General features: G+C 39.7%; 4 protein-coding genes and 1 pseudogene across 6 annotated transcripts; 3 read left to right on the top strand and 2 right to left on the bottom strand.

The window, feature by feature from the left end:
• The first annotated feature begins 2,817 nt into the window (after positions 1–2,817).
• KDM3A (lysine demethylase 3A) lies at positions 2,818–68,381 on the top strand. Of its 2 annotated transcripts, XM_082671850.1 has the most exons (26): positions 2,818–2,941; positions 3,480–3,694; positions 11,233–11,388; positions 12,619–12,729; positions 15,644–15,746; positions 16,440–16,564; positions 17,196–17,268; positions 17,373–17,461; positions 23,727–23,890; positions 25,475–25,989; positions 36,873–37,077; positions 45,829–46,043; positions 48,912–49,064; positions 49,203–49,298; positions 49,679–49,806; positions 51,532–51,727; positions 53,003–53,175; positions 53,751–53,987; positions 55,249–55,420; positions 57,913–58,000; positions 59,208–59,338; positions 62,542–62,661; positions 62,742–62,881; positions 64,140–64,316; positions 64,398–64,532; positions 65,109–68,381. In XM_082671850.1, the coding sequence occupies exons 2-26, from the start codon at positions 3,509–3,511 to the stop codon at positions 65,187–65,189; spliced, it is 3,969 nt and encodes a 1,322-aa protein (XP_082527976.1). In that variant the 5' UTR covers positions 2,818–2,941; positions 3,480–3,508; the 3' UTR covers positions 65,190–68,381. The 2 variants fall into 2 exon arrangements, 1 of the variants encoding a protein (XP_082527976.1); XR_014297776.1 differs by lacking the exons at positions 62,742–62,881; positions 64,140–64,316; positions 64,398–64,532; positions 65,109–68,381 and adding an exon at positions 61,339–61,422 and having other exon boundaries at positions 62,542–62,572.
• Positions 68,382–78,992: 10,611 nt separating this feature from the next.
• On the bottom strand, positions 78,993–160,721 carry CHMP3 (charged multivesicular body protein 3). Its single transcript, XM_082672250.1, has 6 exons — positions 160,556–160,721; positions 136,788–136,848; positions 113,620–113,799; positions 83,146–83,267; positions 79,869–79,983; positions 78,993–79,518 (listed from the first exon to the last, which is right to left on the bottom strand). Exons 1-6 carry the CDS (start codon positions 160,598–160,600, stop codon positions 79,376–79,378), a joined length of 666 nt encoding a protein of 221 aa, XP_082528376.1. The 5' UTR covers positions 160,601–160,721; the 3' UTR covers positions 78,993–79,375.
• LOC309833709 (UPF0729 protein C18orf32 homolog) lies at positions 110,742–112,549 on the top strand (the record flags this gene model as incomplete). Its single annotated transcript, XM_082672154.1, has 2 exons — positions 110,742–110,982; positions 112,536–112,549. Exons 1-2 carry the CDS (start codon positions 110,751–110,753, stop codon positions 112,547–112,549), a joined length of 246 nt encoding a protein of 81 aa, XP_082528280.1. The 5' UTR covers positions 110,742–110,750.
• A 25,545-nt stretch (positions 160,722–186,266) lies between the features above and the next one.
• RNF103 (ring finger protein 103) lies at positions 186,267–205,897 on the bottom strand. The gene is made up of 4 exons (XM_082672249.1): positions 205,245–205,897; positions 202,400–202,539; positions 193,651–193,766; positions 186,267–188,278 (listed from the first exon to the last, which is right to left on the bottom strand). The coding sequence occupies exons 1-4, from the start codon at positions 205,468–205,470 to the stop codon at positions 186,703–186,705; spliced, it is 2,058 nt and encodes a 685-aa protein (XP_082528375.1). The 5' UTR covers positions 205,471–205,897; the 3' UTR covers positions 186,267–186,702.
• A 36,101-nt stretch (positions 205,898–241,998) lies between these two features.
• Positions 241,999–244,973, top strand: LOC309834144 (high mobility group protein B1-like; annotated as a pseudogene). Its single transcript has 2 exons — positions 241,999–242,015; positions 244,379–244,973. The product of its transcript is annotated as a high mobility group protein B1-like (transcript).
• Positions 244,974–281,223: the final 36,250 nt, after the last annotated feature.

Consider the following 281,223-nt stretch of genomic DNA (forward strand, 5'->3'; position numbering starts at 1 on the left):
AATACTTTTGCCTTATAAAAATGAATTACAATGTTAAATCACCTTTGACCAACACCCCCAATACTAGTGTGCACCCTCCAATACTAGTAACCATCATTATGAGTCTCAATATATATATTTCATAGAACATATATAGTGTAATTTGTGTGTGTGTATTTTCAAATATTGCCAAATGCAACTTTCTTTTTCATTCAAAATGTGTTTTGCTAATCTATCGTTATTTGTACATCTAAATATATTTCATTCCCTTTCAAATGCTCTACAGCTTTTCACTATATGTATCACATTTCATTTATTTATTTAATTGAAGCACATTTCGATTATTTCTAATTTTTCACAGCCACAGACAATGCTGAAATGAACAACCTTGTCGATGTCTCCTAGTTCATATTTGAAGGTGTTTTTCTAAGGTGGGTGTCTTATATTCCTAGGTTTGTAGGAAGTTTAAAATTATTTTTTAATCATGAATAAGCATTAAATATGTGTGTGCTCTTAATATTCCTAGTTTTCTTGGTAGTTCAGTGTTCATTGTGAGTGTGTGTTCTTTTCAGCCTCTATTAAAAGGAACACAATTTTTCTCTTTTAACCTGTTGTGGTGAGTTATAGTAATTTTCTAATCTTGAAATATCCTCATATTCATATAATCTAATTAATCACAGTGATTATTTTAAAAATATGTTGCTGGGTTTAACTTGCTGATGTTTTATGTAAGAATTTTCTATCTCTGTTCATAAGTGTGATTGAACTATCGTTTTCCTTTCTTGTACTCTACTGGTTCAGATTGGATAATAGGGGTTTGCAAGTTTTATAAGATGCATTGGATACCTTTCCATCTTTCTTAAGTTCTGGAACCATGAATGTAACCTAGGAATTATATGTTATTTGAAGTTTGATAGAACTTGTTCCCAGCTATTGTTTTTCACATTAATATTTAATTATGTAATCTAGATCCTCCATACCCTCACTTATTTTAAAAATCTGAGATGCCTATTTCTGGGGTAGATGTATTTATAAATATCTTCACTGTACTCTTATTACAAATTGTCAAAAATTTCTCATAAGTTTAGTCTTAGCATAGGCTAGAATATGTTCCCAGAGTCACAATAGTTCAAGGGTGTGTGTTACCTTTGTGGACTTTATCCTTTATTAGTATAAAATCCTTTTCTCTTTGATGCCTTTGCTTTCAATTATATTAACATTGCTATATCGCTTTCCTTCAATTACCATTAGATTACAAACTCTTTTAACCCACTATTTTCAAGCTTTCTGTGTTGTTGTTGGAGTTTGCTGGTGGTCAGTTTATAGATGGATTTTATTTTTAATCCAGTGTGTCTTTTTAAGGTCTGAGTAAATTAACCCACTTATACTTATTGTAAATACTGATATTTAGACTTACTCCTCTAATTTTATTTTATTTTATTTTTGTATTTACCGTATTTCTGCTTAGGTTTTTTTTTTTTTTTTCTTTTTTTATTCCTCCCTTCTTCCCATTCTGACTTATGTTGTACTGGACAAGTTTTCTCTGTTCCATTTTCCCCCTTTTCAATGGTCTGTAAATTACAAATCAAATTAATCCTTCAGTGTTTATTCTTAATTAAAATTTTTATTTAATGTCATGTATTCAGAACATATATGTTGAAAATCAACACCTGGATTTAACTTCTATCTATAATTCCTTGAATACATTTCTGAACTTTTTAGGATTCTCGGTTTTCACACTTGTAAAATTGGGAGCTTGAGTTCTTCACTTAATCTTCATTTAAAGATTAAATGTGATGCCAGGTCAAGCACCAGCCTTTATAAAATAAGAGATCTTCAATTACTTCATTCCGTTTTTTCTTCATTCAACCAAAAAACTTCAGGTCCAAAAGACACAATCACCCCTCAACTCCTTTGTCCTTCAAAGTCACCTCCTCTTCATATCTCTTACATCATTATGACCTTGATCTAGTCTTTCCATTTCATTGTAAGACTCAGAATATCTTTTCATCCTCCCTTTACATTGAAAAACAAAAAGAAAAATACGCATTCTGCATTGTACTGAACTGCATCTTTTGCTTTGGATTTAATTAATGTCATTTCCCAGGGACTCCATGCCTTTCTTCATTTTTCCTTCAAAATGGCGGACTTTAGACTTCCATGATCAGCACCACGTGCGCCTGCGCCTCCCGCGGCCATTTCGCCCAGCAGCCCAAGCTCCAGCCTCTCCTCCGCGAAGCGCCTGCGCACGAGTCTCTAGAGCACCGTCGCTCCTCCCTCTAACTGAGTACGCTTCAAACCGCACGTTCATGTCCCTTCCCTCCCCCGCTGACTCTGCACCGCCCTCACCCCTTTCCTGTGAGATTCTTCCGCCAAGTGAAAAGCCTATCTTCGGTCGACAGCCTACGCACTTGAAAAGCAATCCAATAAGCACTTACAGCCCTGGGGTTCGCCATTCAGTCTTATCTGTGCACCACTGCAATTTTCCTCTGGGTCCTAAAGTTGATGACCGATTTCTCTGGACTTTTTTGCATCCCGTGAGGCAACAAATGGAAAGAATGGCTGTGGCGGAGGGATCCCTCGCTTACGCTCGGTGTACTTTAACCTAATGGGGGTCGTCCGAGAGTCGGAAGGGGGAGGGGAAAGGGAGGAGGCAGCCGAGGAATTGTTTTTTTCTCTCGCCCCGCCCTCGCCGGGGCGGCCAATGGCGATGGGCTCCTTCCCCACGAGTCTCGCCCAGCTCCTTGGACCCAGCCAATGAGCGATGGAAGCGGCTCCGAGGGGGCGGGCCCGGGAGGCTGTGCGTGTCTTGTGAGAGCTCTTGAACCAAGTCAGAGAGCTAGAGTCGGCTGGGCGGCTGGAAGCGGTGGCCGCCGCCGGTGACTCAGGGAGGCGGGAGGCGGGAGGCGGGAGGCGGGGTAAGAGCGCCACGGCCTCGGCTGAAGGGATCGGAGGAAGAAAGGTGAAGGCGCCAAGCCCGCGGCCCCGCCGCCCCCGCGCCGCGGCGCAGGCTGGGGGTCTGCGGCCGAGTAGAAGGGTGTCGGGGCGGGGCGGCGGGGCAAGTGCGGAACGGCGGGCTCGCCCCTTCCGCGGGGCTGCCCGGGGCGGGGACCCGGCCGCCTGGGACGGGGCCTCTGCTTCGGGGCCTTTTCTTTTCCGGGGTGAGGGGCGAACACTTTCAAATCCACTTAAGCCACAAATAATTCTCCCCTCACTCTGTCTGCATTTAGGTTTCAGGTTTTGGAAAAGCGAAACTTGGGAGAGCCAGGGTCACGCGACGCTTGGGCCAGTGTTTGCGGTGGGGGAGGGATCGGGGGGCGGGAAGGGCGCGGGTGGAGAGATCGGGTGCGGGTCCTCCGTCTCACCCGCCGCCGCCTGGGGTCCCCTCCTCCGATCGGAATTAGGACCCTTTCCTCCGCCCTGGCCTCCCCCACCGACCTCTCTTCCCGGCCCCCTCCCGCCGGCCGCCCCCGTTGCATTTTGTTTTTGTGTTTTTGCAGGGAGGAGCCCTTCCTGCAGCGTTGGAACCATGGTGCTCACGCTCGGAGAAAGTTGGCCAGTATTGGTAGGGAAGCGATTCCTCAGTCTGTCCGCAGCCGACGGCAGCGACGGCGGCCACGACAGCTGGGACTTGGAGCGCGTCGCCGAGTGGCCCTGGCTCTCCGGGACCATTCGAGCCGTCTCCCACACCGACGTTACTAAGAAGGATCTGAAGGTAAACCGGCTCCCGGGCCTCGGCAGTCGGACGTTTCCTAGTTACCTTGGTAACGAGACAGCCAGCAACCCTCCCTCCCTTTTTCTGAAAAGGCGACCAGAAAGTTGGCATCTGATCTGAAGGTGCAGAAAAGTAGACCTTGAAAGTCTTTGAAATGGTGTGTAGAGCGAGGTGTGTTTGGCTTAGAGTTGCCCGTGTTTAATAATGGGCTTAGGGTTGCTCAGACATGATTAGTTATTGCACGCGCTGTGCCTTATCAGGGCTGTACGATGATTTCTCCGAAGGGGGAGTGTTGTTAATATTAAGTTGGGCAAGTGGGTGACGTTAGGAATCATTGAGAATTGAGCACTAGTGCTTAGAAGTGCTTTCAGTCGGGTTTTTTGTTTGTTCCTTCTAATTTCTTCACCCAACTTCTTAAACTTTCAGACTTAGAAGTGTGAGTATAGAGGAAGGAGCTTAATTCTCTTCAGTATATTAAGGTGGGTATTTGTCCGTATATGGTGGGTCAGGGCAGGAGTGGGTTCCTGGTTGTCTCTGATGAGTCTGTGAGTGGGTGTGGGATATGACCATATATGGAGGGCTGGGGTGGAGCTGCCCCTTATATGGTGTGTTGGAGGGATGGCTTTGAAATATTCCATTTGGGTGTTTGAGGGAAGGGAGAGAAATGGGAACGAGTGCGGCCAGTGATTTTTAATCAGAATGGCACGCAGAACCTTTTTCAGTTAGATCTTTTCAAAAAGAGATGAATTCTGATCGTACTCCCTAATAGAAGTATTGGTGTGAAAGGATTGTGTGGAAACTACCAGTGAGGAAGCCATTGTACCAACAAAGACTCCTTTGTGCAAAAATAACTGAAAAAAGGTCCCCAACAAAGACTCCGAAGGGGTGATAACTTGAAGGAAGCTTGTCAGAACAGAAGAGCTTTCCATCCTGGGTAGCGGATATGTTTTAGTATCTTCACTTGGTCATTATCTTTGCTTTTTCTTGAAAACTGCTCAAATAAGGGAAGCAAGTTTTCGCATTGGCAGTTGAATATGTGTTGATTGCTGAAACACTGTTCAAGGAATTGGCATAACCTGTGTTCTGACCCAGAAAGTTTTGACCCTTGAGCCCACCTTCTTAATCATCGTGCTCCCTGATCAAAGGCTCTGCCACCAGAGGACTCCTGTCGTACACTGTGAAATTTGGTTTCACTCCTAGCAAGGTGCGTTTTGATGTTTACAGAAAGAAGGTAATGTGGTACAGCCTATTTGCTTAGGCTAATCATCTTTCTCAATAAAATGGGCTTTGTGTAGTAGATTTCAGTCATAGTTGCGGCGGTTCATTTCACCTGCCAAGTAAAATTTTCTGTAGTGCATTTGTTTTTACCCGATTTGAGTGGAAACAAGATTAATCCTTACAGTCTTTAGTTCTTTGGCAGATGATGAGAGACTAGGTGTTTCCTTACTCAGCAGTGATTGCAGACCCGTTGGGTTAGGAAGGGAACCTAGGAGGTCCTTTATGTGTGTTCTTTTAAATCTCCACATCTCCCCCACCCCCAGCCTTTGAAGTGGTGGTGGTATCTTCATTTTCAGAATAAAGAAATAGATTTAGGAAAGGAAATCTTGTCCAGACTTGCATAGTTAGCTACTAAGTGACAGAGGGAGCATTGGAATCCACGTTTGGCTATGTGTGTCTTCACTGCACTAAGGTGCCTAACCTGGAGACGACAGGGATTTTAATTCAAAAGCAATTTTGACTATAGTGGATTTTTTGCTTTACCTACAGACTTCACAACTCAGCCCTCATGTAAGAAATCTACTCAGTTTCTCTTTTTGAATCATGATTTATTGCTGCATTCCTTAATTGAGTAGCAGATAAAGTAATTGGTGTAAGTTTAAGGATATGTTGTGTTAGCAAAAACACAGTTTTTGAAACATTGAAACCTATTGTGTTTGGCCAGATGCAGGCAGGAACTGAGTAACTAAGACAATGCCTAAGACCTGGGCTTAGGGATATTGAGTTTTTGGGAGTGGGTTGGGGGGGCTGCAATGAATATGAATGAATGAAATTCAAGTAGTGTGCAACTGTTTTAGTACTAATAGAAGTACAAGTCTGTCTAGACTGACTTGCTTCCTTAGTTGAGGTTGAAATGAATGCGACCAAGGCTTGTTAACTTTGTTTCATCTAGAGAAAGACTTTGTAACAAAGTCACTTACTCAGATACAATGTTTAGTAGTTGATTACAGAGAAGTTAGGTGAAGACATAATAGATTTGTTTCATCTAGAGAAAGACTTTGTAACAAAGTCACTTATTCAGATACAATGTTTAGTAGTTGATTACAAAGAAGTTAGGTGAAGACATAATAGATACTTATCATGCAGTAAATACTTTGATTTAATCCTCACAAAAATCCTAGATAGTAAACCACATTTTTTAGTGTTAGAAATTGAGGCTTAAACAAGTTAAATAACTTGCCGAAGTTTGTCCCCAGACCTTAAACACTAGGCTTTAATATTCAGATAGAGTGAGGTTAGAGCAACTCTGTTTTGCTGGGTTCAGTATCCCCAGCACTGAGAACATTGCTTGGCATGTAGTTTTTGCTAAAATATTTGAACAGATGAAGGAATCATAAAATTATTACTCGTATATAGAAAAGCAGTTCAGAAATTATCTTCCAATGGAGGATTGGCATTCTCTTTAACTTGGATAACAACAGATCTTAATTAGGTGTGATTATAAGGACTTCTTCAACCTTATTTTTGTGCTACTCTGTCTACTTGAGTGTGAGGCAGACTGCTTCTTAACTGACTTTGTTCTACGCATGCTGGGAATGCCCTCCTTCCCCAACTTGTTTGTCTAAGTCTTTTCCTTGCTTTGAACCTACTTTTTCCTTGAGTCTTCTGCCCCTTCTTAGTTCTTTGGGATGTCCTTAGCAGATGAGTAGTACTTGCCAACTATATGTACCATTTGCTGCTGTTAAAGCCCTTTTTGGCAGTTGGATACCTTGACCAATCAATGCCTAGTTTTTTCATCCTTGCATACAGTTGAAACTTGAATGTTGGTGGATTCTGTTGACAGTCAACCCATGTAAAATGAGAAACTTAGCACAGTGTAATAATAAAAAGTGTTTACCCCTATAATTGAATGCTAGACTCTGGGATTTTAGATAAGAGTCTAGGTGTAAGAAGACATAAATAGAAGCATAATGAATTAATTCCTAATTTGTGAAGCAGTGAAATAAGTGATATTCTGTACCGTAGTACTGGGCATAGAGTAGAATGTCATTAAAAACTTCGTGATTAAAAACCATGCCATTGTGTAAGTGCCTACTTTTAAACTTGGAAACATTTTACTTGGCTATTCTGATAGTTTTCAAAATCATATACTTAGGTAAGATTAGTGTATACTAAAAGTGGAGGTTTTGAGATTAGCTTGATTAGATAATATTAATTCATATATCTTAAAGGAAAGAGATTTATCTTTCTGGGAAGAACAGCTTGAAATAATTAACTTGAAATATCCAACATCTGGTCAAGAAATTTTATAAGCTAATAGGCACGTATTTACAAAATGCCCTATTTTTTAAATAGGAAATTTGGGAATTATAGGTAGTAAGTTGTAATTAATAGGCCTTTTTCTGGCCTTTGGAGTCAGACAGCACAGATAACATCTCCTTTGTGGACCAAGGGATTGTGGAGGAAAGAACACCATTTAGAATGAGAACTAGTCGTATCTGTCACTTTGCAGGAGCTTGGTCAAATCACATTAGTTCCCCCTGAATTTGAATTCTTACCGTTGTTTTTCTTAAATAGAAATTTCTGTAAAAGAGGCTTTTGGTGCGGGGGGTGTGTGTCCTTATATATAGAACTTCAGACCTCAAGGCACAAATGAAAGATATGTAGTTATGATAAACAGGAAACTTTTTAAAGAACGTTGAAGAAAGCTCACAACTTGTTGGTTTTATTATATTTTTTCAAAAGTCATCTTTTTTTTTTTTTTTTGCGGTACGCGGGCCTCCCACAGCTGCAGCCTCTCCCGCTGCGGAGCACAGGCTCCGGACGCGCAGGCTCAGCGGCCATGGCTCACGGGCCCAGCCGCTCCGCGGCATGTGGGATCCTCCTGGACCGGGGCACGAACCCGTGTCCCCTGCATCGGCAGGCGGACTCTCAACCACTGCGCCACCAGGGAAGCCCCTTAAAAGTCATCTTTTTAAATATGAAGTTTTGACCAACACAGCCTAATACTTCAAAGTATTATTTATTTTTAAAAAACTAAATTTATTTATTTTTAAAGAACTAAACTTAATTTTCAGATTACTCAAAAATTGAGACATAGGGACTTCCCTGGTGGCGCAGTTAAGAATCCGCCTACCAATGCAGGGGACACGGGTTCGAGCCCTGGTCCGGGAAGATCCCACATGCCGCAGAGCAACGTAGCCTGTGCGCCACAACTACTGAGCCTGCACTCTAGAGCCTGTGAGCCACAAGTACTGAGCCCGTGTGCCACAACTCCTGAAGCCCGCATGCCTAGAGCCCGTGCTCCGCAACAAGAGAAGCCACCACAGTGAGAAGACCATGCACCGCGACAAAGAGTAGCACCTGCTCGCTGCAACTAGAGAAAGCCTATGTGCAGCAATGAAGACCCAATGCAGCCAAAAATAAATAATTAATAAATAAATAAATTTATGTTAAAATAATTGAGATATAAAGAGGCAGCTTGTCTAAAATTTGGTTTAGGGTTGATCATAAGCTTTATAGATAGCTTATAGATATGATAAGAACTGTGATATTGCATACGTTTTGGGAAGCCACTTAAGATCTTAGATTACTTTTTTTCTGAGTAGATGTTAGATAATCATATTGAAGTCTTCCTCCTCCCATTCCTAACTGAAGAAATGATACTCTGATAAATTAAGATTTGAATTACCACGGAGGTCTTAAAACTACCTAGTCTTGGGCTTCCCTGGTGGCGCAGTGGTTGAGAGTCCGCCTGCCGATGCAGGGGACACGGGTTCGTGCCCCGGTCCGGGAAGATCCCACATGCCGCGGAGCAGCTGGGCCCGTGAGCCATGGCCGCTGAAGCCTGCCCGTCCAGAGCCTGTGCTCCACAATGGGAGAGGCCACAACAGTGAGAGGCCTGCGTACCGCAAAAAAAAAACCTACCTAGTCTCCTTGCCAGATACTTAACATAAATTGCCTTTAAAATCTACCTAACAATTCAGTGAAGGGTGGGTCTTAGTACTTTCATTTTGAAGCTACCAGAACACAAGATTCAGAGAGCTTAGCTTTTTGACCTGGGTACAGTTAATTGGTTTCCTTTGTAATTCTACATATTTTATTTTATGCATGTAAAATCATTCTAAGAAAGCTTCAACATAGCTGGTATTCAAACCCAGATCTCTCTGATTCTGATGTGTGTAGATGTGCATTCCTCTTACACTATGTTGATGGGAAAACTGTCATCCAAAGCTAAGTTGGGTTTGAGGTTGATGTGCTGTGGGGCAAAAAGACTAGGGGAGATGTCAGAGGACCTGGATTCTGTGACTAGGCAAACAGAAAGGAAGATGGGCAGTCTCTGAAGCCCGATGTGAAGGACCACTGGTTGGTTATGGTGATGGAATACATAGAACCAAGGTGGAGTACGCAGGGCCTTGTCACATAGTAGGTGCTTAACACATTTACACTTATTCTGTAATAACTGCAAGGTTAAAAGCCTGCCATACCAAGAAGATATGCAGCTTCTCAGGGGAAGTTGCCTGGGAAATTAGGGGTGCATATTTTGTGGTTGGGGGAGAAGGATAGGATGGGTCTCAAATTTCATTGATTTTAAAGATTGTTAGTCTATAGCCATAAAACTGGAAAAGTTTGGGATTGAGGCTAGTGGTATATCAGTTGGGAACTTCCTGCCTTCCAAATGGATGAGAGAAACAAGGTAAGAGCCCAATTCAGAGAGAAATTTATTCATTCAACAAGTATTCGAGTACTGACTGATGAAATACATGGTAAGTTAAAGAAGACAGACTTTGACCGATTAGAGTTTTTAATATGTCAATCAGTTGACCACAAATAAATAATTCAAAATGTGGAATAGTGCTACAAAAGAAGAGTACAGAGTTTTGAGTACAATTAACAAGGGACTTCTCTTGGGAGAGAGAGGGGCTCTTTGGTAAGGGAAGGCTTGAGGAAAGGATTTTTGAATTGGGTTCTGATGAATAAATGGAAATTAAATAAACTTTTTTAAGTTAAAGGTTGAAAAGGGAGATATGATTGCCTATGAAATTATGAAGTGTTGATAGATTTATTAACTAATTCTTTGAAACCAAAAATGAGACATCACTCTATTAAGAGGAGAGCTTTTAAATCAAATTAAAATAGTGATTTTTTTTTTTTTTTGCGGTACGCGGGCCTCTCACTGCTGTGGCCTCTCCGGTTGCGGAGCACAGGCTCCGGACGCGCAGACTCAGTGGCCATGGCTCACGGGCCTAGCTGCTCCGCGGCATGTGGGATCTTCCCGGACCGGGGCACGAACCCATGTCCCCTACATCAGCAGGCGGACTCTCAACCACTGCGCCACCGGGGAAGCCCAAAATAGTGATTTTTACACTGAATATTGAGGGAGTTTATTGTATCTCAGTTAAAACATAAGAAACATTTTAAAAGACTTAGAGTAAATGAAACGGTAGCGTATTCATAATGGGTTAAGGAAGCTAAGGTGTTTGGTACGTTTATATGACTTTTAAGGTTTTGTGACTGATTCCTACTTATGGGTTACTGTCAGAGACCCACTTTTGGACTGAATTCTTTTTTTATGTTTTAAAATATCTACAGATTATAAGGGTTTTAACTTTAGGGCTAAAAGGTATTTTGCAGATCAGAAGCAGAAAACTTCATAGTTACTTGGAAAATAGTATTTCAAAGGTAGTTTAATTTTCATGTAAGAAGTTAGAGGTAGTTTTGGAAAATTCTGGGGTCCTTTATCAATTACTCGTTTCTATATGTAGCAAAGTTGTCTCGGATTTCAAACTCTGAGGTAATTTCCCAGTTTATTCAACTCAAGGTGTTGAAAGCGCCTGGTGCCGAGTCCTACTGCTACCAGAGGGCTTCAGAAGCCAGTGGTGGATTGTGTGATGGGCGGTCATCTTAAACTCACTGACAGTGTCAACATAGAATTACAATGCCCTGCGAGAAGTACTTTGGGTTTCAGATTTCTGTCTTTGAATTCTCAAAGCTCTGATGTCTAATTAACATATGTAAAAACCTTCTACACGGGGGTTCTTTTTTGTGAAGGCTTCCCAGAGGTTACTTTGAGGGCAGAGACTGGTCTCCACATCCCTTGACTCTGCTTCCCAGAGTGGTTTGGGAGCCAAAGCTCATTGGTTCTAACAGATCTGGTTAGTTTATTGTGGGTTTAGAAGGGAAGTAAGAGAGCAGGAGTTGGGGCAGCGTATTCAGATACAAGACTCGAGTAGAATGGTGAGGGTATAATTCAACTTAGGCATTTTTCATGTTTATTTTTGTTAATCAAGTCTGCTTTCCTTCAATTTTGTTTGTCTTAGGTGTGTGTGGAGTTTGATGGGGAATCTTGGAGGAAGAGAAGATGGATAGACGTCTACAGCCTTCTAAGGAGAGCCTTTTTAGTGGAACATAACTTGGTTTTGGCTGAACGAAAGTCTCCTGAAGTTTCTGAGCGAATTGTTCAGTGGCCTGCGATAGTGAGTAAAACTCGGGCTTATTTGAACTCCTGAGAAGAGGGTATTTCACCCATTATGAATGAAACAGGGAAAATCTATACGTAATGCCTATATTTGGTCCTCTGGAAAATAATAGTACAGAGATATGACAGTGTAGAAGATTCAGAAGAACCCCCAGAACCTCCTGTCAGCCCTGCTAGGAGCCCTGCAACTCTGACCCTTGACTTTTCTTGGGCCTCAGTTTCTTCACTTGAAAAGTCGGGGGTGGAGGTCATGTGGGGAACGTCTAGTCTAGGTCAGTGGTTAGAAACCAGCAGATATATACAGACATACAGATCTTTTTGGTTTGACCCTCACAGTGTTTTAAGAAAATCTAAATTAGTTGTCTACATTTAAAAAATGTAGAGAATGTCCTTAAAAATCTAGAGTTCCAGTTTTTCTTGGAGAAATGGCAAGATATGGCAACACTGGAGCCTCATAGCAGTTCCTTGTCGCAACAGTGGGCTGAAGCTAAAAAGTAGCTGTTGCCTGGCCCCTGTGAGGGTTTCCACTTGGGGTCTCATGATCTTTAAGGTTCCCCCTGGCTCATATTTCTTTGGCTTTAAAGATGCTAGCAGTCAGTATATGACTCTGCCATTTCCACACCATAAGTCTGGTGCAGTTAAAGGAAAATAGTGATCAGGAGAGGACAGTTCAGGCTATTTGAGACATGAGCTGGGGCTTGAAGGAGGAAGGGGAAGATTGGATAGTTGAAAGGCTAACAGGATGATTGAAAGGCTGACCAGCTTGTGAAGGGCCTGCATGCCCGTATGAGCAAAGTTAAGATTTTGCCCATGGGTGAGAAGAGCTGCTGGAGGTTTTTGAGTGGTGTTGGGTTTTGTTTAAAGTTGTATTTTGCTCTTTGTATTTTTTCCCCCATCTATTAAGAATTTGCTAAAAACATGGCCCTGTCTCCCCACAAAAATGTACATAAAGCAATATTTTGCATAAATTTGGGGGAAGCCATACATCTGTGGCCCCAGACCTATATGTTAATGACTCTCAAATGTGTATCGCATTTTAAGTTATTGATTCTGGTAGAAATTACGTGCTCCTGTTGTGGTTGCATGAATAGTTATTATTGAGATACTGATAGTAAATAAACGACTGAATGGCTTTATCTCTCTCCACGTGTATGGAATATTGCCAGTCCCCGTTTTCAGAATTACGCCAGCAGCAGTTATGATGCCAAAGCATTTTCTTCTGTTTCAGATGTACAGACCTCTGCTGGACAAAGCTGGTTTGGGATCCATAACGTCTATTCGCTTTTTAGGAGATCAACAAAGAGTATTTCTTTCTAAAGACCTTTTAAAGCCTATACAGGTAAAACACGGAAACGATATTAAACCCTAAAAATAGAAAGACAGACTCCTTGAATATGAGAACTAACATATTGATGTTGATTGCTCTCATTCAGATATCTAACAGAGAAAAGGACCCATCTTATGAGCAGTTAAGTTGTCAGACATTATTGCTTAGTGTTAGCCGTTGGGTTGGTACTGTTTATTTGGGGTTGGAAGGACAAACGTACTACAGTTGATGATGTGTGTGTATAGAAACACCTAGGTGATATGAAGCTTATTTCTAAGACTATCATTCATATATATACATATATCTGTGTATGTATATATATATGTCAGTCCTGATTATTTAAGGATTCTGTATTTGGGAACTTGCTTACTTGCTAAAATATATTTGTAACCCCCCAGTCAGTACTTTGGTGCTTTCATGGTCATTCACAGACATGTGCACAGTGGTGAAGATTTTCAGTTGTCTGACACATGTTCCCAGCTGAGCTTGAATAAGGTGACATTCTGCCTTCTTACTTCCTCTCTTCTACTGTAAACAAGTGTCCTTTTCAAGGTCTATTTAGTACTGCATTTTTGTGCTTTTTCGTTGGTGATTTCACTCTTTAAAATGGCCCCAAGGGTAGTGCTGAAGTGCTCTCTAGTGTTCTAAGTGCAACGAGGCTGTGATGTGTCTTAGGGAGAAAATACATGTGTTAGATAAGCTTCATTCAGCCGTGAGGTATAGTGGCCATGGGTTCGAGGTTAGCATTGCAGCAATATATACTAAATAATGTGTTTTTCAACAGAAACACATAAAACAAGGTTATGTATTGATTGGTTGACGACAGTATTGTGACCAGAGGCTTGAAGGAACCTAACCCCATCTTTCCCCTAGGAATGGTTCAGTATTCACTAATTCAGTGTTTGTGGTGACTTAACATAACTACCACAAACAGTGTAAATCGTGTGTGTGTGTGTGTGTGTGTGTGTGTGTGTGTGTGTGTGTTCATTCATATTCTTTCCAATTAGCTTGCAGAACTCCCTCCTTTTTCTTCACAACATTTAGGCTCTTGGTTCTTGCTCGTGTGTGATTTTTTCCTTTATTGTAAAAATGTTGGGAGGGAGGGGAAGAACACACAGATTACTGCCACAGATCACTACCTTGGGAATAATGTTGGTCTTATGATAACATTGGTCTTTTTATGTTTTTTGTTTTTTGCGGTACGCGGGCCTCTCACTGTTGTGGCCTCTCCCGCTGCGGAGCACAAGCTCCGGACGCGCAGGCTCAGAGGCCATGGCTCACGGGCCCAGCCGCTCCACAGCATGTGGGATCTTTCTGGACCGGGGCACGAACCCGTGTCCCCTGCATCGGCAGGCGGACTCCCAACGACCGCGCCACCAGGGAAGCCCTAACACTGGTTTTTTTATATGTCATTTGTGAAACTTAGTCATCCCCTTTAACCACTTCTGTTTTGTGACCTGACTTGTTTCTATGGCCTGTAGGACAATTAAACCAGTTTATTTGCTGAAAGACAGTTTAGGACCAAGGGTCATTGACTTGGCATTGACTTTTCTCTGCGCAAGTCTTACTTTTACTTCCATGTCCTCGAAGTGAGTGAAAACAAGATTCACACTCTGAACCCTATTCTATAATGTTTAGTAAATGGAACAGAGGAAGATGCTTTTACTTAATTGCAGACACAAGTTATCTTCATATGTCAAATAGGCATCTTGATATTTTTCCTACATTAAAAGGCAGAATGACTGCTCTTAAGGACCAAGGAACATACAGCAGGGGCTGTGGATGTCTGCTTCACTGAGCAGTATTTACTTCTTAGCATTGTTTTCAGGACAGTTCTGTTTTATATCTTTCATGTGTTTAACCTTTTCAGTTTTGTTTCTTGAGGTTGAAAAAGGTCAGTAAGTTTTATTTATTTAAGAGCCCTTTGTGGCCCGTCCCACTGACGTGATATTTTACCTTGTAGTAGGAATTGGAGAACACATTTAAATTTTTTGAAATTGCAGTAGCATGAAAAAAAACAAAACAAAACACATGGCCCGTTCTGGTTATTAATGTTGAGCTCTTATGAAACCCCTAGTTCAAGTCTAATGTTATTTGGCTTAAGAAATTTTTCCAGCATGGCCTCTCTAAAAGACTGTTCTTTCCAATGGGAGAAATGGATGAACTGTTTTTGCCCACTGTGTACCCATTTCACATGCAGAAAAGCATGAAGGCCTGATATTGGAAGGGCTTCTGTGCTATGCAGTTTGGGTTTGGCAGGTTCCTCCTATTGACAGTCTGTATACATTTATCATAACTGAGTGTACACACAAAGCGAGAGCACTGTGGAATAGTGCCAAAACTAGAGCTGCCAAGAATTGAATGTTTCAAAGCTGGCTAGCTGAAGGCTTAACGCTATTCATTCAGATTTTGTCCTTCCTCCCCCCCCACGCCCCTCTTCGTAAACAAGAATGCATTTGGAATTCTAGTTAGGGGAAGTGAATCTGTGTGAAATGATGTTTGTTAAAAACAGCAATTTCAATGAACTGACACTATGGATCTAAGTGATTTCTGTGTATGTGTCTTTTGCCCCTTGCATTTGGAGCTGTGATTTCCCTAATTTCCCTAGAGTTTGGGATACAGAGTATTTTTGACATGAACTGACTAGCTAGTTTGTTTGCTTATTATAGTTAAAATTTGAGCCACTCTTAGTATTGTCTTGCTCTTAGCTTGGGGTGACTTCACTTCTGTCTGCCTTATATTTGTGATGGTTTGATGGTTTCCTACTACTTGACCAGTCTAATTCATTGGAGTTGCAATGGTTTGCTGCCATCAAATGGCTAATTGACACTACTTTAATCCCTGTGATTAAACTGATTGAAATATCCACTGGAATTTAAACAACTCTTCTTGTTACCTTAAAATGTAATGATTTTCCATTTTTCAGGATGTAAACAATCTTCGACTTTCGCTTATCGATAATCAGAATGTCAGTAAAGAATTTCAAGCTTTGATTGTGAAACATTTGGATGAAAGCCATCTTTTACAAGGTAAGAAGCTATGTTTTAGCCCTTCTCACTCATTTGCTCATTAAAAATTCTAATGTGTTAGAAATTCTTTTGCTGCTTTTCCCATGCAACTAGGTGAGTGGAGGACTTTATTCTGCAATGTATTCTAAAGCCTCTGAAATTTGGAGAGCTCAGGGATCATGTGAAGACTATAAAAGTGAAGTAGGTATTAAACAAGCTCAGCTATATTTTGACATGGAATTTGATATGTTTGGAATTTCAGTCTTATAAAATTAATAAAGCATTAATTTGGTAAGCTTGATCTTGCCATTTACTGTTATTGATTTTCTTGGTCAATTTCACAATTGTAAGTATTTTATCAGACTTAGCAGTTTTGCTGAGGTTCCTGAATTTGGATCCTCTAAAACTGCAGAGGAGAATGAGTTACGTCTCAATGTGTTATCTGATACTACATGGTCTCATACAAATACTAGAAGAAATATATTGCAAGTCTGAGATAAATCAGTAGAAAAGTGAAGCTTAAAAATACAGTTTAAATTTTCTCCTAGCTTTGCTGAAATGTCTGTCGTCTTGCACTTATAGCAGTACCTTTTAATGTTTACTTTTTGTCTACTGCATTTTTAAAGACTTGGGAAAAGATTATCCTGGATAATGGTGCTGTTGGGAGATAATGCATATTGCTCTAAGGACTTTTTTTACTTTTTATTTTTTAAGGTGACAAAAACTTAGTTGGTTCAGAAGTAAAAATTTATAGCTTGGACCCATCTACTCAGTGGTTTTCTGCAACCATTGTAAATGGAAACCCAACATCAAAAACTCTTCAAGTCAACTGTGAGGAGGTAAGGATGATGATAATTGTGTGTAAGATAACTTGACAGGGAAAGATAATTACACAAAGGAATTATAGTATCTTATAGGAGCTAAACACCTTTATTATTTTATATTAAAATATCAGAGTAGAAAAAAACAATTATTTTAAAAAGCAGTTATATGTAAGAAGCCCCTATTATTTGTTTTTTTAAATAAATTTTAATTAATTAATTAATTTATGGCTGCATTGGGTCTTCACTGCTGCGCACGGGCTTTCTCTAGTTGTGGCCAGCAGGGTCTACTCTTCGTTGTGGTGCGTGGGCTTCTCACTGCGGTGGCTTCTCTTGTTGCGGAGCATGGGCTCTAGGCGTGTGGGCTTCAGTAGCTGTGGCATGCGGGCTCAGTAGTTGTGGCTCGTGGGCTCTAGAGCGCAGGCTCAGTAGTTGTGGCGCACGGGCTTAGTTGCTCCGTGTCATGTGGGACCTTCCCGGACCAGGGCTCGAACCCATGTCCCCTGCATTGGCAGGCGGATTCTTAACCACTGCGCCACCAGGGAAGTCCCAGAAGCCCCTACTGTTAGGTTGATAGAGCTAATTTCTGGTGTGTTCCTGAGCATTTTAAAATTTCCTAGTATCTTTGTTTTATTTATTTGTTTTTAAGATTCCAGCACTGAAAATTGTCGATCCATCACTGATTCATGTTGAAGTTGTACATGATAACTTTGTGACATGTGGTAAGACACACTGTTTGATTAAAATCTTTGTTCTCCTTTCCCCTTTATCCTTCTCACAGTAAGAGAGACAGGGACGCCAACTTACCTGTTTTTAAATATTTTAGGTAATTCTACAAGAATTGGGGCTATAAAACGCAAATCTTCTGAGAATAATGGAAGCCTGGTTTCCAAACAAGCAAAATCTTGCTCTGAGGTAACTTGATTTATTTTTGTCACTTGCGTAAACCTTTCTCTAATTCTCACAGTGCATGGCCAGTTTGTCTAGTGGTAATAAAGCTGTCTGCTCTGCTCTTCTGTGCTGTTGTGTCTGCTCTTTGCTAGTCCCAGATCTTGGCCGTAATTTCTATACTCAAGCAGATGGAGATAATATAAGTTTCTGGTTCACTATTTTTGTCAAGAAAAAGTTTTTAGTTTTGATGTTTCCTGAAAATTGTCAATAGATTTGACAGTTTCACCATATGGAGGTATTTTTGAAGATCAATTGAGTTGTGTGTGTCAAATCAGAAGAATGCCTTGCATGAGAGGAGGGGAGGAAGCTTAGAATTCTGAGTAGATTTGGTGTTGAAATAGGACTCCCACCTCAATAATTGAGAGGTTTGATCGGTCATTTATGATTGGGTGAACAAACACACTCACTTTTTGAAGGAAGTGGTTGGTTTGCCATTGCTAATTTCTGCCTAGAAAACTACAGGCTTCTGTGAATGGCACTGTTGAGTTCAAGTACTGGATTTAATTCTATCCTGAAATAGGATTTGGATCAAGAAACTTAAGGCTCTCAGCTTTTCCCTCTCCTCCCTGTTGTAGAGAAGCTGGCCTTCTTTAGCTCTTCAAGTCCTCATGCTTTCTCCAGCCTTAGGACTCACTGTTCTCCTTTCTCTTCTAATCCTAGCTTCACTCTAATTAACTTCCATTTATCTTTCTGATGTGATGTTGCTTCCTCCAGGAAGCCATACCTAACATCTCTACAATCATTGTAACCTATATCCCAGACTAGGTCAAATTCCCTAATTTATTATGCTTTGTAATTACTGATACATGTCTTCAGGACATCACAGTGTACACAATGGGGCAATTTTATTCAGAATTCCCCAAAGATTAGGCTACAGACTAGCCTAATGAGGGGATGGGGGACTGGGGTAGACTTCTCAAGGGAGGGTATAAATGACAGGGTCAACTTTTGAAATCTGGGGGGAAAAAAAGAAACTTAAGGCTTTTTCTTTTTTAATTGAGTTGAATCCTTAGGTCCTATTACAGTACAGATTACTTTTCTCACAACTTAGGTATCCAAATGCACTTGTGTTACATGGAAAGTTTACTGTGTTATAATTGTCAAAAACGCCTTTATGATGCTCTGCTCCAGGCTGGAGTTTAGAATTTTATTTTATTTTATTTATTTATTTTTAAAAATATTTATTTCTTTGGCTGCACTAGGTCTTAGTTACAGAATGCGGGATCTTTAGTTGTGGCTTGCGGGATCTAGTTCCCTGACCAGGGATCAAACCCGGGACCCCTGCATTGGGAGCATGGAGTCTTAACCACTGGGCCACCAGGGAAGTCCCTGGAGTTTAGAATTTTAAAATTGATCAAGTGGATATTGTTAAGATTGTTGGCAGCATTGTAGAGGCAACTTTGGAGCCTGGGTGGGGGCAGGGCAAGGAGAGATGGCATGAGAATGGGTCAGGGTCAGTGAATGCATCTAAGGCTCTGGATCAGGGCAGGCTGGACTACAACATCAACTAGAACCAAAGCAAGCACGTGCTACACAAATACTAAAGAATCTGGGTGGCTAAGATGATTGGCTTTCCTGAGTCTTAAGCCTGTGTACAGGCCACAGGAACTTTGATACTTGATGAGAAACTTTGTAAACCAGGATGTCTGATACCTCTGTCTTCCTTCCAAATGTGCAGGCTTGACCTCAGGTGGTTCAGGAAGGAATGAAGAGGTAATTACGGAAATTAACATTACTACCTTTTCATTTTGCCTTAAAGTTTATAAAGGGGAAGTAATGTAGTAAGGACTGTAAATTGAGGATGTCAGGCAAGTGATTATTGCCTCTTAGAGGCAGACTCACAGGGGATACTGTCAAGTAATCCATGGTATTAGAAGCTGAAAGAGAAACAGAGCAGAATGGTAACCTGTCAGGTTTTGTTCTGGATAAATTGTTAACAGTCTTGCGTAGAGGTAATAAAGGGCAGTTTGGAGAAGTTGATTGCATGTTGCCTGCCATGGAGAAGGCATCACTGTAGACATTCGGTAAGATGAAAAGGAGAGCCACATGATGTTATGTTGAGGTGGGGACCAGACCCGAGGAAATGGCATCCTGATGGGTCATGGAGAAATCAACCTGGGGTACAAGCAGGACTGGGGTCAGTGGGGACCTCCTGTTGGGGAAGGTGCCAGTTCTTCAAAGTGTCAAGTTTATCCGTGATGTGATAGGCAATTGAGCAAGTAAATTTATAACCTTGAAGGAGGTGCTTGTAAAATATGGTAACATATACGTATGTAAGTGATCCTGTCTTCCTGACTCACGCTCTTGAAGGGCAGGGAGCTTGTGTCTTTGCTCTCTGTCAGCATACTGTCCAGCTCAGTAGGTTTGTGTGCTACTGATTACTGGACACAGTAGAAGCTGTTTTTCCAAAAAGCCTGAACTTTGGTTGGGAGATAAGTTCCTCAACCTATTTGAGCCTTAACTTCAGCATCTAAAATGTGGAAATAAATTTGATGTTTAAAAAAATGTCTGTTTCAGCTCTTAAGAACTATCCTAGTCATCTTCACATTCTAAAGGAATTTGGAGATGGTAAATTTTTACCTGAGTATTGACGTTTTAGAAATTATTATTTTTTTTTAATTATAAAAGTTATTCTCCTTTTATATTGCACTTGTTTTCAAAATAAAGATTCTTACATTTTAAAAAAAGTTATTCTCATTTAAAGATATTTAGGAAACCCAGAAAAGCATAGTAAAGAAAAGAAACATCACTCGTAATCATACTTTTCAGAGACTCTCACTCTTCACATTTTGGAATACCTGTCTTCCTCCTGTTTTTTTTCTTTTTCCTGTATATTTGTGGAGGCTTTTTTTTTTTTTTTTTTTTTTTTTTGTGTAAACTAAAAGCCATACTCTTGTGTAGCTTCCTTTACAGTATATTGTGAATATTTTTCCATATCCTGGGTGATCCTTGCAATCAGGCAAGTTTCTGGAAACACTGGCCTAGCCTAGATTTCAGGGGAGATGGAGAGGTAAAGGAAGAAGTGGGGAAAGAAAGAGAGTTCATTTACATGTGTGAGTGAAAGGTGAGTACAGTAACACCCTTGGTGCACGTCTCACTGTGTCTGCACTTTCCAGATGTGTTGGACTGGCAAAGAGTTTGGTGCTCTTTGGACGACAGGAGTTGAGGTTGAGGTTGAGAACACTCTTGATTGCTGGGGTGAATACTTTTGGATAAGGTAAACCTGTTTGCCAGTGACATCTGGCTCCTTGAAGGTCTTCTCTGCCTAGCAGACTATTCCTCAGAGTTAGGACGTTGCCTGGTTAATTGAGAGAGTCTGCTAAGGAGTGTGAGCCAGCAGTGTCCTTTTTGGAATATCATTATACGCTCAATTATATTATCTCCGTCTGCTGGCAGGGAGGAACTATTGCCATGACTGGTATAGAAGACCTTCAGGGAAAACTCTTCAGGTAAGAAGAAACTTTGACCCTTGTCAAGTCAGAGGCCAATGCAGTGGTGTGCACGTGGAGATGGGTTTTGGAATCGGAGCCCTATCCCTGTTGAGCTAAACCTCAGTAAAGTTGTAGAGTGATATACTTCATCTTCTTAGAGGAAAAGCATCCAGGTTATGGTAATTCTAACACATGGTGACTGCACCGAGAAACTTTTCAGGATAGTTTTCTGCTCTGAGACAGCTAATCTGTGTGCCAGGCACTGTGGTACAGCACAGCCCTGTACGGTATGCTTCATTACTCTCCTTTTTTCTCATTACTGTCATTCATTACTCCTCGTTATGATGGAGGAAACTGAAGCTTAGAGAGGTTAAATAATGTGCTAGGAAGTGTCAGAGACTGGATTCCAACCAGGGTCTAACACCAAAACCCAGTGCTCTTAGCCACCATGCTGTCGTTGCCACTCCTCTACAAAACCTTTCCTCGGTATGGTGAGGCACCATTGTAAAAACAGCAGAGTCCTCCTCCCTTCCCTCTATTCCTCCATCCTGCTTTCCAACAAATATTTATTGAACACTTAATATGTGCTAGACATTGGTGAGCATTACTGCCTGGTTCTTGAGGTATCTCACAAGACTTAGTTGTAGCTCTTTGAAATATTAAGTGCTAAGAGCATTTATTCATTCATGCATTCCACCAGTCTTTTTTATTGAGCATCTGCTATGTGCCTGGCTTTAAAAGGTATAACAGTGGATACAAGAGCAGGGTCTGTGTCCATAGGGGTTTACTTTTCATTGTGAGGAGACTGACAGTAAAAAGAAGTAACTTAAGGTATTTTCACAGTGTGGTAGTACAGTGAAAGATAGAAACATGGCAGTCTAATAAAGCGTAAGGCAGTGGCTTGTGGGACACTGCTTTGGAAAGAGTGGTCAGAGATACTGAGGTGACAGTTGAGCAGATTTGAGGGTGAAGGATGGAACCAGCCAACCACATGAAAACTGCCCAGACAGGGGGGATAGAAGTACAAAGGGGCAGGCAAGAAAGAGCTTAGAACATTGAAGACCAGAAAGGAAGCTGGTATGGTTGGAGCACCGTAAACAAATGGAGTGAGATGAGGGGCAGGGTTGGCAGAGACCAGACCGTGTAGAATTCTTGGAGGCAGTGGAGTGCCATCATCTGATTGATTTATGTTTTATAAAGATTGCTCTGTGGTAGAATAAATTTCAGATAGGAGGCAAAAGTTTTAGGCAGAAATGGAAGGGAATCAGGCCGGTTAGTATACACATAGTAGTCTAGGGGAAAGATGGTGGTAATGGTGGCCCGGAAAGAAATTTATAGATTCCAGAAACATTTTGGAAATAGAGGCAAGATTTCCTGGTTCATTGATCGGATATGGGAAATGACTTGGAGGGTTTTTTGGCTCGAGCAGTTCAATGGATAAAATGAATAAAAACATCTGATTTCCTCATTTTAAGGATTAGGAAGCTGAGGCCCAGAGAGGTAAAGTTGGCTAGCCCAAGGATGTCCTTGTAATAGCCAAAGCCTCCCGCAAAAAATCCTTCTGGGGAACACTAGGCTGCTAATATTTAACCAAAACTGGGCTAACCTAGTGTGATATATGATCAGATGATTTAGCATTGATACCTTGAAATAGTTGGAAGCTATGCCGAAACTGTAGTAGTGATCAAGAAAATTCTTATTTTTCAGATATTCGTATTTAGCATATACTGGACAGTATTTTCAAGGCTGTCAGAGTAAATGTCTGCGAAAAAGATTCATGAGTAGACTACATAGTCTGTATACAGAATTGTGAGGTTTTAAAAATTTACTCAGGGAGGTTCTGCATCAAATTTTAGAAGTTAGTTACTAGAAGATGAAACTTTGAAGATTTTGCAAGTTTAGATTTGGTAAGGTGAATGTAAAGGTCATTGTGGTGTGAAAGAGACGCAATTGAAAAGGACAACGTGACTTTAAATCTAAGCACATAATGAAGAGGCTGGGGAAGATGGTCAGTGGGTTTCACCTGGTTGAGCCATAGACTGTTCAGTTGTCTGGAGCTGAGTTTAATCTCTTCCTTCTCTTTCCATGGTGGGAAAGTATAAACTGGATAGTATAAACTGGGAAGAATTTGGTCCGTTATTAATATTTTTGTAAAGTTAAAAGTACACGAAAGTGGAAGGGGACAAGTGTCCTAACTTTGTCCCACAGGCCTGTCATGACTTGATATTTTTTGCAGCTTGGGATGACCTTTGTGACTTGATGAGCCACAAACCAGCAAGAACCATGTCCTCAACCTTTATTGCACTGTAAAGGCTTAAGTTGGTACCCAGTAGGCACCACTGCCTGCAAGAGTCCTATGTGGTCTGGTCTCCTGCCAGTCTACGCAGTAAGTGCGTGGTGGGCACTTAGTAATGTCGAACTGAATGCATGTGAAGCTGCCACCACTTGAAGACTGTTGATTAAAAGCTCACTTCTGCGCATCGCGTTAGTAAAGTAATTGCCACATGGCTGCATTTTCCTGGCATAATGATTCAGAGGTCTGAAAGATCAGCCTGTGATCTTTTATAGGAAGACGCAAGTTTCGTGAAAAGCTGGAGTGACTTATTTAATAGCTCTCAGGTATAAGTCCTTAATTTGTGATTTATTACTTGTTCTACCGTCCTGTTCTTTTTATTTGGTGATTTTGGTGTGCTTGTTTACTACTAAACCGAGCGAATAAACTTGAATCTTGCTAGCATTTCGTGATGCCTCAACTAGGGGCTTTCCTTTTAATATCTGTTTGGTTTGGTATCTTTTAGGCCTCTCCCAGTGTGTGTCCTGTACAGTCTGTTCCCACAACAGTTTTTAAGGAGATCCTGCTCGGCTGCACTGCAGCCACCCCGCCAAGTAAGGACCCAAGACATCAGAATACTCCCCAGGCTGCCAACTCGCCACCTAACCTTGGAGCAAAAATTCCTCAAGGGTGAGTAGTTATGATTGAAAAATGTTTAATCATAATACAGAGCACGGTTATTTTAGCCATGGTTCTTCCTGTCTGAGCTGACATTGCTCAGGCGGCAAGACTGACCCTACATTCAGTGTTTATAGAGAGACTCTTAGTGCAGCTAGAGTTTGATGTAATTACCTGCCATTCAGTGTATCTCAGGTTGTCCAGGGAGGTTAGAGTTTCCAGGTTGGTCAGGTGCCTTCAGAGGTGGTAAGTGTAGTAGGCATACAGGACAACATTTAAAGGGTTACAGAAAAGAAAGGGGTGTGAGGAAAGAGGCGCTTTCTTGACGAGATATAGGGAGAATGGTCAATTGAAATACTACAGGCAGCTGTAGAATAATGTCCACTTTCAAGGAAAAGGGCGCAGGTTGGTTGTATATGGAAGACTGAGGTCAGTGGGAGTGTGGAGAAGAGGGAGACAGGGTCCCAGTGAGTGGTTCTCATCAGCCCAGACCTCAAGTATAGGTGAGAAATGTGGCAGTAGAGAAAATACTAAGTCATGAGGCATAGTTACTAAGTTATAGGTGAATGTAAGTTATAAGTTATAAGAATTCTAAGTTATAAGAAATGTAAAATTTAATCAGAGATTTAAAGTGGCTACAAGGTTAATGGAGAGAAGAGTTTGAAGGGAAGGATGTCTTAGGAGGAGTGGTGGCCTGTGCAGGCAGTGGATAAAAACCTAAGATAGGGGTCAGAGACTGGTATAGAAAGGTAGGCTTGGAAGACCACTGCAGTAAGGTGGGAGGGTCGGTGAGCACGTTGGTTCACTGGGAGGACAGCGGGCTGCTTGGGAGAGAGCTTGGAGGAGGGACACACAGCAGTCAGAGGGAGGGCGGAGTGGTCTTCAGAGCAGAAAGGGGGAGTGGTAAGAAGTTCGGTGGTACCCAAGCAAAGATGTCTAGTATGGGTACTTAAGTGAGAACAGCTTCTCCAGGATGAGATCCTTTGTTAGAGGCAGGAAAACAAGTGTAACAGGAAAAAAGGACTTTGCATCTTGCTGGGGAAAGAACTTTAGGATGAATTTCAGAGAAACAAAGTTTCTTTAAGGATAACCCCTACTAGGGGTGGAGGGAGTACCAGATGGTTCTGTGAACAAGTACGTAATCGGTCAGCTGGCTCTTCTCTTTGCTTTGGGTCTTGATCACTGACCGAACAGGAGTGAAATAGTCAGTGCTAAGGCTGGTAACACGTTCATAGTCAGATAGGGTTTTGCGCTGCTGGTGATTTGGGTTCCATGTGATACTCAGTTTGTTTTGAGGGAAAGCTAAGGTTCATTTTGCTTGAGAAGTAGAACTAACTTGAAGTAGTTACGGATTTATGAGAACATGCAAATAGGATTTAGGGTTATCTTTTTCTTCGTGTTTAATATATTTTTGCAGAGCCATTGACTGATTACTTTTAACTCCAGCCCACAGAAACCTATCATAAATTTTCTAATATAAGCGGTTTTCTTTTCTCTTTCATACTGGTTACTTTAGGGAACCAAGCAATTATTTTTGGAAGGTAGGGAAGAGATAAAAGGATCCTAGATGCTAGTTTTCATATTACTCTTTTTCAGAAGTCATAAACAGATTTTACCAGAACTTTCTTCCTGTCTAAATACGAAGCCTGAAATGCTGAGAGCACCAGATGTTGTCTGCAAAGTAGGGTTGCTCTCTTCAAAGTCCTCTCAGATTGGAACTGGAGACTTGAAAACCCTGAGTGAACCAAAGGGAAGCTATACCCAGCTGAAGACAAACACTGACCAGGAAAGCAGCTTGGAATCTTTTCCTCCATCATCGACTGACCTTCCTAGGGAGTGCTTACCTACAAAGCCTTCTTCTACGGCAGAACTGGAAATTGCCAGTACTCCTGAACTGCAGAAGCATCTCGAACATGGACCTTCCACATCTGATGTCCTTTCAAATAAGCCAGAAGAGAAAGCAGATGTCAATAGTAATAGTCCTAATTGTTGTGTAGAAAAAAAGGTAGAACCTTCAACTTTAGGTTGCCAGTCACAGAATTTAAAGGAGTCTTCAGCAAAAGTAGATACTGAAAGCTGTTGTACAAGAAGCAACAATAAAATCCAGAATGGTGAGTGTTTCTGCATATCTTTATTGGTAGAAGGTAAGAAATGGTTGTCAGTACGTACATATCTTCTTCTTACCTTATGAGAAAATGACTGTAGAAAAAGTTCATACAATCAAAAAAGTTCAAAGAAGAAAGTAAAATCCCTAAATCTTCTCAGAAGTGATTACTTTTAACATTTTGGTGGACTTAGTTCCATGTATATAGAAACACAGATAAACTATTACACAAATGGGTTCATACCAACAGTTTTACCCAGTGCATTAGTGTAGGTGCCTCTCAACATTTTAAAGTCTGCAAGGATTCCATTATATGCATTTACCGTATGACTTAGGTGGTTCCCAGTTTTTGGTTTAAGAAAATAATTTTGAAATAAAATCTAAAGTGATCTGATGATTGCTTCATCTTCAGCCTATTACTTATCTTTCTGTGACATCCAGGTTGGAGTGAAGGAAGTGATTGAAATTTTATGCTCACACGGGTAGTCCAGATTTGAAATTTTTTTAAAAAGGGAATTGCGGGCTTCCCTGGTGGCACAGTGGTTGAGAGTCCGCCTGCTGATGCAGGGGACACGGGTTCGTGCCCCGGTCCGGGAAGATCCCACATGCCGCGGAGCGGCTGGGCCCGTGAGCCATGGCCGCTGAGCCTGCGTTTCCGGAGCCTGTGCTCCGCAATGGGAGAGGCCACGACAGTGAGAGGCCCACGTACCACAAAAAAAAAAAAAAAAAAAGGGGAATTGCATCACCACCTCTAGAAAAGGGATTTTTAGTTAAAGAATTTAAGGACAGTGCTGAAACACCAGGCAGAGTCTCTTTGCTTAAGCGGAGGTCCGGCTGCACCCACAATTTAGAACTAAGTACTCTTCTTATAGAGAAAATGGCACATGTATTTCACACGACTTATGTTAAGTTTGAGGATGAATATCAGTGATGGTAGTTATCAGATGCTCTCTTACTAGAATTAATAGAACTAAATGGCTTCAGTGTGTCAGAAGGTTCAGGCCTATTACAGTTTTAAAATAGACTTGATAATTGTCAGCTGTGTGGGAAAATTAACTTGAAAAAAACTTAATAAAAACGCTATTCATTTGGGTAAGTAACAAATGAATAATCCACACTCTAGCTTTTCCTACAGGCCTCTGAAACTAGAGGTGGATTTGACTGGGGGTCTTTTTGAAGTAGAGTTGGAGGAATTGGAAAACAACTTTCCTTGCTGAGTAATACTTCTAACCCAGCTTGTTCATTCTTGAGGCTTAAGTTGATATAGCTGGTAATTTGCACAAAATTAATTGCATAAGGTTCTACTGTTCCTCAGGAGTTATGTAACTCCCCAAAGAAAGCGAATATTCATAACCATGTCCCTGTTCTATTTCTTTATTCTTTTTGAGTCATCAGCCCTCACATTCAGCTAGTTTTTAAGGCAAATTATTTTAATACGTGAAGAAACAAAGTTCTGGGCCGGTAAGCACATTATAGGTACAGAAGTGAGTTTCAGAGCCCAGCTTTGTCTTTTTTAATATGTTGTGCAGCTGTGCTCCAACTAAAACGATTTTAAGAGAAATGAAAAGCCACTCCACAGCCTGGTGCATGCTGTCTACTGGGACTTCTGGCTGAGGAGTAAGACAGTGTGATCAGAAGCCTGCCAGGATCTCTGTGCCGTTTCCACCAGTATTGCTTGTGGGTATGGAGAGACTCGACTGGAAACTGTTCCTCTGCCGTGTGTGTCCTTGCTTGCTTAGGAGTTAGAAAACAAAAACAAGCTGGAGTTGAACAGCTGCCCTCTTTCTGTTTAGTAGACGTGTGGCTCCTCAGAAGTTGGTGTTGCTTTTTTCCCTTGGCTCTGCTCTGAATTGAGTCCTTGATTGGGGATCAGCTGTTCCTCTCCTCACTGAAGAGCTAGATTTAGATAGTTCAACTTGCTTATTTCTAGGTATTGCCTCTTTTAAGCCCAGGCAGAACAGATAAGATAATCTCTGGACTCGGTCTGGGAAAACCTGGTCCACTCAAAGGATGATGTGTTTCCAATATCTGAGTAATTAAAATTCCATCCTGAACTACTGATTTCTTTATTTTCCCTCCTTTCTTGCTTTACCTTCTCTTTCACTAACTGAATGAGAATGTTTAAGGGCTCAAGGCCTGATGGCATCCATTTAGCATTTTACACTGTGCTCTAGTCATGCTTTAAAAGAGAGGTAAGATTAGAACACCTCTAAGGTAATTATTAAAGGTGCTTATATTATTTAAAGCCTTCTTTGGTTTGAGATCTTTCTTCTAGTTCTTTCAAGACTCCTTACCACCGTCTCCTACCCATCTCTTGACTGGGTCCCCAGAAGTTGTGTTTTTGTTTTTTGTTTGCCTAAGAATCAACTTTCCTCTTCTCAGCTCCCTTGGACCCCGAGAAAAGGTCTTTTCTGTCGGGTTTTTTTTTTTTTTAAACATCTTTATTGGGGTATAATTGCTTTACAATGGTGTGTTAGTTTCTGCTTTATAACAAAGTGAATCAGTTATACATATACATATGTTCCCATATCTCTTCCCTCTTGCGTCTCCCTCCCTCCCACCCTCCCTATCCCACCCATCCAGGCAGTCACAAAGCACCGAGCCGATATCCCTGTGCCATGCGGCTGCTTCCAACTAGCTATCTACCTTACGTTTGTTAGCGTATATATGTCCATGCCTGTCTCTCGCCCTGTCACAGCTCACCCTTCCCCTTCCCCATATCCTCAAGTCCGTTCTCCGGTAGGTCTGTGTCTTTATTCCTGTCTTACCCCTAGGTTCTTCATGACATTTTTTTTCTTAAATTCCATATATATGTGTTAGCATATGGTATTTGTCTTTCTCTTTCTGACTTCACTCTGTATGACAGACTCTAGGTCTATCCACCTCATTACAAATAGCTCAATTTCGTGTCTTTTTATGGCTGAGTAATATTCCATTGTATATATGTGCCACATCTTCTTTATCCATTCATCCGATGATGGGCAATTAGGTTGTTTCCATCTCCGGGCTTTTGTAAATAGAGCCGCAATGAACATTTTGGTACATGACTCTTTTTGAATTTTGGTTTTCTCAGGGTATATGCCCAGTAGTGGGATTGCTGGGTCATATGGTAGTTCTATTTGTAGTTTTCTAAGGAACCTCCATACTGTTCTCCATAGTGGCTGAACCAATTCACATTCCCACCAGCAGTGCAAGAGTGTTCCCTTTTCTTCACACACTCTCCAGCATTTATTGTTTCTAGATTTTTTGATGATGGCCATTCTGACTGGTGTGAGATGATATCTCATTGTAGTTTTGATTTGCATTTCTCTAATGATTAATGATGTTGAGCATTCTTTCATGTGTTTATTGGCAGTCTGTATATCTTCTTTGGAGAAATGTCTGTTTAGGTCTTCTGCCCATTTTTGGATTGGGTTGTTTGTTTTTTTGTTATTGAGCTGCATGAGCTGCTTGAAATTTTGGAGATTAATCCTTTGTCAGTTGCTTCATTTGCAAATATTTTCTCCCATTCTGAGGGTTGTCTTTTGGTCTTGTTTATGGTTTCCTTTGCTGTGCAAAAGCTTTTAAGTTTCATTAGGTCCCATTTGTTTATTTTTATTTCCATTTCTCTAGGAGGTAGGTCAAAAAGGATCTTGCTGTGATTTATGTCATAGAGTGTTCTGCCTATGTTTTCCTCTAAGAATTTGATAGTTTCTGGCCTTACATTTAGGTCTTTAATCCATTTTGAGCTTATTATTGTGTATGGTGTTAGGGAGTGTTCTAATTTCATTCTTTTACATGTAGCTGTCCAGTTTTCCCAGCACCACTTATTGAAGAGGCTGTCCCTTCTCTACTGTACATTCCTGCCTCCTTTATCAAAGATAAGGTGACCATATGTGTGTGGGTTTATCTCTGGGCTTTCTACCCTGTTCCATTGATCTATCTTTCTGTTTTTGTGCCAGTACCATACTGTCTTGATTACTGTATCTTTGTAGTATAGTCTGAAGTCAGGGAGCCTGATTCCTCCAGCTCCGTTTTTCGTTCTCAAGATTGCTTTGGCTATTCGGGGTCTTTTGTGTTTCCATACAAATTGTGAAATGTTTTGTTCTAGTTCTGTGAAAAATGCCAGTGGTAGTTTGATAGGGATTGCATTGAATCTATAGATTGCTTTGGATAGTAGAGTCATTTTCACAATGTTGATTCTTCCAATCCAAGAACATGGTATATCTCTCCATCTATTTGTATCATCTTTAATTTTTTTCATCAGTGTCTTATAATTTTCTGCATACAGGTCTTTTGTCTCCTTAGGTAGGTTTATTAGTAGATATTTTATTCTTTTTGTTGCAATGGTAAATGGGAGTGTTTTCTTGATTTCACTTTCAGATTTTTCATCCTTAGTGTATAGGAATGCAAGAGATTTCTGTGCATTAATTTTGTATCCTGCTACTTTACCAAATTCATTGATTAGCTCTAGTAGTTTTCTGGTGGCATCTTTAGGATTCTCTATGTATAGGATCATGTCATCTGCAAACAGTGACAGCTTTACTTCTTCTTTTCCGATTTGGATTCCTTTTATTTCCTCTTCTTCTCTGATTGCTGTGGCTAAAACTTCCAAAACTATGTTGAATAAGAGTGGTGAGAGTGGGCAACCTTATCTTGTTCCTGATCTTAGTGGAAATGCTTTCAGTTTTTCACCATTGAGGATGATGTTGGCTGTGGGCTTGTCATATATGGCCTTTACTATGTTGAGGAAAGTTCCCTCTATGCCTCCTTTCTGCAGGGTTTTTATCATAAATGGGTGTTGAATTTTGTCAAAAGCTTTCTCTGCATCTATTGAGATGATCATATGGTTTTTATCCTTCAATTTGTTAATATGGTTTATCACATTGATAGATTTGTGTATATTGAAGAATCCTTGCATTCCTGGAATAAACCCCACCTCATCATGGTGTATGATCCTTTTAATGTGCCGTTGGATTCTGTTTGCTAGTATTTTATTGAGGATTTTTGCATCTATGTTCATCAGTGATATTGGCCTGTAGTTTTCTTTCTTTGTGACATCCTTGTCTGGTTTTGGTATCAAGGTGATGGTGGCCTCGTAGAATGAATTTGGGAGTGTTCCTCCCTCTGCTATATTTTGGAAGAGTTTGAGAAGGATAGGTGTTAGCTCTTCTCTAAATGTTTGATAGAATTTGCCTGTGAAGCCATCTGGTCCTGGGCTTTTGCTTGTTGGAAGATTCTTAATCACAGTTTCAATTTCAGTGCTTGTGATTGGTCTGTTCATATTTTCTATTTCTTCCTGATTCAGTCTTGGCATGTTGTGCATTTCTAAGAATTTGTCCATTTCTTCCAGGTTGTCCATTTTATTGGCATAGAGTTGATTGTAGTAATCTCTCATGATCTTTTTTATTTCTGCAGTGTCAGTTGTTACTTCTCCTTTTTCATTTCTAATTCTATTGATGTGAGTCTTCTCCCTTTTTTTCTTGATGAGTCTGGCTAATGGTTTATCTATTTTGTTTATCTTCTCAAAGAACCAGATTTTAGTTTTATTGATCTTTGCTATTGTTTCCTTCATTTCTTTTTCATTTATTTCTGATCTGATTTTTATGATTTCTTTCCTTCTGCTAACTTTGGGGGTTTTTTGTTCTTCTTTCTCTAATTGCTTTAGGTGCGAGGTTAGGTTGTTTATTCGAGATGTTTCCTGCTTCTTCAGGTGGGCTTGTATTGCTATAAACTTCCCTCTTAGAACTGCTTTTGCTGCATCCCATAGGTTTTGGGTCGTTGTGTCTCCATTGTCATTTGTTTCTAGGTATTTTTTTATTTCCTCTTTGATTTCTTCAGTGATCACTTCGTTATTAAGTAGTGTATTGTTTAGCCTCCATGTGTTTGTATTTTTTACAGATCTTTTCCTGTAATTGATATCTAGTCTCATGGTGTTGTGGTCGGAAAAGATACTTGATACGATTTCAATTTTCTTAAATTTACCAAGGCTTGATTTGTGACCCAAGATATGATCTGTCCTGGAGAATGTTCCATGAGCACTTGAGAAAAATGTGTATTCTGTTGTTTTTGGATGGAGTGTCCTGTAAATATCAATTAAGTCCATCTTGTTTAATGTATCATTTAAAGCTTGTGTTTCCTTATTTATTTTCATTTTGGATGATCTGTCCATTGGTGAAAGTGGGGTGTTAAAGTCCCCTACTATGAATGTGTTACTGTTGATTTCCCCTTTTATGGCTGTTAGTATTTGCCTTATGTATTGAGGTGCTCCTATGTTGGGTGCATACATACTTACAATTGTTATATCTTCTTCTTGGATCGATCCCTTGATCATTATGTAGTGTCCTTCTTTGTCTCATCTAATAGTCTATTTGAAAGTCTATTCTGTCTGATATGAGAATTGCTACTCCAGCTTTCTTTTGGTTTCCATTTGCATGGAATATCTTTTTCCATCCCCTTACTTTCAGTCTGTATGTGTCTCTAGGTCTGAAGTGGGTCTCTTGTAGACAGCATATATAAGGGTCTTGTTTTTGTATCCATTCAGCCAATCTGTGTCTTTTGGTGGGAGCATTTAGTCCATTTACATTTAAGGTAATTATTGATATGTTCCTATTCCCATTTTCTAAATTGTTTTGGGTTCATTATTATAGGTCTTTTCCTTCTCTTGTGTTTCTTGCCTAGAGAAGTTCCTTTAGCATTTGTTGTAAAGCTGGTTTGGTGGTGCTGAACTCTCTCAGCTTTTTCTTGTCTGTAAAGGTTTTAATTTCTCCATCAAATCTGAATGAGATCCTTGCTGGGTAGAGTAATCTTGGTTGCAGGTTTTTCTCCATCATCACTTTCAGTATGTCCTGCCACTCCCTTCTGGCTTTCAGAGTTTCTGCTGAGAGATCAACTGTTAACCTTATGGGGATTCCCTTGTGTGTTGTTTTTCGCTTGCTGCTTTTAATATGCTTTCTTTGTACATAATTATTGACAGTTTGATTAATATGTGTCTTGGCGTATTTCTCCTTGGATTTATCCTGTGTGGGACTCTCTGTGCTTCCTGGTCTTGATTAACTATTTCCTTTCCCATATTAGGGAAGTTTTCAACTATAATCTCTGCAAATATTTTCTCAGTCCCTTTCTTTTTCTCTTCTTCTTCTGGAACCCCTATAATTCAAATGTTGGTGCGTTTAATGTTGTCCCAGAGGTCTCTGAGACTGTCCTCAGTTCTTTTCATTCTTTTTTCTCTATTCTGCTCTGCAGTAGTTATTTCCACTATTTTATCTTCCAGGTCACTTATCCGTTCTTCTGCCTCAGTTATTCTGCTATTGATCTCATCTAGAGTCTTTTTCATTTCATTTATTGTGTTGTTCTTCATTGTTTGTTTCATCTTTAGTTCTTCTAGGTCCTTGTTAAATGTTTCTTGCATTTTGTCCATTCTATTTCCAAGATTTTGGATCATCTTTACTATCATTATTCTGAATTCTTTTTCAGGTAGACTGCCTATTTCCTCTTCATTTGTTAGGTCTGGTGCATTTTTATCTTGCTCCTTCATCTGCTGTGTGTTTTTCTGTCTTCTCATTTTGCTTATCTTACTGTGTTTGGGGTCTCCTTTTTGCAGGCTGCAGGTTCGTAGTTCCTGTTGTTTTTGATGTCTGTCCCCAGTGGCTAAGGTTGGTTCATTGGGTTGTGTAGGCTTCCTGGTGGAGGGGACTAGTGCCTGTGTTGTGGTGGATGAGGCTGGATCTTGTCTCTCTAGTGGGCAGGTCCACGTCTGGTGGTGTGTTTTGGGGTGTCTGTGGACTTATTATGGTTTTAGGCAGCCTCTCTGCTAATGGGTGGGGTTGTGTTCCTGTTTTGCTAGCTGTTTGGCATAGGTTGTCCAGCACTGTAGCTTGCTGGTCGTTGAGTGAAGCTGGGTGCTGGTGTTGAGATGGAGATCTCTGGGAGAGTTTTGCCGTTTGATATTATTGGAGCTGGGAGGTCTCTTGTTGACCAGTGTCCTGAAGTTGGCTCTCCCACCTCAGAGGCACAGCACTGACTCCTGGCTGCAGCACTAAGAGCCTTTCATCCACACGGCTCAGAATAAAAGGGAGAAAAAGTAGAGAGAAAGAATTAGTAGAAGTAGGAAGAAAGAAAGAAAGAAAGAAGGGAAGGAAGGAAGGAAGAAAGAAGGAAAGAAGGAAAGAAAGGAGGGAGGGATGGAGGGAGGAAGGAAGGAAGGAGGGAAGGAAGGAAGGAAAAAAAGATACAGTAAAATAAAGTATAATAAAGTTATTAAATTAAAAAATAATTATTTAGAAAAAAAGGGGGGATGGATAGAACCTTAGGACAAATGGTAGAAGCAAAGGTATACAGACAAAATCTTACACAGAAGCATACACATACACCCTCACAAAAAGAGGTAAAGGGGAAAAAATCATAAATCTTTCTCTCAAGGTCCACCTCCTCAATTTGGGATGATTCGTTGTCTAAAGGAGGGAAGGAAGGAAGAAGGAAGGAAGGAAGGAAGGAAGAGTATAATAAAGTTATTAAAATTAATTATTAAGAAAAAATTAAAAAAACAAAAAACGGATGGATAGAACCCTAGGACAAATGGTGGAAGCAAAGCTATACAGACAAAATCTCACACAGAAGCATACACATACACACTCAGAAAAAGAAGAAAAGGAGAAAAAATAGATCTTACTCTCGAAGTCCACCTCCTCAATTTGGGATGACTCGTTGTCTATTCATGCATTCCACAGATGCAGGGTACATCAAGTTGATTGTGGAGCTTTAATCCGCTGCTTCTGAGGCTGCTGGGAGGGATTTCCCTTTCTCTCTTGGTTCTCACAGCTCACAGGGACTCAGCTTTGGATTTGGCCCCGCCTCTGCGTGTAGGTCGCTGGAGGGCGTCTGTTTTTTGCTCAGACAGGACGGGGTTAAAGGAGCCGCTGATTGGGGGGCTAGGCTCACTCAGGCCGGGGGAGAGGGAAGGGCACGGCGTGCGGGGCGGGCCTGCGGCGGCAGAGACCAGCGTGACGTTGCACCAGCCTGAGGCCCGCCGTGCGTTCTCCCGGGAAAGTTGTCCCTGGATCCCGGGAACCTGGCAGTGGCGGGCTGCACAGGCTCCCCGGAAGAGGGGTGTGGATAGGGACCTGTGCTCGCACACAGACCCCTTGGTGGCGGCAGCAGCAGCCTTAGCGTCTCATGGCCGTCTCTGGGGTCCGCGCTTTTAGCCGCGTCTCCCGCCCGTCTCTGGGGTCAGTGCTTTTAGCCGCGTCTCCCGCCCGTCTCTGGGGTCCACGCTTTTAGCCACGGCTCGCGCCCGTCTCTGGAGCTCCTTTAAGCAGCGCTCTTAAACCCCTCTCCTCGGGCACCAGGAAGCAAAGAGGGAAGAAAAAGTCTCTTGCCTCTTCGGCAGGTGCAGACTTTTCCCCGGACGCCCTCCCGGCTAGCCGTGGTGCACTAACCCCTTCAGGCTGTGTTCACGCCGCCAACCCCAGTCCTCTCCCTGCGCTCGGACCAAAGCCCAAGCCTCATCTCGCAGCCCCGCCCGCCCCGGCGGGTGAGCAGACAAGCGTCTCGGGCTGGTGAGTGCCGGTCGGCACCGATCCTCTGTGCGGGAATCTCCCCGCTTTGCCCTCCGCACCCCTGTTGCTGTGCACTCCTCCGCGGCTTCGAAGCTCCCCTCTCCGCCTCCCGCAGTCTCTGCCCGCGAAGGGGCTTCCTAGTGTGTAGAAACCTTTCCTCCATCACAGCTCCCTCCCACTGGTGCAGGTGCCGTCCCTATTCTTTTGTCTCTGTTTTTTCTTTTTTTCTTTTGCCCTACCCAGGTACGTGGGGAGTTTGTTGCCTTTTGGGAGGTCTGAGGTCTTCTGCCAGCGTTCAGTAGGTGTTCTGTAGGTTCTGTAGGAGTTGCTCCACGGGTAGATGTATTTCTGGTGTATTTGTGGGGAGGAAGGTGATCTCCGTCTCTTACTCTTCCGCCATCTTCCCCTCCGCCGCCTTCTGTCGGTTTTATATGAAATACAGTCCCTCAGTATCTGAGAGGGATCAGTTCCAGTACCCCCTGTGGATACCCAAAATGCACTAGTCCCCTACAGTTAGCCTTCCCATTCCCATCTGCAGGTTTTGCATCTGCAGATTCAGCCGACCACAGGTCGTGTAGTATTTTCAATCCATGGTTGGTTGAACCCACGGATGTAGAGGGCCCACTGTATACCTTAAGGCTCTTGACATAGAAATGGATTCCTTTCTATGTTATTTGGTCTGACACAGTGGTTGCTCTTTAATGTTACATCTCTATTTTCGTCTCCCTTTTTCTTAAAAACCATCTTAACTTTTCCTTTCAAGTTCACCTGCCCATTACAAGTTAAAACTTAAAACATGCATTTACTTAGAATCAAAATCCTCTCTTTAGCCAATGCTCTTAATCTTGAATGGAACATATGTGTGAAGGAAATAGAAGATACGTCAAGGGTCAAGTGGCATCTCCTAGAAGCATTTAGAGGATCACTCTTATAGGCCAGGGGGCCTGTGACGTTTGGAATGGTTAGCTTTTGCAGAATGCTTTGGAAAACACATCTCAAACCATTCTGAGTGTGAAAACTGACACAGTTGACTCCCGCACGGTCCTCTGTTGAAGCGTTCTTCTTATCTAGGGTTGTGAATAGAGGTGTGCACTAACTTGGAATTGTGGGTCTGGGGTTTTAAGTTGTCAAATGGACTCACCAAATGAGATGTATTTTATAAAGAGAATAAAACTTCCAATTGTTCTGATAGTTGTCTTCTATTAAGCCATTTTTAGAAATTACTACAGTTGAACCAGTAATTGAGAAGAGGAGTTCTCCCTTTGGGAAAACTGACCTTTTGAATAGAATTCAGTCAAATATTGATGTGACTTTTTAAATCTGAGGTCCCATTTTCCTTCATCTTTTTTTCTAGCCCCATCCCGGAAGTCGGTTTTGACAGACCCAGCCAAACTCAAGAAGCTGCAGCAGAGCGGTGAGGCCTTTGTGCAGGACGACTCTTGCGTGAACATCGTCGCGCAGCTGCCCAAGTGCCGGGAGTGTCGCTTGGACAGCCTCCGAAAGGATAAGGAGCAGCAGAAAGACTCGCCTGTGTTTTGCCGCTTCTTTCACTTCAGGAGGTGAGCCATTTGGGGAAAAGCTGAGATACCCTGGGCCCTAGAGTGTACTTTTCTCCCTCTTCTCCTAGCAACAGTAAGTCTAAAACTGAAAAGAGTACAGATTACACTTTTTAATCTGTGGATTTAGGAATCTAGATCTTATTACACATTCTTTCCTTCTCATTCTCCTTTTCAGGTTTTTTTTTTTTAAATCAAAGAAGCTTAAAAATATAAACTTCCATTTTTTTTTTAACATCTTTTTTGGAGTATAATTGCTTTACAGTGTTGTGTTAGTTTCTGCTGTATAACAGAGTGAATCAGCTATATGCATACGTATATCCCCATATCGCCTCCCGCTTGTCTCTCCCTCCTACCCTTCTTATCCCACCCATCTAGATGGTCGCAAAGTACCGAGCTGATCTCCCTGTGCTATGCGGCTGCTTCCCACTAGCTATCTATTTTACTTCTGGTAGTGTATATTTGTCAATGCTACTCTCTCACTTCGTCCCAGCTTACCCTTCCCCCTCCCCGTGTCCTCAAGTCCATTCTCTACATCTGTATCTTTATTCCTGTCCTGACCTTAGGTTCATCAGAACCATATTTTTTTTTGAGATTCCATATATATGTGTTAGCATACGGTATTTGTTTTTCTCTTTCTGACTGCACTCTGTATGACAGACTGTACGTCCATCCACCTCATTACAAATAACTCAGTTTCGTTTCTTTTTATGGCTGAGTAATATTCCATTGTGTATACGTGCCACATCTTCTTTATCCATTCATCTGTCAGTGGACACTTAGGTTGCGTCCATGTCCTGGCTGTTGTAAATAGTGCTGCAATGAATATTGTGGTACATGACTCTTTTTGAATTATGGTTTTCTCAGGGTATGTGCCCAGTAGTGGGATTGCTGGGTCGTATGGTAGTTCTATTTTTAGTTTTTTAAGGAACCTCCATACTGTTCTCCATAGTGGCTGTATCAATTTACATTCCCACCAACAGTGCAAGAGGGTTCCCTTTTCTCCACACCCTCTCCAGCATTTATCCTTTGTAGATTTTTTGATAATGGCCATTCTGACCGGTGTGAGGTGATATCTCATTGTAGTTTTGATTTGCATTTGTCTAATGATTAATGATGTTGAGCATTCTTTCATGTGTTTGTTGGCAATCTGTATATCTTCTTTGGAGAAATGTCTGTTTAGGTCTTCTGCCCATTTTTGGATTGGGTTGTTTGTTTTTTTGATATTGAGCTGCATGAGCTGCTTATATACTTTGGAGATTAATCCTGTGCCAGTTGCTTCGTTGGCAAATATTTTCTCCCATTCTGAGGGTTGTCTTTTCGTCTTGTTTATGGTTTCCTATGCTGTGCAAAAGCTTTGAAGTTTCATTAGGTCCCATTTGTTTATTTTTGTTTTTATTTCCATTTCTCTAGGAGGTAGGTCAAAAAGGATCTTGCTGTGATTTATGTCATAGAGTGTTCTGCCTGTGTTTTCTTCTAAGAGTTTTATAGTGGCCTTACATTTAGGTCTTTAATCCATTTTGAGTTTATCTTTGTGTATGGTGTTAGGGAGTGTTCTAATTTCATTCTTTTACATGTAGCTGTCCAGTTTTCCCAGCACCACTTACTGAAGAGGCTGTTTTTTCTCCATTGTATATTCTTGCCTCTTTTATCAAAGATAAGGTGACCATATGTGCATGGGTTTACTCTGGGCTTCCTAGCCTTTTCCATTGATCTATCTTTCTGTTTTTGTGCCAGTACCATACTGTCTTGATTACTGTAGCTCTGTAGTATAGTCTGAAGTCTGGCAGCCTGATTCCTCCAGCTCCGTTTTTCTTTCTCAAGATTGCTTTGGCTCTTCGGGGTCTTTTGTGTTTCCATACAAGTTGTGCAATTTTTAAAATTATTATTATTGTTTTTTGCGGTACGCAGGCCTCTCACTGCTGTGGCCTCTCCCATTGCGGAGCACAGGCTCCGGACACACAGGCTCAGTGGCCATGGCGCATGGGCCCAGCCGCTCCGCGGCATGTGGGATCTTCCCGACCGGGGCACCAAACCTGTAACCTCTGCATCGGCAGGCGGACTCTCAACCACTGCGCCACCAGGGAATCCCCAAGTTGTGCAATTTTTGGTTCTAGTACTGTGAAAAATACCATTGGTAATTTGATAGGGATTGCATTGAATCTGTAGATTGCTTTGGGTAGTAGAGTCATTTTCACAGTGTTGATCCTTCCAATCCAAGAACATAGTATATGTCTCCATCTGTTTGTATCATCTTGAATTTCTTTCATCAGTGTCTTATAGTTTTCTGCATACAGGTCTTTTGTCTTCTTAGGTAGGTTTATTCCTAAGTATTTTATTCTTTTCGTTGTAATGGTAAATGGGAGTGTTTCCCTAATTTCTCTTTCAGATTTTTCATCATTAGTGTATAGGAATGCAAGAGATTGCTGTGTGTTAATTTTGTATCCTGCTACTTTACCACATTCATTGATTAGCTCTAGTAGTTTTCTGGTAGCATCTTTAGGATTCTCTATGCATAGTATCATGTCATCTGCAAAAAGTGACAGTTTTACTTCCTTTCTGATTTGGATTCCTTTTATTTCTTTTTCTTCTCTGATTACTGTGGCCAAAACGTCCAAAACTATGTTGAATAAGAGTGGTGAGAATGGGCAACCTTGTCTTGTTGCCCTGAGAAATGGTTTCAGTTTTTCATCATTTAGAACGATGTTGGCTGTGGGTTTGTTATATATGGGCTTTATTATGTTGAGGTAGGTTCCCTCTATGCCCACTTTCTGGAGAGTTTTTATCATAAATGGGTATTGAATTTTGTCAAAAGCTTTTTCTGCATCTCTTGAGATGATCATATGGTTTTTATCCTTCAATTTGTTAATATGGTGTATCACATGGATTGATTTGCGTGTATTGAAGAATCCTTGTATTCCTGGGATAAATTCCACTTGATCACGGTGTATAATCCTTTTAATGTGCTGTTGGATTCTGTTTGCTAGTATTTTGTTGAGGATTTTTGCATCTGTGTTCATCAGAGATACTGGCCTGAAGTTTTCTTTTTTTGTGACGTCTTTGTCTGGTTTTGGTATCAGGGTGACGGTGGCCTCGTAGAATGAGTTTGTGAGTGTTCCTCCCTCTGCTATATTTTGGAAGAGTTTGAGAAGGATAGGTGTTAGCTCTTCTCTAAATGTTTGATAGAATTCACCTGTTAAGCCATCTGATCCTGGGCTTTTGTTTGTTGGAAGATTTTTAATCACAGTTTCAATTTCAGTGCTTGTGATTGGTCTGTTGATATTTTCTGTTTCTTTCTGGTTCAGTCTTGAAAGGTTGTGCTTTTCTAAGAAATTGTCTATTTCTTCCAGGTGGTCCATTTTATTGGCTTGTAGTAATCTCTCATGATCCTTTGTATTTCTGCAGTGTCAGTTGTTACTCCTCCTTTTTCATTTCTAATTCTGTTGATTTGAGTCTTCTCCCTTTTTTTCTTGATGCGTCTGGCTAATGGTTTATCAATTTTGTGTATCTTCTCAAGGAGCCAGCTTTTAGTTTTATTGAGCTTTGCTGTCCTTTCCTTCATTTCTTTTCATTTATTTCTGATCTGATCTTTATGATATTTTTCCTTCTGCTAACTTTGGGGGTTTTTTGTTCTTCCTTTAATTGCTTTAGGTGTAAGGTTAGGTTGTTTGAGATTTTTGTTGAGGTAGGATTGTATTGCTATAAACTTCCCTCTTAGAACTGCTTTTGCTGCATCCCATAGGTTTTGGGTTGTCCTGTTTTCATTGTCATTTGTTTCTAGCTATTTTTTGATTTCCTCAGTGATCTCTCAGTTATTTAGTAGCGTATTGTTTAGCCTCCATGTGTTTGTATTTTTTATGGGTTTTTTCCTGTAATTGATATCTATATCTAGACTCCTAGTGTTGTGGTCGGAAAAGATACTTGATACGATTTTAATTTTCTTAAATTTACCAAGGCTTGATTTGTGGCCCAAGATATGATCTATCCTGGAGAATGTTCCATGAGCACTTGAGAAGAAAGTGTATTCTGTTGTTTTTGGATAGAATGTCCTATAAATATCAATTAAGTCCATCTTGTTTAATGTGTCATTTAAATTTTGTGTTTCCTTATTTATTTTCATTTTGGATCATCTGTCCATTGGTGAAAGTAGGATGTTCAAGTCCCCTACTATTACTGTGTTACTGTCGATTTCCCCTTTTATGGCTGTTAGCATTTGCCTTATGTATTGAGGTACTCCTGTGTTGGGTGCATAAATATTTATAATTGTTATGTCTTCTTCTTGGATTGATTCCTTGATCATTATGTAGTGTCCTTCTTTATCTTTTGTAATAGTCTTTATTTTAAAGTCTATTTTGTCTGATATGAGAATTGGTACTCCAGCTTTCTTTTGATTTCCCTTTGCATGGAATATCTCTTTCCATCCCCTCACTTTCAGTCTGTATGTGTCCCTAGATCTGAAGTGAGACTTTGTAGACAGCATATGTACGGGTCTTGTTTTTGTATCCATTCATCTGGTCTGTCTTTTGGTTGGAGTATTTAATTCATTTACATTTAAGGCAATTATTGATATGTATGTTTCTGTTACCATTTTCTTAATTGTTTTGGATTTGTTTTTGTAAGTCTTTTCCTTCCTTGTGTTTCCTGCCTAGAGAAGTTCTTTAGCATTTGTTGTAAAGCTGGTTTGGTAACGCTGAATTCTCTTAACTTTTGCTTATCTGTAAGGGTTTTAATTTCTCCATCGAATCTGAATGAGATCCTTGCTGGGTAGAGTAATCTTGGTTGTAAGTTTTTCCCTTTCATCACTTTAAATATGTCCTGCCACTCTCTTCTGGCTTGCAGAGTTTCTGCTGAAAAATCAGCTGTTAACCTTATGGGGATTCCTATGTATGTTATTTGTTGCTTTTCCCTTGCTGCTTTTAATATTTTTCTTTGTATTTAATTTTTGATAGTTTGATTAATATGTGTCTCAGCGTGTTTCTCTTTGGATTTATCCTGTGTCATACTCTCGGTGCTTCCCGGACTTGATTGACTATTTCCTTTCCCATGTTAGGGAAGTTTTTGACTGTCATGTCTTCAGATATTTTCTCAGACCCTTTCTTTTTCTCTTCCTCTGGGACCCCTGTAATTCGAATGTTGGTGCATTTAATGGTGTCCCCGAGGTCTCCGAGACTGTCCTCAATTCTCTTCATTCTTTTTTCTTTTTTCTGCTCCCTGGCAGTTATTCCTACCATTTTACCTTCCAGCTCACTTATCCGTTCTTCTGCCTCAGTTATTCTGCTATTGATTCCTTCTAGAGTATTTCTAATTTCAGTAATTGTGTTGTTCATCACTGTTTGTTTGCTTTTTAGTTCTTCTAGATCCTTGTTAAATGTTTCTTGTATTTTCTCCATTCTGTTTCCGAGATTTTGGATCATCTTTACTATCATTACTCTGAATCCTTTTTCAGGTAGGTTGCCTATTTCGTCTTCATTTATTTGGTCTCGTAGATTTTTACCCTGCTCCTTTGTCCGTAACGTATTTTTTTGTCGTTTCATATTTTTTTTTTGATGGGTGGTGCTGTATTCTTGTCTTACTGGTTGTTTGGCCTGGGACGTCCAGCACTGGCGTTTGCAGGCAGTTGGATAGAGCTGGGTCTTGGTGCTGAGATGAGGACCTCTGGGAGGCCTCACTCCAGTCGATATTCCCTGGGGTCTGAGGTTCTCTGTTAGTTCGGTGGTTTGGACTCGGAGCTCCCACCACAGGGCCCGACCTCCGGCCTGGGATCAAGATCCTGCAAGCATGTGGCAGGTGAAGTAGTGGTCCCTCAAAGACACGGACATCCAAATCCCTGGAACCGCCTGGCTGGTGTGCGGCGATGGGGACCGGAGCCGCTGGAGGGGCAGGGCGGTGGCCTGAGGAGCACAGGGCGGCCTGGTGTCTAAAGTTCTATTTTTAAAAGTAACAAACATAGAAAAATTCTGAAGGTTCTAAAACACCACCACAAATAACTACTGTTAACTTTTCAGTGCATTTTAGTGTTTACGTGGTCATAAAATATATTCAAGCATACCTACTTGGCGTGTTGTGTATACTGTTTTTTTCTTTTTAATAAATTTATTTATCTATTTATTTTTGGCTTCGTTGGGTCTTTGTTGCTGCGCGTGGGCTTTCTCTAGTTGCAGCGAGTGGGGGCTACTCTTTGTTGCGGCACGTGGGCTTCTCATTGCAGTGGCTTCTCTTGTTGCAGTGCATGGGCTCTAGGTGCATGGGCTTCAGTAGTTGTGGCCTGTGGTCTCTAGAGCGTGGGCTCAGTAGTTGCGGTGCATGGGCTTAGTTGCTCTGCGGCATGTGAGATCTTCCTGGACCAGGGCTCAAACCTGTGTCCTCTGCATTGGCAGGCGGATTCAAAAGCACTGCGCCACCAGGGAAGTCCCTATATACTGTTTTGAATTTTACTTTCTCCAGTGCATACTTTCCCAGTTCGTAATAGGAACCACTTGATCATGTTAACTTTTTTTGCACATACTTTTGAATAACTATGCAAGAACCAATAATAACAGTGTTGGAAAATTCATTTAACCAATTCCCTTGTTGGTGTTAAGATTATTATGTATTTTTTGCCACTAAAAATAATACAGAAATGATCATCAGCTTGTCCTCATCTCTGATTATTTATTTTGGAAATGTTATTGGAAGTGGCATTACTGGGTCAGAAGGTGTGTGTGTTTTAAGGCTTTGATACATAAGTTCTGCCAAATGGCCCTGGAGGAAGGTTGCACCTGCATCCATGCCCACTGGCAGGGTTTGAGCATTCCTGTCTCCCTGTACCTTTGCCAGCCAGTGTACCTTTAAAAAATCTTTTCTGCTTTTATAGGCAAAAACTTTCACTTTTATGTTGCGTTTTTTTTTTTTCTTTAAATTCTTCCATCCTGCGTGAAGAGAAAGGTAGCCTTTTTGATGTATAATGAGCAGTGTTGTTCTGGGTATAGATGAGCTTTTACATATCATACATTTTTCCAGAAATCTAGGTAGTTTCAGTCTCAACTAGTTCTAATCATAAACAGCAGTGTTGACTTTAATTTCTTCCTATTCTCCTCTCCTTTAGTTTTATCAAGATTAAAGGTTGCTGATGAACTGAATTAAATGCACGGGCATTTTAATGATCAATAATTATATCTGTGCTGATAACTTTCAGATTCAGGGTTATTTAATGAAGAGTTTATTTAAGAGTTTTTTAGATGGTAGTTTGTCCCATTCATTCCTGAGTAAATTGCAGAAGCACCATGATAATACGTGTGTGTAGCATTTAGAGCTGTGATAACTGTTAACAGAAGTCAGTGTATTAGAAACTCAAACAAACTCACTTCTCTGGTAAAAAGAATATCATGGTTGTAAAAGCAAAGCCTTTTTTTCCTGATGTTTAGAGTGAAGATCGACACTGTCATTAGTCTTATCAAATTTGTTTCTCATTAAATTCTGCAGATTAAATGGGAGGGGGTAGGGTCTCAGTGGTAAAGTTCAGTTGTCAAATCCTGTTTTCCATCTCCTCCCCATTTGAAATGGCTTCCAAATTTATTTTTTAGAACTATGACTAGCTCTAATTTGGGCTATCAATTAAAATCTTGCATCTGTCCTTTGGACTCCTAGAAATTTGCAAAAACATTTTGCAAACAAATGTTTGCAGAAACATTTGCATCTGTTATGCAACTCCCAGTGTCCTTCCAGTTCATTCTACACAGTTCTGGACAAATGCTTTTCCTAAAGCACAACTTTATGTGTATCTCGTGGACTCAAAAAAGTTTCGGCAGCTGCCCAATGACTAGCAAAGAAATCAAGGTCCCTGCATTTTTCTTGCAAGGCCAAGCTTAGTTCTTGTCTCTAACATGAAGTCTTCTTCCTATAAGGCCCACAGAACTCATAGTCAGCACTTCTTCCTCTGACTCCTGTATGACTCAATGACTGTTACGATACCGGTCATACCCTACTTCCCCGGGTGTTTTATGTCTACTTCTGTGTCTCCAGCTAGGTTGACATACAACGTTGTGTTTAAATAAGTCCAAAACTATTGCATAGCTTAGGAAAAACATGGCAGATGTCAAAGATGCTGAAAGAGAATGCTGAGAAAATATTCTGCTTTTTGCTCCACCTTCTTAGGTACCGAGGCTCATCCTAACACTGCCTCTTATTCCAGAAGCTTGCATGGTGATTTGTAGCTAGGATTCCTAAGGGTGTTGAATACCTCACGGATCTGTGTGGTCATGGCTTCAGTGTTGTAGGGTTGGCCTTCCCCTCCCGAGCATTATTCTTGAAGCCGTAGTTGTGTTCAGATTTGGTCAGATTATTTGTCACCTTCTGTTATCAGTTTACTTCTGTGGTGACTTGTGATTGTTCTTGCTATTAAGTTCCAAGTCAGGCAGGTTCAGTAGCTGTCCTTGGAAATGACCTGAGTAGATCTTGGTTCGAGTGGAAAGCACAACTCCCTCTCCCTGCCAACCCCCCGTGTCTTTTGGGGGAAAGCTTGGAAGTTTTAAAAATCTTTCTATTGATGTTGCCAACTAGCAAGGGGCTGCAGTTAGCCATGGAGATTATAGAAAACTGGGAAGGAAACGTTTGACTTAAATAACATTTCAAAAGTAACAGCAAGACGTAAGTCACTATTTCATGTATGTAACTGGGAAGGAAACGCTTGACTTAAATAACATTTCAAAAGTAACAAGACGTAAGTCACTATTTCATGTATGTAACATCCTTTCTTTATTTTTTCACTCCCTCTAGGTTACAGTTCAACAAACATGGTGTATTGCGGGTAGAAGGCTTCTTAACACCAAACAAGTATGACAGTGAAGCAATTGGCTTGTGGTTGCCTTTAACCAAAAATGTTGTTGGGACTGATTTGGACACAGCAAAGTATATCCTGGCCAACATTGGAGACCACTTCTGTCAAATGGTGATTTCTGAAAAGGAAGCTATGTCAACTATTGAGCCACACAGTAAGAGCATCTCTTAGGGGGTAGGATTTTTGAGTCCAGCTTGATTTTTGTTCCTAAATGACACCTAAGTCCTAATTGTATGGATTTCATTTTCACCCAGAAGTGTAGATGACTTTGGTATAATGAAGTTGCATTTTTCCTTTTGTAACAGATTCTGCCTGTTGATTTTATCAAAGTCAGTGATCTATCTGTGGGGTTTGTTTCAGGGCAATTACTAAACTTTTTGTTAAGAAAGGTAAAGGTGAGGTGGCGGTGGAATTTGCATAGCCTTACCAACAAGTGTGGACTCACCAAAAGGGGGTTATTTTAAGACAGAGGTTCTTAAGAAAACATTTCAAAGAAGATAATGGACAGGCTGTACCCTAGACCTACTGAATCAGGGTCTGAGGAGGCTGGGACCCAGGCATGAAAATGGGAACAAGCGCAGATGAAAATGATTCTGTTAGAGTCAAGGTTTTCAGGGAAAACTTGGAGGTTCCAGCCAGGTGTGCAGTAAACCACAGAGATCAGTGTGGATGACACATTAGAGCCAGACCTCCCTCATGACATCTCAAGGTACGGTGTCGAAGAGGACAGCACACCTCTTGTCTGTATGCCCTTAGAAGTGAGAGATCCAGCCAGAAACACCAAGGGGCATCTGTCTTTTTAAGTCTCACACTTTGTTCCATCATTTTATCTTTTCCAAACGGTGGCAAGTTAAAAGTGAAGCCTTTCCATCCCTCTGGTAGATGTCTTTTCAGACTTTGCATAGCCAAATATGTTTCAGTATAAGCACCCACACATCCTGAGCTTAGGAACTTTGGTCGTAGGCCCAGGAACGAACTGAAGCTAGCTTAAGCACAACAATAACTTACTGGATAAGTTTGAACACTGTTACATCTCAGAGTCCAAGGAATGGGAACTGACATTCCCAGGAGCGGGAATTCAGACCTAGGTGGGGTATGGGACTGTGAGCTCCACGGGCAGCCAGAGTCCTGCTAAAGTGGAGAGCAGCTTTGTAATCACTGTCCTGTTGGAGTAGTAGAGACTCTGATAAGTCAAGAATCGTATTAAAGTTGTTTTTCCTATAATCTATTTAGGACAAGTGATACTGGTTTTCCATTTTCAGTAGCGATACAAAAGTTTTCTTCTTGTATACTTTTAAGTAAGAGAAGATTTAAAGAAAAGTTCTTAAGTAACTGGTCTAGAGGTAGTATATGAATGACTGGGTTGCAAAAACAATCTTTTGGAATGTATTAGTAGCTTCCTGAATCGGAGGGGCTGTTTTAAGCTACTGATGTTTTTTCTTTGCTCAAGGTGAGTGGTCTGAAAAATGTGTCCTTAAAGATGTAATTGTGATTAATGTTTCCTCCTTGCCTATTTGATTGTCCTGTTCCTCTTTATTTCCTCTGTGACAAGCTGGTCAGCTGGAGAGAGGAACTCACTGTGAGTGATACTGAAAGATGCCACCACAAGGTGTCGCTAGAGAGGGGGTGGAGGGTACCCTCTGATCCTGAGATTAGGAAGCAGGTCTCAGCTTTTATACATTTATTCTGTCTTTTCAGTGACAAATTATCATTAAATAGGTGGCTAAGAGATCTAAGACTACTCTCTAATAAAAGTCTAATCCAAGTGACCAAGGTAAAGTTCATAAAATCTCATGTGTAAAATGCCTCAAGTTCTATGTATTGTGCACTGAGCTTTCACATTGTAATGAAACGGCAGAGGTTCACTCAGCAGTTGGATTAACTTAAAGCAAACTGAAGTTAGTCATTTCTTTTGTGGGCAGTCTGAAGAAAGAAGTAACCACTGACTGGATTAGGAAAAGATGTTCTCCGTAGAACACGAATGTGACAGTATTGATCCTGTCTTGTTCGAGAGAGAGACAGACAGAAAACAGTCTTCTGATCAGCAGACGTTGGGCTTTTCTGTGACGCAGGAAAATGTCCTCCCTTTGCTCTTACTCCTTGAAGCTTTCTAATGCCGTATGTGGCACTCCTCCACGGTCGGGGGGTGGGGTACGATTTCCTGCCCAGTCCTGGAAGGCCCCTCTCTCCAGTTTCCGGGGTTTGGCCACTGGAACAGAAGATGCTGCTTCATAGAATTCGTGATTGTGCCTGAGTCTGTTGGCGCTACTTGGTTAGTATGAGTCGGTCCTGGGTGCCTGCATCACTTCTGGCTCTAAAAATTGAGTTTCCGACACTGGCCTATGACGGAACCGACTTTGGACCATTGTGCCCCCCACTAGTTAATGCGCTGCTCCCACCAGGTTTCCCTCAGCGCCCTGGGGTTTTTCATGGGCAGTCTGAGTGGTTTCGGGGCATCTGTGAATAACCTGACACTCGACACTGAAGGTTGGGTTTGTGTATTTGAGTCAATTATTTTTCCTTTGGAGAAAGCATGGTCCGTGTTGCCTTTAGGGTCTCAGATGGTCTCATGACCCAAAATGTGAAGAACCACTGCTCCTTTATATTTGTGTCCGAACTCCAGCTTGTGTAACTAATGCTGCTTTTTTCACTGACTTACTCAGCAGGACTTACTATGCAGAGCTCCTTGGAGGGTGGGGTGGGGTGTGGGGATAGGGTACAGCCTGAGCAGGGATTCTGCTTGCACGGAGTTTAGTCTCCTACAGGGAAGTAAAACTGCACCTGACTGCGTACAGTGTGAAGAGGCCTGAGTCTGAAGTACAAATACAAGTTGATGGGAGTGCTGAAGGAATCCAGGAGGGCTTCATGGCGGTGGTGGGGGATTTGAGATGGGCTCTGGAGGCTGAACAGTTAATGGGAACTCCAGTGAGAGGGAGGAATGGCATCAGCTCCCCTCCCACTTCATGTTTTATTTCAGGAGCCCTCTCGTCCCCAAGACTAAGTGATTTATTGATTTTTGTAGGACAGGTTGCTTGGAAGCGAGCTGTCAAAGGTGTTCGAGAAATGTGTGATGTGTGTGACACCACCATCTTCAACCTGCACTGGGTGTGTCCTCGGTGTGGGTTTGGAGTGTGTGTGGATTGCTATCGGATGAAGAGGAAAAATTGCCAACAGGGTGAGAACTGACTTGACTCTTCTCCAAGCCCCTTATACTCTTAAATTAAGCCTTTCATTGATTTGTGGTTGATGGATTTCTGAAACTTTTGGGACCAGCGTCCATAAAGAGCAATTACTACAAAGCAGTTATTTGCAGGCGCTGCCTACAAGACTTTCTCATGGCTGAGATGTGTGAAGAGCCAGATACATGAACCAGAGAACCTCATGCCTACGCAGATCATTCCTGGAAAAGGTATTTTGTGTGGTGCAATGCTTTTCCTTTCCCTGTGTTTTGGGTATCATAGGGGCTGGTAGTTCGGTTTTACTTTGTGTAGTACGATCACTTGCTGACTTTATTTTAGTATGTACCATAAATTGTCGAGAAATGTATTAAATAATGTCCCCAAACTTTCTGGTAAAGGCCTCGTAAATAGTTTTGTAAAAGGAAAGAAAATGGCACATTTGGGGCAAGGCATACTTAGGACGTAAAGGGGGGAGTTGTAAGCACCCTAAAAAAAAAATGCTGCTAAAAAAAAGTTATCCTGTTAGAAATATAAGCTTTTGTTTTGTAACGTTGAGGTTGAAAGTACCTAATATCCTTGTTCAGATGTTTGCCTGTGCCCTTTTTTTTAGCCCTCTATGATGTTGGAGACATTGTTCATTCTGTAAGAGCAAAATGGGGAATAAAGGCAAATTGTCCCTGTTCAAACAGGCAGTTCAAACTCTTTTCAAAGCCAGCCCCAAAGGAAGACATAAAACAGGTATTACTGTTTATGCTAGATTCACCATCCTGTGCTTGTTGTCTGTCTGTTTTCAAATAACCCAAGGATTCCTGTAGTGTATTTGAAAGGAACATGGGGAGAGCTGTCAGTGGAAAGAGATAGTTCGTGGTTCACGTGATACTTTATAGACCCATTCTCAAGTTTCACATTATTTTTGTGGGCCTCGTTTGTAGCCTCTTTGAGTAGGCTTTTAATTTTGTTCCTTGAAAAAGCAAAAACCTTTTCTATTATAGTCTACCTAATAAGTTGCTGTCAAATTTGTATAGATTTTTTAACTTCTCATGTTTTACATAGTAAAAATTACTCAGATAAGCTTTACAAATTTTTTAATTACTATGTTTTACCCATAATATATATGAAGAATTGAAGGAAATAATCCTGAAACAAACCTTTACGTAGCTCTCACTCCACATAAAAAATGTACATGTCCTTGGTGCTCACATGCCTCTTCCTGGTGACATTCCCTTAACCTTCACCATCCCATCTACCCCCCAACTGTCTCCCTTTTTCTTCCTCACCCCAGTAATCATTATCCCACATTGCTTTTAGTAATCAGAAATTATTTTACATCTTCATAAAGCTGTGGTGTTGCAGGCGGCATAGGTAGAAGAGTTTTGATCTTTGTAGTCAGGACTGAATTTGAATTCCTTCTCTGCCACTTTCCAGTTGTATAACTTTGGCTCAAATGAACTGATGTGTATATGCTTCAGCTTCCTCATCAGTAACAGAGGAATAGTAAACAGTGCTGGTAATTGGGCATCACAGAATTATATCACATGTAGAGTGAGGGCCTGGACCACAACAGGAATTTGACTCTCCCTTTTCCTTCTTATGTATGTATAGACGCACTAGCTGAGTTGTCAAGGCAGTTTTTTAAGTAATAGAAAAATAAGTGGTGTGATCTGTCTGTCCAGTTTTTGTTGTTCAGTTTATGTTTTGAATTCTTTTTAGGGCTGTTCATCAATTTTTTTTTTTTGCGGTACGCGGGCCTCTCACTGTTGTGGCCTCTCCTGCTGCGGAGCACAGGCTCCGGATGCGCAGGCTCAGCGGCCATGGCTCACGGGCCCAGCCGCTCCGCGGCATGTGGGATCCTCCCGGACCGGGGCATGAACCCGTGTCCCCTGCATCGGCAGGCGGACTCTCAACCACTGCGCCAGCAGGGAAGCCCACGTTCATCAATTTTGAAAGCCTACTACACTATGCTAAATCAAAAGAGCATTTTCTTTTTTCTGCATCCCATTTCCTTCTGAATTCACAGCTGTATTTCCTACCTTGCCTCATTTATTCGTTCACTCACTCAGCCACTGGGTTTTGGGTGCCTATTCATGATACAGGGGGGAGTTCACAGGGGAGATGGGCACAAACTGGGCGTTCCAAAGCAAGATGGTGAACGGAGTGATAGGGACATGAACAAGCATGAGATGGGGATACGAGGGTGGGGGTGGATATCTTGCTGTATTTACATTCTTCACTTGCATCTTATATTTTTACTAGTAATACTTAAAAGCTAAAAGATTAAAATCTCTCCTACATAGTTCTGCTCTGTTGTTGAGAGATTGCTGCAGTGGTGGTGATGTCCAGGGCTATTAGGTGGTTTTGTTTTGGATATTTCTCTCTTACTGGTGAGCAGTTAGGGGAGAAGGTAAGAAAAGGGAAACGTAATTTTTCAGCTTGTGCAAGATTCTCCTTCTGCACTCACCACAGACTTCCTTGGTTGGAGAAAAATCGACTCTTGGTGCCGGGCTCCAGCAGAGCCCCTCGGTGTTGGAGCCCGTGGCTGTAGGTGGGGAGGCTGCGTCCAAGCCGGCCAGCAGCGTGAAGCCTGCCTGTCCAGCCAGCACATCTCCTTTGAACTGGCTGGCAGACCTGACCAGCGGCAATGTCAACAAGGAAAACAAGGGTGAGTGTTTCCTGCCTCCCTGAGAACTTTCGTCTGTTCCCAGAGGGTCCTGGCAGCCTTAGTTACGGTGAGAACAGAGCGGTTAGAAGTAGTGTGGAGTGGAAAGTGGTTCCCTGTAGTCGCCCTGACACCTGACACACATGCAGCGCCAGAGAGAGAACTTCTGCTTACGATAGAACTCTAGGTAAGGTTGAGATTGTGTCTGGCAAGAATGGAGTGGGCTGAGACGTGTGTGTTTTAATAGTGGTTTTTGCCTTTCTGCCTTTAACCCTGTGTGTATTTCCTATTTTGTCTAAGTTGCAACATCCTGGCTTCAGCTTTGTATTTTTCATCTGTGCTGTTGTCTCAGGATGCTTGATGACAGTATAAAGAACATGGGTTTGGAATCAGGTAGTTAGATTAGGATTTTGGTGATTCTGCTTTCTGGCTGTGTTAAAGAAAGGAAAATTGCAGATCAGTTTCTTTCATGCAAAGATCCTAAACAACATCTCAGTGAATAGAATTTAGCACTATAAATAAAAGAATCATACAGCGTGACCAAGCAGAGCTTCAGAAATGCAGCTGTAGTTTTAACATTAAAAAAGCGGGGAAAAGTCATGTGAAGAGATGCAGAAAAAGTAAAATTCAAAGCCTATTTATAATTTTTTTTAAAAAAACCTTAGGAATAGAAGGGAACGTCCTTAATCTAATGAGTTTCTACAATAAAACTAACAACAAACATCCTAAATTATGATTGAAGTTTTTCATTCGTTGAGTAATTTTTAAGTTTCCCTCTGTGTTCAGGCATGACACAAGGATTCCTGCTTTCACTCCTTTATTAAACATTGTATTGGAAGTTTTAGCCATTTAAGTCAGTAAGGTAAACAAACAAAGAGATGTTAGGATTGGAGAGAAAGGGATAGAACTGTTGGTACTTTTAAGCAATCTAATTATACATGGGAAAAGTCTTAAGAGAATCTGTATTTGTAAACATATCTATCAGGGTTGACAGTTACAATGTTAATTTACAAAAATCAATTGTATTTTGTATACCAGGAACAAACAAACAAAAAATGCAGTTTACCATAGGATCACCTTGGATATTATTGGATATTTATTTTTTTAACAGCAGTTGGAAGTCCATGTCTATATCAGTAATGTCATTTATCCTCTTAAGTTTTCTGGGTTCTAGTAAATGAAAACCAAGTTCCAGAGTAATTCTGTCTGTAGAAGGCTCGTAAGGGATTTGCCTTTTCAGAATGCTTTTCCATCTGGATGTTTTTGATTTGTTCTTAGAAAAACAACCAACGATGCCAATTTTAAAGAATGAAATCAAATGCCTTCCACCCCTACCCCCCTTGAGCAAATCCAACACAGTCCTCCACACCTTTAACAGCACAATTCTGACACCTGTAAGCAACAACAATTCTGGTTTCCTCCGAAATCTCTTGAATTCCTCTGCAGGAAAGGTACGCATTTATTTTATTGTTTATTACTCCACCTCGTAAAGATGAATTGGAGTTAGAGCAAGGAGAAAGTGAAATAGAAAGCAGGACGAGTCCCATGCTCTCCTTCGTGGGTACAGAGGCTGTGTCACTGGCACATGGGCTTCACATGGTTAGAATTCTGGGCGGGTCATTTTCACCTGTCAACACTTTTTCCTGTACCCACTTCCGAGAGCTGTGATGTCAGGCAGAGGAAGAGGACTTACCTTTTTGAGGGTAAGATTCTCTCGTGGCTTAGCTTCTTTCCTGGATATGTAATGTATGCTCATCCTACCGTAATAGGAATGGGTTTTTTTTTTTTGCGGTACCGGGCCTCTCACTGTTGTGGCCTCTCCCGTTGCGGAGCACAGGCTCCGGACGCTCACGGGCCCAGCCGCTTCGCGGCATGTGGGATCTTCCCAGACTGGGGCACGAACCCACGTCCCCTGCATTGGCAGGCAGACTCTCAACCACTGCGCCACCAGGGAAGCCCAGGAATGGGTTTTTCGATGGTAGGAAATGACATATTTAAGACTCGTGTTTTTTTTTTTCAAATTCAGACAGAAAATGGACTCAAGAATACACCAAAAATCCTTGATGACATCTTCGCCTCTTTGGTGCAAAATAAGACCTGCTCCGATTTATCTAAGCGGCCGCAAGGACTGACCATCAAGCCCAGCATCCTGGGCTTCGACACTCCTCACTACTGGCTGTGCGACAGTCGCCTGCTGTGCCTGCAGGATCCCAACAACAAGAGCAACTGGAACGTGTTCAGGGAGTGCTGGAAGCAGGGGCAGGTAAGCGGGGCCTCTGCTTTCCAACCCACTTCACATCCCCGTCTCGGTGCCTTTGGTAGACTCCTGACAACCCCCCCCCCCCGCCCCCTTCCTGGATTATGAATGGCATATACTTTATCTCTTCTTATTGTTTACTGTGGATACAGTTAGAGCAGAGGGTGGCTGTGAGTCACAGACATGTCTTCTGTGTTCTCTGATGAGGTTCTGATTGCTTCCAGTCAGTCATCCCTGGATTTTTGATGAGAGCATTCTGGGCTCTTGGTGATTCTTGTGTGATCAACTTCAGTAGGAGAAGTGGGAATATGACTACGGCTGGTGGGGTTTGGGGGATTACACAAAATAGGATAAAAATCAGGCATCCCTCTTCCATGAATTAGAACCTTGTGCTGAAGACAACCTTAGGTGGCCCTGAGCCATGTGGTGTCAACCTGGAACTGGTGTGTAGTCTCCCAGGGGAAGGAGCCTGCTTTTTAAAGGGCAGTGATGTTCAGTCTTAAGGTCTGGTTGATAGTTCAGGAGACGTGTGGCTTCGCAGACCTGCTCCTCTGCCTTCTTGTTTTCGTTTATGTTTTCTGGATCTTTGTCTTCTCTTCTGGGCCAAATGGAGTCCTCACTAAAGGAACACTTTGCTCTTGGACAAGGTCAGGACTTGGGGAATTGCCAAATAGAAAAATGTATGTATTTAACCAAAAAAAAATTATTGTTTTCAGTCCTGTGTTCTAACGAGATTTGCTCACGATGACAATGACAGACCGAATACAGTCCACCAGCATGTTCTGTTTAGATTAGATAATGTTTTTTAAAAGTTGAACTTGTTGCCAGTATTTCAGTCAGGCTCTTTCACATAAAGATCAGGATTTGTGGCTTGTCTTGGATAACCAAAGACGTGGCAATCCAGGGCCATATCCCTGCCTGCTAGCAATAAGCTGCAGGCCAGAGGCAGCATCCTCTTTGGACCGGGCGCTCTCGCTGCCTTTGTCTCTGCTTCACACCCCCTGCCCAGCCCTGGGCCTTGGCATTGGTATTCTGTGAGTAGTGGGATCTGAGTTGGAAGGTGTGATCCTTGCTCTTAGAAGCTCACTAGTGTAGTTTGAGGGGTGTGTGTAGCAGGTGACTCAGGGGACTAAGCTTTCACTTTGGGATCTGAGACTGGGGACCAGCCACAGAGAAACACGTCAGCAGCTGTTTGAGAAAGGGCTGCCTCGGGTGAAGGGACGGAGCTGGGGGAGTTCAAACTAAAGTCTTCGTTCTCTCCTCTTAGCCAGTGATGGTGTCAGGAGTGCATCATAAACTGAACACTGAACTTTGGAAACCAGAATCCTTCAGGAAAGAGTTTGGAAATCAGGAAGTTGACCTCGTTAATTGCAGAACCAATGAAATCATCACAGGAGCCACAGTAGGAGACTTCTGGGATGGATTTGAAGATGTTCCGAGTATGTATTAAAGACCTTTTAAGGGGGTTGAGGATGTGAAAGGAGGGGGCACGGGAGTAGCAGCAGTCTGTGGCCCTCCAGCGGCAGCGACAGCATTTTCTGTGACTCTGGAGTTTAAAATCAGTGTCTTATCTCCTCTTCCCCTTTCTTTTTACAAAGTTTATGCTTTTGAACTGAGGCAGATTGCTTTGTAGTTCCTTAGAGAGTGAGGTTTTAGTCACCTCTTCTTCAGGTGGCTCCAGGTCTGTCCTGTGACAGAAATGTGCCCAAGGGGAGGGGAGCACAGGGCCAGGGCTTGTGACTCAAAGCTCGTGGTTTTATATAGCCTCTTCATTATGTTTAACAAGATAAGTAGAGCTGAAAGTACCAGAGAACGTGAATCCGTTGAACGCACGTTATCCTGGTCACTGCCTGCTTCACCTGGGCGTGGGGTCACTGCCTGCTTCACCTGGGCGAGGGGTCACTGCCTGCTTCACCTGGGCGAGGGGTCACTGCCTGCTTCACCTGGGCGAGGGGCATGGTGGTGGCAAGGAGGCTTGAGTGTCTGGTGCCGAGCTTGGGCCCTTTCCGTGCATTGGCCAGTCAGTAAACTGTTTGCAAGAACCCCTTCGTCAGCACAGGCACCTGGCCTCATGCTCCCACCCGCACTGGAGGGCTTGGCCAGTTCATTCTTATTAGACTCAGTAATTCAACTTTGCTCATTTATCATTCTCATTCTTTCACGACATATTTTTACCTTGTAATCTCCTGCTTCCTTATTTCCCATTACCCACGTTTGCAGGTTATGGCCCGCACTTTCAACGAACTTTAGAACAAAGGTTTAGCTAACTCTAAGTAGGGCATGATGGGGGTTTCCACACGTAGAGGTTAAGGTTGGGTTTCAGACGTAAGGTGTTTCCCTGGGGATCAACGTCTGAGATGGGGGAGGAAGCAGGACCGGGCTGGCAGAGGGGCGGGCTGCGGCGGAGGCCAGCGGAGCCTCAGCCAGCCTGGCAGGGAGCTCTGTAGCAGGCATCGCCTCTCATTGTCTCAGACTGGGCTGAAGTGGGGAAAGTCAGGGCCTTCATCCCCTCACCTCCCTCGGCCTCCAGGTGGTGGTGCCCCACGGAGGGCATGACCTGGCAGGACAGCTCTCTGCAGCTGACGCAGACCCCAAAGCCGTGTCTGGGCAGCCGGTCCTTTGAAAGGGGATCGAGGGCCACACGTACTACAGTGTGCTCTCCAGTTAGGCCTGGGTTCAAATCCTGACTCTTGATATGTACTTGCTGTGTACGTGAGCTTGGTAATTGCATCTTTCTGGGGCTCACACTTCCTCATGCCTGCAAATGGTTACAGCAGCCCAGAGTCCACCGCAGCCTGCCTTTTCCATACTGATGATTCTGCTGCCCAGATCCCCTGGTACACCACCCATGCTGAGACGCCACTGGTGTCCTGAACATACACTGTACCCGTATTTTCCTCTGTTTCTTGTCTCCTGGAGTGTGCACCTGTTCAAACTAGGTTATGGGACTCGGATGACTACAGGACGCTATACAAATGTTAGTCCTCATGAATATAAGGTTTGAAACTGGGTTCCAGTTTCAGTTCTGCTGTTTAATTTCAATAGCTGGATGGCCTCAGGCATATGTCAATTTCCTCATCCAAAAGCAGAAATATTAAATAGTGCCAGATCTCACTGGGATGTTGGATTTAGTTATAAGGACTAAATGGTTAAAACACTTGAGCAGAGACTGGAACACAGCAAGAAGTGAAATGATAGTTATCATTGCTGTTACTCATAATTGTCAACGTATTTTTTTCAATTAGAGCTCCTTGGTTCTTGGTTCCTTCACATCACCTGCAGTGGGTAACTGTGCTATTACAAAAAACAGTTCTGACTAAACCCTGTACGTGTCACCTAGAAGATGGGGAGGCGGGGGAGAGTGGGCCCTATTAGCCCTAGTTGTCCCTGGACAGAACATCAGGTAGCTTCAGTCTCTCTGAGCAAAGTAAGTCATTTCTATTTCATGCTGGCCTCAGAAAACTGGGTTTTCTAAAATCTGTGGCCCTTTGATTGTTAAATTGCTGTTCGTTAGTTGGGGGGCTGCTCACTTCTTCTAGAACACTGTATAGGAGGAGATTGGATCTGTCAAAACACCGCCTATGTGGAATAGACAAAAGGGAGTGGCCGAAATCCCAAGGAGGAGCAGCTGGATAAGCATTTAGAAAAGACAGGGCTGCCACACAGACTCGGTGCTCTCCAGCTTGCTACCCCTTGCTGCTTCCTGGGTATGAATGGACTTCTCGGCACTGTAGAAATAAAATAATGGGCCATTTGCAGGAGGGGAATATTGAAGAATAATATTTGTATATCAGATGTATCAGGTTATGAAGATCTTGCAGAGATAAGTTTTATTTGCATTGTTAAGGCTTAAAGTGCTCATTTGCCGTCCATTTTGGTCTGTTTCCGAGTTATGAACAGTAGCAGTTCAGTAATTCCGGTTACCTTGCAGACCGCTTGAAAAATGAAAAAGAGCCAATGGTGCTGAAACTTAAGGACTGGCCACCAGGAGAAGATTTTAGAGATATGATGCCCTCCAGGTACGATTATGGGGAGGGGAGAGATGATCCTGTCCTTGACTTGGTAGGATAAACTTTTTTTGAGGTGGTAAGATGAAGTTACTGACTTTTAAATCTGGTTCACTAGTGAAAACTCCACGCATTTCCACTGTAGTGCTCCGCCAGAGAAGAGGCCGACTCAGACGTGCACACACTGATGTGGAGGCAGGAGTGAGATCAGACGTGCTAGGGTTGGGTATAATACAGTGATATCGTTGCTTTAGACAAGACAGCAGAATTGCTAGATCCATTTTCCTGAATTGAGCTTGAACCTTGCAGAGAATCCTCAGAACTAATGAATAATATATCCCTTAGTGTCACTACTTATCGTCAGGAATTTGTTGCTCAGATTTTTGTCTGCAGTATTCGAGATCTTTTTTTTTTTTTTTTTTTTTTGCGGTACGCGGGCCTCTCACTGTTGTGGCCTCTCCCGTTGCGGAGCACAGGCTCTGGACGCACAGGCTCAGCGGCCATGGCTCACGGGCCCAGCCGCTCCGCGGCATGTGGGATCTTCCCGGACCGGGGCACGAACCCGCGTCCCCTGCATCGGCAGGCGGACTCTCAACCACTGCGCCACCAGGGAAGCCCTCGAGATCATTTTGATATATATGTGTGATGTAGGAGAGAAAGATGTCTTTGTTCATAAGCACTATAATTCTAATCTTAAATATTGGTTTTTTTTAATTTATTTTTTATTGAAGTATAGTTGAATTACAGTGTTGTGTTAATTACTGCCGTACAGCAAAGTGAATCAGTTATACATATCTATACACTCCATTTTTATATTCTTTTCCATTATGGTTTATCACAGGATATCGAATATAGTTCCCTGTGCTCTACAGTAGGACCTTGTTGTTTATCCATCCTATATATACCAGTTTGCATTTGCTAATCCCAAACTCCCACTCCTACACTTTCCCAACCCCCTCCCCCTTGGCAACCACCAGTCTATTCTCTGTGTCCCTGATTCTGTTTCTGTTTCATAGATAGGTTCATTTGTATCATAGTTTAGAATCCACATATAAGTGATGTCATATGCTAATCTTAAATGTTGTTAATGATAGCTATCTCCATCTTCACGAGCACAGATATTTTCGTTGTTCCTTTTGGTGTAGAAGGAACAAATCAAATCCCACGATATATTAGAAACACAAGCTTATTTTGCAAATTCATGGTTCTCTCGTCCTAGGTTTGATGATCTGATGGCCAACATTCCACTGCCTGAGTACACAAGGAGAGATGGCAAACTGAACTTGGCCTCGAGGCTGCCAAACTACTTTGTTAGGCCAGATCTGGGTCCCAAGATGTATAATGCTTATGGTAAGGAGGAAATGGCTCACTTGAAAAAATTATTACAGAAGTAAGGCAAGTCAGAATGTTTGGAACATTGATTTTTGGGGAGGGAGAGATGGAAAACGTCTATAACCCTAACTCTTAACACAGCAGTAGTCTTCATGTTTGCATATTTCCTTTCATTCCTTGGCCACGTGCATGTATATTTCCGTTTCATAGTTGCAGCTGTAGGGCACATGCCATTTAAAAAGCTTCTCCTACACCTAATATTATACAGTAAAACCTTTACATGTTGCTTAATGGTTTTTAGTGTGATCGTTTTTAACGGTTGCATGGTACACAGTTGAATGAATGTAATTTTATTAATTGTTTTAATGTTGCCGGACGTTTAGGTCAGTCTGCTAGCATTCCAGCTGTTTCAGCATCTGCTACTCTTAAATTCAATGTTCTGTGTTGGTGGGTAGTAGTTAGCTACTTAAGCTAGTACTGAAAACACGCTTGGAATTTTATTTCTCCGATTTATTTCCTTCCTCCCATAATGATCCCAACTCCAGTCTCTCAGACTTGAGGGTGGCAGGCCAGAGTCTTCTGGCAGCTTTGCCACGTTCTCCAGATGCTGTTGGGAGAGGGAGGGCTTGGACCTCAGCCCCCCACTTCTTCTGTTCCGGTGGGGTCGCCCGGGGAAGCGCCTGGAGTGAGCTCAGGGGACGTTCCAAGAGGGGAGTTTACCTTGGGAAGTTGCCACAGCCTAGATGCCCAGATGTTCCCTTCCCCCGAGCCCTTCAGAGAAGCTGGATGGCTGGGACTTCAGGGCATATTCTGTTCACAGGGAAGATTTGCAATGAATTTACGTAAATGGAAGCATTTTTCCGCTAAAGCAAATGGTGTAGTGTTGCAGAGTGATTATCCATGCCTCACAGAAATGATGCAGCTTTACAGGGTAGAAGTGGTTATTTGAGAAGTTCTCAAAATAAATAGTCGGCTTGGTTTAAATGGCTTGACAGCAACTCTTTTCCTCCTAGATACCAACAGATAGAGGGCAGTGTTACTCTATAATAGCTTTTCCTATCAAAATTGTTCCCGTTCAGAGTAAGCAGTTAGGGATTGAAAATAAAGAAAACGTGTTCATTTTCAAACACCTCACACCTTATCATAAACATCATTAGAGAGCGGTCATTTTTCAGAAGTTGGGTGACGGAGCTGTGACTCCTCTACAGACGACGTAGAGTGAAAGGCTCTTTGGAAAGACCACACAGTCACCCTCTCTCCAGCTCCAGCACCAGCACTACACATGGGGACCAGGACTTCAGGACAATAGAGGGGACGGTGACCTGATCAGGATATCCAAGGGGCATCTAGTGGCAGGTCTGGGAGGAGGACTTATGTCTCCTATCTAGGCTTGACCCAGCCTCCAACCCCAGTGCTCTGTCACCCAGCAGCCCCTACGGTGTCAGCTTGTGTTCTTTTCATAAAAGTCCATGGTGTGTTTTGTTTCAGGATTTTCTATTTTCTGGGAATCCTTTCCCTGGGACCGTTGTTTTTGGTTCCATCTGAGTTCAGGCTCTCTCAGTTTAGAGCCTGGTTTTATCAGTGTGCCGTCACCCGTAGCTGGGATTGGCTGGACTTGGGGCTGACGGCTGGGTAGGTGTCATTTCCTTCCTCTTCTGCGGAACACTTTTTACTCAGTTTGGCAACAGCCAAACCAGCAAGCGGCTTCTGACGAGGCTCTGAGACTTGCTCACCGTTCGTCCCTCCTCCCAGCTCCGTCTCCTTCCTCCTGCCCCGTGTTAGCCAACACCCTGACGTTTGTGTTTATCATTTCCTTACATTTATAGCTTTACCGTATGTTCGTGTTCCTGCAGAATATTCTTTAGTGTTTAACCTGCCTTTGCGCTTTATATAAATGCAATCAGACTGGGTGTTCCTCCGTGCCGTCGTGAATAACTGTTCATTTCATTCGTTTGCCTTCTCTCGTGTTAATTGTTTTTTTCTCTTCTCAGATTTTACTTGTTTATTTTGTACTATAGAAAATTTTCCAAATGCACTGAAAACGTGAGAGTCCAGGACAGTGACTTCCCATATACTCATCCCCCAGTTACAACAGCTCTCAGGTTCTTTTTCCATAATTGTTTCCTTATTTCCTCCCTTTATATTTTTCCTTTACTATTTTAAAGGAAATCTCATATATCCTATGATTTTTGTCCAATATCTGTTGCTTTACCTCCTCCTAGGGCTGATATTTCAGCAAACTGGAAAGAAAGGAAAGTGCAGCAGAGCCCTAGGGCCATGGTCCGCGGTTGAAATGATAAGGTCCCCTCTCCTGTGTATAGCTGCTCCTAAACCACAGACCCCTGCAAGCCAGAGAGAAGTTCCTTGGCCTCCGAATGAGACAGGGCTGCTTCAGGGCCTGGCAGGTTAGAAAACAGCCTCGGCTTGCCCACCCGAGCTATGCTTGGCTCTGCTGCCCATTCAAGAAGCAGTGACTGCATGTCAGGACGTGCGTCCAAGGTAACCGCAGGGCTTGGCGAGCCTCAGGGTGAATGCTGAACAAATGAGCCTTCTCCTGGGGTGAGAGGTTAGCGTCTCGGATTATGAGTACCAGCGCGGACCTCGTGCTCAGGCTCACCTCTTCCGCAGTTGAGGGATCCAAGGAACACGTGGGCAGCGTTCCTTCTTGCACTGAGTACATAGTCATTTGAGGTCCCAGCTTTACCCGTTTCTGAGGGGGGTTTCTGTTAGACTCCCCATCTTACGTCTTACCCCAGAGTCCTTCTAGTCTGTGTCAACCAAAGCTTGAGCTCCCCTGCTTGAGCAAACATCCTTCTGGCAAATCCAGCCTCAGCAGAGTCCACTGTACGTTCCCGAGCCCTGCTTTCTAGGTTTGGCTTTCTTTTCTTGCCAGCATATTGACTCATTAAAAAAATATGTTTCGAAATAATTTCATCAAGCATTTTTAGTTGTTCTCAGCAGGAGGAAACCTATTTTGCCTATCACCAGAAACAAGTGCTAGTGTTAGGAGTTGGTTTTTTATTCTTACAAATAAACATTTAATAAGAACTTCTTTCCCCAAAGTTGAAAGGATAAAATAACTTAATGTTAAATATTGTTCCATTACTTTTATATGATCAGAAAGGTAGCTTTTAAGTTTTGTGACCACGTATTCCAGGGAGTGGGAAAGACTCAGGCAGTCTTTGCTGTCTCGGTAAATTTAAGGCATTTTCTGTTTGCAGGATTAATTACTCCAGAAGATCGGAAATATGGGACGACAAATCTTCACTTAGATGTATCTGATGCGGCTAATGTCATGGTCTATGTGGGAATTCCCAAAGGACAGTGTGACCAAGAAGAAGGTAGGGTGCTGAGCATAAAAGTGGGGCTTATTCTCTGAGCTGGGACGTTGTGGTCTGATGTTTGCTCTCTCTTGCTCCAGAAGTCCTTAAGACCATCCAAGACGGAGATTCTGATGAACTCACAATAAAGCGATTTATTGAAGGAAAAGAGAAGCCAGGAGCCCTCTGGCACATATATGCTGCTAAGGACACAGAGAAGATACGAGAATTTCTTAAAAAGGTGTGCTCCTTACCCTATGGCATGTGAAGAGAGAGAGGCAGAATAGCAGTGTTATACTACATGTCGAGACCTGACTGGGTTACTGGAGAATAATCGCAGCTTCGAAAGTTAGATCTGTGCATCTCAGATTGGATAGGCTGAAGCTGGTTGCTAAGGAACAACGATTTCTAGATGATTAGGCTCACACCTCTGAAAAGAGGGAAACTTATCTTTTTTCTTATGTCTGTGTGTTATGTCATAGTGCATTTGGAAGTTTTTGTGCTCTCCCTTCAGGGTAGTTCCTCTGATGATCACGTAGTGTCTATTTGTTTTTATTGCCTTAAAAATCTAAGCACTTCAGAAGTCCATGTATCATTTCTCTGCTCTTGATAGCTGTGCTTCAAGTGAGTTACTGAGGTCCCTGCTGGTTTTATCCACCCTCATTTAGTAGTAGGTCAGGAAGACCTCACACCCTACTGTGGCCATTAGCTTATGCGGGAAAGGGATATAGGGACTTTGAAGATTCCAGGTTTCCAGTAGTTAGCAGGTTGTTCAGCAAGGGTTCTGTGTGGAAGTTCTAGGCAGCTGGAAAGATGGGCATATTCAGTTTTTAACCTGTTCGCCACTGAGGCTGCCAGTTGCGGCCCAGATATCTGTGGCTGGTATTCTTCAGTTGTTCACGAGGAGTGGATAGGAACGCTCCTAGCCTGCTGCCTGGTGCCAGGTTAGACCCTTAACCAGCATTTGCTTCAATCAAGATGTTTCTCGCTAAGGATAATTTGACTCTTCCAGAAAACCTGCCGGTCGCCATACTGTCCCTTTGATAGTGTCACCCTGAGTCTGTGCTGCCAGATACTGGGTCTAGAGTAAACGAGTTTAACCTACAGCCAACTGTGGGACTGTTTCATAACTCACATTGTTAAGTGAATACAGATGTTTAAGAACTGCAGTCTAGCAAGTCTATTTCTAAGGAGCTTAAGTCTACTGACATTCAAAAGCCTAGGCCAAGATACTGTCCTAACAGTGTTTACAAAAATATGCAGACTGCCACTCACGGTTCACAGGAAGTGACAGAAGGGAACCCGCATTTTCCTTCAGTTTCCCCTTGGGTCATTCAGTTAATGTCTTTGAGTGCTATTTTCTCTTTCTGCCAACAGGGACACGTGTTAAAGAAGGCCTGACATTTACTGACTGACTGCCCACACTGTCCAGGGGGCAAAATGCCCTCATGGAGACCCAGCGTGTCACTCAGTTTCATAATACTCGGAATGTGTTCTAGGTATCAGAAGAGCAAGGTCAAGAAAACCCCGCAGACCACGATCCCATTCATGATCAGAGCTGGTATTTAGACCGATCACTAAGGAAGCGTCTTCATCAGGAGTATGGAGTCCAGGGCTGGGCCATCGTGCAGTTTCTTGGAGATGTGGTATTTATCCCAGCAGGAGCTCCGCATCAGGCAAGAGCCATTACTTTAGTCTTCATTCTCCTTACGCTGTAAACTTCGGCACGTGTGACCGTGTGGCCTGTTGTCTTCCAGGTTCATAACTTATATAGCTGTATCAAAGTGGCTGAAGATTTCGTTTCTCCAGAGCATGTTAAACACTGCTTCTGGCTTACTCAGGAATTCCGCTATCTGTCACAGACTCATACGAATCATGAAGATAAATTACAGGTAAAAATGGCCGTGATTCCTGGCATTCTCTGACTCTGGCTCCGTAGCTCATTACCGACCCTATAAAAATAATCAGCAAACTTGGCCATACCACCACACTTGGTACAGTGAGTTGATGAACTGGCTTTATGTCTAGTCCTGCTACCTACTTAGGCAAAGGAGGAATAAACATGGAGGAAATCTCATTTTGGTTTAGAGGCTTTCAGTAGTGAGTCATCTAACATGATTCCATGTTTGGAAAACTAGGGAAATAGATAAACTCTGAAAAATAGAGCTGTACCTTGGGGCTTGCTTGTTTCTGCGCTCACTGGGGGCAGGGCCACGTAGGATCAAAGCCTCTGGAAGGGGGAAAATGAAGAACTTAAAGTTCTTCAAAGGGGGCATGGGTTTAAAATGTGTATAAAATAACAGCCTAAAGGAGCCCAGGGGCCTTTCAAGTATTATTAACATTTCATATTGAATTTTGAGTTTTAAATTTCAAGAGCATGCTATAAAATTGGTAGGGGGAAGGTTTATTCTTACGGACAGATTTTAGATCTCATGGTAAACTGACCATATTTTCTCTCGTTTTTTCAGGTGAAGAATGTTATCTACCATGCAGTGAAAGATGCGGTTGCTATGCTGAAAGCCAGTGAATCCGGTTTTGGCAAACCCTGAGGGTCCCAGAGGCGCCTTACCCCTGCACATTGGAAGTGAATTACTGGCAGCTGTTCAAACTCTTCAGGCAGGAATCCTGTGGACTTTGAGACTCATGTTACCTCATCTTCTTTTTTAAACTGTACCCACCTGGTAAGGGTACTCTGTCTAATGTATATTTCTAGTGTTTACAGACACTAAATGTGTATATGTAGTAACTATTTACAGAACATGCATCCTTAAACTGTGACTTCTCACCTAGTGCAGAGCTTCTACCCAGCTGTAAAAACAGAAGCCCGTATCAGCTCTGGAACAAGACCTGCAGTTACTCCCCAGCTGTGTGGTTGGACAGCTTAGTCGAATGGGTTATAACTCTTAGGAATCACCGCGCAGTTTATTTGGGTTGTGTTTTGTTGTGTCTGAGTACCCTCTCCCCGACCCCTTAGGGTTCAGAAGGGCAGTGGAGGAAGCGACCACCGACGTTTGGATGTTGTATTGCCTTAGGACTGGCATTATATAGCAGAGGTCAACTACTGCACCATTCTTGGGGTTAACCATCTTTAGTTAAACGGAGTTTTAATTTAAATGAAGCTTTGCTAATTTTAAGTGTTAAGCATTTTGCATTAAAGTATTCATATAATGTTTTGACTCCGTTTATTGGCATTATTCTCTGGTTGCAGAGTCAACACACACTTCATCAGTGTTACAGGTGTAAGAGTTTGCGCCAGGAACTCATCTTAAAAGCACAGAAATTTGATGCTCTAGTGATTTCTGAGTGGTTATTACAATGCTAACATGGGAACAAGCTTCTCCCCAGCCAAGCTGAAACTCCTGTCACACTTCCGTAAAGGAACACCACTGATTAACTACCTTTAGAAGTGACAGTTAACCAAAAAACCAGATAGTGACGGGTTAATGGTTCTAAAAAGGTAAGAGATCAAAATTCTTTGTCGCTCTTCTGACCCATTATAGTTTAAGAGTTTACAAAGGAAAATGAAATTATTACAAGTTTTAGAATGGTAGTATCTAAAATAATCATCTCTATAAAGGAAGAAAATAAAGAAGCCACTTTCCTATAGCTCGTTGATTCTCCTAGACAGCTGTAGCTGTACTAAAAGGAATTAAATTGAAATCAAGTCGCGCAGACAAAGGCCTAGAGCCTGGATTTTTACCTGTGAGCTCAGAGTAGGAGATCGAAGATCCCCGCCTAACGTCAGCCCCCTTCAAACCAAAATCTTTCATGGATGAACTTTCAAAAACAAAGTTTTCTGAAAAGAATAAGTAGAAATATCTACCTACCTTAGTGGGAAACGTCTTCCCTGGGAATTTCTTACCAGAAGCTTCTTTATACAGTTTTGGATCTAGAATTGGCACTGTTGATTAGATATCTCCAATAGGCAAAAGAAGAGGAAAACTTGCATTCTCTATAGAGAAAATCACCTTCAAGCCAGGCCTCAAAGGAGTCCCACAGATAGTTCCAAGGACTGTTATTCACAATCAAATGCACTGTATCCACAAATATGAAAACTGAAAGCTACCACGAGCAAGAGTCAATGCAAACCTGAAGCTGCCATATTAAACATGCAGAGTTTGTAGGTTCCGGAATGATCCAGCACCTATTTTATATTCTGAAGTGTTTAGTATGTTTGAAGAAATGAGAGTATAGGAATATGATGAAAGAATGAGATTGCCAGAAATGACCAGATTTGGAAAGAAGCTGAATAGAACTTAACAGAAACGAGACATGATGGTTAAAATTAGAAATTCAGCACATGAGTTAAGTGGCAGAAAAAAGTTCTTTTACAAACCGAAAGATTGGTAAAAATAACACAAGACAGCATTGAGTAACAGGAAACTGTAAAGAAGTGTTAACTTATAAGGCGGACATGGAAAAGTATAGGTTTGACCATCAGTGACAGAGAATTAAGAGACTGGTAAGGGAGGGTGACATTCTGAGACTGAAATTTTTCCAGTACTGACATGTCAGATTGAAGAAGCCTAACTAAATCAAGCAAGATAAATAAAATAGCCACAACTGTGCCCAAAACAAATAGGTTCTTAAAAGTACCCAGAGGGCTTCCCTGGTGGCGCAGTGGTTGAGAGTCCGCCTGCTGACGCAGGGGACGCAGGTTCGTGCCCCGGTCCTGGAAGATCCCACATGCCGCGGAGCGGCTGGGCCCGTGGGCCATGGCCGCCGAGCCTGTGCGTCCGGAGCCTGTGCTCCGCAACGGGAGAGGCCACAACAGTGAGATGCCCGCGTACCACACACACACACAAAAAAAAGTACCCAGAATGGGGAAAAACATTGTAAACCTTCAAAGAGGTGACAGACTTAACAGCTGACTTCTTAACAACAACAGGGGGTGTCAAGAAAGTAGATGCCACTCTTACTGTGCCAGAGAACATGCCTGAAAATAAGTCTAGACACAGCAAAATGATTTTCCCTGTTTCTACTGACATTTTCAGATAAAAGCCAGTTTCTCTTCAGGCCCTTGCTGAAGAAACTTTTCAGAATATCCTTAGGATTAAAAAAAAAAATAAGAAAAAGAAAAAAAGAATATCCTTAGGAAAAAAAAGTAACCCACATCATGATGCAAGAAAAAACAGTGTACAATGGAAACTGTAAATTCATGGATAATCTTAAGCAACAGTGGAACAATATTTTTAGAAGTCTGGATAAAGTTCCTCTAAAAGTTAAACACAGAATTAACGCATGATCCAGCAATTCCACTGCTATGTTTATACTCAAAAGAACTGAAAGCAAGGATTCAAGCAGGTACTTGTAGACTCATGTTCATAGCAGCATTATTCACGAGAGCCAAGAAGTGGAAACAACCCAACAGATGAACAGATAAACAATGTGGCATATCTATACAGTGGAATATTTCTCAGTCTCTTAAAAAGGAAAGAAATTCTGACACAGGCTACAACATGGACGAGTCCTGAAAGTACACTAAGTGAAATATGGCAGACACACAAAAGGACAGATATTGTATGATTCCACTTATATGCGGGACAGTCATGTTCCTAGAGTAGAGACAGGAAGTAGAATGATGGTTACTGGGGCTGAGAGCAAGGGGAACTGGCAGTTACTGTTTAACGGTTACAGACTTTCTGTTTGGGATGATGTTGTACAACATTGTAAATGTCCTTACTGCCACTGAATTGTACACTTAAAAATGATTAAAATGGTCGATTTTGTGTTATATGTATTTTAACCGAAATAAAAATTAACTCCAAGTAGGAAAAGCTTTTGGAGTTGAATGAGAAAATGACATCCTTATTTTTTTAATTGATTAAAAAGGCAGGAAAGAAGGAAGAAGTGGGACTTTTCTAAATGCAAGTTTCCCCCACTATTCAGAAGTATTGAAAGTAGAGGTTTCCTCTGAAACCTTTCGCGAGCGTAGAAGCAGGTACCTTAGGACACATCCAGCTAACGGATGCACAAAATAAACAGACATAAGGCACAGATGCTCACAGACACAGTTCCAAGCTATGGCGCCTTGATGCTGAGATGCTGAGTGTAGTTTCCCGGGAAGGAGCTTGGCAGTGCCGCTCTCACTGCTCAGGATGCATGCTGCCTCTGCAACACCTCTCTGCAAAACAAACGCTGAATGCTGTTTTTGCATTTTGCCTTTTTTTTGGTAAAAGCAAAAATCCTCTTCAGATTTCTTTCAGTTAGCAAAAACAGGTACTAATGTAGGTATTTCATAAAAGTGAAGTAGTGTAAAGCGAACTTTCAACAAGTGGACGATACTTGTGCTCCAGTTGCAAGATAAAGATGGTCTGACTGGATTAAGTAAAAGACTTGACTACATACTACTTACAAAAGATACAGTTTGTAGGTTAGAAGTAAAAGCATGGAAGAAGTTATATCATGCAAACGCTAACTGTATGAAAACAAATATGGCTCTGTTAATACCAAAGTGATTTTATGATAGGGTTTTACCAGAGAGAAGTTGCTTTCACAATCATGAAAGGATTCATTCAGCAGGAAGATACAATAACCCTAAGTATGAACCTAATAACAGAACTTCAAAGTAAGATGAAGCAAAATTGGACAAAATTAAAGGAGAAAACAAGTTCACAATTACAGCTGAAGATTCTCACCCACCTCTTTCTGTAATTGATACAATAAACATATAAAACCAATACAAATATAAAATATTTGAACCTATCAAACAAATGGACACTTGTTAGAACACTAAAGCCAGTGGCTGCAAAATACACGTTCATGTCAAGCGCACATTGCTTATTCAAGAACAACCACACACTGCCCCAAAACAAAGGTAACTGTGAAATTCTCAAATGTCGAGAAATTAAGCAGCATACTTCTAAGTAACCCACTGATCAAGAAAAAATCAGAATGGAAATGAGATACTTGGGACGGAATAATAAAAATACAACCATTCAAAAGTGGTGGAATTCAGTTTACAACAGCGCTTAGATGGGAATGTATAGCTTTAAATGTATGTGTACGGGACTTCCCTGGTGGTCCAGTGGCTAAGACTCCATGCTCCCAATGCAGGGGGCCTGGGTTCCATCCCTGGTCAGGGAACTAGATCCCCCATGCCGCAACTGAGAGTTCACATGCTGCAACTAAAGATCCTGCACACCGCAACAAAGATCCTGCCGGGCCACAACTAAGACCTGGCACAGCCAAATAAGTAAATAAATAATTTTTTAAAATGTATGTGAAGTAATGTTTCTTTCTAAAATGTTTAGTAGAAGCACTTCATCAATGAAAACGTGCAGTAGGATTTTTAACAGAGGATTCAGTTTTTTCAACAGATCTCAGACTATTCAGATTTTCCTTTTTTATTTTTTACTGTATGTTTTATGTTAGCTATGGCCTTGTCATATATGACACCATATATATTCAGGTGTGTTCCCTCTGTATTCACTTTATTGAGAGTTTTTATTAGAAATGGATGTTGATAGCTCCCCGTCAGCCATATATGATCCTGAGGGTAAACAGCCAATACTCTTCAGTGTACTGTGTTGCTTGCATTTTTTACAGACTGTGGTTTGTGTTTTCACATCCTGTAATGTCTGCAAAACGCCCATCTGCATCTGCTGCTTCCAGTAGGAAGAAGAGGAAGGCAATTACTCTTGAGATAAAACTCAAGGTAATTGCCCAGCACGAAGGTGGCAAGCCAGTAATGATCATCGCACATGAGTTAGGAATTTTCCACTGATGATAACGATCTTAAAGGATAAGAAGTGAATCAATGATGCAGTGAAACAGCATCAATTAAATACACCATCATCATGAAGAAAAGAGCTGGGCTAATGGATGATATTGAAAAATTACTTGTCACGTGGAAGACCAGATACAGAAACGTGCACCACTTAGCTGACTGATGACCCAGGCTAAGGCAAGAAGTCTTTTCGATTCACTCTTTATACACAAGTGTTTACAGCAAGTCATGGGAGGTTTCAATGCTTCAAAAGCATCATAATTTTCATAATGTGAAATTCAACAGTGAGGCAGCAGTGCCGGTGCTAAAGGTGTTGAATCTATATAGGATGATTGTGGGTGAGAAATATTTGCCGGAACAAAAAGTTAATATTGATGAAAAAAGCTGGTTCTAGAACTATATGCCAGAACATACATACATTCATGGAGAGTCCAAGACAATGTCAGGCATTCAGAGACCATTTAACACTGCTTTTGGGTAGAAATGTTGCGGGGTTCAAATTAAAGCCTTTCCTAATGTACCCATTAGAGAATCCTAGAGCATTCAAGAATGTGAGCAACTTCCCATTTGTTATTACCGTAATAAGAAAGCCTGGAAACAGTAGCATTGTTTGGAGACTTTGTTTTAACTGTCTGTTACAGGCAAGAGAATATTGTAGGCAAAACAACATCCCCTTCCAGCTGATCTTGGCCAGAGCTCCAGGGCATCCACAGCGTGTCTGTGACACGCATCCTGATGTAAAGGTGGTGTATTTGCTCCCAAACACAACCACGCTCTAAATGTGAACCATCACTGCAGCATGGGAAGAAGTCACACAGCAATGCGTGAATGGCATTTGGAAGGAAGTTCTGAAGACCTACATGGACGCACTGAAAGGCTTTTAACAAAGATTCTACTGTTGCCGAAATAGTAAAGTAACCAGATGCTAGTGCTCGGGAAGCAGCTAGAATCGGACGTTGATAAAGAGGATATTCATGAGCTTCTCGGCATCGAGGCTAAAGAGCCTTCCAATGAAAAGCTGATTGAACTGGAGGAAGAAAGAAGTTGAGGCAGAGGAAGAAGTTATACCCGAGGCACCAAGAAAGTTCACAGCAAAGAAACTGGCAGAGGCGTTTGCTGCTATCACCAGTGGTGTATGGAAGTTAGAAGAAATGGATGTTAATTACAAGAGATTGGCAAGACCTGGCAGGCAGATACAGGAAGCTCTTGCTTACCATAGAGAAGAAAAACTATGCAGTCAAAACTGGTTATCTTCCTGAAGAACAAACAGTATGCCTGCTAAACCAAGTGTCAATGCCCCAGGTCTTTCTACCGGCTATCCTCAAGCCTCATCAGAAGAGAGACTGATGACCCTGTGGCTGTAGCATCCCCACCATCCAGCAGTTAACTGTAGTTCAATCCTTCAAAATTCTTCAGATCCAGTGTGCTTTCAGCTGGGTACGTTACTGGTGAGTACCCATACAGCCATTCTGTTTTTCACTTTCAAGTACAGTATTCAATAAATTACATGAGATATTCGACACTTTATTATAGAATAGGCTTGTGTTAGATGATTTTGCCCAACTATGGGCTAATGTAAGTGTTCTGAGCACATTTAAGGTAGGCTAGGCTAACCTAGTAGGTTAAGCGTATTAAATAAAAAAATTTTTTAACATCTTTGTTGGAGTATAATTGCTTTACAATGGTGTGTTGGTTTCTGTTTTATAACAGAGTCAGCTATACATATACATATGTCCCCATATCTCCTCCCTCTTGCATCTCCCTCCCTCCCTATCCCACCCCTCTAGGTGGACACAAAGCACCGAGCTGATCTCCCTGTGCTATGCGGCTGCTTCCCACTAGCTATCTATTTTACATTTGGTAGTGTATATATGTCCATGCCACTCTCTCACTTTGTCCCAGCTTACCCTTCCCCCTCCCTGTGTCCTCAAATCCATTCTCTACATCTGCATCTTTATTCCTGTCCTGCCCCTAGGTTCTTCAGAACCATTTTTTTTTCTTTAGATTCCACATATATGTGTTACCATATGGTATTTGTTTTTCTCTGACTTACTTCACTCTGTATGACAGAGTCTAGGTCCATCCACCTCACTACAAATAACTCAATTTCGTTTCTTTTTATGGCTGAGTAATATTCCATTGTATATATGTGCCACATCTTCTTTATCCATTCATCTGTCAGGGGACACTTAGTTTGCTTCCATGTCCTGGCTATTGTAAATAGAGCTGCAATGAACACTGTGGTACATGACTCTTTTTGAATGACGGTTTTCTCAGGATATATGCCCAGTAGTGGGATTGCTGGGTTGTATGGTAGTTCTAGTTTTAGTTTTCAAAGAAATGTCTATACTGTTCTCCATAGTGGCTGTATCAGTTTACATTCCCACCAACAGTGCAAGAGGGTTCCCTTTTCTCCACATCCTCTCCAGCATTTATTGTTTGTAGATTTTTTGATGATGGCCATTCTGACTGGTGTGAGGTGATACCTCACTGTAGTTCTGATTTGCATTTCTCTAAGGATTAGTGATGTTGAGCATCCTTTCATGTGTTTGTCCCGTTGTGGAGCACAGGCTCCGATGCGCAGGCTCAGCTGCCATGGCTCACAGGCCCAGCCGCTCTGCGGCATGTGGGATCTTCCCAGACCAGGGCACGAACCCGTGTCCCCTGCATCGGCAGGCAGACTCAACCACTGCGCCACCAGGGAAGCCCTGTCCATTTTTTGATTGGGTTTTTTTTTTTTTTTGGATTTTGAGCTGCATGAGCTGTTTGTAAATTTTGGAGATTAATCCTTTGTCAGTTGCTTCATTTGCAAATATTTTCTCCCATTCTGAGGGTTGTCTTTTCGTCTTGTTTATGGTTTCCTTTGCTGTGTAAAAGCTTTTAAGTTTAATTAGGTCCCATTTGTTTATTTTTGTTTTTTTTTCATTACTCTAGGAAGTGAGTCAAAAAAGATCTTGCTGCGATTTATGTCAGAGTGTTCTGCCTACGTTTTCTCTAGTTGCGGCGAGCAGGGGCTACTCTTCATTGTGGTGCTCGTGCTTCTCATTGTGGTGGCTTCTCTTGTTGTAGAGCACAGGCTCTAGGCGCGTGGGCTTCAGTAGTTGCGGTTCACGGACTCTAGAGCGCAGGCTCAGTAGTTGTGGCGCACGGGCTTAGTTGCTCCGTGGTATGTGGGATCCTCCCGGACCAGGGATTGAACCCGTGTCCCCTGCATTGGCAGGCGGATTCTTAACCACTGCACCACCAGGGAAGTCCCTCTCCTTCATTCTTGAAGGATAGTTTTGCTGGATGTAGAATTCTTCATTGAAAGTTTTTTCTTTCAGCACCTTAAATACGTCACCCCACTGCCTCTGGCTTCCATGGTTTCCGATGAGAAGTTAGATGTTAATCTTATTGAGGATCCCTTGAACGTGAGGAGTTGCTTCTCTTTTGTTGCTTTCAACATTCTCTGTCTCTTTTCAACAGTTGGACGATAATGTGTCTTAGTGTGGATCCCTTTGATTTTATCTTGCTTGGAATTTGTTGAGCTATTTGCATGTATAGGTTAATATCTTTCAGATATGGGAGGTTTTCAGTCATTATTTCTTCAAATATTCCTTTTGCTCCTTTTTCTCTCTCTCTTATCCTTCTGGTCCTCCCATAATGCACGTGTTGGTGAGCTTGATGGTCTCCCACAAGTCCCTTGGGCGGTGTTCATTTTTCTTTCTGCTTCTCAGACTGGGTCATTTCAGTTGTTCTGTCTTCAAGTTTACCTATTTTTTCTTCTTCCTCCTCAAATATGCTGTTGAACCCCTTTAGTGTATTTTTTTTTTCATTTCAGTTTTTGTACTCTCCAGCTCCAGAATTTCTATGTGGTTCCTTTTTATTATTTCTCTTTATTGATATTCTCATTTTGTTTGTATATTATTTTCCTGGTTTTCTTTACCTCTTAAGCATATCTGAGACAGCTGGCTTAAAGTCTTTGTCTAGCAAGTGTGGTATCTGGGCTTCCTCAGGGATGGTTTCTGTAAATTTAATTTTTTTCCTTTGAATGGGCTGTACTTTCCATTTTCTTTGTATGCTTTGTGATTTTGTTGTTGTTGTTGAAAACTGGACATTCCAATATTCCAGAATAATTCTGGAAATCAGAATCTCCCCCTTCCCAGGGATTTTTCTGTTCTGAATTATTGAAGGCTTAGCTGTGTTCAGCCAGCATTTTGACAGAGATTTCCTTGAATTTCAGAACCTTAAAAAACAAACAAAAACACCTCTCCCAATCTTCTATGGATTGGCTCTGTGCTTGGGACACTCTTAACACTTAGCCAGACCATTTATGATTCTGCCTCAGCCTTCACTTTCTGAATGCACCAAGCCTATAGGTCAAGCAGCGATGAAAACTGGGGTCTTTTCAGGTCTTTTCTGAGCATAATTCCTGTCCTGCTTTTCTAAATTCCCCAGTATACACAATTGCTTTTGAATGCACTAATATCCCAAAGAAATCCTCTCCCTGGCTTTTCCTCCCAGGTTTTGAGCAGTCTCTTGTAATCTTCTGCCCCAGGTGGCTCTGCACATTAAAAAAAAAAAAAAAAATCCTTAACATGTTTTCAAGCAAAACTTGCTGCTTTTCCACCCTGAATAAATTCCAAGATAGGCAAACCAGAGATGAGCACCTTTAGTCTTTCAGGATGGCCCTTAGATTGGGGCAAACATGACAATTTAGGAATAAGGTCTTCTCTCTTTCCCTGGGACTAGGGACCAGGGTCTCACATTTGAGAATGTGGGCTGCCGTCTTCAAGACCGCTGCCAAGCCGGGAGAGAGGTTTGTCCAGGGCAAGTAAAAATGCCACAAAGCTTTCTTTCTGTTTTGAAGGGTTTTTTTCTTAATACAGCATCTTCTTGGTTGCTATAAACCTTTGTTTTCCAGAGTTCTGAAAAAGTTGGTTCTGACAGTTGCTGGTACTTTTTTCAATGTTTCTTTGGAAGGATGGGTGTTTGGACCTGTCTACTCCTCCATTTTGCTGACAACTCTATAAATATATTATAAAACTATAATTAATTATATGTAAATGAGACCTTCCTTAAGAAAAAGTATTTCCCTACTGGGGTTTAGACTTGGATTTCTGAAATGGTTCAGTGGCTAGGGAATGTTCATTCTGGTATCTCAAAAGGAAACTGCTTGGTTAAATAAATTGGTAAAAGCATATGGAAAGGCTGTGAAAAGTTAAAAAAAAAACCTTCTTTATGTTTATTTCAACCAAACATTTCGCAAGTTTATTTTCACTTATGAGCCTTTCTTATTGGTAATACAGAATAGCATTTGAAGAGCATCTGTCACTAGGGTAGGACAAGGAAATCTGTCCAGTTTTTCAAAGCTTTGAGTTTTCACAGTTGTTCCCATAAATACAGCTATGGGGTTGGATTTTAGGGAGGTGCAGAGGCAGGCATGACTAGTACTATTCTGGAGCAAATATGAGTCATAACCCCTTCTCTCCAGGAGTTCTGAGACACACCTTTAAGTATATGACACAACAAAGGGCCTAAGGCCAGGTGAGCTGTACAGCCGGCAGGGGCTCAGGAAGGTGTCTTTGATAGACAGCATGGGGAGAGCGGGGAGGGACAGAGAAAGGAAAGCTGTCATCTGCCTGGAACGAACTGCTGGGTGATCACCATAAGCTGACAGTGATTTTTAAAGAGTAAGCTGTGTTTGAAGACAACACAAATGAGTTGGCAGTGTGGAATGCTATTCTGGAATGCAACCCTTTCAACTGGGTTTTTTTGGGCACCAAGCAGATTCATCTGGGGATGGGGTGGGGAGCGTGGGAGCTGGTGCTGTGCTGGACCTAAATCAAGGGCCTGAGGTTTAGAGGAAAACTTTTGTTGCAGGCGTTGATACCATGGTTTCCCTTTCCGGATTGCAGACCTTTCCAGGGCCAGGAGAGTATCTGACTCACCTTGTTTCCACTGATACCCAACAGAGTATTGAGGGAAAATGGAAGATGCGGCCTGATAACGAGCCAGGAATGCTCTTTCCTCAGCCTGAAAACAGGAATGGAAAACTCAGGACCTCTTAGACAATTCAGACAAACCAACCCTACATTGAGATGGTTTTATCTGAATGGTGGAAAGAGTGCTTGTCATTATTCTGCCCATCCACGCACCTGGATAAACACTGATTATCCACATAAGGACAAAAATGCTCAGGGGTTATGAGCATTCCTGAATTCCAAAATCATTCTGTGAATAAATTAGCCAGATAAATGCGATCGTAAAACTATATCCTCTCAATATGTCAGTTCCTCTCAACTTGACTTACAGATTCAAAGCAGTCCCAGTCAGAATCCCAGCAAGTTTTGTGGATATTGACAGATGAATTCTGAAGTTTATAGAGAGAGGCAAGAGACCCAGAATAGACAACACTATTGGAGAAGAACAAAGTTGGAGGACTGATGCTACCTGACTTCAAGACTTACTATTAAGCTACAGTAATCAAGACAATTTGGTACTGGCAAAAAAATAAGCAAATACATCAATGGAACAGAATAGAGAGCCCCAAAATAGGCCCACATAAATATAGTCAACTGATCTCTGATGAAGCAGTGAGGGCAGTATTCTGCAGCAAAGATAGTCTTTTCAACAAATGGTGCTGGAATAACTGGACATCCACATGCAAAGAAATAAATCTAGACACAGACGTTACATGCTTTACAAGAATTAATACAGATCACAGACCTAAATGTAAAATGCAAAACTATAAGACTACTAACAAAATAACATAGAAACTCCAGGTGACCTTGGGTATGGCAATGACTTTTAAGATCCAATATCAAAGGCACTATCATGAAATAAATAATTGGTAAGATGGACTTCATTAATATTAAAAACTGCTCTGTGAAAAACAATGTGAAGAGAATAAGAAAACAAGCCACAGGTTGGGAGGAAATGTTTGCAAAATGTATTTCTGATAAAGCACTATTATCCACAGTATACAAAGAAGTCTTAAAACTCAGCAATAAGAAACAACCCAATTAAAAATGGGCAAACGTTCTAAACAGATACCTCACCAAAGAATATATACATATGGCAGAAAAGCACATAAAGAGATGTCCAACATCATATATCATCAGGGAAATGCAAATTAAAACGAGATACCATTACACACTTATTAGGATATAGTCAAAATCCAAAACACACCACCAAATGCTCGTGAGGGTGTGGAGCAACCGGAACGCTCATCATTGCTGGCGGGAATGCAAAACGATACAGCCACTTTGGAAAACTGTCAGTTTTTTACAAAACTAGACATACTCTTACCGTAAGATCCAGCAACTGTGCTCCTTGGTATTCGCCTAAATAGTTGAAATGCATGTCTACACAAAGACCTGCACACAGACATTGATGGCTTTATTCATAATTGCCAAAGCTTTGAAGCAACCCAGACGTCCTTCCGTAGGTGAGTGGCTCGTGTGGTGCATGCGGGCAATGGAACATTATTTAGCACTAAAAAGAAATGGCCTGTCAAGCCGTGAAAAGACATGGAGGAAACTTACATGCATATTACTAAGTGTAAGAAGCCAATGTGAAAGGGCTACGTACTGTATGATTCCAGGAGCAAATGTACTTGCGGGGTGTGAGATGTCAGTACATACAAGTGGGAGATGGTGCCTGTGTCAGGGCCAGAGGTGTACATGGGAACTCTATTTTCTGCTCAGTTGTGCTCTGAACCTAAAACTTCTCTGAAAAATAATGTTTACTTAAATAACAAACTGTATCCTAAAGATGAAATCAAGAGCAATAGGACGGTCCCCTGGATTGAAGACTCCCATTTTGCAGGATGAGACTAGAAGGCCCTCGCTGCAGCACATCAGATACACTTGGGTTTCTCCATACAATCTACAAAACCAACCTGGGAGAGAGTGGTTGGGGCACACGAGACTTGGACCAGAGGGACCTGGGTTGAACCCCAGTTCTGCCACGTCGTGACTGTGATTTAGGACATGTCACTTCAGCAAGATGAGCTCTTTTCCTAATTTGTAAAGACTGAATGATTACACATGTTAAACAGCTTTGTAAACTGTCAGGCCCACACAAATATAAATTGCTACTGCTGAATTATTTCAAAATATAACTTAGAAATGTGTGAGTTGTTGACAATGCATGACCACACCATGCCTCTTTCACCCGTCAGCTCCTGGCTTTGAGAAAGCACTGATATGTACGCCCATATCCCATGCATCCAAGACAGTCAGCTTAACGCAGGGAAAGGCAATCAGAGGGTGAAAGAGGCCTAATCTCACAGCTGTCTGCAACTTGCAATGGGAAGGGAAGGGAGGAAAGCTACAGACACACACACACCCCTCAGGACACACATGATATAGTTCCCCAGCCAACAAGACAAGGGGTCACAATTCCCAAGCATACTTTTGCTTACACAGATGACAAAAAGCAGAAGAGTAGCTCGCACAGCACATCTGTGAAGGCTGGGGAGCACAGGGTCCACAGAGCAGAAGCCCTTTCAGCTGAGCTTCTGAATTCCACGTGCCCTGCTATAGCACCTCCTCTTTCCAAGGCCAACATATAAAATAATTTGGGACAGCAAACACCTTGAAAGTTCATTGCACCCAACAATCTACAATGAGACCAAATGTTAAAGCAGAAATTTATTAAAATCCATTTATATAGTGTTTCACAGACAAAAAAAAATATACAGAGTCCTCAACATTCAGGCAATCGACTCTATTCTCAGAAGTGCTTCGTGAGAAGACACACTTCTTTGCCCTCATCCCCCAAAAGATACTTCTGTTTATTCCCCTGAAAATGATGCATTTATTACACTGCCTCTCAAAACAATTCCATTGAGATCCCCAAACCTCTGCAGAGAGTGAAGAGAGATTAGCAGAGAACATTCTCCAGAACGCAGTGCCTCACCCAGAGGTGTAGTGCAAGAGATACAGAAAACGGCGGAGGCTTCAAGGAGTGCGCGCCCGGTGACAGGGCCGGAGGAGAGCCTGCGGGCCTGGCTGGGCGGCCCTAGCTGCGGAGTGTGGCCAGACGGGACTGCATGGCCTCCAGGGCCTCTTCCTCCTCCTCATCTTCTGATGCAGCCATCGCTCCTGCAAGTTCAGGCTCTGGGAGGGCGTCGGTCACCTTACTAGGTGCTTTGCCCAAGGCCCCTGTAAAGAGACAGCAGGCAGATCAACAAAACATCAGCTTAAGCAAGTGGTCCCTCATTTTCTCTGTCCTCCATACCTGGTTCAGTTTGACAAGAAACAGAAAAGGGGCAATAAAACAGCTGTTTTGGTGGGGTTTTGCTCACTATGACAAATGTGTGCAAACACCAACTTCTAATGATATCAAAGTCATAATAACTAAGGATTTTGATTGTTAGAACTTTGGTTCTAATCTAAAATAACAAATGTAGAAGGGAGTTATAATCTAAAGAAAAAGCTACTAGTTAATCTTGCGGATGCAAGAAGAACGGCCATAAAAGGAGAGGGGAAAGAGGAAGGATCTTGGGTCATACCTGCGGTGATTTCAAACAGAATTTTGTCAATTTCCATTTCTGCTGCTTCTTCCATTTCTTCTTGATCATCCATGCTTTCAAAAGTGTCCTCTAACATCTCTTCTATGATCCCAGCCTAAACACAGAATAAACCATGTCACTTCCCACAACTGTTTTATTCTTTTTTATAAATTTATTTATTTTTTATTTATTTTTGGCTGCGTTGGGTCTTCATTGCTGCACGCGGGCTTTCTCTAGTTGCAGCAAGCGGGGGCTACTCTTCGTTGTGGTGCGTGGGCTTCTCATGGCAGTGGCTTCTCGTTGCGGAGCACGGGCTCTAGGCACGCAGGCTCAGTAGTTGTGGCACACAGGCTCAGTAGTTGTGGCTCGCGGGCTCTAGAGCGCAGGCTCAGTAGTTGTGGCACGTGAGCTTAGTTGCTCCGCGGCATGTGGGATCTTCCCGGACCAGGGCTTGAACCCATGTCCCCTGCATTGGCAGGCGGATTCTTAACCACTGCGCCACCAGGGAAGCCCCCGCAACTGTTAAATCCATTCCCAGCAGGCGCCCCTATGGGCCCAGCATCAACCGAGCTCTGGTGTCTCCAAGTCCTGTCCACGCTTTCAAGAGCTAAGCCACAGACAGCTGGCTGCAGGCAACACTGCATGCTGTCTGCCCTCTCTGGAGGAAGCAAAAAGCCAAAGGGAAATTGCTCTCCAAATTTAGTACCAAGGTTGGAGGGGGGTGCCTCTATCAGCAGAGCTTCACAAAGTAACTCAGACGGTAACGCAGCACGTGGGGAACAACTTGCAGAGATGAGAGGGTGCTGTCCCGGGAAGCATTTGCCCTGACGATGCAAATCTATGCGTGCAGGAGTTGAAATACAGTATGAAAACTGGCTGGAGTCACAGTAGACACTATGATAACAAATACCAAGAGCGAGGTGGGGCTCCACGGAACCCCGAAAAGGCCTGTACTTCAGCACATCCAAGTTATAGCTGCTGGCCCAGGGCCTGCAGGGTCCTGGCAAGGATCAACCAATTCACCGAAGCCTGAGAGAACTGATAAGACAGTGTTTCGGGGCCCAACAAGGCAGTGCCTTCCACATTCCCTACTGGAAGCCCTGTGCCTGGTAGCCTGAAGCCAGCCAGTCAGCCTCCTTCGTTCTCAAGAGCACAGCGCCACTGCGGGCACGAGAAAACTGCTCTCCAACACCAGCCAACACAAGCAGACCCTGCGGTCTTCCCGAATGAGCAGTGTCATGCGAGCGCAAGGTCACGTCTGGCAGCTCCAGCCCTGGCTCTCCTGCACTCAGCCAGGGCATGACTCTCACCGACCATGCTGATGGTATCAGATTTAAAGCAAGCCCTCTCTCCTGCCTGTCCTGCTGTCAGACCACTCAAGTGACTCTTAATGGCATGAATCTAGCTAGTTCCATATTCTGCCCGTGCTCAGACCTTTCGCTCCCAACCAAAAGGAACAAATTCACATTCAAGGATACAAGTGGAGCCCTGTGGCCTGGGTGAATGGACCTTAGTGCTGGAGGCTAGTGGAAAAGAGGCTCAATACGTACTCACCATCCCAGTTAAAAGAGCCTAGGGCAGACTGACTAACAGCCCTCCACATCCTGGAGGGACAAGTGGCCATTCACTTACACATTCATCCAACCAGCAAACATTTGTCAAATGTATGCCCTGTGCCACACGCCAGGCCAGGGTCTGGGGACAAATGGAATGACTGAGATCATGTCGTTGCCCTCGACACGCTGGGACCCCGCCAGAGGCTTCAGTTTGCACCTGGAGATGCACCCTTGATGAATTCAGGAAATATTTACTATCTACTACATGCAGGCCCTCCTCCAAATCTATACTATGCTCAGTATTCAGAAACTTTTGTGGAAAAGATCCCAGATTCTAAAAACAGACTCCGCCCCTCAGATCCTGGTGGCTACGTAAGTCAGAGTGAGCAGGCCTGAAGTCATTTCAGAATTACCTTGTTGCCCAGTGCTAGATGGACAGGCATCACAACCTGGGCGATGAGACATCCACACGCCACTTGTAAAGGACAGACCCCGCTGACCTGGTGCCCTCCTGATGACTGCCCAAGGATTTCTCATTCCAAAGACCTGGGCTCTGGCCTTTTTATGTTGCCTTTCTTTTCTATCAATTTTCTTCTCCAGTTCCCCTCTCCTATGCCCTAGAGCCCTGTTTAGAACTCAAGTTCATACATAAAATTCCCTAGGAGGAAGGGAGGCAGCTTCTCTGCACAAGCTGCAAACAAGAATTTGAGGTGTACCGTCTGGGCTCTCAGGCCACGGGTTCAAAGTGTGAAACAGCACCTGATGAGGCACCTCTTATCACCATGTCCTCTGAGGCAGCTCAGGCATCTGTGCTCCAACCCCAGATCTGTCACCTCCTACCAAAGTCACTCAGATAAGTTACCTGGCAACTTGAAGACTCAGTTTCCTACTCCTGTATAAAATGGGGAAAAAAATCCCTACCTCCCAAGGTGGCTGGGAGGACTTTCTAGGAGAGCATGTGTGCTGCACCACTGGCAGGTGGGGGCTCAGTAACTACGCCCTGTCCCCCATCTGAAGGCCACCAGGACAGGTCCCTGCCCGGCCCTGATCCCGGGGCACTAGGTGTTTACTGCTTTCTGTTTGCTTCTCAGTTTCCTTTTCTAGTCTAAGACGGGGTCAGCCAACGACAGCCTGCAGACCAAACCCAAGCCACTGCCTACTTTCATAAATAAAGTTTTATAGGAACCCAGTCATGACCGTTTGTTTACACGTGATCTACGGCTGCTTTCATGCTACAGGTAGAGCTGAGTAGTTACAACAGAGACGTATGGCCCACAAGGTAGAAACTACATTTACTACCCAGCCCTTTACAAAAAAAGTTTGCCCGTCCCTGGTCTTGAAACCTCCCTTGCCAGCTTTGCCAACACTCCCCTGGGACAAACAGAGGAACCTGGGTTTCTTTCTGTTTCCTTGTTCATGTCAGAACCCATAAATCCTAGGTCGCCGAATCCCACGCAGTTGCTTCCTGGGTCTCCCACCTCCCCTAGAGCTCTGGGTATACTCTCGCTTCTTCTAAGGAACACCCTGGCAATCTGACCCAGCCTCTGCCACGCTCAGCTCAGACAGTTTCAACCAATGTTAACAGCTGCTCCTCTGTCCTCAAAATCATTTCTGTCTGGCAACAGTGGCCTGTCTACTCCTGCCCAGCCCCGGCCCTACAGCCCCTGCCGCTTGCTGACTCTTAGCGCTTTGGAACAGGACACAGGGTGGCCCCAGGGCACCTTCATCATCTCTTTGGACAGCTCCCGCATGGTGGCCTGGATTTCTGGGATCTTCACCAGACTCTGCATGGCCTTCATCACTTCTGTGCTCCTCTGCAGGGAACCAGCCACTCGCAAAACCGCTGAAAGGGAAAGATGACAGTCAGGATTGCTCAACAGAATGTGACGCAGGATGGAATAAAGAAAGACAGTCAAGGGCTCCTCTGGTGGTGCAGTGGTTGGGAGTCTGCATGCCGATGCAGGGGACATGGGTTTGTGCCCCGGTCCGGGAAGATCCCACGTGCCGCAGAGCGGCTGGGCCCGTGAGCCATGGCCGCTGAGCCTGCGCATCCGGAGCCTGTGCTCCGCAACGGGAGAGGCCACAGCAGTGAGAGGCCCGCGTACCACAAAAAAAAAAAAAAAAGAAAAGAAAAGAAAGACAGTCAAATCAAAAGCTATTCTAATAAAAGTCAGCAATAGTGGGCGGACTCCCAAAGCTATTTATGTACCCGTAGACTACATTGCTGTCCTTGGACCAAGACTGACTTTCCTAAATTGTGTGCTACTTTGGCTACAATAGGTACAAACTCTCCGAGCACCCACACCAACCAGCTGATCTGGAGAATGGCCTGAAAGCCTGCATCTGACCTTTAGGGAAGGAAGCCAGCTAGGCATGATGTCACCCCCAGGACAAGTCACACACGGGAGGAATGGCTCTAGGCGGGCCTTGCTGGGGCCACACTGGAAAAGAGGCTTTAAGCAACCCAAGCAGTGCTCCCCACACACCAGCCTACGGAGGGTGGCTGCCCGGGAGGGGCCTGCTGCTGGTCCACAGGAAAATGAGAGTGAGTATGTGTCAGTGTGAGACAGCTACAGCTCCTCGTTACAAAAAATGTTCTGTTGTCTGAGATCATACACATACTATATATTCTTTAAAAGAAATCGTGGTAGTAACAAATGATCATTTCTCCCCCCTGAAGTCTTTAACATGTCAAAATAAAAGCTGGCAACCCTTCAAATCTGTTTTGAAATTTCATGAGGCTTAAAAGTTCTGAGAAATGCCTCACTTCCAGCTGTTCACCAAAACCGGTGCACAGGGCTCCCCAGCTACCCCAGGAATCACCACCAATCCACCTCTGTATAAATCCAGACTCCAGGAAGCTAAGGAAAACAAGGGGCAAGGAAACAAGAGGAACCAGAGAAATGCCTGTCTGACATACATAGCATTTTGTGATTTTTCTAAAGGAGTAAGGAAGTTTGCTAGTTGCAGAGAATACTTCTTTTCCCTTGACACTGAAAAGGGAAAGTAAAATATTTATCTATTTATTAAGATCAGTCTAATTATAGAGAAGAAGTATTAAGAATCTGTATGGCTGAAATAAGCAATAAATTATATATGCCATTATAATGATATAAGAAAGATAGAAATTCTACAATGTTAAAGTTACTATTATTATTGTAAAGAGGTAAGTGATGGGAGGAAGAGAAGAAGGGTAAAAATAAAGCAAATTCCGGGCTTCACTGGTGGCGCAGTGGTTGAGAGTCCGCCTGTCGATGCAGGGGACACGGGTTCGTGCCCCGGTCCGGGAAGATCCCACATGCGGCGGAGCGGCTGGGCCCGTGAGCCATGGCCGCTGAGCCTGCGCGTCTGGAGCCTGTGCTCTGCAACAGGAGAGGCCACGACAGTGAGGCCCGTGTACCGCAAAAAAAATAAAAATTAAAAAATTAAAAAAAAATAAAGCAAACTTCATATAATTTTGCTTGAATGATACAAGTTTGATGTCTACACAGGCATATGTTTTATCCTAATTTGCATCCTGAGTCTGTATCCCAGAGAGAGGGGCTGAATATGACATGTGTTCAATAAACTTTTTTGAATTAGTAAAAATAAAGAGACAAAAACTCAAAACCAAGAAGATACATATTGATACATGAGAAAAGTAAAATACTGGACCAAAATGTATTTTCTATATTCCACAAGGAAAAAGCACACGTGGCAGAAAAAATAATTTTATAAATAAAAATAGTGACCCCCCACAAGAGAATGAGAAGACAAGCCAAAAGCTGGAAGAAAATATTTTCATTAGACATTTCTGATAAAGGACTGTTATCTAACATATACAAAGAACTCTTAAAGCTCATCAATAAGAAAATGAACAACTCAATCAAAAATGGGCAGAAGACCTAAACAGACAACTCACCAAAGAAGATATACAGATGGCAAAAAAGCACATAAAAAGATGTTCAACATCCTATGTCATTAGGGAAATGCAAATTAAAACAACAATAAGATACCAGCATACACCTATTAGAATGGTCAAAATCCAAAACACTGACAACACCAAATGCTGGTGAGGATGTGGAGCAATAGGAACGCTCAGTCATTGCTGATGGGAATGAAAAATGGTACAGCCACTTTGGAAGAGAGTTTGTCAGTTCCTTACAAAACTAAACATACTCTATTTTTTTTTAACATCTTTATTGGAGTATAATTGCTTTACAATGGTGTGTTAGTTTCTGCTGTATAACAAAGTGAATCAGCTATATGTATACATATATCCCCATATCTCCTCCCTCTTGCGTCTCCCACCCACCCTCCCTAGCCCACCCCTCTAGGTGGACACAAAGCACCAAGCTGATCTCCCTGTGCTATGCAGCTGCTTCCCACTAGCTATCTGTTTTACATTTGGTAGTGTATATATGTCCATGCCACTCTCTCACTTCGTCCCAGCTTACCCTTCCCCCTCCCCGTGTCCTCAAGTCCATTCTCTATGTCTGCGTCTTTATTCCTGCCCTGCCCCTAGGTTCTTCAGAACTTTTTTCTTTTTTTAGATTCCATAAATATGTGTTAGCATATGGTATTTGTTTTTCTCTGAGTTCACTCTGTATGACAGTCTCTAGGTCCATCCACCTCACTACAAATAACTCAATTTCATTTCTTTTTATGGCTGAGTAATATTCCACTGTATATATGTGCCACATCTTCTTCATCCATTCATCTGTCAATGGATGCTTAGGTTGCTTCCATGTCCTGGCTGCATACTCTTACCATATGATCCAGCAATAGCCCTCCTTGGTATTTATTCAAAGGAGTTAAAAACTTATGTCCACACAAAAACTTGCACGTGGACATTTATGGCAGCTTTATTCGTAATTGCCAAAACTCGGAAGCAACTAAGATATTGCTTGTAAGTGAACAATAATAATGGATAAATGAAGTGTGGTACATCCACACAATGAATATTATTCAGCACTAAGAAGAAATGAGCTATCAAGTCATGAAAAGACCTGGAGAAACCTTACATGCATATTACTAAGTGAAAGAAATCAATCTAAAAGGCAACATACTGCATGATTCCAATGATATGACATTCTGGAAAAGAGAAAATTATGGAGACAGTAAAAAGGTTGCCAGGGGTTAAGGGTGGGAGGGATGAATAGGCAGATCACAGAAAAATTTTAGCTGTATATATTTCACAATAAAATAAGAATCTCCAAAATAAAAAGGTTAAAATTCTACAGAAAACATTAATAAGTTAGCATTATAAAAACTAGCTGACATTTAAACTTAGAAAGACCAAGGTCACACAGAGGGGGTCGTGAAACACAATGAGTAGCGCTTCATGGTTACAGCTCTTTGTGCTCAGCTCCTCCCCAGCAGCCCCGCCCAGGCCTCCTGCAGGCCCTCCAGTGTCCCAGGCTCCCTCCACCTTCAGGGCCTCCCTCTGCACAGTGCCAGGGCCCCCTGACATCTTTAGAGAGTGGGGACTTGGTGGGCGGATTTCCTTTTTGTTTGTTCTTCAAATACAGTACCCTTCATGAATTTGCACGTCATCCTTGTTCAGAGGCCATGTTGACCTTCTCAGTAAGGTTCCCATTTTGGTACCTGTGCTGCCCAAGACAGCACTAGGTTTGTTTTTTATTTGGAGGTGGACTCACGATTTTATTCCCAGTGCCTAGCACTGTGCCCTCACACAGCTGACACTCAAATATTTGTTGAATAAACCAATGAATGGTTGAAAACAACAGAGAACTATGATATTCAAACTGGGTAAAGAAATTAAACATATTAGCGTCTTAATAGTAAACAGCACTGAGGTGGTTTTATAAAGACTCAAGTGGTCCTACATAAAATGACATATTTAGTATTAGGTCAGAAATAGGTTTTTCCTTTTTTGTACTGACCACAAAAATTCCAGAACATTTCTTTACAGAAAAAAGTAAAACAGTAACCAATTTCAGATGGCAAAAGGAGGGTGAGAGATCTCAACAGAAACTAGCTCTCCTCAAGTTTTCAATTACAGACACAGTATGACTGCATACTTGTGACCAAAACAGATCAGTAGATGTAGTAAAAGAAACTAAAACCAAAAACAACATAAACGGATTTAAAGAGATTAATGTTTTAGCATTTCATTGTGAAGAATTTCAAACATACACAAAGTAGGCAAGTGTCATTTCACCAAAAGAGACACGATGGCAAATAAGCATATGAAAAAATGTTCCTAATCATCAACCATTAGGGAAATACAAATTAAAACAACAATCAGATAGCTCTACACACCCATCAGAATGGCTAAAAGAAAAAATACTGACACCACCCAATTTTTTTCTTTGTTTTGTTTTCAAATTTTTATTGCCAGAGATTTAGTCTATTAGGCATGGTGCCCTTGACTTTTATTTTTTTTTTAAACATCTTTATTGGAGTATAATTCCTTTACAATGGTGTGTTAGTTTCTGCTGTATAACAAAGTGAATCAGCTATATGTATACATATATCCGCCTATCCCCTCCATCTTGCATCTCCTTCTCACCCTCCTTAGCCCACTCCTCTAGGTGGTCACAAAGCACTAAGCTGGTCTCCCTGTGCTATGCAGCTGCTTCCCACCAGCTATCTATTTTACATTTGGTAGTGTATACGTGTCCATGCCACTCTCCACTTCGTCCCAGCTTACCCTTCTCCCTCCCCGTGTCCTCAAGTCCATTCTCTACGTCTGCGTCTTTATTCCTGTCCTGCCCCAAGGTTCATCAGAACCATTTGTTTTTTTTAGATTCCATATATATGTGTTAGCATACGGTATTTGTTTTTCTCTTTCTGACTTACTTCACACTGTATGAAGACTCTAGGTCCATCCACCTCACTACAAATAACTCAATTTCATTTCTTTTTATGGCTGAGTAGTATTCCACTGCATACATGTGCCACATCTTCTTTATCCATTCATCAGTCGATGGACACTTAGGTTGCTTCCATGCCCTGTCTATTGTAAATGGTGCTGTAATGAACACTGTGGTACATGACTCTTTTTGAATTACGGTTTTCTCAGGGTATATGTCCAGGAGTAGGATTGCTGGGTCGTATGGTAGTTCTATTTTTAGTTTTTTAAGGAATCTCCATACTGTTCTCCATAGTCGCTGTATCAATTTACATTCCCATCAACAGTGCAAAAGGGTTTCCTTTTCTCCACACCCCCTACAGCATTTATTGTTTGTATATTTTTTGATGATGGCCATTCTGACCAGTGTGAGGTGATACCTCATTGTACTTTTGATTTGCATTTCTCTAATGATCACTGACGTTGACCATCCTTTCATGTGTCTGTTGGCAATCTGTAAGTCTTCTTTGGAGAAATGTCTATTTAGGTCTTTTGCTCATTTCTGGTTGTACTGTTTGTTTTTTTGATATTGAGCTGCTTGTATATTTTGGAGATTAATCCTTTGTCAGTTGCTTCATTTGCAAATATTTTCTCCCATTCTGAGGGTTCTCGTTTCATCTTGTTTATGGTTTCCTTTGCTGTGCAAAAGCTTCTAAGTTTCATTAGGTCCCATTTGTTTATTTTTGTTTTTATTTCCATTTTTCTAGGAGGTGGGTCAAAAAGGATCTTGCTGTGATTTATATCATAAAGTGTTCTGCCTGTTTTCCTCTAAGAGTTTGATGGTGTCTGGCCTTACACTTAGGCCATTTTGAGTTTATTTTTGCGTATGGTGTTAGGGAGTGTTCTAATTTCATTCTTTTACATGTAGCTGTCCCGTTTTCCCAGCACCACTTATTGAAGAGGCTGTCTTTTCTCCATTGTATATTCTTGCCTCCTTTATCAAATATAAGGTGACCATATGTGCGGGGGTTTATCTCTGGGCTTTCTATCCTGTTCCATTGATCTATACTTCTGTTTTTGTGCCAGTAACATACTGTCTTGATTACTGTAGCTTTGTAGTACAGTCTTAAGTCAGCGAGCCTGATTTCTCCAGCTCCATTTTTCTTTCTCAAGATTGCTTTGGCTATTCGGGGTCTTTTGTGTTTCCATACAAATTGTGCAATTTTTTGTTCTAGTTCTGTGAAAAATACCATTGGTAGTTTGATAGGGATTGCATTGAATCTGTAGATTGCTTTGGGTGGTATAGTCATTTTCCCAATGTTGGTTCTTCCAATCCAGGAACACAGTATATCTCTCGATCTGTTTGTGTCATCTTTGATTTCTTTCATCAGTGTCTTATAGTTTTCTGAGTACAGGTCTTTTGTCTCCTTAGGTAGGTTTATTCCTAGATATTTTATCCTTTTTGTTGCAGTGGTAAATGTGAGTGTTTCCTTAATTTCTCTTTCAGATTTTTCATCTTTAGTGTATAGGAATGAAAGAGATACCTGTGCATTAATTTTGTATCCTGCTACTTTACCAAATTCATTGATTAGCTCTAGTAGTTTTCTGGTAGCATCTTTAGGATTCTCTATGTACACTATCATGTCATCTCCAAACAGTGACAGTTTTACTTCTTCTTTTCCGATGTGGATTCCTTTTATTTCTTTTTCTTCTCCGATTGCTATGGTGAAAACTTCCAAAACTATGTTGAATAATAGGTGAGAGTGGGCAACCTTGTCTTGTTCCTGGTCTTAGTGGAAATGGTTTCAGCTTTTCACCATTGAGAACGATGTTGGCTGTGGGTTTGTCATATATGGTCTTTATTATGTTGAGGTAAGTTCCCTTTATGCTTACTTTCTGGAGGGTTTTTATCATAAATGGGTGTTGAATTTTGTTGAAAGCTTTTTTTGCATCTATTGAGATCGTCATATCATTTTTATCCTTCAATTTGTTAATATGGTATATTACATGGATTGATTTGCGTATATTGAAGAATCTTTGCATTCTTGGGATAAAACCCACTTCATCACGGTGTATGATCCTTTTAATGTGCTCTTGGATTCTGTTTGCTAGTATTTTGTTGAGGATTTTTGCATCTATGTTTATCAGAGATATTGGTCTTTAATTTTCTTTTTTTATAGTATCTTTGTCTGGTTTTGGTATCAGCGTGATGGTGGCCTCGTAGAATGAGTTTGGGAGTGTTCCTCCCTCTGCTATACTTTGGACGAGTTTGGGAAGGATAAGTGTTAGCGCTTCTCTAAATGTTTAATAGAAATAGCCATCTGGTCCTGGGCATTTGTTTGTTGGAAGATTTTTAATCACAGTTTCAATTTCAGTGCTTGTGATTGGTCTGTTTATATTTTCCATTTCTTCCTGGTTCAGTCTCAGAAGGTTGTGCTTTTCTAAGAATTTGTCCATTTCTTCCACGTTGTCCATTTTATTGGCATACAGTTGCTTGTAGTAATCTCTCATGATCCTTTGTATTTCTGCAGTGTCAGTTGTTACTTCTTTTTCATTTCTAATTTTACTGATTTCAGTCTTCTCCTTCTTTTTCTTGATGAGTCTAGCTAATGGTTTATCAATTTTGTTTATCTCTCGAAGAAACAGGTTTTAGTTTTATTAATCTTTGCTATTGTTTCCTTCATTTCTTTTTCATATAGTTCTGATCTGATATTTATGATTTCTTTCCTTCTGCTAACTTTGGGGTTTTTTTCGTTCTTCTTTCTCTAATTACTGTAGGTTTTTAGGTTGTTTATTTGAGATTTTACTTGTTTCTTGAGGTAGGATTGTACTGCTATAAACTTCCCTCTTAGAACTGCTTTTGCTACATCCATAGGTTTTGGGTCATACTGTTTTCATTGTCATTTGTTTCTAGGTATTTTTTCATTTCTTTAGTGATCTCTTGGTTATTTAGTAGCATATTGTTTAGCCTCCATGTGTTTGTATTTTTTACAGTTTTTTTCATCTAACTGATATCTAGTCTCAGAGCGCTGTGATTGGAAAATATACTTGATACGATTTCAATTTTCTTAAATTTACCAAGGCTTGATTTGTAACCCAAGATATGATCATCCTGGAGAATGTTCCATGAGCACTTGAGAAGAAAGTGTATTCTGTTGTTTTTGGATAGAATGTCCTATAAATATCAATTAAGTCCATCTTGTTTAATGTGTAATTTAAAGCTTGTGTTTCCTTATTTATTTTCATTTTGGATGATCTGTCCATTGGTGAAAGTGGGGTGTTAAAATCTCCTACTATTACTGTGTTACTGTCGATTTCCCCTTTTATGGCTGTTAGCATTTCCCTTATGTATTGAGGTGCTCCTATGTTGGGTGCATAAATATTCACAGTTGTTATATCTTCTTCTTGGATTGATCCCTTGATCATTATGTAGTGTCCTTTTTTTCTTGTAAAAGTCTTTATTTTAAAGTCTATTTTGTCTGATATGAGAATTGCTACTCCAGCTTTCTTCTGATTTCCATTTGCATGAAATACCTTTTTCCATCCCCTCATTTTCAGTCTGTATGTGTGTCTAGGTCTGAAGTGAGTCTTTGTAGACAGCATATATACGGGTCTTGTTTTTGTATCCACTCAGCCAGTCCATCTTTTGGCTGGAGCATTTAATCCATTTATATTTAAGGCAATTATCGTTATGTATGTTCCTATTACCATTTTCTTAATTGCTTTGAGTTTGTTTTTGTAGGTCTTTTCTTTCTCTTGTGTTTCCTGCCTAGAGAAGTTCCTTTAGCATTTGCTGTAAAGCTGGTTTGGTGGTGCTGAATTCTCTTAGCTTTTGCTTGTCTGTAAAGGTTTTAATTTCTCCGTCAAATCTGAATGAGATCCTTGCTGGGTAGAGTAATCTTGGTTGTAGGTTTTTCTCCTTCATCACTTTAAATATGTCCTGCCACTCCCTTCTGGCTTGCAGAGTTTCTGCTGAAAGATCAGCTGTTAACCTATGGGGATTCCCTTGTATGTTATTTGTTGCTTTTCCCTTACTACTTTTAATATTTTTTCTCTGTATTTAGTTTTTGATAGTTTGGTTAATATGTGTCTTGGTGTGTTTCTCCTTGGATTTATCCTGTATGGGACTCTCTGCACTTCCTGGACTTGACTATTTCCTATTCCATGTTAGGGAACTTTTTGACTATTATCTATTCAAATATTTTCTCAGTCCCTTTCTTTTTCACTTCTTCTTCTGGGACCCCTATAATTCGAATGCTGATGCAGTTAATGCTGTTGCAGAGGTCTCTGAGACTGTCCTCAATTCTTTTCATTCTTTTTTCTTTATTCTGCTCTGTGGTAGTTATTTCCACTATTTTATCTTCCAGGTCACTTATCCGCTCTTCAGCCTCAGCTATTCTTCTATTGATTCCTTCTAGAGATTTTTTAATTTCATCTATTGTGTTGTTCGTTTGTTTGCTCTTTAATTCTTCTAGGTCCTTGTTAAACGTTTCTTGTATTTTCTCCATTCTATTTCCAAGATTTTGGATCATGTTCACTATCATTACTCTGAGTTCTTTTTCAGGTAGAATGCCTATTTCCTCTTCATTTGTTTGGTCTGGTGGGTTTTTACTCTTCTCCTTCATCTGCTGCCTATTTCTCTGTCTTATCATTTTGCTTATCTTACTGTGTTTGGGGTCTCCTTTTCACAGGCTGCAGGTTTGCAGTTCCTGTTGTGTTTGGTGTCTGCCCCAGTGGCTAAGGTTGGCTCAGTGGGTTCTGTAGGCTTCCTGGTGGAGGAGACTGGTGCCTGTGTTCTGGTGGATGAGGCTGGATCTTGTCTTTCTGTTGGGCAGGACTGAGTCTGGTGGTATGTTTTGGGGTGTCTGTGAAGTTATGATTTTAGGCAGCGTCCCTGCTAATAGGTGGAGCTGTGTTTCTGTCTTGCTAGTTGTTTGGCATGGGGTGTCCAGCACTGGAGCTTGCTGGTCGTTGAATGGAGCTGGGTCTTAGTGTTGAGTGGGAGATCTCTGGGAGAGCTCTCATTGATTGCTATTACATGGTTTCAGGAGGTCTCTGTTGGTCCAATGTCCTGAACTCGGTCTCCCACCTCAGAGGCTCAGGCCTGACACCCACCGGAGCACCAAGACCCTGTGTGCCACATGGCTCCAATCTGCTGAAACTGGAACCTGGTGCACAGGTGATGGGAATGCAAAATGGTACAGCTGCTGTAGAAAACAGTCTGGCAGTTCCCACCACTCCCTGGGAGATGGGAGACCAGCCTGGGGTCCAAGTCGTGGGCGCGGCAGGCTCACTTCTCTCCTCACCCGGCTCCAGCCCTCCTCAGCCCACCCAATTTTGAGGATGCAGAAAAACTGGATCACTCATACACTGGCAGGTGGGAATTTTAAATGGTACCACCACTCTGGACAACAGCTTGACAGTTTCTGATATGCAACCGTAAAACCCAGCAATTGTTCTACTGGCCAGTTATCCCAGAGAAGTGAAGACTTATGTTCAAGCAAAAATCTACACACATTTATAGCAGCTTTATTCATAGCAGCTGATAACTGGAAACAACCCAAATATCCTTCAGGTGAATGGTTAATCAAACTGTGGTGCATCCGTACCATGGAATACTACTTAGCAAGATAAAAAAGCAATGAACTACTGATACATGCAAAAACCTGGGTTAACTGCCAGAGAATTACACTGAGTGAAAAAAAGTCAGTCTAAGAGGGTGTTGGGCAAAATAGGTGAAGGTGATTAAGAGGTACAAACTTCCAGTTATAAAATAAATAAGTCATGGGGATGTCATGTACAGCACAGGGAATTATAGTCAAAAATATCGCAATAACTTTGTAGGGTGACAGACAGTTACTAGATTACTAGATTTATTGAGGTGATCAAGTTGTAAAGTATATAAATGTCAAATCACCATGCTATACATCTGAAACTAGTGTAATATTATATGCCGATTATACTTCAATTAAAAAAAAAAGAAGAAAGAGGAAAAAAAGCCAATCCCAAGAGATTACATCCAGTCTATTCCTACATAACATTCTTGAAATGATAAAATTATAAAATGAAGAACAAATTAGTGATTGCCAGATATAAGGAGGGGGTGGGGATGGGAGGGAAGTGGGTTTGGTTACAGAAGTGCAGCATGAGGGATCCCTGTAATGATGGAAACTGGAAGCATTCTAAAGCTTGACTGTATCAGTGCTGACTGCCTGGTTGTGATACCTACTTTAACTCTGCAAGATGTTACTACTGGAGAAAATGGGTAAAGGGTATACACAGAATCTTTCTATTATTTCTTACAACTGCATGTATGTGAATCTATTAACTCTCTAAAAACTTAATTTAAAAAAACCCTGAGAAGAGTATATAAAAACAAACAACATTACGTTTCCATGCCTGCTAGAGACACAAATGAAAAAAAAATACACATAAAAATACAAGTTCTAAAACAAACAGCCCAAACAAAAAATGGGTGGAAGATCTAAATAGACATTTCTCCAAAGAAGACATTCAGACAGCCAAAAAGCACATGAAAAGATGCTCAACATCACTACTTATTAGAGAAATGCAAATCAAAACTACATGAGGTATCACCCCTCACACCAGTCAGAATGGCCATCATCAAAAAAATCTACAAACAATAAATGCTGGAGAGGGTGTGGAGAAAGGGGAACCCTCCTACACCATTGGTGGGAATGTAAATTGGTACAGCCACTATGGAGAACAGTATGGAGGTTCCGTAAGAAAACTAAAAACAGAGCTACCATGTAATCCAGCAATCCCACTCCTGGGCGTATGTCTGGAGAAAATCATAATTTGAAAAGATACATGCACCCCTATGTTCCTAGCAGCACTATTCACAATAGCCAAGACATGGTAACAACCTACATGTCCATCAACAGATGAATGGATAAAGATGTGGCACATATATACAATGGAATATTACTCAGCCATAAAAAGGAACGAAATTGTTATTTGTAATGAGGTAGATGGACCTAGAGTCTGTCATACAAAGTGAAGTAAGTCAGAAAGGGAAAAATAAATACCGTATGCTAATGCACGTATATGGAATCTAAAAACACAGTACTGGAGCCTAGTGGCAGGGCAAGAATAAAGATGCAGATGTAGAGAATGGACTTGAGGACACAGTGGGGGAAGGGTAAGCTGGGACGAAGTGAGAGAGCAACACTGACATATATACACTACCAAATGTAAAATGGATGGCTAGTGGGAAGCAGCCGCATAGCACAGGGAGATCAGCTCGGTGCTTTGTGATGACCTAGAGGGGTGGGATAGGAAGGATGGGAGGGAGGCTCAAGAGGGAGCGGATATGGGGATATATGTACACATATAGCTGATTCACTTTGTTGTACAACAGAAACTAACACAACATTGTAAACCAATTATACTCCAATAAAGATATTTAAAAAAAAAAAAGAACCAAAAACAAATTGCAAAAAAAGAGAAAAGAAACACGCACCCCATTGTTCACTGCAGCGCTATGGACAATAGCGAGGACATAGAAGCAACCTAAATGTCCATCGACAGAGGAATGGACAAAGAAGATGTGGTACATATATACAGTGGAATATTACTCAGCCATAAAAAGAACAAAATAATGCGATTTGCAGCAACATGGATGGACCTAGAGACTGTCATACTGAGTGAAGTAAGTCACACAAAGACATATATCACTTATATGTGGAATCTAAAAAAATGATACAAATGAACTTATTTATTACAAACAGAAATAAATCACAGATGTAGAAAACAAACTTGTGGTTACCAGGGGGGAAAGGGGTGGGGGAGGGATAAATTGGGAGAATGGGATTGACATATACATGAAACAGATAAGTAATAAGGACCTACTCTATAGCATAGGGAACTCTACTCAATACTCTGTAATGGCCTACATGGGAAAAGAATCTAAAAAAGAGTGAATAATGAAATTTTTTTTTTTTCGCAGTACGCGGACCTCTCACTGCCGTGGCCTCTCCCCCTGCAGAGCACAGGCTCCGGACGCACAGGCCCAGCAGCCATGGCCCACGTGCCCAGCCACTCCACGGCATGTGGGATCCTCCCGGACCGGGGCACGACCCCGTGTCCCCTGCATCGGCAGGCGGACCCTCAACCACTGCGCCACCAGGGAAGCCCGAAAAAGTCATTTTTATAGGTAGAGAATGGCAGTTTCATATGGTTCAGACTCATATGATTAAGTGTATCTATAGTCTTATCTTTGTATTATATTACAATTATTTGGTATATCATAATTATGTTAGAGTTCTGAAGAAGAATGTTATTTTTATTGTTTGCCATGTATGTTTCTGTTATTTTGAAGTATTTTAATATGATTTTGTAGCTAATTAGAAAAAGAAAAAAAGAGTGAATATATGTATAACTGATTCACTTTGCTGTACACCTGAAACTAACACAACATTGTAAATCATCTATACTCCAATAAAAAATTTTAAAAAGAGGAGATCTCTGAGTAAAAAATACAAGTTCTGCTATGAATATTATAATAACAATAACCAAATATGGAAACAAAGTATCTAAATACAGACTTCACTTCATAATCAGTAGATTCAAAGACCAACAGACATAGTCTGAAAAGAAACTGACGCCAGGGCTTCCCTGGTGGCGCAGTGGTTAAGAATCCGCCCGCCAATACAGGGGACACAGGTTCAAGCCCTGGTCCAGGAAGATCCCACATGCCACAGAGCCACTAAGCCCATGCACCAAAACTACTGAGCCTGTGCTCTAGAGCCCGCAAGCCACAACTACTGAGCCCGTGTGCCACAACTACTGAAGCCTGTGTGCCTAGAGCCCGTGCTCCACAACGAGAGAAGTCACCACAATGAGAAGTCTGCATTTCGCAACCAAGAGTAGCCCCCACTCGCCGCAACTAGAGAAAGCCTGCGCGCAGCAACGAAGACCCAACGCAGCCAAAAAGTAAACTAAATAAATTTATTAAAAAATTAAAAAATAAGACCTTAAAAAAAAAAAACCTGACGCCAATAATTAAAGCAACAAAACCACAAAGCTCTTTCTACTTATCACGGGTTCCTGTGGCAATTACAGTTAAATTAAAAAATCAGAAAAAGAAATTAAATATTAAAAATGGCATCAACAGCAAAATGCAGCTCCCTGATAGCAAGGGCCCAGGAGAGCAAACACTCACAAACTAGACTGACTGGTTTTTAAAAGCCATCTTAAATATGGCAATTATAAGCAGAATGAATACAATTATAAGAAAATATGGAATCTTAACAATCACATTTCACAGAAGAGACAAGTGAAAGCTCAGAGAAGTGATATTAAAAACATTCAAGCCTCGGGATTTCCCTGGTGGTCCAGCAGTTAAGACTCCGTGCTCCCAATGCAGGGGGCCTGGGTTGGATCCCTGGTCAGGGAACTAAGATCCCACATGCATGCGGCAACTAAAGATCCCTCCCACACGTGGCAATGAAGATCCTGAGTGCTGCAACTAAGACCCAGGGCAGCCAAATAAATAAATAAATGTTTTTTAAAAAACCAAACATTCAAACCTCGAAAGTATCTTTGAATAAGACACTTCTTCCTTATAACAAAGTTAAGAAAAACAGTTATATTAAGAAATAAAGAAGGGAAAGATAAAAATTAAAAGGAAAAGAAAACAGTACAAACATTCCATAATATGGGGAACCCAAATCAAAGGCCATTAAAGGGAATTACAGTCATAAAAAAATTACTGGAGCCATGCACATTTGGGAAACTTTCAAAAAAATTCTTTTAAATAAATTTATTTCTGGCTGTGATGGGTTTTCATTGCTGCGAGTGGGCTTTCTCTAGTTGCAGCAAGCAGGGGATACTCTTCCTTGTGGTATGCGGGCTTCTCACTGCAGTGGCTTCTCTTGTTGCCGAGCATGGGCTCTAGGCGCGTGGGCTTCAGTAGTTGTGGCACACGGACTCTAGAGCGCAGGCTCAGTAGTTGTGGCGCACGGGCTTAGTTGCTCCGTTCCATATGGGATCTTCCCGGACTGGGGCTCGAACCCATGTCCCCTGCATTGGCAGGCGGATTCTTAACCACTGAGCCACCAGGGACGTTCCAAACTCTCAAAATGTAAAGTGAAGTTTACTTATAATTTATAGGCTACCATTTGAAAAACTAATTTGAAGCAGTTTATTAAAAAGTCATGTATAGCAGGTATGATAAAATAAACAAAAAGACTCGAAAGAGTGAGTTGACTCCATAAACGTAGGTCAGCAATGGTGTGAATAATGGTGGGGCTGGACAATTCTTTGTTGTAGGAGGCTGTTTTATGCTTTCTAGGACATTAGCAGCATCCCTGGCTCCTACTGACTAGATGCCGGTAGCAACACCCTACCTTGCCTAGTTGTGACAATCAAAATGCTACACTGCCAAATGTCCTCTGAAGGGCAAAATTGCTCCCTGTTGGGAATCACTGACCTGGGCTAGTAAAGCTCCTGCAACTGAGAATAAACTTAGCTTTGAGCATTTCAACAGCTAAGGCACGAAGGTTAGTAGGGGGGTTAGGACACTCACCTGTGGAAGCATACTATCTTACTAGGAAAGATCATTTTTTCCAGCACTAGGCTCCAAGATAAATTTTGTACCACGATCTTTACTGACTGTACCAGTAACTATCAAATTTATAGAAATATTCGTCCTATGGCTGTTTCTTATCCATTAAAAAAAAAAAAAAGCAAAAGAATACTATGAAAGCACAGCTTGGCAAAGGTATTTCTATAGAAAGCAAAACAGAGGGCTGGAATTGTGGCTTTCTGATGATCCCGCTTGCTGCAGGGATAAAAAGGGCTTTAAATTCTACAGAGACGGCTGTCTCCAGTCACTCTCACCCAATGCCAATCACGGGCTCTTACACTACATTTACAGCTGAGTAAAGTAAGTATTTATATGAATAATCACTAAAATCAAATATAAAACAATGGAAACAATCAATCTGTTAGGGAGATAGGTTTTTTTCACCCTTTAAAAAATTTCTCTTAATATTGTATTTTGTGCAAAGGAAAAATATTTCATTTGAAAAAGACAATTTGCTCTATAGAATTTGAATTTGTAAAAAATTTTGAGGGAAAACATTTAAAACCATTGTTAAACATCAGTATGGACAACAGTAACACAGATATGTATTTATTTTAGAAGACTACGATTGTTCAGGAGGCCTTAAAGAAACTGAATTTAATCTTACATATGTTATATCACTGTTAACCATTAAATGCCAAGTGAAGGGGAAAATATGTTCCTATTTGTTTATTTAAGGGCTTGGACTTGCAGACCTGGGTAATAAATAAATGTGTGTGTGTGTATGAAATGACATACTGTTAGACTAAATATATATATTTAGGTGGTACTCTAATAGAAGTTACTGTTGGACAAGAGGGCTGAGGGCACGACAAGGGAAATGGTGAACATTTACTTTTTATTTTATATATTTCTGTAGTATTTTTTTAAACAGTAAGCCTGCATAACTTAAATTACAAATACTAAAGAATTAAGAAAAACGTGTTTTGATTCAACATCGGTTTAAATTTCAAAGCATCACGTTTTACCTGAAAGATCCATACTTTGCAAACTCGCTTTGAAGTGCGCTAATCAGAGCTACGAAACAAAGCAAAGAAACACAACAAAGAAGGAAATAGCAGCAGGTACAGAGGTAAGAGGAGCCGCCCTGGCCTGGCTCTCCATTTTCACTACCTCCCTCGCCCCTCTAGTCACTCTGCCCCCAGCACCCAAGAGCTTAGAGCTCCCCTTCAGTCTCTGCTGCCAGGACCCCATCATGGCCCCAACACCTGGGCCTGCCTCACTTTTTAAAAAAAATTTGGGGGTGGCAAAATAAACATAACATAAAATTTACTGTTTTAACCATTTTTAAGTGTACAGTTCAGTGGCATTAAGTACATTTGTATTGTTGTGCAACCATCACCATCATCCATTTCCAAAACTTTTTCATCTTCCCAAATTGAAATTCTGTCCTCATTAAACTCTTAACTCCCCATCTTCCCTCCCTCCAACTCCTGGCAACCACCATACTACTTTCTGGCTCTATGATTTTGACTATTCTATGTACCTCATAGAAGCAGAATCACTTTTGTGACAGGCATATTTCACTTAGCATAATGTCTTCAATGTTCATCCATGTTGTAACATGTCAGAACTTCCTTTTTTAAAAAAAAAAATTATTTATTTGACTGCATCGTGTCTTAGTTGTGGCACGCAGGATCTTTCATTCCGGCATATGGGCTTCTTCTAGAGCACATGGGCTTAGTTGCCCCACAGCATGTGGGATCTTAGTTCCCCGACCAGGGATCGAACCCATGTCCCCTGCACTGGAAGGAGGATTCTTAACCACTGGACCACCAGTGAAGTCCCTTCCTTCCTTTTTAAGGCTGAATAATATTCCGTTGTGTGTATTATATACCATGTTTTGTTTATCCATTCATCCTTCAATACACTTGGGCTGCCTTTACCTTCTGCCTATTATAAATAACACTGTTATGAACAGGGATGTACAAATATCTGAGTCCCTGCTTCCAATTCTTACTTACCCAGAAGTGGAATTTCTGGATCATTTGATAATTCTATTTCCTGCCCCACCTTTTTACCTGTCTCTTAACTTTCTCCCCCAACCAAAACATACTCATCATCTGTCTTGTTCTGCAAGAAACTGCTGTCAGAATGTTATCACTTGGAAAACATCTAATCATGACAAACGTATTAAGAGCTGACAAGGCTTAACATATGACCCCTCCCAGGGACATCTGCATTTGAATAGAGGAATAGCTTTAAAAATTAAATATTTATTTATTTATTTTTGGCTGTGTCGGGTCTTAGTTGCAGCGTGTGGGCTCCTTGTTGTGGCTGACGGGCTTCTCACTAGTTGTGGACCACGTGCTCAGCAGTTGCAGCGCACAGGCTTAGTTCCCAGACCAGGGCTTGAACCCGTGTCCCCTGCATTGGAAGGCGGATTCTTAACCACTGGACCATCAAGCAAGTCCCAAATAGAGGAACATCTTAAGGAGAAGGAATGACTTCATCAAATGGTGGCTTTTCAAACAACAACAGGCTTGGGGTGGGACGGGGGACACTGGAGGTCAAAACAGACAAACCTCTCAGGAACTCGTGTCACAGTATTTCTAGTGTTCTCTTTTCTCACTCCCAAAATGTAGACTCCTCCCTTCCGCTCCGTTCTGGGTTCTATCATCAGTTACCTTCTCTGTTGTATTTAACTTGCCAACAGACAACATCCAACTATAAACCCTCTCAACAACCGCCTCCCTGGGGATCCTCCTGCCAGGCACCATGCTCAGGAGCTGGGGAAGCAGGGTGACTCTCATGGAGCCTGTCTGGACAGCCCCAGATGGAGTCTCCTGTCTCTCTTAGGCCTGTTCCTCCCTCTGGGCTGCCAGTGTCTTTTAATGCCCTTCAGTCTTTCCAGGGTCAAGGGTTTGGAGCACCTCAGGCTTATTTCTGCCTTCACCATGTCCACTTAACTCTGCACCCACAACAGTTCTCCAGTGTGCTCTCTCCCACTCATCCCACCAGACTAACCCATCCAGGCCCTGCCCATCCCCTCTCGGGTCCTCCCACCTCCCGCCTGGCTGCATCTGCAGCCTGTGCTTACAGTGCGTGAGGCTCCCCACCGCCTAGGAAATGAAGTCACCGTTCCTCAGCCGAACTCCCCAAACTCTGACTCCAAATTACCTTTCTAGCCTCACCTCCCACTGCCCCCGTCATGCACTCTTGTCGGACTGGATCGAGGGCTGTTTGCTGAACACAGCGTGAACTACCTTACCTGTGCCTCTGTGCCCCCAATCCCTCTACCCAGACACCTCTCTGGTTCTCCCACATGGCCCTCCCTCTGAACTCCCACTGCAGTTTATCTGCAGCACCTCCAGAGCACGTCTCAATCTGAACTTGTCTATGGAAAGCACTGCTCTCCTAACAGCTGTCACAACTGTCTTCTTCAGCTGCCTGCTCATCCTCTCCGGGCATCCCTCCCCCTTGCTCCCAGGGACCCCAACCTCCCAGAACCTCCTTCAGTGTCTGAAGACACAGTTCTTTGTGGCCCCAGGGCCTTCACACATGCCGGCTAACACTCTGGTTGGAACCAGGTTACCCCCTGCCCCAACGCTTAATTACTCATCCTCCTTCAGGTATCATCACGGCACGAAAGGAGCCACCCTTGAGTGCATTTCCCTTTTACACTCTCCTAGTGCCCATCACAGTTTGCATTTATAAATATCCATTTATTTGATTATTTAATTTATTGTTTTATTAGGTATGTTTATTTTTATTAAAAGTATCTGTTTTTTGCTTTTCACTCCATAGCTGAGGCCAATGACTGCCTATAATGTTCACTATTTTATCCCTGCTCCCCAGCAATATATCTGGCACATAATAGGGGCTAAAAGAAATGGATTTATTACATGAATTATCATTTTTCTCTTTGTAGCTTAGGCTACCTGCCTGAGAAGACTGGGGAAGTTCCTCATGAAACCTACACTTAATCCAGCCTCCCCACTCTCTTACCTCCCTTTCACTCTTTCTTAAAAAAGAGGAGATAGGGAGAAGAAGCTCTGAGAAACAATGCAAGGAACATAAGAAAAAACATTTTTAAAGATTATCAAGGGTACAGGCACTAGTCCCCTCCACCAGGAAGCCTACACAACCCAATGAACCAACCTTAGCCACTGGGGACAGACACCAAAAACAACGGGAACTATGAACCTGTGGCCTGCGAAAAGGAGACCCAAAACACAGTACGTTAAGCAAAATGAGAAGGTGGAGAAACACACAGCAGATGAAGGAGCAAGGCAAAAACCCACCAGACCTAACAAATGAAGAGGAAATAGGCAGTCTACCTGAAAAAGAATTCAGAATAATGATAGTAAAGATGATTCAAAATCCTGGAAATAGAATGGAGAAAATACAAGAAACGTTTAACAAGGATCTAGAAGAACTAAAGAGCAAACAAAGAGTGATGAACAACACAATAAATGAAATTAAAAATTCTCTACAAGGGATCAATAGCAGAATAACTGAGGCAGAAGAACAGATAAGTGACCTGGAATATAAAATAGTGGAAATAACTACTGCAGAGCAGAATAAAGAAAAAAGAATCAAAAGAATTGAGGACAGTCTCAGAGACCTCTGGGACAACATTAAACGCACCAACATTCGAATTATAGGGGTCCCAGAAGAAGAAGAGAAAAAGAAAGGGACTGAGAAAATATTTGAAGAGATTATAATTGAAAACTTCCCTAATATGGCAAAGGAAATAGTTAATCAAGCCCAGGAAGCACAGAGAGTCCCATACAGGATAAATCCAAGGAGAAACACGCCAAGACACATATTAATGAAACAATCAAAAATTAAACACAAAGAACAAAGGGAAAAACAACAAATAACACATAAGGAAATCCCCATAAGGTTAGCAGCTGATCTTTCAGCAGAAACTCTGCAAGCCAGAAGGGAGTGGCAGGACATATTAAAAGTGATGAAGGAGAAAAACCTACAACCAAGATTACTCTACCCAGCAAGGATCTCATTCAGATTTGACGGAGAAATTAAAACCTTTACAGACAAGCAAAAGCTAAGAGAATTCAGCGTTACCAAACCAGCTTTACAACAAATGCTAAAGGAACCTCTCTAGGCAGGAAACACAAGAAAAGGAAAAGACCTACAATAATAAACCCAAAACAATTAAGAAAATGGTAATAGGAACATACATATCGATAATTACCTTAAATGTAAATGGATTAAATGCTCCAACCAAAAGACATTGATTGGCTGAATGGATACAGAAAAAAGACCCGTATATATGCTGTCTACAAGAGACCCACTTCAGACCTAGGGACACATACAGACTAAAAGTGAGGGGATGGAAAAACATATTCCATGCAAATGGAAATCAGAAGAAAGCTGGAGTAGCAATTCTCATATCAGACAAAACAGACATTAAAACAAAGACTATTACAAGAGACAAAGGAGGACACTACATAATGATCAAGGGATCAATACAAGAAGATATAACAATTGTAAATATTTATGTACCCAACATAGGAGCACCTCAATACATAAGACAAATGCTAACAGCCATAAAAGGGGAAATCGACAGTAGCACAGTAATAGTAGGGGACTTTAGCACCCCACTTTCACCAATGGACAGATCATCCAAAATGAAAATAAATAAGGAAACACAAGCTTTAAATTACACATTAAACAAGATGGACTTAATTGATACTTATAGGACATTCCATCCAAAAACAACAGAATACACATTATCCTCAAGTGCTCATGGAACATTCTGCAGGATAGATCATATCTTGGGTCACAAATCAAGCCTTGGTAAATTTAAGAAAATTGAAATCACATCAAGTATCTTTTCTGACCACAATGCTATGAGACTAGATTTCAATTACAGGAAAATATCTGTAAGAAATACAAACACGTGGAGGCTAAACACACTACTTAATAACCAAAGTATCACTGAAGAAATCAAAGAGGAAATCAAAAAATACCTAGAAACAAATGACAATGAAAACACAACCCAAAATCTATGGGATGCAGCAAAAGCAGTTCTCAGAGGGAAGTTTATAGCAATACAATCCTACCTTAAGAAACAACTCAAATAAACAACCTAACTTTACACCTAAAGCAATTAGAGAAGAAGAACAAAAAAACCCCAAAGTTAGCAGAAGGAAAGAAATCATAAAGATGAGATCAGAAATAAATGAAAGAGAAATGAAGGAAATGATAGCAAAGATCAATAAAACTAAAAGCTGGTTCTTTGAGAAGATTAACAAAATTGATAAATCATTAGCCAGACTTATCAAGAAAAAAAGGGAGAAGACTAAAATCAATAGAATTAGAAATGAAAAAGGAGAAGAAACTGACACTGCAGAAATACAAAGGATCAGGAGAGATTACTACAAGCAACTGTATGCCAATAAAATGGAGAATGTGGAAGAAATGGACAAATTCTTAGAAATGCACAACCTTCCGAGACTGAACCAGGAAGAAACAGAAAATATGAACAGAGCAATCACAAGCATGGAAATTGAAACTGTGATTAAAAATCTTGCAACAAACAATAGCCCAGGACCAGACGGCTTCACAGGCGAATTCTATCAAACATTTAGAGAAGAGCTAACACCTATCCTTCTCAAACTCTTCCAAAATTAGCAGAGGGAGGAATGCTCCCAAACTCATTCTACGAAGCCACCATCACTCTGATAGCAAAACCAGACAAAGATGTCACAAAGAAAGAAAACTACAGGCCAATATCACTGATACACATAGATGCTAAAATCCTCAACAAAATACTAGCAAACAGAATCCAACAGCACATTAAAAGGATCATACACTATGATCAAGTGGGGTTTATCCCAGGAATGCAAGGATTCGTCAATATATGCAAATCAATGAACGTGATATACCATATTAACAAACTGAAGGAGAAAAACGATATGATCATCTCAATAGATGCAGAGAAAGCTTTTGACAAAATTCAACACCCATTTATGATAAAAACCCTCCAGAAAGTAGGCATAGAGGGAACTTTCCTCAACATAATAAAGGCCATATATGACAAATCCACAGCCAACATCGTTCTCAATGGTGAAAAACTGAAACCATTTCCACTAAGATCAGGAACAAGACAAGGCTGCCCACTCTCACCACTATTATTCAACATAGTTGTGGAAGTTTTAGCCACAGCAATCAGAGAAGAAAAAGGAATCCAAATTGGAAAATGCAGATGACATGACACTATACATGCAGATGACATGACACTATACATAGAGAATCCTGAAGATGCTACCAGAAAACTACTAGAGCTAATCAACAAATTTGGTAAAGTAGCAGGATACAAAATTAATGCACAGAAATCTCTTGCATTCCTATACACTAATGATGAAAAATCTGAAAGTGAAATTAAGAAAACACTCCCATTTACCATTGCAACAAAAAGAATAAAATATCTAGGAATAAACCTACCTAAGGAGACAAAAGACCTGTATGCAGAAAATTATAAGACACTGATGAAAGAAATTAAAGATGATACAAATAGATGTAGAGATATACCATGTTCTTGGATTGGAAGAATCAACATTGTGAAAATGACTCTACTACACAAATTAATCCACAGATTTAATGTAATCCCTATCAAAGTACCACTGGCATTTTTCACAGAACTAGAACAAAAAATTTCACAATTTGTATGGAAACACAAAAGACCCCGAAGAGCCAAAGCAATCTTGAGAAAGAAAAATGGAGCTGGAGGAATCAGGCTCCCTGACTTCAGACTATACTACAAAGCTACAGTAATCAAGACAGTATGGTACTGGAACAGAAACAGAAATATAGATCAATGGAAAAGGATAGAAAGCCCACAGATAAACCCACGCACATATGGTCACCTTATCTTTGGTGAAGGAGGCAAGAATATACAGTGGAGAAAAGACAGCCTCTTCAATAAGTGGTGCTGGGAAAACTGGACAGCTACATGTAAAAGAATGAAATTAGAACACTCCCTAACACCATACAAAAAAATAAACTCAAAATGGATTAATGACCTAAGTGTAAGGCCAGACACCATCAAACTCTTAGAGGAAAACATAGGCAGAACACTCTATGACATAAATCACAGCAAGATCCTTTTTGACCCACCTCCTAGAGAAATGGAAATTAAAAAAATAAACAAATGGGACCTAATGAAACTTAAAAGCTTTTGCACAGCAAAGGAAACCATAAACAAGACGAAAAGACAACCCTCAGTATGGGAGAAAATGTTTGCAAATGAAGCAACTGACAAAGGATTAATCTCCAAAATTTACAAGCAGCTCATGCAGCTCAACATTAGAAAAACCAACAACCCAATGCAAAAATGGGCAGAAGACCTAAATAGATATTTCTCCAAAGAAGATATACAGATTGCCAACAGACACACGAAAGAATGCTCAACATCATTAATCATTAGAGAAATGCAAATCAAAACTACAATGAGATATCATCTCACACCAGTCAGAATGGCCATCATCAAAAAATCTACAAACAATAAATGCTGGAGAGGGTGTGGAGAAAAGGGAATCCTCTTGCACAGGGAACTATATTCAACATCCTGAGAGAAACCATAATGGAAATGAATATAAAAAAGAATATATAGTAAAGAAAAAGACTATCAATAATAAAGAACAAATTATATTCACGAAATAAGAACAAGATGATTTTTAAAAAATAAGATCAGAGAACTCTTTCCTGAAAATTAAAATTAAGACAGCTAAAATAAAGAATTTGAGAAGAAACAGAAAATAAAGTTGAGCAAATTTCTCAGAAAGTAGAACACAAAGACAAATTGATGATGATAATGACAATAACATTTAGAACCTAAATATACAGCAGTTACCATGTGCCAGGCACTGAATTAAGTCTCACAACTATCCTATGAGGAAGGTACTATGATTATTTCCAAAGTGAAAACAGGAAAGATAAAAAAATTAAAGGATCAGTCTGGGAAATCAACTGACTAAACAACTGACTAAAATCTTTCCTAACAACTGACTGAAATCTTTTCCTTTCAGAAAGAAACAGAAAATATAGTGGAAATGAAATGAACACATCGACATACCCAAGAACTGAAGGACCAAGAAACAGAAGGGATAGAACCCTTGCTTTTTAGAAACCCATGTCGAAATATCTGCAGATGAAATTATATGATGTCTTGGATTCCCAGGGGAAAATACAGGGAGAGGCGGGGATACAGATGAAGTAAGACCAGCCAAGATTCTTGGATGGGCATATTAATTTTGATGTATCCATTAAGATATGAGTGGAGATGTCAACTATACAATGATAAAGTCAGGTCTGAAGATAAAGATTTGGAAATCAATGGCATTTAAAGGCATGCGATTAGATGAGATCACCTACGGGGAGAGAGGCAAGATGGAAAAGAACAGAGGATCTAGAACAGAGCCCTAGAGTATTTTAACATACAAGTATCAAACAGCAAATATTTTACTTTTCAGATGTGATAAAGCCACATTATAATACATATTTGAAACAACATAATATATTATTATGGATGTATACTTAAGGGATAACAGGCTCTTGATATACGTTGTTTATGTTTACAGTTACGTTCATTACTGAAAGTACATGCTACAGGAGAAGAGATATTTTTCATGTAGATTAATGAATATTTGTGAGCTATAACTCCTTGAAAAGATATTTTGGAATCAGTACACAGGAAGAAAAGGTGAACAGAAGAGACTGGTCAAGCCCACTAGTTCCCAGGGAAATGTTATAACATTTCTCAAAAATTAAAAAGTCTGACAAAGGTTGGTGGAAAGGTATGGAAAAAAGAACCCTTATCCGCTGCTGGTGGGAATACAAATTTGTCTCTTTGGAGAACAATTTTGCAGTTCTAGCAAAATTTAAACCCAGCTATTTTTAACCCAGCAATTCTACTTCTGAGTATATAACTGTCCTAAAGAAACACATGTGTAAAAGTGAAAAGACATTCACACCAGCACTGTTTAGTAATAGCAAAAACTGAAAACAGCCTAAATGTCCATCAACAGGGAAGAGAAGAATAAAATGTGATACATTCACAGGATGGAATACCACCCAGTAGTTAAAAACATACTTATTTATCATATCAAACTACATTTATCATTATATCAATATATTTATCAAAATATATTTATCATATCAAAATATACTTATCATTACATTTATGGGTATATTTCAATAGGACAATGATAAATGGGAAAAAAAGATGCAGAATGGTACACACAGTATAACACCATTTATACAAATTTTAATATTCATGATAGTGGTTACCTCTGAGGAGGCTGAAAGAGAAGGGAATGGAACTGCAAAGGTATATTAAAGAAGCTTCAACATTAGTAATACTGCTTTCTTTTACAATATAAAAACTAAGGCGGGGAGAAGCGGGGGTGGGATGAATTGGGAGATTGGGACTGACATATATACACTACTATGTATAAAATAGATAACTAATGTGAACCTACTGTATAGCACAGGGGACTCTACTCAATGCTGTGGTGTGGTGACCTAAATGGGAAGGAAATCTAAAAAACAGTGGATATATGTATAGGTATGACTGATTCACTTTGCTGTACAGCAAGAAACTAACACAACATTGTAAAGCAACTATATTCTAATAAAAATTAATTTAAAGAACTGAGGCAAATATAGCAAAATGTCAAATTGTATTGGTTCTGGGTGTTAGGTACATAAGCATGCACTATATTATCCTGTGTACTACTATCTTTGCACCTGGGGAGAAAAAGAGTCTGTGAATACAGTGCTTTATTCATAGGGGGAAAAAGGGTAAAATAAGCTATATGTTTTTTGATGTTGATTCCGTAAAGGAAATGCTGAAAATTTTAAAAATAAGCTTATCATGGTCAACTGAACATGTATCTTTTCAGCATGTTGCAGAAAAAATAGGGGGTAAATATGAAGCTTTCAACGATGGCTGTAAAAGTCAAGTATATTTAGTTAAGCTTTCAAAGTAACAGGTGAGAGTAGGCTGTTTCTCCACAGTACTGAATACTTGGCTTGTGCAAAAGGCATATATCTAGGTTATATATCCAATATTTAAAGAGCCTAAATACATCACTTTAGGGCTGAAATAACACAGTTGTTAAAAGTTAAGAAGATATGGCACAAACAGTTGTCTAATTTTTTTTACTCTTTCTTAATCCATGGATTGTTTTCTTCAGTATCTGGAGAAAGAAACTGATATATTCACTATTAGGCACATTAAAAAAACCACATTCAAATGTTAAAACTGAACATAAAGAAATACCTTCAGAGCCAAGTACGACCAAATAACGGATTAAGTACTCATTTGGCACCAGCGTTTAAATTGAAACATTCAAGTCTTCTAACTTTTGAGTGTGATGTACTCATCAATGTAGTAACTGACAGAGTTGAAGATATTCTTTCTTTGGCTGCACTGTGCGGCTTGCGGGATCTTAGTTCCCCGACCAGGGCTTGAACCTGGGCCACGGCAGTGAAAGCGCAGAGTCCTAACCACTGGACCACCAGGGCATTCCCTGAAGATATTCTTTAGTGAAAAATTACCCTGTAATTTCTGAATCTGTACTCAGTCTAATTATCTGACAGTTATTTGCTGCTATTCTCAAAGAACTCTAATTCTGAGTTAGGATTTCTTCATTTAACCGAAAATAAGTAAGAAAAGAAACCAACTGGATGTAAAATTTAACCTATGCCTCAAGCTGTCAGTGATCTGGAGACAGATGCCTGCGGAAGATCACAACGGTATTATACTGGACACTGAAAGGTACCTAAATTATGTTTATTTTTAAATATTATAATGAGTTTTTGAAAATTAAATTGGGCGGTGCCCACTGGGTTGGCTGTGGCATGTCCCCCTGTGACCTCCCCTCTGGAAGCATGGACACTGCCACTGGGGCTTGGTGGTCGCAGGTCAGGATCTCAAGCCTGGGACAATGGTGTGCATTCCCTGCATCGTCATTCTAGTTGTGCTCTGGGTCTACAAAAAGTTCCTGGAACCATATATATACCCTCTGATTTCCCCCTTTGTTAGTTGTATGTGGCCTAGGAAAGCTATACAAGAATCCAATGATAAAAACAAAGGCAAAATAGACTGTAAGGGTGCAGACACAAATGGATTACCAACAAGAGGACCAACAGAAATCTCTGATAAAAAGAAAGACTTAAGTGACTGTCACAAAGGATCTCATTGTTTTAAAAATGGATCTGATAGGGCTTCCCTGGTGGCGCAATGGTTGAGAGTCCGCCTGCCCATGCAGGGGACGCGGGTTCGTGCCCCGGTCCGGGAAGATCCCACATGCCGCGGAGCGGCTGGGCCCGTGAGCCATGGCCGCTGAGCCTGCGCATCCGGAGCCTGTGCTCCGCAACGGGAGAGGCCACAACAGGGAGAGGCCCGCGTACCGCAAAAAAAACAAAACAAAACATAAAATGGATCTGATAGTATGAAGCACCTTCTTTGTACTTGTCTCTTATCTTTTTTCCTGAGACCAGAATTTGGGCTAGATAGTTTACCTATTTACCTGACACTAATCAGGAAATACCTGTTATTTGTATTTCAAATGTAGCTAGTTATAGTTAATGACCTCATTCCTGAGTTCCTTTTTCATTAAAGTAGCTTTCATTTCTTTTATTGCAGTTTTAAAAATATGAATAAATAAAAGGTTCATGCCAGTAGACACTGTTCCTAAATCAGTCCCTAAAACTCCTTGGGCCTCTAGTTTTTATTCAGGCTCTTCAAATTTGAGGAGTATAATTTTACCGTGAAACAGTGCAGTGAGACTGTGCGGTGAAATGAAAGGTAGTTTTTGGAGATGATAATGACTTGAAACATAAAGATGTAATTACTGTCTAACTCAATGGAGCAGCTTATCTATGAGAGTAGTAATTACTGTTTATTGCTCTGAGGAAGACAGAAAAGACAGGGAAATGGGGTAACCTCTCTGAAAAATAGAACATCTTTAACATAAATGGCTAATGTATATTATAAAATTCTAATCCTTGTCATATTCCTTCTATTCCTACGAATGTATTAAATATTCAGTTTAGCTTGTTGTTCTTTTTTCTTTTAAAATATAAATATTTAAAAGTAAGATTTTTTAACCACATCAGAAATCAGGATTGTAATAGTGTGATGGCATCAGGATAGTTATGGAGGAGCAATATATTTTTTCTTCTTCTTTTTTAAAGTTTAGATTGTATCAGTTATTTTGTTCCATAATAAGACACTAAAATTCGTGGTTTTCAGCAACAGTGACGTGACTGCACAGTTATTTGCTGGTCTGGGCCTCTCCACATGATCTTTCATCCCGGGCCTCTTCATTTTAGTGTAAGGATCTATAAATATTCAAAGACGATGAGACGTATCTTTATAGAATATTTATTTTCTCTGAAGCAAGGAGAAGTTAGAAAGGACTCCCTGCCTTGGGTCCCCAGTGAAGTCCTGGGTCCTAACTGAGGCTCTGTGAAGCTGTGTCTGGTCAAGTCATTGATCCACCTTGGACTTCCTTTGATATAAATGTGTTTCAACTTTTCTGCCCCAACCTACCTGAGGGATAAGATAAATTCTCATTAGCAACTAAATCCAGTTGATTAATTTAGTTTGTTTTTTAAGGTATTAAAAACTATATTATGAAAATAGTAGATGTTCATAGTAGAACGATGCAAGGGCAGGTTAAATGAAAAGTTAATGTTCTTTCTCTACTCTCATTTCTTTGTTCTAGCTCCACAGATGTAACCACTATTAGCTTTTTGTATAGCCTTCTAGCAACTTTCTTTTTTTTTTTTTTTTTTTTTTGCGGTACGCGGGCCTCTCACTGTTGTGGCCTCTCCTGTTGCGGAGCACAGGCTTCAGATGCGCAGGCTCAGCGGCCATGGCTCATGGGCCCAGCCGCTCCGCGGCATGTGGGATCTTCCCAGACTGGGGCACGAACCCGCATCCCCTGCATTGGCAGGCAGACTCTCAACCACTGCACCACCAGGGAAGCCCTAGCAACTTTCTTAAAATATATCATTAAAAAAAAAAATTAAATTGATAGTACACATGTATGCTGAATACCCAATACAGGGCCTGCAGGTTCCTAAGATGTAAGAAAGCATTAGGTTGAGAGTCAGAGATGAGGCAGAAAAGGAGGTGAGTGAAAGCCAAAGACAAACTTAGACTATTTAAAATCCTGCCTGGGGCAACTCTGGGCCTAGGGCCGAAGAAACTCTTTCCTTCATCCTCCCTCTAAGGTGTGGGCGCACTGCTTATGCCTATGACTCAACCTTCAGGTCACTTTACAATACTGTTCACATGAGGAAATACAGTCTGAATTCTAAACAAAGTACATTTAGATGGAGATTTTCCCATTATTTCGACAACACTGGCAAAAGAAAATAACAATAAAATAAAAATGAGAGTAATAAGTATATTTTGCTTTTGTATAACACTCCAATTAAGACAATGTAAGTAATAAAAACCAGAGCTAAGACTGTCCTTCCTCATATATACACTAACAAACGTAAGGTAGATAGCTAATGGGAAGCAGCTGCATAGCACAGCTCGGTGCTTTGTGACCACCTGGAGGGGTGGGATAGGGAGGGTGAGAGGGAGGGAGACGCAAGCGGGAAGAGATATGGGAACATATGTATATATATAAATGATTCATTTTGTTGTGAAGCAGAAACTAACACACCATTGTAAAGCAATTATACTCCAATAAAGATGTTAAAAAAAAAAAAAGACCTTCCTATTCAAGGAAACAGTGTTATAATAACGGCAAGAGCATCAGCTAATGATGTGGCTGTAAGGTACCGCTGTCTTACCCAGCTGATTCTTCATCCCCATGAGCACGGAGTTCATGTGTGCTTTGGATGCATAGAGCTTGCTCACGGCCTTCCTTGACCTGATCATCTCCTTGGCCAGAACCACACAGACATCCTTCTGACCCTTCTTGGCAGCATCTTTCACAGATCGTTTCACTTTTTCTTCTTCTCTTTGGATATCTAAATTTAGAACATAAGACAGAACATCAAAAAATTAAGGGTAAACCAGGAGAGTTATTGGCACTGAAATCTGTTCTTACTGTGATCTAAATGTACCTATTAAACAGGAAAACAGATAGGAGGATATAAACTAAATAAAAATAATTAATGTGGTTGGTATTCATTATTTCCGGAAACATTAAAGTAATATAAGAGTAAACAGAGGGCTTCCCTGGTGGTGCAGTGGTTGAGAATCTGCCTGCTAATGCAGGGGACACGGGTTTGAGCCCTGGTCTGGGAAGATCCCACATGCCACGGAGCAACTAGGCCCATGAGCCACAACTACCGAGCCTGCGTGTCTGGAGCCTGTGCTCCACAACAAGAGAGGCCGTGATAGTGAGAGGCCCGCGCACCACGATGAAGAGTGGGTGGCCCCCGCTTGCCACAACTAGAGAAAGCCCTTGCACAGAAACGAAGACCCAACACAGCCATAAATAAATAAATAAATAAATAAAAAGCCAAGCATTTGAAGCCCTTAAAAAAAAAAAAAAAAGAGTAAACAGAAAAGTAAATCCTAATACACTAGAGAAAATTTCAAAACTGACTTTGCAAGCCCATTCTAACATCTGTTGGTACTGGTACTAAGGAACTTTAAAAATACTGTAAATGCGGGGAATTCCCTGGCGGTCCAGTGGTTGGACTCAGCCCTTCACTGCCATGATCCTGGGTTCAATCCCTGGTTGGGGAACTCAGATCCTGCAAGCCGCATGGCGTGGCCAAAAGAAAAAGAATACTGTAAATGAATTCCAGAGCTTGCTCTCATCATCAATAAGTAGTATTCCCACAATTACAGGAGTACAACCTCAGTACATTTATTAATGATTTATAAAAACCTACAACTAAAGGAAAGCCTGAACATACAAAAAGTATCACATCAGTATCAACTAGAGGTAAGATATGTCTATGTTATGTGCTTTATGATTAGGAGAGATTTTTTCCAATTGTGGTAAAATATACATAACATCAAATTTACCATCCTAACCATTTTTAAGGACACAGTTCAGTGGTATTAAGTACATTCATATTGTTGTGAACCATCACCATCATCCGTCTCCAGAACTCTTTACAGTTTTCAACACTGAAACTCAAAGGCTTTAAATAATAACTTCCTATTCCCTCCTCCCACCAGCCCCTGGCAAATACCATTCCGCTTCCTGTCTTTATGAATTTGACTACTCTAGGTACCTTATGTAAGAGGAATCCTACAGTATTTTGTGTGTGTGTGACTGGCTTATTTAACTTAGCATAAAGTCTTCAAGGTTCAGCCATGTTGGAGCATGTATCAGACACCCTGCTTTTTAAAGGCCGAATATTACATTGCACATATATATCAAATTTTGTTTATCCATTCGGCTATTGACAGACACTTGGGTTGCTTTCACAACCTTTAGCTATTGTGAATAATGCTGCTATGAACATGAATGTACAAGTATCTTTTTGAGACCCTGCTTTCAAATCATTTGTGTATATACTTATATTACCATAGACTTCATGGCTTAAAAATCATGAATTTATTTCTCATAGTTCTGGAAGCTGGGAAGTCCAAGATCAGGGTTCCTAGTGAGAACCTACTTCCTGGTTTGTAGGTGAATGCCCTCTTGCTGTATCTTCACAGGGCAGAGAGTTCACCTCTTTTCTCTCCTCTTATAAGGGCACTAATACCATTCATAAGGGCTACACCCTCATGACCTAATTACCTCCCAAAGGCCCCACCTCCAAATACCATCACATTGGGATTAGGGCTTCGATGTATGAAATTTAGGGGCACACAAACCTTCAGTCTATAGCATTCTGCCTCTGCGTACCCCCCAATTTATGTCCTTCTCATATGCAAAATGCATTCATTCCAACTCAACAGCCTCAAAAGTCTTAACTCATTCCAGCATCAACTTTAATGTTTAAGTCCAAAGTCTCATCTAAATATTCTCTAAATCAGATATGGGTGGGACCTGAAGTATGATTCAACCTGAGGCAAAATTCTTCTCCAGCTACGAATTTGTGACAGGCATAGAATAATCATTCTTACTCCAAAAGAAAAAAACAGGAAAGAAGGAAGGGGTGACAGGTCCCAAGCAAGTCCAAGACCTAGCAAGGCAAACTCCATGAGCTCTTAAGACTCAAGAATAATCCTCTGTGAGTAGAGCCACAGAGGTAGAAAACAAACTTATTTTGTTTGGGGGTGGGGTGGGGGAGGGAGAATAAATTGGGAGATTGGGATGGACATATACACACTACTATATATAAAATAGATAACTAATAAGAACCTGGGGTATAGCACAGGTAACTCTACTCAATACTCTGTAATGGACTATATGGGAAAAGAATCTATTAAAAAAAGAGTGTACATATGTATATGTATAACTGATTCACTTTGCTGTACAGCAGAAACTAATACAACACTGTAAATCAACTATACTCCAATAAAAAACAAGCAAACAAACAAGAAAAATAAGAATAAACCTCTTTGGTTTGATATTCTGACTTTCAGACCCACAAGGGTGGCAATGTCACCACGATGGCTGGTGGGGTACCATCAGGCAGCAGCTTTCTGTGGGGGCCCCACCCAAGCTGAGGTTCTGCCAGGCAAGGGGTCTTTGGTTGGAGGCAGCCTAGCATATACAGGAACTGAGGTAGTGGCCCTGATGATGTCTGAATCAGATCTGGGGACATTCTTTCCTTTCCCTGAAGAAAAGTGCAAGTTAAAAGCCTAAGTTTTACTGTCTTGTCCTGTAAAATCTAAGAAGTCAGACAGCCTTCCTTTATTCTGACCTGGATCCGTCCCCATCAGTTCAGACTGGCAGTGATCTCTCTGGAGTAGCTGATAAAATCCATGGGTCACACCCATACTAATCTCCTTATCAAATGGTCAGTCACATAGGTCAGCCATACACTTGGTGTCTTCTGAACCAGCTTTCTCAGTTTTGCAATATGGACAAACAGAGATTATTCCAAATCTCTAAGTTCTGGTTCCACTTTGCTTAACAATTCCTTCTTCATTTCTCTCTCCTCGCATCTTACTATAAGTAGTCAGGAAGAACCATGCCACTCCTCCTATATTTTGCTTAGAAATCTCCTCAGCTAAACACACAATTTCATTGCTTGCAAGTTCTAATTTCCACAAAACAGTAGACCCTGAACACACTTCAGCCAAGTTCTTTGCCACTTTATCAAGAATTGTCTTTTCGCCACTGTCCAATTACATGTTTCTCATTTCCGTTTGAGATCTCATCAGAACGGCCTTTACCATCCATACTTCTACTAACATTATGTACATGGTTATCTATGTGTTCTCTAAGAAGATGGAGGCTTTCTCTCCAGCTCTGTTTTTTTCCCTTAAGCCCCCACCAGAATCATCTTTAAAGGTCCACTCCTGGCGAACTAGGGTTTTGTTAGCATGCAACTCGAAATTCTTCTAGCCTCTACCCATTAACCTAGTTCCAAAGCTGCTTCCACATTTTATGTGTTTGTTACAGCTTCTTGGTACCAATATCTGTATTAGTCAGATTAGTCAGGCTGCTATAATAAAAATACCATAGATTAGGTGGCTTAAACAACAGAAATTTATTTCAAACAGTTCTGGAAGCTGGAAAGTCCAAGATCAAGGTGCTGGCAAATTCAGTTCCTGATGGAAGCCCCCTTTTTCTGGTTTGCAGATGGATGCCTTCTTGCTGTGCCCTCTCACATGGAGGACAGATATTATTTGTCTTGTGTCTCTTCTGATAACAGCACTAATCTCATTCATGAGGGCTCCACCTTCATGGACTAATTACTTGCTAAAAGCACCCCCCCCACACACCAAATGCTATCATATTGGAGATTAGGGCTTCAACACATGAATTTGGGAAGGACACAAACCTTCAGCCCACAGCAATACTCGAAACTGGAATTTCTGGATCACATGGTAATTCTATTTTTAACCTTTTGGGGAACAGCTCTGTTTTCCACAGCTGCTGCACCATTTTACATTCCTCCCAATGGTGATCAATGGTTCTAACTTCTCCACATCCTTTGCCAACATTTGTTACTTTATGTTTTGTTTTGACTGACAGCAGCCATCCTAATGGGTATAAGGTGGTAGCACATCCTGATTTTGATTTATATTTCCCTAATGATTAGTGATGTTGAGCATCTTTTCATGTGCTTACTGACCACTGGTATGTTTTCTTCAAAAAATATTCTATAGACTTGAAAGTCTATTCAAGTCCTTTGTCCATTTTTGAATATTTATTTGGATGCGCCAGGTCTTAGTTGTGGCACACAGGATCTTCGTTGTGGTGTGCAGGATCTTTAGTTGCAGCACGTGGGGTCTTTAGTTGCAGTGTGTGGCATCTTTTAGTTGTGGCATGTAGGATCTTTTAGTTGCGGCATGTGGGATCTAGTTCCCTGACCAGGGATTGAACCCGGGCCCCCATTATTGGGAGTGTGCAATCTTAACCACTGGACCACCAGAGAAGTGCCTGAAAAGGGCTTTTTAAAGTTGAGTTTTACGAGGTCAGTTCTACGTATATTCTGCAAATATTTTCTCCCAATCTATGGGTTGCCCTTTTAGTGTTTCCCCTTTTTACTGTGTCTTTTGATTCACAAACTTTTTCATTTTCATGAAGTCTATGTGGTCTGTTATATTTTTTTGTTGCCTGTGGCTTTCAGGTCATATCCAAGAAATCACTGCCAAACCCAATGTTGTGAAGCTATGGCCCTGTTTTCTTCTAGAAGTTTTCTAGTTTTCGCTTTTACATTTAGGTCTCTGATCCATTTTTAATTAATTTCCATATATGGTTTTAGGTAAGGGTCCAAACTCATTCTTTTGCATGTGGAAATCCAGTTTACATAGCACCATTAGTTGAGAAGGCTGTCTTTTCCTCACTGAATGGTCCTCACATATATTTGACCATATACGTGAGGGCTGATTTCTGGGCTCTCTATTCTATCTCACTGGTCTTTATGACTGTCTTCATGCCAGTAGCAAACTGGTTTTAATTAGACAGTTTTGTAGGAAGTTTTTTTCCTTACAGTTTTATTGATATATAACTGACATACAGCACTGTATAAGTTTAAGGTACACAGCATGATGACTTACTGACAGAGATCATGAAATGATGATCACAGTAAGTTAACATCTATCATCATATAGATAGAAAATAAAACACAGAAAAAATATTTCTTCCTTATGATTAGAACTCAAGATTTACTCTCTTAACAGCTTTCATATACAACCTACAGCAGTGTTCATTATATTCATCCTGTCATACATTACATCCCTAGTACTTATTTATCTTATACTGCAAGTTTGTACCTTTTGACCACCTTCATCCAATTCTCACTCCCCCCAAACCCCAACTCTGGTGACCACAAATCTGATCTCTTTTTCTATGAGTTTGTTTGTTTGTGGTTTTTTGAACTATAGTTGACCTACAACACTACGATAGTTCCTGGTGTACAGCACAGTGATTTGGTATTTCTGTACATTACAAAATGATCACCACAATAAGTCTAGTTACCATCTGTCATCATACAATGATACTACATTATTATTGACTATATTCCCCACTCTGTACATTTCACCCCTGTGACTCATTTATTTTGTAACTGGAAGTCTGTACCTCTTAATCCCCCTCACCCATTTCACTCATTTACCTGCGCCCCTCCCCTCTGGCAACCATCCGTTTGTTCTCTGTATCAATAACAGTTTCTGTTTTGCTATGTTTGTTCATTTGTTTTGTTTTTTAGATTCCAAGTACAAGTGAAATCATATGGCATTTTCTTTCTGTCTTAATTTCACTTAGCATATTACCCTCTAGGTCCATCCAGGTTGTCACAAACAACAAGATTTCAGTCCTTTTTATGGTTGAGTAGTATTCTAGCTTATATATGTCTATACACACACCACATCTTTATCCATTCATCTATCAGGGGCACTTAGGTTGCTTCTATATCTTGGCTACTGTGAGTAAGCCTGCAATAATCATAGGAGTGAATATATCTTTTCAAATTAGTGTTTTTGTTTCCTTTGGAAAAATACCTAGAAGTAAAATTGCTGGATCATATGGTAGTTCTAATTTTTTGAAGAACCTCCATGCTGTTTTCTGTAGTTGTTGCCACAATTTACATTCCCATCAATACTGCACAAGGGCTCCCTATTCTCCACATCCTAATCCACACTTGTTTGTTGTCTTTTTAATAATAGCCATTCTCACAGGTGTGAGATGGTATCTCACTCTGGTTTTGATTTGCATTTCCCTGATGATTAGTGATGCTGAGCATCTTTTCTTGTGTCTGTTGGCCATCTGTATGTCTTCTTTGGAAAAATGCCTATTCGGGTTCTCTGTCCATTTTTAAATCAGTTTTATTGCCTATTTGAGGTCTTTTGTGCTTCCATATAAATTTTAGAATTATTTGTTCAGTGAAAAATGCCACGGGAATTCTGATACGTACTGAAATGAATCTATACATGGCTTTGCGTAGTATGGCTATTTTAATAACATTAATTCTTCAAATCCACAAGCATGGTATATCTTTCCATTTGTTTCTGTCATCTTCAGTTTATTTCATCAGTGTCTTATAGTTTTCTGAGTACAAGTTTTTTACCTCCTTGGTTAGATTTACTCCTAGTTATTTTATTCTTTCTGATGCAATTGTAAATGGAATTGTTTTCTTAATTTCTCTTTCTGACAGTTTGTTGTTAGTGTAAGAAACACAACAGATTTCTCTGTATTAATTTTGTATCCTACAACTTTACTGAATTCATTTATTATTTTAATAGTTATTTGGTGGCATCTTCAGGATTTTCTACACATAGTATCATGTCATCTTCAAATAGTAACAGTTTTACTTCTTCGTTTCTAATTTGGATTCCTTTTATTTCTTTTTCTGGTCTGACTGCATGGCTAGGACTTCCAATGCTATGTTAAATAAACAGGGCAAGAGTGGGCATCTTTGTCTTGTTCCTGATCTTAGACGAAATGCTTTCAGCTTTTCAACCTTGAGTATGATGTTGGCTATGGGTTTGTCATAGATGGCCTTTATCATGTTGAGTGATGCTCCCTCTTTTCTCACTTTGTTGAGAGGTTTTATCATATCATGAATTTTGTCAGAAGCTTTTTCTGTATCTATTGAGATGACTGTATGATTTTTATTCTTCAGTTTATTAATGTGGTATATCACAATGTCTAATTTGCATAAACTGAACCATCCTTCCATCCTTGGATAAATGCCACTTGATCATGGAGTATGATCCTTTTAAATGTACTGTTCAATTTGTTTGCTAATATTTTGTTGAGAATTTTTGCATCTATGTTCATCAGTGATATTGGCCTGTACTTTTCTATTTTGTGTGTGATATCTTTGTCTGGTTTTGATATCAGGGTGATGATGGCCTCATAGAATGAGTATGGAAGCATTCCTTCCTATTCAAATTTTTGGAATAGTTTTTTTTTTTATTTTGTTGATGTGGTGTATTACATTGACTGATTTTCATAGGTGAACCATCCTTGCATTCCAGGAATAAATCCCAGTTGGTCATGGTGTATAATCCTTTTGAATCCTGCTTGCTTGTATTTTGTTGAGGACTTTTGCATCAGTGTTCATAAGGAGTATTGGTCTGTAGTTTTCTCTTCCCATAGTGTCTTTGTCTGGCTTTGCTATGGGAAACGCTGTCCTTAGAGAACAAGTTAGATAGTGTTCCCTTTTCTTCAATTTTCTGAAGAAGTATGAGAAAGATTGGTGTTAGTTCTTTATACGTTTAGTAGATATCACCAGTGAATACATCAGGTCTAGGACTTTTCTTTGTTGGGAGAGATTTTTGATTACTGATTTAATCTCAAGAGTTATAAGTCTATTCAGATTTTCTATTGGTGTTTCAGTATTGGTAGATTTTATAATTCTATGAATTTGCCCATTTCATCTAAATTATCCAATTTTTTTAGTGTACAATTGTTCATAGTACTCTCTTACATTTTTTATTTCTGTAGAATCATAGTAGTGCTCCAACTGTCATTTCTGATCTTAGGAATTTGATTCCCTCTCCCTCTCCCTCCTCCTCCCTTCTTCCCTCCCCACCACCCTCAATCTAGCTAAAGGTTTATCAGTTTTGTTGCTTTTTTGAAGAACTCACTTTAAGTTTCTTTGATTTTTCTCTCCTGCTCTTCTAGTCTTTATTTCTTTTTCTCTGATCTAATCTTTCTTATTTCCTTCTTTTTGTTAGCTTTAGGTTGAGTTTTTTCTTCTTTTTCTGTAAGTTGTAAAGTTAGGTTGTTGATTGATATCTTTCTTTTTTGATTGATATCTTTCTTCTTTTAATAGCTATAATTTCCCTCTGAGCTTTTGCTGCATCCCAAAAGTTTTGATATATAGTGCTGTGGTTTTCACTCATCTCTAGGTATTTTCTAATTTTCCTTCTTATTTTTTTTAAACTGATTGAGACTTGGTTTTTGGCCCACCACATGGTCTATCCTGGAGAATGTACCATGTGCACTTAAGAATGTGTATTCTGTTGTTGTTGCATTGAGTATTCTGCACATGTCTATTCTGTATATGTCTATTAGTATTCTGTATGTGTCTGTTAGTTCATTATAGTGTTGTTCGAGTCCTCTTTTATCTTTATTTATCTTCTGTTTATATCCAATTTTGGGAATGGGTTATTAAAATCTTCAACTATTGTTGTAGATCTACTTCTCTTCATATATTTTGATCATCTATTATTAGGTGCATAGATTACATCTTACTGTATTAAAGCTTTTATTAACATATAATGTCCTTCTTTGACTCTTGTAATCTTTTCTAATTTAAAGTTTATTTTGTGTTATATCAGCACAGCAATCTCCACTCTTTTGGTTACTATTTCCATGGAATATCTTTTTCCTTCCTTTCACTTTCAACCTATTTGTATCTTAGTATACACTAGGGTCATTTTGCCCCAATTCTGCCAAACTCTGCCTTTTAATTGGAGAGTTTAATTCATTTACATTTAAAGTAATTACTGATGAGGAGGGGCTTAATTCTGCCATGTTGCAATTTTTTCTGTAGGTCTTACAGCTTTTTTGTCCTTCATTTCCTGCATTAATGTCTTCTTTTGTGTTTATCTGTTTCTTTTCTTATGGTGAAACTTCAAGTCCCTTTTCATTTGCTTTAGTGTATAATTTATATCTACCTTCTTTGTGATTACCCTGGTGAATGCACTTAATATCCTAAAGTTATAACACTAATTTGAATTTATATTAGCTTAACTTTAATAATATGCAAAAACTTTACTTCTATACAGCTCCGTCCCCATCCCCATACAGCTACTGATGTCACAAAAGCACATTTTTCTGCACTGTGTTCAAAAATATAGCCTAATTTTTTAAAAATGCACATGGCTCCTAAATCATGTGAAAGCAAAAAATGAAGTTACAAGAATACTACCTTTTATAATTGCCCATGTATTTACCTTTTTTTTTTGGTACGCGGGCCTCTCACTGTTGTGGCCTCTCCCATTGCAGAGCACAGGCTCCGGACATGCAGGCTCAGTGGCCATGGCTCACAGGCCCAGCCACTCCGTGGCATGTGGGATCTTCCCAGACCAGGGCACGAACCCGTGTCCCCTGCATCGGCAGGTGGACTCTCAACCACTGCGCCACCAGGGAAGCCCGCCATGTATTTACCTTTAATGGAGGTATTTATTTTTTCATATGGTTTCCAGTTACTGTCTACAGTCCTTTAATTTCAACCTGAAGTACAGACACCCTTTAGCATTTCTTCCCAGGCAGGTCTAGTGGTAACAAACTCCCATAGCTTTTGTTTAAGTGGGAATGTCAAAATTTCTCCTTTGTTTTGCTGGGTATAGGATTCTTGGTGTATAGGTATCTTCTTTCAGCATTTGAATATATCAACCCACTGTCTTCTGGCCCTCAACATTTCTGATGAGAAATCTGCTGAAAATCTTATTCAGGATTGATTGTATGTGACAGGTCATTTCTTGCTGCTTTAAACATCCTCTCTTTGTCTTTCTATAGTTCAATTATAATGTGCCCTGGCATGGGTCTCTGCGTTTATTCTACGTTAGAGTGTGTGGACTTTCTTGGATGATTATATTCATGTTTTTCAGGAAATTTGTTAAGTTTCTGTCTTTATTTCTTCAAATAATCTCTCTTCCCCCTTCTCTCTTTCCTTTCCTTCTGGGACTCCCACAACGTGTATGTTGACCCAACTGATGCTGTCCAACAGGTCCCTTAGGCTCTGTTTGCTTCAACTTCTTTTCCTTCTGATCCTCAGACCTGAACATTTCAACTGTATTATTTTCAAGTTCACTAATTCTTCTCCCTGCTCAAATTGGCTTCTGAATAACTCTAGCAATTTTTAAATTTTCAGTTATACTTTTCAGCTGCAGAATTTATTTTTGGCTTCTTTTCATGTTTCTATCTCTTTACTGATACTTCCATTTTGTTTATATATCATTTTCTTGACTTTGTCCACATCTTTCTTTAGTTCTTTGCATATTTTTTTAAGAACATGTTGGGGGTAGGAGTTTATTAATTAATTTATTTATTTTTCCTGTGTTGGGTCTTCGTTTCTGTGCAAGGGCTTTCTCTAGTTGTGGCAAGCGGGGGCCACTCTTCATCATGGTGCGCGGGCCTCTCACTATCGGGCCTCTCTTCTTGAGGAGCACAGGCTCCAGACGCGCAGGCTCAGTAGCTGTGGCTCACGGGCCTAGTTGCTCCACGGCATGTGGGATCCTCCCAGACCAGGGCTCGAACCCATGTCCCCTGCATTAGCAGGCAGATTCTCAACCACTGTGCCACCAGGGAAGCCCTGCATATTTTTAAGATCACTGTTTTAAAGTCTTTATTTAGTAATCTGTCACCTGGTCTTTTTCAGGGACATTTTCTATTCATTTCTTTTCCTTTCAATGGGCCATACTTTCCTGTTTCTTTGTATGCCTTGTGATCTTGTTGTTGTTACTGTTGAAAACTGGACATTTAAATTTTTTAAGATGATAACTTTGGAAACCAGATTCTCCCACTTCCTCAGGGTTTGATATGGTTGTTTTGTTTTATTACTGTATGGTGTCTCTGTACTGGAGATCATCCTGAGGTGAAAAGTTAGCCCTTTCAGAGCCTGTGTATTTCCCTGGGCATGCACAGTGACCACCTATATTCCCCTGTAAGTGTGGTTGCTTTTGAATGTCTTAGCCCTTGATGTTAGGAATGTAAAACGGTGCAGTGTTGTGGCAAACACTATGGTGGCTCCTCAAAAATTAAATAAAGAATCATGACTTGACCTAGCAATTCCACTTTTGGGTATATACACAGAAGGACTAAAAGGAGGGGCTTGAACAGATATTTGTATACTCATGTTCATAACAGCATTATTCACAATAGCAAAAGGTAGAAATAACCCAAATTTCTAGTGATAGATGAATAGATAAACAAAATGAGATATCTACATACAACGGAATGTTATTCAGTCTCATAAAAAGAAGGAAATTCTGATACATGCTATAACATGAATGAGTCATGAAAACATTACGGTAAGTAAAATAAGACAGACACAATGGGATAAATACTCTGTGATTACACTTATATGAGGTACCTGGAACAGTCTAATTATACATAGAGACAGAAAGCAGAATGGTGGTTACCAGGGGATGTGGAGAAGGAAAAATGGAGAGTTACTGTTTAATGGCTACAGAGTTTCAATATGAGATGAAGGAAAAATTCAGGAGATGGATAGTGGTGATGGCTGCACAGCAATGTAAATGTACTTAATGTCAATGAACTGTGTTTTTTAAAATGGTTTAAATGATCAATTTATGAACATGTGATATCACTTATATGTAGAATGTGAAATATGACACAAATGAACATATCTACAAAACAGAAACAGACTCACAGACATAGAGAACACACCTGTGGTTGCCAGGAGGGTGGGGGGAGGGAAGGATTGGGAGTTTGGGATTAGCAGATGCAAACCATTATATATAGAATGGATAAACAACAAGGTTCTACTGTATAGCACAGAAAACTATATTCAATATCCTGTGATAAATCATAATGAAAAGGAATATGAAAAAGAATATCTACATAACTGAATCACTTTGCTGTACAGCAGAAATTAACACATTGTAAATCAACTATACTTCAATAAAATTTTTTTAAATGGTCAACTTCTGTTATGTATATTTAAATATAATAAAGAAAACAGCAGCAAGAAAACTATGATTTATTTATAAACAAGTATTTATATGTAAGTACAAATACAGACAGAAATGTATCTGAAACGATGATCACCAAAATGCTTGTGGCTGTTATCTCTGGGTGGTAGGATTTCAGAGTGATTTTAACTTTCTTATTTATACTTTTCTGCATCAGTGTGTGTATTATTACCTTTATAGTCATGGGGGTAAAAACGCAAGCTAACTATGTTCATTTGAGGGGAGGGGCAAAATGAATGTTCTAAATTCACTCCAGTATTGCCTATTATGAGTGCTCTACATGTGTTACATTTGGCTGAAAGCTAAAAATGTGGACTACCTTGAGTCCTCCATAAGAAGATAAGAACTACTTGTAGTTATACTTTGCTTTAAGTTACTACTATTTTTCTTTAAATGTTTTACTGAAGTATATCATACGTACATACATATATCACACACATAACCATAAAGCCACATAAACTGTCACAAATTAAACACACCCATGTAACTAGGAATCAGATGAAGAAACAAAATATTACCAACATAACATGAAGTCCTTTTATGTCCCTACTAATCCACCATGCCCCCAACAAGGGAAACCAATATCCTGACTTCTAAGAGCATAGAACAGTCTTGCAGGTACTCTTTTTTTCACTAATATATTCTTTAAATCCATTCGCCTTGACTGCTAACATAAAACCAAATGAGGATTGATTCAAGATGGTGGAGTAGAGGGACATGCGCTCACTCCCTCTTGCAAGAGCACTAGAATCACAACTAACTGCTGAACAATCATTGACAGGAAGACACTGGAACTCACCAAAAAAAGATACCCCACATCCAAAGACAAAGGAGAAGCCGCAATGAGACGGTAGGCGGGGCACAATCACAATAAAATCAAATCCCATAAGTGCTGGGTGGGTGACTCACAAACTGGAGAACACTTATACCACGGAAGTCCACCCACTGGAGTGAAGGTTCTGAGCCCCACATCAGGCTTCCCAACCTGGGGGTCAGCAACGGGAGGAGGAATTTCCAGAGAATCAGACTTTGAAGGCTAGAGGGATTGATTACAGGACTTCAACAGGACTGGGGGAAACAGAGACTCCACTCTTGGAGGGCACACACAAAGTAGTGTGCACACCAGGACCCAAGGGGAAGGAGCAGTGACCCCATAGGAGACTGAACCAGACCTGTCTGTTAGTGTCAGAGGGTCTCTTGCAGAGGCGGGGGTGGCTGTGGCTCACTGCGGGGACAAGGACACTGGCAGCAGAAGTTCTGGGAAGTACTCATTGGCATAAGGCCTCCCGGAGTCTTCCATTAGCCTTACCAAAGACCTATAGGCTCCAGTGCTGGGTTGCCTCAGGCCAAACAACCAACAGGGAAGGAACTCAGCCCCACCCAACAGCAGACAAGCAGATTAAAGTTTTACTGAGCTCTGCTCACCAGAGCAACACCCAGCTCTACCCACCACCAGTCCCTCCCATCAGGAAGCTTGCATAAGCCTCTTAGATAGCCTCATCCACCAGAGGGCAGACAGCAGAAGCAAGAAGAACTACAATCCTGAAGCCTGTGGAATGAAAACCACATTCACAGAAAGATAGACAATATGCAAAGGCAGAGGACTATGTACCAGGTGAAGGAACAAGATAAAACCCCAGAAAAACTAAATGAGTGGAGATAGGCAACCTCCCAGAAAAAGAATTCAGAATAATGATAGTGAAGATGATCCAGGACCTCAGAAAGAGAATGGAGGTGAAGATCGAGAAGATGCAAGAAATGTTTAACAAAGACCTAGAAGAATTAAAGAACAAACAAACAGAGGTGAACAATACAATAACTGAAATGAAAAATACACTAGAAGGAATCAATAGCAGAATAACTGAGGCAGAAGAATGGATAAATGAACTGGAAGATAGAATGGTGGAAATCACTGCCACAGAAAAGAATAAAGAAAAAAGAATGAAAAGAAGTGAAGACAGCCTAAGAGACCTCTGGTACAACATCAAATGCATGAACATTCGCATTATAGGGGTCCCAGAAGGAGAAGAGAGAGAGAAAGCACCCGAGAAAATATTTGAAGAGATTATAGTCGAAAACTTCCCTAACATGGGAAAGGAAATAGCCATCCAACTCCAGGAAGTGCAGAGAATCCCAGGCAGGATAAATCCAAGGAGAAACACAACAAGACACATAGTACTCAAACTGACAAAAATTATAGACAAAGAAAAATTATTAAAAGCAACAAGGGAAAAATGACAAATAACATATAAGGGAACTCCCATAAGGTTAACAGCTGATTTCTCAGCAGAAACTCTACAAGCCAGAAGGGAGTGGCATGATATACTTAAAGTAATGAAAGGGAAGAACCTACAACCAAGATTACTCTACCTGGCAAGGATCCCATTCAGATTTGATGGAGAAATCAAAAGCTTGAGCGCCACCAAACCAGCTCTACAACAAATGCCAAAGAAACTTCTCTAAGTACGAAACATGAGAGAAGAAAAGGACCTACAGAAACAAACCCAAAACAATTAAGAATATGGTAACAGGAATATACATATCGATAATTACCTTGAACGTGAATGGATTAAATGCTCCATCCAAAAGACACAGGCTCGCTGAATGAATACAAAAACAAGATCCATATATATGCTGTCTACAAGAGATCCACATCAGAACTAGGGGAAGATACAGACTGAAAGTGATGGAAAAAGATATTCCATGCAAATGGGATGGAAAAAGATATTCCATGCAAATGGAAATCAAAAGAAAGCTGGAATAGCAATACTCATATCAGATAAAACAGAATTTAAAATAAAGAATGTTATAAGAGACAAGGAAGGACACTACATAATGATCAAAGGATCAATCCAAGAAGAAGATATGACAATCATAAATATATATGCAACCAACACAGGAGCACCTCAATACACAAGGCAAATGCTAACAGCTATAAGAGGGAATCGACAGTAACACAATAATAGTGGGGGACTTTAACACCTCACTTACACCAATGGACAGACCATCCAGACAGAAAAATAAGGAAACAAAAGCTTTAAATGACACAACAGACCAAAGAGATTTAATTCATATTTATAGGACATTCCATCCGAAAACAGCAGATTACACTTTTGTTTCAACTGAACATGGAACACTGTCCAGGATAGATCACATCTTGGCTCACAGATCAAGCCTTGGTAAATGTAAGAAAACTGAAATCCTACCAAGCATTTTTTCGACCACAACGCTATGAGATCAGAAATAAATTTCAGGGAAAAAAATGTAAAAAACACAAACACATGGAGACTAAGCAATACATTACTAAGTAACCAAGAGATCACTGAAGAAATCAAAGAGGAAATCAAAAAATACCTAGAGACAAATGACAACGAAAACATGATGATCCAAACGATGCAGCAAAAGCAGTTCCAAGAGTGAAGTTAATAGCTATACAAGCCTACCTCAAGATACAAGAAACATCTCAAATAAACAATTTAACCTTACACCTAAAGGAACTAGAAAAGAAGAACAAAAACTCCCCAAAGTTAGTAGAAGGAAAGAAATCGAGATCAGAGCAGAAATAAATGGAATACAAACAAAGAAAACAATAGCAGAGATCAATAAAACTAAAAGCTGGTTCTTTGAGAAGATAAACAAACTTGATAAACCTTTAGCCACAACATTCATCAAGAAAAAGAGGGAGAGGACTCAAATCAATAAAATTAGAAATGAAAAAGGAGAAGTTGCAAAGGACACTGCAGAAATACAAAGCATAAGAGACTACTACAAGCACCTTTTGCCAATAAAGTGGACAACCTGGAAGAAATGGACAAATTCTTAGAAATGTATAACCTTCCAAGACTGAATCAGGAAGAAATAGAAAATATAAACTGACTAATCACAAGTAATGAAATTGAAACTGTGATATAAAATCTTGCAACAAAGAAAATTCCAGGACCAGATTTCTTCCCAGGTAAATACTATCAAACATTTAGAGAAGAGCTAACACCCATCCTTCTCAAGCTCTTCTAAAAAAACTGCAGATGAAGAAACACTCCCAAACTCATTCTACGAGGCCACCATCACCCTAATACCAAAACCAGACAAAGACACGACAAAAAGAGGAAATTACAGACCAATATCACTGATGAATATAGATGCAAAAATCCTCAACAAAATACTAGCAAACAGAATCCAACAACACATTAAAAGGATCATACACCATGATCAAGTGGGATTTATCCCAGGGATTCAAGGATTCTTCAATATATGCAAATCAATCAATGTGATACACCATATTAACAAATTGAAGAATAAAAACCATACGGTCATCTCAATAGATGCAGAAAAAGCTTTTGACAAAATTCAAACCCCATTTATGAAAAAAACTCTCCAGAGAGTGGGCATAGAGGGAACCTACCTCAACATAATAAAGTCCATGTACGACAAACCCACAGCAACATCATTCTCAATGGTGAAAAACTAAAAGTATTTCCTCTAAGATCAGGAACAAGACAAGGATGTCCACTCTCATCACTATTATTCAACATAGCTTTGGAAGTCCTAGCCACGGCAATCAGAGAAGAAAAAGAAATAAAAGGAATACAAATTGGAAAAGAAGAAGTAAAACTGTCACTCTTTGCAGATGACATGACACTATACATAGAGCATCCTAAAGATGCCACCAGAAAACTACTAGCGCTAATCAATGAATTTGGTAAAGTTGCAGGATAGAAAATTAATGCACAGAAATCTCTTGCCTTCCTATACACTAACAACGAAAGATCAGAAAGAGAAATTAAGGAAACACTCCTATTTACCACTGCAACAAAAAGAATAAAATACCTAGGAATAAACCTACCTAGGGAGACAAAACACCTGTATGTAGAAAACTATAAGACACTGATGAAAGAAATTAAAGATGATACAAACAGATGGAGAGATATACCATGTCCTTGGATTGGAAGAATCAATATTGTGAAAATGACTATACTACCCAAAGCAATCTACAGATTCAATGCAATCCCTATCAAATTAGCAATGGCATTTTTTACAGAATTTGAACCAAAAATCTTAAAATTTGTATGGAGACACAAAAGACCCCCAATAGCCAAAGCAATCTTGAGGGGAAAAAACAGACTTGGAGGAATCAGACTCCCTGACTTCACACTATTCCACAAAGCTACTGTAATCAAAATAGTATGGTACTGTCACAAAACCAGACACACAGATCAATGGAAAAGAATAGGGAGCCCAGAAATGAACCACACGCTTATGGTCAATTCGTCTATGACAAAGGAGGCAAGGATATACAATGGAGAAAAGACAGTCTCTTCAATAAGTGGGGCTGTGAAAATTGGACAGCTACATGTAAAAGAATGAAATTAGAACACTCCCTAACACCACACAGAAAAATAAACTCAAAATGGATTAAAGACCTAAATGTAAAACAAGACAGTATAAAACGCTTAGTGGAAAACAAAGGAAGAACACTCTTTGACATAAATCACAGCAAGATCTTTTTGGACCCACCTCCCAGAGTAATGGAAATAAAAACAAAAATAAACAAGTGGGACCTAATGAAACTTAAAATCTTTTGCACAGCAAAGGAAACCATAAAAAAGACGCAAAGACAACCCTCAGAATGGGAGAAAATATTTGCAAATGAATCAACAGACAAAGGATCAATCTCCGAAATATATCAACAGCTCATGCAGCTCAATATGAGAAAAACAAACAACCCAATTCTAAAATATGTAGAAGACCTAAACAGACATTTCTCCAAAGAAGACACACAGATGGCCAAGAAGCACATGAAAAGCTGCTCAACGTCACTAATTACTAGAGAAATGCAAATCAAAACTACAATGAGGTATCACCTCCCATCAGTTAGAATGGGCATCATCAGAAAATCTACAAACAACAAATGCTGGAGAGGGTGTGGAGAAAAGGGCACCCTCTTGCACTGTTGGTGGGAATGTAAATTGATACAGCCACTATGGAGAACAGTATGGAGGTTCCTTAAAAAACTAAAAATAGAATTACCATATGATCCAACAATCCCACTACTGGGCATATACACACAGAAAACTGTAATTCAAAAAGACACATGCACCCCAATGTTCACTGCAGCACTATTTACAATAGCCAGGTCATGGAAGCAACCTAAATGTCCACTGACAGACGAATGGATAAAGAAGATGTGGTACATGTATACAATGGAGTATTACTCAGCCATAACAAGGAATGAAACGGGGTCATTTGTAGAGATGTGGATGGACCTAGAGACTGTCATAGAGTGAAGCAAGTAAGAGAGAGAAAAACAAATATCGTATATTAATACATATATGTGGAATCTAGAAAAATGGTACAGATGAACCAGTTTGCAGGGCAGAAATAGAGACACAGATGTAGAGAACAAATGTATGGACACCAAGGGGGGAAAGCAGGGGGTGGGGTGGTGGTGGGATGAATTGGGAGATTGGGATTGACATATACACTAACATGTATAAAATAGATAACTAATAAGAACCTGCTGTATAAAAATAAAGAAATAAAATTCAAATCAAAGACTAAATAAAGCTATGTAATCTAAAAAGAAAAAAAACAAAAACACACAAAAAAACAAATCAAAGACTTTGAAAGTGTTTCAGTGGTAAACCTTCATATGCAAGTAACATTTAAAGCAATCACATTACTTCAAAGTTATACTTTGTCTAAAGTAACCCCCACCCTCCTTTTTTGGTATCACTATAAATGTAGTAAATTGTCTACTATATGCCAAGTACTGTCCTAAACATTTTACATACATTCACAGATTTAATTGTCAGTACAGTTCTGTGAGATTCAAAGAATTTTAATAGGAACAGGTGGCTAATTGATAGCAGTGATGGTTTAAATCTGGTAGTGTAAGGACTCCAAAACCCACTATTATTTTTCTGATATCATGTTAGTTAACTAATGAATTGCTATGAATGAGAAATAACAGGAACCATGAGAAGAAAGACAGAGCTTGAAGATCATTTAACCAGATAAATGAGTTATGGATGTGAGAAGGTATACAATAAGTAAAGCACAAAACAGGAATAAACAAGGTTTGTGAGACACTAACTGAATTTATGTGGTTTCTAAAGATGACATGAATCAATTGTTTGTGCTATTATTGTCATACATTGTCATAGTTCTACATATGTTTTATGCCCCATATTATTACTTTTACTTTAAACAGTCAATAATTATTAAAAAGAAACTCTTAAAAGAGAAAAACATTATATTTACTTACATACTTATAATTTCCAGCATGCTTCATTCCTCTGGGTAAATCCAAATTTGTATCTGGTATGATTTTCCTTCAGCTTACAACTTCCTTTAACGTTTCTTGTACTGTAGACCTACTAGCAACAAATTCTCTTGGCTTTTGTATACAAGTATCTTTACTTCTCCTTTGAATGCTGTTTTCATTGGACTCAGAATTCTAGGATAATGTGGGTATTTTTCTTTTATTGTATCAAAGATGTTTTGGTTCGTATTGTTTCTGATAATAAAATTTTAATCATTACCCTTTCCTCAGACTGTTTTATCTCTTTATTGTTACCTTTCAGTAATTTGCTTATGATACATCCTGGCAAGGTTTTCTTTGTGTTTATCCCGTTTGAAATTGGAGTTCCTTGGATCTGTGGGTTTACAGTTTTCATCAGCTATTATATCATGTGATCCTTTCTGGACTCTTTTCCTTCTGAGACTCAAATTACACGTTGGATCATTTGATTTTTTTTTTTTTTTACTTTTTTCTCTCAGTACTGCAGTTTGGATAGTTTGTATTACTATCTTTGATTTCACTGATCTTGTTTTCTGTAGTGTATAATCTGCTTGTTCAACCCATTCAGTGAAGCTTTCATTTTACTTCACTTTATTCTAGATCTTTCATCTGAGTTCTACTTTGTTCTTTTCAATATCTTCTATTTACCTCTTCATTATGTTCATGTTTTCCTTTGAAACATATGTTCATTATGTTTTCCTCTAAATCCCTCAACATATTATAATAGCTGTTTAAAATCCCTGTCTGCTTATTCATTTGATCATCTGTTTTTTTTCTGGGTCTATTTATATTTCCTGATTTTTCTCTTGATTTTCGGTCACACTTTCCTAGTAACTTTTCATTGGATGTTGAACACTCTAAATGTTTCATTTTGGGGTATCTGCAATTTTGGTAGTTCAGCCTTAAAGAGCTTTAAAGAATGTTCAGCTTTATTTTGGTAGTTCAGCTTTCAAGACTTCTTTTAATTTTTATTTATTTATTTTTTAAATTAATTTTTATTGGAGTATAGTTGCTTTACAATGTTGTGTTAGTTTCTACTGCACAACAAAGTGAATCAGCGCGCCCTCTCTCCCTCTCTCTCTCTCTCTGTCTCTCTCTCTCTCTCTCTCTCTGTCTCTCTCTCTCTCTCTCTCTATATATATATGTATCTCCTCTTTTTTGGATTTCCTTTCCATTTAGGTCACCACAGAGCACTGAGTAGAGTTCCTGTGCTATACAGTAACAGATCTGCTTTTAAGCTTTGTTGCTGTGGGCATATGGTAGCCTTTAAGCTAGGGCTACTTTCACCTTAATATTAAGGCATGACCCTTCTGCAGTCTCTACTGAATGCCCCAGATATTCAACAAAGTCTCTTTACTGTGTCTGGTCAGAACTCTACCATCTCTCAATCCTCTGTTAACTCTGGGAACTGTTTAGCTTATAGCCCCCTCCTGGTAGTTGTTCTGTCCCCAGTAACTGTTCTTTGCCTAGCCTCCTAAAATCTCATTCTAAGTATGCACAGCTTAGTAGTCAGCTAAAGACTCATTGGGACCCTGTGCAGATATTTACAGCTTTTTCTTTGGATATTGCTCTTGTTCTGATACTCTGCCCCACAAGTTCCAGCCACTGCAGCCTCCCTGAACCCTAGTCTCTTCCTCCTTAATTCAGTGAGAATACCACACTCTGCTTGGAATCTCCTTCCACATGCTATGACCCAGAAAGTCTCCCTTGGCAGAAAATGAGGACCATATTAGGGCTCTCTCCTTTTGTTTCCCTTTTCTCACTGATCAAAATCCTGCACTGACAGTTATCCAATGTTTGAAAACAGATGTTTCACAGCTTTTGTCCAGTTTTTTCTTTATTTACAATGGAGTGCAAGTTCAAATCCATAACCATTACTCCATCATGGCTATGAATGTAATTCCCCTCTGTAATTATTTTTTATTTATTTACTTTTGGAATATCCTATTTACAAGTATTTTTTTCCATTTTTATTTTTTTAATTGAAGTATAGTTGCTGTACAATATTATATAAGTTACAGATGTACAAGTTACTATTTGTACAGATGTACAGATAGTGATTCACAATTTGTAAAGGCTTTATTCCATTTACAGTTATAAAATATTGGCTATATTCCCCATGTTGTATAATATATCCTTGTAGCTTATTTTATACCTAATAGTTTGTACGTTTTACTTCCCTACCCCTATACTGCTATTCTAATTCTTTTTTAAAAGGAGTGATATGGTGATACCTCTGTTATTAATTTTTCTCCAATCATGAAAGTGTTAAAAATCATAAAAGTTTTAAATGTTACTCTTTGCAAGTCACCTTAGTTTTAAGTAGTACTCAACAATAATCAACTTTATTTAGAAACATATTTTGCTCAATTTACAGCCATGCTAAGATAAACTGTAGTGAAAATGGAACTGCATTCCGTACATACAATTTATTTAATTTGAATTCCATAAAGCCATTTCTTTGTAAGTAAGATGAGGTTGCTTTACTTTTTTTTTTCAAATGGCTTAAAACAACAAAAATTTATTCTTTAATTGTGGTGATCAGAAGTCTAAAATCGGGACTTCCCTGATGGTCCAGCAGTTGGGACTCCATGCTCCCAAAGCAGGGGGCCCGGATTCGATCTCTGGTCAGGGAACTAGATCCCACATGCCGCAAACTAAGAGCCTGCATGCCGCAACTAAAAGATCCCGCAGGCGGCAATGAAGATCCTGTGTGCCGCAACTAAGACCCAGCACAGCCCAATAAATATTCAAAAACAAAAACAAGAACGAAGTCTAAAATCCAGGTGTTGGAAGGGCTGTGTTTCTTCTGGAAGCTTCAGGGAAGAATCCATTTCCTTGTCTTTTCTAGTTTCTAGAGGTCAACTGCATTCCTTAGCTTGTGTCTTCTTCCTCCATCTTCAAAGCATAGCACTCTAACATCTGGTTCTGTGGTTACATCTCCTTTTCTCTCACTTTTTCTCAACATGTTGCCCCCCTCTCATAAGGACTCTTATAAGCCCACCCAGATAGCCCAGGATTAATCTCCCCACCTCAAGATCCTTAATTTAATCAAATCTGCAAGTTTCCTTCTGCTATGTAAGGTAACATATTCACAGGTTCTGGGGATTAGGACGTGGACATCTTTGGAAGGCCATTATTCTGTCTACCACAGAATGTGAGTGCCTGCTTTGTTTCCAAAAGTAACCTGGACTCTAGGAAATCACAGATGAATGAACATGGCCTCTCCCCCTTGAACAGCTCAATGCCAGGCTGGAGGAAAGATTTTAGTTCTTATCAAATGTAAAGATCTTTGAGTTGATTTTATCTTGTTTTTCTTACTATAATTAGAAAGCAAATAATTAGGGCAGCCATAAATAATTAATATAAACTATGTTTCATAGATGTAGATACAGTTTACTTTTATGAACTAATGCAAAATACACCAAGATAAAGAATAGGAGATGTAAAATAATAATTTACCTCTTATTTGCCTGTCAACAACTCTCATTTCCTTTCTTATCTTCAATGACCATTCATTCACCTGGGAAAAATTTTACAAAAGGAATTATAAGAGAAGTCAATATCCCCAATTCACCACATTTTAAAGAATTTTATATTAATTCTACATTTATTCCTGACACAAGCTAGAAATAATATAAACCTATTTTGAAAGAAACAGCCTTAGGGCCAAATTCCTTTTTTTTCTTCTCTGGCCAAATTCTGTTTTTTTTCCCATCTTTTTATTCACAGTACATAGAAGTCTCAAACTATTCAAAGATTCCGATCTGAAGGCAGTATGAAGCACTTTATACAAGCTCCCCAAGAAAGTTCAGTACCCTGCAGGTATATAAAAATTGTTCATGGGGTGCCATGGGCATAGAAAGGTTTCATGGGCATCAGAAGATTTTCAATTTCTATACATAATTATTAAAAAAAACCTTCTCTGCCTATGTGATAAGAATTCATCTTTTCCTTCTCCCCTTTGACAATTACATTTTTTCATTTTACAAAAGAAATATATTCCTCTAACCTATGTGTCTCTTCTTATCATGATAGGTTTCCCTGAGAGGCAAAAACCTCTGAAGCGCTAAACATAGGGCCAACTAGAAATACTGCTATAGGTGTTGAAAAAGTAGTGAATGACTCTAATTATTACCAAATTCTTATGCATTTCTTTCTAATTCTTCAATTTCAAAAATGAAGGAAAATCTGAGTTATCAGCTGATAAATCATTAAAACTAAATTTTACATTTAATCAATTATTGCTTTTTGGCATATGACACAGAAGTTCAAAAAACTAAGTGACACTGACACAGAAAAATCCTTTCCACTACCTACCATCTACTTATTTATATTAACAATGTTTCTCATCATTTGAGTCTAATAAAACATAAAATAGGGCTTTCTTCTAGTTGAGGTGCCTCACAATGAGGCTGTCTTCTCTACATCACAGCCATGCCATCCAAGGACCCTCTGCAGTTGGCGCAGCCCTTCAGACGCAAGAAGATGACCACAGCCATGGCACACTGGCTCCTTAGGTGAATGGGTTACCCCCAGAGATGATCCAACCACGCACAGCTACAATACAGCTACAATACAAGTTACTGGTACCGGTTCTGCTTCTGGACAAGGAGCAATTTGCTGGCATGGACCTCGGTGTCTGTGTGAAGGGTGGTGGTCATGCAGCCCAGCTTTTGCAATCCACCAGTCCACCTCCAAAGCCCTGGTGATCTTACTATCAGAAATATGTGTATAGGCTTCCAAAAAGATCAAAGACATCCTCATCCTGTATGACTGGACATCGCTAGTAGCTGCAAATTCAAACATTTGGAGACACTGGTGTCTGCAATTACTACCAGAAATCCTACCAATAAGCCCATCATGAGGATCAGGGTTCACCTTTATAATAAAAAATGGTTGTGGGATTTAAGGTAAAAAATAATAAAACAGGAATGGAATTGATGCTAACCCTTTAGCATTCATCCATGAATACATGAACTAAATGGCATTAAAAAATTAATATCCTCGGCTTCCCTGGTGGCGCAGTGATTGAGAGTCCGCCTGCCGATGCAGGGGACACGGGTTCGTGCCCCAGTCCGGGAAGATCCCACATGCCGCGGAGTGGCTAGGCCCGTGAGCCATGGCCACTGAGCCTGCGCCTCCGGAGCCTGTGCTCCGCAATGGGAGAGGCCACAACAGTGAGAGGCCCGTGTACAGCAAAAAAAAAAAAAAAAAAATTCATATCCTTAAGATGTATTTCCAATAAATTTCACTTTTTAATGACTTTAAAATTATTTAACAAAATCTGTAAAATATTTATTATTCATCAACTCTAATAACTCCACCCAGATGAAATATTAAAGCACTTAAAACTGTATGGTTATACAATTTTAAAAGTTAATGTTAGCTTTAAATATATATATATTTTTAAGTGAAATTCATGTAACTAAGCCATTTTTTAAATAAATTTTATTTATTTTTAAAATTTTGGCTGCTTTGGGTCTTCGTTGCTGTGCACAGTCTTTCTTTAGTTGTGGCGAGCGGGGGCTACTCTTTGTTGCAGTGTGCGGGCTTCTCATTGTGGTGGCTTCTCTTGTTGCACTGCATGGGCTCTAGGCACATGGGCTTCAGTAGCTGTGGCATGCAGGCTCAGTAGTTGTGGCACATGGGCTCTAGAGCGCAGGCTCAGTAGTTGTGGCACGTGGGCTTAGTTGCTCCGCAGCATGTGGGGTCTTCCTGGACCAGGGCTTGAATCCGTGTCCCCTGCATTGGCAAGCAGATTCTTAACCACTGCGCCACCAGGGAAGCCCTACTTAGCCATTTTTAAATGTACAATTCAGTGGCATTTAGTGCCTTTACAATGCTGTGCAATCAACAGCTCCCTATAGTCTCAGAAATTTTTCAATATATCAGAAGAACACACTATAACCTATAAATAATCTTCCCCTATGACCATCCTCCCTCCCATTCCCTGGCAAAAACTAATTTGCTTTTATGTCTTTTGATATGCTTATTTTGATATTTAATACAAAAGAAATCATATAATATGTGGTCTTTTGTGTCTGGCTTTTTTCATTAGGTATAGTGGTTTTGAGGTTCATCTATGTTGTACCATGTATCAACATTTCTAGTTTTTTTTTTTTTTTGATGTGGACCATTTTTAAAGCCTTTATTGAATTTGTTAAAATACTGCTTCTGTTTTATGTTTTAGTTTTTTGGCTGCGAGGCATGTGGGATCTTAGCTCCCTGACCAGGGATCAAACCTCACCCCCTGCACTGGAAAGTGAAGTCTTAACCACCGGACTGCCAGGGAAGTCCCTATCAACATTTTTTATGGCTGAATATTACATTGAGTGTACATACAACACAAATTGTTTATCCATTCACCCAGTGATGGACATTTGGGTTGTTTCCATGTTTTGGTTACTGTGAATATGAACATCTGTATACAAGTATTTGTTTGAGTACCTATTTTCAATTCTTTTGGGTATAAACCTAGGAGTGAAATTGCTGGGTCATATGATAGTTCTATTTTATATTTTTGAGGAACTCCACAACTTTTTTTCAAAGGGGCTTCACCATTTTACATTCCCACAAGCAATGTACAAGGGTTCCTATTTCTCCACATCCTTATCAACACTTGTTATCTTCCAATTTTTTGATTATAGCCAATCTGTTGGACCTGTTGAAAGAGCATCTCACTATGATTTTGATTTGCGTTTCCTTAATGACCAATAAAGTTGAATATCTTTTCATGTGTTTGTTGGCCATTTGTATATCTCCTTTGGAGAAATGTCTATTGATGTCTTCTATCCATTCAGCTGTCTTTTTATTGTTAAGTTATATGAGTACTTTATGCATTCTGATAGTAAACCCTTATCAGATATATAATTTGCAAATATTTTCTCCCATTCCATAGTTTATCTTTTTACTTGTTTGATACTGTCCTTTGATACACAAAAGCTTTTAATGAATTCCAATTTGTCTATTTTTTTCTTCTGTTGCTTGTGCTTTTGGTGTTATAGCAAAAGAATCCATTTCCAGATATGAGGTCATGAAGACTTACCTTTATGTATTTTCTGAGTTTTATAGTTTTAGGTCAAAGACTTTAATTTCGGTCTTTGATCCAAGTTAATTTCTGTATATGGAGTGAGGCAGGGGCCCAGCTTCGTTTCTTAACATGTGGATATCCACTTGTCACAGACCTTGTTGAAGAGACTATCTTTCTCTCACTGAATGATCTTGGCACCCTTACAGAAAATCAACTGGCCACAGATGTATGGGTTTACTTCTGGGATCTCAATCCTATTCCATTGACTGATCTATACATCTATCCTTATGCTAATACCACAGTTTTAGTTACTATAGCTTTACGGTAAGTTTTGGAATCTTGAACTGTGGGTCCTCCAAATTTGTTTTTCTTTCTCAGTATGGTTTTGGCTATTTGGAACCTGTTGTATTCCATGTGAATCTGTGGCTCAACTTTTCCATTTCTGCAAGAAAGGCATTTGGAGTTTTGACAGGCACTGCACTGAATCTGCAGATCACTTTGGTGGTACGGCCATCTTAACAACATTAAGTCTTGCAATCCATAAACTTGGAATTCCTTCCTGTAATTTTTTGTAGTTTTCAGTGTACAAATGTACTGTTTCTTTGGTTAAATTTATCCCTCAGTATTTTATCATTTTGGATGCTACTGTAAATGAAATTTTAAAATTTCCCTTTTAGATTTTTCATTGCTAGTATAAAAAACACAACTGATTTTTAAAATATTTACCTTGAAACCTGCAACTCTGTTGAATTCACTTATAACTAATTTTCTGGTACACGAGGAATCTTTAGCATATTCTATCTGTGGAATCATGTTATCTGCAAATTAATAGGTTTACTTCTTATCAGTGTGGGTGCTTTTTATTCCTTTCTCTTGCTCAACTGCTCTGACTAGGACTTCTAATGCAATGTTGATTAGTAGCAAAACATCTGGTGTCTTTGTCTTGTTCCTGATCTTAGAGAAAAAGCTTTCAGTCTTTCACAATTTATAATGTATAATGAAGTATAAGGTTGGGTGTCGATTTTCATAAATGCCCTTTATCATGTTAGGGAAGCTCCCTTCTATTCCTAGTTCGCTGAGTGTTTTTATCATAAAAAGTATTTACATATTTTTGTTCCAAGTATAATTATTTCAAGCATAAAAGTATTACATTAGGAGAAATCTATAGGAGAAAGTGGAATAGAAAAAATAGAGATTCTCATTCAAAGAGAAAAAATTAATGAAAACTGTCTGACTATAAATAAGAACTTGTGCATGTATGTTTTAAATGAACATTGATAGGTATCGAATCACTGTGATACTTTCAGAAGTGTTCTAACAATTCTATTCAAACACAACAACATTTACTATATACAAAAAATCATACCATTTGCAACTGTTAAAACTCATGATAAAAATATAAAATACTGATTTACAAATGTCCAAGGGGAACACAGGTACTCAAAATTACTGTAGGTGATACATCCAGAAATATGAAGACACTGTTATAATCTAACCAGAACTTTCAGAAAGAGCAGGAAAGAAAATTCAACGTTCAAACAGTCAAATGTTTACTGAGCACCCACTACAACCTGTTCAATGTGCTAGGCACCACTCAATGTGCTAGCGATACAGCAGGAGACGATATAAAGACTTATGAACCTACATTCTAATGAGGACAGACAATAAGCAAATAAACATATAAATGTATACTAGGTCAGAAAATTAGTGCTAGGGAGAAAAATAAAGCAAGGAAGTAGGACAAGGGGAGTTGGGAAAGGATTACTTTATACGTGAAGATGAAAGAAAGTTCAATGGCTGAGGTGACTTTTGAGCAGAGACCTGAAGACACCTGCAAGGGAACCATGTGACTATCCACTATCCAGATAGGGGGAGGGGCTATGGCATTTTACTCTGTGTAAGAACAAAAGCCACTAAGAGACCTAGGCAAAAGAGTGTCCTTCAATACAGACTAAGGGATGGGGGTACAAGACCAGGTTTGATTAAATAATTTTTTAATTAATTTATTTATTTATCTTTGGCTGCACTCAGTCTTCGCTGCTGCGCACAGGCTTTCTCTAGTTGAGGTGAGCAGAGGCTACTCTTCGTTGCAGTGCGCAGGTTTCGCATTGTGGTAGCTTCTCTTGTTGCGGAGCATGGGCTCTAGGTGTGCGGGCTTCAGTAGTTGTGGCATGTGGGCTCTAGAGCACAGGCTCAGTAGTTGTGGTACACGGGCTTAGTTGCTCCGCGGCATGTGGAATCTTCCAGGACCAAGGCTCAAACCCATGTCCCCTGCATTGGCAGGTGGATTCTTAACCCCTGAGCTACCAGGGAAGTCCCTGATTAAATAATTTTTGTTTGAACTAGCACCTTTAATAAAACTATTTCATTTCAGGTTTATAGAAAAAATATTTATCATCTATTACACATAAATAATCATATAAGGCAGTGAACTACTTCTAATCCTGTATATGATACACTAAATCCGTTTAATTTTTTTTTCCAGCAGTTACTGGAATTCCAGGAACAATGCCTAGTATAAATTTCACAATGCAAATTTAAACCGGAAGATTCGGCAGAATGAACAACTGCAGTGGTTTTTAAGCTTGTTTTTAGTAGCAGAATCCTTCAAATAAATGTAACATGGAACTCCACAGATACAAAAAAGATTATGATAATGTACATTTATCACGTAGGTTCAGGTTCAAAACTTTTACTAATATAAAGCAAATAAATGAGAATACTCTGTCCCGATGAAAGATAAAACTCTAAATTAGTTGTTACGATGTTATACCAACTTCAGCATCCAGTGTCTTCCGTATTGTTTTACATGTCTAGTATTGAAAAATTCTAATTCAAAGAGATTAAGAAACTATTTTATTACATCTGTTTACCATTACAGTTACTTAACAATTTGCCTTTTAATTTAAGGCTGTCCATTGTTTAAACGAATCTAGAAGACTGAAAGCAAAGTCATTTAAAAATGGTTGTTTCAAAATTTATCGTTACATTATATAACTGCTCATGTTCATTGAGGGGTGAACATTCAATTTAAGACAATAAATGGCAACAGTGAAATGACTTTTGTAAAAACACACTGCTGCATTGTTTGCAGTAGTGAAAGTCTAGAAGTTACCTAAATGTATATCAACAGGAGACTAGTTAAACACAAACAGAATTTCCATAAGTGAACAGTATATTCTAATTAAAGAGAGAAAGGCAATTCACTGAGGATTACCCATGGAATTAATTCTCAAAATATAAATGAAAATAGCAAAGTAAAGAATGTGTACAGTATAACATTACATATGTTAAAGGGAGAGAAAGAGGAAAGAGAGGGAGAGGCTAAAGGAGAGAAGGAAGGAGCAGGAAAGGGGAGGAAGAGAGGGAGGTGAAAAAAAGGGAGAGAGATATATAAATATGTCCATACATTCATATATTATGGAATATCGACAGAAAAATCCACAGGAAATTAGGCTGTCTTGAAAGATAGAAACTGAATTAATTTGTGAACAGGAGTGAAAGGGAGATTTACTTTTTCCTGTAATTTAGGATACACTTTGCTGCCTTTTGAATTTTATAATATGTGCAAATATAACCTATTTCAAGAAATACTTCTTAAAAAAAATAACATAAAAAAGAATTATGAAAAAAGTCCAGGTTCAGAAGCTGCTTTAAATCATCCCTGTTTGGAATAAATACTTTAAAATTCTACCTTGTAATATTAGAATATTCATTAAGGCTATTTTTAAAAAATTGCTTTAGATGCCACACAGTCTTCTCTGTTAGACAACTACCCAAAACTTTAAAATAGTTCAATGTGAACCCTAATTTTGCTTCACTTTCGTAAGTGACAACCAGCAGTTTCTAAAATTAAAAAGTTTTAAAAAGTAAAATGTATGACAAATGATGATAATTGAAGACTAAAGTCAACCTGTCTTCATTATAGGGGAAAATAGTAATTAATTTACCTACTTTTATTTCTAAACCAGAATAACAAGTTTTCTGATTTAGTGCAAAATGTATTTTCATCTCTGTAAAAAGACTTCAATGTTACAGGTAATACACTTCATTGTGAAGGATCACTGTATATCATATATGGGGTAGCAGCTCAGGAAAATGAGAGCAAGAAAGAGAAATGTGCAAACGATACAACACAGAGAAGAATATAATACGCACTTAGTGAGAAAATAAAGATTCAAACAAAGACATTAAAGAAAGGTTTAATCTAAGGGGGGATAATTTCAAAAAGATTTGGAGAGTTCCATCTCTGCCTAGATATAGAAAGCTGAGAAGACCCTCAAGACGGTAAGACAAAGCTGAATGAACTACAAAATAACTTTTCCTGAACCTGTTGAAAAGCTCAGGTCACAAGGCAACAGTGCAGCATGAAATCTAAAGAAAGGCACTTCTAAGAAAAGAGGGAACACCAGCACTGAATCATCTGTGGCATAGCCTGGATGGCAGGCACCTTAAAAGCAAGTGAAGAAAATTCAGTTAATTTTCTAAATAAATTGATAAAGTCCAATTGTGGGTTAGTGGACAGCAAAGAACCTCAGGAGCCACAAGTACAATGGGAGTTCACATCAACTTTCAGGTTCTTCAAATGGAAATGGCATAAAAATGCTGAAACGTACACAAAGAACGCCTTCATCGGCTCACAAAACTTGACACAGCTGAAGAAAGAATCAACAAACTTGAAGAAAAGTCAATAGAAGTTACCCAAACTAAAAAAAAGAATAAAATAAAGCAAAGTATCCAAGAGCTATGAGATAATAACAAATGGTCTAACACATGTGTAATTGGTATCCCAGCAGGAAATGAGAGAAGAGAGCGTAAGTATTTGAAGAAACAATGGCTGAAAATTTTCCAAAAGTAATGAAAAATATCAAACCACAGATGCAGGAAGCTGAGAATCCCAAATAAGGTAAATATCAAAAAACAAAACAAAACAAACAAAAAATACAATGTAACACCACACAACACACCTAAACACATTATATTCAAGATGCTGAAAATCAGAGATAAAATCTTAAACCCAGCTAGAGAGGAAAAAAGTATGCATTAATGACAAAGGAACGAAGATAAGAAGTACATCAGACTTCTCAAAAGAAACTATGATCAGGAGATAACGGAGAGACATCTTTAAAGTGCTGAGAGAATTTTAAAAATCCTCTCAATCCAAAATTCTATATTGGTGAAAATATCATTCAAAGTGAAGACAACTTCCAGATTCAGCTCTGATATATAGAGATTGTAAGTCATCACTCCCATCTATAAAACACGGGAAAAAAACAACAACTTTTCTTTGATTCAACAGAAAACCAAGGTTATAGGGCAAACTGCCATCCTGCCATGTGGAGAGAGAGGTGAATACAGAGAGTGACAGTTGAGATAATGCTTACCTGGACCACTGGAAGGAACATTTAAATGGTAATTTCGACTAATTGCTGGTAGATGAGTGTGGACTACCATGAGAATGTAACTCCTAGGGCCCCCAAAACTTTCATGGGCTTTACCTCCAAGAACCACAGAAGTTTCTCATGGTGAAAAAGCAAGAAAGATACCCCTGTTTCTCTGGCAGGAAGAAAAGAAAAGTAACCATTCTGAAATATTCACACAGTGTTGTTCTTCCTAAAAAAGGCCTATTCTCCAGTAAAACAAACCTTACTAGAGCCTTATCTCACCCTGGAGACGGGCGTTTATCTGACATTATCTGCTTTCTCCTAGTCTTCCTATGTCACTGGGAGTGGGCAGGAAGGTAAGAAACACTTGTGAACACCATGTCCAGGGACACAGGTCACTAAAACACTGAGTTTTAATAAGATGATAGAACGCTTCCAGTCCCCCACACCTTACTACCACACCAATAGGGTTCCAGTATAACAATGCATTAGAGATAAAAGAGATGCAAGATGCATGCCCTATCTAAAGAGGAGTTTTTGTGGATGCCCAAGATAACAAGAGAAATAAAAACAAGGACAGTAGAGGAACTTTAAGCCTCTGGCGCCTACAGCCACAGCAAACATTAACATAGCCAAACCCCTGGCCTGATGACCTTAAAACCTCATATTGAAGACCTATTTACCTCATTTCCTATTACCCCACACATCATGTCCAGTTTTCAACAAAAAATTACAAAGCATTCTAAAAGACAAGAAAAAGCACAGTCTGAAGAGACAAAGTAAGCATCAGAACCAGACTTACATATGACATAGATATTGACATTTTCTGGCTCTTGCGGGAAAAGTAAACATTACCCAAGAAGAGACAGGTAATGTAAGCACAAAGATGGAACCATTAAGGATCAAAAAGAAATGCTAGAAATATAAAACACGTTAATATTATAACAGAAATGAAGACTGCATTTGACGAGTTCATCAGTACATAAGACATAGCCAAGGAATAGATCAGTGAATCTGAACCAGTGAATAGAAACTTGCAAAACTGAAATGCAATCGGAAAAAGAATGAAAACAAACAGAAGAGGACATCTAAGAACAGTGGACAATTTCAAAAGATGTAACATACACATAATTGAATACCAGAAGGAGAAAAAAAAGAGAAAACAGTACAGAAAAAATAGGAAATAATAATGGCTGAGAACTTTCCAAAATTAATGACAGACCCCAAACCATGGATAAAGGAAGCAAAGAGAAGACAAAGTAGGATAAGAATCCAAAAAATGACAACTAGTTATCTCATTTCAAAATGGGGAACACGAGAGCAAAGAGAAAATTTTGAAAGACAGAGAAAAAACATACCTCACCTACAGGGGAACAAAGATAAGAATTACAAAAGACTCCTTGTTATAAACTATGGAAGCAAGAAGAGAGTGGAGTGAGATAAAGTGCTGGAGAAAAAATCACCAACCTAGAATTCTACATCCAGCAAAATTATCTTTCAAAAGAGAAGTAAAGACTTTATCAGACAAACAAAAATTGAAGGAATTCATCACAGCAGATCTAGATTACCAGAAATGTTTTTTAAAAGTTCTTCAGGGAGAAGCAAAATTATACAGGTCAGAAACTGGGACATATATAAAGTAAGAATATTAGGGAAAGAATAAATGAAGATAAAATCTTTTTTCTTATTCTTAACTTTTTTTTTTTTTGGCTGTGTGGCATGGCTTGTGGGCTATTAGTTCCCCAACCAGGGATTGAACCCATGCCCCAGAAGTGAAAGCGCTGAGTCCTAACCACTGGACCACGAGGGAATTTCCTATTCTTAAAGTAATAATAGTGACAGTATATTGGGTGAAGATAGAATATGGATAACTGAAATGAATGAGAGCAATATCATAATGGACAGAATACATTGTTTAAAGGTATCTGCATTACATGTGAAACAGTATAATGGCATTTGAAGTTAACTTAATTACAAATGTATATTTCAAAATCTGGGCCAATCACTAAAAACTTTTTACAAACACATAATTGATACACTAATAGATTAAATGAATCATATGAAAGGTTCAGTGAAAACCAGACAGGGTAAAGCAAGAAAGCGAGAGAGAGAGAGAGAAAGTAAGAAAGAGTCAACTATACATCGCCTACAAGACTAAGGTTAAAAGTAAATATAAAGACTAACATTAAAAGTAAAAGGAAGGAGAAATATACCATGCAAACACTAATCAAAACCAAGCTCTCTCCTATCTCACACAGCATATAGAAATTAACTCTACGTTAGTCAAAGACCTAGATATAGGAGCTAAAACTATAAAACTCAGAAGAAAATACTGAGTTTTATATGGGATAAATCATCATAACTTTGGATTTGTATTAGAAACATCCCAAAAGCATGAGCAAAAAAAAAAAAAAGAAAGAAAATACATATATTGAACTTCATCAAAATTAAAAACTGTACATCAAAGAATATTATCAGAAAAATAATAAGATCACCTATATAATGAGAGAAAATATTTGCAAATTATATACCTGATAAGGGTCTTCTAAAAAATATATAAAGAATACGTACAACTCAATAACAAAAAGACAACCCAATTAAAAAACAGGCAAAGGGCATAAACAGACATTTCTCTGAAGGAGATATACCAATGGCCAAAAGGCACATGAAAAGATATTCAACCTCATTTGTCATTAAGGGAATGTAAATAAAACCCACAAGATACCACTTCACATAAAGCATATTGACTATAATAACAGAATTGGCTATAATCAAAAATATAAGTGTTAGCAAGGAGAGAAATAGGAACACTTGTACATTGCTGGTGGGAAGGTAAAATGGTGAAGCCACTGTGAAAAACAGTTATAGAGTTCCTCAAAAAGGTAAATAAATTCTACTCCTAGGTATATACCCAAAAGAATTGAAAATAGGTACTCAAAAAATATTCATATGAGAATTTCAAAACAGCACTATTCACAACAGTCAAAAGGTTGAAACAACTCAAATGTCTATCACTGGATGAATGCATGAGTTGTGAGATATGCATGCAATGAAATATCATTCAGCCATAAAAAGGAAGTAAGTACTAGCTACATCATGGATGAACCTTGAAAACACTGTAGTAAATGAAAGAAGCCAGACATAAAAGGCCCATATATTGTATGAGTCCACTTATAAGAAATTAGAATAGAAAACAGATTGGTAGTCACCAGATGCTGGAGGGAGATTAGAATGGGCGGCAACTGCTTAGAGAGTACAGGGTTTTACTTTAGAGTGATGAAAATGTTTTGGAACTAGATAGAGGTGGTGGTTGCATGTTATGAATGTACCAAATGCCACTGAATTGTTCAGGGTAAAATGGTTCATTTTATGTTATGTAAATTTCACATCAATGAAAATAAAGAAGTAAAGAAAGAAAAAAGAAAGAGAGGGAGTGTGGGAGAAAGAAAGGAAGGAAAAAAAGGAGGGTAGCTGTATTAAGACAAAGCAGACTTCAGAACAAAAAAACTTATCAGGGCAACAGAGGCATTAAGTAAGGATTCAATAAGAAAACAAAACAATCCTTAGTGTGCATGCACCTAAAAACAGGGCATCAAAATATATGAGGCAAAAATTGATAGATCTGAAAGGGGAAATGGACAAATCCATGTTATAGCTGAAGAATTCAAAACCTCCCTTGAGATAATCAACAAATGGAACAGAGAGGAAATCAGTAAGGATATAGCTGACCTGAACGGAACTATCAGTCAACTTGGTCTAATTAATATTTATAGAATACTCTGTCCAACAACAGAACACATAGACTTCTCAAGCTCACATGGAAATACTCCTCAAGACAGACCACTTTCTGGGCCATAACACACACACTCTAACAAATTTTAAAAAAAATAGAAATCATACAAAGTGTGTTCTGAGACCACAATGGAATGAAGCTAGAAATCAGTAACAGAAAAATAGCTGGAAAATCCCTAAATTTTGGAGATTAAACAACACACATCTAAGTAACACATGGGTCAAAGAAAAAGTCTCAAGATAAATTTAAAATTATTTTGAATTAAATTAAAGTGGGAATAAATACAACTTATGAAAATGTGTAGGGTGCAGCAAAAGCATTGGGAAGTTAATTTATAGCATTAAATGCATATATCAAGAGAGAGCTAGACATCAATAATCTAAGATTCCACCTTAGGAAACTAAAGAAAGAAGAGCAATTTAAGCATCAAGCAAGCAGAAGAAAAAAAACAATAAAAATTACACAATCAATGAAATTGAAAAGAGGAAAGTACAATAATAGAAAATCAATGAAACCAAAATCTGGCTCTTTAAACAGATCAATAAAATAGATAAGCCTTTAGCCAGGCGAACAGAGAAAAAAAGAGAGAAGACAAGTTTACCAATATCAGAAATGCAAACGGGGTCATCAGTACTGATTCCATGGAGAATAAAAAGACAATAAAGGAATATTATGAACAATTCTATGCTCACAAACTTGGTAAACTAGATGAAAGGGACCGATTACTTGAAAGCCTACTAAAACTCACACAAGGAGAAGTAGATTATCTGAATAGGCCTATTATTATTAAAGCAATTGAATCGGTAGTTAATAACTTCCCAACAGAGAAAGTATCAGGCCCAGATGGTTTCACTGGTGAATTCTACCAAAGATTTAAGGAAGTAATGATAACAATTCTCTACAAAATCTTCAAGGAAATATAAGAGTGAATATTTCTTAACTCATTCTATGAGGCCAGCCTTGTCCTAATGTCAAAACCAGATAAAGACATTACAAGAAAGGAAAACTACAGACCAGTATCTCTCATGAATGCAAAAATCCTCAACAAAACGTTAGCAAATTGAGTGTAAAATTACATAAAAAGAATTATAAACCACAACCAAGTGTGATTTATTCCAGGTATGCAAAGCTGGTTCAACATTCAAAAATCAGTCACTGTAATCCACCACACATCAATAGGTTAAATAAGAAAAATCGTAGGAATTGACACAGGAAAACCATTCTCCTATACTCACAATAAAAACTTTCCACAAACCTGAATAAAAGGAAAATTCCTCAATTTAATTAAAAAAAAAACTGCAACCCCACCCTCACCCCAAACTATAGCTAACATCATAATTAATGGCAAGAAATTAGAAGCTTTCCCCCTAAGATAAGGAAAAAGGCAAGGATATCATCTCTCTCTACTCCTATTCAACAGTGTAATGAAGTCCTAGCTAATACAATAAGAAAAGAAAAGGTACACAAATTTGGGACAAAACAATTAAACTGATGTGTGTGTGTATATATATATATATATTTATTTATTTATTTACTTATATTTATATTTATATATATTTGTTGTTGATTCTTTGGAATGGATATAAAAAATCTCCAAGAACTCCAAGAATTAACAAGCAAATATAGCAAGGTCATAGGACAGAAGATTAATACACAAAAGTTAACTGCTTTCCAGTATATCAGTAATAAACAATTGGAATCCGAAATTTTAAAAACATTTACCATAGCACCAAACAAAACAATAAAACACTTGGGTAAAAATCTAACAATACGTAAAGGATGTACATGTAGAAAACTACAAAACGTTAATGAAAGAAATCACAGACATATAAATAAATGGAGAGATATTCCATGTTCATGGATTGGAAGACTAAACACTAATATATCAGTTCTTCCCAACTTCATCTGTAGATTCAATGCAATCCCAATCAAAATCACCAGAATCTATTCTGTAGATATCAACAAACTGATTTTAAAGTTTATATGGAAAGGCAAAAATGCCCTGGAGTAACCAAGACAACCGTGAAGAAAAACAATGCTGGAGGATTCCCCATTACCCAACTTGAAGACTTAATATAAAGCTACAGTATTCAAGACAGAGTAGTTGGCCAAAGAATAGACACATAGATCAACAGACCAGAATAATTAGACCCACACAAATATGCCCAACGGATGATATAACAAATAGATATTTTTTCTCACAATTGAACGAAACTAGTTTTTAAATGCCCTAAATTCAAATCTTCCCAATAATGCTGATTAAGCTCAATCTCCATTCTATTAACGTCCAAAATGCTAAATTCTACTTTGTTTATACTTGGTGAACTATATCTATGATTAGAACCCGGAGGCATGAATTGGAGCAATTTAATAACTACATAAAAGGTGGCAACTAGCCGATAGAACAGTTTCACATGACCACCAGAAAATCTTGCTTTCCCCAAATGTTATTAATAGTCAGAAGAATAAAGAACATATTTTCTGAACTTGGTCTTCATGTCTCAGCTTAAATGTTACTTTGGGAGGCCTTCTGTGACCCCTGGGATAAGTTAAACCCACTTGCAGTATAATTAGGCAGAACCCTATACCTCCTCTCTTTTGTAAACATTACATTAATTATACTAAACTAACATAATTATATATAACTAATATACTGATATTAATGTGTTTACACATTATAGACTGTATGGCTCCAGCAGGTCAAAGACCTTTTCTTATTCACTAACCCCTTCTGCCCCTGGCACAAAGCAAATGCTCAATAATTATCTGTTGAATTTAACTGCATAAAATATGTGTTGTGAAGAAGAGGCATAAAATTTCAGTCATCAGAAACACCAAAAATCTATGTTTTTAAATGTCAAAGAGAAAAAGGTTCATAAAACTGGTCAAAATTTTTTCTTTAACTTACAAAATCGAAAGGGATTTTGTGAAAGAAAAAATTCCTAAAAGAAATGGGAATAACCAAAATTATCCAGCCATGACCCAGATCAGTAGTTCTCAACCTCACTCCACACAGAAGTTACCTGGGACATTTAAACAATACCAATTTAACTGGGCTATAATAGAGCCCAAATGATAGGTAGTACTTAAAATTTCTTCAGGTGAATCTAATGTTCTGTTAGGGTAAAATACAGTCCAGTACAAAGAGCTCAAGAAACTGTCTCAAACAAGTCTCACAACTGGAAAGATCACTACAATAAACAAGAAAATGAAAACTGATAAAATGGAAAATTAACAAACCTTTATTTAGTACCAATAGAGTTTTAGTAATAAACAAAAAGCATTTATAATTGATAAGTTAAGCAGAACATAAGCAAGGAGTACAGTATAAAGAAAAATCAAATTGTAAATCAGACAGTATGCTGTGAAAACCATAAGAACTCTACAGAGAATTTCACACTATCAAGATATATACTTTATTCAAATTCATTCATAGAGTCTACTACATGTCAAGCCAACTAGGCACAGGAAACTAAAACAAATAAAAGTGTGTTTTCTATAAACAGTGTGGAAACAAATGGTAAGCCAAATGGAAAACAAGATGATTGAATTCCTGTTCTCATCCTTCATTGAAATTAATTAAGTGGATTGAAGACTTAAATACAGAATGCAAAACTATGTTACTTTAAGAAGACAGTATAGGAGAATACCTTTATGATTTCAGATTAGGAAAGGATTTCTTCTTTTTTTTTTTTAGGAAAGGATTTCTTTTAAAAGACACAAAAATCAATAAGCATAAAGGAACAGAGTGATATTCTTATCTATACTGCAATTAAGAATTTTTACTCATCATAAGATACCATTTAAAGGAAGGAAAAAGTTCAGAAAATTGGAGAAGCTATTTGTAACCACATAAATGGGAACAAAAGCATTTATAAAGCCTTGGTATCCAGAATATATAAAGACCTGTATCCAGGATACATAAAGATTTCCTATGAATCAATGTCTTTTTTTTTTGAATTCTGAACTTTGTATGTGAAAACCCACAGGATGAACGTGTCTCTGCATGATGTTATCTTCTCCCAGAGAAGACCTAATTTGCTTCAGGCAAACATCTAGCCTAAGAACACTGACAACTGGTTATTAATTAAGCTTAATAAATCCAATCAGGGATAGGGACGATTTGACACTGGACATCAGTCTTTGTAAAGGCCGGTTTATTTCCAGTTCACAGTTACCACTAAGGTGTATCCTTTCAGAGTTCTAACCAAAATCCTTGGGGACTTAAATGAGTCCCTCATCCTTTGTGTGCCCTGAACTCCAATTTTTGAACCCCCTAACCACAGGATGTCAAAATCTCTCCTCAAATTCTCAGTTTCTCAATACTGCATGAGGAATTAGAGGATCTCTTTAGGGGGAAAAACTGGTCCCAAATGACTGGGCTCATGTAATTGAGCTTCCCACTTCTCTCAGATCTTGATTTTGCAATTCTTCACTACCTTGGTAGTTTTCAGTAATTTCAAATGGTTATACTTTTAATCTAGCTCTTCTAGTTATTTTCAGCAGGAGGGTTGGCTCAAAAAACCTAGTCTCTAATCACCTTCATAACTTTTTAAAGAATATACTTCTTTCTTCTAATTAAAAGGCCTAGAAGCAAGAACACTCCAGTAGTAATAAGCACCACAAGCACCTAAATTTTGGTTTCTAAATACCATTCCCACTAAAAGAAATTTGTACTCCTTGGAGAAATTGTTGATTCCACGTATCAGGGTGGGATATACAAATCACACTGCTGTAGACAGAATGTTTGTATCCTCCCAGTTGCAATGTTGAAACAGTCCTCAATGTGATGGTATCTGGAGGTGGGGCCTTTGGGAAATGATTAGGTCATGATGGCAGAGCCCTCATGAAATGAGTTTAGTGCCTTATAATAGAGACTCCAGAAAGCTTGATCCCCCTTTCTGCCCATGTGAGGGCACAGTGAAAAAATGGTCACCTATGAACTAGGAATCAGGTCGTCATCAGACACTGAATCCGAGGGTTCCTTGATCTTGGACTTCTCAGCCTCCAGTACTGTGAGAAATAAATTTCTACTGTGTATAAGCTACCCAGTCTGTGGCATTTTGTTATAACAGTCCAAATGGACTAAAACAGATATCTAGTTAAAAGTAAATTCCTCTTCCACTTTTGACCCTCAGCTACCTAGCTCCTCTCCCTGAAGGTGATGTCTGTATAAAGGACTTTGTGTATCCTTCAAGATTTAAAACATATATAAAACTAGAAATTAGCCAAAAACAACAAATATAAGTGAACTTAGGTCAAAAATTGCCTACTCTGATCACTGTCAGATGGATATAGAGAAGATGGTCAATTAGGGTATCTTCAAATGTGTAAGCATTTTCTCTCACCATCTCTACTTCATGAAACAAATATTTGATAGACACCTTACTCTTATTAAGGGAGTTCAACACTATGCTGAAAAGTAGATGATAAGAAAAACACGATCCTTGCTCTTAAGAAGCTTACAATTTTGCTGAGGACAGGAAGTAAAAAAGAAAGTATTCTTCCTGGATAACACTTTACTAATGTCTTCCCGGATCCCCTGAATCCTGTCTAAAACCACGCTCTGCGGTTCCTTCCTCTCCATCACCATCCTGTCAAAAATCTGCTCTTTTCCAGAATTCTCTCAATTTCAGTTCATGATACCAACACTGAGTGGGATGATGGATTTGATGGCAGTGAGGTTAAACAGAAACCTAAGAATCATCTTTGCACTTTCATCCCACATCCAGCAGATAAGCAAATTCTGACTATATATCCTAAATATTTCTAAAACTCCTCCTATCCTTTCTATCCCCGTTTTTGCTCTCAGTTAAGACCAGCATCATCTCTCATCTGGGCCACTTAATTGCTCCATACCGAAGTCTCTTCCCTCCAATTCTTGCTCCAAACCACTATTCTGAATGCTCCCCATCCTTAGTAGGCATGATACATAGGCCTTCATTAATCTGCCCTCTACCTACCTCTCCAATTTAACATCTTACCATTGCATCCCACTCAGATATAACCTTATTTCATCCTTCAACCATTCTAAACTTTTTTCGGGTTCCTCCAACCTACATTCCACACTTCTATACCTTGCATCTGCAGTTTATTTTGTTTGGAATGCCTCTTCTTTCCCAGTTCTATACCAATCCATCCACCTGGCTAATGCCTCTTGTGACAAGACCCAGATAACCTCCCTGACCAGGTCCTCTTCCCTACTCTGAACAGTAAGTTACTCCCCCCACACACTGTGACATCATAGATCTTGTACATACTTATATTATTGCTCTTATTTACCCTAAAATATAAGCATTTGTTCACATGTCAGCCTCCCCCAAAACTTGGTATCCTTTGAAGTTGTTCTCCAGTGTCTTATTTTTGCAAACCTAATGTCAACCCAATATACACTAAAATATCTCAATAAACGTTTGTTGTATTAACTAAGTGAATGAAGCCTTCTCTTTTCCTCCATCTCCCTTTCTCATTTTCTTCCCCCTTCGGATAGCAACCCACAACCATGCGTCATGACTCAGTCTATGGATATAAGTTAGTTACATGATTTCAGAATTCTGATGCCATAAAAGGTGACATGTTCTACCCAAAGGCTAAATTAGCAAAGTCCCTAAGTGAGGACAGCACAATTTTCCAGCGGAACCTCGGGTCCAAGAAAAGAATCTCTTTCAAGCATAATCTCAAGTCCTCTTGATTCCCATCCTAAGACAGTCTCAGTTTCTAAATGGATTACAAGGCTCATCCTCAGCAGGCCCAATCCAGTCTTAAATTGGACACTTTAAGATAGAACAAGTTTCGCCACTAAGATGTCTCCATCAAAGTATCTGAGATAGCTGGGGGCAAAGACTTTAGTCTGTAAAGCCCCTTATACAGCTAATGTTTCCCTGGAATATCCCTTGAAACACTGCTCATCTTAAAACTACTTGACTTGAAACCTTACTTAATCTTATTCTGATACTCATTCATCACTCAATATTTATTTAGCACCTACTCTGTGCTGGATACTTTACCAAAGCTCTGGGGTCATCACGCATAACATAAATATGTATATGTGACGTGACCTGACTTGCCTGACCTGACTTGTCTCCATGGCCTAAATGACAATGATGATGGTGTGGCGTGGCATGGCTGCACCTGGCCCCTGCTTATTCTGTGCTGGGACCTCATCTTCCAGTCCCCAGTGTAAGGCATACTATAAATCAATCCTAATTCAAGAGTTGCCCAGCTGACTCTACAGCATTTAGTTGGTTCTCTTTTTCCTCTAACTCTTCTCTCTCTGCCAACACTATCTTGGATTTTGGTTTGTTTTTTAAGTTTCCATTATTTAGCTTCTTTTATAAAGTTGAATTTTTAAGTTTTCTCCTTCTCCCTCTCAAAAAAATGCCAAACTAAAACTAAAATGTCAGACATTATTTGTCTTCTTATTCATATACTGGTTCTCAATACTTTACCTGTGCTTCCACAGCTCTATGGAGAAAAAAGTACTTCTCCTTCCTGCTTTATTGGCACTTTCTGGAATTACAAATTCAATGCTAAATAATTGTGGCAGGTGACAAAACAATTTCCTCATAAATCACAAGGTATAAAGAGCTTGGTAGAAGCTGAATGTAAAGCAAACAGATACACTCTTCTGACAAATTAGAACAAGGTATAATTAGAACTCAAAGGATAGCTTGGAGTACCGTGAAGAGGAAATTGAAGAAAATCTTGGGCAGGGTACCTCCAGTACCAGTTAAAGTAAATAATCTAGCACTAAAATTCCTACTAAAGAGTCAAGAACCTGGACTTCCCAGGTGGTCCAGTGGCTAAGACTCCATGCTCCCAATGCAGGGGGCCTGGGTTTGATCCTTGGTCAGGGAACTAGTTCCCACATGCATGCTGCAACTAAGATCCCATGTGCTGCAACTAAAAAAGATCCCACATGCTGCTACTAAAGATCCTGCATGCCACAACAAAGATCCCTCGTGCTGCAGCCAGGACCCGGTGCAACCAAATAAATATTTTTTTAAAAAAGGAGAGTCAAGAAACAATTCACAGGCAGGAGGTGTGTGGAAAATATGATAGTGGAGGGCTAAATCATTTCTTTTTTAAAAAAAATGTACAGCTTCACTCTAACATTTTTTTCATTTATTTATTTATTTATTTATTTATTTATGGTTGTGTTGGGTCTTCGTTGCTGTGCACAGGTTTTCTCTAGTTGCATCAAGCAGGGGCTACTCTTCACTGCAGTGCACGGGCTTCTCATTGTGGTGGCTTCTTTTGTTGCGGAACATGGATTCTAGGCGCGCGGGATTCAGTAGTGTGGCACGTGGGCTCAGTAGTTGTAGCTCGCAGGCTCCAGAGTGCAGGCTCAGTAGTTGTGGCGCATGGGCTTAGTTGCTCTGTGGCATGTGGGATCTTCCTGGACCAGGATTGAACCCGTGTCCCCTGCATTGGCAGGCGGATTCTTTTTATTTTTTTATTTTATTTTTTTTTGCGGTACACAGGCCTCTCACTGTTGTGGCCTCTCCTGTTGCGGAGCACAGGCTCCGGACGCACAGGCTCAGCAGCCATGGCTCACAGGCCCAGCCACTCCGTGGCATGTGGGATCTTCCCGGACCGGGGCACGAACCCGTGTCCCCTTCATCGGCAGGCGGACTCTCAACCACTGCGCCACCAGGGAAGCCCCTTTTTATTTTTTATTCTTTTTAATTTACTTATTTTATTTATTTTTGGCTGTGCTGGGTCTTCGTTGCTGCGCGTGGGCTGTCTCTAGTTGCGGTGAGTGGGGGCTACTCTTTGTTGTGGTGCACAGGCTTCTCATTGCGGTGGCTTCTCTTGTTGCAGAACATAGGCTCTAGGCACGTGGGCTTCAGTAGTTGTGGCACGTGGGTTCAGTAGTTGTGGCTCACAGTTCTAAAGCACAGGCTCAGTAGTTGTGGTGCACAGGCTTAGTTGCTCCACAGCACGTGGGATCTTCCAGGACCAGGGCTCGAACCTGTGTCCCCTGCATTGGCAAGCAGATTCTTAACCACTGTGCCACCAGGGAAGTCCCCCAAATCATTTCTAATCACACAAGTCTGGGAGTGATCACTCCAACCTCTGAACTCCTGTAACTATATATGTGATACCCAATCCAGACTTGTTCTTGAAATGCTTATCTTACTTGCTAGACGATACATTCTTTGGCTGTTTATTTCATCTTTATAATATCCCTCTGGCAGGCATATTTTAAAAAACAACCTCGTGCATCAACCCTGTGATTTTCAGGTTTTAACTTACTTTCACAGGTAGGCTACCCTATTGGAAGACTATACAATCTTCGAGCTCTTAGCAATTACATTTATCATTTAAAAGCAGTCTCAGTGCTATTCAAGTAATACATATACTAGAGATCAGATTAAATAGTAATGAGACTGTTTTCCCATAATCTTCTCCCTTTATGAATGGCAAATCTAAGACCAAACACTGAAGGTAATAATCCTTCCTAACGTCAAAAATACACTTCTATAATAACAAGCACCTCAGAATATATACATGCCACAAAATGTGCATCTACATAATGTTATACAGTTTGAAAAGTAATGTCACATACTCTTACCTCATTTAAGCTCCACAATTTTTATTTTACCAGGGAGTAAAACTGCGTAAGTTGCCTGAGGAAACTAATAATTATTGAGTGCCTACTGTTCTAGTACCCATCATTAACAAATACGATCAACACATACTTTACGTGCCGACAACCTCATGACGCATGACATTGGTTTTTAAAACAGGCCTGCTAGAGCTGAACATGTAAGACTATTTATTAAATGAAAGATTTTAGGTTTGTTTCCCATTATGTGTAAGTCTGTACTGGGTGCTGTAATTCTTCTCAAACTTTAATGTGCATACTTATCACTGGAGATCTTGTCAGAATTCAAATTATGATTCAATAGGTCTCAGGTAGGGCTCAAGATTTCTAACAAGGTGCCAGGTGATGCTGATATTGTTGGTCTGCATTTTGAAAGCAAGGTTGGACTTCTCTGGTGGCACAGTGGTTAAGAATCCGCCTGCCAATGAGAGCAAGGTTGTAGAATATATAATTTACCCTGGGAGTTCCCTGATAGCCTAGCGGTTAGGATTCCGGACTTGCACTGCCAAGGCCAGAGTTTGATCCCTGGTCGGGAACTGAGATCCCATGAGCAGCCTGGAGCGGCCCAAAACAAAAACACAAATTTACCCTAACTAGCACTACTAGCTAAAACTTAACGTCCTTTCATCTTCAATAACTCTTAAGTGATACTATTATCATTCCTACTTGACACCCAAGACTAAGGCTCAGAGAAATTAACTTTGCCTACATGACAAAGCTGATGTGTGCGGAACCAGATTACAAACTTAGGCACACGGACTCCACAGGGCACTCAACCGCTCCACAGTATCCCGACATGATCGCAGTTGACAGGCAGATTCTGAAGTCTAAGCCAGATGCAGAGTTGTTATCTCCTGTACCACTCTTCCGAGTGGGGTCCCTGCTGTAATTGTGCGTCTGGTGCCAACAGAACGTTGGAGGGCAGAGGAATGAGATCCAGAGCCTCCCTCTCAATACGGCGCAGTGGGTGGGGAACGCCCGGACAGTCCTGCGGCGGGGACGGTGTCCTCGGGGTACCACGGAACCATGGGTGGTACGCCAGTTGTCCTCGGGAGGGAGGGAGGGGGCGGGGCCTGCGCCAGGGAAAGGTTCCGGCGGGACGTACCAACGCGCGCCGGGGAAGGGGTTCCAGAGGCGAGGCCGGCGCTGCTGCCTCCGCGCCCGGAGCCGAGGCCGCGGAAGTCTTAACCCGACCCTCGGCTCCCTTGTGGAGTGGAATACCAGGGTTCTCTTTCGCTACAGCCGTTTCCTAAGAGACTTCCTCCGGCCCCTCAGTCGAGTGGGAGGCCCCGGAAATGGGGGCCGAGCGGCACCTGGCCAGCCGCTGGGGGGAGACTGTCCAGTCGTTTACGAACTCTATCACGCCCCACGCAAACCCACCCACTCCGGTGCCGCCGCCGTAGCCCTTACCAGCTCTTTGGGCGGCTTCTCTGGGGTTTTTCCAAACAGCCCCATGGCGAACTGAACTCGCCTCACCCCTCCCGGCTTTCCGTTCCCTGCACCCAGGCAGGTCACGGGCAGCCGCCTGGGCGGGGCCGCTGAGAGGCGAGGAGTCGGAGCGCCAGGAGCAGGGAGCGGCCGCGGGGAGCCTTGGTGCGCATGCGCCGAACTCATGCGCAGACTTGGGTCGGCGGAGTTTTGTCAGAAAGATTGAGGCGATTGCGCACTTTCTGGGAGGGGACTTGTGGGCCTAGGGGTATTCTTCTGAGGCGTAGAGGCGGTTCCTCTGAAGGATGCGAGTTTATTGACTACACCTGGTGATTACAGCTGTGCCTGCTCACCTAAACCTGTATGTTGTGGCACCGGAAGTCTGTATCTCTACCCAAACGAGGTACAATACTTTTACAACCACTTTCCTAACATCTTTATCCTTCTGTCCCGTAGGCACCTCACATGCAGCGAGCCAGAAATGACCTCTTCCTCCCGGCAGACCTACTCCTCTCCTCTGTTGTCACTACCGTGACCTAGTCACTAAAACCTGGACATTATCTTTCCTGCCCCTCTTACCAAGTCCCAGCAATTGTAACTTTCATTTTTTTTTTAAACTCCAGCCCTCCTCTTTCATCCCAAGTGTCACAGCTTCTGTTCGGGCCTTCGCCATTTCCAGCGTGAATAATTCCTATCTGCCGTGTGTGTGTGTGTGTGTGTGTGTGTGTGTGTGTGTGTGTGTGTGTGTGTGTGTGTGTGTGTCTGTGTGTGTGTGTGTCTGTGTGTGTGTGTGTCTGTGTGTGTATTCCTGCAGTCCACATACACCATAACCTTCATCAAATTCTCAGAGGACTCTGTGACTAAAAAGGACTAGTCGCATTTTAGCTGGGCAATCTCTGATTGAACCTACAACGGTGATCTGATGGCTGCCGTCATTACCTCCTCTCATGATGGGAAGAGCCATTTAGTGCCTCAACCCCATACTCCCATCTCTGGTGGGAATGTAAAATGGTACTACACTCTGAAAATACTTTGGCAAGTTCTTTAAATGATAAACGTACATCTATCTCATGCCATTCCACTGCTAGCTATTTATCCAAGAGGAGGAGAAGAGTATGTTCTTACAAAGACTTGTACAGGCCTCCTTATTTGTAATTGCCAAGAACTGGCAATAATCCAAATGTCTATCAACAGGTGAATGGATAAACCAGTTGTGGTAGATAATAAAAAAGAACAGACTTGATACGTGCAACAACATGGATGAATCTCAATTATGCTGAGTGAAAGAAGCCAGAAAAAAACAAAAGAGTACATTTTGTATGATTTCATTTCTATAACATTCTAGAAGATGCAAACTATAGTGACAGAAAGTAGATCAGTGGTTGCTAGGGCACAGGGCTTGGTTTTGAAAGAGGCAGGAAGGAGGGATTGCCAAGGGACATAAGGAATATTTGGGGGGGTGATGGATATTATCTTGTTTCTGGTCATGGTTTCACGGATACCTACAGTGTTAAAAATTGGACACTTTAACATGGAAGCAACCTAAATGTCCATCAGCAGATGAGTGGATAAAGAAGATGTAGTGTACACACATACACACAATGGAATATTACTCAGCCATTAAAAAGAATGAAATAATGCCATTTGTAGCAACATGGATGGACCTAGAGATTATCATACTAAGTGAAGTAAGTCAGACAAAGACAAATTACATATGATATCATTTATATGTTGACTCTAAAAAATGATCAAATGAAATTGTTTACAAAACAAAAACACGCACAGACATAGAAAACAAACTCTTGGTTCCCAAAGGGGAAAGGAGGAGGAGGGATAAATTAGGAGTTTGGGATTAACAGAAACAAACTACTAAATATAAAATACATAAGCAAGGACCTACTGTATAGCACAGGGAACTGTATTCAATATATTGTAATAACCAGTAATGGAAAAGAATCTGAAAAAGATTATATATATATATATATATATATACAAAATTGAATCACTTTGCTGTACACCTGAAACTAACACATTCTAAATCAACTATACTTCAATAAAAATGGACACTTTAAATATGTACACTTTATGTCAACATACTTCAATAAAGTTCTTTTTAAAAACAAATAGCAGTATAGGGGCTTCCCTGGTGGCACAGTGGTTGAGAGTCCGCCTGCCGATGCAGGGGACACGGGTTCATGCCCCGGCCTGGGAAGATTCCACATGCCGCAGAGCGGCTGGGCCCGTAAGCCATGGCCACTGAGCCTGCGCGTCCGGAGCCTGTGCTCCGCAACGGGAGAGGCCACAACAGTGAGAAGCCCACGTACCGCAAAAAAAAAAAAAAAAATAGCAGTATATGTTCACTGTAAAAAGTAAAACCTCCAACTCACTTCCTCAAGGAAAAAGGTCTCAAACTACTTATAATATTAAATAGTTGGTGTGAATGTGATCTTTCCTTTGGAGAATTTTTTAATATATATTTTTACTTATTTGGGAGCATATTGTACATATTGTTTTGCTATCTTCTTTTAAAAAATTTTTTACATAGATTTTCATTGATATTAATATCTAGAGCTAAGGGATTCCAAAGCAGGAATGTACTAACATTTATTTAACCATTTCCTTATTGTATGACATTAAGTGGTTTCCAGTTTTCCCCTTTACCAATAAATACAGACACAGCTTAAATTTTTAAGGTACTACCAATATCGTCCATACAGTTTGCACAGTTTGAACTACCAACAGTGTGTGAGAGCACCCTATTCCCTAAATCCTTGCTAACAATGAATTTAATCAATATTTTACATTTTTGCCAACTCGAGGGTATAAAATATTGTTTTAAATTTTCATTTCTCTGATTACTAGTCTAGATGAGCATCTTTTGGTATATTTGTTGGCTATTTGAATTTCTTCTGTGAATTGCCTCTTCGTATACTTTGCCCATTTTCCATTGAATTGTCTCCCTTTCTTCCTTCCTCCCTTCCTTTTATTTTATTTTTTTTAGTGTGATGGAGCTCTCTGAAGATGAGAAACCTGTAGAAATGTTTTTAAGTCTCCTTCACCATATCCCTCTTCTTTTTTTGATAATGAACTATAAGGCAGAAATTTTTCAGGTGGGAGGTCACTGGACTTCCAATTAGTCAACAATATTTATTAAATGCTTACTATGTGTCAGACATTCTATAGGCTGTAAGACAACCACGATGAACAAAAAGGAACCTCATACAATCTGATGAGAAGGACAGATACTAAACAATGGTGATAAATAAAACTGAGTGAATTACCACAAATGTGTAAAATTCTGACTATAGGAAGAACATGGTGTTCAGTGACTCTTCCCTGAGCATGTTTTGCTTTATTGTGCTTCACAGATACTGCATTTTTTTTTTTGCAAATTGTAGGTTTGTGGCAACCTTGCATCAAGCAAGTCTGTCGGCACCATTTTTCCAATGACATTTGCTCGCTTTATGTTTCTGCGTCACATTTTGGTTATTCTAGCAATATTTCAAACTTCATTATTAGTATATTTGTTATGGTGATCAGTGATCAGTGATCTTTGATGTTACTATTGCAAAAATAATACAACTTGCTGAAGCCTCAGATGATGGTTAGCATTTTTTAGCAATGAAGTATTTTTGTATGCACATTTGTTTAGACATAATGCTACTGCACGCTTAATAAACTACAGTATAGTGTAAACATAACTTTTATATGCACTGGAAAACCAAAAAACTCGTGTGACAAGCTTTCTTGCATTATTTGCTTTATTGTGGCAGTCTGGAACCGAACCCACAATAACTCTGAGGTATGCCTGTATAAGCTGAGGCCTGAAGGGTGAGCTAGCAGAGGGATGAAGAGTTTCCAGTGCAAAAGAAACCCCATGTGCCTAAGAGCCTTCCCAGTTCTAGGGGGTGGAGGTTTGGGGCCACAGGCATTTCATTTGTTCTAAAGTTGGTCATTGAGGACAAAGAGGCCCAACAGAGTGCAGAGGACAGTTTGATTTGGTATGTGGCATTTCACAGAAATACAGAGCCCAAAGCTACCGACAGAGCCTTAAAAACACATCAATGCATTTGCTCCTCAGCGACTGGAAGGGCACTATGCATCTTCCACGCATTTTCCAGGCTCCACACTTAGAGCAACATATACTTTCTATTCGTGTCCTGATACTGCCTTGGCATTGGACAGAGCTGTGGCTGCGGCTGAAATTCGTCCTTCCTACATAGACCTCAGGAAGCATGCACCAGATCCTCCCACCTGCTGAGACTCACATCTGAGGGGGTGGGAAGAACTAAGTGAGCAGGCATTCTAGCTCTTTGCTCCTGCCAAACACAGCAAGTATTTAACAGGATCACACTCCCTTGCCATATGTTCACATAGACATTTATGCACACACATTTTAAAAGGTTTTATATGCATTCTCCTCCAGATCCCTGAAAAATATGACATATAGATGCATATCCTTGACGTGAAAGTTGCCTCAATGCCTGATGCTTTAAGTATTTCCCTAAATTTGAAATGAGAAGTAGAAAGGACTGTTTTCCCTTCATTTCCCAGATTGTCCTTGCTCATTTCAGTAAGATTTCCTACCTTAGTGAGCTTCCTGGCTCACAACTGTTCCCCATTCACCAGGTAGACTGTTAAATGAAATGCTTTGGGCAAGAAAGTGACAACCCAATTCCTGGCAGGAATTTTGACCTAATAAAAACAAGATACACCTTGTTTTATACAACAGATGGACTCTGAAAATGTTAGATATAAACTGACCTTTGGGAAATTGAATCCCCTCCCTTGCCTTATATAATAATTTTGGAGTGGATTTCTTAATTTCTGACCAACCTTCAGGTGTGAGGGACTCCTAACCACAGTTTATGACTTGAGATAAGGCAAAGAAAGACCTTGGGTCATCTCCTCCCCACTTGCAACCTTCTTCCACCAACCTTACAATGACTCTTGTATTAGATTCCTAGTGCTGCTATAACAAAGTATGACAAATTAGGTGGTTTAAAACAATTTACTGTCTCGCAGCTCTGGAGACTAGAAATCCAAAATCAAGGTGTCAGCAGGGCAATGCTCCCTCTGAGACGCTGGGTAGAATTGCTCCTTGCCCTTTCCTAGGTTCTGGTGATGGCTGTCAATCACTGGCTTCCCTTGACTTCCCACTGCATCACTCCAATCTCTGCCCCTATTGTTATGTGGTGTTTGTATTAGTCAGCTTGGGGTGCCAAAACAAAATACCATAGACTGGGTGGCTTAAACAACAGAAATTAATTTTCTTGCAGTTCTGGCGGCTGAAAGTCCAAGATAAGTGCCAGCCTGGTGACAGCTCTCTTCCTGTCTTGGCCTTCTTGCTGTGTCCTCACATGGTAGAGAGAGAGAACTCTAGTATTGCTTCCTCTTATGAGTACTAATCCCGTCATGAGGTCCCCACCTCATGACCTCATCTAAACCTAATCATCTCCCAAAGGACCCATCTCCAAGTACCATCACATTGGGGGTTAGGGCTCCAACATATAATGAATTTGGGGAGGACAGAATTCAGCCATAGCAATGTTCTCCCCTCGGTGTCTCTTCTTATAAGCACACCAGTCATATGGTATTGAGGGCTCATCCTAAGCCAGCATGACCTCATCTTAACCAATTACATCTGCAATGACCCTATTTCCAAATAAGATCACGTTCTGAGGTACCTGGGGTTAGAACTTCAACATATCTTTTGAAGGGGTACATTTCAACCTATAACAATCCTCATTTATACACATGGGTCCCCCACTTTAAAGAAGAAGGTGATAGAGGGTGGAGGCAGACTGGTTAGCTGAATCCTTTAAAAAACAACAACAACCAACTTCTGTCCTCCATGAGTGGCCCCAAAGTGGGACAGTTTCCATTTGGGAGGGGTAAGTAGATATCTGAGGACTGACTCTAGCTTGGAGGATGTACCTTTCCCGGGAAATCACAGTAATCACTGCAACCATCCCACACTGCCATCTAGAGCACCATTTCCACCACCAAAGCTCCTCTCATGGGAGGTTACATGCCTTTTCTTATTTCTCCACAGCACAGCAGAGACAAAGCCTGAACTTAAAAAAAAAAAAAAACGAGCTGAATTTTTAAGGAATACTTTATTAAAATCTCCAAAAATCAGTATCACAGTATCAGAAATGGAAGAGTAGCATCCAGCTCACACAGTCAACATTACGGTGGACTGGATATTCTGAAAAACTCACTGCAAACACATAGAGAGTCTTGATAACATGCAGCCAGCACTATTTTATGTGCATGGTTGATCTCTCAAAAAAGTAAGAGAAATTAGTCATATCTGCCAATAACAGAAGCCAAGAACCCTGTTTGTGTACTGTAAAAAGAATATGATATAGCTTGTAGACAGTAAAGTGCACAAGTAAGTGTATGACCTGATGCATTTCTACATATGTATAAACCTATAAAACCACTATGCAGATCAATATTTAAAACATTTCCAAAACGTTAGAAGGCTCCATCATGCCTGTTTCTAGTCAATACCCCCAAAAGATAACCATCATTCTGATTTCTATCTCTATAGATTCGTTTTGCCTTTCTTGAACTTCACGTAAATGGAATCAAATAGTCTGCTTGGTTTTAATGGTTGGTTAGAGGAACAGGAGGCAAGTCTTTTGTCAGGGTAAAATGGTGAAGCAAAATTGAGACCCCCTGAAGACAGGAGCCATTAAGACCTCATCCTTGGTGAAAGAACAGGCTAGAAAAAAAAGTCTTATCTGCTAGCAAAGGGGACCAAGAAGAAGATGTTTGTTTTAGGCCACAGCTCTGATGAAAAAAGTAGAAGACTTCTTTAAGAAATCATAATTAGGGAATTCCCTGGCAGTCCAGTGGTTAGTACTTAGTGCTTCCACTGCAGGGGCAAGGGTTTGATCCCTGCTCAGGGAACTAAGATCCCATATGCCATGTGGTGCAGCTAAATAAATAATTTTTAATAAGAAAAAAAGCCAGTAAAAAGAAATCATAATTATAAATCTGCCTTCATGTGGGTTTAAATTTATACTACTCACATACTGTTGGAAATCCCAAGCCTAGATATTAATTTAAACTGTTCCTTGGTTGATAACATCACAGGTACCTGGCAGAAGCATAGTAAGCTCATTTTGAAGGAACATACCCCAAATCCAGGCACTGTAGTATTCCTACAGATTAAGATAAACAAGAATTACCAAATGCACAAGGAAACAAACATCTAAGGCCAAGAGTAAATTTAAAAGGAATCATAATTATAGTCCAAAGCACATCAGATATTAGAATTCTCAAATGCAGAATAAAAATGTTACACTTAAAATGTTCACAGAAATAAAAGAGGGACTTAAAAGGAACAGGAGACCATAAAAATGAAAAAGAACCAAAGAATTACTAGATGTAAAAAAAAATAACAGAAATAAAAACCTTAAGTCACTGAATAAACCTCAGTGAATGAATTAAGCAACAGATCACACATTACTAAAGAAAGAATAAGTGAGTAGGAAGACAGATCTGAATTATCCAAAATGCTTTGGAAATAAACTAAGACGTGAGTAGACAGGAAAGAAGATGAAACATGGATGTTAGAATGTGGATATCCGTTATATGTTTAATTGAAGTTTCAGAAAGACTGAAATAAAATTATTGGAGAGAAAAGATTTTGAAAGGATAATAGCTGAGAATTTCCCCAACTTATCAAAGATATTAGTCTTAAGACTCAAGAAGTACATAAACTGCAGGCAAGGTAAATTTTTAAAACTATGCATTAAAGTGGCAGTACAAAATATCAAAGACACAGAGAATACTGTAAACATAACCAGAGAGAAAAAGTAGGTTACATACAAGAAGACAACAGTCAGACTGACAGTACCCTTCTTAATAGCCACGATGGAAGATGAAAGAAAGTGAAAGAACATCTGCAGAGTGGTTAGAAAAGAAAACAAGCAAAAAACTATTAACTTGTAACTGTATACCTTGCTAAATTATCATCCCCAAATGAGGCAAAATAAAGACATCTTCAGGGGAAAACGAACTAACAACCGACAAAGAAATCCCCAAACAAATTAACACTGAACAATTTTTAAGAATGTGTTTTAGAAATAATAACAATGATCTTTGAAGGAAGGCCTTAGATACAAGAAGAAATCATGACAAATAATTTAGTGAACATATGGTTAATGTAAAAGCTTATTGAATAAACAATAATACTGAATTTGGAGAGTTAAAAAGATAAAACTAAAACTTTCTACATTCGTAATATGAAAAATGAATGGGAAGTCACTGGAGTTAAAATGATCAAAGGGTATTCACATGCCTTCCCTTATTTCCCATTAGCAATGAGATACTGAAAACAAGACATATTTGATCTAACATTCTTTGGGAAGGAGTAAAGATATTGAATAATTTTATGTTTTGTTTTGTTTTTGTTTTTGTTTTTGTTTTTTGGCCACATCATGCAGCATGCGAGATCTTAGTTCCCCGACCAGAGATGGAACAAATGCCCCCTACAGTGGAAGCACAGAGTCTTAACCACCGGACCGCCAGGGAAGTCCCAATAATTTTAGATTTTTAAATAAATTTGTTAGACCTGTAAGTATAAGCTGTGAAATAAAAGCAAGCTTCCAAAATAGTAAAGGAAAAAATGGAATTAAAAATACTAATCTAAATAAGATAGGAAAGAAGACACAGAAAAGTCAGGAAAAGTAGAAGTCACAAAAGACAATGGTATAAATGTCATAGCTATAATATTATCAGACAAAATAGATTTTATGGCAAAATAACTTTTTGGGGATAAAGAAGTTACATAATGATAAAAATTTCAATTTACCAGGAGGCGAATCATAGTAAGAAGAAGGAGGAGGAGGGAGAGGGGGAGGAAGAGGAGAGGAGGAGAATTTGTCACCAGAAAACTACCCTGAAAGAAAGGGATGTCTCTAAACAAAAAGTTAACAATAAAAGAAGGAATCTAGGAACATTAGGAAGAAAGAAGAATCCGAGTACGCAAAAATATGGAAAAATACAGTAGGCTTTTGCTCCCCTTTTGTCTTCCAAAATGTGTTTGATCGTTGAAGCAAAAATTACAACCCTGTCTAATATGGTTCTAAATAGAGGTAATACTTAAAATAATTATATTATAAATAGGTGATGGAAAAAGGACCTAAAGGGAGGTAAGATTTCTATACTTGAATTGGTAAAATGATGACATCAGTTGACTGTGATGAATTATATATATATAGTAATACCTAGAGCAACCACTAAAAACTGTACAAATATATTTAATTAAGAGCACAAATTATTATCTATAAAATAAGCTACAAGGATATATTGTACAACACAGGGAATATAGCCAATATTTAATAATAACTATAAATGGAATATAACCTTTAAAAATTGTAAATCACTATATTGTACATCTGTAACTTGTATAATATTGTACATCAACTATACTTCCGTTAAAAAAAAAAAATTAGTTGTTGTTTTAAGCCACACAAACATACAAGAAAGAACCCCATAGATTAGCCATCAGGGAAATGAAAATCAAAAACACAATGAGGAGTCAGCCAAGATGGCAGAGTAGAAAGACCCTGAGCTCACCTCCTCTAGAACAATCATCCATGAAAAAGATCGGAACCTACCAGAAAAGATGCTCTACAACTAAAGACATACAGAAGAAACCACAACAAGATGGGTAGGGGGGCAGACTCGCGATATAATCAAGCCCCGTACCCCTGGGTGGGTGACCCACAAACTGGAGAATAATCATAGTGCAGAGGTTCTCCCACAGGAGTGAGAGTTCTGAGCCCCACATCAGGCTCCCCAGCCCGGGGGTCCTGCACTGGGAACATAAGCCCCCAGAAAATTTGGCTTTGAAGGCCATTGGGGTTTAATTTCAGGAGTTCTGGGAAATAGAGACTTCACCCTTAAAGAGTACACACAAAATCTCACATGTACTGGGACCCAGGGCAAAAGCAGTAATTTGATAGGTGCCTGAGCCAGACCTACCTGCTGCTCTTGGAGAGTCTCTTGGAGAAGCAGGGGGCAGGTGAATCACCCTGGGGACACAAACACTGGCGGCAGCCACATACGGGAGCTTTCTACCATGTGGACACTGCTGTTGGAGGCCATTATTGTGGGATCCTCCCTCTAGCTCATTAGAGCCAAGACCTGGCCTCAACCAACAGCCTGTAGGTGCCAGTGCTGAGACGCCTCAGGCCAAGCAACTAACTGCGCAGGGACATAGCCCCAGCCATTAGCAGACAGGCTGCCTAAAGACATCCTGGGCCCACAGCTGCCTCTAGACCTGCTCCTAAACACAGCCCTGCCAACCAGAGGGCCAGGTCCCGGCTCCACCCATCAGTGGGCAGGCACCGGCCCAGCCCTCCAGGAAGTCTACTTTAGCCTCTGGACCAGCCTTACCCACCAGGGGGCAGACACCAGACGCAAGAAAACCACAGTCCTGCAGCCTGTGGATCCAGTCTGCCCACAGCAAGCCAGACCCTGCTCTGGGACCAGCAGGGCCTCAGCCCTGCCCACGATTAGGTCAACACAAGCTTCAGGACACCCTGGATCCTGTACCCAATAGCATCAGGAACCAGCCTCCTCCTCACCCCCCCACCGCCCCAGTGATCTGACACCAGTTCTGGGGTCCCTGGGCCCTGCAGCCAGACTCCAGGACCTGATTCTGCCTGCCAGTCGTCTGCCACTAACCCCGGGACCTGGCTTCACCCACCAGTGTCTTCACCCACCCAGAGTCTTCTGGGCCATGACTCTGCCCACCAGTGAGTCAGCACTAGCCCTGGGGCCCCCTGGGGTTCTACAGTCAGTCATTTCGTGACTAAACCTCCCCAGCCAGCAGTCAGAAGCCTCCACACAAGGCAGGGTCTGGCAACCAATCAGACTAGGGGCCAAGCAAGCCTACCGGACTGCCCACATAGTCAGCCCCCCACAACAGAAGGACCCATGCAGGCCTCACAGGGGGAACCCCTAGAGCATATAGCTAGGGTGATGAGAGGGGAGTGTGCTGCTGAGACACATAGGACATCTCCTACAGAAGGGCACCTCTCCAAGGTTGGGAAATGTAACTAACCTACCAGATACATAAAAATACAAATAACAACATAAGCAAAATGAGGCAGCAGAGGAATAAGTTCCAGACAAAGGAACAAGATAAAACCCCAGAAGAAGAACTAAGTGAAGTGGAGATAGTCAATCCAGCCGAGAAAGAGCTCAGGGTAATGATCCTAAGTGTGATCAAAGAACTCAGGAGAAGAATGGATGCACAGAGTAAGAAGTTAGAAGTTTTTCACAAAGAGTTAGAAAACATAAAGAACAACCAGAGATGAAAAATACAATAACTGAAGTGACAAATATACTAGAAGGAATCAACAGTAGACTAAATGATACAAAGGAATGGATCAGCTGAAAGCATTTCCTCTAAGATCACGAATAAGACAAGGACGCCCACTCTCACCACTTTTATTCAACATAGTATTGGAGGTCCTAGCCACAGCAATCGGACAAGAGAAGGAAATAAAAGGAATCCAGTTTGGAAAGGAAGAAGTAAAACTGTCACTGTTTGCAGATGATATAATACTATACATAGAAAATCCTAAAGACACCATCAGAAAACTACCAGAGCTCATCAATGAATTCAGTAAAGTTGCAGGAAACAAAATTAATCTACAGAAATCTGTTGCATTTCTATACACAACCAATGAAATATTGGAAAGAGAAATTAAGGAAACAATTCCATATACCATCTCATCAAACAGAAAAAAATACCTAGGAATAAACCTACCTAAGGAGGTAAAAAACCTATACTCAGAAAACTATAAGATACTGATGAAAGAAATTGAAGATGATACAGATGGAAAGATATACTGTGTCCTTGGGTTGGAAGAATTAATATTGTTAAAATGTCCATACTACCCAAGGCAATCTAAAGATCCAATGCAATCCCTATCAAAATACCAATGGCATTTTTCACAGAACAAGAGCAAATAATTTTTAAAAGACCTTCAATAGCCAAAACAATCTTGAGAAAGAACAGAGCTGGAGGAATCATGTTCCCTGACTTTACACTATTCCACAAAGCTACTGTAATCAAAACAGTATGGTACTGTCACAAAACCAGACACACAGATCAATGGAAAAGAATAAGGAGCCCAGAAATGAACCACACACTTACAGTCAATTAGTCTATGACAAAGGAGGCAAGAATATACAATGGAGAAAAGGCAGCTTCTTTAATAAGCGGTGCTGAGAAAACTGGACGGCTACAAGTAAAAGAATGAAATTACAACATTCCCTAACACCATATACAAAAATAAACTCAAAATGGATTAAAGACCTAAATGTAAGAGCAGATACCATAAAACTCCTAGAGGAAAACATAGGCAGAACACTCTTTGACATAAATGGTAATAATATTTTTGGGGGGATTCATCTCCTAAAGCAAAGGAAATGAAAGCAAAAATAAACAAATGGGACCGGATTAAACTTAAAAGCTTTTGCACAGCAAAGGAAACCATTGGCATAATGAAAAGACAACCTACTGAAGGGGGAAAATATTTGCAAATGGTATGTCCTATAAGGGGTTAATATCCAAAATATATAAACAGCTCATACAACTCAAGATCAAAAATCAACTCAATTAAAAAATTGGCAGAAGACCTGAACAGACATTTTTCCAAAGAGGAAATGAACATGGCCACAGGCACATGAAAAGATGCTCAATATAGCTAATCATCAGGGAATGCAAATAAGAACCATAACGAGATATCACCTTACACCTATCAGAATGGCTATCATCAAAAAGAAAACAAATAACAAATGTTGGTGAAGATGTGGAGAAAAGGGAACCCCTTACACTGTTGGTGGGAATGTAAATTGGTGCAGCCACTGTGGAAAACAGTATGGAGGTTCTCAAAAAACTAAAAGTAGAACTACCATAGAATTCAGCAATTCCACTCCTGGGTATATATCCAAAAAAAACCAAAAACACTAATTCAAAAAGATATAGGCACCCCGATGTTTATAATAGCATTATTTACAATTGCCCAGATATGGAAGCAACCTAAGAGTCCATCAAAAGATGAATGGATAGAGGATTTGGTTTATATTTACAACAGAATACTACTCAACCATAAAAAAGAATGAAATTTTGCCATTTGCAACAACATGGATGGACTTGGAGGGTATTATGCTAAGTGAAATAAGTCAGACAGAGAAAGACAAACACTGTATGATATCACTTACATGTGGAATCCAAAAAATACAACAAACTAGTGAATATAGCAAAAAAGAAGCAGACTCAGAGATATAGAGAACTAGTGGTTACCAGTGTGGAGAGGGAAGCAGGGAGGGGCATTATAAGAGCAGAGGATTAAGAAGTACAAACTATTATGTATAAAATAATGTACAAGGATATATTATATAACACAAGGAATATAGCCAGTATTTTATAATAACTATTAATAGAGTATAAAATTGTGAATCATTATATTGTACACCTGTAACTTATATAATATTGTACATCAAATATACTTCAATTTTTTTAAATTTGAAAAGAAAAATTAAATCACTATGTTGTACACCATGAATTCTCATAGTGTTATAGGACAATTATACTTCAAAAACAAGCAAAGAAACTCATAGAAAAAGAGATCCAAAGGCAGGATGTGAGGGGAAGAGGGAACTGGATGTAGGTACTCAAAAGGAACAAACTTCCAGTTAAAAATAAATACTAGGGATGTAATGTACAACATGATAAATACAATTGACACTGTTCTATGTTATATATGAAAGTAGTTAAGAGAGTAAATGTTAAGAGTTCTTATCACAAGGAAAAACATTTTTCTCTATTTCTTTAATTTTGTGTCTCTATGTGATGATGGATGTTCACTAAATTGATTGTGGTAATCATTCCATGACGTATAAATGTCAAATCATTATGCTGTACACCTTAGACTTCTATAGCGCTGTATGTCAATTATATCTCAATTGAAGTGGAAGGAAAAAGAATGGTTAATATTAAAAACACTGACAATATCAAGTGTTGGAAAATAATATGGAGCAATGAGAATTCTTATACACTGCTGATTAGAGTGTACAACTAGTTTGGAAAATTCTTTACCAGGATCTACTAAAGCTAAACGTATATAAACCTTACGTTATAGCAATTCCTTCCCTTGTTACATACTCAACGTAAGTGTTCATGTCCATCAAAAGACATGTATAATAATATTCAAAGCAGATTTATTCATAACAGCAAAAACTGGAAACAAATGTCCATCAGCAAATGAATACATAAATTATGGTATGTTTATACAATAGCATACTAATTAGCAATACAAAAAATGAACTGTATATACATGCAACATCATGGTTAAATCTCACTGTGCCTTGCTGGGATCAAGCTCTCTGCATTGCAGTCAGGAAATTGCTCTGTGCAGTGAGCTGGGTAATTGTGGGGCTTACCCTGTTACTTGCCCTTCTCTCAGGGATCTCGGTCTTGTGCTGCCTACTGTCCACTGCCTGAAAGCAACTGCTCATATATTTTTGTCTGGTTTTACAGTTATGGCAAGAAGACCAGTCTAGTACCAGTTACTCCAACATGGCCAGAAGTAGAAGTCCTGAGTCATTATTAAGCAATGGTATCAGGACTTCCCTGGTGGTCCAGTAGATAAAACTCCGTACTCCCAATGCAGGGGGCCCGGGTTCAATCCGTGGTCAGGGAACTAGATCCCACATGCATGCCACAACTAAGAGTCCACACGCCACAACTAAGAGTCCCGTATGCTGCAACTAAAGATCCCACATGCCACAACAAAGATCCAGCATGCCACAACTAAGACCCAGCACAGCCTAAATAAATAAATAAAAATTAGACTATTTAAAAAAAAAAGAAATAGTATGAACTGCACTCAGGAAAATTGGATGTAGGGATGGAGGAAAAATGACTAGGTAACCGTAGGAGCCTTTACTCATACTGGAACCACAGACACAGGATATTTAGGTGAAAGGATGATTAGTAAATTTTTGATATGGTATGACTGAGATGCTGTAATAGTTAAAGGCTAATCTGCTATAACAGAGAGACCCCAAAATGCAATGATTTAAATATTAAGTGTGTTTGTTTGTGGAATGGTCTAGTACTCTCCAGCCAGGTAGCTCTGCTCTGTGAGGTCATACAGGGACCCAGGCTGGTGAGGCAGCTCTGTGCACTGGTCACACCTAACTTTCAAGGCTGCATTAGTCATCACCATATCTGGCAAGCTGCATGCGAAAGAGAAAGTGATAATACACATACCCAGTGTTTTAAGTCAAGATCCAGAAGTGGCATGCATCCCTTTGTTTACGTTGTATTGACAAGAATTAGTCACACTGGTCACACCTAACCACAATGTGAGCTGAGAAATATAGTTGATAGCTGGATATCTGTTAAGCTAAAATTCTAGTATAATGGAAGAATGGGAGACTAGGTTAGTGACAGGGTGTGAGGCGGCCAACAATCAGCAAGTGTGCCATGGATGTCGTGGACCCTCCAAGTGAAATGCTCAGAAGATAGCTCTATATAGAGGTCTGGTATTGGACAGAGTTCTCAACTGGAAATGGACTCAGAAGCCATCAGCATATAAGTGGGAGTCAAGGACATGAATATTGATGAAATCACCCAAATGACTTGAGAACTAGAACAGAACTCTGGGAGAACAATAACTCTGAAGGAGGAAGGGAGGAAGGAGATCCCAGGAAGGAAATTACGAAGGAAGGATCGGAGAAGTAGGAGGAAAACTATGTAGTTTCAGAGAAGCCTAAGGGAAAGGAATTTCAAGAAGGAAGTGGTCAATAGAGTCACCATATGCAGAGAACACAGATAATATAAGTACAAAAATACATTCATCGGATTTTATTGTCAATTCAACTGGAATTAATCTAATCAATATATGAAGAATAAACAAATGAATGTTGAATGAGGTAATAAAGCCCCAGAGGATTAATAATGGAAACAAAAGGACAGATTAGGGCAGTAGAAAAGGGTGATTTTCAGTAGGGATAGAGTTGAAACATGATTGGTTGTGAGGTGACAATTGTTGAAGTTGGGTATATGGGAATTTATTATATTAACCTCTTTACTTTTGTGTATGGTTAAAATTCTCCAAGGGAAAAAAAATGGTTTTAAAAAATCCCTCCTTTCCCCTAAAGGGAAAGCTACAGACAGGGAGAAAATATCTGCAATATATACATATTTGACAAAGGACTTATATACTATGTAAAGAATATGTAAAGAACTCCTATAATTCAACAAGAAAAGACAGAATATGTAAAGAATTCCTATAATTCAACAAGAAAAGACAGCAACCCAATAGAAAAATAGGCAAAAGGTTTGAAAAAGGACTTCACAAAAGAGGTAATACAAATGGCCAATAAACATATGTCAAGGGTCTCAGTCTCATTTGTCATTGGAGAAATGCAAACTAAAACCACAGAGATATCTCTATATGCCCAGCAGAATTACAAGAATGAAAAAAAAAATTATACCATCGAATTTTAGCAAGAATGTGGAACAGCTGTGAGTCTCATATAGTGCTGAGCAGGGTGTAAATTGGTATAACCACTTTAGAAAATGGTTAGTGTTTACCAAAACCGAACATAGGCATACTCAATAACCCAGATATTTCACCCTCAACAGAAATGTGACCCAAAGTCATATACAAGAATGTTCATAGCAGCACTATTTGTAATTGCCAAAGACTGGAAATAAGCTAAATGTCCACCATAATAGAATGGATAAATTGTGGTATGTTCATACAATACTATGCAGTAATGAATATGAACGGATGACTGCTCCATACAAGAGAGATGAACCTCATGAACATAATTTTAAATGAGAGAAACTATACACAAAATACTACATACTATATGGTTCCACTTATATAACATTCAAAAAGCAGCAAAACTAATCTATGATTTTAGAAGTTATCATAGAGATTACATTTGGGGAGGATGGTGGAAGTAGTGACTAAGAAGGAACCAGGGGAGGTTTCTGGGATGTGGCAATTGCTCTGTTTCTTGATCTGGGTGACGGATTACAAGCGTGTGTTGAGTTTGTGATAAATTAATAATCTTCACATTTAATATTTATATACTTTTATGGAGATATATTGCCCTTCAGTAAAAACTTTAATTAAAGGGGAAAAAGAATGTATTTTCCCTAGATGGCTGAAAATGGTTAAAGAAGGAACAGATGGGGAAGGTACTGTCCATTTGTTCCATCCTTTTCTTGTCCTACTCCTCTCCTTTTTAGCTGATTAATACATGTCACGAGGCATCAAAAGCCTTTCCCAATTCCCACCTATGGTTCACCCTATAGGAATATTATTTCAGAAAACACTAGTACTGCACTCAGGCTATGGAATAATTCTCAGATAAATAAGCAACTTGTAGTTAACACCACATATTCCTAGACTGAAAACTCTAAGCTGCTTGAAGAAACTCGAGGTCTCTGATTACCAGATTCTAAATAAAACACATATATTGTCCCAGAATGGGTTAATTAGATACATTCCTCCTTAGAGTTAAAGGAATGTAACTGAATGAATTATTGTAGTCTTTTTGTTAGCCCTTAGAAAACTTTTGAAATTGTAAAGGAGCCTTTCTCCAATCTCTGTATAACCCAGTCTGGTGCATACTATACCATAAACTGTCTTTTGCTTTGGTTATGTTACCTCTCATCCTCTCCATGGCCATGAAAATATAGCCAAGTCTGTAAGTCTGCCCTCAGTCAGTAACAGCAGAGAGTATGCTTGGCTGAAAGCTGCTCTCATGTCTCCTGATCCCTGTTTTGGAGATATTTGGGGGAAGGGAACGAGTTTGGTGCTGAACTCTTGAGGATGGTCTTTAATACCTTACACAGGTTTCTCTCCAAATAAAAACGCTGGTTAAATATATGCCATTTTGATGAATAAATGTAAATAGCATGACATATTTCAGAGCAAGTAGGTTATATCAGGACTAGTTTTTTCAACAGATGAACTCCTGATTCATTTTCCTTCCCAAAGATGGTGACATGGGAAGTGTCCAACCACCTGTCCAAATCTGGGCTTTCAGCACCTGCTGTCACGCTATTGCCAGTTAACTGCATGTTCTTCTGTGGATCCTGACAGGTGAACTGTTTACAGATTCTTGCAAATGTAGCGTGTCTTTTGTTAAATGATGAGTGTGCCAATTCATTCACAACAGGGACATCAACAATCTAAATTAAGGCAGAAGATTGGACAAAAGGGCCTTCACATTTGCTTCTGACACTCAGATTCTATTATTTGAAACAATAAAACTATAAGAACCCTCTCTCATAGAAAAAAAAAACCCACTAAGTGCTATTAAAGCAAAGCATTACACATTAAGATTGGCCACAGTCCAACCATGTTCAATACTAACAAATAACTTGAATAATACTGTCTTAAAAGTCCAAGATATTGCTGTGTTTGGCATTTTAAGTGATGTCTCCTATCCAAGCCTCTGGCAACAAAGCTGGGAGTCAGCTTGAGGTATTTTGTTCCAGAAACCTATTGTTTTAGCCACATGGCTCAGGAAATTAGTAAAACTAAATGGAGAGCATTTAAACAATAAAACAAAAGGGGCCCTGAAAATATCAGAGTTCTAACTTCCCTTTTGCCGTGTCTGAAACCCTACTACTTTGTCTTTGTGAAAGGACCTCCTAAAACTCCAAATTAGTTACCCTTATGGAAACACGTCACCAGATGCTTTATCAACAAATAGATGATGTTCTCAAAGTACATTCCCAAATGAAAAAAGCTTGTAGAATTTTACTAACAGTAGCAACACTGACTAAATATATATACACTGTATATGAAAGTCATTTTTCTATTATACAACTGATTGCATGGTTTATGGAAAAACTGGTTAAGACTGTTAGTCATTAACCTTTTATAAGGGAGCCAAGGAATGAGATTTCTGTCTTTCCTACCCCATCCCCCTAAATGTTTTCCAGGAAATGGAAACTTTTCCCTTTGTTGAAACATTTTAAAGTTTACTATTTTGAATATCATAAAATGAATTTTCCTGGCTTCTTGTGCAAATAGTACTGGTAAATGTTTTTCTTGATGACATAGTCATTGTCGGCCAGATAGTGATATCCTCTCAGGAAATTATCTGCCACTGTACCACAAGTGACTGTTTTTTGTTTTGTTGTTTTATTTCTTTTTTTCTTAAATATTCTACCCCTTACTATAATACTACTGTGACTATGACGTGCCAGGCCTGCCTCTAGCAGGCTCCACCCCTACCCCTACTCCATAGTCTCTCTACATGTAGCCTCTATTCTATTGACTGGGAAGCTAGATCACCAAGCTCATTCAAATTCTATGTAAAGAATAAATTCTCTCTGAGTAAGCATCTGCATGGCTCTTCATTCATTTAGTAGATGCTTATAAGAAAACACTAAGTATTCAACAGTGGTTGAATGGATTAAGATGCGGTGTATATTGAATATACGTACACACACACGTATACACACACCTACATACACACACACACAACACACACACAATGGAACATTATTTAGCCATGAGAAAAAATGAAATCCTGCCAATTGTGAAAACATGGATCTTGAGGGCACTATGCTAAGTAAAATAAGTCAGAGAGAGAAATACGTATATCACTTACATGTTGAATCCAAAAAAGCCAAACTCACAGAAACAGAGAATAGAATGGTGGTTACCAAGGGCTGGGGGTGGGAGAAATGGGGAGACGTTAGTCAGAGTACAAACTTCCAGTTAGAAAATGAATAAGTTTGGGGGATCTTATGCACAGCATTGTGAATATAGTTAACAATATTGTATTACATATTTGAAAGTTGCTAAGAGAGTAGATCTCAAATGTTCTTACCACAAGAAAAAGAATCATGTAATTGTATGACATGATGGTGTTCGCTAATACTACTGTGGTAATTGGCGATATATAAATGTATCGAGTCAACACATCCTACACCTTAAACTTACATAATGTTATACGTCAATTATCTCTCAATAAAGTTGAAAATAAACAAAACAAAAAGGAAACACATAGTGCACCCATCTTTTTGGGTGCCTCTGTATTCTTAAGCTCTTTTCTTATTAGATAAATATGCTACAAATACAGTTAGATATCCTCTGTGTCAATACTAAGAATGAGTTTTAAAACACACTGTGAATAAATACTCAAGCACCATTTGTTTAACATACAATGTGAAGAGCCTATTATCCCATCATGAACATAAACCACCAAGAGAATGTGAAAAACAAGTAAGCAATTTAGCACCAGAGTAAAGGCGAATATAATTTTGACAAAAGTCAGTTTCCTATAGTTATACTTTCTACAAATGCACTTATTTTTAAATGAAAATATGGTAGAAAGAATCCTGAACAAGGTATGTAGATAGACTCTTATCCACAGGTTACAAAGAGGCCACCACCACCGGCTTTGACTGCTTGACATATTGTTTTAAAAAGAAATCCCAACCCTTAGGTGGAGTATATACACTGCTGCCCCACCGCTCCCTACTCAGAGTCTGTTTCCATGGGCCCTGACATAGTCATATCTTTAACTATGGTGGTTGTCCTGAGTTCTGATCATTTATTAAGTGGGAATTCCTTCTGTTCTACCTGTTGCATAGGGATATTAGAGAGTATTAGAAAGTGAAGTGATCTACTGTATACAAAACAATGAAAACCTTTGGTGAGAAGATGGTACAAAAAATTAAACAAAGAGATTGCCTAAATTGATCAATGTACTCATATTACTGACAACAAAGAGCAAGAACAGAATGATCAAAACACAGATGATTCAAAAGTAACATTTAAACAATTAAATCCATTTTTTCTTCTCTAAATTTTTAATCAGATCCAACAGCAAAAAGGACTCAACACTTCTCTCTGTACCTTTTGACCCTTTGGTAGAGTTTTAAGGAATAATAAAATGACCAAGGGGGAAAATGAGGGAGCAAGGAGAAAGATTACATGAATAATCTTCCAGGCTCCCACATAATCTAAAGAAGAGATAATTTTAAAAAGTATGTTACTGCAGGAAAAAAGTTAAGATTTTTTTTCTTGGAGTAGGCCATAAATATTGATATCTTCATCACTATTAATGGGTACTAAAAATATAATCTCTTCTGTTTTATCTTTTCCACCTATACTAGATGGGGAGTAAAATGTTTGGTAAAGGGTAAAATTAGAAAATATTTTTTAAATTCAAGCAAACAATTATTGATTATCTACTCTGGGTCTAATGTGTTAAAGACATAACAGTAGATTATAACATTACTGTAAGGCCAACTGGCCCGAGGCAGGGGAACACAATCAGATTCACAGGTTGCATCAGAACGAAATTCTCCGGACCACCCAGTTCCAGAAACTGCCCTAGCGACATTCCGGATCACCCAGTTCCAGAAACTGCCCTGGAGACATTCCGGACCACCCAGTTCCAGAAACTGCCCTGGAGACATTCCGGATCACCCAGTTCCAGGAACTGACCTGGGGACTTTGAAACCAGCCCAGCCTTCCCCCCTTTCGAGGGGCGGGACTAACGGTCCCCCAGGATACCCGAAAAGACCACCAAATAAGGAATACCCTGCGCCCTCCTAGATTCACCACACCCCTTTCCCTTCTTCCCCTATAAAATCTTGCCCAACCCTCACCCGGGCGCGACTTCTCTGGCCCCCTTTCTCTCGGACCAGTGAACCTCGCCCGGGAGCGCTCCCTAATAAAGCTCACTCGAAGCTTTCCTCTGTTTCGTGGTGCCGTTCGTTAAGATCCGACCTTACAATTACTCCTGCCCTCAGGGAGCTTATCATCCTTAAAGAAAGAAAAGACATACATAAGAAATAATTAGAGAAGACAGAAGAAAAAACTGTTGAGCAGAACACAATTACGTGTCCCACTATTACAGTTAACCAGAGTTCAGTTAACTAGAAAGCCCACATACTTGGAATCTTTTATTTTAAAATTTAATTAATTAATTTATTTATGGCTGTGTTGGGTCTTCGTTTCTGTGCAACGGCTTTCTCTAGTTGTGGCAATCGGGGGCCACTCTTCATCGCAGTGCACGGGCCTCTCACTATCACGGCCTCTCTTGTTGCGGAGCACCAGCTCCAGACACGCAGGCTCAGTAGTTGTGGCTCACGGGCCTAGTTGCTCCGCAGCATGTGGGATCCTCCCACACCAGGGCTCGAACCCGTGTCCCGTGCCTTGGCAGGCAGATTCTCAACCACCGCGCCACCAGGGAAGCCCTGGAATCTTTAGTTAATTAAATTCACTAGGTGGCTCTAAGAATTCAAAGGTTCTTTTTAAACACAGTTAAAGTTTAGAGTCTGTCAACCTTGAATACTTCCTTCAATTCTCTGCCTCCAGGAAAATCCGACAAAAGCATTGTTTGCTATGCTTAACAATTAAGGGATGAGTCAAGCTTCCCTGGAGACCTGAACCTCTAGCAATTATTTCCTCCCTGACCTCACTGTAATATTTTTATTGCATGTCTAACATTCAAAAGGTATAATCTCTGTTTTATGCCATGCATGTTGATATATTTAATGAATAAAGCACAGTTCCTACCTTAAAGGAATTCACCTGAAAAAGACACATGCATAGTTTTAATACAATGCAGTTATATAGGACAGGCATGTACAAGGTATCACTGGGTTATAAGGACACATATCAAGAAAGGTCAAGGAGCGATGGGGTTGCTCCATTATTGGTGATGCTAAGTTTGATCACTTGAGTAGGGTGACTACCACCTAAGCTTTCACTGTAAAGATATCTGCGTCTCTTTATAAGCTTGGTGGAGAAAGAAAAGATGGGTAGGAGGTGTAGAATTTCTGGAGAAAGTGGGATCTAGCCAGACAAAGCGGAGAAGAGGGGTGAAAACACTAGGCAGATGGGACAGCAAAGCACCAAGCTGAGAAAAACTAGAGCACGGGCCTGAAGAGACAGGCAGTACAGAGTGTCACGATGGGTCCAAGAGGTGGGCCAGGAACAGATTAAGAGGGGCCTTGTAATCCAGCGTTAAGGAGACTGGTTTATCTTCGGGGCTAGTACTATAGTGCAAAAAGATTACAACTTGCTGAAGGTTCTGATGATAACGTATTTTTTAGCAAGAAAGTATTATTTAAATTAAGGTATGTACATTGTTTTCTTCGACATGCTATTGCACACTGAATAGACTACAGTACAGTGTAAACATAACTTTTATGTGTACTGGGAAAACAAATTATTCCTGTGACTGGCTTCATTGCGATATTTGCTTTATTGCGGTGGACTGGTACCAAACCTGCAATATTTCCAAGGTATGCCTGTAGTCTCCAAGGTGCGCTGTGCCCCGGGACACTGGAGGAGAAATTTTAATTACTATTTATTTATTTATTTACTTATTTTTTGCTGTACGCGGGCCTCTCACTGTTGTGGCCTCTCCCGTTGCAGAGCACAGGCTCCGGAAGCGCAGGCTCAGCGGCCATGGCTCACGGGCCCAGCCGCTCCGCGGCATGTGGGATCTTCCCGGACCGGAGCACGAACCTGCGTCCCCTGCATCGGCAGGCGGACTCTCAACCACTGCGCCACCAGGGAAGCCCCCTAATTACCTTTTAAAATATCTATACTTGCTATACATTTCAGAATGGACAATATTATATGTATGAATTGAAATCAGGACCCTAAGAGGAGGACTGGGGGTTAGGAAGAGAGGAGGAAAAGCTGTTTTGAGACTTACTAGTTACTTAAGAGCATCTCGGAGGAGCTGTTCAACAGACAGCTGTACATGAAACTGAAGATCTGGGGAGGGGCCTTTGCCTGGACATGTCGATTTGGGACATCTGCCGAAAATACGAGAGAAAAGAGCTGTGGAACGGTGGCAGAACTCTGAGAAACACAAACATTTACGATAACATGATTACTTTTTTTTTTGAAAGGAAAAGTAGAGCACAAGGAGTAGTGTTCGTACTCATTTAAAATTTTTAAAAGCTCTCAGATATTAATACAAAGTAAGTAACTGCTAGTCCTTACTATTCCCATTACTGTGAAAATGAGGCTCAGTGTATCGTGAAGGGAAAAAAATGTTTCTGCTAGTAATCGAGCAGCAATTCAGAATGAGAAAATTTAATTTTCTTACCATTTTGAGGGGCAGTCAATAAAGGGTTTTAAAGTCCCCCATGAAACCTGGACCCTTTGAAGAAATGACTGATTACAGGGTTGGGCCAGGAAAAATACAAAGTGAGCCTGGAATACCTTGTGTCAAAAGGCAAAGAAGTGTTTCAAGATCACAAAGGGATGTAAATAGGACGTAAGAGCTGGCTTACAGGGGCTCCCACTTACCAAATTTGGGATGATTTGAGCATCACAAAGAATAATGAATTTTAACACACTGAATATAAAAAGAATATGTGTCTATAGTGATATTTCAAAGCACAAGATGAAAAAATGGAAAGCTCTTCTTTCACACACAAAAAATGCCACTTAATAAATGTAGAATGAAGGATAGAATTTAAAAATCTCCAAGTCACGACTCCTATTTAATAACTGATTCAGGCTAATAATCATCAACAGATGTTAAAACCATTGGGTTAAAGTTTATTGAAGAACAGGATACTCATGTGGCCTCACAGGTTCCTTCTTAATTATCAAGTGGAAAGTACCTTACATTGCAAAGATAAGACAGATACTATCTTAGCCAAATTTAGCATCACCAACAATGGAATGAACTGACATCACCGTGCCTTCAGATGTCATACAAAAGGGAAATACATATCATCTAGGCAATATTGTTTACTTTAAATCTAATCATGAAGAAACACTCAGACAAATCCAGAAATGTGGAACATTCCATAAGCCAACTAGCCTGTACTCTTCAAAAATGTCAGAAAAGACTTTAAAAAAAAAGGGGGGGGGCAGGGGAACTGCTCTAGAGAAAAGAATGAAACAAAGGAGACTAAACCCAATCATAAAGTTTGCCTGAGTTCCCAATAAAAACAAAACAGAAACATATAAAGATATAGAATATTTTGGGAGCAACTGGGGAGTACAAATTGTATACTAGATATTATTAAATCAATGTTAAATTTCCTGGGTGTGATAATGGTGTGGTGGTTATATAAAAAATGTTCTTGTTCTTAGGAGTTACATGGTACATTTTAGTGGCAAAGAAGCATCATGATGACTGAAATTTACTTTCAAAGGGATCAGCAAAAAAGAAAAAAAAAGAGAGAAAGGAAAAAAAATTATAGACATAGAAGAGATAAAGCAAATATAACAGAATGTAAACACCTGGTGAATTAGAGAAATGAATGTTCATTGTACTATGTTTCCACCTTTCTATAGTTAAAAATTTTTTCAAAATAAAAAGTCAGGAAAAATATATAAAGTAATCTATGTGTGGCCAATACGCTATAGCTGATTTTATTTACATGAATATACTCATAAGTGATTTAATACTTTAAAAAAAGCCCATCATGAAATTCCTTCCCATCAAAGCTAACCAAGGGGGACTAACATCACCTCTGGCTAGTGTCAGCAACGTAATTTGTCTTGTTTTTACCCCCACGAGTCAAGAATCATATTTGACTTACCTGTGAAATTAACAAACCAGCAAAACACTTATAGCACTCAGCCACCTTATCAAAAACAATTTTAAAAAAGCTGTAATCTTCTGGTTTTAAAATAATTTATTTCATAGGTCTGTTTTAATTTCATGTCTCAGAGCATACATTATTTAACCAAGAGGGGCTGGACACAGATTGTAAAAAGGGAGGAAACATTTAGAAACTCCCTCAATTCCATTAGAATTTGATCCTACCTTGTAAAGTCTTGCTAGGATAAATTTCTATCATACTTCTTTTGTGCTTACAAAAAGACATTAACTTCTGAATTTCCAATGTTGTAAATAAAAATTTTTACATTTAAGTATGCATTCATATTGACACACAAGGCAACCAAATAATTGTCATCAACGTTAGCAAAATGTATATTTCCTGTCACCGCACTAACATTAAATTAAACGTCAAACCACAAAAACTTGGTGACTAACATTAAAAAGGCAAGCTGTAGGATACGCAAAGCTTATAAAGGACAAATTGCACGTGGTTAAGATGGGACATCATTTGACAAGGGCTGGTGGTGTGCATATGGCTGCTTTTTTTTGTAAGAAGGCCACCGGCAAACAGGGCAACAGTGTCGGCCCCCAGCCAACCACATCACAATGCAATTCTGATGGAACACATGACCACAGGGCAACCCCATTAGCAAACATCCATTTTCAAAATTCTCTAGGCAAACAACACATTCAGTACAGTGCAGCATATCAGCAGGCCAAGTTAACCAATCAGGTTCCATGTCTTCGTTAGTGCTATATGATCCATATGACCGCCCCTTCCTTGCATAAGGGCTGGTCTGACAATATTTATTGGCACATGAACAAGCCTCAGGATCACAGTGACTTGCTCTTCCTGGAGAATTGTGAACTACGTTTCGTTTATCTTCAAATACTTCCTTCTCGCTGCTAAAAGTGTCTGTGCTCTCACTGTCTGAGTCATTTTCAATATCTTGAGGACCTTCCAACATTTCCTCTTCAGACTGGACTCCAAGGCATTTAAATCGCCACACTGGCAAGTTTTTTATATAATCAGTTGGTATCAGAGGGTGAAGCCAAAGGTCAGGGAAAGCTAATCGCTCCAAGAACAAGTCGGGGTCTTCGTCCCAATCAGATTCTACAGGGAAGTTCTGAAAAGAAGCAATCGGGTGGAAGAGGTAGCTGGTGTACCAGTCCCACAGACTTGATAACCACTCTAAGTTATTGGCATTGACTTCATCATTGTTGTTGTTGCGCCGTCTCTTCTTTTCAAAGTAATCGACTAGTAAACCATGTCCAAGGTATGTACTAAGAAACAAGGCTGGGTGTGAAGAATAAAACATCCAGTCTGCCCTGACCCATGAGGCCAGCGTGGTTGTATTGGAATATCTCAACAATTTTAAGCTATACTCATAAAAGCTATCTAAGTAAGGGAGCTGTAAAAAGCCCAACACAGGTAGCCAGGAAATAATTAATAGAGAATTATATGTCCCTAAAGTGCTTATGAGAACCACAAATCGTTTTATGGTAGCTCCTTGTGTGATAAATAAGTCCATCCAAGCCATAAGATTAACTAGAACCAAGCTCAAAACAAACAAATCATTTACTTCAGGTTGTACTGAGCGCAAAAATGAATCCATGGCCTGAAGGGATATAAATTCGCCCGTGTGGTTTCCATACCTGTAAATTCCTTCAGGAGTTCTAAGTATGTATGATGGCATGTTATATACACCAATATCTGTCATATAACTCTTGTTGTCCCAATTTTCCACATTTACAAAAATAAACTCAACTCTTCCAGTAAACTTTATGCTTAGTGCAGAGAAGAAAGCTGGGGGTTGGTCAAGGTTTGCAAATAGGTATATTTTTACCCAGTATTGATCACTTTTATTCCATTCTTCTTTCAAACGTTCAGCATTATAAATGGTTTTGATCCGTGAAGCTGCATGAGCAGTTATCCACTTAAAAATGTGCTCTACTTCAATCTTGCGCCCACTGTATTCTTTAAGCATGACTTTCCCTTTAGAAGTACTTGTTTGTGGAACAGACATAATGAGTGTGGATCGTACCCAGCCTCTTCTCCTGCAGTATCTATAAGAGAGGAGACTGTAAGTAAATAGCTAGGCCGCTAAATGAGCCAGCTTGCTTATCTTCACTGTTGTGCAAACAGTTTGTCTTTTCCCTGACACATTTCCTTAGCACTTGAAAGATACCCTCTCCCCAAAAACAAATTACCTGTAAACAGTCAAAAGTAGTACCAATACCTGGCAGTTGTATAAGAGGAAAAGCAAGCTCTCTTTTTATCGTATTTTTCGTTTGTATCTCTATATTTCTTTTCTTTCTTTTCTTTCTTTTTTTTTTTTTAAAGAAAAGTGTAGCTTGAAAAGCCTTAGAGTCAAGAGAATCGGCAAGTACTTCCAGCATCTACTATGAAACTACTAATGCATTATGTGCTAATAAGATCCTAAAGATAATAGGAAAATGATTCCTGTTCACAAAGAATTTAAAATCCTATTAAGGAGACAAAAGTATAAAACTGTATATATTCTATTACTAAATAATGTAAAGGAAGTTCAAAAAAAGGGAGTATCACTGGGAGTTTGGGCTGGTGCAGATTTCATGAAAAGTTTGGGAATTGAACTAGCTCTCGAAGGATGGTTAGATTCAGGTAGGCAAAGGAGAGAAGGAAACAGATTATCTTACATGCTGAGTCCCTGACTTGAATGCCAAGCTCCTGAGGGTAGGAGCCATGCTGTACCCACTTATTAACCCAAGCACCCACCACAATGCCTGACACACACAAGCACTGTCATAAAGTAATCTGCACGAAGGCTCACCTAGAAAAGAGCAAGTCCTATATTTTTCTGTACTCTCTCATCTCTTTAATGAGGACCATGAAGAGGGGTATTTGGAGAGATAATCAGAGAAACAATTTCCTTTAAAAACAAAAAAGTTTTTTTCTAAAAACCTACCATGTGGAGTTTTACAATATATAAATTTACCTCAGTAAAGTTGGAAAAAAGAAAATCTACCATGTGGATACACTTTGTTCACTACAGATTTGTAAGTGGATGGTAATAAATGTTTAATTTTTAATTTTGCTATTCAGAATACTGATGTAAAAATCACAAATGTTATCTGCAGCAGGGGGGGGGGAGGCCCGCATACCTCAAAAGGGGAAAAAAATCATAAATGTTATGCTTTAAAGTATGGATTATATTTTATTAAATTAAATAAGCATATTATACATTTATATGATCAGATTAAGATAGAAGTCTTGACGTATGTGGCATATGGTTTTATGATGATAGTACAATTAATTTTACCTCAGGAATTTCATGATATAATTTAAGATAAGTGAAGACAACATGTTATGTCACAAAGACAAGGTTAGTAACGACTCTGGGAAACTATCTGGGTGACTCAGGATCAAAGACTACGACTCAGCTTCTTGTTGAGTTGATTTACTTCCTTAACAAGATAGATACCATTAATGTCAATATTGCTTTAATTGAAACGGGTTAAGAATTAGATACTCCAACAAAATAAAATATCTTCTATTCTGTAACAGTGTATTTGTCCAATGCAAAATAATAGTTCACTGACATGAATGCCAGTTCCACCACCCTCCCCCCAAAACAACAAGTCAACTACATATAGATAGTTGCCTTATTCACATCTTAAATATCTAACGAGCTTTACTTTTTTAATTGCATAGGATACTTGGGATGACACATTTCTACTCTCGGTCATTCTGTTCATCTTTGTATAACCACCTCAGAGAATATTTGGCTTCTGATTTGTGTCATAAATTAAATGACAGTCTTTCAAACAGAAAATTTTACTGTGTAAAACAAGCCAAGTCTTATCTTAGTGCATACATTTCTTCATGGAAGAAAACAAATGTACTATGTACTTTCTTTTCAGTTCAGAACTAAGGGACAGTTTTAAGGTTTATCATTTCACAAGATAAGAGTACCCAGGACAATAAAATTTTGTATGTCATCATATATCTTTCAAATTAAATCATGTTTTCCAGACTTGAAATCCAACACACAAATAAAGTACACCATATTAATTTTAAAACCCCACTGTTAGACAGAAAAGACTAATGCTCATATCAATATAAAAACTTTTTACTGCCAATTTAAAAAACCTTTTTAAAGGTCTGAATAAGTTCAATGATGACACCACGAAAATATCCTCTAGTTCTTAAAGTAAACCTTTTGAGATCTCTTAGAGAATTTGAAGACTAAAAATGATTTAAAAAAAAAAAACATAGCTAGTGAGTTTTGGCACTCCAGCTTCTGATAACATACTATATTAAAAAAGAAACCTTGGTATTCTGTTCATAAAATGCTGTTTCTTCAGACAAGGTCATTGGTCTCCTTGGCCTTCCTGTCCTGCTCACCAATCTTCCCTTTACTTTCTTTTCCCTGCTTAGCCCATGGGCACGCATCCCTGATTCTTTCACCATAAGCCCTCCTGGCCCATTTACCACTCAGCTCCTGTAATTCCAGTGCCATCCCACTCTTTACTATCTCTGCCCCGCCTCTCCAACCTCCCGATACACGTCACTTCCTTCTTTCTCCAAAGGTGGGGGGAGAAAAAGAGTAGAGAATAGACCTGACAGGGTAAAGGCCCCTGAGATAGATCACTGGGTTGGGGAATTAGAGGAACTGGGGCCAGGCAAGATGGCTGTGTGGGAAAGAAATGAAAACTGCTGCCATGGACAGAGTCAGATACTGTACAGAGTGGAGGTCCTGAATGTTCTTAAGGGGAGCAAAACAGGTCAGGAAAATACTACGATACAATGGGGCCAGCACATCAGAGGAGGCTGTCCTGGAGGCCACCCAAGAGAAGGAACTACAGTCAAAGAAAGCAACATAGGCAGCAGAGTAGAGAGTTTTGCTGTTTTTAAAAATCTGAGATCAAGTTGATGACTGAATTATTCAACATATTAAAATGCTTGCTTGCTGAATAACACTATTCTCTGCCCAGTTACACCCTGCATTGACATTCTAAACACGCTTTTCTATTATCTCCCTATTTTGTTCTTCTGCATCTCCATAATCCTCATTAAAAGAAAAAAAATGACCCTGACTAAGCACAGCATCTATGACAAGAATAGTTCTTACTCTAGTTGGAAGACTTTCCAAATCAAAGGAAACCAACATGACAGTACTGAAACTGATATAAGTAACTCTGCATCAAGATCTTCATCTCTGTGATGAAACTAAGGAAGATGACGTAAAAGTGCTTGTTTAATAACAAAAAATTATAGCTGCAGTCAACAAAAAAGCAAAAAGTTGCTCAAAAAAGGTCTCTTCCGTCATAAATAAGAGGTGGGATTATCTGAAGACGAAGATGAAGGATTTAGAGAAAACTTGGAGGTAGATTATATGTATCTCTTCACCGTTCCTCAGCTGGTATAGAATCAAAAAGGGCTTTTCAAAAGAAAAGCTAGAAAAATTTGCGCTAAAGTCCACTGGACTCAATTATGACACTTCTGATGCATTTTGCTTTATAAAATCACATTAAAAATCAATTCTACTATTTCCTTCAGTTTTTCATGCTGAATAGATCATCTTCACTTTATGTCATGCTTAGTTTCGTTTTGAATTCTCTATTGTTATTTAAGAACTTACGTTAGACTGAAATGTGTTTGACCTTTATATTTTTGTACTTACTTGATATTTTCTAATATATTTATAAGTTAGTGTTTAAAATGTATTATTTAGTTTATTCATTAAAAAAATAAGTTCTGAATATTTTTCAATAAATTGGTGATGTTAATACTGACTTTTGGCATTATCTGAAAAAAAAAATCAAAACATCAGAACTATCATTTATTCTGGTATTGCAATCACCAGTGGGAGAGAAAAAGATCTTTCACTTAGACCATCTGGGAATGATGGAATAGGACCAAATGCCACTGTCTTTGGTAAACACAAGACAGAAATAAGAATGATTTCCTTTTCATAAGAACATGAACACTTACGCTATCTTGGACATTTCAACCAAAGGCATTAGAATATGATCAAGGTTCTGTGCTGAAGATGAAAATGGGAGCTTTGTGGGTGAATGAGGAGACTAAATGTGAGTCAGGAGACACAAGTTCCCTTCTTATCCCCAACGTTTAAGAAGTCCTCCTACCACACATCTCAGCCTACACTACAAGTGAGCAAAACAAGAACAGTGAGGAAAATCGAAGCAAACGTAAGCCTGAAGGAGAAGGGCAGGAGAATCTGAGGTGAAGCAGTGGTGGAGGAGGGTTTTCTACAGCGAATGGGTCTCCCATTGTGACCACATATAACGGACGTAGGTAAGCCGGGCGTATCTACCTACATCAGAAACTACCTAACGTGGGGGCTTCTCCATACATATCATATGCCCCGTCCTCAGCACTGAACAGAACATGCTGTACATGCTAATCTTTTTCTTTTAAATTTATTTATTTATTTATTTATATTTGGCTGTGTTGGGTCTTTGCACGCAGGCTTCCTCTAGTTGCATTGAGCTGGGGCTACTCATTGTGGTGTGCAGGCTTCTCACTGCAGTGGCTTCTCTTGTTGTGAAGCACGGGCTCTAGGTGCATGGGCTTCCATAGTTGTGGCACGCGGGCTCAGTAGTTGTGGCGCACGGGCTTAGTTGCTCCGTGGCATGTGGGATCTTCCCGGACCAGGGCCCGAACCTGTGGTCCCCTGCACTGGCAGGCAGATTCTTAACCACTGTGCCATCAGGGAAGTCCAACTAATCTTTTATTAAATGTTTACTGAATGGATAATTAAATGAACGAATGAATTCAAGTCATAACTTGGAGGAACTAGAAATTGAAATAAAACGCATTTCAAAGAAGAAACAATGGAATAATGAAACAAGAAATAATGTGACAGACTAAATACTGGAGATGATGACAAAAAGAAAAACAAAAATGCCTGCAAAGATTTTTGTCTGAGAAAATGGAAAAAAAAATAGTAAAGGACAGAAAAAGAAAAGGTAGAAAGGGCACATGGTTTACTAAAAAAAAAAGATGAATATGAATTTGAATACCAGGTTTAGGGAACAGAGTCTATCTGGGGTACTCGTATGGCAAATGGAAACGAGTGTCAAAATGCAAACGAGAGGTCCGAATTATGAAAGGAGATTTAGATCAGCACAAAGGTGTCACCTAAAGCCATCAATGTACTGAAGTCTCTTTGGGAAGTAAAATTGAAACAAAAAAGACCGAGGACATACTCACCCCGTTAGAAACAACATAGAAGAACCAGACAGAGAGCTCAGAGAGAAAGTAAGTAACTGCCAGTTATCAAAAACTATTAATCAGATACCTGTGTAGCTAACAACGTGCTAAACACGCTAACGAACTTTCAGTTTAAACAGGCTTCTAATACCACTGTCTTTATCACATTAAAAAAATTCTGGTCAGAACTCAAATTCTAAGAATTGCCCAATCAACTTACCTGGGGTCACTGGAACAGTTAAACGTGCCTGTACGTATTCCAAATCTTGACACCTTTTTCACCATTTTCTCCCAGTGGATTTTACCCACCAAAGGACTTCTGTCATTTGCTATAACCTATTCCCCCCAAAAGAAAAACAGATACTTTAATCACCTAAAATGGAGTCAAACCAACCATTTACATCTATAACTTTACTTTTTTTGAAAAACATATTCTGTTCCTAGATCTTGTTTACTACGTCATCATATTATCACTGCAATTCTTGTAAAAGGAGCAACTGTCCAACTGGAAAAGATTTAAAACACTGAATACAGTACATTAAACTCTCACACTCTGTGGTAGTTATGCAGAGGGGGAGTCAAAACCATATTAAAAAGCTAGCCACATTCTCCTCCATGTGGCTTATCCTCTAGAATTAACTTACACAGGAAGAAAATGGCCCTTGGAGTCATTTCTCTGCTCTGAAAAGAAAATTTTAAATAACCCAAATAAAGCTTACTAAAAATTACCACATGTGGGTTCAACGAGTTCAAATTTCACTTTTTAAAAGTGTAATTATGGAGCCAAGAGTCAAACACATGTTTTCTATTAAACTATGCTTGACTAAAACAATATACTACTACTATGGCATTTTTCTTAACAATCACGAAAGGTTCTAACATATTAAAAAATTACCATTAATAAATTCTACATTCTTGAACTTCTAACTTCAAATTTGCAAATAGCTTTCAAACAGTTAGGATTGGGGGAAGAAAAAAAATTTTTTTAAATGTAGATTAACCTTCAAAATATGCAATGACTTTTCTCAGACTTTCTAATTGTTAATACCTTTTCCCTTTATTCCTTATCTTCCTGATTTTAATGAATAGAGATACCAGTAAAAAACAAACAAAAAGTATATATTAAAAACAAAAATGACTAAATGGGAAATTAAAGGAAATCCAAAAGTGTCCTATGTCTTCATGAACCCATCTGTTTGATTTATTTTAAGCCCAGGGTATACAGGCCAAGTTTATTTTCATGAATGCTATATTACCGATACTATTTAATTCAAAATTACAGCACAGTACTCTGGGGGCCTCTAAACTCTCTAGAAGGAAGGGCCATTTTCACATTCACAAAGCCTCCAGGAAGTGAAATCCCAGGTGAGTGTGTGCAATGAGTGCCTGGGAGAGGCAAGAGCTGGTGCAAATACCTCATCTCTGGTCTCTCCACTGGGAAGTCTAACAAATTTCAAGGGCAGCAGGAGGAGAGAAAGTGCATGGTGGTGACAAGTGACTTAAAGTTCACTTTATGTGCCAACAGATTACTGTCCGATAACCTTTGCCATATATCACTGATACTATCATCCTCATACCTACAGAGACACACATAGGTATGTAACACTTTGTAACATAACTTTGAGGCTTAATAAATACATACACAAATATACAATTTAGGCATTGAACAAATGGTTCTGATAGTACTTTTAAGTGAAAATAAATGGCCTTAATGAGGGAGGCACATGTTATTAAAATGCTCAGATGGTTGAGGTAACCAGGAGGAGAGCAATTTGAGGACATGGTCTTAGCAGGTGAAAGTGCTTTCTGAGGAGGTTCACACAGGTTACATTACCCAGTAAGTTCCTAGCTTCCACATTTTTCCATTGTCTAAAAGTACTTTATAAATTTTATCTGAAAAATAAGGGAGATGAAGGCAGGCTTTTCTCTTCTCTTCTGTTTTTCTTTTCCTACCACTGAAGAGTCAATATGGTAGTTCTTTCTTCCATCAAGTAACCAAAGAAATCTTGAACTTATTTTTCAGATTACTCAGAAGGATTAAGAAATCTCTGTAAAATCATATCGCTATACTCCCTGGTCTTTGCCCTGTTTTTTAAAATAACTCCCCTTTCACTCCTATTTCCTGATCAATGCTGCAAATAGGATTTGGCCCTCAGTCTAGGGGCATCTTTCAGTGAAGATCCTGATCACTGCACAGTCATCCAATGCTAGGAAAGGAAGTAGGAATGAGGGGGTTGTTCCAGGCACCCCTGGTTATAGGACAGACAACAAAAGTGTGTGAAGAGAGGTGGTGAATATCTCTGAGGCAGGTACATGACAATGTTTAACCACAGGGCCTTATTTATTCAGCAAGCTATTCCAACATCTGCTTTGAAGAGTTTAATGATTCCTGACTAAGAGAACCACAAAAAAATGAAAAATCCCTTAGGCAGTGCATGAAAGCATTTTATTTGACTCTTTAGTTATATTTACGCAATTAGAAATTGCTTTATCCAATGTCCTATATAGTTATATTATTCAACTGAAGGTTTAGCATAAATTAAATTTCGTGGAGGCCAAATTAAACAACCACTAAAAATGTTTTAACAAAATAACTCATCTGGCTTGTCACATGGCACAACAAAATACTCTAAGCCTATTACTACTGTGTCACATCAGTAACAGTTTCCAAGTTATAGCTCACATCCAAAAGCATGCACAGTGATTCTGAATGGCATTCACTCTGGTGGTGAAACGGGAAGCATATTCCTCTGCAGTTCACGAAGGATGTTGCATTCTCTGTGGGGAATATTTTCAGAGACTAGAAAAAACTAGATGAAAGTACAGCCTGAGTTCCAAGTCTCAAGTCTGGAACGGACCTGGCAACATAGGCTAGCAGTGAAGCAATCTTTCCATCCTCCTTCCCAGGGTATCCGCCTCTCTAACCACCAACCCTACACTTGCTCACCATTGTTTTCCCTGCAGCTAGCATGATGCCTAAGTCAGGTGGGCACTTATTAAATATTTATGTTGAATTAAACTATTTCAGCTTTTTATGGTTTAGTAACTCATTCTCTTACTTCTGATTATATAGGTTCTCTAAAGGCTCCAAGTTTCCGATATCTGTTATAATGAAAGTCCCTTCCCCAGCAACCTGTCATCTGGGATGTTTTCGGACAAACATTAGCATAACTAGTACCTGGCTATGCAACTGCACATCAATGTTCTTGACCCCAGTCACACACAAAGACTTCCAGTTCAGTGTATTTAAAAATACACTTTTTTCAGAAAAAAAACTACTAGGTTTTTCCTAGTACTAATTTTCCTGGTTTCTACTTTATTGTCTAATAGCTCTTTAGGATCTCTCAAGATGGTGGCACCATCACGGACCATCTAACTTAGCTGGAAAAGGTAATCTATGCTAAGAGTTTTTACTGGCCCACACATTTTAGTAAACCAAGCTGTGAGTTGTCTTACGGCACAGACTGTAGGTTATTCGTCTTTTTTGCCCTTATCACAGGTTCAGCTGGCACACATTAGATTTCAATAAATATTTGTTGGATGGTTGGATGAATGGATGAAACCAGTGGTTTGCTGGTAAATGTTTAACAACTAGCTGTCTAGAAGAAAACAGAAGCTCTGATTTCTACCATTTACTTATTTCCTTGGTGTAAATACTCCCACATGGTTGATTTCAAGTTACCAACGTGACATCTCTAACTGTGGAGTTGGAAAGGGATGTTAACAATCGCCCTTCATGAAGCAGTTTGAGCTGGCTCCAGCACAGCACTGGAAGGAACTGAGTTGGACAGTGTGAGAGGCTAAGTTGCCATGTTTTCTGATGTCAGTCTTGTGTAGTCCAGTTAAACGTACAAAGAAAAACTGGGCCTCAGGTTATTGCTTACTCCCTTCCACATGTGTTACACTGGTATAAGAAAAAACCCACACACTTTCGCCTATTTTTTAGAGGTGGGTTTTATTACTAATCAGAACATCTGTCATTTCCCTTTTAATATTGTTAATCCCCATACAACAACATGGAGGCTAAATTAAATAACATAACTCAATATAAAAGGAGTGTAGGGCTAAAATGTTTTTCTGCATCTCTCAATATTTCATTAGAACAGCGAGTTTCTACTTTCAAAATCATAGACCACAGGGACTTCCCCAGAGGTCCAGTGGTTAAGACTCTGCGATTCCACTGCAGGGGGCATGGGTTCAATCCCCAGTCGGGGAACTAAGATCCTGCATGCTGCATGGCATGGCCAAAAAAAAAAAAAATCATAGACCAACCTAAATATATATATGCAAATTGTATAAAATCATTAAAAGTGAAGATGAGTAATTGACAAAAACAAAATTCAACAGCATTTAATTATTTCTTTGGTAGCCTCACTAGCTTTCTTTGAGTAAACACAAATAAAAGCTCTTCACCAATACAAAATAAAGGATAAGATGGCTTGCCAAGTATTTCACCTTTAGCATAGTGTCAAGAGAGGAATAAATAACTTAGAACCTCCCTGAACAAAACTACTGTCTAGGAGTAAAAAATAAACAAGTTTTAAAACAGCTAGTAACTCTTTTCAGCCAAACAGGAACTGTATTAACATAATACTTCAGTAAATATTGACCTAAAGCTTTTCACCTACCTCAATTCCACTGATGTTAAATTCCTTATAATGTGACAAAGCCAGCAGAGAACAGATAGCACAGTCCCTCATTGAACTTCTTTGAACAAAAGTCAAAATGTAGAAATAGAAATGTTAAGATAAGGATAAATCCGTAAAATCCACAACGTACACTAACTTTTCCATTTCAAAAGCCTATCTACTGGGACTTCCCTGGTGGCACAGTGGTTAAGAATCCACCTGCCAATGCAGGGGACACGGGTTCAATTCCTGGTCCGGGAAGATCTCACATGCTGTGGAGCAACTAAACCCATGCACCATAACTACCGAGCCTGCGATCTAAGGCCTGTGTGCCGCAACTACTGAGCCCGCGTGCTGCAACCACTGAAGCCCTCGCGTCTAGAGCCCATGCTCCACAACAAGAGAAGCCACCACAATGAGAAGCCCACGCACCGCAGCGAAGAGTAGCCCCTGCTCACCACAATTAGAGAAAGCCTGCGTGCAGCAACGAAGACCCAACACGGCCAAAAAAAAAAAAAAAAAAAAAAGGCCTGACCAAGAATCTTTTGAAAGAAAAGTAACTTCTATTTGTGAGGCTAAAAAGATTGGTAGGCAGCAGAATCAAAGAATCCACAAAACTGGAAATAAAGAGCTAATGAAAGATATGAGGTCAGGTTAGGAACAAAGCAGGAAAACTTAGAATGTTAGAAAGAAGTGATAGAAAAAAGATGACTTGGTTCTTTCATGGATTACACAGTGTATTGTTGCTAAAGATGTCCCATATGTGTTGCTGCCTTAGAAACTAAAATTAGTTCTTTCCACCTCATATTACAGAGAATACAGGAGAGACATGAAAAAGCTTCACATGAAAAGAAGTGTGCTAACACTCTGCTTTAATGTAAGGATAATTCATGAGCAGTAATACATCTTACAACAGTTAGGAGAAAGATATGAAGACCATTAACATGTATTATTCAGAAAATAAACTCATGAGTTACCAAGAAGATAGAAATCATAAGGGATATAGGATGAATTAATTAAATTATAGAAATTCATGTTTCCTTTTGTAGTGTCAGTCCACATGCAGTGTCATCAAAAAAGATAATCAACCTGGATTATCTTTTATTATTACCAACCCATTCCAGAAAAATAATGAACTGACCAAGTGATGGAATAGCTAAGTCATATACCCATTTATTAAAGTCACATTTTCCCCAAATCAGTAAATCTAGACATCCTTTCAATGACATATAAAGTCTAAAGTGCTAATTATCAGTTATATGCTACCTGAGAGTTAGGTATTCATCTGAGAGTATAATTCATCTGAGTAAGAAAATGATATTGGAAACCTGGGAGAAAAAGAGGAAAGAACTTTGATGTGCTTAAATATTTCTTATCCAGGATACCTAAAATAAATGCAATATGAAGAAGATTGAATTGTTTGGGATCTATGCATCCTCACAGATTAAAAAAAATGACAATGATAGAGCAAACTGAAATGAGTCAGCTTCTTTTAAAACAAATAGAAAAGAATGATAATTCAAACTGTTAAAAACTGAATTCTTGGGCTTCCCTGGTGGCACAGTGGTTGAGAATCTGCCTGCTAATGCAGGGGACACAGGTTCGGCCCTGGTCTGGGAGAATCCCACATGCCGCGGAGCAACTGGGCCCGTGGGCCACAATTACTGAGCCTGCGCGTCTGGAGCCTGTGCTCCGCAACAAGAGAGGCCGTGACAGTGAGAGGCCCGCGCACTGCGATGAAGAGTGGCCCCCGCTTGCCACAACTAGAGAAAGCCCTTGCACAGAAACGAAGACCCAACACAGCAAAAATAAATAAAATAAATTAATAAACTCCTACCCCAACATCTAAAAAAAACAAAACTGAATTCTTGAATGTTATCCTTCACAAGAAATGAGATAAATATAATCTGAGCTGAAAGAATGACAAGCAACTGAGAGTATTTCTCTTCTGTTTTGAGAAGATATTTTCAATTAAGAAACAAAACAACATGGCCCTCTCTTAGGAGCTTAAACCAAAGTGTCTGTGCTGATTAGCTTAGCTAGCGAGTTCAGAGTGCTGAAGGCACTGTGACTGAGGTTTCGATCTCAATCTTCTCAGTTGCCCTGCCAGAGACTGTTCTTCCAACCCAAGCCAGCCATTTGACAGATGTAAGCCACTGGCCCGAGGGAACACAAGCCAGACAGTGGTGATCAGTGCAAATCTTGAAGGTCACTGGAAAAATTGTGTCTTACTGCACCATTCACTATTGATGCCTATGAAGTTTAAAAAAACATTTTCAGAGAAAAATAATTCCGTGATTAGAATTTATAATGTTTACATTCACTACCATTCGTTACTTGTTCTTCTCTTCATTCAAGTATCACCTTATCAGGGAATTCTTTGCCACCCTCTTGTCTCCTTACCCTGCTTATTTTTCTTCTTAGCACTTTCCACTAACTAATGTTATATTAAATATTTATTTAGTTAGTGCCTCCCTCTCCCAACTGGAATGTGAGCTGCCTGAAAGAGCAAGGACTTAGCCTGTTGTATGCTCCTGGTATATCTCCAGAGCCTGGTGTACAATTAACTGCTGAATAAACTGTATGAATTTTGTAACTTCTTAAGGGAGTTTAATCCATGCTTACCTTTAATATGACATAGAAAAACAGTAGATCATTTATAAGCCAAGACTATAATGCTAATTAGTGAAGCAGAGTGTGTTCGTAGTCTATAGGCAGCACTCTATATACCAAAAGGATTTCCAGACTTTTGACATAGCTTTTTCCAACTTTGGAAGGTGTTCAGCATCTTTACCATTCATCTCTATGGGACCGTTCAATGTGTGGACAAACATGAGATATAGGACACAGGGCAGTGGGACTGGCTATTCAGTTCAATCTCAGGAATAAAACTGAAGTTACCAAAACCATTAAGTCTTCCTCGATCAAACTATCAGAAATAAATATCTGGGAAAAGAAATAGAATAACTATTTATAAATTAAGGCTTTAAAGATGCTACAGTTTATTTTTTCAATACCAATAATTTAACACACAAATAAAGTAGAATTTGATGGATAATGTATAGACAATACCCATACCCTCCTCCCAGTTTCTCTGTTTGCTAGACTTAAAAAATGCGGAATTAGATTATCTGGAGGGTAAAAGGTCAAACACAATAGGAAGGTTGCAAGTAAAGGAAAGGTCATGGATATCCAATGCAATCACCTGAAGAATTCCCAAATGTCAACCCGTTAGCCCAGTGGACTATAGTACTATTCTATCTTCTTTAGGTGTGTATGTATTTATTTGAGGCCATGTGCTACAGAAAATCTATCTACCCACAATCATATTGCAAATCAGTGACAGGACCAGATCTGCAAATAAGGTGTCTGGACTCAATAGCTTTTTCTACCCTATTCTGCGGTCACTGTTCTCAGGAAGAAACATGAAGCAGCAATTATTTTGTTTTTTATGTCCTGAATCAAACTTTGCCAACCCCAACGTGAAATAACAAGAACACTGGGCAAGAAATGAGGGGGTCTGGGATTTGATTCTGGTTCAATAATCATAATTTTAGCTGAATTCATGTTGTTAATTTACTTAATATGTTACTTTAAGTGAACTTATATTTTAAAAAATTTAAATAACTTTAGACTTTCCCTAAGCAAATTTATGAAATTCCATGTTCAATATAATATTGATTTTTCTAATTTACATAAAAATACACAAATGATAATGTGTGTCTACTCATTTACCATGAGTGGCACATAAACCACACTTTGGGAAGAACAAAAGATGATTTTTAAGGCCCTTCATAGCTCTCAAATTCTAATACGCTAATTAAATCTACAGTTTTGATAGCATAAGAGCTAGGGTTTAAAATTATAATCTCATCAATTTCATGAGCAAAGTAGTAAGTTCCCCCACCATTCCCCACAATAGTTCTTCCTCTATAGGCGCAAAGTTGGCTATAGTTCTTTCTTTAGAAACAAAAATGATGAATTAAAAACTGAATTAAAAACTGGAGTTAACAAAAGCTGAGAGAAACAGTACAAATCACTAAATAAAAGGAATATATATGTGTTTCTTACTTTATAATGCAGATCCAACAACTAAAATGGATTTGCTTCTGCTGATTCTTAACAAAACAGTCAACCCTCTTTCCCGACACTTCCCTTCCCCCACTCTTTAATTAATTTTCATTTTTGTTGGTCTGCAAAACCTCTTTAAGGGGACAGTGGAGCCTCCCTATGAGAAGTGAGTTATGTCTAAGAAACATGACACAAGTACACAGAAGTGTCACCAGCTGGTGACTACTATTTTGGTAAAAATAATTTCACTTCTATCACTGTTTCTAATACCTGAACCAGCCAGATGCCATCTTTTGTGTCTTCTACAAGCTCATAGAAGTGCATTTCACCACTGAAATTGGTACTAGAAACAGATTCAGACGCTTCTTCTTCTTTGAGTGCAGAATAAAGCTCACCTTCCATCAGGTCACCTGAAGAAAAGAAAAAATAACACTAATAAGATTGCAAAAATCTCATGTTCCCAACTTCAATGATAAATTCTATTTTATACTGTTAAAAAATTATGTCACTGTACTTTCATTGCACTCTACAGAAGAGTAGAACCTGAATACACCTATTTAAGATTCATACATTTAGTAAATATGTAAGAAGAACCTTCTATGTGTCAGGCAAAAGTGAACAAAACAGATAAAAATCCATCTCCTGATGGAGTTTATATTCTAGTGGCATCATCACATAATTTATTAGGAAATTACTGAATTTATGCCAGCCACAAAAGCCATCACAATATTATTCAGCTTTTGTCCAGGCATCAAATAATTTTTAAACAGTATGATTTATATACTTCTTTTTTTTTTTTTTTTTTTGCGGTATGCGGGCCTCTCACTGTTGTGGCCCCTCCCGCTGCGGAGCACAGGCTCCGGACGCGCAGGCTCAGCGGCCATGGCTCACGGGCCCAGCTGCGAAGCACAGGCTCCGGACGCGCAGGCTCAGCGGCCATGGCTCACGGGCCCAGCCACTCCGCGGCACGTGGGATCCTCCCGGACCGGGGCACGAGCCCGTGTCCCCTGCATCGGCAGGCGGACTCTCAACCACTGCGCCACCAGGGAAGCCCAATATATACTTCTGACTGACAAGAATTAGAAATGGGTTTACAAAATTTGCTATCACCACCTGCGTAACATAGCAACAGGGCTTACATGACTTGGAGGTTAGATACAAAAGATTACCTATAAGAACAAATTCCATATTCATACACAAACTTACAGTGTAAATTTACACTTTGTATCAGCAAATAAAAAGTAAAGAAAAACACGTCAAATTATTTTAACTTTTGTCTTAAATGTTAACAATGCAAAAACAAGCATTGTATCACGACAGCAGCAAAACCATCCACAACAAATATTTAAATTATTAAGTTAAATGGCTATACCAAGACCTCTCTGCTATAAAATGTGTGATCTGAGTCATATTTTTGTGAGCTGTGTGTATTCTTTAAATATTATGTGCACTCTTTGTACACTCAAAGTTACAAGTATTTTTAGGCCCAGAGGAAGGCAACACTAAATAAAAGTCTCAAGAAAAAAAATGTGGTATCAAATTACTTTACCATGAAAAATGATTTGGCTTGGGCAGTTAAGGTACTTTTCACTTCTAAACCTAGAAAGTTTATTTATTAGAGATCTTCTACTTTACTTTATTCCCCCTACCCTACATGCCAGCCATGGTAGTAATAAAAGTCACCATAAACCAGTCAGTAAACAAGAGGCATAATTTTATGCAAATAACACACAATTTTATGTTTTCTCTAAAGAAAAATGCATCACTTTTACAGAGAGTGTTCCCTCCTCTATCCCAGTAGTGATCTGAACCTTAATCTGCAAATACCTGAGTGCTCAAGTCCTCTGGAGTTAGGATTCTTGTCTATCATACTACATGGCTATAAGATACCAAATAAGGAAAAAAAAATTGTCTTGTAAAAGACACAGCTGACAGATACACTTGAAACAACAAAAAAAGACAACTATCAGTTTCAATTGCTTCCTACAGCAACCCAGAATGCCCTTCTCAAATTACAGTACGTTCCCCTTCCAGGAAGTGTATCTAAACCAAGATATATTTTGTCCAGGGGTGAAAAAAATTAAGCCCATTTCTTACCCAATCCTACCCCAAAACCAACAGTTATTGAAAATGCATTCTTTAAGATGTTAAATATCTCTTAGCTCAATTCTATCAATATGTCTCAACCCATTTAAGCGGATGCAGCCCCTGTGGCACAGAAGGGAAAAAGTAGTTTACACCCAGGATATAAGAATTCAAAAAAAAAATCCTTACAGAAATATAAACTCTTTCGAAACAAACAAGATAGGCATTCACAAAAAATATTCACCTTATTTTCACCAAATTTAAAGTATGAAAAGCTAATACTGTGCCCTGTACACTTTCTCTATATTTAAACTCATTATTTAAAATTTAAATCTTAGAAAAAATTTTTTCTATTTAATTTTGTATCTATATGACGTGATGGATGTCCACTAAACTTCCTGTGATAACCATTTCATGATGTACGTAAATCAAATCATCATGCTGTACACCTTAAACTTGTACAGTGCTGCAAGTCAACTATATCTCAATAAATCTGGAAGAAAAAATAAAATATAAAACAAAATAAAATTTAAATCCTAGGCCTAAATGTCTCTTTGATATTAAGTATTCCAATGATGTTTTTCCCCTCCGGGTAACTTGTTATTACTAGGGTGACAAATGCTGCTATCTACAGAGAACGTTTTGGGGTTTTTCTTGTATACTTATGAATTTCAACTGACAAATAATGCTTTCCAATTTGTTTGTAACTGGTTGACATTTCCGAAATTTGAGAAAAACACTCAATTTAGTAAACAACACTAAGAAGCTGCACTTTAAACTGTTATTTTAAAATAACCTTAGGAAGACACACCAACACCCCTACAAATAATTCCAGCCCAGGCCCCTTCCAAAAACTGGGATTTACTTTTTTTTTGGTAGAAAACCTGGACAAAGGAAACCCGGGCAGCTCTGGAAGTAGTCTGCTTAACCCTTCCAGGTACCGCCTCATTCTGGGGGACCACCAGGTACGAGGAAGTACGGGTCGTCCCCTCCTCCGAGTGGAGGGGACCCTCGGGGAGCCGATACTCGCCTGACTTTTCCACCAGATCCCGGACATCCTTCTTCTCGGGCAACCCCGAGTACCCCAGTCCCCGGCACTCCAGAATGGTCTTCAGCTTCTTGAAGCTCAGCGCCACCGGATCCACCAGCTGGGTGGCAAAGATGCCAGTTTCGTACCACACAATGGCCTCAAAAAACCTGGCCAGGACGAACAGGACCAGAAAATAGAGAAGCAAGAAAAAAAGCTTCAGCCACATCTTCCCCTGCGTCTTCGCTCTTTTCAGAGAGCTCAGAACACGGAGGAGAGGAGGGGAGACTGGGGGAGTGTGGGCGAGGGCACCAGCCTGGCGTGGGGTACGGCGCCCGCCGCCGTCACTGCGGGGCCATCCCCGGCGGGAGGCAGGTGGACTGTGCGGGGGTGAGGAACAGACCAGGAGGGGCAGAGGCGCAGAGCCTCGCGCGGGGCCTTCCAGTCAAGAGGCGAGAAAAATAAAGGGGGAAAAAATTTAAAAGTCCACCCATTAAACCCCGAAAGGAGAGAGGCGCGGGGAGACCCCGCGGGTAAGAACAAGATGAGGGCCGATTCCGCCGGCGGGGGGCACTGGGATGTGGCGGGGTCGGCCTTCTAGCACCGTAATCTCAACGGAGGAGGGGGGAGGCCAAAAAAATCATTCAGATTCACAAAGGAAGAGGGGGCCGGGCTGCAGGCTGGGGCCAGAGGGGCGGCGGTCCCGGGAGGCTGTTGGAGTCGGCCGGGCTGAGGCCGGGCTCCCGCGGCGGCAGTCAGGAGGGTGCGGTGCTCGGCGGGGCCAGGCCCGGGGCCCAGCGCGGGGAGGACCGGCCGCTGCAGCGCCGCGCCCGGCGCCCAGGCCCCAGGCCCCGCCGGCCGCGAAGGCTCCACGAGAAGCGCGGCGGGGAACGGCGGCGGCGGCGGCGGCGGCGGCGAGTGCAGGTTCGCTCAGGCCGGCGGGCGGCGCCTTTCAGGCTGGCGGGCACCGCGGCCCGGCCCAGGAGGGGGCGTCGCAGTCTCTGCAGAGGGAAATGGGGCGCGCGAGGCGACGGTCCCGGAGAAAAAACGCAAAAATAGGCCCGAGACGTCTCCCCGGGGCGGCTCTCCGGCTGCCTCCTGGTCACGCAGCGCTCGCCCCGCTCGGATGGGCGGCGCGGGTTCCGGCCGCCGTCCCCGACGACCCCTCCCCCGCGTGAGGCCGCTGCCGTCGCCTCCGGACTAGAGGATCCTCGGCGGCCACGGCCCAAACCGAGACATAACAACTGACGTCGGCTGCGGGGCGGGGCCTCGGGCGGGGCCACAAGGGGAGCGCCCGCCGGGCGGCGGTGGGGAGGAGAGGGGAAGGGGAAGGAAGGGGGCGCCCAAGCCTGGGGGCGGGAGAGCGGCGCGGAGCCGCAGCCTCGACGCGGTATCTTCTGCGCTCCCGAAGTTGCCTCTCCAGTGTCTCCTCCTCTCTCTTTCCTTTTGCCCTGCAGATGTTTAGTAAGTGATTTTGTCTGAGGGTTGCAGTTAGGACTGTGTCGCTTTGTGTGTTTTTTGGTAAAAATGGGGCAGTTAATCATCCTCTTAAGTAAAAATAAGAGTACGTGTATGCCAGGTCCCGGTTAACTGGGAAAATTTTGGCGCAGTTGATTTGAGATGGTAGAAGGCGAAACCCAGAAAACAATGATTTTCCATCTCTAGGTGAGAATGTAGTAGTTTGCGCATTTCTGTGTTGAAGGAGATTTGGTCAAAGGGGGAGGCAGAACTAGGCTCACCCGTCCCTGCCCGTTACAAAGGCCTCACCACACCCCCTCCTCACCCGTCGCAGTTTCAGTCTCAGGGGCGTTATAAGCCAGGTATCGAAATGCTGAGTTCCCAGGGCAAAGGTTGTTGAGTGTGGATATGTCCCAGTGCAAATTTTCCGTGCGTTTTCTTTCATTACCCTCGCTGAGTGGGGCACCGCCAGCAAGAGGAACTTACATAAATTGAGTAACGTGGGTGAGCACGCAGTACGCGGTTCTGTATTTATTTAACCCCGGTAGAGCATACTCTTCCTGTCGATCTCTGTGCCAATCTTGAAGGAGAAGGGGATTGCATACATAAAATAAACAAGGCTGGCTTCTACCAGACCCCTTGATGAGGAAGAAGAAGACCCAGAAATTACAAGAGAAACGTTAGCCATTGTGCAAAGCTGTCAAATGTCCTGAACTAGGGGTGAAAGTTGTAGCGAGAAAATGGGTGTGATCCTCACGCTTGGAACAAATGAGGAATGGAAAGCAAAGAATGGACCGTGAGAATGTAGCCTCAGAGTGGTACCCTTTTAGAATAAAGCAAACAAAGGCATTTCAGTGTCCAGCTAGTGGAGGATTATTTAGCGGGGATGGGCCCAGGGACGAGGGAGAAAGAATCAGAGGAGGAGGTGTAGGAATGTACAACCGGCTCTTGGCCTCTGCATGTGTGTCTTAACTAGCGTCAATGTGGCTTTGTTTCCAGGGCTGGCAGATCAACGTGGGAGGCTGTATTAAACATTCTAAAACGCTTGGTTCTGAAATTTCAGAATCCTTGGGCATGTCACAGTGATGCTGTTACTGGGTGATATTGCTGTTCAAACCTTGACATATAAAGTGATGTCCTTCACCTCAAAGAAATGTACTCACTGGAGAGGAAAGAGTGCAAGAGGGGCAGGTGGGGAAAATTGGGGTGGCTGAGGATGGAACCAGCCAGGCCAGAGTTTCAAATTGGAAAAATATTATAGAAGGGACTGGAAAGGAGTTACTAAAGAACACTTTGGACATTTCTTGTTTGTCTTAACTGCCTCCCATCCTCAACACCCTGGATTTGTTCCTCAAGGTTAAAACACTTAGGAAAGATTACAGCACTGATAAAGGAACACGCAGGGTTGGTGGGAAATAGGGATATGGACATTTACATCCTCTATTGATGGGAATGTACAACCTTTCAGGAGAGCAATTTACAGCGCGAGTTAGAAGGCCCCCTGAAATATATGCTCTTTGGCACAGTGATCTCACTTCAGGGAACTTATCCTGAGGAAAGGATAGAATGTGTGCACAAAGATGCACGTGCAGAGTTTTGTTATTATTGTAAAGTTAATAATAGAAAAAGAGAGAAAAAAAGGGAAAACCCAGGTGAACTATTAGGCAGCTACTAAAAAGAAAGATAACTGTATGCATCTTTATGTGATGGGATTTAGATGATTTAATTTTTTTCTCTTGTGCTTTATCTCTATTCTTTTTCTGAAGTAATCATACATTATTTTTGTAATTTAAAATTGTGTTTTAAAACATAAAACAGGGACTTCCCTGGTGGTCCAGTGGGTAAGACTCCATGCTCCCAATGCAGGGGGCCCAGGTTTGATCCCTGGTCGGGGAACTAGATCCCGCATGCATGCCACAACTAAGAGTCAGCATGCTGCAACTAAAGATCCCACGTGCAGCAGCTAAGACCCAGTACAGCCAAAATAAATAAGTAAATAAATATTAAAAAACAAACAAACAAACAAAAAACCCCACTAGAACTGCTGCCCTCGTCTTGAGGTTTAGCAGCAGGGATTCATCCTCCAGGACTCTAAGGGAGGTGTGGGCTGTCCTCCCATGAGGATGATTTCAGTTTCCACTATGCCTAACTGGGCAGATTAATTAGAATTTCTGTTCCAAGACCAGGATGACAAAAGGATGTTTGAAATATTTATCGTTTTTCATAATCTGTTTTTCTAACAGCTAGGCTGCTAATCTGGGTTCAGAATCTCAGATTCTGTTCATTTGTGGGATGATTTAAATGCCTTATCATTTGATATTGTGGCAAGAGCATGGGACCCATAATTGGAGGGGCTGGTCCAGTGTAGACTAGTATCTACTAGCTGTGTCACCTTGTTAAGAAGTCACAAGACCGCTGTGAACCTCATTTTTATCACCTATAAAATGGGAAAGGCTGCTTACCTCATGAAGCTGTTGTAAAGATTAAATGAGGTAGTGAATGTAAAAAGTGCTTTGAAACAAACATACTGCTTGTATTTAATTTAAAATAAAGAATTAATTTTAGAGGAAAAGAAAGTCAATGCCTTTGGTTGAGCTGGATGAAACAAGGTTATTTAACTTAGGGTCCAAAGAGCCCTCCCTTCTTATTTTTATTAAAGTATTTACCCATATCAAGTAACACTCCAAGGCTTCAAAATTGGGACAATTTTGAGAGTGGAAGGGGCAACGGTAACAAAATTATGCCAGACTATCTAGGATAAATTGGGACTGTCCCAGACAAACCCTACTTATAAAAAACAGATCCTCTGCTTGTCCCTACCCACTCTGATTCCCATTCCTCAGAGGCAACTGCCTTCAATTCTATTAAGTATTTTTCTCATGTTTACTTCTGTATTTCTTAATAATAGGTTTTTACTGCTCTTCTTGATTTTTCCATTTTATACATTATCTATTGATTTCTTACCATGGAAGATGAGGAATGATCTCTTTGACACCCTTCATTCACACACCATTTCTCGCCCCTCGTTCCCAATGCGATTATATTACATATTCACTTTTATATTAATGTGTCCATATAAATCTTGTTCATGACTGAACCACATCATTTATATTTCCTTTCTTGTGCAATTGTTCATTTTTCCTGGAGTTAATAATTAACTCAAATTTTGGTTTGTTCTATTTTCTAGGGCGCTGTCCACTTATTCATTCCCAAACTCTCTGTCTGAACTATCAAATTACTCAGATGGCTAATCTATCAATTCCATGTTTTTTTGGAAATAAACCTGTCCTTGGTCCTCCTGCTCTAGGCTAGACTTGTTACCCTGCAGACCAATTACATAGCTATTGTAATAGCTATGTAGTCATTCCAGGACTACCCTTCACTTCTCTTCCATGTTGGATCCTGTTTTTTTTTTTTTTTTTTTTTGCGGTACGCGGGCCTCTCGCTGTTGTGGCCTCTCCCGTTGCGGAGCACAAGCTCCGGACGCGCAGGCTCAGCGGCCATGGCTCACGAGCCCAGCCGCTCCGCGGCATGTGGGATCTTCCCGGACCAGGGCACGAACCCGCGTCCCCTGCATCGGCAGGCGGACTCTCAACCACTGCGCCACCAGGGAAGCCCGATTCTGTTTTTTTGATCCTGGTTACACTTTGTTATTTCACTCCCTTGTTTGCATGGAACACAACTACAGTGATTTAGTAAGAAAGTGAACTTTGGAGACCTTACACACCTAAAAATTCCTTTATTCTACTCTTATTCTTTTTTTTTCCGCCAAACTTAAAAGACTTGGAAGTCTATTACCAAAACCTCCTTAATACCCTTCACCAATTCACCAGTTGTTAACATTTTTGCTGTACTTGCTTCATCATGTCTTTATTTTGAATATGTGTATATTTTTTCTTAAACCACTTAGGAGTTAGTTGCAGTTACTCTTCCTATTTGAATGATAGTCTGGCCAAGTAGAGACTTCTAAATTGGAAATCATTTCCCCTCAGAATTTTGAAGGCATTGAACCACTGTCTTATGGCTTCTGTTGTGACTGGACCGTTCTCTCTGTAATTTGACTCTTCTTTTCATCCTTGGTGTTCTGAACTTTTATGATGATGTGTTTTAGTGCAGGTCTCCTTTCCTTCATTGTGTTCAGTGCTCAGTTTCAATATGGCAACTCGTGACCTTCAGCTGGGAAACTTTTCAATAATTTCTCTGTCCATTTTCTCACTTTTGTGGATCTCCTACTAGTGAGATATTGAAACTCCTAAATCAATCCTATAATTTTTTCTCTTCTTTCTCCAATTTTCCTCTCTTTGCTTTTTGTTCTACTTTTCCAGAGATTTCTTCAAATTTATCTTTCACCCCTTCTAGTGAATTCTTAACTTTGTATATCATTTTTTTAATTTTCAAAGGCTCTTTCTTGTCACAGGGATGTGCCTTTTCTGTAGCACCCTGTGCTTTTTGTTTTGTGTATGCAATACATTCTCGTATCTCTCTGAAGATAGTGGCTTCCCCCCTAAGGTTTCTTTTGCTCTTTGGGTCAGGGTTCATTTTCTATTTGTTTGTTTTGGACTTCATCTTTCACGTTAGAAGCTCACCTTAACTACTTGGTAATTCTTGACTCTCTCCTTGTTCGTAAGTTCATAAATGTGAGGTACTAAAAAGCTCATTGGAAGTTCTCTGAGAGTGACTGGGGCTCACTTAGGGTGAATCAAGATCGGGGCCCGGCCATTTCACTAGAAGGATGTGTAAGTCTTTTTTCTTGGGCTGTTTGTTTTTGTCAGAGAGGAATCCTGCCTGGAAAGTACAGGTTTCACTGTCAGCATCAAGGGACTGGGTGGGAGGAGGCTGGGGAATATCAAGTCTCAGCCATTAGGCTTGAACTTCATACTACAGTTTCCCATGACGTTCCTCACCTCCCTCACAGAGCTATGTCCATGTTTTCAAGTCCAGAGCCTCTTTGTTCACTTCAGAAGGTAAATGTCACATCTTCCTCTGGGCTGGGAGCGGGGAAAGTGCCTGGTTGCACCAGGTTCAACTATATCTTATGAAACTTTTAGCAAATCCTCTAGTTTTCAGCCCCGCCCAACACCCTGGGCTTCCAAAGTGCTGTGTTTCCAATTTCTGGACTTTTCCTAGGTTCTCTGGCACCAGCTGTTTAACATGGCAGAGGTGGTACCACAGATCCACCGCACCACTGCCTCTTTCCAGGAGTCTAGGCAGACCAGCTTGCAGTCTTTCTTGCAGGTAGATTGGGTAAGTGACTGAATTCTGGCCAGTGGGAGTCAAGAGGAAGTGATGTGCACCCCTTCTAGACCTGGCCCTCATAAACAGCCTTGAGCCCTCTCTAGATTGGGTGGCCAGGGAGAGGGGTGGGCCCAGAGAACAGCCTGAGACCTTTACCTTGGGGCCCCTGGGATTTGTTCTTCTCTTCTGCCTCTCTTTTTTGCCCATAGAGCTCTCTGCCTCCAAGACACAATCAATTCCACAAGCCAGAGGAACAAAAGTGGGGCTGGCAGGGACCTCAGAATGGTAGACAGGGAGCATGGGAAAACGAATCCCAACATTTGCTACTTTGCCTGCTGGTGGGGGGCAAGGAGAGATAAAGACAAAGGAAATAACCCCATTTTCCTCACTTTGTTCTCTAACTCCATTATCGAGAACACATTTTGGTAAAAAAAAAATGGTAAAAATGGCTAGAAATGGTTAAAAAAAAAGGCTAGAAATCTAAGTGCTATGGGTAGATTGAGTAGATAGACTGGGTGTTTATCATCGTATGTCTGGTTGATATACCCAGCTAAGCACAGATTTGAGGCAGGTAAGGGGGCAATTTTAAGTCTATCTCCTGTGCGTAAATGTATTTGAGATTTCTTATTTCAGGGACATAAATGTTCACTTCATGAGTAACTAATAATAAAAAGGATGATATGGGTAGAGCAGCTCACCCTCCAGCAATTTCTCCTGGGATCACTTTGCCAGATACACACTGTTGTGAGGTGATGCCAGGCAGTGCATACATCCACCCCCTGAAACCTACTGTCCCCCTGGCTTCTCCCCTCTCTTCCCATAGATCCTCTGCCCTTTCTGGACCCTCTCCTCCCATACTTCCCATCCCTGCACAAGCCCCCTACCTAAGGAATCTTCTAAACAATTAAACAAATTTAACTTAAAATTTATAGGATCTATTTCCTTATTACCAGACTAATAGGTTTGCATTTTGAAAGCTTACTATTGGACAGTGTACAATGATGTATTTATAGCTGATCTGAATATGGCATTTATGATCATTAAAAGAGAACAGTTGGGACCTCCCTGGTGGCGCAGTGGTTAAGAATCCATCTCCAATGCAGGAGAGACAGGTTCGAGCCCTGGTCCGGAAGATCCCACATGCCGTGAAGCAAATAAGCCTGTGCGCCACAGCTACTGAGCCTGTGCTCTAGAGCCCGCGAGCCACAACTACTGAGCCCATGTGCCACAACTACTGAAGCCCACGTGCCTAGAGCCCATGCTCCGCAACAAGAGAAGCCACTGCAATGAGAAGCCTGTGCGCCACAACGAAGAGTAGCCTCCGCTCGCCACAACTAGAGAAAGTCCGTGTGCAGCAACAAAGACCCAACGCAGCCAAAAATAAATTAATTAATTAATTTTAAAAAAATGAGAGAGAGAGAAGAGTTAAGATCAAGCCCTAGGCATGGAGCTACCTAATTACATTTTAATTTTTTTCCTGTGAGAAAATCAGACTTGCCTGAGTGCCTTCTCCAGGAACAGTCCCTGCTGTGATTGTGAGAACTGCCCGTCCAGTCCTTTCTCTGTGGAGAGGACCCTGTTGACTGACTATGACCATAGCGTTCGTACCGCGTTGCGTTTTCCAGTGCACTAGGCCCTTATCTGCAGGAATAAGCAACGTCCTGAAGCGATATGCAGAGACTTGTTTGGCACTCAAGCCGGAATCTTCAAAAGGAGGAACCTCGGGCTTCCCTGGTGGCGCAGTGGTTGAGAGTCCGTCTGCCGATGCAGGGGACACGGGTTCGTGCCCTGGTCTGGGAAAATCCCACATGCCGCGGAGCGGCTGGGCCCGTGAGCCATGGCCGCTGAGCCTGCGCGTCCGGAGCCTGTGCTCCGCAACGGGAGAGGCCACAGCAGTGACAGGCCCACGTACCGCAAAAAAAAAAAAAAAAAAAAAAAAAAAAAAGGAGGAAGCTCTTTTCACCAGAGACATACCTACAGAACATGACTTTCAACAAAGCTGAGAGGAATGCACCCTGGCAGGGCAGCTCTGCTTTGCATGCTGCTGTCCATTTAATACACAGCCCTTCTCCCCGGGCCAGCCAGCGGCCAGCAGTCACTGGTGCCCTCATCTTCCAACACCAGGAACAGCAAGCAGGAGGACTCTGTACAAACACTTTGACGACAAAGGTAAATAAGTGTGGAATAAGCAAATAATAAGTCACCTTTCCTCCTGGAGTAAACTGTTCCCTTCTCTGATCACCTGAAGCTACAATGACACGTGGTCAGACCATGGGACAGCTGGCATTGCTGCAGAGTTTTCCCACCCAGGACAAAATGAAAATGCAAGCCCTTTGTTCAAAAAGTAGGAAAAAAGTGCCATGAGGGGTACTATATAAAGCTTTTCCTTTCTTTCCCCCTCTCTCTCTTGACCTATTACAGTGGTTTTTAATTTGCAATTTAATGTAACTCTCCCTTGGGCAGGGGACATTCACAGGGTAAGTGCAGGTCCTCACAGGCATTTGGACCTCCTCTGGACACCCCCCTCCATTGGCAGACTCCACCCCCCCCTTCCCCGCCGCCACCAGCAGCAGATGGTGGGTCCTGAAAGGACTGCAACTCAGCACCAGGACATGCTCATACCTGGATTAGGGGTGGGCAAGAGGCATGATCTCAGCGACTTGTCCCCCAACCCTCTGCAGACCTGAGCCCAGGGCCCCACTGAGGGAGGCAGCAGAACATGGAAATGCCCCCCAGTGGGAAGGGCAGTCGTGGAGACGGAGAGACTGGGCAGGGGCCCTGGGCACCAGGCAATGGAGGGCCAGCTGCCAGGAGGCGGGGAGCTGACCGCAGGCAGACTGCACGTAGCTGAAGGCTCCAACGCCTCGGCACATGCTCCAGTGTTCATCAGACCTCACTTATAAAACACAAAGCCAAAGAAAAGATTATTTAGAATTTCAAGATGGCAACTGCAGAGCATCAAACTCCAAGCAGCCGCAGGATCCCTCTGAACCTGGGGTCTTGAGCATCTACTTTGTTGACACACCCATGAAGCCAGCTGTGTGCGATAGAATTATTGAAATCAGTGAAGGTCCAGAAAATTCTTTATTTTTTATCACATTTGTGGCATGCATAGTCTGCTATAGATGGTTTTATTTCTGTACGTAAACCTTCCTGGACACCGTCTGCAAGGCTTAGCTCCTACCCTTATCAGCTATTCTCTGGCATATTACAGCCCCTCTCTAAGCCTTATTCCTAAAACAGAAATAAAACAATGATCTCATGAGATTGTTATGAGGGTTTAATGAAGTAAAGCTGATAAGGCACTAAGCCCAGTGACTGGAATATGTTATGTACAAATGGACGTACATACAGATATGTATTTACCCATGTACATGATACCCATACATCTCTGCTATGACACACAGGGATGGTACCAGAGTACGTAGAAGGTATGTAATAAATCTATTTTTTGGACAAAGAACATGGATAATAGGAACATTTTTAAAATGTCAATCTGGCTAATGAATGCTTTAGGTGAAATGCAATGCAAATATAAGTTGATTATTTAAAGAAGAAAGCAGAAAAGCCTTTTTCAAAAACTCAAACCTGTTTTGATGGGATAACTCAAAAACTAAGTGCAACTGAATTAAGGACATAGAGAAAATGAAGAACATCCTGAAAACCTTGGTAAATCTGATTTCAGAATGAAAATAGGAAAGATGAAAGAAGTTGGAGCTGGAGAGCATGGAGAAGAGAAGGATAAGAGAGAACTTTAAAATAGCAATATTGCTTTCAATTAAAAGTGAGTATTTTGGGGGCTTCCCTGGTGGCGCAGTGGTTGAGGGTCCGCCTGCCGATGCAGGGGACGCGGGATCGTGCCCCGGTCCGGGAAGATCCCACATGCCGCGGAGCGGCTGGGCCCGTGAGCCATGGCCGCTGAGCCTGCGCGTCCAGAGCCTGTGCTCCACAACGGGAGAGGCCACAACATTGAGAGGCCCGCGTACCGCAAAAAAAAAAAAAAAAGTGAGTATTTTGTTATAAAAGTAGTACATATTTATTATAGAAAACAGGTATTATCAAAAAGAAGAAAATCTAAACTATGCACAATCCCACTATTCTCACACAACGAACAAGTTTGTACCAGTTGATTATCCTACTGTAAATACAGGTTTGAACATATTGGGCATTTTCATTTTTAAAAATATTTGCCAATTTTACATCTGAAATGGCATCTCATTGCTGTTTTGATTTAAATTGCTTCTTGGAATAATAAATTACTTCTTTCTCATCTTGTAAGTTTATTGCTCATATATATATTTGTGTGTGTGTATGTGTATTTTTTTGGCCGTGCCACGCTGCATGCAGGATCTTACTTCCCTGACCAGGGATTAAATATGCGCCTTCGGCAGTGAAAGCGTGGAGTCCTAACCACTGTACTGCCAGGGAATTCCCTGTTTTTCTTTTAAATAATCAGAAATACTTTAAAATGCATTTAAAACGTACAGAAAATAATATAGCAGACAGTATTTCTATGTGTTTTTCAGAAAGAAAGCCTGTTAGGTGTGAGATGGGGGCTGTATTAATACAATCTGCCATGTTGCTAAAAAAAAGTTAAATACTGATATGCAAATGTTTTTGTATATTAAGGTGCTAACCTTTTTCTATGACATAGAGCTTTTGTTTTAATATTTTTGACTGAAAAGAAGAAAACAAAAGGAAATTAGTTTAAATTTAAAAAACTTTCTTTTAGTTGGATATGAACAATTTCCTGACGATGAAGAGAATAAATGCAGGAGAAGGAATTTGTCATTATGGAATCTCTGACCCACCATCTCTCTTCTATGATCCACCTTAAACTTAATTGGCTAGGAGACAGAAGCTAGACCAAGTGGTTGTTCACATTTTCCTAGATTCTAGGAAGCACTAATTTCAAAATTAGTAGGAAGAATTCTGGGTTACATGGCTAATTTGACTTTGTATGTTCTTCACCATTGTAAGCAGAATAGCTGTATCTTTGCAGGTCTTCTAGTAAGAGCTGCTAAGTCCACTGTTGTTTGGTGGTTGAATGTGAATGAATTATAATGAATGTGAATTCTATTATATAACAACTGGGACAAGTGTTCCATTTATAAACAATCAGCATGCTTACTGCTGAGTATGGTACTTTTTAGAATTATACACAAATATTCTCTCTCCTTTCAGGCATGTGGTAAGAATGTTCTTTTCTGACCCCTTGGAGTTAGGTGAGGTCATATGACTTTCACTGGCCAATGAAATATGACAGGAAGTGACATTTTCACTTCTGGGCCCAAGTTAAAAAAAGTTTTATATATAGTTTACTGTATGTCAATTATAGAGATTAAGTTTATATGTAAATAAAGTTTACTAAAGTTTATATATAAAGTTTATAATAAACTACATATGTTTAAAGTGTACCATTTTTACATGTGTAATCATCACTACAATCAAGATAGTGAAGATATCTGTCACCTCTAAAAGTTTTCACTTGTGCTTTTCTAATTGCTCCCTCCCACACCTCCTTGTCCCCTATCTCCAAGCAGTCATCAATCTCCTTTCTGTCACTATAGATTAGTTTTGAATTTTCCACACTTTAATCATATAGTATGTACTCTTTTTTGGCTGGCTTCTTTCACTCTGCATGATAATTTTAAGATTCATCCATGTCATTATATGTAGCAGTGGTTCATTCCTTTTTATTGCTGAGTAGTAATCCATTCTATGGATATGCCATGGTCTGTTTATCCATTTACCTGCTGATGGACCGTTGAGGTGTTTCCAGTTTGGGGCTATTACAAATAAAGATTCTGTAAACATTTGTGTACAAGTCTTTATATGGTCACAAATTAATTTTTCTCTTGAGTAAATACTTAGGAGTGAATTGGGTGGATCATATGGTCATTGTATGTTCAACATCTTAAGAAACTGCCAAATTGCTTGGTTGTAATATTGACATTGTCACCATAAGTTCACAAGAGTTTTAGTTTCTCCACATCTTCATCAACACTTGGTATGACAAGTCTTTTTAATTTTATTTATTCTAATAGCTAAGTAGTGTTATCTCATTGTGGGATTTTTTTTTTGAATTTTAAAATTTTATTTTATTTATTTTTTGTACAGCAGGTTCTTAATAGTTATCTATTTTATACATATGAGTGTATATATGTCAATCCCAATCTCCCAATCCATCCCACCACCACCACCTGCCCCCTACCACTTTCCCCCCATCATTGTGGTTTTAATTCACGTTTCCTAATGACAATGATGTTGAGCATCTTTTCTTATGTTTATTTGCCATCTCTGTACCTTAACTTGTCTGTTCAAATCTTTTAGTCAGTTTTTATTGGTTTGTTTGTTATCTTATTTTTGTATTTTGAGAGTATATATTCTGCAATCAGATATATATTTTGCAAAGATTTTTCAGTGTGTGTCTTGTCTTTTCATTTTCTTAAGAGTGTCTTTTAAAGAGTAGAAATTTTAAATTTTAACTAAGCCCAATTAATCAACTTGTTCTTTTATGAATTGTGTTTTTGATGTTTTATCTGAGAAACCCTTGTCTAACCCAAGGTCAAAAAGATTTACTCCTGTTTTCTTCTAATAGTTTTATAGATCTATGCTTTTTTTTTTTTGCGGTACGTGGGCCTCTCACTGTTGTGGCCTTTCCCGTTGTGGAGCACAGGCTCCGGACACGCAGGCTCAGCAGCCATGGCTCACGGGCCTAGCCACTCCATGGCGTGTGGGATCTTCCCGGACTGGGGCACGAACACGTGTCCCCTGCATCGGCAGGCGGACTCTCAACCACTGCACCACCAGGGAAGCCCAGATCTATGCTTTTACATTTAGGTCTATGACCTATTTTGAGTTAAATTTTGCATATGGTGTGAGTTATGGATCTAAGTTCTTTTTTTTTATATGTGTATACAATTGTTCAAGCAGAATTTGTTGAAAAGACTATTTATTCTCCACTGCATTGTGCCTTTGTCAAAAACCAGTTGTCCAGATAGATGTATGAGTTTACTTCTGGACTTACTATTTTGTTCCATTGATTTATTTTTCTATCTTTATGCTAATACCACACTGTCTTCATTAGTGTAGCTTTATAATAATTACTGAAATCAGGCAGTGTTATACCTTGAAATTTGTATGTCTTTTTCAGAGTGGCTTGGCTATTCTAGATTCTTTGCAGTTCCATAAAAGTTTTAGCATCAGCCTGTCAATTTCTACAAAAAATCCTGCTGGGAGTTTGATTTTAATTGCATTGAGTTTATAGATTAATTCAAGGGCAGTTGACATCTTTATGATACTGAGTCTTCAGATCCATGAACAAGGTATATATTTCCATTTATTTAGGTCTTCTTTAATTTCTTTCAGCAATATTTTGTAGTTTTAGTGTACAGATCTTTTACTTCTTTTGTTAAGTTTATCACTAAGTATTGCTCTTTTATGTTATTGTATATAGTAATGTTTTTATATTCAAATTTCTGATTATTTGTTGCTACTACAGAGAACTACAATTGATTTTTGTATAATTGAACTTGTATCCTGCAACCTTACTGGTCTCAATTATTAGTTCTAATAGCTTTAAAAAAAGATTCCACCATATTTTGTACATAGGTGATTATGTCATCTGAAAAAAAAAAACAGTTTGAATTCCTCCTTTTCAATTTGCGTACCTTTTATTTCTCTTTCTTGTCTGATTGCACTGGCTAGAACTAATCCAAGTTTTGAATTAAAGTGATAACAGCAGACATTCTTACCTGGTTCCTGACCTTAAGAGGGAAGTATTTAGGTTTTCATCATTAAGTATAATGGTAGCTGTAGGCTTCTTTAGATGACCTTTATGAAACTGAGGAAGTTCCCTTCTAATTTTAGCTTACTGAGAGTATTTATCAGAAATGAGGGCTTCCCTGGTGGTGCAGTCGTTGGGAGTCCGCCTGCTGATGCAGGGGACGCGGGTTCGCGCCCCGGTCCGGGAGGATCCCATATGCCGCAGAGCGGCTGGGCCCGTGAGCCATGGCCGCTGAGCCTGCGCGTCCGGAGCCTGTGCTCCGCAATGGGAGAGGCCCGCATACCGCAAAAAAAAAAAAAAAAAAAAAAAAGAAATGAATGTTGGGTTTTGTTTAGATAAGCTTATGATTTTTATATTTAGTTTGTATGTTGAAGTATATATATTTTTTGACTTTTTTTTTTTTTTTTTTGTGGTATGCAGGCCTCTCACTGTTGTGGCCTCTCCCGTTGCGGAGCACAGGCTCCGGACGCGCAGGCTCAGCAGTCATGGCTCACGGGCCCAGCCACTCCGCAGCACGTGGGACCTTTCCGGACCGGGGCACGAACCTGTGTCCCCTGCATCGGCAGGCGGACTCTCTACCACTGTGCCACCAGGGAAGCCCCTTGACTTTTTTTTTTTTTTAGCTGAGCCATGCAGCATGCAGGATCTTCCCCCACCGGGGATGGAACCTGTGCCCCCTGCATTGGGAGCCTGGAGTCTTAGCCACTGGATCACCAGGGAAGTCCTGTTGCAGTACTGATATATTGATTGATTTTTAAATGTTAAATGGACCTTCTAAGTCTTGGTTCCAGGATATACCTCATTTGATCATATCAATATGATGTTTTATACTTTTAATGTATTATTGAATTCAATTTGCTAACGTTTTGTATAGAATTTTTGTTCATGAGGGATTTTGGTCTATAGTGTAATGCCTTTGTCTTGTTTCATTTTAAAGATAATCCTGACCTCTTAGAATGGGCTGAGAGCTGTTCTCTTCTCTGATATTTTTGGAAGTGTTTGTATAGAATTGGTATTATTTCTTCTTTAAATGTCTAATAGAATTCACCCATGAAGTCATCTCAGCCTAGAGTTTCTTTGGAGGAGAGTTTTGAATTATGCCACTTTCCTAAATAGATATATTGCTCTTTAGATTATTTATTTCTTCTTGAGTGAGCTTTGGTAATTTGTGTTTTTAAAGGAAATTGTCTATTTCATCTAAGTTGTCATATTTATTAGCATAAAGTTGTTCATAATAATTCCTAATTGTCTTTTAAATATATGTAGAATCTGAGGCTTCCCTGGTGGTGCAGTGGTTAAGAATCCACCTGCCAGTGCAGGGGACACGGGTTTGAGCCCTGGTCCAGGAAGATCCCACATGCCGTGGAGCAACTAAGCTCATGTGCCACAACTACTGAGCCTGCGCTCTAGAGCCCGCAAGCCACACTACTGAAGCCTGCGCGCCTAGAGCCTGTGCTCCACAACAAGAGAAGCCATCATAATGAGAAGCCCGCGCATGGCAACAAAGAGTAGCCTCCTGTCGCGGCAACTAGAGAAAAGCCCGCGCACAGCAACGAACACCCAACACAGCTAAAAATAAATAATTAATTAATTTTAAAAAATGCACTCTTTCGCCACAACTAGAGAAAGCCTGCGTGCAGCAAAGAAGACACAACGCAGCCGATAAATAAACAAATAAATAAATGAAATAAATAAATATATAAAGAATATATATGTAGAATCTGAAGTGATAACACCTCTCTCATTCTTAATATTTTTCATTTATATATTCTTTTTTCCTGAATAAGCCTGGCAAGAATTTTGTCAACTTATTGATTTTCTCAGAGAGGCATCTTTTGCTTTCATTGATTTCTCTATTGTTTTCCTGTTTCTATTTTATTGATTTATACTTTGATCTTTCTTATTTGCTTCCTTTGCTTATTTTGGGTTTAATTTGCTTTTACTTTTCTAGAGTGTTAAGATCATTGATTTGAATTCTTCTAATATAGGTGTCTGATGTTACAAATTTCTCCCTCAAAATTGCCTTAGGAGTATCCTACAAATTCTGATTTGTTTTATTTTTATCAGTTCAAAATAAGTTTTAATTACCCTTTTAATTTATTTTTTCACCCATGTATTATTTAGAAGTGTGTTTTTTTAGTTTCCAAATATTTGGAGACTTTTCTGAGAATATTCTGTTATTAATATCTAATTTAATTCCATTATGGTCAAAGAACATAATGTTTATAGCTTGTGAATTGTGGTAGGAAAATTATAGCTTAGTGTCAACCAAAGGGAAACTATTATTTCTCAGGAAACCCTCACAGCCAACCAAAGTTGCTGTAATCATCTATTGATAGTTCCAGTTTAATTCAAGTTGACAAATATTTGTTGAACAGGGATTATATATGCTGAAGTCCAAAAATAAAGTTCCAAAAATAAGGAAAGTAGAGTGCCTGATCTCAAGGAACTTACAATCTAGATATGAACTACTGATACTAGGAAAGACAAGGTAAAATCAAAAAGTAGATTAAACAAAGAAAAAGAAGGGTTCAAGGAAGGGGAGAATTGAGAACGGCTTCACATAGGAGGTGGGACTTAAGAAGGGTCTTGAAAGAAGTGTTCAAGTTTGACAGGTGGAGATGGTGGGATGGTCCTTCAAGCAGAGGAAACAGCATAAGCTCAGAGACAAGAAAATATAGTACATGCTTGGGGAACTTCACTTTGACTGCAGGTTAGGGGAGTGGTGGGAGATAAGGGGAATATTTTATAGGACTCTGAGGTCTTTATACTTAGATGAATAAGCATTTGGGCGCCATTAAGATTTTTTGAGCCCAGAAGTTATTTTCTTTCACCCACCACACTTGCTCTATCAAGTCCCGGTGGGACTCCATCCATCATAGAGCTCTGGAAAACGTCAAGTGCTTGGATTACATCCTTGACTCCCTTGCTTAAAAACCCTTCATTGGATCCCCACTGTACTTAGAATAAAATCAAAACTTCTTTTTGGACCCTGCATGGTCTGCCTTCTGACTATCTCATCTCCTACCGTCGCTTTTTAACTCTATTCAGTACATTCTACCTCCCTCAGCTTCCTCTTGCTTCCTGAAACATAATTAGGGTTTCTCGCACTCAGGACCTTTGCATTTTCTTTCTTCTCCTTGAACACTTTCCCAGCTCTTTGCATGGTATGGCAGGAAACCTCTAAGATGGCCCCAATCATCCCTGCCTCTTGATATTCACACCTTTGTGTTATCCCCTCCTCTAGAACATGGTTTGGATTTAGTGACATGCTTTTAGCAAATAAAATGGGGTACAGGTGATGGCTTACAAAAGGAAGGTGGTCCTCATTTGGGGTACACTCGCTGTCTCTCATTCTCTGGCTCACGTTGAGGGAGGTCAGCTGCCTACTGTGTGGTACACTGTGGAAAGGCCCTCATGGTGAGGAACTGATGTCTCAGGCCAACAGACAGCAAGGAGACCTTCCAACAACCACGTGGGTCAGGTTGTAATCTGATCCTCCCCCAGAAGAACCTTGAGTTGACTGCAGGCCCAGCTAATACCTGGATTTTAACCTGTGGGAGACCCTGAGCCAGAGACATCCAGCCAAGCCATGCCTGGATCACTGACCCACAGAAACCATGAAGTAATAAATGTTTGTTGTTGCTAAGTTTTGAGGTAATTTCTTATGCAGCAATAAGTGACTACATATGGCTGGCTCAGACTCATTCTTCATGGCTTAGCTCAAGTGTCACCTCCTCAGAGAAGCCTTTCCTAACTAGCCTGGCTAAAGTAACTTTCTTCCTGCCCTGTCTCTTCCCAAAGTCACTTTCTAATATAGTGTCCTGTTTTCTTTTTTCCATAGAGCTTACTTTAATTAATCATTTACTCGTGTGTTGTCTGACATCCCACAACTAGAATGTAAACTCCTTAAGGGTAAGGCTGTTGCCTGACTTGTTCACTGCTCTATCTCCAATACCTAGAATGATGCCTGGTTCAGACCCTTGTTGAATAAATGTAAGAGAGTAACGATTCTGCATTATTTGCTCCAGAAACTTCCTTGTGTTTAGCAGAGCCAAATCCTATGAACCGAGTATAATCTGTGCTTTGATAAGAACTTTGACAGCCAGCAAAGCCTGGGGCTCTTTTCAGGTTTTAAAACAAGATGTGCTTTTACTTGATGATCAGGGAAGTAACTTGCCAGAGTCACAAAGCTAGTAAGCCGTGGAGCTGGGATTCAAACCGACATCTATCCGAGTTCAAAGCCAATGCTGCTGTAAAAAGTTACAACTATTTAAAACAAAATAGATAACAGAAGATAATGATCAACGGGAAGCCAGAAGAATATTTTACAGGAAATCATGTAATGGTTCATGAACAGTTGAAGTGGAAGACAGCATGGGACCCTGGGCTTACTTAGAAAACTCCTGTGTATTAAAAGGACCAAATGGGGAGCAGCCTAACCATGAAGGGTGTGTGGGAAAAAGTCATCTGTCACAGTAAAAGTACCCACACTACCTCGTCGCTTGCTGTCCGGCCTCCCACTCCAGGTGGTTTTGCAGGTGCGGGTGTCTGACCCTCTCCCAGGGGACTCTGGGTCCTGCAGTAGATTTGTGTGAGTCTTGCAAATTTTGCTACTATGACAACTCAAGGTGCAATGCCTAGCAGGGACTATAAGATGTACTACATTACAAAATAATTAAAGCCACACCACTGCCCACCTCTTCCCCTATCCTCTCCCGCCCTCAGTCTCCCCAGCAACAGCAAGAGTGAAACATACCAAGGATGCCATGTTCCTGGCAAGAGCTCTCAGAGGGCCTTGCATTCATGTCTCAGCTCTGCCATGTTCCACCAAACACTAGTGGTGGAACCTTGAGCAAAATACCTCTTGTGCGTTTCAGAAGCTCTCAGCCTCACCTCTTATTCTGGCCATTGATGAAATGACCAGTTCTATGCAAGTCTAGATGGTGTAGCCTGATAGCACCTAAGCTACATGCCTCTTGATTTCAGTCCCGGGGCTTTTCTGACACGCCTTGTGGTATGGCTACAGGACTCCTCTCAGCTCTCACTCATGTGCAGCTTGGAAGTACAGCACTTTATGTACTATGGGGGCAAATGCTGACTAATGGAATGGGGCTGGAGGTAGCTGATGTGCAAAGTTGTCTTCTGTCTTCCTTGGCTGGAAAATTCTCAGAAGATCCCATGGAATCAAGCAACCAGTCTCTGTAATGCTGGTCAACTCAATACACATCCTTGTGTTGGTTTCCTTTCCTTCCCATTTCACTCCGTTCCTCCCTCACTCCTGCCCCCAGGATCATTTTCCCAATTAAACTACTCACCCAAAAGTTTTTGTCTTGGGCTTTGCTTCTGGGGAAGCACAGATTATTTAATCTCTCTGTGCCTCAGGTCATCATCTGTAACATAGGGAACATTTGTGTCAATTTCACAAGGTTTGTATGAATGTAAATTAATAATCTATGAAAAACATGTAGGGGACTGTCTGCTACACAGCAAGCGTACTATGAATTCCAGCTATTGCTGTTGTTGAAGAAAAAGGGAGCTTCCAAGTGTATATGGAAAACCCAACTCGTCCCTAGCTCTGAGAAGAATCCATCTCAGTATGAAACATCTTTATTTTCTTCCCCAAACTTTCAGCTGGATGTTATATGCTATTCTACTGCAAGCAAACAGAAGAGAGAAGGATCTAGAGGTGCTCCACGTAGACAATTGGCACTGATGAAGTCAAAGACAAAGACGATGGGGAATTTTTTCACCCAAATTTAATAACCTGGGGATTGTTAGCATTGGTCACATATGCATGCGACTCTGAGATGTCTTTTGCGGGGGGATATTCTCAAATGGGGATATATGGCTAGTGTTTACAGTCATTTTAAGGTATAGGTTTGCAAGTCAGCCCTTTGTGAACTGAGTGTGTCCCGTCCCTACTATGCCTGCTCTTTGCTTAGCTACCACAGGTGGTCAGCAGTGTCCTAAACTAGAGAGCCATGGAGAGCTATCCCCAAAGGCTTCCCCAGGGGCGAACAAAATTCTGAATATCAGAGTCAGCATTGGCTTTTCCTTCTCTTTCATAGGCCATACCAAATGCAACATCCATATTCCACAGAGCCTTCCGTGGAATGTCTCCCATCGCTGACCTCCTCTTTCCACTCACCTTTACTTTTCCTTACACTTCAGAATTTCTTCAAACATTCCTTGAAATACCTTTCCTCTGTTCTCTATCTGTCCAGTTCAGAACATTCTTAAATCTGCAGCTCTTTCCCTCTCCAGGAAGCAACCTCAGATCCATGTCTTGCTAATTCTCCTGCCTCTGGCATGTTGGCTACTGATAGCACTCACTTTAGGAGAAAAATCTCTTCGGAAGCTGCTCCCTGTCCTGGAATATGCTCTACTGAGCATATTCCTCTACTGAGACTAGCTGAAGCCCAGTGTCATCCATTAAGCCACAAGCAGCTGCCTAAGCCCATGCTGACAATCCCCTTCCTCAACCTCCATCCTAGGCTAAGTCCATACCTCTGAACCACCCATATATGCTTAAACATTTAGTAATACATTTGTATGTGTATGGACTACTCTTTGTCTCAATTTGCTGTGTACAGAGAGTTTCAAGGCAATGCCACAGGGAGGAGGAGCCCAGGCAGAGACCAGTGATCTCCCTGCATTGAGGAGATCAGGCTCAAAGCACTGAAGACCAAAGAGGATAGAGTTTGCAGGACAGAGTATCAAGGAGGGAGAGCTTCACAGAGAGACCGCTCTGAAGATTTTTAGAGTGTGCCCTTTGAGTACTGATCAGCACATGTGTGTGAGGAAACTATGCAAAGCTAGGTAAAGAATCACCCATAAAGGTTAGAGGTAAGAGTGACTGGCATTCACACAGGCTGGAAGACTGCCAGGTCACTGGGGAGCTTGCAGAGAAGTGTGTTGCCTCAAGAGGGGAATAATTAACTCCAGACTGAGCACTGGTCTGGTCCTACCTGACAAGTCATGAAAGCAAAACCCAAAAGTATTGATTGTTTCCAAGTAACGTAACTGCATTCCAGAACAAATCTCAAGAATATCTGTAAGGATCAAAAATGTCCACCTGTGGGGCTTCCCTGGTGGCGCAGTGGTTGAGAGTCCGCCTGCCGATGCAGGGGACACGGGTTCGTGCCCCGGTCCGGGAAGATCCCACATGCCGCGGAGCGGCTGGGCTCGTGAGCCATGGCCCCTGAGCCTGCGCGTCCGGAGACAGTGCTCCGCAATGGGGGAGGCCACAACAGTGAGAGGCCCGCGTACCGCAAAAAAAAAAAAAAAAAAAAAAAAAAAAAAAAGTCCACCTGTGGGAAGGGGTTGGGGAGGGAGTTGAATAAGCAGAGCACAGAGGATTTGTTGGGCAGTGAAAATACTCTGCCTGACATTATAATGCCTGATATAATGCCATTATACTTTTATCCAAACCCATAGAACGTTCAACATCAAGAGTGAACCCTGGGACTTCCCTGGTGGTCCAGTGGGTAAGACTCCATTGCTCCCAATGCAGGGTGCCAGGGTTCGATCCCTGGTCGGAGAACTAGATCCCGCATGCCGCAATTGAGTCTGCATGCTACAACTAAGAAGTCCTCATGCCGGACGAAAGATCCTGTGTGCCGCAACTAAGACCTGGTGCAGCTAGAATAAATAAATAAATAAATAAATATTTTTTAAAAAGAGTGTACCCTAAGGTAAACTTTGGACTTTGGGTTATCATGATGTGTCAATGTAGGTTCATCCTTGGTAAGTGTACGATTTTGGTGAGTGATGTTGAAAATGGGAGAAGCTATGCATGTATGGGGACAGGGGAATATGTGAGAAGTCTCTCTCTCTCAGTTTTGTTGTAAACTTACAACTGCCTTAAAACATTGATTTTTTAAAAAATCCACCTCCCAACAAGGTGAAATTAACAATGCCTGGCACCCATAGATTGCCAGACATGCAAAGCAGCAGGAAAATATGTCCCATAATGAGGAGAAAAATCAATCAAAAATGAACCAGAACTGACACAGCTGTTAGAATAAGCAGTCAACTAAATTAAAACAGCTATTATAACTGTATTCCATATGTTCAGAAAGTCAAGTAGAGACATGAGGATAGAAAACCATCCAAACTGAACTTACGGAGATGAAAACTACAATGTCCAGGATGAAAAACACACTGGATGTGATTTGTTGCTGATTAGACATTACTTAGAAAATGATTCGTGAAGGGCTCCCCTGGTGGCGCAGTGGTTGAGAGTCCGCCTGCCGATGCAGGGGATATGGGTTCGTGCCCCGGTTCGGGAAGATCCCACGTGCCGCGGAACGGCTGGGCCCGTGAGCCATGGCCACTGAGCCTGCGCGTCCAGAGCCTGTGCTCCGCAACGGGAGAGGCCACAACAGTGAGAGGCCCGCATACCGCAAAAAAAAAAAAAAAAAAAGAAAAAAGAAAATGATTAGTGAAGACCCAACACTAGAAAGTCTCTAATGAAATACAGAGAAAAAAGTGAATTTGAAAAAGAAAAAATAAAGAGCTATAAGGCAACTTCAAGCCTAATACACATGCAATTGGAGACCCAGATGAGGTAGAAGGGGAACAAGGGGAGCTCAACAATGTTTGAAGAAACAATGGCCAAAATTTTTTCAAATTTCGTGAAAACCATAAACCCACAGATCCAAGATGCTCAATGGACCTTCAAAACAAGAACTATGAAGAAAAATACACCAAAACACATCATAATCAAATTGCTCAAAAACAATAACAAAGAGAAAAATCTTAAAAGCAGCCAGGGAAAAAGCTACCTCACAGAGGGGCACATATAAGGAAAACTTTAGTTTTCTTGTCGAAAATAATATGAGATGACAGTGGGAAAATATCTTTAAAGAAATGTAAAAAAACAAAACCAAAAACCTGTCAACCTAGAATATTTTACTCAATAAAAATATCTTTCAAAAATTAAGGACATAGAGACAGAAAGTAGATTAATGGTTATCAGGGTCTGGGGGGAGGGAAGAATGAGGAGTGACTATTAACAGGTATGGATTTATGGGGACTGATGAAATATTCTGGAGTTAAATAGTGGTGATAGTTGCACAACTTTGTGAATATACTAAAAGCTACTGAATTATACACCTTTAAAGAGTGAATTTTATGATATCTGAATTACATCTAAATTTAAAAAAAATCATAGACATTTTTAGACATACAAGAGATGAAAGAATTTATCATGAGCCAAACTACATTCCAAAAAATGTTAAAGAAAATCTTATGAACAGAAGGAAAGTGATACCAGATGGAAATATAGATCTACACAAGGGAATGAAGAGCACTGTAAATGATAGCTATATGGTAAATATACAACTTTTTAAAATTTAAATCTCTTTAAAAGATGACTGCTTTTTAAATGAAAATGATGAAATAATAATAAAAATGCATTATGGGGTTTATAACACATATAAGTAAAATAAATATGACAATGATAGCATAAAGAGTGGGAGGTGAAATCACAACATATTCTACAGATATTAAAAGGATAATAAAGGAACATTATAAACATCTTTATGCCAATAAATTCAATAACTTAGAAACAATGGTCAAATGCCTTGAATGACACAAACTACTAAAGTTTATGCAGAAGAAACAGATGGACTGACTAGCCTTATATTTATTAAAGAAACTGAATTTGTAGTTAAAAACCTTCCCACAAAGAAAACTCCAGGCCCCAATAATTTCACTGGTGAATTCTACCAAATTTAAGAAACAAATAATATCAGTATTATACAAATTCTTCTTTGATATCAAAACCAAAGAAAGACATTATAGAAGAAAACTACAAAACAATATCCTTTATAAACGTACCTGCAAAAATTCTAAACAAAATCTTAGTGAATCAAGCCAACAATAAATAAAAAAGATAATACATTGTAAGTAAGTGGGGTTTATCCCAGGAATTCCAGGTTGGTTTAACATTTGAAAATTAGTCACTGTAATTTGCCATGACAATAAACTCAAAAAGAAAAGTCATATGACCGTCTCAATAGATGCAGGAGAAGTATTTGTCACAATCTAACATTCATTCCTGATAAAAATTCTCAGCAAATGAGGAATAGAAGGGAACTTCCTCATTCTGATAAAGGGCAAATACAAATTCCTACAATACCATCACACTCTGGTGAAAACGGAATGCTTTTCCTTTCTATTTAACATCATGCTGGAGATTCTACGCAGTGCAATCAGGCCATAAAAAGAAATAAAAGGCATCCTGATTGGGCAAGAAGAAGCAAAACTGTTTTAATTTGAGATGATATGATAGATCACATGTAGGAAATCCAATACAATATCCCTATTCCGTTGTGGGTTTAGAATAAGTGAATTTAGCAAGTTTGTAGAATACAGGAGCAATAGACGAAAATCAATTGTCCTACATATTAGCAACAAACAACTGGAAATTGAAATAAAAGTTTCCATTTACAACAACATAAAAAATTGAAAGAGATAATTCTGACAAAAGATATGAAAGACATGCACACTGAAAACTACGAAACATTGTTGAGAGAAACTAAAGAAATTAAAGGACAGAGAGTTCATGGGTCAGAAGACTCAATATTGTTAAGATGTCATTTACCCACAAATTGATATATAGATTTAATGCAATCTTAATCAAAATCCTATCAGACTTTTTTATGGTAGAAATGCAAGCTGATTCTAAAATTCATATGGAAATGCAGGGACCTGAAAAAGTGAAAACATCATTGAAAAGTAGAACAAAGGTAGAGAACTTATATTATCTGATTTCAAAAATTATTATAAAACTACAGTAATCAAGATTGTGTAGTACTGGCACAAAATTAGGAAAATATATTAGTGGAACAGAATAGAGAGTTCAGCAATAAACCTATACATATATGGACAACTTATTTTTTACAAATGTGCAGGACAATTTAGCAAGAAAAGATAGTCGTATCATTAAATGGTGTTGGAACGATTGGCTATCCATATGAAAAAAAACCCAAACACACTGTATTTCAGTCCATATCGTGTGTCATATACAAAAATTTACTCAAAATAGATCTTTGGTCTGAAAGTATTAAATTTTTAGAAGAAAACATGGGAGATAATCTTTGTGACCTTGGTTTAGATAAAGATTTCTTAGATATGCTATCAAAAGTACAATCCACAAAAACTAATAAATTGGACTTAAAGTTAATATTTCTATTCTTTAAAGGTACTGTTAAGAGAGTGAAAGGAGTAGCCATAGATTGAAAGAAAAATATTTAAAAATCATGTGTCTTATAGAAGTCTTGGATCCAGAACATATAAAAACTCTCAAAAGTCAGTTATAAGCAAAACAACAAAAGTCGGCAAAAGTTGGCAAAAGATTTGAATAGACAATTAAAGAAAACATACATAAGATACATAGCTGGCAAATAAACATCTGCAAAAGTGTTCAATATCTTGAGCCATTAGGAAAACATAAATTAAAACCATAATGAGATATCATTATACACTCACTAGAATGGCTAAAATTTAAAATTCACCGTTCCAAGTGTTGGCCATGATGTAGAAGAGCTAGAACTCTCACACACTGCTGATGAGAATATAAAATGGTATGTCCACTTTGGAAAAACCATTTGGCTTTTTTTTTTAAGTTAAACATATACCAACCCTATGACCCAGCCATTCCACTCTTAGCTATTTTCCCAAGAGAAAAGAAAGCATATATCCATACAAAGATTTACATGAATGTGTATAGTGGCTTTATTTGCAATAGTCATGTATTCACTCATCTAAAACTCACAACAGTATCCTATGAAGTAGATACTCTCATTCTGCCCATTTTCCAGAGTGTTGTTAGGAATGGGGGAGAGAAATGTTGGGCTGGCCACTTACACTTGTCTACCATATGGGCTAATAATAGCACCTGACTCAAATTTTTATATATATATATATATAAACTTATATTTATTGTGGTGGTTTCTCTTGTTGCGGAGCACGGGCTCTAGGCGCTTGGGCTTCAGTAGTTGTGGCGCTCGAGCTCAGTAGTTGTGACACATGGGCCCAGCCGCTCCGTGGCATGTGGGATCCTCCTGGACCAGGGATCAAACCTGCGTCCTCTGCACTGGCAGGTGGATTCTTAACCACTGCGCCACCAGGGAAGTCCCACCATCTATCTTTTATGTGCAAGCAAATACAATCCTAACTTATACAAATGATTAAGTAATTTATAAAATTCTCAAACTAGTATATATAGGATGGATAAACAACAAGGTCCTACTGTATAGCACAGGGAACTATAGTCAATATCCTGTGATAAACCATAATGGAAAAGAATAGGAAAAAGAATATATAAACGTATAACTGAATCACTTTGCTGTACAGCGGAAATTACAACATTGTAAGGCGAAGTTATTCAATAAAATAAAATAAAATAAATAATGTATACAATTCCTAAGTGGAGGTGTTGCATGATTTTATTTAACTGTGACAAGGTAAACACTGTCAGAAAAAGCATAGAGTCAGAAAGGTCTGAAAGCATAGGAAGTGCTGGTGTGGTGTGCTAGTGACAGAGCAGCAGGCAATGGCTAACTGACCCAGGGAGAATGTAGACGGCGAAGAAGTGAAAAGGGTCAAGGTAAAAACCCACAAAAGACCACATCGTGGGGTAGGGAAAGGCTCAGGGAAGAAGGGCCAGAGAAGGAGAAAAAGAAGGAACAGCCAGACCTAGGAGGAAACCAGCAGTGGGGTTACTGGCTGGAGAAGGGAAGAAACAGGGAGGACAAATAAGCTGTTAACATATTTGAAGGTTTTCTGGTGGAAAAGAGATTAAATTTATTCATATAACAAGTATGTGACAATTATTTACAGGCATCCTCGGAGATATTGTGGGTTCGGTTCCAGATCACAGCAATAAAGCAAATATTGCAATAAAGCCAGTCACGTGAATATTTTGGTTTCCCAGTGCATATAACAGTTATGTTTACACTATACTGTAGTCTATTGAGTGTGCAATAGCATTATGTCTAAAAAACAATGTACATACCTTAATTAAAAATACTTTATTGATTAAAAAAATGCGATCATCTGAGCCTTCAGCGACTCATAATATTTTTGCTGGCGGAGGGTCTCTGCCTCAATGTTGGTGGCTGCTGACTGATCAGGGTGGTGGTAGCTGAAGGTTGGGATGGCTGCGGCAGTTTCTTAAAATAAGACAGCAGTGAAGTTTGCCACATCAATTGACTCTTCCTTTCAAGAACGATTTCTCTGTAGCACGCGATGCTGTCTGATAGCATTTTACCCCCAGTAAAACTTCTTTCAAAATTTTGAGAGAGTCAATCCTCTCAAACCCTGTGCTGCTTTATCAACTACTTTTATGTAATATTCTAAATTGTTTGTTTTCATTTCAATAATATTCATAGATCTCCACCAGGAGTGGTTTCCATCTCACGAAACCACTTTCTTCGCTCATCCAATAAGAAGCCGTTTCTCATTCGTTAAAGTTTTCCCATGCAACTGCAGCAATTCAGTCACATCTTCAGGCTCTACTTCTAATTCTAGTTCTCTTGCTATTTCCACCATATCTGCAGTTACTTCCTCCACAGAAGTCTTGAACTCCTCAAAGTCAACTTCTTCCAAATTCCTGTTAATGTTGGTCTTTTGACTTCCAATGAATCACAAATGTTCTTGATGGCATTTAGAATGGTGAATCCTTTCCAGAAGGTTTTCAATTTACTTTGCTTAGATCCATCAGAGGAATCACTGTCTACAGTAGCTATAGCCTTATAAAATCTATTTCTTACATAATAAGACTTAAAAGTCAAAATTACTCTGATCTACAGGCTGCAGAATGGAGATTGTTAGCAAGCATGAAAACAACTTTAATGTTGTCATGCTTCTCCTTCTGAGCTCTTGGGTGACCAGGTGCATTGTCAACGGGCAGTAATATTTTGAAAGGACTCTCTTTTCTGAGCAATAGGTTGCAACAGTGGGCTTAAAATATTCAGTAAACCATGTTGTAAACACATGTGCTGTCATCCAGGCTTTGTTCTTCCGTTTATAGAGCACAAGCAGAGTAGATTTAGTGTAATTCTTAAAGGCCCTAGGATTTTCAAAATGGTGTATGAACACTAGCTTCAACTTAAAGTCACCAGCTGCATTAGCCCCTAACGGAAAGTCAGCCTGTCCTTTGAAGCTTTGAAGCCAGGCATTGACTTCTCCTCTTTAGGTATGAAAGTTCTAGATGGCATCTTTTTCCAGTAGAAGGCTGGTTCATCTACACTGAAAATCTGCTGTTTAGTGGAGCCACCTCCATTAATGATCTGAGCTAGAGCTTCTGGGTAACTTGCTGCAGCTTCTACATCAGCGCTTGCTGCTTCGCCTTGCACTTTTATGTTACGGAGACGGCGTCTTGCCTTAAACTTCATGAACCAGCCTCTGCCGGCTTCAGACTGTTCTTCTGCAACTTCCTCACCTCTCTCAGACTTCATAGAACTGAAGAGAGTTAGGGCCTTGCTCTGGATTAGTCTTTGGTTTAAGGGAACATTGTGGCTGGTTTGACCTTCCATCCAGGCCACCAAAACTTTCTCCATATTTGCAATAAGGCTGTTTTGCTTTCTCATCATTCATGTGCTCACTGGAGTAGCGCTTTTAATTTCCTTCAAGAACCTTATCTCTGCATTCACAACTTGGCTGTTTGGCGCAAGAGGCCTAGCTTTCCACCTGTCTTGGCTTTGACATCCCTTCCTCACTAAGCTTCATCATTTCCAGCTTTTGATTTAAAGTGAGAGACTTGTGACTCTTCCTTTCACTTGAACACCAACAGGCCATTGTAGGGTTATTGACTGGCCTAATTTCATATTGTTCTGTCTCATGGAATAGGGAGGCCCGAAGAGAGGGAGAGGGACAGGGGAATGGCCATTCAGTGGAGAAGCCAGAACACACACATTTATTAAGGTCACCATCCTACATGGGCATGGTTCACGGCACTCCAAAACAACGACAATAGTAACATAAAAGATCATAGGTCACTATAACAAATACAATCATAATGAAAAAGTTTGGAATATTGTGAGAATTACCAAAATGTGACACAGAGACACGAAGTGAGTAAATGTTTTTGGAAAAATGGTTCCAATAGACTTGCTTAATGTAAGGTTGCCACAAACCTTCAACTTGTAAAAAGCACAATATCTGTGAAGCACGATAAAGTGAAGCACAGTAAAGCAAGGTATGCCTGTACATAACACAAGCGGTAAATTAAAACCCACCTGGTGGGACTTCCCTGGCAGTCCAGTGGTTAAGACTCCACACTTCCAATGCAGGGGGCATGGGTTTGATCCCTGGTCGGGGAACTAAGATTCCACATGCTGCATGGCCAACAAACAAACAAAACAAAACAAAACAGAACCCACTTGAAGGTGAAGGTCAGGGAATCTGTTTCAATTCAACGTGGAGTAGAAATTAGTGTTCTTATCTATTCAGGATACCTTTGCCTCCCCAGCTTCTTCTGTTAATAACATGGTCCTTGTTATAGCAGTGAACAATAATATTATTCCATCTCTCTTGACACAGTGACTGGTCCAGGGATGGGCATAGGACCCCAGCCAGGACAATCAGAATCCTTATCCAAACATTTTCTAACAGGACTGGTCTTCTTTGCTTCCCTTTCGGTCACTGAATTTTTTGGCTGTGGGCCCAGAGCTGTTGGAGGGCATACGTGCTGGGCATGGAGAGTCCATCTGCAAGAGGAGGTCTTTAGCACAAGTTTTCCTAACATGAATTAGTGATGAGGTTATTGATTAATTAGAGAACATGATCTGTGTGATGTGCCAACTGCTGTTGTTATGATTTCATTTAGAACCAGCAAGCAGAGTAGAAAGAAAAAAAAAACCCAGAAAACCCACATAGTTGGAAGCAATACCAGCTGCAATGCCTGAGTGACTTCATGCTTTGCTTACCTAAGCAGTGGGTTGTAAAGTTGATGACAACGTGTGCAGGTTGTGCTGGTCATAAGGATGGTGGGGGCAGTAAGAGTCAGTACTCTTGAGTAAGAGCCATGTGTGACGCAGGCATAAAAGACAATTATGAAGGCCTTCCCTGGTGGCACAGTGGTTAAGAATCCGCCTGCCAGTGCAGGGGATACGGGTTCGAACCCTGGTCCGGGAAGATCCCACATGCTGCGGAGCAACGAAGCCCGTGTGCCACAGCCACTGAGCCCACGTGCCACAACTACTGAAGCCTGCGCACCTAGAGCCCGTGCTTCGCAACAAGAGAAATCACCGCAAGGAGAAGCCTGTGCACCACAACGAAGAGTAGCCCTGCTCGCCTCAACCAGAGAAAACCCGTGCCCAGCAACGAATACCCAATGCAGCCAAAAAAAAAAAAAGACAATTACGAACCTAGAAAGACTTAGATTCATACAAGGTTAATATTATCGATGAGAAGTGTTGGAATAAAAGAATATAGGTCACTAAATGCTATGCTTCTCAGTAAGAAAAGAATCCTATAGCAATCTAAAGAAGGGAGGGAAAAGTCTATTTAAATTTAAATCTATCTGATTACCCATATGAAATGCCATTTTTAAGTCAAAAGTAAGACACTTTCTGAGATATTGAACAGCTAATTACAGTTCAGTTATACAGTTCCTATTTAATTTCCCAGGAACATAATCTTAAATTGCAACTAGTGGGATTTGGGAATGCTCAGGGGGTTTGCAATGAGTGTTGAAGGATTGCTTGACATAGTAATGAAGATGATATAGAAAAATATCCCAAGCTAAGGACAGTAGCATAAGTAAAAGAATGGAGAGAACAGTGAATACAGCATGCTACCTTTTGTATAAGGAAAGGAAACAAAGTGCATATTATTTATTTGTATAAATGCTTAAAGGTTCTGTGTACTCATAAGAACCTAATATCAGGGTTGGCTATTTGGAGTCAAGTATGTGGTCTGGATTGATGGGGGATAGGGGTGGAGGGAAGACTTGACTCCCTCCACCCCTATCCCTCATCTTTAAGTTTCAAGAGAGAATTAAGTGGGCAGTAGACTAGGGTGGCATTAGATCAAACAAAACCTCGAATGTTTTACTACAAGGTTTGTACTTTAGTTTCTGGGTAATGGAAAGCCACCACAGAATTTTAAATATACGCCTGACATAATAAAGCCTTCATGGAAGGGGTAAGAATTTGCTCTGTAACCTGAAATGCAAGTACTATTATACTCTTTTGTGTTCCAAAATCAAATCAAATTTGCTTCATTCCCCCATTTGTCAGAGTTGCAAAAACCCAGTTTCGTTGCAGATGAAGGTGTTGGGGAGGAGTTCTCCCCACCCTCCCAATTCCATTAGGATCATAGAAGAGTCTGGGAGCTTATGGATGTTCCAAAGAGAAATCACTCAGCCTGTGACCCAGACTTTGCTGTTTCTCCCTATCCTGGAGCAGGACCAGCTACATAATTTGCGGGACTCAGTGCAAAATGAAAATACAGAGCCCCTTGTTCAAAAACCGTTGACAATTTCAAGGCGGCGACAGCAGAGCATTAGACCCAGTGCGGGGCCCTTCTGTGTGTGAGTGCACAGACCCATCTCAGACGAATGAAGCTGGCCCTGCCCTGAGGGCAGGCAATCTCACGTGGGTTACGCTACTTTGAGAAACTGAGCTCCCGGAGTCTCCACTGGAGTAAGATCTGAGGCCAACAGGATTAAAGTAGTGCACAAACGGTGCCCCTTAGAATGCTTCCCAAACTTTAGTGTGCACGTCAATCACATGGATAGTGCTAAGATGCAGATTTTGACTCTGGGGTAGGTCTGGGGTAGCTCTTGAAATTCTGCATTTTTGCAAACTCGCACCTGCTACTGGTTCTGTTGGTCTGTAGATGACATTTTGATCCACAGAGCATTACCCCATAACCTTAGACGTACCTCATCTTCAACCCTCAGACTCCCCTCCTGACTTTCCAAGAGTTCAAGCTTGGTGTCCAATCTTTTATGTCACAAAACCTCAGCTGTTAAGGGCAGGGAAGGAGGTAAATATCCCCTTCTGTCCATAACCTAGAAGACAAGTGGTACTTGAATTTCCTGATCAGGGTACCTGGACTGGTCTATTTTATAAGGATAATGCAGGTGTCAGCATGAGGCATGGAAAAAAACTCATGAAGAGATAGAGGCAGCTGTAATTAGGCAAGAGTTGATAAGGTCCTGAATTGGGGTTCCTTGAGGATTAGAATGGAAGCAGTCAGAAGAGGCTTTTCAAAGGTCAACTCAGCTGGCTGAGGAAGCCAACAGGATGCTAGCTGAAGAGGGAGAGGGAGGGAATGGAGGTGACTCCAGAGTTTTGAGCCTGGATGTGCCTAAAATGATGAAGATGCCACTAACCCAGGGGGGCAGAAAGAGCAGCAGGTTTGGCGGGACACGAGTTCAGTTTAGTCACACTAAGTTTTAGGGGCTGTACGTCCTTATATCTAGGAGAAATCTTAGGCATCTAAGCAAGAAGAAATCAGGACAAAATGGTAAAATAAATACAATAATGGGTAGCAAATGAGTATGGATGTAAAGTACAAAGTTTTTAGAAATAAGAATATGAGGACACATGTTCAGTGAGTGGAAGAAATCTGAAATAATGAGTGGGGACCCTGTTTTGGTAGTGTAGGCCAGTGCTACTAAGAAGTTCTAGGTGAAATAAAAACTTTGCTCATAAGCAGGTATGTAGCATTTTCTTCTGTCACAAACTGTGGGGAATCTTTCAGAAAATCTTTGTTTGAAGCTTCCTGGAAAACTGATTCGGTCCCTGCCATATCTGCTCTGTCAGTAAATATAGAAGCTGAAACGCTGGAGTTACTTATCTGATACCTTTTATGAGCACTGCTTATGCACAAAACAGTCGTCTGTGTTCTCTTTTAACGTGGTCAAATGAATATATTTTGGTATGTAAATTTCTTTTCTTAGTTTTAAAAACAAATTGCAAACAATTTTACAGAAAAGAAATCATATGTATAAAACCACTTGCTACAGCTTTTTGGATCTTTCTTCAATCCTTATTAGTGTACTACACATGACTAATATGTTCCTTGTGGGATTGGCTGTGAATCATTGGTGTGTAAGTTGTTTAATGACCACATACTCCACCATCCCTTCTCATAACACCCTTTGCAACGTGACCTAGATGTTCTTCTCATCAAGGTGTAGAGTCTATTGCCTCCCCTCTTGAATTTCTGCTGGCTTGTGACTGGCTTTGATCAAGAGATTGCAGTTTCTGCTCTTGCCCCCTTGCAATGCTGCCACCATCCTGTGAAGAAGCTTGACCTAGTCTCCTTGCTATGAGAGAGTATGTAGAGAGAAAGGCCTACCTTTCGGCCAGCACCAAACTCCAGCCAGGTGAATGAAGCCGTCTAAGACCATCCAGCCCCAGTCGAGCTGCCAGATGACTGCAATTACAAGAGTGACCCCAGGTCAGGCCAGCTAAAACACCATGCAGCTAAATTCAGACCAAATTGCTAACCCACAGAAGTGTGAGCAAATAAAATGGCTGTTGTACGCCACTAAATTTTAGGGAATTCCCTGGCAGTCCAGTGGTTAGGACTGCACTTTCACTTGTTGAGGGAGTGGGTTCAATCCCTGGCTGGGGAACTAAGATCCCACGAGCTGCATGGTGCGGCCAAAAGGAAAAAAAAAAGCCACTAAATTATAGGTAGTTTGTAGGGCATAATAGATAACTGATACAATTTGGTATATTATATTTGCATTCTAATTTTGGAATTATTATTTTGATATAATTTTTTATGTATTTGACCAAGTTGCAAGACAATTTAAAATGGTTATATGCAATTCTATTGTATTCCCTTACCACAGTTTACTTAAACTTTTCCCAGTAATTGGACATTTGGTTTGTACTTTCCATTTTTGTGGATAATACTGTTCTAAACATGTTTTTACAAGTGCTCTCTAATTTTTTTCCCTGTTATTTTCTTAGGAAATTTTTTTTACCAAAAGTGGAATTGGTGGGTGAAATGATGTCAAGTATTAGTTCTCATTACATACTGCCTGACTGCTTTCCAAAAGACTGTTATCAATTTACAGTGCAGCCAGCAATATATCTGTCTCTCCATACCCAGTTATCAAACTTTCTAAAAATTTAGCAATTTTTGTTTATTTTTAATTTTTTGGCTGTGTTGCGTGGCTTGTGGAATCTTAGTTCCCCAACCAGGGATTGAACCTGGGCCATGGCAGTGAAAGTGCTGAGTCCTAACCAGTGGACTGCCAGGGAATTCCCAGCAATTTTTAAATGAAGATGTAACATATATACAGCAAAGTATGCAAATCTTAACTATATGTCTTGATTAATATTTACAGAGAGAGAGAGAGAGAGAGAGAGAGAGGTAGATAGACAGAGATAGAATCCATGTAGTCACCCCCAGATGAAGAATTGGAATGTTTCTGGCTCCCCAGCTATTTCTCTTGTGCTCCTTTCCAGTCAATACCACTGCCAGAAGTAACCACTATTCTGGTTTCCATCACTCTTTCCATCTACTCTTGCACTTCATATAAATAGAACCATGCAGATTGTATTCTCCTATGTCTGCCTTCTTTTGCTCATTATTATGTCTGTGAAATTCATCCATGCTCTTGTTGTGTATGGCAGTGGCTCATTCTTTTTTATTGGTAATATTATCCCTTGAGGATGCCACAATTTCCTTATCCATTCTTCCTTTGGTGGACATTTCAGTAATTTCAGTTTGGTGCTATTAAATAAAGTTTTTTAAACATTTTTTCACTTATTTTAATAGTTCAATAGTTGTGTGTTGATACTTTAGAAGTGTTTCAATACTAATTTCTTCAATTACTATTGGAGTATAACAGAGGAGGGACTAGAGATGAGTCTGAATGAGTGAGCAGGGGCTAGATTATGAAGGACCTTGTAAGACATGCTGAGGAACTTGAACTTTGTGGCATGGACAGAGGGAAGTCACTGAGGGATTTGAAGCAAGAGAGGGAACTTATCAAACTTGCATTTTAGAAAAATGACTTTGGCAGTAGGGAGGAGAACGGATGGTTTGAGGAAAACCCTGAAGGTAGATTTCTGGGCAGAAGACTATGGCAATAGCACAGGTGAGAAATGAGCTGGGCCTGAACTAACACAGGAGCAACAAAACTTAGTGTGTGTTGATATTTGAGGGATGAGGAATTAGGAAGATCTAACTGCTGGGTAACTAGGGTGGCAGTAGATGCATTGACTAAGACAAGGAATGCAGATGGGAAGCAGGAGGAGATAGAACCATAGGAAAGATAATGAGTTTATTTTGTATTTGTTGAATTTGAGATATTTGTGGAATGTCCAGGTGGAGAGGACTATTTGTCAATTGGACACGTAAGTCTAGAAGTCTGGAAGTGGTCCTGGTAGAGGCGGAGATTTGGGAGATCACCAGCACATAGGTAGAAGAAGAGATAAGGTAGATAAGGTTAGTTAGAATAGTCATTGAGGTGGAGGGGTGGGCAATGAGAAGCCAAAGAAGAAGCCTGAAGAAGAGAGGACCAAGGTAAATGGGAAAGCTGTGGCTCTTACAGTCCAGGGGTTAAAAATTTCAGAAAGAGAGTGTCTCAGAGAGGTAGGTGAGATAAGGACTGCATAATAACTTCTGGATTTGGAAACTAGATCATTGGTGAGCTTGCCACAGCCGTTTCAAAGGAATGATAGGAGTGGGTGCCAGATTGCTGCGAGTTTGGAAAATGGATGGCAGTAATTAGACTTTCCTCTTGAAAAATTCAGTTGCAGGTAAAAAGAAAGATGACATTATCAAGGCCAAGGTCAGTTTTCTTTTTTAATTGCCAGAGATCTGAGCATGTTCATAGGCTATCAAGAGCAAGAGATTGAACAAGCATGAGAGGGAGGCAGTAACTGATGCAGTAGGATCCTGGAGTTGGGACTGGGGGATGGAGATTATAGGTAGACATAGACGGATTGGATAGGAAGAGAGCCACCTCATCCTTTGAGACTGAAGGAAGGGCACTAAGACTCTCTCCCCCCAAACAGTCAATCATCCATCTGAGAGGACACCATCTTGCTTGGTTGTGTGGTTTGCCCCAGAGGCTTTCAGCAACATAGATGTAGGTGGAATGTTGGATTCTCTTACAGTCGATCACTATGATAATATCTAGTTTTTCAATATTTTAAGTAATGGCAAAAGTAGTTTTAATTAGTTCCTTTTTTCTTAAAAAAATATATTACTAATACATTTGAATGCCTGATCTCATTTCCCTCCCCTTTTTCTTTGAGGTAACCACTGTCCTGAAGTGGCAATATGTCATTCCCAAACAGGTAATGTATTTTCATTAAGTATGTCGTATCCATAACTAAAATACAACATTGTTTTGTGGCTTTTAATAAATTGTTATCATACTGTACTTATCATTCTGTAACTTGCTTCTTTTACTCATTATTAGATGTTTTAGATTTATCCATCTTGATCCATATGAATGAAATTAGCTCTGATTATTTAGCTGCTGTATGATTTTTCTTTGTATAAAATGCTACTATTTATGAATTCTCTAGTTTTGTTTCAAGTGTTTCATTATTACAAAAAATGAACATGTGCAAGATTTTCTTTACGATGATGATTTCCACAAGAAAATAGTGTGTATCCTATGTTTTGTTAGGCAATGTTTTACTAATGTCAATTAGATCAAGTCACTTAACAGTATTGTTGAACTCTTGTGTCTTTACTGACTTTTTGCCTGCTTGTTCTATCAACTACTGAAAGATATTAAACTCTTCAAACATGATTGTGGATTTTTCTATGTCTTCATTTAGTTCTGCAATTTTTGCTTAGTGTATTTTGAAACTTTTTTATTAGGTGAGTACATATTATAATGTTCATGTCTTATTGATGAATTGACCCTTTTATCATGAAAATGTCCCTTTTAATTTTCTATTCATACTCTTTGTTTTGTGTCTATTTTGTCTGATATTAACATTGCCATTTCAGATTTATTATGATTAATGTTTGCATGGTGTATTTTATCCATCCTTTTACTTTCAACCTATGTGTGTATTTAAATGTGAAGTACGTATGTTGTAAACAGCATTTAATTAGATCTTGATTTTTAAATCCAATCTGATAGCCTCTGCCTTTTAATTGGAATACTTAATCTATTTATATTTTAAATAATTTACATAAGTTTTAGAGACAGACTGTTGGGGTTCAAATCTCAGCTAGTCCACTTAAAGTCTGTATGACCTTGATGATGTTACCTAACCGTTTTTCCCTTTTTCTTTTTCCCTTCCTTCCTTCCCTCCCTCCCCTTTTTCTTTCTTTCTTTCTCTTTCTTTTTCTTTCTTTCTCTCTCTCTCTTTCTCCTTCTCTCTTTCTTGTTTCTTCATCTGTAAAACAGGATGATAGGATGAATAGTGGTACCTACCTGTTGGATTTTTATTGGAATACTATACATCATTAATACATGTAAAGTGCTCAGAGCTGTGTCTAGTACACAGTAACAATAAATGTTAGCTAAAATCTGGATTTGACATTTTGTTTTGTAGGGATTTAAAGTTTTGTTTTAATATCTAAAATAGCTGTAAAAGACACCTCACAAAAATAATCAATTCCAAGTGATTTATATTTCAATCTCATCCAATTATGCAAAAATCTATGTTGACATTTGGCTAGTCAATTTTCATCTTCCCTAATGACAATCAATTGTTCCTGCAAGCTAATCGGAATATGCTACATTTACATTTTAAATAAATGTGTTCAAAACCCACTAGAGTGCTTTAGAAACTTGTAAATAGGTTAGAAAATCCTGTTGAAAAGTTTTTACCTTTTTTAAATTAACTATAGAGATAGAGTTATAAAAAAATAATTGATAGACTTTATTTTTAGAACAGTTTTAGGTTTAGAGAAACATATATCTTCTTTATCCAACCCCCTCCTCCCCAGTTTTATTACTAACATCTTGCATTAGTGTGATGCATTTGTTAACAATTGATACATGAATATTGATACATTATTATTAACTAAGGCCATAGTTTACATTAGGGTTCATTCTTTGTGTTGTATGATTCTATGTGTTTTGAAAAATGTATAATGAAATGTATCCATTACAGTATCATACAGAGTAGTTTCACCGTCCTGACGATTCTCTGTGCTCCTCCTGTTCGTCCTTCCCTCTTTTCCCGAGAATCCTGATTTTTTACTGTCTCTATTCTTCCTTTTCTAGAATGCTGTATAGTTGGGATCATACAGTATGCAGGCTTTTCAGACTGGCTTCTTCCACTTAGAAATATGCATTTAAGGTTACTCCATGTCTTTTCATGGCTTCATAGCTCATTGCTTTTTATGATGAAAAATACTCTATTGTATAAATATACCACAGTTTGTTTATATATATACCTACTGAAGGACATCTGGGTTACTTCCAAGTGTTTGCAGGTATGAATAAGCTTGCTATAAACACGTGCACAAGTTTTGATGTGAATTTGTTTTTAACTCATTAGGTAAATATCAAGGAGTGCAACTGCTGAATTGTATGGTAAGAGTATGTTTTGTTTTGTAAGAAACTGCTGAACTGTCTTCCAGAGTGGCTATACAGTCATTGAGCTCCATAGAGACAGTGCCTGGGCAAGTGAGAGCCGGACGGGAACTGGGCAACTCTGTGCCTCACTGAGGAAAAATACTTAAACAGGGGCAAAGGAGACCCTAAGAAGCCGAGAGGCCAAATGTCATCATATGCATTCTTTGGAAAACTTGCTAGGAGGAGCACAAGAAAAGCACTCAGATGTTTTAGTTAACTTCTCAGAGTTTTCTAGCAAGTGCTCAGAAAGGTGGGAGACCATGTCTGCTAAAGAGAAAGGAAAATTCAATGACATGGTAAAGGCAGACAAGGCCTGTTATGAAAGAAAAATGAAAACTTCTATCCCTCCTAAAGGGAAACACAAAAGAAGTTCAAGGATCCCAATGCACCTAAGAGGTCTCCTTCAGTCTTTTTCTTGTTTTGTCCTGAGTATCGTCCAAAAATCAAAGGAGACCATCCTGGCCTATCCATTGGTGATGTTGCAAAAAAACGGGGAGAGATGTGGAGTAACACTGCTGCAGATGAAAAGCAGCTTTATGAGAAGGTTCCTAAGCTGAAGGAAGAGTACAGAAAGTATATTGCTGCATAAGGAGCTAAAGGGAAGCCTGATGCAGCAACAAAGGGAATTGTCAAGGCTGAAAAAAGAAAGAAAAAGAAGGAAGAAGAGGAAGATGAGGATGAAGAGGAAGAAGAAGATGATGAATAAGTTGGTTCTAGTGCAGTTTTTTTTCTTGTCCATGAAGTATTTAACCCCCCTGTACAAAACTCACCCCTTTTAAAGAAAAAAATTGAAAGGTAAGGCTGTGTATGATTTGTTTTTGAACTGTACAGTGCCTTTTTTTGTACAGTTAACACACTACTGAATGTGTATTTAGATAGCTGTGTCCTGGTGGTACTTTCCACAGCCACTAACCTTGCCTGGTACGGTATGGGGGTTGTAAATTGGCAAGGAAATTTAAAGCAGGTTCTTGTTGGTGCACAGCACAAATTAGTTATATATGGGGATGGTAGTTTTTTCATCTTCAGTTGTCTCTGATGCAGCTTATATGAAATAATTGTTCTGTTAACTGAATACCACTCGGTAATTGCAAAAGAAAGAAAAAAAGTTGCAGCTCTTTTGTTGACATTCTGAATGCTTCTAAGTAAATACAATTTTTTACTAGAAAAAAGCAAACAAAACCAAAGCAAAACAAAAACCCTACAAAGTGACTGTACCATTTTGTACTCCCACCCCCAATGCGTTCCTGTTGTTCTACAACTTCGTCAGCATTTGGTGTTGTCAATGTTTTGATTTTAGCCAATCTAATGGGTGTGTAGTGGTATCTCATTGGTTTTAATTTGCAATTTCCTTATGACATATAATGGTGAGCATATTTTCATATGCTTATTTGATATCTGTATGTCTTTTTGGTGATGTGTCTGCTTGATCTTTTTTAAAATTTTTTATTATATTTTTTGGCTGTGTTGGGTCCCCACTGCTGCACACAGGCCCCCCCAGTTGCACCGAGCGGGGGCCACCCTTCGCCACAGTGCACAGGCCTCTCACAGCAGTGGCCTCTCTTGTTGCAGAGCACGGGCTCCAGGCGTGCAGGCCCCAGCAGTTGCGGCACGTGGGCTTAGTAGTTGTGGCTTGTGGGCTCCAGAGCGCAGGCTCAGCAGCTGCAGCACAGGGGCCCAGCCGCTCCGCGGCCTGTGGGATCCTCCCAGACCAGGGCTCGAACCCGTGTCTCCCACGTTGGCAGGCGGATTCCCAACCACTGTGCCACCAGGGAAGCCCTCTGCTCGATCTTTTGCCCATTTTACAATTGGGTTGTCTTCTTATTGTTGAGTTTTAAGAGTTCTTTGTATATTTTGGATACATGTCATTTATCAAGTATGTGTCTTGCAAATATTTTCCCCTAGTCTTTGACTTGTCTTTTCATTCACTTAGTGTCTTTCTCTGACCAGAAGTTTTTAATTTTTTTGAAGTTCAACTTCACACTTTTTTCTTTCATGGATTGTGCTGATTTTTTCTTTTGTTATCTTCTAGAAGTTTTATAGTTTGCATTTTACCTTTAGACTTAGGATCCTTTTTGAGTTAATTTTTGTGAAAGACGTAAGGTATATGCTCAGATCCTTTTTTTTCCATGTGGATGTCCAGTTGTTCCAGCATTATTTGTTTAAAAGACTATCATTTTTCCATTGAATTGTCTTTGCTCCTTTGTCAAAGATCAGTTGACTATATTGTGTGATTCTATTTCTGGGCTCTCTATTTCTTTACATTGACCTATTTATCTCTTCTTTTGCCAAATATCATACTGTCTTGATTACTGTAGCTTTACCATAAGTCTTAAAGTTTTGTAGTGTCAGTTTTCCAACTTTGTTCTTTTTTTTTTTGGCCACATGCAGCTTGCAGGATCTTAGTTCCCCAACCAGGGGTTGAACCCAGGCCCCTGCAGTGAAAGTGCCAAATCCTAACCACTGGACCACCAGGGAACTCCCTGTTCTTCTTTTTCAATATTGTGTTGGCTATTCTGAGTCTTTTGTCTCTCTAAACATTAGAATCTGCCTGTCAACATCCATAAAATAACTTGGGATTTTGATTGTGATTGCATTGATCTCAAGTATGAAAAACTGACATCTTAATAATATTGATCTCCTTTCCACAATTCTTTTATAAGAGTTTTGTAGTTTTCTTTAAATAGCTCTGTTCATATTCTGTTAGATTTATACCTAAGTATGTCCTTCTGAGGGGGGAGGGTGCTAATGTAAATGGTGTAATTTTTAAATTTTAAAATTCCAATTGGTTATTGCTGGCACATACCAAAGCAATTGACTGTTTTTTGGAAGTGTAGCTGATTTACAATATTGTGTTAGTTTCAGGTGTACAGCAAAGTGATTCAGTTACATATATTTTTTCAGATTCTATTCCATCACAGGTTATTACAAGATATTGAATATAATTCCCTGTGTTATACAGTGAATCCTTATTGCTTATCTGTTTTATGTATAGTAGTTTGTATGTTAATTCCATACTCCTAATTTGTCCCTCCCTCCCTTCCTCTCCATTTTGGTAACCATAAGTCTGTTTTCTATGTCTCTGAGTCTGTTTCACATATAGATTCATTTGTATCATTTTTTAGATTCAGCATATAAGTAATATCATATAGTATTTATCTTTCTCTGTCTGACTTACGTCACTAAATATAATATTCTCTAGGTCCATCTATGTTGCTGCAAATGGAAATATTTCATTCTTTTTATGGCTGAGTAATATTCCATGTGTATATATATATATATATATATATACACATATATATACACACATATGTATATAAATATATATGTATGTACATGTGTGTATATATATAAATATATATATACACACATATACATACCACATCTTCTTTATCCATTCATCTGTTGATGGACATTTAGGGTGCTTCCATGTCTTGGCTATTGTAAATAGTGCTGCTATGAACATTGGGGTGCAAGTATCTTTTTGAATTACAGTTTTTGTTTTATGTTTTTCTGGAAATATACTCAGGAGTGGGATTGCTGGATCATACAGTAACTCTACTTTTGGTTTTTTAAGGAACTTCCATACTGTTTTCCATAGTGGCTGCACCAATTTACATTCCCACTAACAATGTAGGAGGGCTCCCTTTACTCCACACCCTCTCCAGCATTTATTATTTATACACTTTTTGATGAAAGCCATTCTGACCAGTGTGAGGTGATACCACATTGTGCTTTTGATTTTCATTTCTTAAATAATTAGAGATATTGAAAGCACATTTTCAAGTGCTTTTTGGCCATCTGTATGTTTTCTTTGGAGAAATGCCTATTTAGGTCTTCTGCCCATTTTTTAATTAAGTTGTTTGTTTTTGCAATATTGAGTTGTATGAGCTGTTTGTATATTTTGGATATTAACCCTTTGGATATTAACCCTTTGTCAGTCACATCGTTTGCAATCCCTATCTATAGGTGATTTTTTTGTTTTGTTTTGTTAATGGTTTCCTTTGCTGTGCAAAGCAACTGACTTTTGTATGTTAACCTTATGTTTGGCAACTTTGCTATAATCTCTTATTAATTCCAGGGATTTTGGATTTTGTTGTTGTTGTTGCTACCGTGTCAATTCTTTGAGATTTTCTGCATAGATAGTCATGTCATCTGCACGAACAAAGTTTTATTTCTTCCTTCTTGGCCTGTATGCTTTTTCTTTACTCTTCTTGCCTTATTGCTTTAACAAGGACTTTTAGTACAATTTGAATAGAAGTGGTGAGAGGAGACACTGTTGCTTAGTTCCTGATCTTAGAGGGAAAGAGTCTAGCTTTCCACCAGTAAGTATGATGTTAGCTACAGGTTTATTATACATATTCTTCATCAAGCTTAGGAAGTTCCTCTCTATTCCTAGTTTGCTGAGTTTTTATTATAAATGGGTGTTGGATTTTGTTGAGTGTTCTTTCTGCATTTGATCATATGATGTTTCTTCTTTAGTGTGCTGATGTGGTAGATTATATTGACTGATTTTCAAATATTGAGCAAGCTCTGCAAACCTGGAGTAATAAATCCCAATTGGCCATAGTGTATACATTTTAAAAATACAGTTTTGGATTCTATTTGTTAACATTTTATTGAGAATTTTTGCACCATTATTCATGAGAGATATCACCGTGTAGTTTTTTTTTTTTTTCCTTCTTGTAATATATTTCACTGGTTTTGGTAATTGGTTAGGGTAATGCTGGCCTCACAGAATGAGTTAGGAAGTATTCCCTCTATTTCTATTTTCTGGAAGAGATTATAGAGAATTGGTATAATTTCTTCCTTAGATATTTGGTAAAATTCACCAGGGAAACAATCTAGACCTGGTGCATTCTGTTTTGAAAGTTCATTAATTATTGACTGAATTTTTTTAATAGATTTAGGCTTACTCATATTGCCTATTCCTCCTTCTGTGAGTTTTGGTAGATTGTGTATTTCAAGAAATTGGTCCATTTCATTCAAGTTATCAAATTTGTGGGCACAGAGTTGTTCAAAACATGCTGAGTAAAAGAAGCCATTCACAAAAGGACATATGTCATATGATTACATTCATATGAAATAAAATTCATAAAGATAGAAAGCCTATTCATGGTTGCCAGGGTCTTGGGGAAGAGGAGTAAGGAGTGCTCAACTTCTCTTCTTGCTGAATGTTACTTCTCTCCCTCCTTAGAGGTATTGCTCCCAAGCACACTCTCCAATATCTTCCGTACACAGATCTCTGTCTCAGAGCCTGTTTCCCAGAGAACCAAAGTGCAACATTATAAGTTTACACTATTGCTAGCAGAATATAAGAGCTCCTGGGTCTTACATCCTTGCCAGCACATCGCATCATCAGACTTACTAACTTATGCAAACTCAAAGATGTGGAATGTTCTCACATTGTTTTATTTTGTGCTTCTCTGATTACTAGTAAGGGTGAACATCTCTTTAATCTTTTCTTGGCCACTCCAATTTTTCCTTCTGTAAATCAAGTGGATAAATGTTTTTCTTTCTTTCCTTCTTACTTCCTTTAAGTTTTCTAAATCTTGTTGCATAAACTTTTTTTCCAAATACCTTTTTTATTACAAAGTATCATATGTTCTTTGCAGAAAATGTAAAACACACACATACACACAACAGAGAAAGAGATAAATAAAAGTTATATGTAACCCCAGCTCCCAATGATAACTAGTAAGTAATACAGTAGTCCCCCCTTATCCAAGGGGGATACATTCCAAGAACCCCAGTGGATGCCTGAAATCTCGGATAGTACCAAACCCTATGAATACTACATTCTTTCCTATCCATACATATGATAAAGTTTAACTTATAAATTGGGCAACCTCAGATTAACAACAATATTACTAATATAATAGAACAATACACTGTCATAAAAGTTATATGAATATGGTCTCTCTCTCTCTCAAAATATCTTATTGTATGGTAGGTATTTTCAAACTGTGGTTGATTGCTGGTCACTGAAAACTGGGGAAAGCAAAACAGAAATTAAGGGGAGACTACTGCATTTTGGCTTACATCATTTCCCTATACGTGTATTTATTGGTTGCAATATCTTCATCCTCATTTTGGGCATTCTTAATTTGTGTACTTTCTGTGCTCTAAAAAAATTAGTTGGGCTGATAGTTTACCTGTATTTTATTCTTCAAAGAGCTAATTTTAAGTTTTATTTATCCTTCATACTAAGTTATCATTTTCCAATACTATATTTCTACTTTTAAATTTATTACTATACCTTTCCTAGTTTCCTTTTCTATTTTTCTAAAATATAATTTGACTAATTGGGTTTCTCTTTTCTCTCTTTTTGTCAGTGTAAGCATCTGAAGGAAACATATTGTTTTTGGCTCTATTCCAGTGATTTTAAAATGTTTTATCTAGGATTTCCATTGTTTAAAAATATGCCATTATTATTTCTGGACTTTCTGAAGAGAATATTTACTTTTAACAAATTTTTGTCATTTACTCACATAATTTGGTATATGTATAAAATTTTATACACACACACACACACACACACACATAATTCTCTGTAGAATTTAAGCTTATTTAAGATTATTGTATAGTTCTTATGAAAGACTAATGGACTTGAGCTTTTGGCCAACATGGAGTAATGGGAAATGGATTTACCCTCCCACCTGAAGCAACAACAGCAGACAAAATATTTGAAACAATAATTTTCAATATTGCACACTGGCAATGAAAGAAGGTGATTCCTGAGAGATAAGAAACAAATGAGTTAGGCCCTGTAATTGTCCCGGCTTTTTACCTTTAGAGAGTTTCCAGTCTAGAGCATAGAAAGGGGATTCACTGGACTCCCTGAATGGAGGAAATGAAGCTGAGAGTCTGGAGAGACCAAGATGGCTATACATCACAGGACAGAGTACCAGAGAGATAGAAAAAGAGAACCCTGAAGATCTTTAGAATGTCCCTCTTGAATATTGAGCAGAGTGCTAATCAGTGCATATGTATAAGGAAATTACTCAAGGCTTGGGAATTAACCATCCAAAAGGATTAGAGAAACTCACAGAGGGCCGGGAATAGGACCTGTTCCCATTAGTCAAACTGAATAGTCTCATAATTTATGGCACGTTGGGTAGAGTACTCAAAAGGATCTTACCTCAGTAGTAAAAAATAACTAACCTTTTACTAAACATGGCCCTGGTCTCACCTAACAATTGTAAAAGAAAGACCTGAAAGGATCAAAGTGTTTCCAATTATCTTAAGTGCATTTCAGAACAAAGTTCAAGAATATTCACAGGAATAAAAATAGCCACCTCCCAAAAAGGCAAAATTCACAATGTTTGGCATCCAGTCAAGGATTACTAGACATACAAAGAAGCAGGAAAATATGGCCCTTGATGAGGATTGAATCAATAAAACAAAACTAAACTAGAACTTACACAGCTGTTAGATTAGCAGCCAATGACATTAAAAGAGTTATTATAGGAGATATGGGGATATATGTATAGCTCATTCACTTTGTTATAAAGCAGAAACAAACATACCATTGTAAAGCAATTATACTCCAATAAAGATGTTAAAAAAAGAGTTATTATAACTGTGTTCCATATGGTCAAAAACTTAAGTAGAAACATAAGATATATTAAAAAAATACCTAATTGAATATGTAGAGATGAGTACTATAGTATCTAAGGTGAAAAATACACTGGATGTCATTAATGGCAGATTATAAATTGACATAAAGAAGATTAGTGAACATCAAGGCATAGCAATAGAAACTATCCAAACTGAAGCATAGATTTAAAAAATAATTCAAGAAAAAAGGAACAGAAAATCAGTGATCTTTGGGGCAACTTCAAGTAGCCTAATATAAATGTAATTGGAGTCCTCAATGGAGACAGGGTGGGGATCTGCAAAATATTTGAAGCAGCAATGGTCAAACTTTTTTTTTCATATTTGATGAGAATTATAAATTCAAAGATTCAAGTAGCTTGACAAATCTCAAACACAAGAAATATAACAAAAACTACACCAAGGTACATCATTATCAGTTCACAAAAAAAAACTGATAAAAGCAACCAAAGAAAAGATACAAGTTATGTAGAAAGACACAAAGAAGCATCAGATTTCTCTTTGGAAACAATGCAAGTTAGATGGCAGAGAGTAGCATGTTTAATATACTAAAAGAAAAAAAAAATCTGTCAGCCTAGGGACTTCCCTGGTGGTCCAGTGGTTAAGACTTCACCTTCCAATGTAGAGCGTAATGGTTCAATCCCTGGTTGGGGAACTAAGATCCCACATGCCGTACAGTCAAAAAAAAAAAAAAAAAAAAAAAAAAAAAACCCAGAAAACAAAAAACCCAGGCAATATAAAGACTTTTTGAAATATATAGGAAATGAAAGGATTAATCACCAGCAGACCAAGACTGAAATAAATGTTAAAGGAAGTCCTTCAAACAGAGGAAAAATGTATCAGGTGGAAATATAAATCTATGTAAAGGAATGAAAAACACTGGAAATGGTAACTATATGGGTAAATATTTGCCCTTTTTTCTTATTTAAATATCTTTAAAAGATAACTGTTTAAGAAAACATAAGAACAATGCATTGTGGGGTTTCTGATACACGTGTTAACTCTAATACATGACAACAGTAGCATAAAAGCCAGGAGCTAAGAAGTAGAAGTATACTATTTTAAGGTTTGTATACTATACATGAAGTGGCATAATATCACTTCAAGGTAGACTGTGATTCATCAAGGAAAATATACTATAAACATTAAATCAACCATTGAACAACAGAAAAAGTAATAGCCAATACCCAACTCAAGATATAAAAAGGAATCAAAAAATCCTCAATACAAAGAAAATGAAGAAAAGGAGAACAAGGTACATATAGGGCAATTAGAAAAGACGTGTCAGAATGATAGACTTAAACCTAACTATATCAATAATTACAAAAGCATGAGGGAATTTCTTCAACCTGATAAAGGGCATCTAAAAAAAATCTACAGCTGCTGTCATACTTAGTGGTGAAAGCCTGAATACTTTCTCCCTAAGATCAGGAACAGACAAGGATGTGCATTCTCACCACTGTTATTCAACTTGGTACTGGAAAGTACAGCCAATGAAATCAGGCAAGAAAAAGAAATAAAATGAATCCAGATTGAAAAGAAAAGAGTAAAACTATTGTTATTTGCAGACATGATCATTTAGGAAATCCAACGGAGTTTGCAAAAGAGGTATTAGAAGTGATCATTGATTAGAAGTGAGTTTAGCAAGGTTGTAGGATATAAAGTCAATATACAAAATTCAATTCTATTTCCATACATGGTCAAAGAACAATTGGAAACAAAAAACTTTTAAAAGACCACTTATATTTGCATAAAGAATATGAAATACTTAGTGATTAACCTGAAAAAGAGATGTATAACAGCTGTATTCTGAAAATTACAAAATATTGCTGAGAAAGATTTAAAAAGATCTAAATAAAGGAAGAGACACACCTTGTTCATGGGTTGGAAGACTCAATATTGTTAAGATGCCAACGGTCCCCAAATTGATTTATATATTAAATGCAATCTCAACCAAAATCCCAATAGGCTTTTTCTGTAAACATTGACAAGTTCATTATAAAATTCATATGGAAATACAAAGTACCTAGAAAGACAAACAACTCTGTGAAAGGAGAACAAAGTTGAAGAACTTCCACTACTTGAATTCAAGACATTGTAAAACTACAGTAATCTAGACAATATGGAACTGGTATCAAGACAGACAAACAGGGGCTTCCCTGGTGGCACAGTGGTTAAGAATCCGCCTGCCAATGCAGGGGACACGGGTTCGAGCCCTGGTCTGGGAAGATCCCCCATTGCCGCGGAGCAATTAAGCCCATGCAACACAACTACTGAGCCTGCACTCTAGAGCCCGTGAGCCACAACTACTGAAGCCCGTGCGCCACACCTACTGAAGCCCATGCGCCTAGAGCTTGTGCTCTGCAACAAGCCACTGCAATGAGAAGCCCATGCACCACAAAGAAGAGTAGCCCCTGCTCACTGCAACTAGAGAAAGCCCGCATGCAGCAATGAAGACCCAATGCAGCCAAAAATAGATAAAATAAAATTTTTAAAATACTTTTAAAAAAAAGATAGACAAACAGATGAATGGAAAGAACATAGAGGCCCAAAATAGACCCACACATACATAGACAACTGATTTTTCACAAACATCCAAAGAAATTACATTTCTTTTCAACAAATTCTGCTGGAACAATTGGATAACCATATGCCAAAAAAAGAAAGAAAGAAAGAAAGAAAAGAACTTTGATCCATACCTCACACTACGCAGAAAAATTAATTGATGCTAGTTCATAGAACTAAATGCAGAACCTAAAACTATAAATCTTCTAGAAGAATATATGGAAGAAACTCTTGTTATTTGGGGTTAGGCAAAGATTTCATGGAAACAACACCAAAAGCACAATCCATAAAAGAAAAAAAAATTGATTTTACCAAAATCAAGAACTTCTGCACTTTGGAAAACAGTGGTAAGAGAGTGAAAAGACAAGGCACAGTCTTGGAGAAGCATTTGTAAGTTACATATCTGATAAAGGACTTGTGTCCAGGATATGTAAACACTCTCAAGATTACTAGAATTCTTTTAAAAACCTGACAACCAATAAAAAATGGGCAAAAGAAGATATTTCACTAAACAAGATACACAGATGGCAAATAAGCATATGAAAAGATGCTTAAAAATCATTAGCATTAGGGAAATGCAAATTTAAAATCACGAGATATTGCTATGCCTCAATTAGAATGTCTAATTTAAAAGACTGTCCATACCAAGTGTTGGCAAGGATGTGGAGGAGCTATACCTCCTACATTCTGCTGGTAGGAATGAAATATGGGACTAGCACTTTGAAAAACACTTTGTCAGTTTCTTAAAACTTAAGCATACACTTACTATATAACCTAGTCATTCAATTCCTAGGCATTTACCTAAGAGAAATTAAAGTGTATGTCCATACAATGACTGGTGCACAAATATTCATACCAGCTTTATTTGTAATAGCCTCAAACTGGAAACAACTCAAATGTCCATCAAAGGTGAATGGATAAACAAATTGTGGTATATCCATACAATAGAAAACTACTGAGCAATAAAAATGAATGAATTGATCATACAAGTTATAACATGGATGAATCTCAAAATAATTATGCTGAGTAAGAGGCCAGGCAAAAAGAGTACATACTGTATAATTCCATCCATATAAAACTCTAGAAAATGTGAAGTAATTTATAGTGACAGGAAGTAGATCATGTGGATGGGCAGGAGGCAGGGCAGTGCAGGAGAGATTACGGAGGGGCACAAGGAACATTTTTGGGGTGATGGGTGTGCTCATGGTGTGGATTGTGGTGATGTTTTCATGGGTGTATACATATCTCAAAACTTGTCAAATTGTACACATTAAATACATGCAGTTTATTGTATGTTAACTATACCTCAATACAGCTAATTTAAAATTCCATTATTATAGTCTGTATTTCTTCTTTTTTATGAGTTTTTAAAAAAATTTATTTGTTTTATTTATTTTTGGCTGTATTGGATCTTCGTTGCTGCGGGCAGGCTTTCTCTAGTTGCGGCGAGCGGGGGCTACTCTGTTGCAGCGCACGGGCTTCTCATTGCAGGGGCTTGTCTTGTTGCAGAGCACAAGTTCTAGGCATGTGGGCTCAGCAGTTGTGGCTCGCAAGCTCTAGAGCGCAGGCTTGGTAGTTGTGGCACACGGGCTTAGCTGCTCCATGGCATGTGGGATTTTCCCGGACCAGGGATCAAACCCATGTCCCCTGCATTGGCAGGCCGATTCTTAGCCACTGCACCACCAGGGAAGCCCCTGTATTTCTTCTTTGAAGAGAACTTTTGTAAAAATAATGTTTTACTATTTTCCCTTATGGTTACTTAAAAAAATTACTTGAAACTGTATAAAGTCATTTATAGAATTGATACTCTTTATGCTTATCGTGTAGTTCCTATAAAAGATTCATTTGAATCTTTTCATCTGAAAGGAAGTACCTTTATAGATTTTTTCAATCAGCTACATTTTATTCATTGTATTGTTCAAATCTACTGTATCTTTGTTAAATTTCTTTATTATAATCTTTTGAAAATGCAGAGTTCATATCTTTTATTATAATTAGACTTTCATTTATTGCTTCATTTATGATCGATTATTCTTTCAAATATGCTTGACTCGGGGTGGGAGAATGGCGGGAATGAGTTTTTCTTTGATCATTATTCTTTGGAGGCAGCTTGAACTTTCTTGACCTTTAAGTTGTTTGTTTGTTTGATTCAGAAATTTTTTCTTCAGTTATTTCCTTAAGTGTGTATTTTGTCTGCCTTTTCTTTATTGTCTTGTATACTTCTATGTCTTGCCAATTAGAGCTTAGACACACAGACCTACATCATTTTAAGAAGAGATTTCTGGTACCATGATCTTCTAATCTCCTCAATTTATAGTTCAGGAAACAAAGTCACAGAGAAGTAAGTGTCCTACCTAAGGCCAAACAACTGGAAAAACTGGGCTGGAACACCAAACTTTTGATTCCATGTTCCATGCCCTTTGTACTTCATCATCTTTCTCTTTCTACTATGGGCTGTCAATTTCACTTTAATGGCTCTCTGCTTAATCTGCCCCATGATTTGACACTGATGCTTTCATTAGTCTTTTTTCCCATTTATTAATTATTTGCTATGTTGCTGCATTTCTCTGAGAGGAGCAAACCTGTGCTGTCTGAAAAAGTTTTTACAGCATTTCTTGTGACCAAGAAACCAGCAGCTGAAAAGAAGCCTGCTAAAAAGAAGCCCACAGAAAAGAAACCCACCACAGAGGAAAAGAAGGCTGCTGTATAAACTTAAATTTGTTTATTCGGTAAAGGTCAAATCATTTTGGACAGCTAATTTTGAATAAAGACCTGATCAAAGAGGCAAAAAAAAAAATCATAAGTTAATTGAAATGATAATGAAACACATGATACATTTTAATTAAATGTAATGTTCATGTAAAATAAAATGTGCTCACTTTTTTGCAATTTTATATATAAAATTATATAAATTTATAAAAATAGATGACTCATTTATATATAAATATACATATACATATATATACACATGTATATATAAATGAGTCATCTATTTTTAAGACCCTAAGCTAGAACCACCCAGCTAAGCCACTCCTGGATTCCTGAACTTCAGAAATTAAGTGAGGCAATTAATGTGTGTTGTTTTAAGCTCTTAAGTTTGGGGATCATTTGTTATGTAGCAAGAGATAACTAATAGAGCAACTCTATCATATTTCCTCTCAACTCCTTCTGGGTCCAGAGGCTGGGTAACAGGAGAAGAAGACCAGCCCAGGAAATTGTTCCAGAATTTTCATTCTTGGGAGTTGTTGGATCAAGGCTTTATCACTTCTTTTCCAACAGTATTGAATCTTGAATTTTAGATGCTCCCTTAATTCTAAAGAGAGAACCAGGACTCTGATCACAGCGACAACATGGAGTCTCTTATGGAGAGCACTTTTCACTTTTTGTGTGTGTATAAGGGCAACATGTTGAGAAATTAAGCAGCTTCACTGTCATAAGCTCTCATCAACAAATATTAAATGTAATTTGTTAAATTGCTAATTATTTATTAGTCTTAAACTTAAAATTTCATTTCCAACAAATGAAATTTATAATATTGTGGTAATATTAATGGTAGGGGAGGAGGTCTAGAACTTTTTGTAGCAGTTAGTACCCTGACATATTTTAATTTTTGAATTTTAAATAGAATTTTAATTTAGGACTACGTACTATACTACTTAAACACTTGCGCTAAGTTGGGAGAGGTGCAGAAAAGAGAAAATTTTTAAAAAACCTATAGGGACTTCCCTGGTGGCACAGTGGTTAAGAATCCGCCTGCCAATGCAGGGGACACAGGTTCGAGCCCTGGTCCGGGAAGATCTCACATGCCACAGAGCAATGCAGCCCGTGCGCCACAACTACTGAGCCTGCGCTCTAGAGCCTGTGAGCCACAAGTACTGAGCCTATGTGCCACAACTCCTGAAGCCCGCGTGCCTAGAGCCCGTGCTCTGCAACAAGAGAAGCCACCACAGTGAGAAGACCGCGCACCGCAACAAAGAGTAGCCCCCGCTCGCAACTATAGAAAAGCCCGTGCGCAGCAACAAAGACCCAATGCAGCCAAAAATATAATAAATAAATAAATTTATTTTAAAAAATCCTGTAATTTAGTTATGGAGTATGATGAAACCAGCTATTTTTCTGTCTCCCAAAAGGGATACTGTCACTTTAAATGTAATATGAAGAAACCACTGAAATCACACACACACACACACACACACACACACACACTATAATTTGCCAAGGGAAAAAGTTGTTAAATTGGTAACTTAGGTTAGTAAATAAAAAATGCCTAAAGGACTCCCTGCCTGAGACGGCCATGAGAGAGGGTAAAATTAGATGAATTTTCCTAAGTGGCTGAGTATTATCTTCTGTTTGGTGGAAAATATATAAGAATTTTTGGCTGCTGACTATAAAACAGTGTCCTGTGTATTTTGTACTGAGAAATGACTGGAGAGCAAGTGAGAGACAGGTTGGAAAACTCTGTGAGAAGCTACCCAAGGAGGGTGAATAGAACCTGTCACCATTATTACAATTTAGTTCAGAAGTTTGTAGATGTTTTACTTCTGAGCCCAGCAGCAGTCACAATAAAAGTCTTGCCAGAAAAGGTAGTAACAAACTGCCCACAAAAGGACTTAGTTTAAGTAAAAATTCAGGAAAATTTGAAAATTATAGTTTCAGAAATAATTAAGTAACCACGAGGAAAGGAATCCACATGTATCATAGAATACAGACATGCAAATGTGTGCACATGCAGATACACCATATAATATTTTTAGTAAGATACTCTAAAGAAATACCAGCTTTACGTGTTTAATTTGAAGTTGTTTTAGTTTATTTCTGTACTGTGATTTGGAAGTCTAATTTTAATATTTCAGGCAGAAACCCACCATTTAATTCAGGAAAGACACATTCTTCTGTTTCTGCACCCTTCCATCTCAAGAATATGCAGCACTGTTCACCACCACCTGGTAGTGTTGTACAGCATCTGCAGGACAAACTCCCACTTTACAACCTATTAATCTCCACAGGTCTTTTTCTTTTTTTTTAGTATATATTTATTTAGGCTGTGCTGGGTCTTAGTTGTGGCATGCGGGATCTTTAGTTGTAGCAATGTGGGATCTTTAGTTGCGGCATGTGGACTCTTAGTTGCGGCATGCATGTGGGATCTAGTTCTCCGACCAGGGATCGAACCCAGGCCCGCTGCATTGCGAGGGTGGAGTCTTACCCACTGGACCACCAGAGAAGTCCCTCCACAGGTCTTTGAAAATTGAAAACAAATACCATGACATGACAGCTTTATGATGGACACTCACTCATGAAAAGGTTATATGATAACTAAAAAAAGAATATTTGGTTAAGAACCAAAATAAGCAGTGACAAATTTTATCTGCAAGAGTAATCCACAGGAGGCAGAGATCCAGGAGGGCTCCCATGGTGTGGGGAGGCTTCAAGGAAAAACTGTAACATAAGCTGGGCTCTGAGGGATAGGATCAGAGTTCAGAGGCTTGAGAAAAGGGCATTACATTAGCAGAGGGGTGTGGACAGAAGCAAGGACAGTGTGAGCAGAGAAAATGAGGAGATTGATTTAGATCAGAACTGAAGGTTCATGCCGGGAAGAAGTTTCGAAAACAAATGGGTCAGTAGCAAAAGCAGGACAGGAAGGTTACTGGATTTAGTAAGCAGGCATTGCTCAGAGATTCCTAGAAGTGCTATTTCAGGAGATTGGCGGTCCACAGACAGAACTATTTACTATTTATAATACACCATTTGATTTTTTATGAATTATATCCTTCGTAGCTTCTCAGGAAAAATAAAACTACTATCCTGAAGATCCCTACAGGTTTTTAGCCTTGATAGATGAAGTAGCTTGAAAATCTCCCTTTATATTGATAATTTAAATCTAAAACCTTAAGTTTGTCTTAAAAATCCCAAAGTGTTAAAACAGAAAAAAAAGTTTTCTGGACCGGGAACAAGAAAAATCGATTTTAATTATTGCGCCATCAATACATACCCCTTGAGGAGACCTGTCGGCTCCAAACTCCTCTGGTTTGTCTCACGGCACTGAACTCAGCTCTTCACAAGGAGAAATCCCCTTCCCTCTGCCCTTTCTCCAAACGCCCTCTCCAACAGCTATTATACATCCACCAGAGGCTCCATGGCAAAGCAGATGGCTTTTGCTTATGCCTCGGGAAAATATGTCTCATGGATAGAAAGCAAGGTATGTCATATACCTACTCTGTGTCCCTTTCATATCACAGGTGAATGAATGCACCTATAGCTAGAGATTGGAGAAATGCCCTGGAGATGGCTAGATGAGAAGAGTTCTATTTGAATACAATGCTGTGTTTTAGTTGGTTGTACCTTCTTGGACAACCATGATGAGGAGTTGTTTTGGAAAAAGGAGTTTAAATTATCCACGTTCCTTGGCATTATGAATCCAACTATAAATAGACAAGATAAATACGACACGGATGAGCTTATTGAAATTTAAGATGTAAAATTAAGTTTTACCTCCTGATCTCTTGGAATATCCTCACACTCAAACCAAACATGGAAGTGAAATCAAATGATGAATGTTTAAAATGTGTGTAGTTATTAAATTCTCCAAAAGATTTCAGGGCATTCAAAATAAGTGCTAAGGGTAAATCAAATATACTCAAATAAAAATTTAAAAAAAATAACGGCTAAAAAAAATCTTGTTCTTTAATACATTTTTATTTATAGAATTTTGTTCACATAGCTTAAGTTTTTGTGACAAGAGATTCTATATTTTTCCTTCAAAACAAAGAAGAATGTTACTGTTTTCCCTTTGTTCAAATCCATAAGAAAAGGTAGCTGTAGTTACAGTTCCTGCCTATAATGAAATGAGACTTTGGGGGACTTTGGGAGGCAATGAGTGTAATTTGCACGTGGGAGGAGGGAGGCAGCCCCTAAGATGGGTTCCCGGGAGCCCTGCCTCCTCTTATTCTTGCTCTTGTGTAATTCCCTCACCTTGAATGTGGGCTGGACCTAGTAACGTGCTTCTCACAAATAGAATGCAGGAAAGGTGAGGGATGTCACTTCTGAGATTAGGGTATAAAATTAGGGTGACATCTCTTGCTCAGACTCTCTTGCTTGTTTGTTCAATGGAAGCCAGCTGCCACGTTGTGAGCTGCCCAGTTGAAAGGAACCGAGGGTGGCCAACAGGTAGTGAGGAACTGAGAACTCGGTCCAACAATCCATGAGGAATTTAATCCTGCCAAAAACCACATGATCCTCCCCTAGTTGAGCCTTCAGATAACTGCCAACCTAGCTAACGCCTTGACTGCAGCCTTGTGAGAAAACCTGCACCAGAGGACCCACCTAAGTGTTCCCAGATTTCTGATCCACAAAACCATGAGATAATGTTTGTTGTTTTAATCGTTAAGTTTTAGAGTAATTTGAATATGGCAATAGATAACTTACACTCCCCTCAAGTAGCTTATGGTCTGATTAAGTGAAATAAATATATACATAAAGACAATAGCTAACACTTAATATAGTGCTTACTACATGCCAGGTACTTTTCTAAGGATTTTATATATATTGATTAATTTCATCTTATAACAACTCTATGAGGTAAATATTATTACTATCACCATTTTATAGACGAGGAAATTTAGGCAAGAAGAGGTTAAATAACTTGGTCATGGTCATACAGATAGTGGAACTGAGATTCAAATTCAGTTTGGTGTCGAGTTCAAGTTCTTAATCACTGTGTTGCACTGCTTCTTTCCATTTTATATGTCACAATATAAGTATGTATTCTTTGTAGGAGTAGTACAGCATATGGAATTATTATATCTGTAGGATAAAGAAAGGGGTCAGAAGGAGTCAGACACCTAAGCAAGATTGGAAAGACGGAAGGAAGGCATTCCAGGAAGATAGAATAGCATATGCTGAGGTACGGGGGCACAAAACTACGCCGTACTTGCCAAGGACATGTTACTATTCCTTTCAAATGTTTGAAATCAGTTATGTGGTCTTCCTTATATCCTGACCTTTATTTCTACTGGTAAACATTACCCTCTTGGAATTCTAGTAAACTGTTACTCTTTTCCAAAAAAAGTAATGCCTGATTCTCAACCAAGGGTAAAGGCAGGAGCTCAGTATGAGTTGAGCAGAAAAAAATCCCCTCACTTGTTTCAACACACAAGACGATTTAGAGGATTCGTAATGGAGGCATTTCTTTGGTAGCAACAGAAGCTCACTGTTTACATTACTTCTCACGTGCTGTCCACTAGAGAGCATAACGCTCTCCTTATCGCCCTTGGGACAGTAAGGAAAATGAGTCAAAAGTTTGAGAACTATGATCATAGTTTCTATATTTAAATATAACTTTAAATAATCTTGCATCAGACCCCAAAAACCTATTGATTATTTGACAGGAAAATTGGAGAAGATAGAAGAAGGGGGATTAAACATAACTCAGAATTAATCACTGAAAAAAGGAACCAGGTAAACCTAAAAACAAAGAGAAGAGGATGTAGATATAATAAGTAGGGACATAAAGAGTGGTTACCTTTCCCCTTCATTATCATAATTATTCTCAAAAGGTCAGGTAAAAAAATTTTTTTGAGTTAATTGTAGATTCCTACACAGTTAGAATAATGCAGAGAGATCCTACATAGGCCTATATCACAACCAGGATACTAACACTGGTACAACCCATCAAATTTATTTATTTTACATGCACGTGTATGTGTGTGTGTGTGTGTGTATGCTGAAGCTTACTTCTATGCAATTTTATCACATAGGTAGAATCGTGTGGCCATCAGAATCAAGATGCAGAAGAGCTCCATCACAAAGATCCCTCGTTACTCTCATGTAGCCACAGCCACCCCTGCCCCTCCTACTATCCCCAATCCCTGACAGACTCCAATATGTTCTCTATCGCTATAATTTTGTCATTCAAGAATGCTATATAAAAATACCTTCTGAGATTGGCTTTTTTTCACTCAGCATAATTCCCTGAGATTTATCCATGCTGTCATGTGTATCAACAGTTCACTCCTCTTAACTGCTGAGTAATAGTCCACGGTATGGGTGTACCACAGTTTGTTTAACCAGTCACCTGTTGCAGGGCATTTGGGTTGTTTCCTGCTGGGAGCTATCACAAATAAAACTTTTGTAAACAACTGCTGGGTTACATGGTAAGTGCAGGTTTAGTTTTGTAAGAAACTGCCATACTCTTCTCCAGAATGGCTGTATCTTTTTACATTCCCATCTGCAATGTGTGAGTGGTCTAGTTTCTCTGCATCCTCACCCTCATTTGGCATACTGCTACATTTTATTTTAGCCATCCTGATACGTATATAGTGATATCTCATTGTGGTTTAAGTTTGTATTTTGCTAATTGCTAATTTTTTGCCTTTTTCTTGTTTTTAAAAAATTTTTATTTTATTTTGGAGTATAGTTGATTACTAACAATGTTGTGTTAGTTCCAGGTGTACAGCAAAGTGCTCAGTGCTCTGTAATAACCTAAATGGGAAAAGAATTTGAAAAAGAATAGATACATGTATATGTATAATTGCTATTTACTTTTGAACAGCTTTTTATGTGCTTATTTGCCATCTGTAAATCCTCTTCAGTGCTACACATGTTCACGTCCTTCTCCGTTTTCTTTCCTGTGTTTTTTAAAAATAATTTATTTATTTCTGGCTGCATTGGGTCTTTGTTGCTGTGCATGGGCTTTCTCTGCTTGAGGTGAGCGGGGGCTGCTCTTCGTTGCGGTGTGCGGGCTTCTTATTGAGATGGCTTCTCTTGTTGTGGAGCACGGGCTCTAGTTGGGCAGGCTTTGGTAGTTGTGGCATGCGGTCTCGGTAGTTGTGGCTCGCAGGCGCTAGAGTGCAGGCTCAGTAGTTGTGGCGCACAGGCTTAGTTGCTCCTCGGCATGTGGGATCTTCCCGGACCAGGGCTCGAACCCATGTCCCCTGCACTGGTTGGCGGATTAACCACTGCACCACCAGGGAAGTCCCCTTTGCCCGTTTTCTAATTGGACTGTTTTTTTTTTAACTGTTCAGTTTTGAGAGTTCTTTATGTATTCTAGAAATAAGTTCTTTGTCAGATATGTGGTTTGCAATTATACTCTCAGTCTATAGTTTGTCTTTTTCATCCTCTTCACAGGATCTTTCACAGAGCAAAAGGTTTTAATTTTGATGAGGTTCATGAACAATTTTTTCATTTTATAGATACTGTATTTGGTGTCATATACAAAAATTCTTTGTTTATCCCTAGGCACCAAAGATGTTTGGCCAATGTTTTGTTTTTTTTTTAAGTTTTACATTTAAGTTCTTAATCCATTTTGAGATAATTTTTGTAAAAAGTGTTTGACTTAGGTTGAGGTTCACTTCTGTTTGGCTTATGAATGCCCAATAACTCCAGCCCTATTTGCTGAAAAGGCTATCCTTCCTCTATTGAATTTCTCCTGAACCTTTGCTAAAAATCACTTGGCCATATTTGTGTGGGCCTATTTCTGTGTTCTCTATTCTATTCCATTGATCTATCAGTCTATCCGTGTGCCAGTATCATACAGTCTTGGTTACTGTAGCTATATATTAAGATTTAACATTGGATAGAGTGATTCCTCCTACTTCATTCTTTTTTTTTCAAAATTATTATAGCTATTCTAGGTCCTGCACCTTTACCTATAAATTTTACAGCAAGCTTGTCTATGTTATAAAATACCTTGCTGAGATTTTGACCAGAATTGCATTAAATCTATAGCAATCAATTTGGGGAGAATTCATATCTTTACTATACTGAGTAATGTATGAACACAGTGTGTTTATCCATTTGTTTAGGTCTTCTCTTATTTCTTTCATCAGCATTTTGTAATTTTCAGAATACAGATGTTGTATATGTTTTATTAGATTTATATGTAAGTATTTTTCTTTGGAGCAATTGTAAATGGCATTGTGGTTTTAATTTCAGTTTCCACATGTTGTTAATATCAATACATAGAAATGCAATTGGGTTTTGTGCATCGACCTTGTATCTTGAGATCTTGCTGAACTCACTAAATAATTCTGGGATTGTGTGTGTGTGTGTGTGTGTGCATGTGTGTGTAAATTCTTTGGAATTTTCTATGTCGACACTAACATCATTGGCGATAGGGACAGTATTATTTCCTCCTTTCTAATATGTATGTCATGTCTTTTAATTTCTTTTTCTTGCTTTATTGAACTGGCTAGAACTTCTAGCCACTTCACTATAGTGGTGAAAGTGGACATCCAAGGACATCTTAGGGGGAAAGCATTCAGCCTTACGCCAGTAACTATGTTAGCTGTATGTTTCTGTAGATGTTCTTTAACAAGTTGAGAAGGTTCCCCTTTATTCCTAGCTTACTGAGGCCTTTTTTTTTTTTTTTTGGCCACACCACTTGGCTTGCAGGATCTTAGTTCCCCGATCAGGGACTGAACCCATCCTGGCAGTGAAAGCACCAATACCTAACCACTGGATTGCCAGGGAATTCCCATTACTGAGTCTTTTTATCACAAACAGATGTTGGATGTTGTCAAATGCCTTTTCTGCATCAATTGATATGATTATATGCTTTTTCTTCTTCAGTCTATTGATTTGGTGGATTTATGAGTTGATACTTGAACACTGAACCAGCCTTGTATTCCTTGTATTATGGTATATAAATCTTTTTACACATTGCTGGAATGAATTTACTATTTCATGGGTATTACTGCACCTAAGTTCATGAGATATATTGGTTTATAGTTTTCTTTTGGCTTGCTGTCTTTATCTGGTCTTGGTACCAGGGTAATACTAGCTTCATAGAATGAATTAGGTATTATCTGTAGAGACTGTATAGAATTGGTGTTAAATCTTCTTTTGGCAGAATTCTCCAGAGACACCATGTAAGCCTAGAGATTTCTTTTTTGAGAGTTAAAAAGTTATGCACTCAAGTTCCTTAACAGCTGTAGGGCTATTCAAATGATCTGTTTCAGGGAATTCTCTGGTGGTTCAGTGGTTAGGACTCCACACTTTCACTGCCAAGCCCAGGTTCAATTCCTGATTGGGGAACTAAGATCCCACAAGCTGTACGTGACCAAAAAAACAAAACAAAACAAAACACAACAAAAAAATACAAATGATCTGTTTCATATTGAGCAAGTTGTGGTAGTCTGTGTTTCTGAGTAACTGGCTCATTTCATCTAAGTTGTTAAATTTATATGTATAGAGTTGTAGTATTTCCTTATCTTTTTGATGTCTGCAGAGTCTGTAGTGATATTCCGTTTAATTTCTGATATTGATAATTAGTGTCTTCTTTTATTCACTGTCAGTCTTGCTGGAGGTTTGTTAATTTTCTTTCACTGATTTTCTCTATTGTTTTCCTATTTTCAATTTTATTCATATCTCTCTTTATATTTATTATTTTCTTCCTTCTCCTTGCTTTCAGTTTATCTTGCACTTCTTTTCCTAGTTTCTTGAGGTGAGACTTTTCTTTGACCCATGTATTTTTCAGAAGTGTGTTGTTTAGTTTCCAAGTGTTTGGAGATTTTCCTGTTATTGTTCTGTTATTCATTTTTAGTTTGATTCCACTGTGTTTGGATAACATACGCAGTATGATTTCAAATTCTTTTAAATTTACTGAGAATTGTTTTATGGCCCAGCATATGATCTGTCTTGATATATATTCCATGGACACCTCATAAGAATGCATATTTTGGAACTTCCCTGGTGGTCCAGTGGGTAAGGCTCTGAGCTCCCAATGCAGAGGGCTCAGGTTCGATCCCTGGTCAGGGAACTAGATCCTGCATGCATGCCGCAACTAAGAGTTTGCATGCTGCAACTAAGAAGCCCGCATGCCACAACTAAGAAGTTTGCGCGCCGCAACTAAAAAAGATCCCGCATGCTGCAACAAAGATCCTGTGTGCCACAACTAACCCCAGTGCAGCCAAAATAAATAAATAAATAATAAATTTTAAAAAGAAAAGAATGCATATTTTGCTGTTATTGGGTTGGTATCTATAGATGTTGATGAGATCTTACTGGTTGTTGGTGATGTTAAGTTCTTTTATATCTTGATTTTCTGTCTAGCTGTTCTATCAACTATTGAAAGAAGGGTGTTGAAGCCTCCAACTATTATTGTGAATTTGCCTATTTCTTCTAGCTCTGTCAGTTTTTGTTCCACATAATTTGCAGCTCTGTTGTCTGGTGCATACATATTTTTAATTCGTATGTCTTCTTGGTGAATTGACCCTTTCATTATGACATAATGGCCACCTCTATCTCTGGTAGTTTTCTTTGCTCTGAAGTTGTCTTTATGTGATATTAACATAGCTACTCCTACTTTCTTTTGATTAATGTTTATATGATATCTTTTAAAATTCTTTTACATTCAGTCTACTTATATGATTATATTTGACATGAGCTTATTATAGACATAATATAGTTAGGTCATGTTTTTTAATCCACTCTGCCAATCTTGTCCTCTAATTGGTGTACTTAGATCATTTACATTTAATGTAATTAATGATATGTTAGAGCTTAAGTCTGCCATTCTATTTTTTGCTTTCTGTGTCTTCTCTTTGTTTTCTATTTCTCTGGTTTCTTTTACCCAGACATACTGTGGATTACTTGAACTTTTTTTTTTTAATACATTTATTTATTTATTTATGGCTGCGTTGGGTCTTTGTTGCTGTGTGTGGGCTTTTCTCTAGTTGTGGCTAGTGGGGGCTACTCTTCGTTGCAGTGCGCAGGCTTCTCATTGCGGTGGCTTATCTTGTTGTGGAGCATGGGCTCTAGGTGCGTGGGCTTCAGCAGTTGTGGAATGTGGGCTCAGTAGGTGTGGCTCATGGGCTCTAGAGCACAGGCTCAGTAGTTGTGTATGGGTTTAGTTGCTCTGCAGCATGTGAGATCTTCCCTGACCAGGGCTCAAACCTGTGTCCCCTGCACTGGCAGGCAGATTGTTAACCACTGTGCCACCAGGGAAGTTCCTACTTGAACATTTTGGAAGAATTACATTTTGATTTATCTATAGTGTTTTTCCCCAACTTTACAGAGATATAATTGATATATAACATTCTGTAAGTTTAAGATGTACAACATGTTGATTTGATACACTTATATATTGCAAAATGATTACCACTGCTATGTTTTTTTTAATTAGCTATTTTAATTACCTATGCTTAAAATTTTGGCAAAATATACATAACATAAAATTTCCCATATTTAATCATTTTAAATATGCAACTCAGTACACTGTGTCGTACAGCCATCACCACTATTCATTTCAGTAACTTTTTCATCATCCCAAACAGAAACTCCGTACCCCTTAAGCAGTAACTCCCCATTTTCCCCTTATCTATAGTATTTTTAATTTTACTCTTTGCAAATTTTTTTTTTAGTGGTTGCTCTAGGTATAACACTATACATACTTATCACAGTCTACTAGTGTCCTTTTACCAATTCAAGTTAAGTATAGAAAGCTTATCTCCCTTTATGTGTTGCCCTCCCTCTTAATATAATTGTCTTAAACACTTACTCTACATACATTTAGAACCACATCAAACAGTATTATAATTTTTGCTTGCACTGTAAATTTAGAAATTTAGAAAACCCAAGAAGAGAAGGAAAGTCTATAGTACATACCAGTATTTTTGCTTATTATGTTCCTTCTTTCTTTCTGATGTTCCAATTTTCTTTTTTGTTTTCTTTGTTTGAAAAATATTCTTTTTGGTATGTCTGCGGGTGACAAATTCTCCTCATTTTCCTTCAACAAGAATGCCAAGATTTCCCTTTCATTACTGAAAAATATTTTCACTGGACATAGAATTCTGCATTGACAATCCTTTCCTTTTAGTACCTGAAAAATGTTGTGCCAAGATTGGTTCAAGATGGTGGAATAGAAGGACGTGTGCTCAGTCCCTCTTGGGAGAGCACTGGAATCACAACTAACTGCTGAACGGTCATCGACAGGAAGACACTGGAACTCACCAGAAAAGACACCCCACATCCAAAGACAAAGCAGAAGCCACAGTGAGATGGTAGGAGGGGCGCAATCACAATAAAATCAAATCCCATAACTGCTGGGTGGGTGACTCACAAACTGGAAAACACTTATACCACAGAAGTCCACCACTGGAGTGAGGGTTCTGAGCCCCACGTCAGGCTTTCCAACCTGGGGGTCCGGCAATGGGAGGAGGGATTCCTAGAGAATCTGACTTTGAAGGCTAGCGGGATTTGATTGCAGGACTCCAACAGGACTGGGGGAAACAGAGACTCCACTCTTGGAGGGCACACACAAAGTAGTGTGCGCATTGGGACCCAGGGAAAGGAGCAGTGACCCCATAGGAGACTGAACCAGACCTACCTGCTAGTGTTGGAGGGTCTCCTGCAGAGGCAGGGGGTGGCGGTGGCTCAATGTGAGGACAAGGTCACTGACAGCAGAAGTTCTGGGAAGTACTCCTTGGCAGGAGCTCTCCCAGAGTCACCATTAACCCCACCAAAGGGCCAGGTACGCTCCAGTGTTGGGTCGCCTCAGGCCAAACAACTAACAGAGAGGAACCAGCCCCACCCATCAGCAGACAAGTGGATTAAAGTTTTACTGAGCTCTGCCCACCAGAACAACACCCAGCTCTACCCACCACCAGTCCCTCCCATCAGGAAACTTGCACAAGCCTCTTAGATAGCCTCATCCACCAGAGGGCAGACAGCAGAAGCAAGAAGAACTACAATCCTGCGTGTGGAACAAAAAATTCATTCACAGAAAGACAGACAAGATGAAAAGGCAGAGCACTATGTACCAGATGAAGGAACAAGATAAAACCCCAGAAAAACAACTAAATGAAGTAGAGGTAGGAAACCTCCAGAAAAAGAATTCCGAATAATTATAGTGAAGATGATCCAGGACCGCAGAAAAAGAAAACAGGCAAAGATCGAGAAGTTGCAAGAAATGTTTAACAAAGACGTAGAAGAATTAAAGAACAAACACCTAGAAGAATTAAAGAACAAACAAACAGATGAACAATACAATAACTGCAATGAAAAATACACTAGAAGGAATCAATAACAGAATAATTGAGGCAGAAGAATGAATAAGTGACCTGGAAGACAGAATGGTAGAATTCACTGCTGCAGAACAGAATAAAGAAATAAGAATGAAAAGAAATGAAGACAGCCTAAGAGACCTCTGGGACAACATTAAACACAACAACATTCGCATTATAGGGGTCCCAGAAGGAGAAGAGAGAGAGAAAGGACCCAAGAAAATATTTGAAGAGATTATAGTCAAAAACTTCCCTAACATAAGAAAGGAAACAGCCACCCAAGTCCAGGAAGCACAGAGAGTCCCAAGCAGGATAAACCCAAGGAGAAACACGTTGAGACACATAGTAATCAAATTGACAAAAATTAAAGACAAAGAAAAATTATTGAAAGCAACAAGGGAAAAATGACAAACAACATACAAGGGAACTCCCATAAGGTTAACAACTGATTTCTCAGTAGAAGCTCTACAAGCCAGAAGGGAGTGGCATGATATATTTAAAGTGATCAAAGAGGAGAACCTACAACCAAGATTACTCTACCTGGCAAAGCTCCCATTCAGATTCGACAGAGAAATCAAAAGCTTTGAAGACAAGCAGAAGCTAAGAGAATTCAGCACCACCAAACCAGCTCTACAACAAATGCTAAAGGACCTCCTTTAAGTGGGAAACACAAGAGAAGAAAAGGACCTACAAAAACAAACCCATAACAATTAAGAAAATGGTAACAGGAACATACATATCGATAAATATCTTAAACATGAATGGATTAAATGCTCCAACCAAAAGACACAGGCTGGCTGAATGGATACAAAAACAAGACCCATATACATGCTGTCTACAAGAGACCCACTTCAGACCTAGGGACTCATACAGACTGAAAGTGAGGGGATGGAAAAAGATATTCCATGTAAATGGAATTCAAAAGAAAGCTGGAGTAGCAATACTCATATCAGATAAAATAGATTTTAAAATAAAGAATTTTACAAGAGACAAGGAAGGACACTACATAATGATCAAGGAATCACTCCAAGAAAAAGATATAACAATTATAAATATATATGCAGCCAACACTGGAGCACCTCAATACATAAGGCAACTGTTAACAGCTATAAAAGAGGAAATCAACAGTAACACAATAATAGTGGGGGACCTTAACACCTCACTTACACCAATGGACAGATCATCTAGACAGAAAATTAATAAGGCAACACAAGCTTTAAATGACACAATAGACCAGATAGATTTAATTGATATTTATAGGACATTCCATCCAAAAACAGCAGATTACACTTTCTTCTCAAGTGCACATGGATCATCTCCAGGATAGATCACATCTTGGGTCACAAATCAAACCTCAGTAAATTTAAGAAAACTGAAATAATATCAAGCATCTTTTCTGACCACAACACTATGAGATTAGAAATCAATTACAGGGAAAAATTTTAAAAACACAAACACGTGGAGGCTAAACAATACATTACTAAATAACCGAGAGATCACTGAAGAAATCAAAGAGGAAATCAAAAAATACCTTGAGACAAATGACAATGAAAACACAATGATCCAAAACCTATGGGATGCAGCAAAAGCAGTTCTAAGAGGGAAGTTTATAGCAGTACAACCTACCTCAAGAAACAAGAAAAATCTCAAAGAAGTAATCTAACCTTACACCTAAAGGAGCTAGAGAGAGAAGAACAAACAAAACCCAAAGGGAGTAGAAGAAAAGAAATCATAAAGATCAGAGTAGAAATAAATGAAATAGAAACAAAGAAAACAATAGCAAAGATCCATAAAACTAAAAGCTGGTTCTTTCAGAAGGTAAACAAAATTGATAAACCATTAGTCAGACTCATCAAGAAAAAGAGGGAGGACTCAAATCAATAAAATTAGAAATGAAAAAGGAGAAGTTACAACAGACACCACAGAAATACAAAGCACCCTAAGAGACTACTACAAGCAACTCTATGCCAATAAAATGGACAACCTGGAAGAAATGGACAAATTCTTAGAAAGGGATAACCTTCTAAGACTGAACCAGGAAGAAACAGAAAATATGAACAGACCAATCACAAGTAATGAAATTGAAACTGTGATTAAAAATCTTCCAACAAAAAAGTCCAGGACCAGATGGCTTCACAGGTGAATTCTATCAAACATTTAGAGAAGAGCTAACACCCATTCTTCTCAAACTATTCCAAAAAACTGCAGATGATGGAACACTCCCAAACTCATTCTATGAGGCCACCATCACCCTGATACCAAAACCAGACAAAGACAGTACAAAAAAAGAAAATGACAGAGCAATATCACTGATGAATATAGATGCAAAAATCCTCAACAAAATACTAGCAAACAGAATCCAACACACATTAAAAGGATCATATACCATGATCAAGTGGGATTTATCCCAGGGATGCAAGGATTCTTCAATATATGCAAATCAATCAATGTGATACACCATATTAACAAATTGAAGAATTAAAACCATATGATCATCTCAACAGATGCAGAAAAAGCTTTTGACAAAATTCAACACCCATTTATGATAAAAACTCTCCAGAAAGTGGGCATAGAGGGAACCTACCTCAACTTAATAAAGGCCATATATGACAAACCCACAGCAAACATTATTCTTAATGGTGAAAAACTGAAAGCATTTCCTCTAAGATCAGGAACAAGATAAGGGTGTCAACTCTTGCCACTATTATTCAACATAGTTTTGGAAGTGCTAGCCACAGTAATCAGAGAAGAAAAAGAAATAAAAGGAATCCAAATTGGAAAAGAAGAAGTAAAACTTTCACTGTTTGCAGGTGACATGATACTAAACATAGAGAATCCTAAAGGTGCCACCAGAAAACTACTAGAGCTAATCAACGCATCTGGTAAAGTTGCAGGATACAGAATTAATGCACAGAAATCTCTTGCATTCCTATACACTAATGATGAAAAATATGAAAGAGAAATTAAGGAAACACGCCCATTTACCACTGCAACAAAAAGAATAAAATACCTAGGAATAAACCTACCTAGGGAGACAAAAGACCTGTATGCAGAAAACTATAAGACACTGATGAAAGAAATTAAAGATGATACCAACAGATGGAGAGATATACCATGTTCTTGGATTGGAAGAACCAACATTGTGAAAATGACTATATTACCCAAAGCAATCTACAGATTCAATGCAATCCCTATCAAATTACCAGTGGCATTCTTTACAGAACTAGAACAAAAAATCTTAAAATTTATATGGAGACACAAAAGACCCCGAACAGCCAAAGCAGTCTTGAGGGAAAAAAACGGAGCTGGAGGAATCAGACTTCCTGACCTCAGACTACAAAGCTACAGTAAGCAAGACAATATAGTACTGGCAGAAAAACAGAAATATAGATCAATGGAACAGGATAGAAAGCCCAGAGATAAACCCACACACCTATAGTCAACTAATCTACGAAAAAGGAGGCAAGGATATACAATGGAGAAAGGACAGTCTCTTCAATAAGTGGTGCTGGGAAAACTGGACAGCTACATGTAAAAGCATGAAATTAGAACACTCCCTAACACCATACACAAAATGAATTCAAAATGGATTAAAGACCTAAGTGTAAGACCGGACACTATAAAACTCTTAGCGGAAAACATAGGAAGAACACTCTTTGACATAAATCACAGCAAGATCCTTTTTGACCCACCTCCCAGAGTAATGGAAATAAAAACAAAAAATAAACAAATGGGACCTAATGAAACTTAAAAGCTTTTGCACAGCAAAGGAAACCATAAACAAGACAAAAAGACAACCCTCAGAATGGGAGAAAATATTTGCAAACAAATCAACAGACAAAGGATTAATCTCCAAAATATATAAACATCTCATGTAGCTCAATATTAAAAAAACAAAGAACCCAATCAAAAAATGGGCTGAAGATCTAAATAGACTTTTCTCCAAAGAAGATGTACAGATGGCCAATAAGCACATGAAAAGCTGCTCAACATCACTAATTATTAGAAAAATGCAAATCAAAACTACAATGAGGTATTACCTCACATTGGTTAGAATGCGTATCATCAGAAAATCTACAAACAACAAATGCTGGAGAGGGTGTGGAGAAAAGGGAACCGTCTTATACTGTTGGTGGGAATGTAAATTGATACAGCCACTATGGAGAACAGTATGGAGGTTTCTTAAAAAACTAAAAATAGAATTACCATGTGACCCAGCAATCCCACTACCGGGCATATACTCAGGGAAAACCATAATTCAGAAAGACACATGCAAGCCAATGTTCATTGCAGCACTATTTACAATAGCCAGGTCATGGAAGCAACCTAAATGACCACTGACAGACGAATGGATAAAGAAGAAGTGGTACGTATATACAATGGAATATTACTCACCCACAAAAAGGAATGAAATGTAGAGATGTGGCTGGATCTATGTCATACACAGTGAAATAAGTTAGAAAAACAAATATCATATTAATGAATATATGTGGAACCTAGAAAAATGGTACAGATGAACCGGTTTGCAGGGCAGAAATAGAGACACAGATATAGGGAACAAACGTATGGACACCAAGGGGGGAAAGTGTCAGGGGGAGTGGTGGTGGTGGTGTGATGAATTGGGAGATTGGGACTGACACATATACACTAATATGTATGAAATGGATAACTAATAAGAACCTGCTGTGTAAAAAAATTAAAAAATTCTAAAATTCAAAATAAAAAAGAAAAATGTGCCACTTCCTCCTGGCCTCTGTGGTTCAGGTGAGAAATCTGTTGCAATTTGTTTTGGTTTTCCCCTATACAAAATGGTGTCATTTCTTTCTGGCTGTTTTCAAGATATTTTCTTTTTATTTTTCAGAAGTTTAACTGTCATATGTCTTGGAGTAGAACTCTTTGGGTTTACCTAACAGTATTTGGTATTTGTTCAACTTGAATTCGTAGGTTTATATCTTTTGCCAAGTTAGGGAAGTTTTCAGCTATTATTTCTTTGAATACTTTTTAAGTCTTCCTCTCATTCTCCTCTCCTTCTGTGACTACAGTGATATGATTGTTACTTTAAAAAACAAAACACCCCACAGTCACTGAGACTCTGTCCATTTTATTCCAGACTATTTTCTCTCTGTTTTTCAGAGTGTGTAAGTTCTACTGGTCTGTTCCTCAAGTTCACTGATTCTATCCTCTGCTATCTTCACTCTATTATTGAGCCCAAACAGCAATTTTTTTTTTTTTTTTTGCGGTACGCAGGCCTCTCACTGTTGCGGCCTCTCCCGTTGCAGAGCACAGGCTCCGGACACGCAGGCCCAGCAGCCATGGTTCACGGGCCCAGCCACTCCGCGGCATGTGGGATCTTCCCGGACCGGGGCACGAACCTGTGTCCCCTGCATTGGCAGGCGGACTCCCAACCACTGCACCACCAGGGAAGCCCAACAGCAAGTTTTTAATTTTACTTATGTATTTTTCAGTTCTATCATTTCCATTTCATTTTTTTTAATAATTTCTATATCTTTGCTGAATTATTTGTCTTTCAGTTTCAAGAAAGTCTGTAAATGATTGAAGTATTTTTTTGATAGCTTTAACATAATTATCAGATAATTCCAACATTTGATTCATCTCATTGTTGGCATCTATTGATTGTCTTTTCTCATTCATGTTGTGATTTTCCTGGTTGTTGGATGAGTAATTTTTTAGAAAAATTGGATAGTGGACATTCTTGATAGCATATTAACAAAGCTCTGGATCACACTTCACTTTCGTCTTCTTTTTCCTTATTCTTTAGCAGGCAGTCCCCTGTTGAGATTTAGCATATGGGCGGCTGGGTATGTATGTTTAGTTTCTCTCTAAGCCCTGCCAACACCACCTCGGCAAAAGTGGAGCACTGACTCATGCTGCCTTGTCGCAAATAGGTGGGGTGGAAGTTCAGCACTCCCCTTGCTCCACTGACAACTTCCCAGTGCACTCGGGGCGCCAACTCCCACTGTCTTGTTGCCTCTTAATGGGGCTGTAAGCTCAGCTCCCTGCTCAACGTGTTTGATACCACTTGCTGGGGGAATTGGAGCACCACCTGCTTTTGCCAGGCAGGAGGTGGAAGATCAGCTTCCTGACTCAGCCCTGCCAAAACCATCCTGCAGAGGAATTGGAGTGCTGCCTCCACGTCCATGGATTAAAGGGGTTGAGTGGAAATTAAGTCCCTGCTCAGCTCTGCTGATACCATGCTAGGGGGAGAGGATACAATTTTTTGTGTGTTTGGCTGGAGTAGGACGGATATTGCCAACAAAGTTTTCATTGTTAGGCCATTCTTTTTTCCATTCGTTGGTGAGGGCTTTTCTTGGAGCTTTTGTCTGTGCCTGTTTGTGGTGCTGGGTTGAAGGCTTCTGCAGTGCCCCATCTGAGATATGAGAGGAAACCTGTGAATTTACCACCATGGCATTTCTCAAGTGCCAAGACCCCTATGCAGCCCAACTTCTTCCTACCTTTCAAAACATTCCTATGTTTGTTCCTATGTATGTTCTTCCTACCTTTCAAAACATTCCTATGTTTGTTTTCTGTGCTATGTCCAGAGTTTTTTAGGAACAGCCTGGAGGAATGGGATTACTTCACGTTTGTGGAACTGGAAGTCTCAAAAGGCCATTTTTAAGCACTTGCTTAGTTTACTATCTGGAGTCTCCCCCAGGTTGTCAAAAGTCATGAATCTTTACAACCTAGACTCTGCCCTGAAGAGAGGCATAGTAAGATACATAAACAGATGAATCAAATGCATACATAATAAGAGGAAATAACAGCACCCCAAATTTTTATAGGGCTTCCTGGTTTACAGAGTACTCTCTATATATCTACATATACATATATATTCTTATACATTTACTAATTACATGTATGCATTTACTATTGAAAACATATTTATATTACTTTATAAATAAATATATATAACTCAGAGATGTTGCAAGGTGGGTGAAGTAGATACTGTTATTTAAAAAAAAAATAAAGGCTGTTTGGTTAAGATTCTTACCAAAGAATCTTAAGTAGAAATGTTACAATTTTTGTGAATTTTAGCCCTAGACTCCTATTACCTAACCACACTACTTAGGATAAATGATCTTTTGTTTTATTAGAAACCCCATGTTAACAAGTAATCATGGAGCATAATTTTGCTTTTTTGAGGTACACTGCTTATGGGTTTTGGAGTCAGACAGACTCAAATTCAAACTCCAGCTCCACTGTGTATTAGCTGTGTAATCTTCGAGAAATTACTTAATTCCTCTCTGCCTCAGTTTCTTCATCTGTAAAATACGGATAAAAATAATATTTACTTCAAAAGATTGCTTTGGATAATCACACATTTAAAGCAAAGTGCCTGGCATATTGTAAGCACTCAATAAATGACAGCTATTATTATTACTAGGATAAACAAACAAAGCCGGGGTTGGGGGGAACCCATTGCATTTCCATAATGAGGAAGTAATGATTCAGAATCAAAGATTTCAAAAGCAGGGAGGGTGCATCTACCCATTCCTGTTCGGCTGTGTAGCACCTCACATGTTGCTTAATAAACACTGACATCTCTGTAATTCTAGAACTGGAAGGGACTTAAAGGTCATCTATTTCAAGCTTCTCATTTTACATATAAGGAAACTGAGCCTGAGAGGGGTTGAATGAATTACTTCAGGGTTACAGTGCTAACACCCTTCTGGTTACACCTGACCTGGTAAACCACACAAAAGAGTGAGCAGGAAACAAAGTAAAGAAAGACACCAGGATTCCAAAAAGAAAAAGATTCAGACCAATACAACTTGAGGGAGCAGGTCCAAAAGGTGTAAATACCTCCCTACGGGACGTCGTATACGAGGGCAATGCCTACATATCATCCTGTAGAGATCCATAAGGGGGTATCTAAACTAGAAGGCAACCAGTGAGTGGCTTACAGAAGGGGTGAAGGCTACATTGGGGTGGGCTTTGCTGGTGAGAGAGGCTGTCTCCTACAAACATTAGTGATGCGGAAAGAAGGTGGTAATGGATACAGAAGGAAAGGCATTACTGTCAACACTGCCTGTCCAATCCCTAACAGCAGGTCATTATGGTAGGCAAGTATCATCCATGTCGGCAAACAGGCATGTAAGTGGCAATATGCCCCCAACCACAGAGGAGATATAAAAGAAGTGAAAAACATTCAGATCAATATTTTTTGCTAGTAGTTATGCTTTCACCCATTTCTTTTTTTTAATTTTATTTTTGACTGCGTTGGGTTTTCGTTGCTGCTCGCGAGCTTTCTCCAGTTGAGGTGAGTTGGGGCTACTCTTCGTTGAGGTGCGCGGGCTTCTCATTGCTGTGGCTTCTCTTGTTGCGTGCACAGGCTTTAAACGCACGGGCTTCAGTAATTGTGGCTTGTGGGCTCTAGAGCACAGGCTCAGTAGTTGTGGCGCACGGGCTTAGTTGCTCCGGGGCATGTGGGATCTTCCCAGACCAGGGATCGAACCCGTGTCCCCTGCATTGGCAGGCATATTCTTAACCACTGCGCTACCAGGGAAGTCCACCCATTTCTTAAATTATTCTTAGTAGCAATTTCCAGAAATGTCCATGTGGAGATTATTTTTTTGGCTTAAAAATGATAAAAATTGATTTTTAAAGAAACGATGAAAAGGAATGTTATTTTTTGTAATCCAGCATTTCATAATAATGCATTTTGTCAATTTAACCTTACTTTCATATTGGCTGTCAGCTAGAACAGTCAGTAAATGAGCAAGGTCTCTTAAACAAGGTCTGTTTTTTTATAATTATAAACATAGTCTTTCTTACTCATATCTGAAAGTGCATTTTGCATAAAAGCATATTTTTAAAGCAGTTTTTTAACAGATTCTCAAATCTGAAAGATGAAATTTTGACTTTTTCTGTCTTGTCTCTGTCTAGTTTCAAGCTAAGAATAAGTCAAAATGAAAAGAATACATATGAGAATAAGGGTGAATGCTAAGTTATAGTTAACTATTAAACATTTCAAAAAGATGGCATGAGCAGTTCTAAAAACTTCTTTTTGTTAGAGAAATGTTAAGTGGACAGTAAAAGTGGTTTACAAAATAGTTACATATAACGAGGGCTACCCTTCACATATGGGTCTATGTGTATATGCAGGAAAAACTCTGGACATTCACCCCAGATGTTAAAACTGATTTTTTTTTTTCTGGGTCTTGGGATTTCACGGGTTGATTATTTCTGTTCACCTATTTGTATTTTCTGATTTTCTTACAATGAACATGTATTTTGGTCATAAGACAAAGGGGTTTTTCCCCTCTTCGTTCTTTCTTTGGATTGTTTTCTTAAATGTTACAGAGAAAGGAATCTGGAGTGGAGGGGAGGACCAATGCAAAGACCAGAATAATTGCAAATGAAAGGTTCTCTAGACTGAACAAAATATGGGGCAGGAGTCCATTTGATACTGGATGGGATTTTTGTTTGTTGGCTGGTTGGTGTTCGTGTGTGAGTGAATTATTTTTTGTTGTGTGGTAAAAATGCAATCATAGAAAAATAATTTGCAGTTGTTCTGAAAATGGACTTTTTCGGTTGTTGCTTCTACAGACCCTTCTCCGAGAAATCAAGGTTTAGGCTTAAAGCAATTGTGCACTGGGTAGGAAGGGCCAATACAAAGTAAGGAGAGGACGTAAAGATCTCTGCCCTTAAAATTACTATTTTTCTCTCCTCGGTTAAATTTGAGGCCTCTTCTCCTCTTGTTTATTTTCTTTCCTTTAACAAATACCTAGAGCACTTTTTCTGTGTTGATTAAATCATAGGAGAGGAAAGAAAAGTCAGCCCTGACCTAGGTGCTAACAATCTAGTTGAGAAAACAAGGTACACATTGGAAAAGTTAACTAAAAATACAGGGGCAGTATGCATTTAAGCATTAAATGACTGAACAGTGAAGTCCTCCAGCAGTTAAAGGAGTGGCTGGTAACTTTACTATGGTCATGGTCTAGATCAGTACTGTTCAACTGAACTTTCTACAGCAATGAAAATGTTCATACTGTGCTGATTAAGACAGTAGCTACTAGCCATGTGTGGTTACTGAGTAGTTGAAATGTGGTTAGTACAATTGAGAAAATGAATTTAAAAATTTTTTAATTAAAATTTTAAATAGCTACATATGGCTGATGACTACCATATTGGGGAGTGGTAGACCAAGATCTGGAAAAAGGTATCAATAGTGAAAGGTATCAATAGTAATAGGAATTGTCCTGTTACTTGAAGAAAGGGGAGGATCTGAGTAGCTGAGAATAAAGAAAAGCATTCTAGAAGAAGAAAAAGCATGAAGAAGCTGTACTCAGCTCACCTTGAAAGTGTGAAAGTACCCAGTGTTTGGATGGGGGATTGTGATGTGTCACTATGCTGGGCAGACCATGCAGCTGAGAATTAGGATTTGAAGCTGCAAGTAATGGGGAGTCGTGATTACTTCTGTTCAGTGGATAATAATAGCTCTTACCATATGGCAGGCATTATTATATTGAGTGCCTTACATGGATTGTCTGATTTAATTCTTATAACAACCTTTTGAGGGGAATGAAGAGTCACCTGGTGGGACTGTAGAGGTAAGAGATAAAGGCAGGTAAGAGAAGCAATTATAACCTTGGAAACATGTCAAAAGTACTAAGGAAGGTGAAGGATGTAGAAACTAAAAAGCCTCATTTAAGACATTAGGAAGTTAGACTCAACAGAACATGTGGAGAGTGAATGGAAAAGGGAGTGAGACAATCTTTATCCTTAGGGATACTGATGAGGACAAAATCCTGGGAAGCA

Source organism: Grampus griseus (assembly GCF_964374135.1).
Source record: "Grampus griseus genome assembly, chromosome: 15".
Classification (NCBI taxonomy): Eukaryota; Metazoa; Chordata; class Mammalia; order Artiodactyla; family Delphinidae; genus Grampus; species Grampus griseus.

Excerpts from the sequence above, each read along its gene's own strand:
- KDM3A (XM_082671850.1), top strand. The coding sequence starts at position 3,509 with ATGGTGCTCACGCTCGGAGAAAGTTGGCCAGTATTGGTAGGGAAGCGA. Across the intron at positions 23,891-25,474 it reads GGAGCAAAAATTCCTCAAGG|AAGTCATAAACAGATTTTAC; the intron begins GTGAGTAGTTAT and ends ACTCTTTTTCAG. Across the intron at positions 64,533-65,108 it reads ATCATGAAGATAAATTACAG|GTGAAGAATGTTATCTACCA; the intron begins GTAAAAATGGCC and ends TCGTTTTTTCAG.
- CHMP3 (XM_082672250.1), bottom strand. The coding sequence starts at position 160,600 with ATGGGGCTGTTTGGAAAAACCCCAGAGAAGCCGCCCAAAGAGCTG. Across the intron at positions 136,849-160,555 it reads AGAAGCCGCCCAAAGAGCTG|GTGAATGAATGGTCATTGAA; the intron begins GTAAGGGCTACG and ends AATTTTTCCCAG. Across the intron at positions 79,984-83,145 it reads TGTCCAAAGAGATGATGAAG|GCTGGGATCATAGAAGAGAT; the intron begins GTGCCCTGGGGC and ends TTCTGTGTTTAG.
- RNF103 (XM_082672249.1), bottom strand. The coding sequence starts at position 205,470 with ATGTGGCTGAAGCTTTTTTTCTTGCTTCTCTATTTTCTGGTCCTGTTC. Across the intron at positions 202,540-205,244 it reads GGATCTGGTGGAAAAGTCAG|GTGACCTGATGGAAGGTGAG; the intron begins GCGAGTATCGGC and ends TCTTTTCTTCAG. Across the intron at positions 188,279-193,650 it reads AACTGTTCCAGTGACCCCAG|ATACTGCAGGAGAAGAGGCT; the intron begins GTAAGTTGATTG and ends CCTCTCTTATAG.